Source organism: Brienomyrus brachyistius, chromosome 10 (genome assembly GCF_023856365.1).
Source record: "Brienomyrus brachyistius isolate T26 chromosome 10, BBRACH_0.4, whole genome shotgun sequence".
Taxonomy (NCBI): domain Eukaryota; kingdom Metazoa; phylum Chordata; class Actinopteri; order Osteoglossiformes; family Mormyridae; genus Brienomyrus; species Brienomyrus brachyistius.
The window spans coordinates 14,157,213-14,443,605 of record NC_064542.1 but is presented as its reverse complement, the minus strand read 5'-3'; the positions used below and the strand labels follow the sequence as shown (position 1 = coordinate 14,443,605).

Genomic DNA, 286,393 nt, shown 5'->3' with positions numbered 1-286,393 from the left:
TATAACGGTATATCATCCAGTGTGATAAACTCTGTAATTTTCTGAGTAATATCTTTTTATTTTGAACAGTTTGCAATGAATTTTCTTTTGCTATCAAACATGTCACTGAAAGGCTACGTTATTTGGCAGTACTGCAGCCTTCTTTATTGGAACAGATTTGTTTTTCAGAAACTCTTCGTACTCTTCACTGTCTCGCCTTAAGGTGAGCAGTCAAATTGGTTGTGTTGAAATGTTTATTAGTAGATCCTCCTCATGATTCTTTAGCAGAGCAATATTTGCAAAATGCATTTCTAATGATCTTTTCCCCAACATTAAAATAATTTCACCCAACAGACATTTGACTGTTTAGTACTTGGATGTGCAAAGCAATATGGGTCACCATTGTAAAGGGAATTATCGGCAATAAATATCAGGTCATTTTAAACCACTGGTCAATGACCAATTATTGATGTATCAGGCAATACCGCATGTCTAACCTTAATTATACAAACATAATTGTCTTGCCCCAAACACAGAAAACTTCAACAGATTCAAACTTCTTAGGTCTAAGGCTAAGGTGCCCTCAGCTGAACAGTATGCATATTTTCAATAAATCAGTTACCAGGTCATCGTTTGCAACTGTCACATTGCTGAAATGTTCTGTGCCAAAAAAGAAACTAAGTGATTTTCATGTTATTTCAGTACTGATTTCTAACAATGGCCATTGTCAGGAAACTAGAGCTAAGAGCAAAATAAGAATCACTGTGAAATTTGAATTACAGACGCTCCTGTACTTAAGAATGAGATACGCTCCGGACGACCGTTCGTAACTTGAAATGTTCGTAAGTCATTATTCGACATCATATAAGTGTATATGCAAGTACAAAGAACTAGGATCCTGGGAGTTGCTCGGAACTGGCGTGCAGAAAGAAAAAAAAAGTTGCAGACAGGAAACGGGAGCCCAAGGAACACAATTTGGACTTACAGTCCTCTTCGTTCATCTGTGTGAAAGTTTGTAAGTTGAAAGTTTGTAAGTAGAGGAGCGTCTTTACTCGCTGTTTTTGGCATCTTAAAAACGAGGTTCCTTGGGATCTTATTTGCATTACAAGTCCTATTTTGCTACGGACTCCTGCCTAGCTGGCTGTTAGCGGATTCAGTAAAAGTTTGGACTTTATCTGGCTAACTGGCAGCATTTTTTTATAAAATTTTTATAATTTTATAATTAATGCAAGCTATAGTGGATGTCCATCTTCCATAACAGTAGTGGGTAGTGACAGGAGGCTTGGGGCTGACACTTATTCACTCAGGGAAAATTCAGCAACTACACTCCACCTCAGTCACACAGACTCCAGAAGAACAAGCACATACCACCAGTGAAGTCATTAAGTACTCAAACCCACAACCCTGGAGAAGAGAGGGCAAAATTCTGTCCAACAAGCAAATTTTCCATCCATATATCTTCCAAACATTCATCCAGGTCTGCATTGTGGGGAATACAATTTGTTTTATACAATCTTATATGTTAACTCCTACTTAACTAAATGTTAATGGTTGCTTGCACTAAAATTATTTTTAGATCACTTTTGGAATAATAATTAGTGTCATGCCCTGATGGCCTGCCCCTCTCGTTCTCTGCCTAGTGTGGCTCTAATGAGCCACACCTGTTGCTTGTTTTGTCTTACCTCTCATTACAGCCCTCGTGTGGCTCACTCCAGCTGCCTCTCATCTGCACCCTTGTCAGTGGTGTTATAAAGTGCCTCCCAGTCATGTGCTCCCCAATCTAGTCATTGATGTTATGACCTGTGGATGTTATGCTCCAGAGTTTGTCCTACCTGAGCCTCATCTCCCTGTTTTGACCCCTCATGGTCTTTTGTGTTTGCTCTCTGTTAGTAAAGCCCCTTTTCGTTCCTCCCTACACTCCTCCTTTCCTCCTTCCATGCCCTGACACAACAATTAGCTTGATCTTCCCAAAAAAATATGTTTTCCATATATCAATGACCTACACTCACTAATAAACATGACATGCCATTATTGTAATGAATCATGGTGAAGCTATTCAGCTTATGTGTGCCTAAATAGAGTGGGTGATGTCCTCTATGTTTAAGTTTACATATGAGTATGAATGGTGTTTGCTGACAATTTTTCTATGTCAAGAAATATAAACATGCTTGGGATGCAAAAATCAATTTTTGAGTCATGTGCGATTAGTACTTCCACCCAAGTTGTATCCATGCTTGCAAAACAATTTTTTTCTTAATAAAATATATCTACTTACATATTTTCACCAACAGATTGCATAACAGTTTAAGTTAAGATTGTTTTGCCTGCAGCTGCTTCTTCATGCCTGTTATTAGACAGACTATTTATTACATGCTAATAAAAAATAACTAATTTCACTAATCACTAATCCTAAATCACTTCGGGAATACAGTGCTCAGCTGCCATGCTCAGTATTGATATCAGAGATGAGAATGACAGTGAAATATTAGCCGCTGTTTGAGTTCCATATTGTAAGTTAGGTCTCTGGGAAGTAAAATGCTCAAGTCTGGTTATAAATTTATTGATATATTAAAAACCCAAATTCAAGGCCAAATGTAACAGCTTCATGGAGTGTCTAGGGCAGTCATTGTTTTAACAGCCCAGTGCTCCCATGGACACTAGCTGACTACTGGGTTGGTCAAAATCCTGCTTTTCCTCTTTGCTTTAATAAACTTTCATAAAAGGTGCTTTATGTTCTTATTCATAGTACACATCAGAGATGCCTTTATTTTTATCTTTTTCAGGAGTAATGAACATGTACAATAAACCTTTTATTTCACTAAAACTGAAGAAACATTTTTGAAAAGTGTCAGAATTTATAAGATGTTAAAAATCTTTTCTATTTACAGAAATATAAGCTAATGCGTTACAGGATGGTTCTTTTTCTGATTTTTTTCCAGTGACTTGTGCTTTCAGTTCAGCTACAGGTAACTTTTCATCTCTGTTGAAGCCTGTGATGATTAATTTAACACCAAGATCAGACATGAGAAATTACATTAGACACAAAAGATGATATGACATTTCAACATGGAGATACACACAGAGATTCACACTAACAAACACCCGTAGGGTGACTGCTCAAAGTGTGGGGCCCAAGGGTACCTGAGGAGGTTTTCAGGCGTTCTTGCCATGTTTGGAGAAGAAGAGGCCTTGAGATAGCAAACCAGAGACCCAAGTGATTGCATCCTGCAGAGAGATGAGGGACACACTCAGTGAGATGGAGCAAGTGCCATTAAAGGGTGGATTAACTTCTCTGTAACCCTAAACTGACATGACGGGCCATTTGAACTATTATTTTGGAACCAAAAAGAGAAACAAGAGAAAATTAAGAATGACGCAGTATCAATAATCCACTAATCAGTGCCAGTGACCGAACATACTGATCGTTGCGCTGTCAGTAAAATTGGCCAAACGGATCACACTAGTGATCGATCACCCAAATTTAATCTATTAACCTGTTCAATTTTTCCTGAGGGGGGTGGGGGCTTTTTTGCTGCCTGGGGCCCTTGATTTTGCTGAGATCCTTAGGCTGTAGCCTATGCATTAATCTGCTCCTAGGTGGGACCTCAGCTTAGCATTTAACGTAGCGGTAAGTGGCTGGTGGGCCCATCTAGCACTGCCATAGTGGAGCACTTAGGGGAATCAGCATGTAGGGCAAAGAAATGACAGCCATTAGTGGGCAGAGAAACCTGGCTGCACCTGAAGCCATTCGACACCAGAATGTGGCCAAATTGAATTACCATTTAAATGGAAATTCAGGTTCCGAGAGGAACAAAAATTTTTTTTTAAAAGTAGGGATATTAAAGATCATCTGAGTGGAACATGCAGAATTTATTCAATGTTATCCCGCATCATTTCAACTTTTTATGGACTTTCTAATTATTTACTCTTGTTCTCTTTGGCATCTTAATGTTCAGAAATAAAAATAAAAAACAGATTTGACATAAAAAAGTTATGCTTCTGTCTATAAGATTAATTGTGGTATTTATTCCATACCCATAGCACCACAGAACATAAAAAGCAGCACAACTGACCGTGCAGCTTCCAGAGACCAGGCCACCGACAGCAGAAAAATACCAATAGCAGGTAGTAGCCTAGTTCCTTCCTTAGAGAGATTGGACAGCATTCTTGCTGTCTGAATACTCTACAGCAAGGTACAACAGCTCCAGGGTTATGGCCACAGGTCAGACCTCCTTTGTATCTGTGCTGTCCTGACCTAATAGAAGGTGTTACAGAAAGCGGGGAGCTGTGCTGAAGTATTCTACCAGGTCTGTGCAAGTTTGTCGGATGAAGGATGCATATAAGTAATAGCCTTGCCGGAAGGCAACCACTGACAATGAGAATCAGGTTTGGTAATCCGGAATTACAACTCCTGCTGTTAGACCCAAACAATGGTAATAAGATGTGAATATTTGTACAATGCTTGTAATTTTTTTCCCCTCCCTGCTCCCATTAACCCCGAAACAGGCAAATCCCAGAGAAATCTCCGGCAAACACCCTGATCACCAAGCGATCTCAGGCCTTGCCACACGCTGAGATACTGAGAAAAGGGAACGGTGAAGGATAGCACGGGACGTCGAGCATGTGGCACTAAGTCATTTTCACAGCAGAGACAGCTTCGGAACAAAGCCGATATATTTACATTTCATTGTCATGGCTGACACGTCGGAGTCTGACACAAGACCAATATGTCAAGTAATTCTACAAAGTCCCAATAAAACTGGCACAAAGCTGAGATGTCACAGATGGCTACAAATAAGAAAAAACGATGTCGGCCGTGGAAAAATATAAGGCAATGTGCTTCTAGCACAATGTGCTTCTAGCATACTGTGTTGGGAGACCGCCGGAATTCAGCAAGCGTGTAGGTTTGGTTTCAACATTGGTAGGGACTATATCAGCCCCAAACCCCCCCTGCGCCCAAAACACACATGATATTCCCACAATATTGAGGCATGTCCCTACCGTCCACACCCACATCTACATCCCTGGATTTCAGGGAATTATTAGGGTTATTTGCAGTGCACTTTAAGAAACTTATACAGACCAGAAGCTGGATTTACATGATCTCAATAAAACTTGTATATATTGTTTGGCTGGTTGTATAATGCTTGTCTGAAAGCTCCTCCGGCACGTTTTATCCGGAAAGCCCAATTACTTGGAAAAATAGTGAAAGTAGCGGTTATGAAGCCAGGTGCTCCAGATAGCTCAGACGAAGTTATGTAAAGGAAACAGACAGACAGAGATATAGTGGCAGGTTGTCTCAATTATTGGCTCGCAAGTTGAGTGCCATCCAATCATCGCTTTAAAGAAGTTACTTTGAAGTTAAGTTGGTGAAGGGGAAAAAAAAACTGAAGTCTGTTCTATCAGAAATGAAGCATTAATACTGATTCAGACTCACAGTTACTGTATATAATTCCAGCAAAGCCTCTGTTTTTGTTGGATCGACAGTGACTGACATATCTTAAATAATGCGTACAATCCCCTTGATTTATAGCCCTATTTGATATGGTTTCTGTGGGCCGTGAGCCAATATTCGACTGTATGTGGTGATTTAATGTGAGAGGCTTGATGCTTATGATGGTCATGACTATTGCTTTTGTTGTAATCAATATTATTGTAGATTACGCGCAGGTAGGTAAGTTCTGGGTTCCTGGACTGCGATGCAGCTACGAACAGGCTGTTTCAGGGGTGATTTCTGTCACGTTCGCTTTCAGACAATAACACCCAGGTGGAAACTGCAAGTATTCTCGTCACGGTGCATTTCCAACTATTTATAATAAAAATCATTATCTTGTCGAATTGGTTGTTGTACATCGATGGTGAGAAAGTGTGGGGAATATCCCACAATGGTGCGCGGTAACTTTTTAACATTCGGAGAATAATGGACTTATAAGGAGGTATTTCAAAGTAAAATTGCCCTTCATCTACGTTATTCACAAAAACACAGAAAAAGAGCAGAATAAAGATGTCACTCTTTCTCACTATGTCTTGAAATGGACCTGGAGTGTTTTGTTGCTAATTCGTAATTCTAAAGTTGTCTGTCCCAGGAGTAGAATATCCGGGGTTGATCTCATGGACACTGTCACCAGAGAGATGATTTCTTTTTGATTGTTATCAAAATCTCCTTGCAGGATGGTTGCAATTGGGGGTGGGGGCGGGGGGGTAGAGATATGCACTGTCCTTGTGCTCACTCTGAGTGCGTCGAAAGTCTGTTTTCCCGTGCTTTCAAGTGCCCACGGCAGGCACACTAGGGTTACAGTGTGGAACTCTAGACCTGAAAAACGTGTGATATGAGAAATGAGATGGTAAGAGCGAGGGGGGGCGGGGGGGCTTGAAGGCTTAATTTAATGTGTTATGTTAAGAAAAGTGGGGGGGGGGGGAATGTGCCGGGGAGGAACAGAGGCCAACATGACTTGCAATCACAATGCTATGTTATAATGGAAAAGGGGGGCAGAGCTCCAGGCTTCGGATTGCTTTCTTCATGAATTCCTTTACATAAAAGAAGAAGAAATAGATTTCTCTTGGGGAGCTTAATTGCAAAGACGCGTTGGTATGTCGGTTCGGAAGCCCTTATAAGTTGCGTTTGGGGGGCGTGGCAGGAAGCCAAAGGCTTTCTAGATACCTTGCCCCCCCCCTCCCTTAGGTGAAATAATTTTTCTGCAGTTGTGGGGCCTCAGGAGGCATGGGGGGCCTTGCCATGTCACGGAAGGCTGGATTCCTCACCTGTTTCACTTGAATCTGAATTTGAGCGGAGGTGGGATTACTGAGAGAGGTTAGTCAATAGTGTGGAGATGCCGGAGACCAGCCCCACGGATTGCGTCATTGCAAAGCATTACTCGCCTCATGCGGGCACCTGCCTTGCTCCCTGCAGTGTGGCAGCTCACATATAGGCCCTGTTCCCCAGAAACATGCCCTCAAAGGGAGCAAGATTCTGCATCCCCAGGCTGCAGGAAGCAAGATAGCGGGATACAGAGAATTAATCATAACCTGTTTCCCAATTAGGCTGCACACACCTCTGAGAAATACCCCTGTGAAACTGTAACGCTATAACTAAACCAGAAGCACAATAAGGGTCTCGGAGCCCTAGTTTTGCCTTAAGGGCAATTTAGACAGTCCAATTACTGGCCTGTTTCAAATGGAAATGGAAAGAGGACCTCATAGCTAATGGAAATGGAAAAAGGATACGTAGCTATATTGAGTGAGCCTTTATTCCGGACTGGGCAGCCGCGCAGGCAGGAAGGACGGTCCCAGGCAAGACGCCTTTGAGGAGGAATTTGCATTCATGTTATTAACTGGCTGGGCCCCAGGAGCGTCGGCTGTATGAAGAGCGCAATCCGTCTGTGGCATAGTGATGACCTCAGCAATTCGAGGAAGCAGCAGGAGGCGATGCCAAGGGCCGAGTGCATGATGGAGGCTCAACCTTTGTGCCGTGAGTCAGGCTAAGAGAATCGATGGGATCAATTAAAAGGAAGCGGGCAGAAACAAACGCACTAATGAATCTATTTGTAATCCTTGCTCAACGTCAGCGTCGTCAGAATGCTCCGCAGAGTCTACATCCCAGGGTCCCTGGGAATGCATGCTTTCTGACTATACATGCTCAGCTTCTGTAATCAGGCTGAGAGTGTGGCGTAAGACTGTGGCATCATGCTCCCATATTCCATCCATCCATCCATACATCCATTCATCCATTTGTCAGTCTTCAAACCACTTATTCTGGTCAGCCTCACAGGCGTTTTAAATACATTTGGTAGAAATCAAGGTGATTGTACGCACTCATGATCTGATTGGGCATTTAGTATCATTCTTATGGTTATTTTGTTATGGTAATATATGGTGACAATGATCTCATAACTAGCCCCCTCCTCACCCGACAAACTCCTGAAATCAGACAGTTTCCTGCTTCCTATATCTGTCAGTAAGTCAACGCAGCATTGACCACCATTTTGCCAAACTGCAATGTCAAACGGCACAACTCTCTACTCCTTTCCACAAGAAACAATATTATTTGAAACACATAAATAAATAAATAAATAAATAAATAAAGGGGAAATCTCTAGAATAGTTTTTGTAAAATCAGATGTTTTGCATCTTGATGAGGTAATTAAAGAACGTGGTAGCTTTTCTGTTATGCCCTGCATTCCTGCCCCTCTTGTTCTCTGTTATTAATTTGTTTTACCTCTCATTTCAGCCCTCCAGCTGCCTCTTGCCGGCTCCCTCGTTAGTGTAAGAGTGTCTCCCAGTCCTTTGCTCCCCAGTCTTGTCATTGATGTTGCTACCTGCTAGTGTTCCTGTTAGTGCTCCTGCCTGTGTCCAGTGCTGTCTCATCTTGCCCACTACTTGTTTCCCTGTTTGACCCCTCATGGTCCTTTTGAGTTCACTCTGTTTCTGATTCTTTTCAATAAAGCCCCTCTTTAGTTCCCAGACTCTTGCCTTTGTCCTTGCCCCGTTGTAACATTTCTGTAAATTCCAAATATCTGTAAAAAGTATTTGACAGAGGGAAACTGTCAAATATACAAATACCAGTAATTTTCATAGCATATAACACAGTTCACATTGCTCAGAATTTCAAACACGCATTTGACCTCATGTAATCCTTCATTAAGAGTGAACAGTCTAATGGTGTGTAAGATGAAAGTTGTCAATTCACTGTTTGTGTAGTAATCATTTAGTTTTTTGCCACTGTATTTACGTTCTTAGAAAACTTTCTCAATATCTGCTTATACTGAATAATGAATAATGTGAACAAGTCAAGGTTATTATTATTACTGCTTGCATCGAAACATTACGAAGGTCATGAATTATTACAGACATCAGCTGATTGTCAGCCACCAAAAATGTAAGAGTATCTTAGTCAGTATAAGTATAAGGCAGTACTGGTTTCAGTTCCTGTTTTGGGGAGAGCTGGATAAGTGAAACTCTACCGCGGGGGATGTCCACTTTTTGTCACATTCTTCACGTATCCGTCACTGTCTTGTGTGTAAGTTCAGTGGCTCATTCATCTCAGCCGGGACAATCCCTGTCATACTCGACACTGTGTCACTGGGCTACGTCAGTTTTAACGTTCCTCCATCTTCTAAATGCTTATCCTGAGCAGGGTCTTCTGGGAGACGATCATCAGCAGAAGAGGGTCCGAGGCAGGGGTACACCCTGGGTGAGATGCCAGTCAATTTTAAGACATCAACTTAATGCTTTTCTTGTTGTCATCAACATTTTTTCTTGCTCCCCAGCGATGTGGGAATAGCAAACGTGTTTTACTGTGCAGATAAATCAACTGGGCTATTTTGGCAAATGTGACAGAGATTTAGCTACACAGTCTGTTATTGGGGGCTGGTCTGTGTCTGTCAACATTGAACTTGACACTTCAATAGGTTCCATCAGATGCGTCTCATCAAAAAGGACTCTCTACGCTAGGACTAAGAACGTATGTGTCCAACAGTTAACAACGATCCACTTTAATGCTCTCCAACAATGCCGCTGTTCCACTCTATTTCCAGATGGATAGCATCGACAGGTTGACCTGTACTGAACTTACTGACTGGTCTTAATGATGTCATATTAAATTTATCTTAAAGTCTAATGAAATTGGCTTAGCAAACGAAAATTCAAACAGAATTGCACCCTCTGCCACAATTTGGAAAGATTTAGGATAAACCTTTCAGCCGGTAAAAGCAATTCCTGGACTGTCAAGCTATATCAAGCTCTGTTCTGGGACCATTTAAATGTTTTAAATCAGCAAAAGAAATGTATCTCAATATTTATTCATTTTTAGTTCCAAAGTAAATTTTAATGTAAACACACCATCCAGCTCTTCATCTTTTCATTTCGGAAACCACGAGCCGTAGGAGGAGGGTGTGGATCTTAAAGTGAGGGGCGATCCTGCTTTAAAAAGATGTACAAGTCAATCCTCATTTAAAAGATTATCCCAGCTACCACCTTGAGTTACCCACAGGCACAGATCAGCAGTGACAGTCCTGACGGGACTTTTGGCCATTCATGAGACACTGTAGTACATTTCTGCAATTTATCTGGCTCCTTTTAATGTTTTTATCTGATGGGGGTGGGTAACAGGGGTTCATGAAACCTCGTAGCGCTGTGTGTAATCGAACTGGCAACTTCAAACCAATCCCCGGCGGCACCATGACATCAGAGAGCCATAACAAAACTCGAGGGTCTCCCCCTCCCCCACCCGCCGCTTTATAAAATGCGTCGCATTCTGGCGCATCGGAACATGGGGACTGCGGGGCAGATGTGCGCATTAGGAAATGCGTGGGTGCTAGCAGCCCTGCGCAGCTCGATGCTTCCCAACCAGAACCAAAGGAGGCTGATGGGAACAGACACGGCGCTCCCGCCATTCCCCTCTCTGAGGAAACGGGTGGCTTGCTCTGGGCAGTCTTTCACAAGTGCATTTCGTGGTGCTTCTGTTTGCATATCTTTGCTGCTAATGATTCCTGAATGTGCATCACACAGCAAGCCCCACCGGCCCTCATCTAATGATCCCTCCCCACAGGTCTTCCTGCAATGAATAGTAATTGTAATTAACACCGCAGACGTGGGCTATCACCTTCCTGTTTGTAGGAAGGACCTGCGATAGCTTTTATTTCAGGTTTTTTTGTTCCCCTGTGGACTTGCAGTTTGAAGTTGGTGCCCTTTGCTTTACTGACCAGAAGAGGTTATGGAGTATGGGGCAATTTTGGTGCATTTGTCTTGAGGGTCGCTCTTTTGGATTTTTAGAACTGGAAAAATAGGCCTCATTTATAGCCACACAGGTGCAAATTGACACAAACATATTGACGAAAAAGTGTTTGTCTCCTGAGAAACACGTGATGACAATTGACAAACAGTTTTCACAGCAAGGGACATTTTACAAGGAGGATTTCTCTGACTATGTGGAAATGCTGCTGGATCAATGACACACACAGATAGAGTGGTAAAACTAGTCAACTTCCAGTTTAATTACCCAATACAGTAAAATCCCGTTATAGTGGACTCACTTAGCGTGCCGGTGATATCCAGTGCAGATAGTCGGGATTATTAATAGTCATGCATCTGGTCAGGTAAAGCAGGATTTACCACTACATGTACAATATAATAATCTATACCACAAGTGTGTCTGCTGGGTGTGCGGCATGAGTAAATTGTGTCCTGTAGTTGTGTTTTGGGCACACAGCAACTCTGGATATAACGGACTTTGGATATAACGGACAGTTTTGCCAAGTCCTTTGAAGTCTGTTATAATGGTATTTTACTGTAACATTTTCTTCTATAGGCCTGTTTTGGAAAAAAGAGAGGCAAGTCTTCTAAAATTACATTATATTTTAAACACTATCCTGACAATATTCCTGGTTAAAGCAAATGCAGTGTTAGCATTTACTCCATTTGTCTACCAAGCAAGGAAATCAACTGTAGAATCCATTTGATAAACTTTCATATACTGTATAAGCAGGATTTTGCATCAGTGAAAATCAAAGAGGCTTTTCTCCTGGTATAGAAATACCAATATGCACAACTACAGTAGGAACAAAGTTCTCAGTTCCTGAACTGTCTGTTTGTAATTGGACATGGAGCAGACATGTTTAGGTCCCAGGGAGGGATGCTTCAGATGTGTCTCTGGTGCAGGACGCCCTGGATTTTTATATTAGTTCTTATCCTTATCCTGTACCAAAGGACGACTGAATTTGGGCCTGGGCTCTTGGAAATTTCAATATTTTGGGTGGAAAACTGCAGAGTAGGTCAGATTGCATCTCTTGGTCCATAGCTTAGTTGTATATTGCAGAGATGGTGTCAGGCGTCTGTTCTTAAGTGAGTGTTTGTTGGTTTCCACATATAGGCTTTGAACGGGAAATGTGTGGAAAGGCCCCAGAACAAGACGTTTGCCTTGTTGAGGAACAGTGTCCAGTTACTATTTATTAGATAGCCTATCCTAGCTGATAACAATACTCTCATAATTCAAAGTATTTTACATAAGCATAAGAGTACAGACCATTCTGCACTTCATTTTGTTTTTACCAAGACTTTTAAATATTTAAAACATTTTGACACTTGCACTACTTTGATGGGATTTCCATCCAAAAACAAGTCAAGGTCATTATGTCATAATTGGCATATTGGAAAAATCTAAAACCATTTACTACTGATCAGCTTTTGATTCTGTTTACTATTAAGTGCAGTTTTCTTTCAACTGTTTTTTATATTTTTGCCTCTGTAGCAGATGCAAACGTCATCTACATATAGGATGCAGTGCACATCTTTCCTAATCACTCTTGCAACACTAATTTTTATACTAAAAAGAGAAACAGATAAAAGACTTCCCTGAGGTACCCATAATTCTTGTCTATGTAACCTGACAGGCTATCTCCTACCCTGCCTCTAGAATACCTATTAGATAAAATGTTTGAAATAAAAATGGGCAAATGCCTCCAAGACCCAACTGATCCAAGTATTTTAGTATGCTGCACTTCCAAGTCATATGACAGGCCTTCTTCAAGCAAAAGAGAAAACACTGACACGACATGTCCTTTTTTAATAAAAGTGCCATGCACATACGTTTCCAAGTTGAAATGATGTAAAGTACTCCTACCTTGCCTGAAACCACGCTAGAAATTTCTGAGATAATGGTTAGTCTCCAGATTCCAGATAAGAAGATCATTAACCATCCTTTCCATTTACACAGGCAGCTAGTCAAGACTGTTCTGTGGTAGCTATTTCCTGATATCTAAACAGAGTAAGGAGGACTGATACGGCAATACAAGGTAGATGATTTTGGAACTGGTAATGGATCTTGTCTGGAACAACATCAGTAGTATCATTTCAATTCTTTAAAGACCATAAAAGCTCCGATCTACCATAGTAAAAGGTTGGTTATAGGGTTCTGTATTTTAAGAGGAGAAATTAATTCTCCTTTTTTTCCTGTTGACCTCAAAAAGCCTGGAATTCTGGAAGGCAGTTCTCTGTAGAGTTATTGAATATTGCATCATTTAAAAAAAATACTGAATTATCTGGTACAATGTGTGTTTCTTGGAGACAGGGGCTGAAATAATTTAAAACTTCAGCCCATTGCTGCAGTTCAACGAAATTGACCCTAAAACCTCAAAAGTTCCATTGGATCATACAGTTCCCAGACAACAGGTGGCTGAAATTTCCACTTGTCCCCGAGCCTTGCCTTTTGGGGAATGACTCTGACTATGCAAAACAACATCACTCATTTCAATTTCCCTTAATTCTAGAGTCTTTGAACTATCATTCTGACTTGCCTTTGTTGTGGGTGATGTTTCACTTTGTTTCTTGTATTGGATAGATTTTGTTCTGCTGAATGATTTTGAGCCTGACTGGTTTGTAACTGGGTTGTGACAGTCAGAGTTCGAGAGCTTGTAGTCATGTTTCTTGAAAGAGAGGAATTCCTACCAACTGATGAGGTTTGTCTTTGGTAACCCATGTCAAGTCTACCTGGTAGTCAATTGTTCACATTGTTTTTTTTGCCACAGAAGCAAAAGTATTGGTTAGGTTGAAAGATGGAAACATTGAATTTTTGAGGGTATCTCATGTTTTCATACATTTAATTCTTTCCTTTCAATCGCCTTGAAGAGGTCATGTGATCACATCACAATTGCTGCATTTTGTTGATTCTTGCAGGACTCTTTACCATGACTTACATCACCACAGCTATAACAGACATGCTTATTTTTGCAGTTTTTAGATTTGTTAGGAATATATAGACCAACAGGTACACTCAGATAACCAATTAAGATCTTTTCTAGAGGATGCAGCTTGTTAACCATGATTATTTACTGTAGGTTTCAGCTGTGATAATTCACAATTTTTTTCATTATTATTTGTTTGACATTCACCATGCCTTGCTGTATTAATTCTGAAGCTATGCTTCATGCTAATCCACATCATCAAGTTCCCTGGTGTGGATCACATCTTGTCTGTTATTAGCTTGGGTGAGGTGATGCATTTATGCCTACCAGCCAAAACCCAACAAATTTTCAGCATGTACCTTCTTACTACATTCCACCAAAATCTTTTGCACATCTTTGTCTGTCCCAGCTGTTCCTGAAATGCCTTTCTGTATAGCAAAATGAGAGAATTTAGTAACAGGCAAGTCCACAGACACAGATTCTATAAGAATGAGCTTGGTTCAGTCACCATTACTTGATATACACACCCTTGTATTATTATTTTCTTTTTAACTCAAAGTTGCTGTCTTGTTCTAACCAACGTCTTTTGGGTTTTTGATTCAAAGCTCCATTTAAAATGTTTGCTCCTCACCCACCTCAGAGCCCAACAGATTATGCATCATAGATACAGGTGTAACATACTTGAGGCAAAAAACACAAGTGTTGTTCAAGTTCATTGACCCTTGGCCAACAGCCTCCAGAAAGAGTGCAATGGATGTTCATCTCACAAAATCCCAGGGAATGTCTTGATCAACCGATTGATTGAACCAGGCCCTTCCAATCTGTCTTCTAGGTGAAAGAAGACCCTTGTTAATAGTGTGGGGGCTGCAGTGACCCACATTTCTCAGGGACCAGGACTTCCAGTGACACAGTCACCTCTCATTGCTTCATTCGTTGCCTCTTACAAACAACAAGGAGGTGCAAGGAATCTAATGTAAAGGAGAGTTCCCACAGGAAGGCATAAGGGAGTCTTTTTCACAAGAAGGAAAGCTTCCCATATACATACAAAACTCTTTGCTGGAACCCTAGGGAGGGGGGCTAAAGGGTTGCTCAATCTTTGCCCAAAGATTGACTCTGACGCTACAGAGGAAAGGAACATCATACTGTTCCTTCCACAAGCTACCACTAAAAAGTGGCTCCTGTGCCTGCATTGGATGGCAGAAGTGGCCCTTTCAGATCAACTCAAATGTCTCTAAAGTCAGAGGCTGACCTGAACCTCTCATAATACCCATAAATGGCAGAACCCACATCCTGTCATTGAACCTGGACCAGTCGCAATCTCTCCTCCAGCACATTGCTTCTTGGTCATTTATAGCACTCCCCCCTCCCCCCCACTTAGTGTCTTCCTTAAAATAATCAGAACAAGACACTGCCAACCGTAATACGTAAATCTACATAGATCCACAAGCAATAGAAACCTTCAGCTAGTTTGACAAGGGTTTCCATCTAAAGGCTAATTGCTTCCATGATTCCTGATGAACACGCATATGATGTGTTTAACATACTCAGTGGTGTTTCAGACAGAATAGAAGCTCCTCACTTTTGCAATGGTTTGACTTATGATGATGTGACAGCAATGCACGTCATCAATGTGTAACATCCTTCCCAGTCGTGTCCGCCTGACTCTCCTGTCTTCTCCCTGATGTGGCCCAGATGAGCCACACCTCAAGCTTGTTGCCCCAGTTTAGTCTTCGTATTTAAGCACCTTTTTCTCTCATCACAGTCTGGTCATTGAAGTCAATCCATTTGTTGCCTGTGCTCTCCCCATGCTAGGTTTGACCCTCTCAGTCCTATTTCCCTTGCTCCTGTTTTTGACCCCAGTAAAACCCTCTTTGGTTCTCCTAATGCATGCCCTCCAGTCTGTCCATTTAATGTCACGACACAATGTTTACAAATGTATTGTTGTTAAAAGCAAAACATTTTTGCACAGTACTGTACATTTAATAACAAGAAACTTGTATAGGCAGTCCACAGGTTAGGAACGTCTGACGGATAACCTACCTACCTACAAATACCACTTAAAGACCAAATTAGGGAACGGATCTCGTTCATAACCTGGGGACTGCCTGTGTTCATTTATTTAATTTGAAATACTAGTATTTAGTTTGGTTCATTAACTATTCACTTATTCAGTGGCATTAGTTGTTTGTTTACCTATTTGTCATATAATATACATATTCGACTTCAATGATATTATCAACTTAATCAGAATGTGACCCCTTCATAAGTCGAGGAGACTCTGTACTTCTAGCCGTTCATGGTTTGGGTGCCTGTAAGACTGACCCAAGCACAGGGTGGAAACCTGCACGTGCAGAGTGAGCTTTTCTCATTACCATCCACAGCGCTCATCTGCTGCCGAGTTACTTGCTAATGCTGCTGTGGCAGCAGGATACTGACTGACCCTTAGGTGACCTCACGGCCATATAAAAATAAAGAAATGATCCGAGCAGATTTTTAAGTAATATAAGCAAACCCGTGATAACAGCTTGTCTGTTAGCCAGAAACGGAAGGTCTTCTTAGAACAGCCACTTAAATTTATGACTGTGGGCAAGACAGTTTAATTCTGACGGGAGGGTGCATAAAAAGGCAGCAATTCCATCCTGGAGAAATCCATATGGTAATGGTTGGATACTAAAACAAGAAATCAATGGTTTTCTCGTCTATCCTCTCATATCTAGTTACCTTGTTCATATTAACCTCCCTCATAAATTTTACAAATTATTAATACTGCAGAAGGTATTAGGATGTGTGTGATATGTAATACACAGTGCATTGAACTACAGTATGTAATGTTAATATAAAATAACGCCCCTGTCAGAAGAAAATAAAAAATTGGGTGTTTGGTCCTCGAAGTGCATTTGAAGGCCCTCTGTTGATCCGTGCCGAAGTTTAGCCAGCCGTCGGCTGACTGGACCCTGTGATTGACATTCATCGTGCCGAAGCACATGGCCGCCATTTTCTGTGGGTTTTGAAAAAGGTTTAAATGAGCAGCACACAGGGTGAAAACACCAGGGTTTCACAGGACCCCTGGGGGTGCTGTTGCCTCACCTGCTGGGGGCGGAGTTGGGGGGGGGGGGGGACTGGGGGGAGGGTTAGACACTGCGGATTCACAGTCTGCACGCAGGCTTTTCCCCGATAGCTCAGCTTTAGAATGACGAACCGCATGCAGATAAGGGAAGGAAGACGTTCTCCGGAGCTAAGTTGTCATGGCAGGCCAGGAACGACACCTCTGTATAACAGAAAAAATGTATATATATCACATGATCCAGGGAAGTAGGGTGAAGCGGAAGCCTGAGTCACTTTCAGCACAGATTTCCAAAAATATTTTTCACCTGATTTCGTGATAGAACACTTTAATAGTTCACAGTTCCATTTATGATGCTTTGGAGGGTGTACAGGAGCAAATGACAATGAGGTTTAAGAAATTTCCCCTTTTCTGGTTAAGGTGCAATGTAGGGGGTGCATTAAAATAATGTTTCTGGTTTGCCAGGGGAATTGTTAACAACACTTGAAATTCTCCAGGGGAAGAGAAAAGGAACTAAAACAAAACTACAGCATTGCTATGATTCACAGGAACGGCGAGGTTACTGGGGTCAAAACAAACCCAAACAGACTAATTAATTCATGCCGCACAAACAGCAGTCAGGTGGATTTTAATAACCGCAAAAATCACGGTGAGCTGGTCCTCCTGAGATAGACATTTGTCATAAGGGACAAACTCTTACTCATAATACTTTCCTGATTGCCAAGAACATAACATAATGTATGTTGCATTGTGGTACAGTTAGGTACAGGGTACTATAATCTTTGACTAGAATTCGTTTTTGTTCAGTGAAATTAAATGCTTGCTATGTTCAATGTGGTTAAAGACTCTCCCCAGTAGGAATGACATTCTCTTTCTTCAGTCAACCTAAGTTTCATATGAGTAGGACATGAACCTATTGTGACATGTTAGCAGGTGTGGTGATGTAGAGGATAAAATTTTCAACAAAGACTTTTGTTGCCATGGCACCAAATTATCAGTCCATTGAATGTTCAAACAATTTGTTTCTGTCTAATAATGACATCCAACTGACTGTGAATGACTGATAATGAGTCAGCTGGACTACAGAATTGAATCAGTGGGAAAAGAAAGATTTAAAAAAAACATTGCTTTTTTGTGTTTCAATCATGCTACAAAGAGTGACAGTCAAGACCAAACATTGACAAAAAAATAAAACTAAATAACCACCTCTAAATTTGCATCAGCGTATCAAAATGAGGTGTACAGTGGTAAATACAGTTCTGTAACCATTTGGATAGTCCAACGATTGCTTAACTGCCATGACAAAGCAATAGCTTTGTATTTCAGAATAAACCATCAGACACTGTTCATAAGGGAAGCACAGAGCTGAAAGGGCAGCCTCAGCCGATCGCCTGCATGGATTGTTCAGGTTCTTCCTGTGTCTGCCCTGGTTTCCTCCAGGCTCTCCGATTGTCCTCCACTATCCAAAACCATAACAATAAGCACTCTGACAGCTCTAAATTGCCTGTAGTGGGTGACTGTGTGAATGTGTGTACCTTATAGCGGACCAGTGTCCTGAACTGGGTATCCCTACTTTGTAACTTCTGCTGGGATAGGAGCCAGGCTCATTGTGTCCCTGCATTGGGTAAGCAGAAGATGGATGGAAATTGTCGAGAAAAGAAGACATACCCAGAATTTTGGATTTCAGACACATTTAATACATATATAATTGTGCATCACACAGCCATTTCAATTTCACTGCAATTTCCATAATAATACTCACATTCTACTTTTAACCCACTTACACTCATAAACACAAATGTAAGGTGACCATTCTCCTGAAAAATACCGTTTCTGGTAGCAATTATCCCTGTTGCGGCCTTGGCTGTTGTGTGGTTCTCTTGATGAATACTTCACGCTCGCTTCCTGACAGATGGAGAATGAGCATGTCCCCAGCTAAAAGTCACTTCCTTTGCTGAATAGCAAACATTAAAGTCAATCTCTTTGAGTTTCCTCAGAGGGCAAACAGTCCCCCTGATGGATCTTAGGGTTTCGGTAGCCTCTTTTTTATACCCCAGGGAAGGACACACACACACACACACACACACACACACACACACACACACACACACACACACACAGAGGTTTGTAATTATATCTTTGTGGCGAGTCTACATAAATTTCTATGGGGAAAACTCTAATCCCAACATGATGACCTTAACCATAACTAAAAAAAACTAAATATGAGACTTTTGGGATTTTTAGTTTTTTGATTGCAGTCATAGACTTTTATATAATTGAATTTCCCCTTGTGGGAACTGATAAAGTGGCCTCCACAATGTCAAAATAACAGGTTTTTATAACATTATGGGGACATTAGGTCCCCACAATGTAATACATACATCACACACACACACACACACACACACACAGAGACAGATATTTTTGCTATCAGTTTGTCCTGTATGTTCCCTGTACTTTTTACATATATTCATTTCAGCCCCCTAAATTGGCTGCACACACAGCCATTTTCACCCCTCTGTGGGCAAATTTATGTTCCAAATTTTTTTCTTCTACAAAGAGCTTTCTCATTAAAAAGGGGCAGCGTGTAAAACTGTGTCTCTAATCACTTGTATATTGGTTTGTGAATTTTCGTCGGTGATAGAGACTAGGCGATGCAGAGAGGTGGAGCTCTATTCGCACCCAAACACCCCCCGCCCACACCGGGGCCACCAAGCGTCACGGGAGAGGCTGTCCAGCTGTCACTGTGTCCTTAGTGTCCGCTGTCCATCTGCTCCTCTTTTCTCGAACCCACTGTGCTCTACGCAAGAGATGCAAACGAGATGCATTCATGGCACACGACAGGAAGCAGGCAGCTGGACGGACACCAAATAAAAAAAGACTGGAAGTCTCTCCAGTGGGACTGACAAAAGTACAGCCTCCTCGCCCCAAACAAAATGCCGAACTACCAGATCTACCCTCACCACAACCTCCTTTGATGCAAGCGTTTCAGTCCCAAAAGTCCTTTACAGTGTATTTTAGCATTTGATTTTGTGCATGAAAGCAAGCCCTCTCTGCTGGTGCAAATTTGTATCGTTATTATCGTCCTTCTAAGCTTGTTTTTTTTTTTTTCTCTCAAAATTACTTGACCTATGTTGGGGGGGATTGAATTAAACCCCCAAAGAAAGAGGGAAGGGTAGTGTTTTCTGCCACAGTTAGTGCTTCGGGACAAAATTTTTAAATAATTAGACTGCCATTTGTCTGTCTCTAGGAGAGAGAATGAAAGGGAGGGAGGTGAATAAGGGTGAAAAGAGCAGCAGCGGAAGCGGAAGAGCCGGCAGCACTGGCTACCCCACGACAGCTGTGTCGCCGCTTTCTTTACACACAATGAAAACGTACATCTTCTACCTGTGTGCATGTCCATCCATTATCGCATACGCTCACGTGCCGCAATGCGAGAGTAGTTTGCAGTACGGGGATCAGGAAAAAAAAATGAGAAAAATGTCTATATTTACTGAAGGGAATGTGGGGGGGTTAGGTCTCCTGAAGCAGAACTGAAACAGAGGAACGGGGGGCAATACAACATGGGAGCAGGACCCGCTTAAGCGGATTTAAGCGTGAACTCTGCCGCAGCAGGAATGATAATAAGCCCTTGCCCTTTTCGGCGAGACAGTGCCGCGGCCCTGGGGAAAGTCGCCACTCTCTCTGCTCGCTGTCCACAGCCATTCGCAAAGAAAAAAAGACAAATGAACGGTTGGCAGCAGAACACTAACCGTTAAGCTAAAAAAAGAACAGGAAACTAACAGAGAGCAGGGTTTAAGGCACGGCCCGCGTGTCTGGAGATGTTTGGATCACGGTGAATACGAATGGCAGTACAGGCCCCTCCCACTACCTCAATGGACCAACGGTAGCATCACATGGTAGCTGCTGCTAGGCAACGCTTCCCTCTCCAAGAGGGTGAGGCGGCTCGGAATGTTCCCGCTGTTGAGTGCGTCTGTCTCAAGGTCCCTAAGCGGCCTGTCTGGCTCCGAAGGCTAGAGGGCAGATGCTGTCTCTCACAGTGGTTCCTTCGCAGATAGACAGGGTAGATTGTTCATTGCTGCTGCTTAACTATTTTTTGACTATTCAGTCTCCTCACAGCACTCAACTAATCAGGGATACTGTAACCCTTTTTCGGTCTCATACGAAGGTATTTTTTTCCAAATAATTATGGGTAAATTTCCTTTTAATTGCCTTGTAAATTTGCACACGTTATACACCAAAATAGGTTAAGTGTTGAGAGCGTATTTGAAAAGCATGTCCTTTATATCACCATGATTTTCTCTCACCCAAATTTCTTCCCACCCCTCACTTAGAGTTGTGTTGCCGGAGACGGACGCCGGCCTCACCTGTACAGTGACAGGCTTCCATCTGCTGGAGCTTATGAAACAGATGTGGGATCTACATGTCAGAAAGTCGCCAGTGACTCATCCAACGGCTGGTTAAAAATAGCACAGCTGCGTCTAGGTGACGTGCTCAGAGACGAACTGCACACGTGGGCACTGCAGAGGAGGGGGACGGCCCTGTGACGTGCCAGCGGAAGCTAGGGAGCCGCAGGGAGGCAATGCCGCTGGGGGGGGGGGGGGGGGGTTGTCATACCCCACAGGGTATCCGGTCACACGTGCAGCCGTGACAAACTACAGTATGTCCAGTGGTTCTCCTGGGATGCGAGTTTCCAACTTATTACACATAGATATGTGAAAATTGGCCAGAATGCCCCACCAAGCCAACTAATTACTCAGAATATTTTGATAAGTGAATCCATGAGCTTGCAAGTAGCTGCCTCTAGTTTCTGGAAAATTGCAAAAAGGATGGGGAAGCCAGAAATCCTCCTTCTAACAGAGTGATGTGATCTGCACTTTCAGATGGGAAAGTCAGGTGGCTGTGGGCAGCTGTGATAATTCAGTCCACGAGTTCACATTTGCAGGCATAGATATATCTGACATAATTATGCTTCAGGATATGCGTTTGGAAGATCATGTCAGAGTCGGTATGTCTTCTCACATCCATATCCCTGCTGCATCTTATTCATTACTACTTTCTTGTTCACTTGGTCATACAGCTCTGGAAAAAATCGAGACTGCAACATGATTTGTTTCACTCATTTCTGAATTTATGGTTGTTCGGCTGTTAATGTATATATATTTTTGCAAACTGCAGCCTGGTTCTTCTCTGTTTCTCATTGATGAAGAGCTTCTTCTTTGCTTTATGGGACTTCAATCCTGCTTCTTGGAGCCTGATACAAACTTTCCGAGCAGTGCACTTCATACCGCTTAATGTTTCCCATTCCTTTTGAAGGTCACTTGATGTCATCCTCTGATTCATGAAAAACTGTCAGATAAGTTAACGGTCATCTCTGGCATTAGAAAGTTGCTTCCGTCCTCTACCTGGTTGGTTTCTGGTCGTTCCCAGTGTCTCCTGCTTCACTGTGGTCTTGTGTCCTGCTGTCTTAGAGATTTTGAATTATCCAGCTGCTCAGCGCAGCCTTCTGACAGCAGAATCAGGATTAAGAATTTAGATTTAAAAATTCCGATTTCTTTCAAAATTTAAAGTGGTCTCTTAAATTCTTCCAGAGTTATATATTCAACTGTCTTTTGACTAGTAATGTTTTGTCTCTTGCTGCACTGCTGTTCGTCTTGTTTCAAGATAGGATAAGATAAGATAAGATAAGATAAGATAAGATAAGATAAGATAAGATAAGATAAGATAAGATAAGATAAGATAAAAGAACTTCATTAATCCTAAGGGACATTCTTGTGCCTTTAACATACTCTGAAACAGAAATACAGGGTGTAGAGAGTCACAGACAGGATTGTCAATCACTTCATCCTCAGTGTGGAAAGTATTAAAACTGCAAAATTTAAGAATTAGAACTGTAGGATAAAGTGCAAATATTATGGCCCCAAAACTTGTCAGCCACAAATAAAATAAATAAAGTAAAAACAAACTAAAACACAATACAGGCAGAGAGTACACCAGGCACGATGTCACTGTGCTCCTCTGAACATGTGACAATAAAATGTGAGGCTTGAATTTGAAGATGGATGGATTGATGGATGGCTATTTTTTTTTTGTTTGCCTCACTAGCCTGAATAGAAATTTCAACACTATCCTGAAACCAAAAACAAAAAGACTTGCATCTCAGACTTCTTTTTTCTCCAGTCTATCCATCTTCCTCCAGACACAGGGTCGTGGTGTGCCTGGAGCCTATATCAAGAAACTTAGAGTACAAGGCAGCGGATTCTCTGGGTGGGATGCCAGTCCATCACAGGGCACATACACACAGGCAATTTTAGAGATAGCAGCTCACCGAACTGTTTGCACTTATAGGAAACATGCATTACAAAGAAAATACTGAAAGCATCTGGAGGGTTGGAGTGAATGGTATTCGAACCCACAACCCATTGCTATGAGGCCACAGTATTGACAACTTTTGCATTGGTGACACAAAAGCCCCACGGGACAGATTAACTGAGAAGCTTGTTTTGTGGGGCTGTGTGACATTCTGTGTGTTTTGCGAAATATCATAATAATACTACATTCGTCCTTTTATGAAATATGCTTGAATAAATCTGTTGTATGTTCACAGTAGATATCCTACTTTGATTCTTGGTGGAATTGCATCAGAAGTGCAGCTATTTTTGAGCCAGTCGTGTTGCTTGAGGGTAATTTTTCTCTGCTTTTAAGAAGTAAAGTTACAGAGGTATTTTTAAGAGTCAAGCCTGCATTTAAATGGTACTTTTAATTGTGTGCAGCATTCAACATATTTTATTGCTAAATGTAAGAAATGCTATGGGCGGCATGGTGGTGCAGTGGTTAGCACTGTTGCCTCACACCTCTGAGACCCAGGTTTGAGTCTCCTCCTGGGTCACATGTGTGTGGAGTTTGCATGTTCTCTCCATGTCGTCGTGGGGTTTCCTCCGGGTACTCCGGTTTCCCCCCACAGTCCAAAAACATGCTGAGGCTAATTGGACTTGCTAAATTGCCCATAGGTGTGTATGTGTGAGTGAATGGTGTGTGAGTGTGCCCTGCGATGGGCTGGCCCCCCATCCTGGGTTCTTCCCTACCTCGTGCCCATTTCTTCCGGGATAGGCTCCGGACCCCCCGCGACCCAGTAGGAAAAAAGTGGTTTGGAAAATGAATGGATGGATGGATGTAAGAAATGCTACATTGTATGATAATAGCCAATTCATTGCCAATCAGGCTGGTGATTATCAGGACTAAACGACATGTTGCTATTGTATACGGTGCTTAAAAATGTAGAGTTTACTGGTTATTTACATTTATTAATTATTGCATTATTATTATCATCATTATTATGCAGTAGTGGTAGTATTAATGATAATAATAATAATAATAATAATAATAATAATAATAATAATAATAATAGAAAGACACAAACCGAAATGTCCTGAAGAAGAAGATGATGAAGGAGAAGAAAGCTCACCATTCAGCATGGTCCTCTATAGTATACATGGGCAGATGACTTACCACAGTAAGGACCTCATGCTCACATATATGGGGATGCTTTCTACATAAGTATGAGTCTGGCAGTAATATGACACACACCAGCGATTCAGTATAAGAATATAGTTCAAGAACAGATAAATCAGTTTGGGATTTGACTGACCTAACTGCAGCCCTGCATAGTAAGTCTTCAAATGTCAGCAAGTTAAAGCGGTTCTGCATGCAGAAGTGGACCAAAATGTATCCAGGGTGCTGTGAGACTCAGTAACTGATGTTAAAACTAGGCATTAAATGTAAGAGGGTGATTACTTTTTTTTATTCGGTCGCATGAGTGTTGCGTTATTTTCTTATGTCATTAGTAATGATTTTATTGGATGAAAAAGTTCATAAGTCATTATTTGAATAACATGTAATGGTTAGTAATTCTGTCCATTTTTAAATTACAAATAATTTTAAGCAAGATCAAATGACTGCACACAGACATCTTTGCATGAAGGAGCCTTATGATGTGAGGTTTTATTACAATGAGTACATTGTGTTTATAATAAATAGATTTATTAGAGCCTGCTATACCTCATTAACAAACGTGCTCTTCTTCAAATATATAGATTCACTTCAATTAGAGTCAGACTGTTTTATAGATGCAGGTGAATAGATTAGTGTGTGTTGTGTTGTCTATTACTCTCCATTAAACTGAAATTTAATGAACCCATTTTACTGAGCCACCAAGCAGAGGCCATGTTAGGAAACAGTACAGTACTTTTTGGGACACAGATAATACCAAAAAAATCTACTTCGACAGTTTGCATCTTGTTCTTTCCAGCGCGTATCTTTGCATTTCCTCTCTTATAGGGTAACAGCATAGAGGAGTAGTTTAGAGTGAAGGAGAAAGTGATTGATGTTGTATCGCTTCGAGAAGGCATGAGTAAGCATGCACGTAGTCTCTGTCTCAAAGGCACACTTCAAAGATCTTGGATTCACCATCGACGGTATAATGTTTGCCAACTACGCTTCCTCCAGACATACTGTCCCATTTGCCTGCCTTGAAGTTATACACTGTCATGTAAAATGATTGAAACAAACTGTGCATGTTTGCAAATATCCTCAAATGTTTGTGTTAATTAGCAATTCCAATTTCAGGTTCTGACATGAAGGTTTACATGTCATGCTCCATACCTGGATTATAAATAATTCCAGGTATTTAAAATACCAACTCCTCACATACCAGCTCTGCAGAAATTTCAGTAATGTCTATGCAGTCAGCAAATATCACATAATGCCTTTTTTTTTTTTTTATAAAAAGGCTTATAGAACGAAAAGTTTGTAACACTGGACCAGGCAACCTCAGTAGGCATCCGCTCCAAAACAGGAAAAACTAAGGTACAAACAGTGACTATTTTTGCTTCCCCAGAGGTGTGCAGCACAGCCTGTCCATAATGAGTTCTAAATATACAGGAATATGTATATTAGGAACAACAAACACAAAAGAAAAGATATACTATGAAGTAACAAAAAAACTCGTGATTATTCACAACGTTACATAAGTTCTCTCACAACTGAGACACCGTCATCAGCTTGCTACCTAACATGCCTTCCAGCAGTGTTACATAAGGCGATATTCCTCTGATAGAGGTAATACCAGTTGAATTTAACACAAAACAACATAACATCTCATTACAAGAATACAGAAAATAAAAAATATAACTAAAAAGTTCATATTGACAAGTAACTGCAGGTCACCATGTCTGGAAACACATGGACACATGGCAATGCGTAAAAATTTTGCATCTCAGAGCAGATAATAGAAACAAAATTTTCAGAATGGATTCAGTGAAAAACTATACCACAAATGTAAATGCTGGGTTTTTCCTCTACATGTTTAACTGCATGACCTCGACTTAAAAGCATATTTAAATATAGGTAAAACAAGCCACGCCTTGGTGAAGTTGCACTCAAACCTTCAAAAAACAGACTGATTGATTGAAATCTATGCTGGTATCAAATATATTGTTGCGTTTCAAACATGCCATAGTATACAACATAAAATACAGCATTTTGAACGGACACCATCAGTTTTTACAGCTGCTGAGGCAGAACACAGTATCACATTGTGATAAACAAATGGAAAACAAGACCGTTTGGCATATTGCTGCTTTTTCAATTTCATTTGCCCCAAAGCCTAATTTGAAAATGTATTCCAGCAGGATTCTGATAAGATTTCATATTCTCCATAGAATGCACAAATAACTAGTTGCCAGTTACTGGCTTAGGTGCCGTTGGTGCACATCTTTGAAAATTATCCCCTCGCCTGTCAATGACCGCGGTAGGGTTTAAATGTCAGTGCGTGTTTGCGAGCCGTTTCATTACATGACATCTGGCAGAATGCTGCTCTTGCTGGTACTCAGTCCCCAGCCTCTAAAGCCAAACCAGAAAGTTCTGGGCCAGCTTCCCAGAGCTGGTCGCTCCTGGATGAAAGGATGAAAATGTCTCTGACTGTGCTGCCTGTGTGTGCGTGAGTGGTGCGCTTGCTGTTCCTGATGTCCTGGTAACAGGGGGCCAATCAGGGGCTTTTGGAAGACAGACCACCAGCCAGGGCAGCAGGAAATCTTCCCAGGAATAGGATCAGCCAGTCCCTAGATGCCAAGATACTATGATCTCAATGGAAGATGTAGGAGCCCCGGAGGCAGCTCCATGATTTTGTCTCTCTGGTTGCTTTGCCCCTCAGCATGAAACAGCCAGACATGCCTGCAAACAGACCTTGATGGCTCTCCTTTCACCTCCAGCAACTTCCTGACAAAATAATGGCGGGAGCTGTGGGGGATTTCCATAATGGGGGGTGATGATGGGGCCAGATCAAAGATCTTGCATCATTCATAGACCCTTGATGTGCACAGGGCCGGATTGAGGCCATGTGTTCCTTTAGCCAACATGTCGATCTTTGAATAAATAATATTTGAATAATATATAACCCTGTGCCTGTTTGTTTGTGTTATGTGTGTGGGTCATGTATATATTACATTGTGGGGACCAAATGTCCCCATAATGTGATAAAAAATATGTCATTTTGACCTTGTGAGGACAGTTTTTTGTCTGCACAAGGGGAAACTCAGTTTTATAAAAATCTGTGAATGCAATCAAAAAAAAATGCAGAAAACTGTCAAATCTCTTGTATTTTCTTTGGTTACTTATGGTTACAGTTAGGGCTGGGTAGGGGTTAGGGTTGTCCTAGTTGAGATTACAGTTATGCCCATCGAAATGAATGAAGAGTCCACACAAATATATAGATATAAAATCTAACAAGAATCGCCTACAGTCTCAGAAAAATGGGTACCAAATTGTACCTTTACTTGCCTCTGCAGCTATACCCTCTAGGGTCTGCCAGTTGTACCCTCAGCTGCAGGTAATTGTACTTTTAAAGTACAAATAAGGACTATGAGGAACATTTTTGTACCATTTGGGGTACATTAATGTTGCATGTAACTTGGGGAGTCAATTTCTTTACCTTAAAAGGTAGAGTAGTGTAAGGTACAGTCTCAGTAACAAGCAAAGGTACAAACTGGTACCCTTGACAGTGTAGTAACCGCTTCAACTAAACATGCCAAACCCGTTAACTGAACAGTGAACCACTTACTGAGCCACAGCTACCATGTGGCCAGGCCTGCAGACAGCAGAATCACAGCTGATTATGGTTTGCAGAGGGGCACTGAAGTCAACATGGATACAGACAGTCTACAAGAAGCAAATTTACTGTAAGCGAATTTACTGTACGACGGCTGCTGTGTGTTTTTATATAATTTGTCAAATATTTTTATATTTTTAGAAATTAAGACCTGTGCAATGTATGGACGTACAAAAAGTTGGATTCTTTTAGATTTGAAAAACGGTTTGACCATTTCACTGAAAAGAACAGGTTCCAAAGAGCGATTCCTTCACAGATCAGACATCACTCAGATAGCTGTTTCTCTCTAAGACCACATTGCTTTGCATTAGACTTGGGTAGTTATATATCAGTCATGTTAGAACAGATTTATGGTGTGATATTACACGTTGTAGAAAGACTGTGTGAGTGTGTGTGTGTGTGTGTGTGTAAGTGTGTGTATATATACAGCCACAGAAAAAAACTGAGACCATTCTATAGTTTTAAAGAAATCTGCCTTTTTAAATCCTTGTTTAATAATGGACCTGCTAGCAGAAGGCTACTCTGAGCAGCAGGCTGCTTCCAGGTGAAGCAGGAGACACTGAAGACGACCAGAAACCAGCCAAGTAAAGGGATGAAGAGACATTCTAATGGCAGAGACGACCGTTAACGTATCCGACAGTTTCTCATGACATCAAGTGACCTTCAAAAGGAATGGGAAACATTAAGTGCAGGTGTGTAGTGCACTGCTAGGACAGTTCGTATCAGGCTCCTAGAAGCAGGACTGAATTCCCATAAAACAAGGAAGAAGCTCTTCATTAATGAGAAGCAGGGAAGAAGTAGGCTTTAGATTGCATATATATATATATATATATATGATTCCCAGACACACACCCATCAATTGAGAAATGAGTGAAACAAAAAATTGTGCTGTGGTCTCTTATTATTTTCTGTGTCTGTACATATATTGTAATTATCATGGTCTTTTGTATAAATGGTTCATTTCATATGATTCCAAAGGTGTGGGTTTAGGTAGTGTTATAGAAAGGCTCTAGCAGTGTTAAGCAGCCCCATTTCTGGTGATGCACCACAGCAGGGACAATGTTGCCAGCAAAATATGATGGAACAAAAACAAATAATGATGATCCTCTGTCTTTTGTAGCTGACACCATTTGTCTCTAGTGATCACAGGTTCCATTTGTCTCTTTGAGTAATTGGCTTCTGTCTAGTGATTTTGCAGCCACTGTTCCGGACGTCTTAGCTAAAATTTACATGCACAAACAGTCACACTCACAGCACTCACACAGAGTAACACACACTTAAACATGTGTTAATGAATTATGGATTATATTAACGACTTTTTCTAAGACGAGGAATGGTCTGTACGAGACACTGGTCAATTTCAAGATTTTCCTGAAGACAGAGACAAGGAAAAGTTTAACGGCACCTCTGTTGATAGACAGCTGGACTCTTAGGAGAATCAGAGCCAGGGATTTAAGCTAAACGTTTTACATATATGGGAAAGTGTCACGGAAAATTCTCTTCACAGAGGACGGATACAGATTCTTAACTGAGTCAATCAACCCCCTAGTGAACGTATCTGCATAATGCTGTTCTTTTTTCCCTCCCATTAGTCAATCATTCAGCTTTGTTACTCGAACAGAAAGCCTCCCCAAGCCTGCCTTATGTCACATGTACCCCATGGGGTATCACAGGCATACATTTCATTCAAATGTAACATCCTGTATGACTAATCTGTTGTGCTATGTATCAAAGCTGTGCTGCCAAATACTCACTTCCTGCTCACTCTCTGAGTTTTTGAAGGGGAGTGAAAGAGCTCCAGGAGCAACCGTGAAGACCACTTAGGAAAGGGGGCCATGAGGAGGGGGGGGGACTGTGGCCTGCAATGGCTGATGCTGGCTGTGGTAATCAGGCATCCGGATACGAGGGCACATTTGTTTGCACTTCGTTGTGCCATACTTGCTTTTGTTTTGTCCCCAGGGAACAACTATGTGAAAAAACAGTCATTTTTTTGCAGCACATAGATCTCCTTCTCATCATTGCATGCTGTACCTTTATTCAAAGCCAAAACGAATCAGGGATTTATCGGGGCTTATAACAGAGAGAACAAGAAGCTTTGGACGATACCTTTGCAAAACAACAACAAGGCGAAAGAACAGTGGCTAGATGATAATTTACCGTATGACAAAAGAAAGCAAAGTACAGCACAATGAGGTGCAAACAAACCGTGATGCTACAGTAAATGCAGCAACATTCAAAAGATGGAAGGAATTTCCATTCACAAAAAATAGCGTTTCAGTTCCCACATATCTGAAACACACACAGCTGCCAATCAGAGTCAACCAGCCCACGACAGACTCCAACAGATATGCGCTCAAATATTGTCTTCATAATCCTCTTAATGTGAATCCGCTAAATTTGTTCCCCACTGCACAAATAGTGAAGCAGAATACCTGCACACAATTTTCATGCTTTGACTATTAATTTACATGCCTGGCAATATGCTTAGGCCTTTTCTAAAATTAAATTTAAAACGCTATTAAAATTTAATTGGATTAATTGCTTTTATGTCTGTCTGTAATTTCGGTCCTGCTTAATTGCTTTAAAATCTACTTGTAATGTTGGTGTTAAATCTTTGTTTATGTCCCAGAAGGAAAAGATGCTATACAATTATAATATTAATAATAATAATTTAAAGGTACAATGAAGGGTGCATTTATACATTATATGCACACTGGATGGGAGAGTTCAAATGCCTTTGTAATTGTTTCCTTGACATTATACATGTATAGACTCGGAAAGGCAAGGATATCAGCCGAGGCACATAATGAAATGTCTGCTCCATAAAAGCCACCCAGACAGAGAGCAGCATTTCTGCACACATTCGCTTCACTCTAACTCTCCGTTAACCTGCTGCAGTTCGAAGGTTCAGTGGAATTAAATGTAAATCCAGTGTGCCGAATAATCACAGCGTGTATGAATTTCCACGCACTTATTTGCAGACACACATGCAAACACACGCTTTTTCTTTATTCTTTTTGGAAAAAGGGAAAAGGCATTAAATGCTACACTTCCTGATTAATCCTTAATACAAGCAGGGGCTTCATAATGATGCTTCAGTCAACGACGGACCTCACACATGAGGATGGTCCCATAAGATTATAATTGAGCTGAAAAATTCCTATCCCTTAGTGACATCATAGCCGATGCAGCAGCACAATGCATTCCTCACGTGTTTATTGTGATGCTGGTGAAAACAAACCAATTACTGCTAGTTGTATAAAAGTATAGCCCTTGTACAATGCAAAAAAGCTTGATAATGGTAATAAAGAACTATGTTACCGGTTTGTGTATTTACTGTACTGTACGTTTTAGAACAGTAAGCTAGGTGTATAGTAGGCTATACTTCTAGGTTTAACTACACTCTGATGTTTGCACAATGATGATATCACCTAACGATGCATTTCTCTGAATGTATCCCCGTTGTTAAGCAATGCATGGCTGTACTTGTAAGAATAGCAATGGCAAGCCCAGCATATTTTTTTAGGGTATTTCCTCAAATGACACCAAAGAGCCAAGAGTGTCTCTGGAGTCTCTGCTAGCTTTTACTATCTAATGTATAATATATAGCTAGAAGACCCACCCAATATTTATTTATAGGATTAAATGGCTCAGCTTAAAGCGACAAATTGCAAGAGAGGAAACTGAATGTTGAGAAAAGGCATGAAGAAAGGCGATATAATTCACAGTACAAAGAACAATCACCTGAGGTTGAAGGGCTGTGACCCAAAGCTTAAGGCGCTGGAGAGATTTGATACACTGACGTACCCCAAGCGTTCCAAAGCTGAACACAGCAAACATCCACCTCCCTATCACCTTCTTTTATGAGGGTCCCTAAAAGTAGTTCCCCATCAACATATTGCCAGCTGACACACTTCTTTCCGGGGCCCCCAAGCCAAAATATCTTCCAAAGTACAGATAAGCATTTATTCCCAAAAAAAGTACACAAAGGTCTACATGAAAGCTTGTCATACTGAGTGGAATAGCTGTGCACAGAGTGTAGCTTTACTGTGGGGGAGGCTTAAGTGCAGAAAACGCTGTAGACCTCTGGATATCAACGGAAAAAATCTCCGCTGAACGTTCATGTCAGTAACCAGCGCACCTCTGTCGTTAGTCCTATCGCTTCTGACGCCATGAAGCTGGTTAGACACCAACGCAAAGTGCTGCATGAATACCCAAATGCCCTCCGCATCCCGAGCACGCCCCCCACCCAGAGGACAAGCCAAAGTTGGTGGCGAGACGAGGACGAGGGAGGCCTCATGTGTCAGCAAGAACAGCTTTGTTTTCCCTGCCATGTCGATAAAGCTGTCTTGGCAGGCGTGGTGTGCAGGCAGATGTAATGACGTGAAAACCGGAGCCGTTGCCAGGTTCCGTTTGCATTTGATGGGCTACAGATTTCCAGCATCACGCTCCGGCATAGAAGCCTAATGCAGGTACCTCATGCAGCCTGCTGCTATGGATAAAGGCCTTGGGAGGATTTGTACAGGGGCATGCCCGTGCGTATATATCTGTACGGCGTTTCCTGTCTTTCATTTTAAAGAAAACACTGCCATATATGTATTGGAAAACGTGCATCGTGTGTCTCGCCATGTCGTCTACTGTCAACGTATGGTCAGGCGTGATCCGTTTTACGATTCATTGGAATGCGGCATTAGGAACCGATTATTTAATTAAAATGAGTCATTGGAAAGTCCTCCCAGAATTCTTTTATGTGGTCAGGTGGAACGTGGACCACAGATTCAATCAGTGTAAAGCGTTAGAGTCAAAGATGCATTCATTGTCTTGTTTTGCTCCTTAAATTAGATATATTTTGGCCATAACGCAGTTTCTTGCCTTCCTGGTTGGGGCCCCAGCTGGAGCCCTGGATGAGACTAGAAGCATCGTCCCTTAATGTAGTTTTGCCTCATTCTGGGTTTCTGGACACTGCCATCCATCACAGCAGATGTGTTTATGGGGGGAGGGGTGCCCCCCATACTGCCTGGGGTCACCTTTGACAGAGCACACAATGTATTCACCCTGATGCCCCCCATCACTCGCTGCCCCCAGTATAACTGAAAGATGATCTTATTTCATCGTCAACCTGGTTAAGAATTGCTGCAAGGTCTGGGCACCCAAGACTCCAGAGTTCATTCCTTTTGGGGGCTGCAGTCATAAAAGTAGTATTTTAAATTTAGTCAAGACAGTGCTGGATCCTGTTTGCGCATACCAGCGGCCTTGAAGACTTACAGTTTGCCCCGGAAGGCATCTCCTTTGAGGCTGCAGAGGTAGAATGAGATGCATCGGACTTCTTATCCATCGACCCACACATAGATCAACACAAACCTAGAGACGGAAGTCCCCTGTGCAGGGCACATACATTACAATTACCAGAAAAGCAGTGTCACATGACAGCCCACCCCAGCAGCACAGTTTCCAGTTACCATTAATACTTTCAGTAGTTAAACACCTTTCATTGTTAACCTTGTTTTGAGCAGTAAAAAATTGATTTTGGTAGCTACCACCCAATACGTTGACTTCCTGTCCCAGCTTGTACCCTACTGCAGTTCTGTATAGACATGTATAGACAATGCCAGGGTAGCTAATCAGGATCATTCCTGGTGCATGGCTCTGGTTGTAGGCTGATGACGTGGAAAATAATAGGCAATAATTTTATGTTAATGCTATAGCATACTCAGCGGTTCTTAAACTGTGTGCTGCACCCCCATCCCCCGCTTGAAACAATTTACTGCTGGCGCCGTCCCCACCCCCCGCGGCCGGTCTCAGGTGTGACATTCCAGGGCTGAAACTCAGTCCCGTTACGGCCCAGCGCATAGCAATTTTTTGGTACCTCCTTACTTTGCAGTCATGATGTGCAGAAACCTTGGGTTAACAACATTTTTCATAAATACAGTCATCCGTTGACTTGCGCCCTACCCAGTAATGACCAAGCGTACTTGCGCCCCATAAGGGCCTTAATAAAAATTTATTGCGAGACATCTGAAGCAGACATATTGCATGATAGTGGACATATTTTACCAAAACAAACTGGTTGTGCAGCCGTTTTAGAGGTTTCGTTAAATTCATATGATATTGTATCTTCTGTTATACAGTATATTTGACTTCTCCCTTTAATGATCAAGATACGTCCAGATTGACTTATGATCTCACTTCTGGGACAAAACCCAAAGAATGAATGCCTGTAATTGCTGTTCTGCATATTCATCTACTTGTTTCATGTTTATTATATATCCATCCATTTTATGAAACTACTTACCCTGGTTAGGGTCGGGGGTGGTGGTCTGGAGTCCATCCCAGAGGCTACGTGCACCAGGCAGGGAACAACCCAGGATGGGGCGCCAACCCATCACAGGGCACACTCACTCTCCTTTAAAGCACCTATGGGCAATTTGGCAACCCCAATTAGCCTCAGCATGTTTTTGGACTTTGGGGGGGGCGGGGGGCAGAGTACCTAAAGGATACCCCACTACAACATAGGGAGAACATGTAAACTTCACACACTTGGAACCCTGGCAAAGACTCAAACCCAGATTCTAGAGGTGTGAGGCAACAGTGCTAAGCACTGCACCACCATGCCACCCCCCCCCCCTGCTTGTTATATATATGAATTACATTTATAGATAAAACTTAATTAAACACTTCTGCGGCATCCATCAACCCATTTTCCATAACTTTGTTCACTCGCGCTTTAGAGAAATCTGTAACCACATAGCTGATTTACAAATATAACATGACTATACAACTTTTGCCACTTTAAATGCGATACGTCCAATGTAGCCCAAGAATAGGGCCTTCATCTGCGGTCATCCATTGACCCATTTGACCTGGTTTTAAGGCTCATTGATTGAACATTTTAAGATCCAGAAGTGTTTCTAAGACCTAAAGATGCCGTTATAATGGGTTGCCAAACTAACCCTAAGACAAAGCAGAATGTTCCTTGTAGGGGATTTCAAAGTAAGAACTGACGGCAGAGTCCACACCTGAAGCCGGGCTTCCTTAGGCCCGACAGTGATGGCTTTTCAGTGCTTCGGCCCCACAGCGGCACAGACTCTCAACGGCAGCCCACCCTCACAATGAATTGTCACCTATAAGCTCCGGAAGACCAAGCCAAATTGCTCACACGCCACCCCTGCTCACAGGGGGCTTTTAAACCAGCGCCATACAAAGAAATTACTCCGCAGATTGATTGTGCAATAACAGTGCAACGGGCTGAGAGCAAAATGAAAATTAAAGTGTAGAAGCCCATATAGGGACGTAACTGAAGTGGGACAGGGATACGAATGCCTCACAAACAAAGTGGATTACGGTTACGAGGAAGAATATCTAGGTTATCAAAATAATCTTGAAGCTCTCTGCAACTGATCTATGTAAAAAAAAAAGTATTATATGGATAAATGTATATGCTGTGAGTGCAGATAGTAAGAAACATCTAGCTGTTTAATAATTCCATCCATCTGCTTTCCGTAAGTGCAAGGCTACACCAGGCATCCCATCCCAGAAAGGGAGGGAGGGAGATTCCAGATGGGTGTGTCGTGGAGACACTTAATATACATATTTCTTGCCAGTGGGAGGAAACTGGAAGAACACACTTGGGGCTTTCTAATGTCTTAAACTGATGAGAGCAAAATTAATTAAAGCAGCTGCATACTTATGGGAATCAATTGGCTCAGACTCTAATGAGAGTCCCTCATAGTATTTTACAATATGATTGATGTGTGCATTGTCCACTTTGTGTAATACACCCGTCTCCCAGACTTGTTCTTTAATCATCTTATGATTGCATCTGTATCTGCACACACACATTAGCGTTAGCCATTCATATTTCCCTAATTGTGTGTAAGTCAGGTCATGGAAATTGCTAACAGGTACCTAACATGGATATGCTACTCAATGTCCTGCCCGATTGCAGCCCATTAAAGACATAGGCGTCTACTGCAGATGCATATCCTACGCATATCTGCTGCATCCTGTGTCGTGTGGATATTAATTTGTAATACATGCCGGGAGAAATATGCACTGTTCTGAATGGTCTTGGGGATGGCAGGGAGCCGAGAATTCTAGATTCACTTGGTAGGGACACCTGTCAACACAGCTAGCTTCGGGTGGAAGGCACTCTGGATTTCTGGTTACATAACATGAAAATGTTATTTAACCTGTTGCTTTGCAGTTCATATTTAGCTCTGTTCTTGACTGGCTGTCTCCTGAAGTTTGAAGGCAAGGACATAAGAAGGAATGTTTGAGGGTTTTCTTTGGAAGCATGTAGACCTCTATGCTGTAAGGCATTAGTAAGGCTTTTTGCAAATGGGCTCATTCATTCGACTTGTATTGCAACAGTAGAAGCAAAAATTCCATCAATAAGATGTAATCTTGCTGTTGATGTCTCATGTTTTAGCCAAATTAAGGTTTTGAACTGAACATAATTAACTTCGCACTAAAAATTCCAATACACTCCTGCACAGTAAAAAAATGTGGGTCATTATTTCATGATGAATGCAGCTTTTACATTTCATATGTCTTCCTCTATAAATATAACAGCCAGGCCCAAACAAACTAAAGCCTTAACCAGATTCCAAGCATGATTTCAACTTTGAGATTTTAAGCCTAGTTTTGTTCGACCTCCCTGATTGGCCTGGTTGTGTTTGTGTCCATTGGCTCAGCATGTCAGCAGCTTGGGGTTTTAATGTTGCATAGCTGAGTCGTTTATGCAAATCAGCCTCCCACCTGGTGTGTTGATGAAGGGCCTTCATCTGTGGCCTGGGACCTTTGCCACCATCTGACACTGGCTCCTAAATGAATCCTGGGGGGGGAGGGGGGCATGCATTTGGAGGATTGAAGAAAGAAAAGCAAAAAATACATTTCCCTAGAATAATAGAATAATACCTTCTGCCACTGAAAACCTGACACAGGCACTCAATCAAGCTTTGGATCTATTAAAGATTATTGATCTGGAAAGCCAGGTGTGGAGATGTGTATGGGAGTGCTTCAGGCAGGAGCGTGGAAGAGGCGGAATTTACGTTTTTTTTTTTTAATGGCTTCTATAACTCTATAGCAAAAAGACAGGGTTTTCTGTTGAAAGAGAGAAACGGGAGCAATTCCCCCCCTCCAAAAAAATGTTAAAATAAAAAATTTAAGATGTATAAATGGAGAGGTTGATTTTCCTGCATAAGCACTAGGCTGGGATGCTTCGAAAAGACCAATGTGCATGAAATGGAGTCCCACACATCTCCAATGGGTCTCTAACAAGTCAGTGATTGATCTGTTGAGTGAAATGTCAGCTGAAACTCCTGCCTGCACAAAGTCACAAGAATAAATCTGAATTATGCTAAAATCTGAAATGTCCTATTAACCTGACTTGTTGAGGATAACAGGCAGTAATTTTGACAGTGAATAATTAAATAATGTTTTTCCACTAAATATGTGTCCTGCATACTGTAATGTTTTGTATTTGTTTGAAATTTTAATATATTTATGATTTAATATCATAAATCAATGAATCCATCTAATTCAACAATGAGAACTTTCATTGTTTTGGCAGATTTGGTCAAAATAAGAATACTTGATATCAGATTTGCCCGCGACCCAATAGGATAAGCGGTTTGGAAACTGGATGGATGGATGGATATCAGATTTGTCTCAGAGAGATGCAATCAAGTTATGACAGCCAGCAGCGGCATGTGACCGGGGAACGGGCAGGCTGAGGCGGGGCAAGGATCAGCACCTATAAAAATAAAGGGGGCTTTGGGGCAGATGTGGAATAGAAGAGCACATGTAAATGGGGGGGGGGGGGGGGGGTGGCAAACAAAAGGAAGGTGCACAGGCCTGGCTCTCGTCATGGTTTCCGTTATTCCGCATGCAAGGAACCAGGGACTGATAAATCTAGTCAGTATTTTAAGCTCCAGTCACCTAACCTAAGCAATACCCTTCGCATTCATTATTAAAAATGACACCCTGCAGAAGAATTAATTTTCTAATAAGCCAAATAATGAAATAATTACTAAATAAATAAAATCTATATTAAATTGTTCTTCATTGTAGTTTGCATGCGCATCTTATTTATTTTAAGTCTCCCTACAGATCAGATGCCAAAATCTGCAGATACCAAGTCCCTTATATAAAATGGTCTGGTATATAAATTACACACATCCTCCATTATACTTTAAATTACCTCTAGGTTACTTATAATACCTAATACAATGGAAATACCAAGTCTGTGCATCAGTTAATTTGCCACGGCAAATTAAAGTTTTACTTTTTGAAACTACCTGGATTAATTTTTTTCGATCTGCGGTTGGTTGAATCCATGGATGCAGAGCATGCAGGTACAATTAGACTTAATCTTGTACATTTTAATAGTTAATTAATATCATTAAATAAATAAGATTTAAAAACAAGGTCTAACATTTAATAAGCCAATCTGGAAACCACAGACCGAAAGAATGAATTGTGTTCAAGAACTGTCTGTCTATCTGCTCACCACCTACCAATGCATGAAGGAAAAAATGAAAAATCCCTAAAACCAGGGTCAAGGTGTTGTTTTTTTCTTTTGGGGGGTGCACTTTCAGATAAAAAAAATGCCAAAAAAGTAAGCTAGTCATTTCACAGCTGTAAACCTTGCAGGTCGGAACACGATTCTCAAAGTGTGAATCAGGACAGGAAAATTCCTTCAATAACTGGTCCATTCCAGAATGGTCTCACTCAAATTGCTCTGCGGTACATGCTCCTCAAGCCAAAGTTAGTGGGATTAAATTATTTTATTAAGAGACCAGCGAGTGAGTTTAGACAAGACATTGTACTGCTCCCTTTGTCTGTTGTGGCAGAGTAACCCTCTAAACCACACTCCGGTTCCCAAAACGGCACAGGAATGTATGTCCAGTTACTCAAAATTCATTTTGTAGGATTTTAGACCCTATTAGAAGGACTGGATGCAGATTTTCCGGCGACAGCTTTGTTTGAGTGTTGGTACGTTGCCTTTAACTTGGAGTCTGCTGAAGGAATTGCATCTGACTGTCTGGACAAGTTGTTGACCCCCATTATGACATCATTAAGAGGGAAATACTGGGGAAGATGGGATTCTGTGAAAAGCTGGTTTGAGACTTAAAAGCTTGAATGTAGTTTATGTTCCGTCTTGTTCTGTTCGACGGGTCACGAAAAGTTCTCTTCGATAAATGCACTCAGTCCAATAGACTCGAAACAGATAAATGAGGAAGGCGCAATGCACATTTTGCACCTGATGCTACATCATTTACGGTAGGAAGGGTTGGGTCAGTGATATGAGGTTAATGTCTGGAGGATATTTGTTCAAGGTTCCAAAACAGAAGAACCAAATCCCTCAGTGGGGTCCCTCATACAGTCCTACTGTATAATTACTGTATAATACATTTTAGCTAATAGATTATACACTGTCAGAAAAAAAGAGTACCAGTTTGTACCTCTGCTTGTCACTGGGGCTGTACCCTCAAGGGTTTGCCACCATCTCCAAGGTACAAACAACATTAGTGTACCTCCAAAGGTACAAAAATGTTCCTCATAGCCCATTTCTGTACCTTAAAAGGTGCAAGTACCTACAGCTACAGTATAGGGTACAATTTGCAGACCCTTGAGTGTACAGTCCCAATGACAAGCAAAGGTACAAATTGGAGATCTTTTTTCTGACAGTGTAATGGAACCTTTTATACCTGATGAGGTGAGCATATCATGCAAAAATTGTTTTAATTATTGTGATAGAAGATATGATACAAATCAGCACACGACTGTAACCTTTAAAAGCAACGGTAAAATATTACCAATTCAGAATCTCACCCAGAAATAAAGCAGCAAATGTAGCAAAATGTAACAAACTTGATGAAAACAATTAGTACTCACACATGGGAGTGTTGAACAAGAGGGCAGTGTGTGTGTGTGTGTGGCTCTAGAAGGCCCAAGACATTAACAGAGACCCGATCCATGACAATAGCTTGTGTCTTTGGTCCTTTGGAAACAGATGGCAATATGACATGGCTGTCTACTTCCAGGCATCTTGGATCTAAGGTCCCACAGAACGCTCCCAAAGCCTGCTTACCGCTGCACATCAATCGTGCGACTGACATCCTTGCACAACCTCATGCTCACATGATAAAGGTCAACGATGTAAAGAAGACAAATGTCGAACATGGGTGCGGGGCGGGATATAATCAGTCAGACAGCCCATGTCAGGTGCCTGATAACATTCTCGGCTGAAGATGCAGCAGTCCCCGGCCCTGAGAATACGCACCTTCCCACTGGCTGCCATTTCTACAATGCCTGACAGCCATCTGCCCCCCTGGCTACAGCCGAATGTTATCTTTGAGTCCAGCCCCGCTCTTCCACACAGACCAGCATCCAGCATTGCATCTGCAGGTCATTCTCCATTTTTTTTATGCCACGAGTTTCGAGGCAGGTCCGGAGACACTCCCGGACTGGAAGTTTCCATGAAAAAAATAGGAAGAGAAGGAAAAAACACTCAGCATCTCTTCATGTCTAATAGCAATCAGTTTGAAGAACTGAAGGCTGGAGATTGATAAAGGTGCTTAGATGTCCATCTCAACATTCAATATGAGCATTATTAATTTGCCCTGGGTATCTACAGAAAAGTACCCAATAATGTACAAAAACATTTTAAAATCTCTATATTCTCAGTGAGGGTGGAGGTAGAGCAATCACTTATGCCTGCTTGAATTTCTGTTCAGGTTTAACCACTCCCCCTTTACAACTGTGTGAGGAATATGTACTAGATGCATAACCTAAAATAATGAAATGATACTGGACTTAGCAGGGTCTATAAAATACCGTGGTAAACATATTGAATATAAAGGCATTTTAAATTATATATTAGTGTATGATATTCTAGTATGTGTAATTGAAAAATATATAATATTTCTATTAAAAACCTTAAATTATTTGTAAAATAAATTTTATTTGAAACAAATTTACTTTTACAGTAAATTGCACAAAGAATATATTTAAATTTTATTCTTTTTGTTTGCATGTAAAAGTGATTAAAGTTCTTGAGTGGTACTGAGGGACACTATGTGCAAAGAGATTTATTTGTTTAAAAGAACATTTTTTTGCTCTTTTTCCATGACTTCTTTGCCACACGCAATACAGTCACTGACCTTTTTCTCAAAGATAACAAGTCAGTCTTTTCTTCAGCAAAATGAAAATAGCCACATAATCTCTGAAAAAGGGATTGAACTATTTTACTGTAACAAACTTTATCCCACATCAGCTATTAAGTTAGTCCCTCTGACCAAAGGGTGTATGGAGGATCACTAAGCCAAAGAAGTCCTGGAAGAGAAATGGTGAGCTCAAAAGCAGAGACAGTAGTCACGTATCCATTCTCCAGAACAAAACCGCTAAAGGATTTAAGACCTGGGGAAAGGGGGTATTTGCATGGATTATGTTTAAGACATATGTGATACAGCAGAAGGAGGTGAGGAATTTTCTGGGGAAACGCTATTTCACTGCATTTGCTTAAAGACCATTTCGCTACACAGCATGGAAGGAGAGTGTGAGAAATTAGCATGGCTTGCATGATAAAGTTCTTTCATGTGTATCTCACGCTCACCATGTGAACGTCGGCGCCTTCAGAGCCTAGCATGTGATTTTCTTCTGCCAATGAGGGTTCAGTGTGTGAAAGAGTGACAAAAGTGTCCCTAATGGGTATTTGCAAAGCACCTCATTAGAAAATCATTATTTAAATACCAGAATCATTTAGTTCTCCTCAAGGCAGCTGATGCCAAGTCCTGATGTTTAATTATGTTCTTCTAGGTCACATGACATGGAACAATCACATGATGTGTCACAGGTTTTGAACATTAAGTCCACGCCGGTTCAGCTTTCTTCTTCTATGGTCATGCTGATGAACCGGATGAAAGCCCATGATGTGAATTATGCATAATGACAAGAACGTAATAGTTTCTCTTTTTTTTGTGCCTGTTAGTCCATATGGAAGTTTTTCTAACATCTAAGGCGTTCAGACTTTTTTTTTTGAGATGGCTGAGCCCTCTTTAAGAACCAGCTTGCAGTCCAGACGGTGCAAAATCTGCTTTTTGGTGCACACATGTGAGAAGATTACAGGAAGATTACCCGGAAACTTCACGGAAATAGGCTTACTCACTTACACACACGCTGAGTCATCCACAGCTTCTCTGGAAAGCTGCGACAACACAAGGCAGCAAGGCCAGGAACAACCCAGGATGGGGCGCCAACCCATCGCAGAGCACTGATGATGATGATTATTGTTCTACAACCAATGGTCCTCATATCACTGCGTGTGATGAAACAGGGTTTTGGACAGCCTAGGTAAAGCCTCCTTGATCAAATTAATTACAAAATTCAGCCCCAATGAATGAAGATGAATAGATTAAACAAAGGCCAATCGACCCAAACTACATATTCATTGAAAAATATGTATTGACCATTAAGGGTGGGCTATAACTATTCTGTGATCTTTTTGCATATGTGGTAAAGTCATTATTGTGTTTTCTGGTAAGGAAAGCTGTTGTGAAAGTTATCTGGCAAATGAAAGACTGACTGCACAGTTTTCAGTACTTTTCAATATGATTGAGATGTTTGCTTTTTTTAAGTAATAGTAAAAGAAAAAATGTACAGATTTCGTGTTCTTGTCACACCAGCAAATAGCTGTGTCTCGGTTTAGTCATGCCCAACCTGGCCACACTCCACCTTGCTGGAATATTCTGAATATTCTCTCACTTGCAGCTTATGAACTCGTCTACCTGGCTCGGTATATTTTAGGGCTTTGATTTCACGCACCTCCTGAGATATTACCTGTCACACTGCACGGAGCCATTGTCACTTTGCTGTTCTGCCCTTGTCTCAACTCTTGCATGATTCATTGGTTTTGCTCCTCATCTTGTATCCTGAATTTGTTTTTTTTTTCCCTCTGCGTTGCCCTTTTCTGGCCTCTGGGATTTTGCCGGTGTTTTTGACTTCTGATTGTAGATTACGATCTGAATGTGAAAACAACCCATGTGCATCCACATTTGGGCCCTCGTGTCAGTTTCTTACAGTTCTGTACCGTCCTTAAGAAAAATAAGATGACTGCAACCAAGGGTTTAGAGTTGCCAATTTTGTCAGCTTTCTCAGATTTTACCCATCTTCACATCTGGTAGAAAGGACTCTTACCTCGAAATGGCAGATCTCAGCAGGGTTCTGATCTGCTTTAATTCTCACCGTGTCAGCCGACCATATTTCTTGCTCTGCAATCTCAATTGCTTTTCAGTAGCTGCCTTTTATCGTTTTGTGGGCCAAAATACCAGGAAGAGTAGTGGAGTATCGTAGTTAATATATTCCAGACAAACCATTCCACAGCATGGTTAGAAGATAGATAGATAGATAGATAGATAGATAGATAGATAGATAGATAGATAGATAGATAGATAGATAGATAGATAGATAGATAGATAGATAGATAGATAGATAGATAGATAGATAGATAGATAGATAGATAGATAGATAGATATGAATCATCCTAAAATATGAGTAAAGGTTTTATCTGGGGGATCATGGTGGATCACGGTGGCTTAGTAGCCAGTGCTGTGTGGCCTCCCACCTCCAGGGTTGTGGGTTCGACTCCCACCCATGTCTCTGAAGTTTGTTTGTGTTTGCTGATTTCCTTCAGGCACTCGTCTCCCTCTGCAGCCCAGTAACATGCAGATAAGTGAATTGCTGTTTCTGACTTGCCCATAGTGTGCGACTCCATGTGCCGACAATGGATTGGCATCCCACTCATGCTGGCATAGGCTTCAGGCTTGCTGTGTTCTGTACTGAATAAGTGGTTACAGAAGATGGATGGCTGGTCTATGGAAGGACTTCTGAGGTTCTGATACATTGCACAGAGGTACTTTTCATGCATAAAAATGTGCCCATTCATCCTATGAATACGCCTTCAGAGTGCCAGGGCGGATCCCCATTTATTACCACGCCCAAACACCCTCGTGGGGACACGATATTCTAAATATTATTTAGGTGCCACATCTGAGACACAGCCTTTACTTTTTATTTTTTATGACTGCATTTTTTGAAATTGAAGAGAAGAGACTAAATGTGAGAACAGTGAATTGGGGAAAAGAAACGTCAACTGCTGAAGCCTCATGTTAGATGTCAGTTAGTGGATTTTGACTAATACTGTACTGTCATTAACTAGATGACATACACAGCGTTTAATGCCGCTCTGCAAAGCCAAACCAAAACATAGGATATTAAAAAGCAGAGTCCCCCTGAGACCCAGCCCACATGTCTGCCTCTTTTTTTTTTCTTAAATCCAGCATCGTGGAGTGATGGTTTTGCCTGGGTAAAGTCTTAAGAGAAACTGTACGTAGATTTCAAAAAGATCAAAAGGCACTCAAGCGTTTTCCCCTGGAAAGTGCAGTTATTTTTGTTATACTTTTCAGTCTAGAGTGGCTTTGCTTCCACCTGGACCATGAGGAGTAGGGATTGCTCTGGTGTCCCACCTCTGCCCCCGTTAAGGTCAGTGCTAGCGGTTACGCATCCGCTGCCAAGAACGAAAGGGCGCTTGACTCCATTTAGCCCAGTGGTGCAACTTCTCTTTCTTTCTCTCTCTCTCTCTCTCTCTCTCACAGACACACACACGCAGATATACACAGTCCTGCTTCAGGCCAGCTGGCAGCTATAGTCATCCTGGTCCCACAGTGCTATGAAGCTAGCAGCAAATAGCGCTAGACATCGCGCACCCAACACGCACAGGCATCTGCAGTGGGCTGAATACAGAGAATCCTCAGTCGAAAAAAACACCAATCCTGTACATGGAATAAAAAGAGGCATCTGTGACTCCTCCTTGCGTGACCGTGAAAAAGAGGCTTTAGGGAACCGCAGCAGACGCAAGCATTTCTGAGTGCCCGTTATCCAAATTAGGCGATTCTGCTCCGCTCGTATCACCGCTCCTGCTTGTGATCATGTTCCGTTTCTGCTCTGTGATTAAATTTCCGTGTAGGCAGACTCGTCTGGGTCCAGAGAGGGCAAGTAGACAGAAAGGACAGCTGTGCGTCCGAACGCAAAAAGTTCGGCCCTGGTGGAAGGCTATGCTACAGCTGCTGGGAAATAGCACCAGTCCGATCGGTTGTGACAGTAGTGACATCATAGGCGACACATAGAATGCTCGACTTCTCAAAGACCGGTGCGAAAGATGAGCTGGTCGGCCTTTGACGGATCACCACATTGTGAGTGTCAGCATGGTAGCTAATTGGAGAAGGGGATATTGGGTGTGGCGTCGTCGCACCATCAATCACGCGACCCAGGAAGCAGCAGTGAGCGACAGCGCTAATGAGACGAACAAGCGCATCTCTTTTCATTTACTATTGACTCCTTTTGCCCCTGAGTTTTGTCCTAGCCAGCATGCCATCGCACAAGGCACAGCATCGCTCTTCAATGTTCGCTGTAAATTCACCCCATGATCCACAATGCCTTTTAAGTGCAATAAAGGAGACAGGGACAAAAAAAGGCACATCCACTTGTAGCTAAATAAGATTCTTTGGGATTCTAAGTGTGGTGCGGAGACCTCAGGTTAGTACTAGTGAAGAGGGACAAGCAGATTCGGTGGTAGATGGACTGCAGTCTAACTACCACAAGCTGATCAGTGGGTTTTCAGCGCCTGTACTATGTGATGCAGTTGTCTCCAGAGAGTGGTTCTATCACAAAAGCCTAACTTATCACTAAGACAGCGGTGGCTTTGGGGCCCACTGTACAACTCTAGGTTTTACTTGGCTTGGTTCTAAGCATGAGTGACCACACAAACTCCTTTTCCCTGACAGTTAACTGAAGTGAGACCTCTTGGCTCTGATAGCCTCCCGATTTTTGGGGTAAAGAGCAAAGGCAGCTCATTCGGGCCCATATCAGTTATGGGCATAATGGCACCGGCTTTAAATTAGATCTATTCATCATCTCTGAGGGACAAATCCAAGAAGCCTGCGGGGCAGGAAGACATAGGAGGGTGTGCAGCTGACATCAGGAATGAGGCCACTGGCCTTGTGTAATGAGTTCCCCAATGATTATAATCAGCAAATACTTACCATCACAAAAAAAAACAGGAAGAGGACTAATTAGGAGATTAGAGTGACTACAGGTGTGCAGGAAAGACCAAAAACAAAGGTCCGGTAACATTTCATTTTCTTCCACTGAAATCACTGCAGAGTTGGGACCTTGTTTAGCAGACAAGTGCAACTGCCAAGCAGCTCTCTGTCATTGTTTCTGTGACACTACCATGCATATTACGCTTATGGGGAAGTTGAGGCACTACAGTGGGAATGGTAGATTTGGTTTTTAAGGCCCAGTACCAGCAAGGAGCCATGACATCATAATGGCAGATGGTCTCTATAAAGCAGTAACATCTTACTGATGACCAAAGAAGCCGGATTTGTGTGGCTTCTGAAATAAAAATATATTGTAACAACCTATAGACCGAGGCATCGTGGCAGCAGCGAATGACAATGAGGCTCTTATTAGGGGAGAACAATGCCCTTTTATTAAGTCCTGAAAAGGACTAGCACAGGCACTTAACAAACACCTGAAGCATATAGAACAGCAGAAACACAAGGAGGTGAGACGCTGGACCATAAGGTACACACATGGTAGGGGATTTATACAAAGCTAAGAACACGCGAGGATTGCAGAGGGTCCACATAAGACACGGACAAACATACTCTCCACAATTGAGAAATACAACCGCTAACAACAACAGTATAACAAGGGGCTATTTGCAGTCTGCCCCGTTCATGCCAGGATATGCTGATCCCCACCGGCGCTACAACATTACACAATACACAGAGAATACACACTCCAATAGGCTGTTTTTATGTATATGTATAATACGCTTAGATGAGAAAGTATACAATATGAAGGACTATAATCAAGAACAAATACATTCTCTGCTGGGTTATAACATAAATAAATAAGACTGCACAATATGCTTTAACCGGCATATACTATATCAAGCTAGATTATTCAGTGAAATATCACCAAATGATGAAAATACCACTACATATCAACAAAGCAAGGGAGAGCACTATATTAAAAGAGTTTAATAGAAGCAGGGACATTATACATTGAATGTCACCCACAGTGGTCTATAATAGTCCATGCATGAGGGTAGTATTGCAATAACAATGGTATCCTAACAATTACTACAGAAGTGAGAAGATTAAAGTCACAACTAATCAGAGTATCAGCACACAAACAGTGAATGCAGGTAATTGAATCGGTGCAAATTCAAGTCAAGTAATCAAGAAAGAGGGAGCTCCTTAAAGGGGAGGACCCTCTTAAAGGGAAAGGCATCTCCATCTACAACCCTATCCTTGCCAGTCAAGTGAGAGCTGTTTCTAAGGCTCCAAGCTTAAAAATAATCCCCAATAGCTTGGCAGAAATGTCTCTTCTGTCTGTTAAAAAAAATTCATTCAGCACGACTATATTGAACATGAGCAAGCAGTACAGATAACGACCGTGCAACGTAATGCATTCTCTCACGCAGAGGAAGCTCAGAACATGAACAGCAGGGTATAAGCACAGGGATTTCTGATGGGAAACAGAAGCTGTAATAAAGAATTTGCAATAAGACTACGAGAAGGCAGCTCAATACCCTGTATTTCCCAAGTGTTGCTGAAGAAAAGGATGGACGATATGGGCAGAGAGACCAGTCTGCTAGGACACCTGAAGTCTGTGGGTCTTCTGAACAAGATGAAATGTGAACAGTTAAAAACATGAGGTGGGGAGGGGGGGGGTGTCTCTTTTCAAAAATGTCTAAAAACTCACCAAAAGACTTACTACACCCCAGTGGCCGTGACTCAGAATTAGGCCTGGAAATCAATCAGCGGACTGTAATGAATGTGTCAATGAAGAAGCCCACTGTCTGCGGCATCATTAGCGTGGCTATTAGCCTGCAACCCAAAGCTGTGTCACCGCCTTCCCACCCCTCTGGGATCATGGACTGAGCCCAAGCTGCCAGCCCCACAGCCCAGGGCAACCGCAGGGTCCCTCGCAGACGGTGCTGCCCTGATAGCCTATACAGCTTCTTTATAGCTGTTTGGGTTTACTTGTTTCAGAGGCCAGACAAAACAAAGCTTTTCTAGCACTCCCTGCCTGATTTCCCTCTACGACTTTTTCTCTGCTCACCCTTCCCTGGTAGCAGAACAAAGTAAATAACAGCACAACTTATCATGGCATAGTTTCTTGAAAATTAGCCAGTTCCCATAGGGGTTACAAGTTTCCTCATACCAGAAAAGAGCTAAGAAGCTACAAGCTAGCATCCCAGAGCTGACGAGCCAGGCTTGACAGGACAACTGCCTGCAAGCAGGTACCCCGGTGCCATTCACTAGCTTATCATTGTTAGATATTTTCCTGTCGGAATCTTTCCTTTTTTACAGTTTACAATTTGAAACTGTAATTCCCACAAGCATTAAGAGCATAGACAGGTACATTAGTTCTTAATTACATCATTTAATTCCGCAGAAACACATATACAGACAGTCTGTATGGACTTTTACTATACATCCGAACAGGCTACCATTTAGTTCTTTAGTAATTAGTAGAAATGGATTTCAACAGGACAGAGAGATACTCAACAGGGCAGTTTGTAAAGCTGACCCTTTCATTGTTTACCAATATATAAAGACTAATGTCTGGTGCATGTTACATGCTAACATACATTATTAACATGGAATTTGCAATATCGCTCTTGAAATGCCTTTACGAGAAAAGCATGTGTAACCGGTGATCGCTAGGGATGACGTCATCCGCGGATCCCGTATCCGCCGGTATGTATGAGACGCTGATTAAGTAAATGGGGGCGGTTCATGATGGCGTCTTAATTGGGATCAGCGTGGATAAAAGCGGTGGGAAGCTGCTAGTGGGGGAGGTTCGATTGCTGCCGCGATACTTCTGCGAGCGACGGAAATGGTGGTGAGCGGTTGGTTCCGTGTCCCGGCTGCGGCATAAGGTAATGAGTAATAGGGGTTGGATAGGGTGGCTGAGTGCATTTCTGTTCTCTTCCGGGTATGTAAGGGCTGTTGATCTTCTTCCTAGGCTGGGTTCGGGGTGACAAGTGTGTCCGGGTCCATGCTGATGCTCAGGAGCTGGTCACTGCTGTTTTGCCTGTTTTTGATTTCGTTTTGTAAGATTATGTGCGTTGTACCGGCATTGTTGTGAATAAGGGGGGCGTGGTTATCGGGGCTAACTGGGTGCTGGCTGGTATAGTAGGAGGTCTGGAGGGTAGTTTAGTCTCTTCCCCATTTACAGCGGAGAGCCAGTGAATGTGGTGCTGGAGTTTGGGGGTTGGAGGTTGTATTCTTGCACTGCATGGAGTGAATGTGGGGTGAGTGAGAAGTATTAACTCCAGGATGTGGTTTGCTGTGATTTTGATATTAACTCCCACTTGGATGTGTGTGCCCTTGGGGGGTATGTGTGTGGTGTCTCCCCTTCCTTCTTTTTCTTCTTCCAGGTAAGCACCTTCCCTGGCTGGCTAAGGGGTTAAGGCGTGATTATAGTATTGGACCACCAGCACCTGAGTTTTGCTCTCAACCCCGTTTGTGTGTTTTAGTGGTGTCATATGCTGGTAATTGTTTACTGACTGGGAGGGTTCAGTTTTAAATTATTGTTAATAAATTGTTTTAATTCTGGGATATGCGTCTCTGTGTGTTCATGCAAAGGGAAGTCGTGGGGTTAATTTGAAGTCCTGAGGGGCAGGGCCTCTGGTGGCGTAGTCGGGGTTACGTAACCTTGCAGCCCAAGGTTACAATCTGGCGTAGTCGGCAGGATTCTGCATCTTCTTACCAGAGACAAGTATTCCAGTTTTGGTGGGTTATTAGTGGATTGATTTGAGGCAAAACAGCAGTGGCCCATCGAGGGACATTACCTGTACCAGCTGGGGCTGGAATTGTGTTACATCCTGCAGTGTGGGGAGGAGCCATGTCTGAAGAGGTTCAAGGACTTGGTGCAACAGCTGCAGGCCGAGAATGAACATCTTCGGCGGGAGCATACCACCGTACAGCCAAGCACCAGCGGGTCATCGGCGAGGACTGACGGGCAGTTGGTTAACACTGGGATGGAACGGTTGTATATTCCCAGGGAGCGGAGGTGCCCGGTGTTTCGGGGAACTTTTGGGATTGGGGTGGATGAATGGTTGGAGGAGGTAAAGGCTAGCGTGAGGGCCCGACATCTGAATGGATTGGAGGAAGCTTATTTTATGTATGATCATCTAGATGGGGAGGCTAAGGCTGAAATTCGGTACCGGAGTAGGGCTGAAAGGGAGGACCCTGCTGTGATCGCTGCCATCTTGAAGGACTTGTATGGTTGTGTTAAGTCCTATGTTGAGTTACAGGAGGGTTTCTTTTCACGTAAACAACATGAGGGGGAATCATTGCAGGAATATTCTCATGCTCTTTGTTCATTGATGGATAAAGTGTTACAACGTGCTCCTGATTCTGTCCCTAATTCAGATATGTTGTTGCGTGATCAGTTTGTGGAGTATGTGTATGATCCAGCTCTGCGTAGGGAGTTGAAGCGTTTTGTCCGCCAGGCCCCCCAGTTGTCCATGCTTGATGTTCGGGCCGAAGCCATCCGATGGGAGCGGGAGGGGAGGCCCAGTGAATGTGGGAGGGGTAGGAGTCATTCTGTGCCCTCACTGTGTGCTATGCATTACACTCGACCCCCACCTAAGGTTGAGTCTTTACCTCCTGCACCTACTGGTGTAGAGTTAGCAGAGCTAAAGAGAATGTTGCTAAAACACCAGGAGCAATTGAATTTCCTGACCAAAAGTGTTTCGGCCCTATCAGGTTCGCAGCAGCTGAGGGGCCCGAGTCGCTCCGGTACTGTTATTTGTCGTAGGTGTCAGCAGCCGGGCCACTATGCACGGGAGTGTGATAATGAACGGGTTGAGTTGTCAGGTTTCCGGGTTTCTGCTGGCCAGGCCGGTGTTGCGTCCCAGCCTCCGGAAAACTAGGCCCCTCCAATGTGCTGAGCCACTCATTGGAAGGGGGCAACATTGGCTCCTGTCGGCCTACCCCGGTAAGTCAGGCCATCTCCTCATTGGTAGGCCAGTGCCCTACAGTAACTGTTAAAGTAGGGGGGGTAGGGGTGAAGTGTTTGTTAGATACAGGGTCAATGGTGTCAACACTACCGGAGAGTCTCTTCCGGGAGCATATGCAGGGCCAATTGAAGGAGTGTAATTGGTTGCATTTACAGGCGGCAAATGGTCTTGAAATACCTTATGTGGGTTATGTTGAGTTGGCAGTTGAGGTTTTGGGTAAACATCTACCAAAGAGGGGCTGGTTGGTGGTTAGGGATCCTCCCGGGTCAGGTGGCTCTAGTACACCAGGGGTGCTGGGGATGAATGTGATCAGGGAATGTTATACTGAATTATTTGTCCAGCATGGTTCAGCCCTCTTTGATGGTTCCACCATTGGCCTGGAGGCTCAACGGTGGAAGGAGGCGTTCCAGTTTTGCCAGCAAGCTCCTGTTAATGATCCTCCCTCCAGGGGATTGGTAAAAGTAAGAGGACGAAAGGCTATTTATATACCTGGGGGAACAGTTAAATTTGTGGCAGCCACCTGTGCTGAAAAGCTGGGTGGGGCTTTAGGGGAAGTTGTATTTGAGCCCACCAGTGCCGCTCGGCAGCTTCCAAGTAGTTTGTTGCCCCTTCCGGCTTTCCTCAGAGTAACCAAGGGGACTGTGTATGTTCCCATTTTGAATGTCAACAAAACTATGGCCACTCTTTATCCGCGCTGTCCAGTGGGTATAGTGACACAGGCCCAAGTAGTAAGTCTGCCTCCCGGGGTGACAGAGAAGGTGGGGCCGGTAGATCAGCCCCTCGGGGAGGGGAGTACCTTGGGTGGGGTAACCCTTTCTGTGAATGCCCAGATGGGTGCTTACCATTCAGTGTTGGAGCAAATTCAGGGACTTGACCTGTCAGTATTGCCCTCAGTAGAGCAGGAACGTGTTAGGGGTGTGTTGAGGCAATATGCTGGAGTGTTTTCGTCATCGGAGGGTGACTTGGGATGTACTACGCTCCTGTCACATGATATTCCCCTTATGGATGATAAGCCGGTCAGACAAAGGTTTAGACGTATCCCCCCGTCGGATTATGAGGCTGTGAGGGCTCATATTCATCAATTGTTAGATAGTCAAGTTATTCGGGAAAGTTGCAGCCCCTTTGCCTCTCCCATTGTGCTGGTGAAAAAGAAGGATGGCCGCTTGAGGATGTGTGTGGATTATCGGCAGTTGAACAGCAAAACCCGTAGGGATGCATTTCCCCTGCCTCGCATCGAGGAGACATTAGACTCTCTATCCGGGGCTCAGTGGTTTTCCACTATTGACTTGTCGAGTGGATACCATCAAATCCCTGTAACCGAGAGTGATCGTCCGAAGACAGCTTTTTGTACCCCCTTTGGGCTATTCGAGTTTAATAGAATGCCCTTTGGGTTGTGTAATGCGCCTAGTACATTCCAGCGATTGATGGAACGGATTTTTGGGGATCAGAATGGGCAGTCTTTATGGTTGTACTTGGATGATATTATCATCTTTTCCTCTGATGCAGGTGAACATCTGAAGCGTCTGGAGTTGGTGTTGGGACGACTACAGAGGGAGGGAGTGAAGGCTAATCTGGAGAAGTGTTGCTTTTTTTGGGAAGGAGGTGCGCTACCTTGGCCATCGGATCTCCCGGGATGGCGTCTCTACCGACCCGGAGAAGGTGTCTGCAGTAGCAAATTGGCCTAGGCCGAGGAACATCCAGGAATTGCGGTCTTTCCTGGGTTTCGCCAGTTATTATCGCCGTTTTGTAGAGGGATTTGCCAGACTGGCGGGCCCCCTACATCGCCTGGTAGCAGAACAAGGGGGGGGTAGGGGTCGTAGGGGCCAGAAATTGAGGTTGGCGGAGGTGTGGCCAGACGGATGCGAGGAGAGCTTCCAGCAGCTGAAGGTACGACTGATTAATGCTCCGACTCTGGCTTTTGCAAACTTTTCTCTGCCTTTCATTTTGGAGGTGGATGCTAGTCATCATGGACTAGGGGCTGTGCTTTCACAGGAGCAGGAGGGAAAGGTGCGTCCTGTGGCCTATGCTAGCCGGAGCCTCAATCCAGCTGAGAGGAAGTACAGTTCTATGAAGCTGGAATTTTTGGGGTTGAAGTGGGCAATGACCGACAAATTCCGGGAATATTTATGGGGCCAGCAGTGTGTAGTGTGGACCGATAATAATCCTTTAAGCCATCTGAGCACTGCCAAGTTGGGGGCCACTGAACAGAGGTGGGTGGCTGAGCTGGCAGCGTTTAATTTTTCGGTTCGCTATAGGCCTGGCAGGACGAATAGAAATGCTGATGCGCTGTCGCGGCAACAACTAGAGCTTAATTCTGAGAGTTTGGTATCCCTGTTCCCGGAAGGTGTGTTGCCATCCCCTCTACAGGAGGCCATTTCGGGAAGGGTGCCACCGGTGACGCAATCAGCTATGACAGTGCTCCCGCAGCGTTCCTCGGTTGAGTTGAGGAAGCTTCAGGAGATGGATCCTACCATTAGTGCTGTTCTTCCTTTTTGGGAGGCAGGACGTAAGCCGAGTCAAGCAGAACGAGAGGGTTTGTTGCCTGCCGCACGACTGTTGTTGCGGGAGTGGGACCGCCTCACAGTGGCAGATGGTCTCCTGCACCGTAGGGTCTTTAGGCCGGATGGGGGAGAGGGGTGGTTGCAATTCCTACTCCCGGCATCTTTAATGAGAGAGGTGTTGTACCAGTTGCATGATGCCCAGGGACATCAGGGCAACGAGCGGACAGCGGCTTTGGTCCGCCAGAGGTGTTTTTGGCCAGGGATGGCCAAGGACATTAGGGAATGGTGTGAGCAGTGTGAGCGTTGTATGCTCGCTAAGTCTTCTCAGACACAGGGACGAGCGCCGATGGGCCATTTGCTAGCAAACAGGCCAAATGAAGTGTTAGCCATAGACTTCTCATTTTTGGAGCCCTCTAGGGATGGGTTGGAACAAGTGTTGGTATTAACTGATGTATTTTCCAAGTTCACGCAGGTTATACCCACTCGGGACCAGCGAGCTTCTACGGTGGCTGGTGTTCTCCTCAGGGAATGGTTCTATCGTTTTGGAGTTCCAGCAAGGCTCCATTCTGATCAGGGTCGGTGTTTTGAGAGTGCGATTGTTCATCAGTTGTGTGATCTGTATAACATCCAGAAGACTCGCACTACCCCTTATCATCCACAAGGGAATGGTCAGTGCGAGCGCTTCAATCGCACAATGCATAACTTATTACGCACCCTGTCGACAGAACAGCAGAGCCACTGGCCACAGTATCTTCCACAGTTGGTGTTTAGTTATAACACGACCCTACATCAGACTACTGGTGAGTCTCCACACTTCCTGATGTTTGGTCAGGAACCTCGGTTACCTGTGGATTTTCTCTTGGGTCGGAGGTCGGACCCGTGGAGGGGTATGATGTGTGAGTGGGTGCAAGAACATCAGAGGCGCCTGGAGGTGGCATTTAGTAGCGTCCAGGGGAAGTTGAAACGTGCAGCCGACCATCGGAAAGCAAGGCATGATTCAAGGGCCCTGTGTGCACCTTTGGAGGTGGGTCAATTGGTGCATTTGCGTAACCATTCAGTGCGGGGCCGGAATAAAATCCAGGATGTTTGGTCCCCAGTGGTGTACCAAGTGTTGCGAGCGCCTGCGCCTGGGGGAGTAGTGTATACTGTGGCACCCCTTCAGGATTTGGAACAAGTACAGCAGGTACACCGGATCATGATGAAGTGTGTTCTGCAGAGCAGGCATCCGCCCCCGGGGCCCAGGGAGGAACCCAGGGGACCGGGGCTTGGGGATCCTTGCCGGCTAGACATGGCCGATTATGATGAAGGGTCAGTTTCGGGGGTGATCGTGACGGTGCCAGGGGTGTCTGAGGGGGAGTCGACAAGGGCATTGCCTAGGCCCTGTTCCACTGGGGTACAGGAAGTTGACCTTGGGGTTGAGGACCCTAGCTCGGTTGCAGGAGGAGGTGGTTGGCCCCTGGATAGTCCATCTGCCAGGGTTGAGGCTGGAGCCCTGCGCCGGAGCACTCGGGTAACGGCGGGGCAACATTCTAATCCACATCGCCTTCCAGCTTCTGTGGTGACCACTAGCATTGGGGCTGTAACCTCGGGGGCACTGGGTTTGGCGGGGGAACCCTCGGAGGGGAGTCTTGGGGCTTCTAGGGATTGACTTGTCTGTCTCCCGAGGTGGTTACGGGAGTGGGAACGACGGGACGTCGATTCAAATGGAGGGGGTAGAATGTAACCGGTGATCGCTAGGGATGACGTCATCCGCGGATCCCGTATCCGCCGGTATGTATGAGACGCTGATTAAGTAAATGGGGGCGGTTCATGATGGCGTCTTAATTGGGATCAGCGTGGATAAAAGCGGTGGGAAGCTGCTAGTGGGGGAGGTTCGATTGCTGCCGCGATACTTCTGCGAGCGACGGAAATGGTGGTGAGCGGTTGGTTCCGTGTCCCGGCTGCGGCATAAGGTAATGAGTAATAGGGGTTGGATAGGGTGGCTGAGTGCATTTCTGTTCTCTTCCGGGTATGTAAGGGCTGTTGATCTTCTTCCTAGGCTGGGTTCGGGGTGACAAGTGTGTCCGGGTCCATGCTGATGCTCAGGAGCTGGTCACTGCTGTTTTGCCTGTTTTTGATTTCGTTTTGTAAGATTATGTGCGTTGTACCGGCATTGTTGTGAATAAGGGGGGCGTGGTTATCGGGGCTAACTGGGTGCTGGCTGGTATAGTAGGAGGTCTGGAGGGTAGTTTAGTCTCTTCCCCATTTACAGCGGAGAGCCAGTGAATGTGGTGCTGGAGTTTGGGGGTTGGAGGTTGTATTCTTGCACTGCATGGAGTGAATGTGGGGTGAGTGAGAAGTATTAACTCCAGGATGTGGTTTGCTGTGATTTTGATATTAACTCCCACTTGGATGTGTGTGCCCTTGGGGGGTATGTGTGTGGTGTCTCCCCTTCCTTCTTTTTCTTCTTCCAGGTAAGCACCTTCCCTGGCTGGCTAAGGGGTTAAGGCGTGATTATAGTATTGGACCACCAGCACCTGAGTTTTGCTCTCAACCCCGTTTGTGTGTTTTAGTGGTGTCATATGCTGGTAATTGTTTACTGACTGGGAGGGTTCAGTTTTAAATTATTGTTAATAAATTGTTTTAATTCTGGGATATGCGTCTCTGTGTGTTCATGCAAAGGGAAGTCGTGGGGTTAATTTGAAGTCCTGAGGGGCAGGGCCTCTGGTGGCGTAGTCGGGGTTACGTAACCTTGCAGCCCAAGGTTACACATGGATTTCCAGTCCTGGGCTCGTTTGCCTCTGGTGTCTTTTAGACATCTATCTTGAGCTTAATTACGTTCCGGTAAAAGTGAAAATATTATTAGCTCAGACACAGGACTTTTCCGATTCCTTAACAAAATAGTTAATATGTCGTTTTATTATTATTACTATTATTATTGTTGTTGTTATTATTATCATTATTTAGAGTTATGCATAAATTAGTGCAACATACATGCAACATAAATATGTAGTTAATTCTGGCTGTATTGAATTGTTTATGTTTGTTTACAGCTAACTGGAATTCAGTGTTCAAGGAACTGATGTGAAAGTTGGGATTATATAATGAGCAGTATTTTATTGTATTACAGATACTATAACTACGTTGCTAATACTGATGTAAAATTCTCTGGCAGAATGGAGGACATCCAGACCTATGGCCTGCAGAGTAAAAGACTCTCCCAATTAGGCACAGCTGGCTCCTGTTTCCCTAATGAGGCAATCCTGACAATAACAGTCAGCAGGGGTAGCAGCGGAGGGACATGCTGCCGAGGCTCAGTTGGTTTTCCTTTTAATAAAATCGTTAATACCGTCTGACCTCACCTTGAATGCCTAGTAGAGTTATGAAGGCCTGTTGTTGCGCAGAAATAGTTCCGTGGGGTGTATGCTGGTGATCTTGTGGCTGTGCTCTTTCCTCGGGGCAGTGTTGGTTGCACAGTGGGAAGACTATTACTCACTATGACTTCACACCTTCACGCCTTTGAATCCGTCCGTTTCTGTGTTCTCCTTGTGGATTTCCCACAAAGATATACAATTAGTGGAACTCGTGTATCTAAATCGCCCCCCAGTGTGTGTGTCTCCTGTGATGGACTAGCATCCATTGCTTCCCAGACTGGGATCCTCTACTGCATAGTACATACAGTGCGGATAGATGGAAATTTGTCTTACTACCTGTGGTCTGGTCAGTTTATTATTTGCCTACAATGTGGCCACCTTGTCTCAAAAACTTTTAAACTATTATTCCATCCCATATTGACTTTCTTCCAGCTTTTGTGTGTGGTTGACCTCCCATACAGGCATCTGTGCAGTCATGCAGATGTGGATTAGACATGTTTAATGGTCACTGCTTGAAAATTACAGTAAAGATGGTCGATCTGCCTCAAGCAATTAGGCTTGAGTTACTGCTTTATAGATCTTTCTTTTTGTGACATTTTACGCCATCCTTCCAATTATTAAGACATTCTCCTCTGTATTGAGGATAATATCTTTACTCTTCATTTCTTGCACATCTTCAGGTGTCCAGGTCAGCCATTTCTGGGAAAATGTAAGGCTCACAGAATTTAAATTTTTGCAATGTATTTCTATCGATATTTGTAAATTTGGAATGGATTAGGTGAGGCTGAGAAGTTGGCAATAGGTCATGGTAGGTTTGTGTATGGGTATTTAGCATTTAATTTAAATTTGAAATGTGTTAAATGCATTATTTAAAGAAACAGCATTCAATTTTGTAAAATGTTAAATCTATAGTACTGAAGCAGACTAATGCAAAGTAGGGCCATAAGGCTGCAGTACTATTGTATTGCTGTCATTGGCTAAGGAGCTGAAATGGTGACAAACTGGTGGAGTGCATGAATTCTTGGATGAAGTTTGCAGATTGATTTTTTATAATAAATCACGTTTCTGTAATGGAAGGGTTACTGCCACTCTGTTGTGCATAGATCCCTGCTGAGAAGACTTCTATAATACTTTCAAAATACTTATATTAAGAATAACTCAGGGTTGTTGGACCGTCAGAGGTCTTTCATTACATGGGTCTCCACGAGTTTGAAGCTGGAGACTCTTTCTACTGAGGCACCATTAATATGGATGGGAGTGAGCTCAATGCGTCTTCTCCTGAAGTCAAAGATAAGTTCTTTGGTCTTGACCATGTATAGTGCCAGACCATGTTGACAGTCTGTGGATCTCGCCTCTGCAGACTCACTTGCTGTGGTCATACAGTATGTGAACGTCACAATGGTGTTTGGAAGTGGACTGTAATAAAGTCATGGATGTAGAGGAGCATGGTGAGCTCGCAACCCTGGGGTCCAAAACTGTCGAGTTTCACCTGCGTCTTTTCATTACTTATGTTGGAAAAGAAACACCAACTACGATCTGTGTATACCTGTAAGAAAGCATGTTGCCACTGTACACTGGAGGCTAGCTACCATCTATTAACACTAAACAGTCAGTCACCTTTTTAGGGTAGGCATGGTACTGAACTACAAAAGTGGCTTATGAAGCCCTTTGACTGACTCCAGAGCAGCAGATATACAACTACAAAATCAGCAGTCCATGGTCTGTTGTGGAGATGACGTTTGGGAGGCTTGAAGGAAGATGGAAGTGTCTCTGAAATGACTGCAAAGTGCGTATGACAACGACATTGGTTCGTGTTGCACAACATTTACGAAGAACCATGTCAACATGCGGCCCCCAATACCTTTTACCGTAGAATGGCCAGCAAGAAGGAAGTGAAGATCTAACTGCATTAATGGAGCACTTTAAAATACAGGGAAACTGATGTGTCACAAAAGTTAATGTGAGAATGATTTAGAATGCTGAAAATAATGGAATGAAATAAAATGAATCATTATTGCAAAGTGCAGAGTGCAACATTTAAGCAAATGAAATCTACTGTTTCTTCTCAGCAGCCACCATGCATTCCATGAGCCCCAGCACAGCTGTTCTGGTGCCTCCATTTTATTAAGGAAGGCAGTCACTGCTCTCCAGTGTTCCAGAAATTTCTCACTGGACCTCTCACTGTACTCCAGCAGGTCCTGTTGATTCAGCTTCCTTTCCCCCTGGAACAACAGCGTTGTTTTTAAAATACATCCTCAATTTAATTTCCCAGCCAGCATGAATTGTTGTTTTATATGAAAGGCTGGTTAGGCTAATTTGTTGGCCTATTGTGTGTAAAGGTTGCTGTAGTTGTGCAGTATGAAGTGCACTCCATTTTTATTCACCTCTTCTGACATCAGTGGGCCTTGTACAAGGTGTTGCCGGGTTTGCTGCGGCGATGTTGTTGTCATCACAATTATCGACACCTTACCAAAGAAAATTAATTGCAATTAAAAATTAATAAATTATAGTCAAACTTGCAAAGCCTTATTAATATGTTGGTCTAAAATACAAAAACATTAGAACACATTCTAAATGGCAAGTAATTTGTAACAACAACGCCTGGGTTGCACATTTCCTCAAACATACTGGTGGTGGAATTTAAAGCCGCGGCCAATGAGTCGTCGCTTTTGTCAACAGACTGCTAGCTTGCTTTTCGTCGATCTGTTGGTAATGGTGGGGAATCTGGCTATGCGGGAGATCTGGAGGTGACTCCGCTTCCGCTGACAATCTCTACAGCCTTTAGAGCCACCCGCAAGTACTGTAGCAGGAACTTGCAGGAGACAGGGTTGATCACAAAAGGAACATTAACACATTAAATTGGTCTTTTTTTTCCTACCGCGACTTTGTTAGAAGAAATAGCATTGCATTTTGTGAGACATCAGAGTATAATTTCACAGTCTATTACTCAAGGTAGGTAGGTCCTATTTATTTAAATCAAAATGGGAACCAACTCTCTTGTGCGTCATGTTATAAAAAATACATTTTGGACTGTTTTGCCTCACACCTTTGGGACCCAGGTTCGAGTCTCCACCACGACTCCATACAGTATTTGTGGAGTTCGCATGTTCTCCCCATGCTGCCATGGGGTATCCTCCAGGTACTCCGCTCTCCCCCAGACAGACCACAAAAATGCTGAGAATCAGAGTTAGGAAATTTCCCATAGATGTGCGAGTGCCTTGCGATGAGTTGGTGCTCCGTTCTGGGTTGTTTCCTGCCTTATGTCTGTTGACTCCAGATCCCCCACAACCCAGAATGGAAGAAGTGGTTACAGAAAATAGATGGGTTTATGATGTGATGTGATGTGGTGTCAGCTTTGAGACCAGCTTTTCCATATTGGGAACATTCCCATCACTCGCACCGCATTAGTGGAAACGGGGTATCAGGATCACCAGTTTTCTGTTTGGGTAACCAAGGATTGTCTTGTCAACATTGTCCTTTCAGAACTTAGTATATGGTTCTGAATCGATTTTAAAAATTGACTTTTCTGTGATTAATCATGGCTATTCACATCTAACAGCAAAAAGTCATAATAATCATAATAAATGTTTACAGATTGGATCCCCAAATTAATGTAGAATTACACAAAATAAGTACACATGGGTCATTCTCACAAACTCATTACCGTAATATATCCCTTTTCTTAAATATATATATATATATATATATATATATATATATATTTTTTTTTTTTTTTTTTTTAACAAAGGGTCTGATTAGACTACTTGTCTAACTGTCGATTTTGTGTTTAGTGCAAGTAATCAGTTGTACTATATTACCATTTATTTCTGTAATAAACATATCTAATCAGTCATAAAATGAAATAAAATGAAATGAAATGGATGAGAAAAAGCTAACAAAACAAAACCAAAAAAAGAGCAAAAAACATTGTATCATATAAATTGATTGTTTATTGTGAGTTACATGCAATAAAGTTCACATTAAAAAAAAAAATCACCTAGTTTTGTGTTATTCTTAAAACTGTTACGCTAATGATATGTTTGAGGGGAAAATGAGTAGAAATCATTAAGTCAGCGCAACAAATTAAATTTTAATATACCTACAAGGCAATGTCAATTGCTCTACACGTACACAAAAAAGTTATTTCATTGTAGCATTTCATTTTTCCACATATAATCTCATGTACTATACTGGCTGATCGAAACACTGTTTAATCCCCACTACCCGATGGACCCTACAAAATTAAATAAAGCTAAAACGTCTTGCCATATACACACAACACATTGCCGGGCTGTCCGTGATCCTGAATGTTCATACTTTACACTATTTAAAATAATAAGGCATTATTGTTTTTAAATTAATCGCATGCATGCATAAACTGTAACAGGATCAGAATCTGTCTTTATTGGTCAAGCAAGGTGGCTCTGAGATCAAACAAAGAAGAAAATATGTTAAATAAAGGGCAACATATATCATTAAAAAGTAGGATTCCTGAATGATTGTGAACGATGTGTAACAAGATGAGCAATTGGATGAACCACGTTCCATTGGAAGAAGATGTCTCTGAATCTTGAAGTTCTCATTTTAATAGTCCAATATCTCACCCCTGAAGGTAGCGGCTGAAAGATGGGGTCGAATCTTGACCTCTTTCTTATAACATCTGTTGTAGTAGAGCTCCTGCAAAAAAGGCAGAATGCAGCTCATGATGTTTTCTGCTGAGCTGATGATGCGCTTTTTCACTTGTGGTGCATGATCCAAACCAAACGGCCTGTGAGGATGTGAGGCCAGACTCTATGATATCAGTGTAAAACTGCACCTCACAGGTTGCTTCCTGTCAGCTAGGAAGTCAGTGATCCGATGGCATGTGGCATCAGGTACAGACAACTGGTTAAGTTTAGTCTGCAACAGAGATGGAATTATAGTATTGAACACTGAGCTGAAGTCAATGAACAAAATTCTGACATAAGTTCCAAGCGACTTCAAACTGAAGTGGAGTCCCATGTTGACTGTGTCTTTCTGTGGTCCTGTTTGTCCAATATGCAAACTGCAGAGAGTCCAACAGGAAGCACAAGTCTCTCAAGAGTCTTCATAACTACTGATGTCAGGGTGACCAGTCTGTAATCATTCATGCCTTGAATTCTTGGCTTTTTGGGGACTGGTATGATTGTTGAATTTTTGAAGCAGGCTTGGACAATGCAGAGATTTAGGGATTGATGGAGGATGTCTGTGAATAGGGCTGCTACTGTAGCTTATGGTGGAGTTACGCCATCAGGGCCTGGTGCTTTCCTTGCTTTTTTTTGGCTTTTTGAATAGGATGTTCAACTTCTTCGCAGCTAATTAGTGGTGATGATCAGCACAAAGCAGATGACAAAAGCCGCATGGTGGGAGTGGAGGAGTGAATTTTAGATAGGTAATGGTCCCGAAACAGTCCTTTCAAATCAGCCGTAGAAGGTGTTCAGATCGTTAGCTAGTGGACAATCATCAGTGGAGGGTGACAATTTTTTTTTGGATTGTGTGATTGCTTGCAAACCTCTCCACACTGAGGAAATATTAGATGGGTACTGTTTTTCCAACTTTCCTGGGTATTTGTTTTTGGCTGCCGTTATTCCTTTTTCCAACCTGTATGTAGCCTTCTTATAGAAGTCCTTGTCTCTACTCCTGCAACACAGTACTTTTACAGTATATAGTGCAGGTGCTTGAGTTTAACACTAAACTGGGGCTTGTCATTACTGCATATTACGTCTTTGTAAGGATATAGGCATTGTCACAGAAGTATAGATAGAAGATATATGATGTCACTGTGTCTGTGTATTCACTCCAGTCTGTTATATCAAAGCATCTCTTCAGTTCCTCTATAGGCTCAGTTGTCTTACCCCAAGGGAGTAGAGGAATATGCATCCTTAATCAAGGTGTAAAAATGCCTGAGTGCTTTTACTTCCTTTACAGCACAAGAAACATGCTGCCAATATTTTAGTAGCTCTTTTCTCAAGTTTGCATTGTTAAAGTCTCTTAGAGTGATGAGCAAAGAATGAGGGTTTTTCCACCAACCTTCATTTAAGCAAATTCTGCCTCCCATGCTTTTACATGAGAGGGTCCGGTCATGGTTGCTCCATTGTAATTCGAACAAGTTCCATCGCTTCCCTCCACAGCAAGATCTACCGCCCCACTGACCTGATTTTGCTCTTGAACGTGGGATCTTTGAGTGCAGCTCCTTGTTCGGCACACATGTACACTGAGGCAACCCAAACACCGAACTTAAAATACAGATTTGATCAATGGATCTGTCCCTGTCACTCAGATTTCTCCTGACCAGAGCCTAAATTCCATGGTCTTAAGCCATACCCAAGTACCCCTATAACAATCCCAATGACAAATTCAAACATTACCCATTGAAATGCTGAAAGATGTTTATACCTAGATCTCGAAATACCCATCTCTCACCTGCAGGTGCCCTCTCCACCTCTCAGGAATCTGCACCAGAATATTCATTGAATGTTTGAAATAAACAACACATGCAATATGGTCACCTGCAGAAGTAGTGTATTTTTTTAGCAAAAGGGTTAAACGAAGATTTAATTGTATTCATACTACATATGAGTAGTCCGGCTGGTGGTCAGTTCCTTCACTTTGCAGACTTTGAGGAAATAGCCCATTTTTAAATTGAGGATGCTTTACCTATATCAGGATAATTGTTTCATTTTGCACTTCATGAAGGATATGACAGAACAGAAACTGCATAGGTACTGTAGGAAGTAAGGAAGCTGGATGGGACCGCAAAGCACATATGCACATGAGTAATTCTTTAGGATGGGTGGATATACAGTATATGTGTACATTTCAGTTAGTTCCAGGGCCGACGATATTATCCAATCAGGCGAATACCAAGTTCCAACTGCTGTGCAATACATTCCATGTTGACCATGAAAGAGATCAGTTTGAGCTCACGGTGACTTGAGAGGCTCCCAATCTCTCAATCTACAGAAGCTGTTTCATAATTCTGAAGAAGGTTAACCTCCACTGTTCGATCAGTGCCCTAGAATAGTGCTTCCTAATTTGATTCTCTGGGACCTACAGACAGTCCGTGTTTTTTATTTTTCCCCCCTACTGGGAGGGAACAAAAACATGGACCATCTGTGGGTCCTCAAGGACTGGGTTGGAAAACACTGCCATAAAAAACATAAAGTACCAGGCCTGATGACAGTTATTGCTAGAGATGCATTATTTGTTAGTTAACATGTCGGTATCAGCCAAGATTGATTGAAAATAAAGAAATTAGAGTTATGTGGGTATGGCAAATGAGATGGTACAATGAAACTGAGAGATTCAAGAACATTTAGTCTAGTTTTGTGTTATTTGATCTTAAAACTATTTGGGGAAAATAGCTAAAAATCCTTAAATGAGAGTAGCATATGATATAAATAAATACTGTATTCTCAAGTATGTGAAATTACATATCACATACAGCATGTGACCCATCACCACGAAATGAGTCCTAAGTCGCACTGGTAGAAATACACCCATAAGACTCATTTTGTGGTGATGGGTCACATATTTGTTTAAAAGTGTGATGTACAGATTGACACATCTCCCTCGTCGGATGTAATTACGGACCTCACCTGTGTTATTTCTTGTCTATTGTGATGACACCTGTCTGTCCTCAGCATATATATATGTGCCCCCGGCCTTGTGGTCCCCAGTCGAGTCCTTGTTTCCCTCTCACTTGTCCAATCTCCCTGTAGGTCCTAGTAGGGACCTGCTACAGCTGTAATCACTCCAATAAAGTCTCCTTCAGGGTTTAACCTTCACCCAGGCTGCCTTGGGGTTTCATTGCATCTCCCGGTGCTTTTGGGGCGTGACACAGATTATTCATCTCCAACAGAAATATTACTTGCAAGCAAGTACAAGCTGAATATCAATGCTTTTGAAAAGGCTACATGAAGGGATGACATTAAGAAAAGAAAGGGCAATGTATTAAAAGTAGGGATGTCAAACTATTAAGTATTTTAATTGCATGCCTTGCGTATACTGCAGGTACACATAATTGCATGAACTCAACAGGCAGATTGAAACACTATGAAATCACCCAGAAAATTTCAGCAAGGACAGTGGACTATAGCTTTGTGCATTGGAATTTGTGGAACTTTGGAATGTACAATTTTAATAGTCTAAACCTGTTTGGGAAATGGGTCCAAAAGCAGAAATTTGAAAACCATTGGAAGTGCACTTAATAACTGCAAAGATTCTTACTTTAAATTATTGGCCTTCAGTAAAATAAACCAAACATTGCAAATAATGATTTTTTTCCTATTTATGCCTCAGTCTGGCAATTTTTTAAAGCAAAATTTACCAAAATGTTTTCTCACCTTTCCCCTCCGTCAGCTTCCCCATGAGATTAACTGAATGTTTTGATCTTAGCAATTCATTCTGGGATTTTATGCAATGTCACAACCAGAGCTCTTACATAGTTTACAACTAGGAAGGAATATTATTGGTGTCTGTTAAAAATCTTTGCTCATACTGTTCTCTCATTTTGGAATCAAAATACTGCAAGTGCTAATATGATCAAAGAAATCATGTTCTATGACTTTAAATGCATTATGGCTATAAAATTAACAGTTAGGGTTAATTAGGGTAGATGAATTAAAAACATCAGTTTCAAATCAGAACGCAAGGTTGTCATTGGGTGAAAGAAGTCTAGAAAAACTCTGATAAAACATGAACACAGGAGGGGTGGGGATTACGTTAATCTCACAGCCCTAGGCTGACATCAGCATGGACACTCAGGTGTTGCCAATTTAACTCACCATTCCATTTTTCCCGAGGTGGGGTGGGGCGCTGTTGTTTGTCAATAGCTCTAGGCTATAGACTAGAATAGCCTATGAATTATTCCACCCTTGATGAGGAACCAGGGAAATTAAGCTTAGATGAAAGAAGGAAGATAGAAGCAAGAATGAAGTGGGAAACAAAGCTGGGAAAGACAGCACTCCAAGCAGGCAAGTAGACGTCAAAAGAAGACTGAACAATGAGTAATGGTTCCTACCTCCGAATTATAGCTCCCGGCACTGGTAATGCCCAGTTAGAACATGGTCCCTTGGCTAGTCACTCAAGATGACAGTTCCCATTATATAACTCTTACATTTTCATCTGTCCTTAGAATGTTTATCATTTTCATAAATATTATATTAAAAAAAAAAACATCTAACCACCATATGTCTCTTTTCAACGTGAGTTACCTTAAATAAGCACTGGGTTGTGGCAGCTTCCCTATCTTACAATAAGGGTTGGACAGAGGACATGGTTCTGTAATACGAAGCGCAACACGGTCTAGGAAATAACAGCGAACTCCTCTACAATCAAGCACCTGCTATCACCGGCAAATAGCTTCATGAGAAGGGACTGCCAACAGCAGTAAAAGCTTTCTGTCTGATTGTTCCGATTGAGATGAACCTTGGAGCCAGAAAGTTGGATTGACATGAGAGCCAGAAGGAATTAAAGAAGATCTGTTCACGGCGCAGAGGTCCGTATCATTCAACCGACAGACAAGCACACCCCGACAAAAAAGATTAATGCCGTAACAAGGGGGAGCAAGCTGGTCTTGGTGCTCGTATCAGTATCTCATAATGGCATTCTGCTGAGAACTTATTCCCTGAGGTAATGATGCTGCTTGTTTCGTTGTGTTTATATTCTCTACCATACTTGAATCCTGGGTTACTCCTGGTGCTGATAAAATACTCAGCCATTTTCAATGTGTTTCCACTGAAGATAACGCTTCTCGAGACAAAAAAAAAAAAGCTGGCAATTAGGCAGATACAAAACCTAAGTCTTTGACAAGAGAGACTCCGCTCAGCTTTGCCCCTTTTCTTTGCTCCACAAATAATCTTTTAATGAACATTGTAGGTGCTTTAAATGTATCCGGTCTCATGGCCGTTCGCTCATGCTCACGCCGACCCCAACAAGTGGAGTGCAGACCGCAGAAGCATCATAACTTTGTCTTGCAACTCATCCTTTTCTAAACTGCCACTGACAAAAGGATTTTCTGCTAATAACACTGACAGCTGAGCACTGGGCAAAGCTTTATATTTTGAATTGGCTGCTGCCCTATCCGCTGGTTAAATAATTTAGAAATAAAAAAACACAGTTCCTTTCAAGCACTTTATCCTCATTCTGTAACACAACAAAGTTACTTTCATGACAGCCCCAAAAATGCATTAATAAATACAAAATAAAAACAAAATTAAAGCTATAAATAAAATTATCTTGCAAAAAATGCTCAACAAATATGCCATATACAAGGTCAAGTCTTTGAAAAACCAGAAAGAATTTTTATTGCACCAGTGTACAGCAACAGTATATTATTGCATATATTACTAAAAAGTGTATTGCACATGACCAGCATACTATAACTTATTGTACATATTCAGTGAGAGATCATTTCAAATTGAGGGGCTTCAGAGTTCAGCAGGTTTATGGCCGGAAAAAACTCTTTTTTAGTCTGTTTGTACCTGTGCGGACTGACCTGATGGGTGGAATGTAAAAAGCAGGGACGGATTATGGGTTGTGTGGGCCCCTGGGCAAAATGTTCGCGTTCGGTTTCCCTGTTTCATTGCAGGGTTTCTTTTGGGTTCTCCTTGCTCCACCCCCTCCCCCAGCTCAAAAACACACTAAGGTAAATTAGACTTACCAAATTCTGAATGCTGCACCCTATCCTGGGTTATTCCCTGCCTTGCGCCTATAGCTTCTGGCATAGGCTCTGGACCCCCAGGGCCCTGCATAGGACAAGTATGTATGACGAATGAATGCATAATTTTAAGCTTGCTCCAGGCATTTCTGCTATTTTCACTGTCTAGTATGAATTGTAACATTGGTATAATTGAAAGCAAATACAGACTGTGTACTGCATGTGTACTCTTTTATCTGTCTTGCTTGTAGATCGCTTTGGACAAAAGCATCTGTTAAATAAATAAACATAAATGCATGGTAAGATAATGAAAGCATTCCAATAAGACAATAACATGGGCTCTGCAAATGGATTTCTTTCTGACAGCTTGTGGCCCTTTATAAGGAAAGTGCTGCACGAAGGTGGCAAAGTACTTGTTAAATAAAGGCAGATAAATGCTGAGTCACCAAGACTGTGGCATCAGTGGGGTTTTTTTCCTTAATAAAATGGCCCATTAATAAGACAAGGGGCCTTTTAGGACTTTGACCTTTTCTTGTAAGCATCTCAGATTTATTTGTGGCGTAACTAGTCCCATACCTCCAGCTGCCCATCAAGGCCATCTCATTTAATCAATGCCCATCACCTATTCCTTTGGGGTGGACAGACAAAAGTCACTGTGCAGTAAAGTGATTGGACAGACCCTTGAACTAATAGCCACCCTAATTAACAGACAATGATTATTGTTTCTTGTAATGATGCAATCATTAGCACAGTAGCACGAATGTGTCATGCTCAGCAAGCTTTTAACTACGAAGGCAATGCAGGCTAATCGCAAGGCTAAGTAACATAACTAGCTCCAGAACCATTCCAGCAGCACTAACAGGCAGCAGATAACGATCAGTTTGCTGCAGAGAATCTCATTAGAATGGGTAGATGTCATAATAGACTAAGTAATTCAACACTCTGGATTCTGCCCATATGTTCAAGTGGATTGGTGTCACTTAGTTTGTCATAGAGTGCGCATGTATGGCTCAGTGAGGGACTGGCATTCCGTCCAAGGTGCCCTTTGTCTCGTGATCTTTGCTAATCAGCTATTTAAAATCTATACCACATTAGTTTCCAACGTTTAGCTGCACTGGTCTATCCTGAGCAAAAGGGTTTAAGTCATGAATATTTCAGCTGGACACTATGTAAGAGCTTCTTGGGGTGCCTGCTAGTTGGTGGTTACCAGCAAGGGTAGAAACATCATTCCTTTGCCCAGCAATAGCTGTTCTGCCTAGGAATGTGTCACGGAGCAATTCATTGGCTGACAGCGTGACAGAGAAGCTGACACACTGTCTGCAAGTCTCCCGAGGGACACTTTGAACTTATAGGGAAGTTATACTGAAAAAAGCGGAATATAACAGAGGGATTCGATACTCCCAAGATATAAATAAATCTAGGAATGTTTCCTATGATTTCTTTGGTCACAATGTTTTTTAGCCACCATTACAAATCAGGGCGATTTCCGTGAGCTCAGCAATTCACAGGGTAAAGAAAGAGTGGAGCTTCGAGTGGTTACCTTAAGCAGTCTGTAGGCATGCATTTCATCTTTGACAAATGGACTGAATAACTTTAATACTAATGATTTTAGAGCACAGTGCCCCCTTATCTGATGAAACTCGGTGTTCTGTGATTAGAATGGATATTTTTTCCGTTTGCATATGTGAGGTTCGTATGTCAAAATAATAATTTTTTAGCATATTGTAGGTGCCAAATATGCTTACTCTGCTGCATATTTATAGCGCGTGTTCACGTGTTTTTTATGGCTTAAGGAAGGAGTGTGTGGGTAGGATGATTCGGCTAGTAGAGACACGTGTGCGGATTTGAGTGTGTTGATGACAGGAAAGCACCGGCTGATTGGAGAAGGGCTCGTCTCAGAGACACTTACTGTGCTGCAGTAAACAACTGGTCCATCTCCGTCTTGCCTTAATGCCAGTTTAATTCCATTCATTTCCAGGGGCACACAGCAGCTCTCTGGTGAAACCTTCTTAATTACAAAAACTCTTGATGGAGCACGTTGCTCGAGTAGACACTCCCTCCCACCTCATACATCTTAACCAGCCCCACAACCGATGACCCAAAATGTCAGTAAAACATACTGCATTAAGGAAGCGGAGCTGCTCTTTACGTCTCCTAAGAAATCCAGCAATACACTGTTGCGAACATTGTCAGATAACAGTCAGCCAATTACTTCCTGGTGGATTTTCAGAATCGTTTTAAAGCTCAGCACCTTGCTGCATTCTGATGACCCTGCATGTGCGGCTCTTCTGTCGCAGGAGGAAGAGCATGCCCGCCTAATTGTACTTTTAAAGCCCTGACAACGTTTGCTTTTAATGTAAAAGCATGCAGTGTGTCCCTCAACCCTACTATATTACAGAATCTCATCCACTGATTAAACACTTAAATCCATTAGGGTATTGAATATGAGTGTTTATCACCCTTAATTAAACTTTCCTATGAGTAATAAATATGATGAGCTGTATGGTGCCTCAGTGGGAAGCACAATATTCTCACACCTCCACAGTTGGGGTTGAGTTTCCACCCCTAGTTTTGTATGTGTGGAATTTGCCATAGTGTGTGTGAAAGTGTGTGCCCTAGGATGTCCTGGTATCCCATCCACGGTGTCCCCTGCCTTATGCCCTAGGATGTGCTGGAATCCCATCCAGGATATCCCCTGCCTTATGCCCTAGGATGTGCTGGTATCCCATCCAGGATATCCCCTGCCTTATGCCCTAGGATGTGCTGGTATCCCATCCAGGATATCCCCTGTCTTATGCCCTAGGATGTGCTGGAATCCCATCCAGGATATCCCCTGTCTTATGCCCTAGGATGTGCTGGTATCCCATCCAGGATATCCGCTGCCTAATGCCCTATCATGTGCTGGTATCCCATCCAGGGTGTCCCCTGCCTTATGCCCTAGGAAAACCTGGTATCCCATCCAGGGTGTCCCCTGCCTTATGCCCTGAGATGTGCTGGTATACCATCCAGGATGTCCCCTGCCTTATGCCCTAGCATGTACTGGTATCCCATCCAGGGTGTCCCTTGCCTTATACTCTAGGATGTGCTGGTATCCCATCCAGGGTGTCCCCTGCCTTATGCCCTGAGATGTGCTGGTATACTATCCAGGATGTCCCCTGCCTTATGCCCTAGCATGTGCTGGTATCCCATCCAGGGTATCCCTTTCCTTATGCCCTAGGATGTGCTGGTATCCCATCCAGGGTGTCCCTTTCCTTATGCCCTAGGATGTGCTGGTATCCCATTCAGGGTGTCCCTTTCCTTATGCCCTAGGATGTGCTGGTATCCCATTCAGGGTGTGCCCTGCCTTATGCCCTAGGATGTGCTGGAATCCCATCTAGGGTGTTCCTTGCCTTATGCCCTAGCATGTGCTGGTATCCCATCCAGGGTGTCCCCTGCCTTATGCCCTAGGATGTGCTGGTATCCCATCCAGGGTGTGCCCTGCCTTATGCCCTAGGATGTGCTGGAATCCCATCTAGGGTGTCCCCTGCCTTATGTCCTAGGATGTGCTGGTATCCCATTCAGGATGTCCCTTTCCTTATGCCCTAGGATGTGCTGGTATCCCATTCAGGGTGTGCCCTGCCTTATGCCCTAGGATGTGCTGGAATCCCATCTAGGGTGTTCCTTGCCTTATGCCCTAGCATGTGCTGGTATCCCATCCAGGGTGTCCCTTTCCTTATGCCCTAGAATGTGCTGGTATCCCATTCAGGGTGTGCCCTGCCTTATGCCCTAGGATGTGCTGGTATCCCATCCAGGGTGTCCATGCCCTGGGCTTCCTGGTATAGGCTTCAAGTTTACTGTGACCCTATACTGGATATGTAATAAATATGGTGCTGTAAAAACAGAGAAAATCTTCATTAATAATAAAAGCAAAATTATTTAAACTTTTCTTAGACATAATAAATTAGCCCTCCTGTAGAAAAAAAGAAGTAGAAAAATATTTCAGGTTATTTCAATATTCACAGTGTGTCCTTTCCTGGGTCATATGCTAGTCTGCCCCCCCACCCCAACAGAATGTTTACACTGAGAATAACAATTTAATAGAGGTGAACTGTAGTGAACTGCTAAAACGACAGGCAAATTTTGCATTCTCCTTCTATTCAATGTCCTTGCTGTAAGAGATATCCTAAGTAATGTAACAAAATATTAAATCAGCCATAGATTATGGTTCTGGAATATTAAGCATGGCTGTGAACATTTTTATAGCTCAAAAAATACCTTGTGACAGCATAAAAGCTAGCTTAAAATTCTCTTCTGCCGAATCTACATTTTTCATTAAATACGATACAGCCAATGGTTTGCAGGGGCATGCTGGGTACACAGAATGAGTCCTGATTGTCAAACTAGATGGTTTAAAAGTTCTAGAAGCAAATTGAGAAGATTCTGCTTCAGGTGGGTAGCTTTAAGCAACTGAGAGCAAGAAAATGCATTAAATTCCTTCTGACATACAGAAACTCAGCCGAAAAGGGAAATTCTTCTGGAAAGCAGTACAGAGACTTTGTCCAGAGGAGAGGAGAACAACGATGTTTGTCCAGTTATTTGTGTTAATTTGGGAACAGAGGGATTTGCTCCGAGAAAAGATGAATCTGAATGCAGCTCATTACCGACACAGAGTTATCCAGAGCATTTGATGTGTCACCACACTCCACTGGTCTGTTAGCCCGGACTGACATAAATAGTGCCTTGCCACTTCAGTCCCAGTGATAAATTAAAAAAAGGCCTGAATGTGCTTCTCGTACGTTGAATGAAAACGAGGATCCTGGTTGCAGACCCTGGAGAATGAACCTTTGTCACAGAGCTGTACGGCGGGGGGGGGGATTGGTGATTTTTGACGGAATGAAGATGCCAGTTCGTGTACTCTGTGAAGGTGGAGTTGGAGCTGAACGAGCAGTGGGTGGAGAGACATCCGCTTAGCTTGGGTCGCACATCCACGCCACCCACGGAGCCTCTGGCACGTTGGCGGAAAAGCCGTCTGCATCTCCGCGAAATCTGCAGCTATGAAACAAGCCCCGGCACGTGCTTCCACTTCTACACTCAAATAGAGCACAGTATTGCTTACCCCCGAATGCAGAAAAAGATAATGTCATACATCCGTATACTGATTAGCTGATCCAGAAAAAATATATGTGCTTTGGATGATAGTTGTATGCGACATTCAGACAGGAGACTGCATTTTAGCAAAATGTTATCATGACATTGTTAATGTTTGTTTATGTTTTAACATCTATTCCGTAGACTTTCAGTAGAAAGGCTTGGAAAGCTTGTTCTCTTAGACCATCGGATAGCAGGAGGATGATATTCCCAAGATGACATGAGGAGCAAATATTGCATCGCCAAAATTGTTTTTTTTTTTCATACCTTTCTAGCTGGAAAGGTCTAAATGCAGAAAAATGTGTCCATGTCTATACATACACAAGCTAAAAATAAGTGACCAGAAATAAAGGAAAAAGTAATAGAGGTGAAGACTTTTATTTCGAAATATAATAATTTTGGAGCAATTTGAAGAGTGTAGCACTTTCCCAAAGGCACAGCGTCGCTTGAGCTTCAGAGATGTGAAACACAGTCCAGAAAAGGGACTCCAAACCTTGGAGACTTATGCCCTGGTGCACGTTTCTGTCCAGGAACTGGCAGCTTGATCAAATGGCAAAGCCCTGCACTGCGGGGGAACAGGCCCACGTAGCAATGGCAGGAGGGATGGTTAGCACGAGTGGCACACATCTGAGAAGCATTGAGAAGACTGAATCGAGTGACCATACACGTGAGGGAGGGGCATCAGTGTCAGGCAGCTCAGCAATCACCCCCTCCGGACTGCTTGTTGAATTGGCCAGTGGAACAACGACACTCAAATTGCGCTTCTCACATGGGACCTACTTAGCGCCGCTCAGCAAACGCAGCACGTCGCATCTCCCTCATCAGCCACGCGGAGCTGAAGATGTGGAATTCCTTCAGGAGCAAGAGATTTAGAGTTGGGAGAGAGACGTGTGATCAAATGCTTCTCCAGTCCTTCGACTAAGAGAGAATCGTTCTTCTTCCAAGATAATGGGGAAAATCCTATCAACGGTTATCAGTGCATGCAAACTGCTGCCAAATTAATTGGATGAGTTAAAATGAAAGTCAAAGGTACAGAACTCGAAGAGTGTGTCCTCACAGGTGCTACATTAAAAGGCTCAGGGTCTTGTATTTGAAAATGCATTTTGAAAATGAATAGAAAGATGGATTGATGGGTTGTTGGATGGATAGATGGATGGATGGGTGATGAGGGAATGGATTGGGTTAAGTTGGTCTCTTACTGTGAGATGAATGTGACATTCCGTGAGGAGGTTGGGTGACACATTTCCTTGTTCCCCTGTTTGATTAATAGATGGTTTCTCTCACCCCTCAGTAATCCCACCGATTGGAATCCTGATATTTGATATCATTTGCCGTACAGTTTCCATTCACTCATTTCAGCCCAGCTATGAATAATATCCACATCCCTCCTCTAATCCCTATTTTATGCAGTACCCTTTGCCATCCTGACTGGAGCCTTTCTTGCAGTTATTAATATTGTGTAATACAGAACATCATAACTGTATCATAAATAAAATATATTCTTTGCTGTGATCCATGAGAAAAAATAAACTATATATTTCCTTTTCCTTCACCTACTGTCGTTGGTGAGAAAATTATTAATGACAGCATACAAACAGAAATAAAACTAGCAAACATTCTTAATAATAAAAACTAGTGCTGCCCCCAAAAGTCGATGATTCTAATATTCAATTGAAGACTCATAAGTCAACTGTGTTTCTCAAAGTCGGTGAGTCATTATTATTTTTTTGTCAGTCATTTCAATGAGGAATTATAAATAGGGGGAACCCTAAATATATTTTGGTATCACTATACTATACTACTTATAGCAGTCATCATAATGCATAATAGATAACTTCATAATGCATAATAATGCATTTAAAAAGTTACAAATAATGCTACGTTACGTTTACGTCGGAGGTCAGAAGTTGGAGCTGGGAATGACGTCACACCCGAGTTAACCCCGTTCCACTACAGCAAGTTGGAAAGCCATGAGGAATACCAGGGATCTGTTTCAAACACCTGATTTTCTTGCTTTGCAGGATAACTTGTCAGATTTAAGGTACGTCAGTTTAAATGGCCTCTGTCTTTGTTCACTTACATTTAACCGAGACTACTTTAAACCCGACAAGTTATCCAGCTAAGCAACAAATCCTGCTTTCTGAGAAACAGGCCCCAGTTCTAGTTAGGTTCACTGTTAGCTATTGTCAGCAATACCAGTTGATAACAACGCATAACATAGTATTTTGTGCATAAAAGCACCGTAGTAACATGCTCACAGATAGCGGTTGGGCAGTCATGTGTGTGCGACAATTTAATAAGCCACAAATAAGACGTAAGTGCTAATAAACAGTATAATATAACTATAGCTTTAATCTCTTTTGATAAAGCGGGCAGCCATCTTGAAATCTAAGGTCAGGGGTGCAGAGTTTCCTCTGACTTTCTGAGTCGGACTTCCGACTTCCGGGGGCGTTCAAGTTGAATTTTCGGACTAGGAAGTGAGAGATTTCAACTTCAGAGTTCAAAAGGAATGCGGCATAACTTTCTGCAACATTGCATGCAGCCGGCTTTGTCTTATAGGCTCTCTGAATTGCGTGCAATAGGAGAGGCTGGGAAATAATGCTCTAAATAATAAGGAAAATGCATTCTGAAGCGTATACTGTCTCTTTGATTTATTGGAAGCTTGTTGAGTGACGGATGCTTTTTGGCATTGTTCTACCACACTGAAAATGGCTTAGTGCTGAAACGAGTCTGTAAAAACAAAAAATAATTAATCCTTAATTTAGGTCATAATGTTCAAGAATTACAGGAGAGAATGGGTCTCTGTGAACAGAAATATATTTATTAGATCTCATCTCCCGCTTATTCACCCTGTGAATTCAACACTAGGCTGGCAGGATATTGACAGCCATTGAATTAGGTAGGATATCACTGTAGATTTATTTAAATGAAGGTATGCGTTTAACCCCCGTTAGATATGCATACTGTGCTGTACACGGTATGTATAGAATGAGATACACCTAAAATGGTAGTACAGTAATTTAACATGTCAAAATAGCGAATGAAACTTCTAAGTAATTAACTGGTGCTTGTGTGTTGCCCTGTGCTGTTGTGTGAACAATCTCACTTGGCGTGGCGATACGCGGTGTGCGTGATTCAACAAAAAATTAGGCTGTAACAGCTTTATTTAAACAGAAATACACGTGTGCTGCCTGTCTCATTATTCTGACAAATCCATAAGGTAAACAAAGCAAGAAGGCAGAAGGCGCTGTAGCGCAGAAGCTGCAGTAAGAGCGGCAGAAATATCACTGAAACTCATGCCAATGGATTTTCTAACCCAGATTGTCTATGTGGGGGAAAAGAAAAAACGAATAGTTGAATATTTGTATTGAACAGCCAAGTCTGATTTGACTAACAAAATTGTGAGTCAGGTATAGCCCTAATAAAAGCATAGAAAGTCTAGCAAGGTGTCTTCATTGTTAACTTGAACTAATTGATTCCCACGTATAAATATATTTTTAATTACTATAATACAGGCTAAATATACAAGCCGCTTTCCAGTAGAGGGTCACAGAGTCATCTTGGAGCCTGTCCCAGGAAGTACAGGATAGGGGACAATCTGAAGGGGATGGTGTCCATTCCAGGGCAAGCAAGCAATACAGTTGTATATTACAAGCACTATTGACCCCAAAACACAGAACACATTTTATTTTGGACACTCTGTTCCTCTGGACAAATCTCTGCCAGAAACAAAGATGAATCATTGGAGTTATGCACTCGAGACTTTGATTTTATGGCATTTGCTGAAAACCAGTGTTCCAAAGAGGAAAATCTATAAATGGTGCTGTACAAAACATTCTGTGTCACGGTTTGTCACATGAAAGATGTCCGTAAAAGAACAGCCCCTCACTTTATATTCTAGCAGACATCCATCAATTTTATATACCCACTGGTCCACTGAAGGGTCACGGGGTCATGAGGGTCTTGTCCCAGAAGCTACAGGTGCAAAGCACCCATTCCTACCTACAGGCAATTGGCACCTTAGCATGTTTTTGGGGTGTGGGGGGGGAAAACTCTGGTGGAAACCCTATGGCAACACAGAGAGAACATGCAAACTCTACACTCATAGAATTGGGATGGAGACTCCTGGAAAGTCCAGTGCCAAGGTGCAAGGCGATGGTGTCCCCACGGCACCGCCCGGCCGTCCCTCTGGCATACGAACAAGAAGATGCGAAGCTTTGAAATCAGTTTTAGTCCTCTAATTATTTAGTTTGGGACAGAAAAGGTATAACTGTTTAACAAGAGACACCCACAGAAAAGGAGAACTATTTTTTATTTTCTTTTGGTACAGGTAATAATTACTGGAATCAACAGAATTTAATCCAGAGGCTCATTACCCTATTTATAATTTTCTACCCGCTGCCAGTTTGGTTGTCAGAAAAAAATAAAATAATAAATATAATATATATATATATATGAAACAAACAAAAAAAGGCAACATTTTTACAGTGGGCATAGAAGTAGAAAGGCTTTGCAAATCACTCTCCCTGGCGGGGATGTCAAATACACGATGCCTGTGACCTGCATGTCTGTGGAGCTGAATTAACTGTGCAGGTGTCAGAGCAGATAAAGCTACATACCTGTGTGTTGCCCCCCTTGAAGAAACAGACGAAAGGCAGTAGGGAGCATAGCTGGAGGTTTAAAAATCACCCCTTTGTATAACCCACCACCCTACCCCATCTCAAATGGCACATAGAACAACACATTCTGAAAACAAATTAAACTCTCCCAAATGCCTCATCTTCAGCTTGATAAGTTGAAATATTTGTGTTCAAATATCAAAATACAGTTCCCAGCATTACAAGGGATGGTCCTATATTTTGTTGGCATGGGCGTGGGTGTGTGATATTTGCAAATAGTGATAGGACACACTAGTCGTTGATGAGATGAGGATTATTTTTAACCGATATAGGAGTATTCAGGATCCATGCCTTGTCTTGCCTGCAACGGACTGGTACAGTATGCCATTCAGGGTGTGATTTCTGGTGTGTGGAAGATGGATGAATGTATTGTTTTCACACCAACACACACTTCATTGTCACCAGTACCAGCATTTAAAAATATAATTTAAAAGCTGGTAGTGCTGATTCCAGTTGAGGGTTCTCCACACTGTCCACACTTGTGAAAACGGTTGTAGATTTTTCCCATACACAAAGCAGCTGTCTGCTAGTTAGATAACAGATAAACCACAGGCACAGACACATACAGGTTTGTAATTATATCTTTGTGGGGACTCTCCATTCATTTCTATGGGGGAAAACTCTAATCCCAACATGACGACCTTAACCCCTACCCAGCCCTAACCTTAACCATTAGTAACCAAACAAAATACGAGAGTTTTGGCATTTTTAGTTTCTTGATTGCATTCACAGATCTTATAATCTCAAAATAACAGGTTTTTATTACATTGTGGGTGACATTTGTAAAGTAACCCTAATACACACACACGCACACACAGAAGTGCAGCACAGTGCGCCCTGTTCCTGTCCTGGCACTTGTTTATGCCTCCTGCACTCCTGGGCTTTTGCCGTGCCATTTCCCTGACACTGATGGAGTGCTTTCACTGTGTCAACAGTGCATTACATCCTCAAAAGCTATTCAACTGCTTTACAAATATGAAAAGCTGTCAGAAATAAAAAAAAGTGAAACAAAACCCCACTATTACTTAAGAATAATGTCATATGGAAAAAAAAAATCACTGCAGAGGGGGGTTGGGATCGTTTAAATGTGTCTTTAAGTTCTTTTACAGTTCGCCTGTCCCTTGAAAGCCATTTCCTGCAGAAATGGAAAAAGGCCAGTGGGTGATGTTGAAACAGTGCTTTTAATTAAGAGGAGATGCTTAAGCACCCCCCCCCCCCCCCCCCCAGTTTAGTTCCCTGTGTAATCGTAGAAAGCACCATGATGCAGTTAGAGTTGAATTCATATACTAACAAATGAATATATCTGTCAGTGCAGAAGCTGGCTTTGTCTTACCATAGATTTGCTGTTCTGTGAATAGCCTTTGGTGGAAAACAGTTTAGAATGAAAAGTAAAGTCTGTCCCTGTTGTTCATCTGTATGTTTAAAAGGCCATATCCTATACCGATAAACCACCAGTAAGCAAACGACTTAGTCTCATACAGTCTCACACATAATAACATCTTTACGTTTATCACTTACCCGTGCAGTGTATAAAATTGATAGTCAGGTGCGGAAAATAATATAATCATTAATAAAGATGAAGTACAACTTCACTGGATAAGCTATGGTACGATGAATAAATGTTCGTATTCACTTTGATAACCTGTTTTCCGTAACGTCCAACTGCATTCACAAATAGGATGAGAAAAAAAAAAACATTTCAGCAGTATTATTCCCTTAATAATGGACAAAAACAGGTTGGCCTGCTTGCCTTGAAGCACACAGAGGTCTCAGGCTGCATTCGGGTGCACATTTGTAGGCGAGTAATAAACAATAAAAAACAGTCTGGTGAGCAAGTAACAGGAAAAGCCAAGAGACCCTGAATTACTGCCATTGTGATATAGAATTAGTCCACATTTCAACCTGTAACCCAGTACCCCTGAACGAATTGAGCCATTTCCATATTAGAGCTCTTCAAATGGGATTTGGAAATCTCGGGGCAAAAGCCCAAACAAATACTTTGTAATGAAAAAGCATTATTCGCGGTGAAAGAAGAGCTGAACAAAATTAGCAGCGTGCTGTAACCAGGCCGATCCTCATTACCGGGCTAAAGTGTTGTCCCAGCGCACTGTAGACTGAGCATCTGTCACCCAGTTTCTTAGGCCAGTCGCGGCCGCGTGGCCAGAGGGAGTTTTGGGGTATCATGCCACCAAATGTTAACAGGTCATATTATGTGGTCTAGGCCCAGATGCCAGCTGACAGGTGGAGCAGGCTTCGGGGAAGCGTAGACAAACGGCTTCAATTTCTGGACCAGACTGGCCCGCCGTACATTTGACATTGGGATAAGGGGAAAGGTTGTGATGCAGCCAGTTAAAAGTCCTGATGCTCGGAGAAGGACACACACAAGCTGAGTAACATGCGGCCAGCTGTCCTTAAATACCAGTGGGCAGTGAGAAAATTCCAGAGAGCTGTGACTCTAGGTGCCAGCTGCCAGTGAAATCACACCTAAATTAAACACCCAGAATGACTGCAGCACCACTGGCCACTAAGAAGCTAGCAGAAGAAGAGACACACAAGTGGGCATACACGAAAACAGCTGCTTTCAGGCGGGGGGGGGGGTCACACACCATGGAAAACCTGATGCAGCATGTTTAATGAAAGAACTTTTTGTATACCTCAGCTATGGGGTCTGATAAGATTGATGGTCCATTCAGCTACAGTAAGTGCTTATTTTTCCACTGCTGGAGTGTAAGTTCTGGGAGCAGAGGCTCTATACCATTGTTTTTTAATCACACGCACACTGCACCACTTATGATTTACAATCTGTTTGAGGAATGACTTTTAACAAAAGAGTTCAATTTGAGAGGGGGATGAACAGCAGTGAAGGCCAATCATGCAATTTTCGATAACAATGGTGGCTTTTTTTCCCATGGTAAGGCCACTTTGTGACTAAAAGGAAAAAAAATCATGCGTACATGCAGATAACGCAGGCGCATGGCGACAGCCTGCATGCCATATTTCGATTTACGTCCTAAATGCACTCTGGTGTGCGAAGCTCGAAATAGAATACACCCCACTGTCACTGAACCAGATCTCATGTAGTGACTGTTTGTGACCAACAGGCGCCCCCCAAACCTCAGGGCCCCTGCACAAATGCATATTATGATTAATGGTAAAAACCACGTCTGCACTGAACATAGCTGCACTGTAACTGCATTATTAGGCAGTTACGGGCAGTCATGGTGATGCTCAGTCAGACAGCTAATGGCACAGTTCCCTCATAGCTACCCAGTCTTGCTGCCTTCTCTCGAACCCCCCGTCCAACAAATTTGGGTCTCCTGGATCGTATTCCATACTGCACTGACCTATCGAAGGCCTAACCTTTCCCCCAGGAAGGCCGTACTTTAGTGGACTGAGCTGCCACAGTAGTTAGATGATTTGCTGCCTAGACCAATGCTTCCCAGTTGTGTTTTCAGGACACACCTTGCCAGTGAGTTTTTGCTTCAACTTAGCCTTTAAGTGAGCCTGAGACAACCTTTGATTGAATGAATCACTTAAATTTTATTTATTTTCATGCAATTACATTACCTGAATACTTGATTTTGCTTTTTAAATGACTGATAGTTTCTAAATATATTAATGTATTAATTAATAATAGATTGCTCTTTGTTAATTCACTTTCAGTAAATCAAGATTATGGTGTAGGCTGTGAACAATAACAGTAAATTCATAAAATAATAAATTAGTAAAATATTCTATTTTGTCAGTTTTCTCTAATTTATCAAGTGAAAGTAAAATAGTTTACTACTGATACATATAATAATAATAATTCTAATGGGAAATATTTTGTCACATTATGAGAGCTTGGCTGGGCTCTAGCACCAGCAAACACATGAAGAGGAACAGACTTGGGAAATTCTGCCTGAAATGGAGCATATATTTGAATTCTTTGGATGCGTATCCTCTAATCCTACCACCTGTGTGTGTCCATATTATTTTTTATATCTCTTGAAATTTACGAGAAGAAATTTACTGGAGAAGTGAATCAGGATTCTGACAAAGGTCAGGTCTCATGTCTGCCCAGTGTGAATTGTCTGGGTGCTTATTTCACTAGTTAAGTTTGCAGGGAGACCAGGAATTTCACCTTTGCTCTCAATCATAAATCTACTTCCTGTATCCTTCGACGAAGGCTTCGGAAGAGCAGGCAAACCCCAGTTTTGTCACAGGCTAAACTGACAAACACATTTCAAATGCAATGGGATTTTCTGGTCCCGCCAAATAAAACGATCTGCCAATCACATGGTCTGTCTCAGCCACATTTCCTTGTCATCAGCTTACCAGAGCTCTCATTCTCTCCCGCAGGTGACTTTGTGGCTGTTAGGCAACTATAAGTGAAGGTGAATGATAAGTGTGCAAAACCTCCTTTGTGTTCGTACTTTTTTTCTGCGGGAGGCCATGACTGCGACGGCCTAAACTAGTACGCATTGGGTCTATATTTGTTATGTTTCCATCACAATAACTTTGCAGTAGCTCTTAATCTAACATGTGACACATCTCCTCCAGAACAAAAGACCTTTCATTGTTCGGATGTTTCAGCACTGATTGAATTCTCCATTTAAAGGAGTATTTCTAACAGTCGGGGCTCTTTGCTGTCCTCTAGACGATAAACATACTGAAAACTGGAATTTAAATGCCATTTTCAAGAACTGCCTCAAAAACTGCATTTTTTTTCAGCCACTCAAGAAGAAATAAAGGTAGCCTGAGTGCATGAACATTAAGACCAACGAATCCATTATTAATGGCAAGACAACCAAGAAAGCATGACTCTCCCATCAAATGCTCAAGTATTACAAAGTTCAAAGAGAGTGAAATGCAGTGTCTCAGGGAAGCATGAGTAGTCTGACCCACATGGAACTTCTCCATGTAAGCTGGCCTTCAAACCTAGCATTTTCATGAGAAATCTCTGACACCATTGTCTGCCTTTTCCTGCTGTGCCCATTGCCCTGCTCTAGCAGACACTTCTGTGGTTATGTCATGACAACCATTATAAAATATTGCATAAATGACATTTTAAATCAAGAAGGACTTACACGATATAAGTCAAATAAGGCTACAATTCAAAACAAGGCACATGATGATGGACTGAAGTGTATGTTTTTTTATATAATTCCAAATATCTGTAATCAACAAAATACACATAAAAATTCACATATGGGGGTATAAAATGTTTTTTTGAAATGCACTGCATTGACTGGCACTGTGACTTTACACTTCCTGGTTTTTCAACTTATGTCTAGATTTGGTATCTTAGTGTTTTTTCCAATGTTTGTAGTTTTCTATGTGTTGTTTAGGTTAATTGATTTCTCCATATTTTCCATGTGTGTGACCTGCCAAAGACCGACGTTCCATCCAGGGTGAACTGCATATTGTACACTGTACACTGTACACCCAGGCTTGCTTTGATCCTACGCTAGATAACCATTATATTACATCTGAACAGCTAAGAAGTATGGGCAGTTCTATTCATTTTTGTAATTTTTTGTAAGTGTAACTGTTTATGATGAAAAAAAGTTTTATTTACTAATCAGACCAATAGTACCATAAAGATGCACAAGTATTAGAGTAGGATTTCCAGTTTGTTCTGGTTATTTCAGAGAAACAGCAGATCAGTCCCCTTTTCTTTCAGTCTTAATATGCACTGAATATTCAAGTAGCAGCCAAATAAAGAGAAATTATTTTTTTTGTAATTGTATATGTTTTAGAAGGTTTGTGAGTCCAAACATTTGCCATGGGTGAAAACAAATGTAAAGACATTTATTCACCATAATAACAAATTTATTTGTATATTCTTACTGGATAAGTAACATTTTACCACACATTTTGTATTTGTGTGTGTGTAGAAAGCGAAAGAACAAATTGAATGTCAAACTTCAATATATACATCCATCCATCCATCCATCCATCCTGTTCTTTTGGTCAGGCCTTTGGGCTTAATTTATTGTCTAAAACACAAAGAGTTTAGAAAAAATTCCACATTTAATAAATATTTTGTGAATCGCCGTACACATACACATTCTGCCTTTTGTAAGTGACTCATTGATCCTTCTATTATTTCAATGAATATCTGGTCCAACTGTGGCTTCACCTCTTCAGAGAGTCATCTACTGATCACTTGCCAATGACGTCTTGCTAATAATGGCATGGCCTTAGGTTGATGCAAGGTATTCTCCATACTGTTATAAGCAGGACACAGAGCACCTATGGACCACTGGAGAAGCTCCCAGTGGACTGCCTGTCACATTGGTAAATAACCTGGATAGCTGGCGATCCTGTTTCAGCAGCCAAATAATGACCTGCCAATACTCATCGGTAGAAGGAGGCTTTAACGTCTCTCCCCATCTCCCGAGGACCATTTCAGTCGTATACAGCATCATACATTGTACCCCATCCAAACTTTAAATTTGACTTCCTCAAACTAGACGCATTGCTCTATATCACTCTATATCCATCTAGTCTTCCAACCCATAGCTAATTTTTATAGAAAACTGTGAGGAATATTGGTGAAGCACTTGACCAAATTTTGTTAATGAAATGTAATGTTAAGGTAATGTTCTTTCAATTTGTTATATACCGAAATATATTTTCAAGACCTGAATGAAAAGACATTAATACAGCTTGACCTGCCTGTTTGGGGGTTGATATACTCACACTATTTGCCGATGAAGACATCGTGTTTGTGTATACACAGATGGTCTTCTGAACACCTACCCATTTACTTAAATTCCCTCACAAATTAATTAATAAATAAATAGCTAATCATCTGCTTGATGGTGATCAAAATTATACACTTCAGACAACAGAGGCTTGAATTTATTGCACTCAGAATGTTGACAGTATATTATAGAATAAAGCACCCTTAAAGTGTTAATTGAAAAATAAAACGCTGTAACAGACACCGTAGACCAGAGGTAATAGAATGGCTGCCTGAAACCCAATGCAATCCGAACCTTATGATGTATCCCCCTCTTCTCAATTTGGGGGCCCCACTCCTGGTCAGCAAAATCTAATGCTGCCCTCCATTTACCTTGGAGGTCGGAAGTCGGAGCTGGGAATGACATAACACATGAGTTCCAGTATACAGTAGCAGGTCCGAACGCCATATAGTAGTCCCAGGGACCTGTTTCAAAAAGTAAGATTTCTTGCTTAGCTGGATAACTTCTCAGAATTAATTTACCCTGGTTGACATGGCCTTTATCTTTGTTGACTTACATTTAGCCTTAAGTCCAGCTAAGCAAGAAATCCTGCTTTCTGAAACTAGCCCCCGTTCTATCCTGGTTAATTGTCAGCCATTGTTAGCCATATCAATCCATAACAACACATTGCACTGTATTTTATACACATAAAAATTCCATTGCAACACATCCACAGATAGCAGTTAGATAGTACTGTGTATACAACCAATTTAATGACCCACAAATAAAACAAAAGAGCTAATAAACAGCACAATACAGCTTTAACTTCTGTTGATAAAGGGTGCGGCTATATTGAATTCTGAGGTCAGGGTTGTGTAGATTCCCATAACTTCAGGGGGCGTTCCAGTTGAAATTTCTGACTAGGAACTCGGAATTTCCAATTTATGAGTTAAAATGGAATGCAGCATAACTAGGGGAAGCCCCCCTGCCCCCAAACCCATCCATCCATCCATTTTCCAAACTGCTTATCCTACTGGGTCGCAGGGGGTCTGGAGCCTATCCTGGAAGCAATGAGCACAAGGCAGGGAACAACCCAGGACCTGCAATGGGGGCCAGCCCATTGCAGGGGACACTCACGCACCATTCACTCACACACCATTCACTCCTATGGGCAATTTAGCAAGTCCAATCAGCCTGAGCATGTTATTGGACTGTGGGGGGAAATCGGAGTACCCAGAGGAAACCCCACGATGACATGGGGAGAACATGCAAACTTCACACACATTTGACCCAGGCAGAGACTTGAACCCGGGTCCCAGAGGTGTGAGGCAACAGTGCTAACCACTGCACCACCATGCTGCCCCTGCCCCCAAACCCCCAACCAGCAAAATGAAACAAAGAAAACCCCCACTCCTAACAAGCAAACTGGACGACAGGGACCTTAGCTTTTTGTGGTTGATAAAATTTGAACCTCGGGGAAAAATAACTGCATACCCCTGAGCTACAGCAAGAAACTCATACAGAGTCTTACCAAATGTGATGTTCCCGACTCAGAAGAAACAGAAGAAGCTAACCATGTTGTAAGGGTCATTATCACAGCCATCTCTGTAATTCTGAATCCCAATCAGGGAAATAATTGGTATAATTACTTAAAACCATTAATTCACCTAAAATTAACCCAAAAGTATGACAATCGTATATCACCAACATTATAACAATTGTACAGTCAAAGATTATTAATTTGGTTCATTTTAAACACTCTTTCTCTAAGACGGGTTGAACCAGAGATGATTATTGATTAAAGAAGGTATAAATCTCTTCCTGTAACATTCTGGAAATCTTTCGTAGCAGACATAATGAAAGTTAATTAGATGTGAGCCCAAAAGTCCATGATGTCTTATTGAGTGATTCTAGTCCAATACTGTTAACCCTTCTTGACATAAAGGAGACTTGGGTCACCTTGAAGTAACCAACAATCATAAAGGAACGTATATGGACTGTATAACGATCAGCAGTGGACGACAATGAGCACAACACATGATAGATGACTGGGTGTTAAGCTTAGCCTGTCAGAATTATAAAGAGGTGGAGCTGAACACTGAGTGGGAAAGCCCTTGATTGATTTTCAGAGAGTAATATGTTTTCTTCCTCATCAGCTTCATGTAGAACCGAATGCACGATGAGAAATTGTATCTTTAACCTCAGGCTGACTAATACTTGAATATTAGCTGTAGAAAATGCCTAAAGTTAATCACAGTTTAGGTCAAAAGCCATATTCAAGATTCCCTATCAATAATATAATGATAACGCATTTTTTTAAATAAAGTTTATGAATTTATTATGCCTGTTATTTGTTCCTGAGGCAGAAACTGAGAGAAATTAGTAACACTTTACTTATAGCAGTCATCATAATGCATTATAGCAGTGTTTCTCAAAGTCGGTCCTTGGGCCCCACTGCCCTGCTTGTTTTCCTGCTATCCCGGCCCCACACACAAGTCCCAGCTGTCTTTCAGCTTCTGATTGACTGAACACATCTGATCCAGATAATCAGCAGTGTGTAGGGCAGGGATAGCTGGAAAACAAGCAGGGCAGTGGGGCCTGAGGACCGAGTTTGAGGAGCACTGCATTATCGATACCTTCACAATGCATTATAATGCATTCATAAAGTATTATATACACCACCATAACTATAAGGCCACACCATAAAAAGGCATAACATTTAACCATGTTTACCATGCATTATGAATGCACTATGAAGCTCTCATGTATTTACCATCATAATGCATTATAATAGTCAGTATAAGTCATTATAATGCATTATGAAGGCATTTAAATTGCATTATACGTGGATGCTTTAAGTAAAGTGTTACCAAGACACAATGAGATCAAATATCATAACAATTAGGCATTGGTTAGGTGTAAAAGCTTTACATATTAAAATCCTGAATCTTCTGGGATTTGGCTGCATTAAGTCATACAGCTTTCCTATAAGCTAAAACATAACTTATTGCCCAGGCCAGCATTGGTGCTACACGTGGGGCAGTTGCTAGTTCACTAATATAGGGGATGGGGTATAGACCTGCTGATTCAGGCTAGACACTGAACTGGCAGGTTGAAATAACTCCCTGAGTGGTGAGGCCGATGCTCTCTCCCATCAAGGTCACAGCATGGTAACCACACGATTCACCGCCCCCCCCCCCCCGAATCAAGAAAAGGGGGCTGGCTGAATTCACGGATTTATAGGTAGCCTGAGGTGAAAACAAGTAAACGCCTTTTCTAGCTTTTGTATGTCACTAAGGATTCCTTCATGGTTAGATACCCAGGTGTAGTTTTCTTTTCAGATAGGTTCTTATAGTCACTGACTTTGTGATCAGCACAAAACAGCTATGGAATCTGAATTCAGATGCTGAACCAAAGCTACAAAAAGACTGAATATCTGATAGAGACCTGAGCCCAAGGTCAGCGGAAACAGAAAACACCTTTCTGCTGTGCACAAATAAGCACTTCAGCTCGGCAACACGCAAACCTGTCAAAAGACCTTCTTTTAAGCCCAGCCATGTTCATGGATGGTATTTTTTGGCTTCTGTCGCTGCCTAAGTCACAGTATAGTGACTGTGCAGTGTTAACATTCATGTATCTGCTGAAGATTTTTACAGGCAATCATGAATTGGGTAATTAAATCTGGGCCCTGAATGTTGGACGTACATCATGTGAAGCATTCCTGCAGACTGCCAGGTAGCAGTGTGCCCAGTTGACGGGGCACCTTCCTGTACCAGTGCCCCTGCAGTGCGGGGGGGATCCTTCACACACTCAAAATCGCAGGTTAGACTTGTTAAATTCAGGCTGTCGTGCCATGCCGTGTCTGCCAGCCCTGCGCCTGCCGCCATGGACTGCACTAACGCTTGAGGCACAAGTGCACGTATGTTTACATAGTGGGGCCGGCTGTAAACGAGCTTCTCTGAGAATGATTTCCTTGGCAACACTCCATTCTGTCCAAGAGGCCTAGCCATTAGAAAGACAGGAGAACAGTTTTATTCATCATGGAAGTTGAGACGGCTGCTTTGTATGCACCCCCTATCCTCTGTAAATGTCCCCGATCTTTTATCAGACTATGCTGTGTGCCTGGACGTCTCTCTCTCTCTCTCTCTCTTCCTGGCTCTCGGCCCCCTCCCTCCCTGTCTCCCTCTCTCTCACATCCACTCACTCAGTCTCAGCAAAAAGCAGGCAGCAGCTCACCGTTAAGCGCTTTGTAACTGGAGAGCAAATGTGTTTCAGGAAACAAGTCCCTACAACGTGCACCTGCTGGTCTGCCAAATTTTTTTTGTCCTTTTTTTTCGTTTTTGTTTGATTCTTCAAGTTTACTCTGCTTTTCAGGAGGAACACGTGCCAGGTGACTTGCAAGGGAGGCTACTACTCCTGCGTACTGTGTTTTTCTGTGTTTTTCCCCATTTTCTGTGTTTTTCTATCGATAGTCTTAATGGGAATCCAAATGAGAGACAGAGACGCAGTGCTGATAAAAATAGGCCCCTCCCCATTCTGCACCAGGGGCAATTTACAGCTCCAGGACCCATGACTACTGTGTATATACTAAGGGGAGACCCTTGACAGCTGGGGAGTGTCCCTGGGTATCCTATACCATATGTCAACCACAGTGACACTTTAAGCATTCCCATAAAAGCGCGCTCTTGCACACACACTAATGGACACACAGGGGCACAGACACATGCCGCTCCATACACCTCACCTGTCTGAGAGTGACATATGGCTCTCCACAACCCACCCCTCCACTTCCTGACTGATTGATGCAGATAGATGTAGCAGGAGGGACAACAGCTTCTCCTCTCTCTCTGTCTCCCGCTCGCTCCCTCTCCCTCGCTCGCTTCCTCTCTTACCCATCACTCTCCGCCTCGTTCTCCTTCTCTTCCTCCGATCGCGACTCTACCACAAGCCCCTGCACCTTTGGCAGGGAGGGATGCGTGTGTCCGCTGGCGTGCACGCACAGACACGCGCGCACACACACACAACCGACAGGAGAAGAGAAGCTGAGCTTGCGCAGGCAGGCGGTACGGGAGCGCAGTGAAGACCTGCGAGCTCGTGCGAGGGATGTAGGAGGTCTGCTGCGCGGCTGTGGGTGCATGCGTGTGTGTGGTGTGCACACACGAGTGCCGCTCCCCCTTTCCCTATTCACCCCCCCTCCTATCCTACTGCCTTCGGTACCGGAGCACAACGTGGGACCAACTGGGATGACCTGGTCTACTGGCAGAGCTCTGGAACGCCTCAGCAGGCTGGTTGTTTAAGGAACTCTCCCACTCCCACTCCTGCGTGACCACCTTTCCAGTAAGCCGGCACTGGTCAGCTCCGGGGGCTCAGATGGATACGGATCTGGTGCACTGAGACAGGTAAGTTACAAGCAGGCAACTAGTGGCATTTGTTCCTTTATATTTTTTTTTTTCCTGGAGAACACAAACGTGTTTCACGGTTGATGTGCCTCACTTGTTTCCTCTTGAGGAGTTGTTTGCGCCCTGCTTAATGGCCAGTGAAGCTCCTCTGCGTGGACACTGATAGGCTGGCGAACGTCTCATTTGTGTAAATGTCGCATGTCGAAACAAATTGGAGGAAAACTCATTAACTGTTGACAGACATTCCCGGAATGCTGAGTTTCATATTAAAGCAATCTGCATGGTTCAGATCGCTGTATTTTTCCATCCGATTTGACTTATGTGTTTTAAAGACATGCTTAGCCTGGGGATGAATCTAGATTAATGGGGAACAGGATCCATTATAACTAGTGGGAACAGCGAGTGGCTGTCAGTTACAATCCCAGCTTCCAAGTGCATGTTGGTAGATTGTCTATAACATGCATCTGTCAGATGGTAAATATAGACAGGGCCGGTGGTCTGGTGTTGGGGAGACGATGCCGTCTCATGTTGAGCTTGGCTGGTGGCTCTCCCCGTTTCCCCGGGACCCACGTTGTGGCAACATCAAAGCGCACAGTCTGCAGAGGAGCCCTTTAGGGGCAGAATGTCGGGATGGGGACGATGCTCTCTAGAATCCTGCGGCGGGTGGATGGGAAGGGTCATTGTGTTGGGGGGGGGAATTAACAGAAACACAGTCAATCAGCTACAGGTAGAATACCAGAGGAGTCAAGGGCCAGTGCAAGGAAGAAGCCCAACATTGAGCCAAGTCCCCCAGCCCCTCAGTTCTCTGCAGTGGCTGTCAGCCTGATTGCACCCTGTCTTCTCATTGTTATCATACATGCCAATGCTTCGTGGTGAAGCTGTTCATTTCTCCTACAACTATAAGACTTATTTGTTCCCCAAATGTGAATGATCAGCTTTACTTCTCCATTACTGGAGTCATTTGTTCCACATTTATGTCCTGCTCCATGATTTAACGAGCATAGCTTTGCGTTAATGTTTCAATTAAACTTTTTACAGAAGTATGAATTACTAAAATAATAATTGACAATAAAAACATACATACCACAACAATAACAAGTAATATAACTTTGTAAGAACTTCCCTGACTTTGAGTTTGGATCACAGGCAGGCATTTGAAAGAGTGACTCGGGTAAAAAGGTTTAACTGGGCATTGGAGACTAAGCCCAGAGTGGCCTTTCTGCCAGATCATTAGGTGGATGCTTGCATTCCACACAAGACGTGATGACATTGTCTCTAGAATAGACGCATGTGGCGAGATCTACACACCTAACAGCAGCTCAGGGATGGAGCTGAGGACGCAGTGCTCATTCTGAAATATCAGAGCTTATAAGAGATTACCTGTCAGCTGCAATTGCGAAGAGCATACATCAGGCAGTCTAAAGCCAGGGTTTCTGCATGTGGAGAGCACGCAGTTGTGTGTGTGTGTTTTTTTTCCTTCCTCTGGATGGTCTGCTGGATGAAATCCATCGCCACATTGAGCTGTAGCCAGCAATTCCAGTCCAACACAAGTGAGCAGTGGGATCAATTAACCCAGGAGATCAACTGGAGCAAAGGGTTCGTACATTCTCTGTGCGTGAAGACAGTGAAATTTATAGGGACATTCTAATGCAAGTGCTGGTTTGGTAAGAGGATTGAACTCTCTCCCAGTTTCTGATGAAAGACTCAAGAATGTCTCTGCTGAGTTTAGAATTTTTTGTTGCTGTATGCATTTTTTTTGTATATTTCTTGTCAATATCGTGGGACCAAATCTCTTTCGCAGACAGAAAACCAACATTTCACTGCCCTGACGTGCAGCTTCATTTCATCTGGCAGCATGTGGTACCTCTCTGATACAGAATGACTGACAAAGACATGGACTGAGATATGATTGACTCTTACGAGAGCTCAAAGTTTGTGAGCTAAGCGAAAAGGATTTTAGTTTGGCGTTTAGCTTTACTTACAGCCAGGACTATTTCCCTGATGTCTGACTGCGGGAAACATCGCTGTTTTCTTCTTTTTTCCACTGTTTGTGTGTGAAACTAAGGTCCTGAAACTTATCCTGGCGTCACATGATCAGAAATTACTCACCAGTATACAAACAGTGGACACTCTGTAAGGTACATCTAACTAGTAGCAAGTAGGACCAACTTTTGCCTCCAGACCCACTTAAAAAGTAAGCAAGTTGTACATATAGAGATGCCATTCTGTGCACCGATGTTGCGCAGAGCTCTTATTTTTCCATTAGTGGCTTGTTAGCTGAGCCGGTCATTCGCCTCTGACCTCTCTCATTAACAAGATATTTTTGGAAACAGAAATGTCATAAACTGGATATTTCTTGTTCATTACAGCATTCCCTGGAAACCCTAGACACTGTAGTGTGTGAAAATTCCAGAAGGATGTCTCTGAGATGCTGGAATCACCGTGTCTGGCATTAATGATCATATTATGCTCAAAAGCACTTAAATCAGGCATTTTAGCTATTCAAAAGCTTAGCCAATCAGTAAGCAAAGCTCTTGACCCAGTATCTATGTTGTTATTCAGTTTCGGCTACAAGATTATCTACTTTGTGGTTTGAATTGGTGAGCAGGTGTGCCCAATAAACTGGCCTCTGAGTGTATATCCAGCGCATTCATCCAAATGTAAAAGCTAATGTAACTCAAAGCCATGCAGCTATTAATTACATATACACACAAGTAAACAAATCATTTGCATAAGCCCCTCCTCTACAATTCCATAGTGAAGCCTGTATAATTGACAGGCATTCATTATATAATAGCTGATAGTGTAAATTATCTATTTCCATTGGACTTAATGCAAGTTGCAGTTGGCAGAAACAAACAGCACCATGGAGGCAGATAAAAGCACACTATAAAAACAGATCTAAGCTTGATAAAACCACACATTACATCAATTACAGTGGAGGGCATTTAAATGACGCAAACGAGTGAATGTTTTCCATCTCTTCAAAAACACTTCACCCGCGTTGCAAAGTATTCGCTGCAACTACTGCTTTGACTCAAAAGCTCCCTCTTTTCACAGGTTCTCTGTGTGATGGGTAGATGCCGGGGGGGTGGGGGGATAAGGGGGTACTGAGACCTGACTCCGTAACAAGTCACTCCAACGAGCAAGCGAGAATAGAAGCTCTCAAGGCTGTAGCTTTTAGCTCATCAAAGTTCGCTGCAGTAGGTCAGCTCTTTCACTCTGTCTCTCTCCCAGTTTGTAACACCTGCCACAGTCTGTGGCATCTGAAAGGAGCGATGCTTTGAGAGAGGTGGCCCTTACCTGAAGCAGGTCTTTACGGAATGAGCATTCAGCCACGTGTGCGGCGTAGTTTATCCATGTATGGGCCTGTTTTACAAAAAAATCACAGCCAATCTACCCTGACAACAGGCAGCGGTCACAAGCAGGACCAGAAGCACAAAGATACCATTTGAACTGTGAGATCACAAAATTAACACGTCATGCAGGGCTGACAGCTGCACGAGGGCCGTGACAGCGGCATTTCTTGTGCGCTGGGATAGAGAAATGCAGATCCTGCGACTCGTTTTGCGATGAGTAATGAGACATCACATGTTTCATGAGTCATCCTTTGCACCACTGTTGCATACTTCTCTGGTCTCTGACCACCCAGCCTTCACATCCCTAAAGAGAATTCTGCTCTGGCCCCTGCCCTTGACATCATCCACTAAAAGGGACTTTGCCCTTTTGCTGCTTTTGCTGCTCAAACCCCGCGTTTTTCCATCGAAAAATGGCTGAATCACAACTTCCTGAGAAGGAACTCTCTGTGTTCCCATGGAAACCACTGCAACATCTTACAAGTCCAAAAAAGACAAACACATAGAAATCGCTATAACCTGCCTATTCACAGCACTGACCACAAGCAAGAGGGCCGCTAGCAAATGGACTCTGTAAATACTTCAGTAAATTCATTCCTGTGAAAATAATATGATGTATAATCTTCTCATACATTAATTACTAGCGTTTCTCAAGTTAATATGTTTATTTCATGCATGACACATCCTTAATCACCTTTAATGATGATTATGATTTTAATAATGACGTAATACCATATTTTTTGTCCCAAACAGTTTTGCTGTCATCAGCTACATTTAAGTAAATATTTCTAAATAATCATCGACATTATCCTAACTATGGGTCTTCTGCAGTTGTTATCACTTGCAGTCTACATCAAATCCATCATTTGGTTTCAAGTCATGTATTAGAATTGTGCCGCTGTACTGCCATTTCACACACACACACAATTTCTGAAAATATCACAACAGTCAAATATAACATTGTTGGCACAACCGAATAAAAATTTCCGAGGATATTTGAACCATTTGTCAGCGTCATAAGAGTATTGGTATTTTGTGATGTTGCTGAAGTAGCACAGGCAAGATTGAAAACTGTAAATGAAATTTCGAGGTGGCATATATACTAAACATGGCTCTCCTGGAAAGCCGAATTGGTTCTGCCTCGCCCCTGATGCAATCTACGGGTGATCGGGCAAACGATTATGTTGTCAGGACTCTCTCCAGATCGCCCTCCTCTGATGCATGCCTGAGTGACAAGTTCAAGCAGCACGTGAGTTAACATAAAACTTCGTGTTGACAACTCATGCATATTGCATGCATCAAAAAACAAAACAAAAAAAAAAAAAACACTGCCTCACTTCTACCTCTCTTTAAAGTAAAGTTGAAAGCTTTGGCGCGTGTTCCTTCTCCTTAATCAGCAACTACAGTGAACGGCTGATTCTAACATGCCAAATTTTCCCGATTCATTCACTTGTTTATTTGCAAGAGGAGTATCCGGGATTTCCGGTCCCAACGCTCTGAGTCGCGAAGAGATCGACGCCTCCCAAAGCCGTACTTAGACGGGATAATTGTGTGTTGTGATACGTGTCATAGCGCATTCCCATTTGCTTATATCAGCGTGAATAAAAGTTGTCATTCGGGTGCATGTAAATGTCAGTATCATAGATTACTATGCTTTAACGTCAATGAGATTTTTTTTCCCAATGCTCAGAATAACTACAAGCTGCTATTGCAATATGAGAATTTCTAATAAATTGTTTTTAATATGTTTCAGTGCGTGCACTTAATGAGTCCAGCACAAACCTAAGCAGGAAACTGAATAAGATCGTTCGTTTCATTTGCGTTATACTGTATAAACAATCAGCAATTTCCAAAGACAAGTCCAGATGGACGCTTATTAGCAATGCATTGCCTTTCTCTTTTCATAGAGATGAAAAACATAGCCCACGGCTACAAAGGTGTAGTGGTTAATTACATCCTTAGTTGCTCGATATTCTCGTATTGCCCTTTTAACACAGTCAAATGAGCCACTTTTCCCGCAGCCAGTACAATGCTGTATATTGCATCATTTCCCAATTTCCCCCCAACGCTTACAAAACAAAGCAACTTCACTACATTGTTTGATAACACAATTATAGACTGTAGAGTATCAACAAAATTTTTCATTGTAGTAATGTGCATTTTCCACAATATTTTCCAACATCAAGTACTGCAATTACGTTGCATTACTGAATAATTTTGTTTATCCGTAATAATTCAAAACAATCCTTAAATCATGATAATTTATGTGTGTGTGTGTGTGTATATATATATATATATATATATATATATATATATATATATATATATATATATACATACATATATATATACAGTATATATATTCCATTTGCTTAGTACTGTATACACATTATATTATCTATATATTATACTTAAGAGATTCTTCATCCATAAATATTTTATCTCTCTTATCTTTCTTTATTGTGTGTTTGTGAGATAGGATACTTGGAGCTGTACACTGGGACTTGGTGGTATGAAGAAGGACAAAGATAGAAAGAAAAATCCAAGAGAGGCAGTTTGAGTCACATGACTCCAACAGACCTCTCACGTTCAACGTGGCACACACACTAAATGTTTCATAAGGGACCAAATAAAAAGTAAATGAAAAATCAGAATACATACTCATATTTGTTTAATATTTCAACAGAATTTAATAGATCTCTTTTTTCAGTTCCGCATATTTGTTATTCCCCTTTCTTTCGAAACATCCATTCAAATGTTTTAGTGAAAACCAGAGTGGTTTAAAGCAATGGGGTACATTAGTTAGCATAAGCCTGATCTGCTGTGCTGAGGGCGGAATGGCTGAGAAGGAAGTAAACCAAGACAATTCTTGGCGTTTCTGTTGTTAATTTTTAGGGGCAAATCAACACAGACCATAATTTGATTACTGTGAGTTGAAGTTATTGTACAGTTGTTGTGTTCGCATTAATTATGTTGACCTTTCATTATTAAGAACAGACGTAATCATCCGCTTCCACACGACCACGTCCTTGATTGGTGAACTTCAAATACTACAATCGAAATGTGAATAAACACAGTGAAGTGCTCTGCTCCCTTTCCAGTGGTCAGAACACCCTCGGATAAAAGCGGAAAGCAAGCACATATAGTTATCCAGTAAATGGGAACCAAAAAAAAAACAACTTGAAACACAGAAACTGTGTTTACTGTTAAATTTCACAATCAACCTCATTCTTTTTTTTTTTTTACGATTGCTCAGTGACAGACTTTGGCTTTTCACACCTCTTGTTAATTCATCCATCTTGCCTAACTGTTTATTCAGAGCTGGACTGCAGCGAGTCTGGCACCCACAAAGCACAGGGCAGGGGGCACCTTGGGTAGGATACCAATCATAGGGCACACACTCAGAATGGGCAATTTAGAGGTACCAGCATGTTTTGAGACCCATAGTAACATTGGGAGAGCATGCAGACTCTACACGGGACGGGACTCAAGCCCCCAGAACAGGAGGTATCGGGTGACAGTACCAACCAATAAAGCCATCATGCTGTTCAGTCCTTGCTAAATTTTCTCTTGTACCATCTCTTACAATGTCACCAGTAAGCAACAATAGACAGTTATCTGTCAGACCAAAATCTGAATTATTCATCTTATGTGGGTGAAGAAGATAATTCATCACTTGTCAGACAAGAAAGCGTGCAATTGCAATATTTCTTTGTATGGTATGGAAATTCTGTGTGGAAGTTCTGTCTTATAAATAAGGAATTGAAGCATTAAAAGTCTATTCATTTGCAGGAATGCCTATGAGGTAGTCATACCAGATGGGTAACAGTAGAATGTAAGTGAGAAAGACAATCTATGGGTAAAAAAGCACACACAAGACTTAATTATGTTATACTGAGGTTGTATGGCAGGTATAGAGTGTACTGTAGTTGTAGTTATGGTAAAGAGACAAATACTTTCAAGAAGAATAATTTCAAGTAAAGACCAAGACTTTGTCAGGGTGAAGACCGAGTCAAGACCAAGACATTGTGGCGATCGAGACTGAGTCAAGACCAAGACATTGTCAAGGTCAAGACTGAGTCCAGACCAAGACTTTGTGGGGGTCAAGACTGAATCAAGACCAAGACTTTGGAAGCACTGAGACTGAGTCAAGACCAATGGCACGTTTTCACTGCCATACAGGAATTGACCCATAGCCAAGTCATACCGCATAGAAAGACTAGTTACAATGCAGTTCCAGCTCGCTTTGGTTTTCCACTGCATAAGGGTCGGCTCGATAAAGGCCTTGACAGGTTTGGAGAGTAACAGTGATGTAAAACCGAAGAGGTGCTTATTTACTGTTCACATAGCATACATCATGATTTACTGTGTGCTAATTTTCTAGCACATCTGTGAGAATTGCCATGTCATGTTTGCATCAAAGTCTAGCGTTCACTTGAGAAAATTTGCATTACGAATCCCTTCTGTCAGCTGTTCTATAGTACTTTCTAAAGAAGGAAGCTGGAAATTTTCAAGTTCTGAGTTATTGTGAATGCATCAGTTCATCAGGATGTACTAATGATAAATAATACATAGAATATGCCCTTAATCCATGCATATCGACACTGAACACTGGTATCTCCATGAGATGGTGATGATGCAACTAGCTCAGTTTGTCATGCTTTTGGTCCTGCTAGTAAGCAGGACCATGTCAGAATGGGTACAGCACAGGTATGGCTTGCATAATTTACAATGAAAACCACCAGTTTGTGGTACGGCTCAGGTATGGCTCAGTTCTTCGCGGCAGTGGAAAAGCACCACAAGCCTTCGGGGGGGTCAAGACCAAATTGAGACCGAGATTTTGTGGGGGGTCAAGACCGATTCAAAACCGAGACTTTGAGGAGGTTGAGATCAAAACTAGAAAAATCAAGTCTATTTAAGAAACCATGATTTTAATTATAGTTATTTATCATCATCACCCCTGCTAATATTTAAAAGCAAAATTGTATTATTTCAGCATGACAACCCTTTGATCTCAAATATTAGTATTTAATCACAATAACCCAACACTTTACCACTGTTAACCTGAGCTGCTCAGGGTGTGAGATGTGTAAAATGTGTCTAGTGTCTATAACTAAAAGTGTGAGTCCAAACCAATATGCTGTAGTCCGAGACCGATTCAACAATGAGGCATCAACATAAATGCTTTCAGTTCCACGACAAAACTGAATAAGTGAAAAAGTGGTTTGGAGACCAAGACCGGACTTACAATACTATGCTGCTCTATGCAGTTTCAGACCAACTGCCTTGAGATGATGGTGAAAAAAAGGACCTAACTGGATGTTGTAGGGATTAAATAACGATTGTCAATGATCCTGCCCACTGCTTTGTTGCCATTCCGCAGCTTTCCCATGAAGCACAGCCTTCAAACCAAAGACTGTGTCAACGTTTGCATCTTGTGCTTCACATGTGGGGAGTGGCTATCTGCTGAGTATTGAGGGTAACATACACAAACAGCAGACACAATACTTTCCAGAGGGTGCATTTTTGCAGTTGAGGCACTCCATGACCAAAATTATTCATAGAATATAAAATGTTACATTAATACTAGTGGCAGGAGACAAAATTGATTTTATGGATATCCTACAGTTGCTGTTGGGTGAAGATCATAATGTGGGCAGATGTTTGTGCCTAGTAACATCAAGGAACACATCTTATAATAATATGCTTTCTCTTTTACTGACATCTTTGGTTACCTGGGTAGTTCTCATTAAAATGACTTTCATGTGGGTATCTTGTGCCTTACCTTTGGAAATTGGAAGCAAATAAGGATTGGTTCTGATGCATATTTTAGATATTTTCCCTCATATCTCTGAAAAAAAGCATGGAATGAGAACTGCATCTACTGAGTCATATGTGCTTGTGTATATTATGCCATGTGCTGTTTGCGATGCGTGAAAAGGTCAGCGCTGCCTATGTGCAAATTGTAGATGTCAGACATCACCTTAAGGGCCCAGACTCCTACAGAGCAAGGAAGTGGACCTTGAAAAGTGAACACTATCCAGTTATACAGTTAACAGTTATACCCACCAGTGCCAAATGGGCTGCAGTTAGTATTGAAAATAATCTTGAGCTGGATCAACCATAATAGGATTGAGTTTTCATATTCAAGTAGGCTTTTGCTAAATTTTCCATATTGTTTGATTGTGTGTGTGCCCTACAATGGACTGGCATCCAGAGTACGCCATGTGCCTAATGATGCCTTGGCATAGGAACTGATCCTATAGGCAACCCAGCTCCATACATGCTGTGGATGATGGATGGATACCTGTAGGCAATATTAGGCTACTTTGACTATTAATGAAGGTATTTACACCCGGTGGAAAAAAAGACGAAGTGAAATAATTAGTTAATAACATAACAAATTCTTATGGACAAAAGAACCTGTGTGAATGGTGCTACAGTATGTAACACACATGTACTGTAGGTAACAAGACAATTTGCTTTCAAAGAATTGAATAAAATTCAGAAAACACAATGGAGTTGCTCATATTCCAAGCTAGAATAGTTCTCAAATAGCAAAACAAACTGAATACAATTTAGCCAAATGTTACATTTTATACAATGCCATGTTCATTGAATACTGCACAAAATGTAAATTGTTTCCGCACTCTGACCTTATCCCAAACAGGCAAAAAGCTTACCTCTCCAGTGAGAAATGCCGTTAGCACAAAAATTTGTTGCAGTTTCCATTTCCATTGTTTGTGATGCTAATCGAATGACTTGCCTCTGAGGCCTGTGATGGCAAATTTCATCACTGAAAGGTAAGCTTTTTGCATTTGTGATTTCATCTCTGTATCTTTTGAAGGGAAATGGATACCAAGACGAAATAGCAATGAAACATCATTCTCCATAACCCTATTTTATCCATATCACATATTAGACTTTAAGATTTGTTTAACCTCGGGATGTTCTTCACAATACAATATATGTTTCATAGGAAAGAAAATGTGAGTGTGTGTGTGTGTGTGTGTGTGTGTGTGTGTGTGTGAGCGGGTATAACTATCCTTATGGGGACACAATGTCCCCATAACCTGATAAATATCCGTATCTTATAAAAATCGCGATGCAAAAACAAAAAATACAAAAACTCTTGTATATTGCTTGGTTACTTACGGTTATGGTTGGGGCTGGGTGGGGTTAAGGTTGTCATAGTTAGCGTTAGCATTTTTCCCATAGAAGTGAATGAGTGGACTCCATAAGGATAGGTATACACTACATGTGCTTGTGTGTGTGTGTGTGTGTGTGTGTGTGTGTGTGTGTGTGTGTGTGTGAATTATGTTCTTATTAAAAATCTGTTACTTTCACATTGTGGTGACCATTTTTCAGGTTATTAGGTTTATCATTCATGAATATTTACTTTATGATTAAAATAACCACCGTTTGTTGATGTATAAGACCTCTGCAATGAACATTGCTGCCTTACAGCAGCAGCACTAAAACAGGAATATCATGCTACAGTATAGGTCTGTTTATTAGTATTAACAACTGGGTCATCTGAGAAAGAATCAATGATTTCCTAATACACAATGGATATCATCTTTTGGTACTTCACATTCAGGTGCTATCTTGGCCCCAAATAAATTGCCTGACAGCCATTTTTTTTGTTTTTCCCTCAGTGTCACAGTGTGCCTTTCAGCAGCGAAATTCCACAATATGTTTGAGAAAACCATGACTTATGTCTTTGTACTGGATCCCAGCACAGAGATTTTTGTTGTTGGCCAAACACTATTTGCAACTGTCTAATTATGAGGGTGTGAAGAATGAGTGCAAGCAATGACAACCTGATCTGTATCTTGCCATTAAGTAGTAAACAAAGAAGTCTTGAGCCAACAGACAATTTTCCACCATACACATATGCTTTCTCTGGCCTTGACTGAGCACAGTAAATTAACTGATTGCGGTGTATGTCAGCATGACAGGAAGCTGTCCAAGATTGACACAAGTACACGCACAAGCACAGACACGGTACATGTACACAGAAATGCATTGTGGTTAATCACTGGCTTGGGTAGGCAACTGCATAAGCAATTGCTCATTATATAGCTTTGTCCTTTTTGTTCTGTTTAAGCAGTACGTGTTCTGAATAATATCAGCCTATTTATAGCCTTTCCACTGTGCTATTTTATAATTAAAATGTTTCATTATGCAAATGTATTTTGGCTTCATTTGCTGTGCCTTTACTGATTTGTACTGTTCTGACTTGTTATTTGTAACATTTAGTCCCCTCCGAAGAATTCCAAGAAATTAATACTGCATCAGGACTAAATGAGCTGATAATATTACACGGTACATAATGAACAGTAGGTATATGTACAATAAACCTGTGGGCAAGGTTTAAAGAAATGAATATATATAATTTGGGTTTGTGTCAAAAAGACTCCATGAAATTAGAACCCTTTTCTGTCTTTTTTTCATTATTAGAATTATTAATGATATTGTTGATACGACTTATCTGCATCTTGTGGATGAGACAGACATTTGAAAAGAGGTCTGTCCAACAAGATATGCCATTTTTCTGGTAGAAAGTGTAAACATTTAATCCTATTATGGTAATTGAATTAACTGGTAAAAAATGGTGACTGAGATAAATACTATGACATTTCTTGGTCTAATACAAGAATAACACAGTTTTTAATGCGATGCAATAACACATCTACAGTGAGATGCACATTATGAACTATTATTGGTCAAAATGAAGGAATTACTGCAGGAATGCCTGGGTGGTCAGCGTAAAACCAGTTAATGAGTGTATCCTCATTCTGAATGGATTATTTATAAGGTCTGTTGCTCTGACATTTATGAATAGTTCTTTGGTTTGGAGCATAAGGTTGAAGCTTTAATTTAATTCAGTTTGAATTAACTGAATCCAAATGACTGCTTAACTAATTGTTGCTAAACGCACCATCGAATGAGTATGAAAAAGGAACACAGGATAGATAGACATTATGTTTCTTGTTCAGACTGCCCAGAATCTTAACAGTGCATTAGGGTGAGTGTGGCTTCATACCCCATGCTATGTTTGGCAATATCTTTGATGAATGACAAATGAGAGTTATGTGGTAATGTAGTAGAATAACAAATATGAAAATATAATTACTACCAGGGTCATTAAAAGTCATTAAAAGATCTGTGCTATAATTGTATTGGCTATACTGGTTTTATTATATTTAACATTGCATAAATATTTGGCGATAACTCAAAAACTAGCACGTAGGTGCATGTGACAGTGTGTCCGGAACCCATGACTTCTGGGTTCTGGCCTTCAGGCTGTTGTTTAGCTACTTCTGCCCAATATTTATTTATGAATTAGTATATCTACTGGGACTATGTGAAACACAAGATAGATGCTGTTACATATGCACTAAAAACATTTCTGCTGGTGACAGAGCAAGACTGGGGTACACCCTGGATAGGGTGACATGCAGACACAGAATGTTAAAATTTCATCTAATTATTGAATCTGGGTCACAACTGTAATTTTCCAGTCAGCTTCTGTGATTACAATAAAGTAGTCTCGATCACATTACCGAGTAAAAATAAAATTGAATAAGGCTATGTGAAAAACGTGATGAAAAATGCAAAATAAGTGTTCTTCTGGCTACTTTTTAAAATCTATTTCTGGGAAAAAATCCATGATACTAATAATATTATTTTTGTCATGACAACGCATCAACCTTAGCTCTAAGAGCATGGATACGTTCATGTTTTGCAACTGTTGTTTCAGGCAGGCCCTGAGATAAATAATGACTTTCATTCTTGATTAAGAAAATAGGTGCAGAATTAAACCTTGGAATGGTCAGAAATAAGACATGAATATAAATTGTGTCTATACTCTTGCCCAGGGAAATGGTCAAAGTAAATGGTCTGAGTGCAGTATGGTCTGGGTGTGACGTAAAAGGAATCTTTAATTTCTTTGTTTTCAGGAAGTGACTTCACGGGAAAAAAAATGCATTAGCCCCACCTCTGATCACACACACTGGTACTGAAGAATGTAGGAACTTTGCAGAAGGGAACCACTGCATTTGATCTGTAGCCTTTTAAACCCTTTGGTATTTTAAAGATGCATGAGTCATGTACTGGGTCAGTAGAAATGAGCTAATGACATTTTCTGAAATGGTCTGGCTGTCATACGAACAAATGTACAAAATGATGGGCATTTATATCTCAGAGACTTTTTTCATATTTTTCCATTACAGTATCTGCCTGTGTTACCTCATGATAGATGTCAGTTAAGTGAGTTTATGTTCCTTGTTTGTTCTTATGAACAATACATATATGTCAACAGAAAGGTAGTAAACCCTGGAAAAATATAGCTTATCCAAGTATTCTTATAGAATAACGCCAAACCATTTACTCAGCAATCAAATTTCATCTAATGTCAAGGCCTTTTTCAAGTTTTCCTTTTAACTTGGGAATTATATACCAAGGTGTGAGTCAAGGTGACGTGTCCATGACGTCGAACCATGATCTGTCCATAAACACAAATATAAAGGTGTGTCTGTGTCTGCACGTGCGTGCGTGTGTGTTTGGATTGTGTTTATATTACATTGTGGGGACCAAAGGTTCCCCATAATGTAATAAAAAACCTGATCTTTTGATGTTGTGAGGACCATTTTCAGGTCCTGACAAACATCTGTGAATGCAATCAAAAAACTAAAAATGCCATATGTCTTGTATTTTGTTTGGTTACTTATGGTTAAGGTTAGGGCTGGGTAGGGGTTAAGGTCGTCATGTTGAGATTAGAGTATTCCCCATAGAAATGAATGGAGAGTCCCCACAAAGATACATTTACAAACCTGTGAGTGTGTGTCTATGAGAGAGAGAGAAACATAGTACAGAAACATGTTCACCAGTGTTTCTCAACCCAGTTCTTGAGGATCCCCAGACAGTCCACATTTTTGCTCCCTCCTAACTCCCTGCCAGACAGTCCACATTTTTGCTCCCTCCTAACTCCATGCCAGACAGTCCACATTTTTGCTCCCTCCTAACTCCATGCCAGACAGTCCACATTTTTGCTCCCTCCTAATTCCGTGCCAGATAGTCCACATTTTTGCTCCCTCCTGACTCCAGGCCAGACGGTCCACATTTTTGCTCCCTCCTAACTCCCTGCCAGACAGTCCACATTTTTGCTCCCTCCTAACTCCATGCCAGACAGTCCACATTTTTGCTCCCTCCTGACTCCAGGCCAGACGGTCCACATTTTTGCTCCCTCCTAACTCCCTACATTTTTGCTAGAGCTGGATGAGAGCAAAACCATCGACTTTCTGGAGGTCCCCGAATATTGGGTTGTGAAATACTGATATAGACAATGCAAATGTGAGTGTTCTTAAAGAATGAAGTCAAAACAGCAGGTTCTGTGTGTGTGCTCACCCTAAGACGGTGACCATAATGAAGGGTGAGGGAGCATCGACCCTTTGGCCCACACTTAATTAGCTGTCACTGAGCCGAAGAGTATTAGGTGAACTCGGATGGCTCAAATAGCCCTCCAAACAGACAGACAGCAAGCCAAATTACCCTACATTTTTAAATTGATGCAAATCAATTGCATCATTAGCGATTGTGCGACACTGTTCCCTGCCCACTAAAAATTTGAAGACACGGGCGGCACAATGTTTTGGTTAAGTGAACTGCAATCTCGCCATTTCGATATGGACAGGTAGCTGAAAGTCGATGTTTATCTCCAGGCAGATTCAAGTGGATAATTTTTCCCTATAAATATATTTTTCCTACATGGGGCAATTGTGAGGTTGCAGGCGACCTTAGAGGGAGGAAAAGAGAACATTTTCATGTTGATGTAGATACAACATCATGTGGATGATGATAAGGACTGACAAAATACACTATATTTGGCTTAAGCAGGATTTTTTTTACCCCACATTTGACCGAATTTGAGACCCTGTATCGATACTGAAAACTATAGTTCATGCTGGTTCTCTGTTCTGACAATCATACGTGGAGAACTACAGCAGGGTTCCTGCACAGTGCTCCATGCATGGAATTCATTGTTCTTAGTTTGAGGGAGTGTCTATGGAAGACCTGAGACTCCTGTACTTAACAGCATCCCATGCAGTTATGCAAACTGTCCTCACTGTTCACCTCGCTGGCTCCGAGTGTGCCACGCAGTGCCCCAGGGCCTCCTTCCAAACAGCCACTCCCTAATTACATTAGCAGCTATTGGAGTCAGTCCATTGATGGATGCCTCTGCAATTGAGATTAAAAAAAAAAAAAAACAAGAGCATTGATTGCATGTGGAAATTTTATGGTTTCTAATTGATGAGAGAAAATTGAAAGGTTTATGGCTGCATGCAGTCCAGCTATAGGATGCAGAGAATAGTGTACAAAATGCTTTTTGCATAGATAAGTAAAACCGACTCGTTTCGCTTTCATTCTTGCTGTGATTTAACAGGGGAAATGAATCGGGCACTTTGATACTTTGTACATGATGTTGCTTCCAGTATGTGTTCAGTACATGCACAGCCACAGGTTATCTGAATTATGCATTAACAATGACGTTTTCAGTGATTTTTTTTTCTCCACCACCAAACCGGGCTATGACACGTATATTCTATGCTCGCTGTCAATTTCAATCTGTTCCTGATCTAGGAATCTTGGGAGATTCTTAAGCCACTAAAAAAAGGCTTTTGAGTGTGTAGGGGTTACCTCCCATGAATGACAACTCTGTTCCAGGATGAGCAATTAAGGAAAATGAAAGGATGGATGAAGAATTAGATGCTGATGATTCTCGTTTGTAGCACGACCAATAATGTGTAGTTGAGGGACAGCGGCAGGGCGTTAGCATCACAATTTTGCTCATTAACATACATTGCAAATCTACAGGTTAAAGCAGATGGGCAGCCACAGGTTGACAATAAGGCATTTGTCAAGTGTGGGACAGAAGATGGACCAGAACATTCAGCGGAACGTGATGGAGAATCTATCAATTGTTCACCTTCCTATGTGTCCAACTTGAGTAAAATAAATGCAGATTTTCTTTATTTTGGTCCACAGTCCCTACTGGGTTAGGAGCTGGTTCAGTAAATGTGGCGCATTTTGATGGTTCATACTGATTTTTAGGTCTATTTGTTATGACATAAATGTATAAGTAATTGATTTTAACTAAATGGTGACTTGATTATTCCAGGTCCTTGAAGCATTAACCATCTAGATTGCTAAATATTAATTATTTTTGGACTAATTTGTACAGCTTGAGGGCAATAGATTTATTTTAATAAATACATTTTGAAAATATATTTCATGTTAGGACACAATGTACCTCAATTCCTTTTGCTTTCCTTCAGGGCCAAATTGTTTTTTTTTTTCTTGAATAGTTGAGCCATTTTTTCAGAAATTTCTGAACAACTTATCTAATGAAGAAGTAATAAGAATAGTCAACATTACCATGGAGCTCCTGGAGCCCTTAAAGAACCAGCATACCGACCCTCTGCTATACAAGGTGGTAGACAGTCATGTTTGGCACTCAGGTTCGCATCTTCTTTGAGACGTGGCTCTGAATTCATGGCTGTAGACATGTTTGTGTTGAATCTATACCAGAGACAACTACACTTTAAAAGATGAAAAGCACAAATAGCAGGGTAGGATTAAGGTGGGGCAGCATGGTGGTGCAGTGGTTAGCACTGTTGCCTCACACCTCTGGGACCCGGGTTCTAGTCTCCGCCTGGGTCACATGTGTGTGTGGAGTTTGCATGTTCTCCCCATGTTGTTGTGGGGTTTCCTCCGGGTACTCCAGTTGCTAAATTGCCCGTAGGTGTGAATGGTGTGTGAGTGTGCCCTGTGATAGGCTGGCCCCCCATCCTGGGTTGTTCCTTGCCTCATGCCCATTGCTTCCGGGATAGGCTCCGGACCCCCCGCGACCCAGTAGGATAAGCGGTTTGGAAAATGGATGGATGGATTAAGGTGCATGGCAGCATTTTAAGGTTGAAATAATTATTAGTTTTGGGACTGTGTTCAAAGTGTTAATTCAAATAACACTACCATACAATGTCTGGTTTCATCATCATCATTGTTATTATTATTATTATTATTATTCATATCTGCCCTCATGCAATAACTATTGGTGTGATTCTTAGTGCCAGCCAAGCTTCCCATTCTTGTCAATAAACATTTATGCGTTTCTTTTATTCCTTAGTACCCCTCTCCCCACCCTTCTGAGTCATCGACATCTAGGCTGCACTAGCTAGCCTCGTCACATTCTGCTAGGATCAGTGCCCTAAAGTACAGCCAAAGGACTGTGCTGTCCGGCAGGGCGAAGATTCATTCGGCACTGTGTATCTCGCTTCCATGAGCTGTGATCACAGTAGCGTGAATCTCCTGCAGTTGTAGACAACATGGTAACGTTGGGGAGTGGGGGTGGGAATGTGGATTTAAGTTAAATCGCAAACACTGCCTACTGTATGAAGGTGTTTGGTTGACCCATGAGCCTTTCAGCCCTTTGCCGTGCAGCATGCAAACTGCTGCTCCTCCTGCATGGACTGGCATGACCAGTGGTGTGCAAAGGAAGCCATACGCTTGGCAGTGTGCCTGTACACGGAGTGGGGACGTCACCCCGAGCACGGGTGCTGCTGTAAATATGCGTTTTCGATCCAAAAACTGAAAACTAATTAAAACCTAGGACAAAACAAGCTAAAGGCCTGCATGAGGACACATAGATTGTGAATATTTTCTGAACGTTTTTTTGTAGATATCCAATGAAGATGGGAGACATTGTCGAAGTATGGTTCACATGGTCTTCCCCCAGAACCAGTCCATCATAGCCATTGCTGTTCCAAAATCTTCATCTCTTCATCCATCTTCCATACTTCTGATCCAGGACAGGACTATGGTGAGCCTGTCATCTGACCACATGACTGTGGGAGGAAACCAGTGTAAACACTGGGAGAACATGCAAACTCATACACAGAGGTAGGGGTCGGATTCAAACCTCTGGATGTGTGAGGCAGATGTGCTACCCATTGATCGACAATACTCCCCTTCCCCATTCACAAATAACCTTCAAAACAAATTAATTAAAGGAACGTGTTGGTATTGACACGCACCTCTTTTTTTCAAAAGCCCCAAGCTCAGGTGTGGCATAAATATGGAATCAAGGAATACAGCTTGGCTAATTATTGGCATTCCTCTGGGAACTGCTCAAACACTGGCTTTGCAAATTAAATTTCATGGTGCGTGTCCTGCTGACAAATATGCTGACAAGCCACCATGGCAGAAGCGTCTCAAGTATGGTGACTGTTTAATGCATCTCAAAGAAACTCGTAAAAAAATTCCCAAGGATAAACGCAGACAGAAACTCCAGTGCCCTGTTAGCTAAACCGCCAACCAAAAGGAGAGATAGCGCTTCCTGCCGTGTTAACTGCTTGACAGGCTAAGGCTATCTAAGTAGAACAGATTAGAGACTGGGGCTAGGCTACGATCAGATTGCTAAACTATTTTGGCATGCCGCAACAACTCAATAGAGTTGATTCTCATTTTCCTTTTTGCAGTTCCTTTCATTTTTCATCTTGATGTTTTCACAGTCATGTTGTATGTCTTCTCCCAAATGAGATGGAAGTGAGATTGCATAGGGAAAAAATAATCAGGGTTTTAGTCTTGGTCACTTGCATGGCCCTGCGGACCCCTGTCTCCGCAACACACTCTGGGGTATGAAACAGTTAACAACACCCTCCTGTTCCCACTGCTTGGGGAAATAATAGAAGGACCTTCCAAGGTTGTCTGTAGCTGGTGAAATCACAGGAATAATGATTAATTTACTACAAGCTGTAAAGATGGTTTGCAGCCTTCTTTGCTGTCTGTCCCTTACTTTTTCCGATATCACACCCTATATCTTTTTTTTTTTGCATAGAGAGGTAATAAGACTCTTCCACAACCTATTAAAGGAAACCGCAAATCCTCTTACAGGTCAATGACAGAAGCCTTGGGATCTAATTGCTCTAAAAGGCAATTAAGTCCTACTTTAAATTGCTGCAGATCCTGTTTTTATGGCCGTCCACATGATGTGGGCATGAAACGGAGACTCGTACGAATGTATGTGCGGATGGTTATATCAATGTGACGCGTTTGCTACAATCTGAAGGACCCCATTCTCATGCGAAACAATGTCTCTTTTCCAGCACAAGTGTTCACACATCAAATATTTTAGCCATTGCTCAGGTCCAAACAAGCCAACAACTTCATAATTGTCATTTTAATAATGGATTGAGATTAAATCTGTACCTCATAAATCTGTTTCATTAACATTCTCTTGAACGGGTGCTATAAAAACATGGTACTCCTCTCTCAGTTCATCTCTATTTATGTAGGCGTCAATCTTTTAACTACTTGGTGAGTAACTGCTGAATTTCACCGTGCAAACACTTTGCGGTGGCAGGTTAGCATCATATAGGGCATCCTAAAAACGGAGTAAAGTGTAGCCTAAATTACTGCCTACCATCCCATGTGAATGAAAATCTAACACTTATTTAATGGAGGGGTCAGTTGTATCTTCTGGTACCTCCAACTGTTATAACAGAAAGTCTAGCGATCGCAACAGAAAAGAGAAACTTTTTCTTTTTACAGTCATTACTGGACAGATGTAAACAAGTTCGGCTCCATCTTTAATTATCTTTTCACTTGGCCACCAGTACACAGAAAGTAATATCACAGGTGTTAATTGATTTTTGTAGTAGGTCCCAAGCATAAGCCCTATAGTCTTCAGGATTTTTTCAGCTGCTTAGCAATGCTGTGATGCTGCAGTGCACCTCTTCCAAGTCTTTGCATGCTGGTTGGAATGAGTGTTATAACGAATTAATTTAGCGATTGCAGCTCCAAGAGACAAGCTTCCAAACAGTTTGCCAAAAACCAGCAGGCATGTTTTGTGAATACATTTCCCTCCAAGAAGCTGAGTGAGTAGTATATCATAAATTGGCCTTTTAAAACCTTTAATTCATTTTGCCAATGCAGATTAACGCTGTCCTGTAGTCAGTAAGTAACCTGGAAAAGGATCCATTTATAAGCATGAGAAAAACTGTTAATATAATTTATCAGTAGAGAAACTTATGTTGTGGGAGGAAGGCGATTGCAGGGACTGTGGCAGGTAGCTGAAATGCTACTTTTTCATTCAATATATAGCAAGCCAATTTATCAGATTTTTCAAGAGAAATAAACATGAAAACTCATAAAAAATTCTGACCGAAGACCTGTCATGGGTGACACAGGGAAGATGGTCGTCTATGAGGACATGATGTTCTGCAAATTAAATAATCCTTAAGCACCCCTCAGGACATGGTCATGAGTGAAGGAGATTAAACTGTGGACAGTGATGCTTCGGTAATAATGTTAAACGGCTCACGGGCGGAGCGGATGTGTCAGCTGAGTCTAGCCCCAGGCACACTCAGACTCTGTTTTTACATTCTGAGGCATTAAGAATGGCACAGAAAAGGAGAGAGGAGCAAAGACTGCAGTTACCTGCTCCTTGACTAAAGTGCCTCTGGCACTTAAGAAGACCAACAATCTACTGGGCAGTTTGTAGGTCATTTCCTCAAACTGAAAGTAATTCTGGGAGTCCTTCAGACAGACCTGCACATCTAACATGGAAAGTCGTGCCTTTTTATCCTGTTGAACTTGTGCTTGCCCTTACATTGCCTCCAAAATGTCTGCTAACAGCTGCACTAAACTTCCATTGCTTAGCGGAGGGCACATTCAAATTGTTGCATCCCAGACATAAACAATTCCTTAGAAGATTATGGAAAGACTTAACTGTTTACGCAAAATCAGCCTTGCTGTCATGACATTTGGCAAATCACATAGCCTTATGGTTAGCTACATACTATATGTGAGTTATCAGTCTATTAGCTTAGTACAGGGGTAGACAACCCTGATCCCGGAGTGCCAGTATCCAGCAGGTTTTCTATCCTACCCGATGAGGACTCCGGGATCTGGATTGCCTATGTACCTCTGGCTTAGTACTTATAAACGAACTCTCTTACTGCATCTACTTGATGACATATTCCTTACATCTTTCAGCATTACATTTATCGAAGGTGAGCAGAACACCTTATCCTATTTTAGTGGTGGCCGAAGGAGTCAAGTCACTGTGCCAGGCCAACTGCAAGAACTCATTTAATCTTTGACACCTTGCTGATCAACCCCGGCAAAGGAGCCAGCAGAATCCACAGACACATAATAAGGAGCTGTTCTACAGGGGTTCTTTTATATATTGACATATATATTGAAGTTCAGACTACTACATTGGGCTGTATTCCCCAAGATTTATCTAGGAGTGATCTTTCAATGTGTAGGTATAGTGGTCCAAAAGAGAAAGAGAAAGAGAAAGACCTTTGCTGGCAAAGATCAAGAAATGCTAACATAAGATCCACATTGATTTTTTTTTTGAGAAGAAACTGGAGCCATTTGAAATAAAACCAATGTCATGGTAAGTCTTTGAACGAGAAGGCCAGGAGCCAAAAGTAGCCTGGAGGGAGAGTCCCCAGATGTGACAGACCGACACGACAAGCACAATAAATCCAGGCAAGTGTAAAATCCCACTGCTGAATCTGTCAACATCAGGGATATGCTCAATACACTCAGCTCATTTCTGGACACAAGGAACGCAGGTGTGTTTCACAAGAAACCAAAGAAAATTCCCATTGACCTGTTCCCATGGACACATTACCCTGTTGTGTGTGTCATGTCCTCCTTCATTTGAAGGTCTTTTATCCTGAGGGTCAGTGTTAACTGAGCCAGAAAATGCAATTGAACGGAGAGTCATGATATGGTTTGCTTATCAAATCCAGTCCCTAAACCACATATCCAGCCACCATGCTACAGTCTTTTACTTACTTACTTGAAGTTTGCCTTTAAATCATATGTATGCATGTGTACGTTTTCAAAATGACTTTGAAAACATATCTTCAGTAAAAATTTAGTATCACACACACAGAGTCTAGTTCTAGCCAAAAATCTCAGCGGTAACATTATAGACAGATTACCAGATAATTCGATGAATTAGTCGCAATACAAGTCAGTAAAATAAATTACATTAACATTTTCACTAAATATTTCCTGGAGAGCATTCCTACACTCTTGCACGACCCAAAACAATACAATAGCCACCCTGCCCTTGACTTTTTCAAATGTTTGGTCCCTGGGCTGCTGTCCAGACCAATTGCTCTCCACACTAGAAGCAGAAAACAAAATCAACCCCTGTGTCTCCTTCTGAGACCTAAGAACCGATGCCACTGGCAGGAATTAAATGTAGACTCCGCTGGGGCTCGTGCCTGAGAGACAGAGGCATGTAGGGGTATTTTAATGAGGGGCACGATTATCAAGGAACAGCCAGTACTTGAGACCCAGAGGACTTGCTCCCCGCGGCACTGAAAGATGTCACTCCTTGCCTTCTGCTGTGCAGCCAGTGGAGGCTCAGCATGGGGAGGAGATCCCCCCCGTGCCGCCTAAATGCTGAGATTATCCCTTAGCTTGCAAATTGAGCCGATGCAATAAATTAGGCATGGAAAGACGACCTCTTGCACTGCGTCTCTCATCTTTCTTCCCAATAGTCAGCAAGCTATGGGCTTTAGTTTTATATGGCACACCGAGGTTACTGTCACAGATGCAACATTTACACTCTTATGCTTTTATTTCCCCGCAAAGTGACTTTGCTGTGTCTGTAAGGCTAATAATACATGTCACACTCTTGAAAATGTTTGGTGATGTTTTGGTGATATTTAGTAATAGAATCCCCCATGCACAGCTTCAAGCATAACTGACTGTGTTATACTCTTCCAATTATTAATATTGACAAAACACCTAAATTATGTCCTGTGCTCTTTAATCTTTGAGGCAAAGGGAATTGGATTTCATTTTTGAATAAGCATTCTCACTATATTTCCACATTATTGGTCAACTTTCTGAAGTTCTAAGTAATTTTTCATTCAGTGCTTCTGGAATCTGAATGAGCTGGGTGGGGGGAGCAGGGTGTTCTGAGAATGCAGCAGATAAAACCTACTCCAGCCTCTCTAGTCAGATGTACGACAGCCTCGGTCAAGAAAGGAGCCGTTTTATATACATTACCCAGCTCGCACTGGGGCATAAATACAGATCAGGGATAGGTCAAGGAGCGGGAGGGTTTGTGCAGGAGCCTCATATGGGAATCAGATTTAAAAGACAGCAGTCAAAGACATCTTCTACACAACTCTGAAAAAAACAACCCATCTTGACTTTGCTACTGAAAAATAAAATGCTCTGCTCACAGCCAAGTTACCAAAATTTCAACAGGTTAGCAGCATGGCTGAAAGACAATTTGAGAGGGGTTGGAGAAAGTGTGAGAAAGGGAGTGGGAGACCTTAAACATCTAACAGAGAACTGAAAGTCTGTGCTGACAATCTAGGGTGAGAACAATTAGGCTGTGAGTCAGAGGAGTCACCCACCATTCCAATGTGAGTGTTTCTTTGTGCATAGCTGGCTGCCTGTATGGATGGATGGATGGATGGATGGATGGATGAGGCCCTGCCAGTATATCAAATTAATGTGCACATTCTAACACCAAGTGAATTTTAGGCAGCAAAACTAAAAACAAAAAGCAATAAATAAATTGTGTATATTTTAGCCAACATACATGTAAGTGATTGTTGAATTGTTATTGCTTTTAGGTTCCATCAGACTGATGTCAGTTCCTGGTTACCATACTGACAACTCTCCTCCATGAAGTCCTATATTCTCTCAGGTTTCACAATGGCAAGTTCAATGTTTTGAGGATTGAGTCCGTCCAACTTATTGCTTGTTAACTCTCGCAGAATTTAAGGAAATTTTAGAATGCAGTGGATTTTTATCAAATAACATGCAGAAAATAATGAAAGTTCAGGCTTGATTTGCTCAAGAATGCACTTTCTTCTCCTTGCAGTTAATCACATGCATAATGGTCTTATTATTAAAAACCAAAAGGTCAAAAATGTCAATCCTCTTTCTAGTATGTTCTTCATTATCTTAAGATCTTCATCATTTACCGCTATAAGTGTGGTGTCATCAGCATATCAAAGGTCGCTGATGTTTCTTGAGTTCTCCAACATCTTGAGTTCCCTCACTTTATATTCTACAAACAAGTTGAATATGAATGTTTTTCCAATTTGTAATAGCCAGTTTTTTTTGGTTCCATATTCAATACTGACTGCTGCTTATTATAAGACTCTTCAAGAGGATATTGAAATTCTCTGGTACATTTTGTTGTGGGCAGGGAGACACGGTTTTCAAAATGAAATGGGAAATGGAGGTTACTGGAAGGGCCTGTAGTTGTCGATTCAGGTGCAACATGATTTTTCACAAAACATGGGGGGGTGTGTCCTTTCAATGATGCTGAATGGCATCTGAAGCGATGGTCCCCTCAGGGCAGTTGTCCTTTGGGCTGCTATGCCTCTAGGGAAGGAATGAATCAGCAACATGCTTCCCTGTTGTCGCTGTCCGCCCGTGTGGTGCTGATCGACACCAGATGGCACGTGACTGATTCCCAGTGGGTTATCATATCATAACCCATTTCCCTGAAGGCCATCTATAGTATCGTGTGATCAATAAATCAGTCATTAGAGCTGTGGAATTCTACTGAATTTCATGTTTGATTAAAGCACAATGTGATTAATCTCTCATGAAGTAAAGCATGTTCCATAATGAAACATTCTTCATCACCTTTCAGATGTCCCTTGATAGATGTTTTACCACAATCCACTGGCTAAATTTTGCAATAACAGGCTTAACATTGACTATTGTGATCTTGAAATCAATTATTGTGTGTGTAATAAAACATTCTTTCAGACAATACACAATAGAAAAAACTGCTTTAATCCAAATGAATTTTTACACCTGTCATGGCCCAATAAGGAGGGGCACTCCTGTCATTTTTAAAGGTTATTCTTTATATGCCCTTAGCTTCTTTTTAGGAAAACAGCCTTTAACCTACTCAACTTTAATTAAGGTGCCTCTCAGTTATTCTGATACCACAGCACATTAGTCTCGTGAGAAAATAATTCCTATTAAATTAGACATCACTCAGCGATGCAGTAATTAAGTTGTAGATAAGATTAATATTTGATTGCGCTGAATTATTATAAAGGCACTGTGGCACTGCGTTCTGTCTGAGTGAGAGCTGTGGGGCTTTCATACAAAATCCAGTACTGCCCCATTCAGGGTATGGCAGTACATTAGCAAGACACGGGCTTAACATTCAGTAGAGGCAAAATGTATTTTCAAAATCACATAATAACACATTTTCCCATCGAACATTTTGTTCCCTCGTTACACACGGAAGGTCTAGCTTGACGTCGCCCTCTTAATAATATCACCTTGGTCTCTCGGTTGGCGATTTTCAGTTCACAGTGGTATAGACATGAAGATCAGCCATCTAATACTGCAAATGCGTTTTAAATCTGACAGGAAGGCACGACATTCATCCAGATCAGAGTGCAAGTATAAGAGGTGTACACAGACTTAAATATGAGGTGGAAGGGCTGGGGGATTTATGTTCCTAGGTATTGCCTGAGTATTAGCATATATGTGAAGGGCTGGAAAAGAGCCCAGTGAGCTCCCATGATACTTATACATGGGTATAAATATGTTCACACTTCTTGTTCAAGTTCCTTATAATCCCTCTTAACCCAGATGCCACAAAGGTCCTGCAGTGTCTCATCTCTCACGGTTTTACAGGGTCGGTGTCATGCGGGGAGCATTCACGGTCCATGGCCCCACAAATGAGCCGCCGTGTGCCCCCAAACGCCACCCACCAAGGACGCCATCTTTTATTTTCAAACATCCCACCTCTCCCGGAAGTTCCAAAAGGTCAGATTAATCTTGCTGGCAGCACCGGGATTTTATGTCGTGAATTTTTGTTTCGCGGAACAGCAGGAGCAGATATGGTTGCTTGTTGGTAGGTGAGAGTCAGACAAAATGTGCTGTTATAGGATTTGATGTAATTCGGAAAGTTATTCATAAGCTGAAAATTTCTATGTCCGTTAGAACAGTAGTATGTATAGGGTTACAGAGAGAAAGAAAGAGAGAAGTTCTCTGTAGAAGAACTTTAACAGAACGCAGAGATTTGGTGTGACCAAGTACCTGCCGTAACATTTCATCCTTACAGACATGCAGGAGTTTCTTTGTATCAATCATTAATGCTGCATCCATAAATGTATTACAGCTTGTAAATGGCTTTATTAATAATACACACAAGAACTCTGAAAGAGATGAATGTTAAAACTTACCTAGCAGCTTTCACTACTCAGTTTTGTTACTGTATTTCTGAAATGAGAATGAGAAGGTAATAATACAAGTGAAAATATTTATTAGATGGCAAAATATACAAGAAAAACTGATTAGATTTTTGGTCATGGTGTATTTTTAGTGAGCAATGTAACACTTCTATAGTGCAACCTCTTGAGAAAAGCGTACGGCTCACTGACAGCTTTCAGGCTACTGACAACCTTTTGTAAATTTTTACTGCAGGAAAAACTTGGAAAATGACACCAGCGTTTATATGACAAACCAGTTCCTATGGCTGACTCATCCAAACTGTAGTGTTTAAAACTATTCTGTTTTCCTATCTTTGGCCTTCATACTTACTAAAAATACATCTGTGGAAAACTTTATGACTGAGACATACGTTTTGTAGCACCCTGGCTCTCATGTCTGCCTGACCCTGATGAGCCACACATGTTGCTTGTTACCTCTTGTTAGTCTTAGTATTTAACTATCTGTTATTCTCGTCAGTCCCAGTCTGGTCATTGATGTCTACCATCCTGTTGCCTGTGCCCTTCCCTGTACCAGTCCTCCCATCTTTGACCCCTCCTGGTCCTGTTTGTTTTCCAGTCCCTGTTTAGTTCTGTTCAGTTTTTGTGCAATAAAACCCCCTTTGATGGCCAAATGCTTGCCTTTGAGTCCTTCGTCTCGCATACCGTGATAACTTTAGCATGCAAAGGAATGACCTCCTGTAGTGATATTACTTTTCTGCATTAAAATTACCTGTAAAATATTAAATATTACGTGGTATTCAAACCAACTTTATCTTCCTACTTCAGATCAATAATTATTTTTAGAAATGACTTAAATGCACCCATGTTATAAATGCTTATATAAAGGCACACCTTTCCTGGTCAAATGTGACAACTTGTGAGGTACAAGCAAAATATTGTACCAAGGAAAAAAATATATGCTTTAGAGTAGCCAGTGCCGTTGAACCGGAGCATATTAACTGATGCACTATGCACACATTTTAACCTTTTTTTTAACGCTGTTGTCATCATTCCTGGCTCTCACTGGAGACCTTGGCATGTGGTTCTAGGGGTTAAAGCTATAGTGATATTTTGGAATACTAAGACCGGCCACTGAGAGGTGTTACCTTGTCAAGGCCATGCAGGGTAAAGACTGCCACTTGCCCACACAAAGCTCACCCAGCAAGAGGCTGACAGAGCAGGAAGGGAACTCCAACGCTTTACAGAACGGAATAAGTTGAGATGTGTAGTGCAGGGATGGAAAGCATCCAAAGGCATCTGCGGTGACGAGAGAACTATTTCAGCTCTGCTGTCTTCTGGCTGTAAGGAAGGCACTGGCTCCACACAGACTGCAACCTCTAAAATCATGCAATTCATTCAGCAGTAAGACATGACAAAAGATTAAAGATATTATGGTGAAAGTATGTGCAAATTAAAAGCAAATACACTTGCTCTACAATGTTGACTGGGGTAAAGGCTTGCTGTTTTAATAGACTTACACCTAAAGCTACCAGGGGAATGACTGCTCCACTGAGTAAAAAGACGGTGGATTGATAATTAATATACCCCTCACTCTCTATATCAATCTAATATCTTAGATGTAATTTTGAGCACATTAATAAATTACCTGTTAATTAGTTGCCAAGATCCCTGAGAATAGGCCATTGGTATTGTGGGAAAACATCCCTGACATTGCAAATGACCTGATCAACAAGAGGAATTAAAAGACAATTTAAAAACAATTGAAATCTAGCCTTGTCAGAATCATTTGACTATATTGTTGTTCTATTGGCTGCTGCATTATCACGTATTGATGGGAGTGTCGAGCCGTTTTCTTCAACAAAAGCAATTGTTTCCCGCCGGCTATCAGTGCTAGCATGCTGGAAGCAATGATATGATCTCAAACTCACCTCTTATTCTCTGTTATTCTGCCTTCATCCTGCACAGGAAATAAACAAGTTGCCATCTAATTTTTCCTGAGTATCAATACTAAACCGTGTTTTTTTTTTAATGAAATTTGTAAACATAAGCTGTGGCACTGCTGCCTCACACCTCTGGGACCCGGGTTCGAGTCTCTGCCTGGGTTACATGTGTGTGGAGTTGCATGTTCTCCCCATGTCGTCGTGGGGTTTCCTCCGGGTACTCCGATTTCTCCCCACAGTCCAAAGACATGCTGAGGCTGATTGGACTTGCTAAATTGCCCGTAGGTGTGAATGGTGTGTGAGTGAATGGTGTGTGAGTGAATGGTGTGTGAGTGAATGATGTGTGAGTGAAAGGTGTGTGAGTGTGCCCTGCGATGGGCTGGCCCCCCATCCTGGGTTGTTCCCTGCCTCATGCCCATTGATTCCGGGATAGGCTCCGGACCCCCCACAACCCAGTAGGATAAGCGGTTTGGAAAATGAATGGATGGATGGATGGATGGATGGATGGATGGATGGATGGATGGATGGATGGATGGATGGATGGATGGATATTCCTTAAAATATACATATTTTTTTGGATGTTCATCAGGGTTAGTTGAGATTTGACTCCCAATCCATCTGATTTCCTCTCATAGTGCGGAAACATACTTGAGTAAACTGATGTTTCTGGGGGGGAACAGAAACAAAATAAGATTTAAGAAAGATAATGACTGCAGTAAGAATAATAATAAATGAGACTAAGATGCACTTTATTAATGCCATGAAGGGAAATGTTGACATTACAGCAGCAGTTATAAATGGGATCAGATGACACATGCAACATAAGAACACTGCATGAAGGGACATGTAATAAAGGGACAAGTGCCAGAATGGTCGCTGATTTGTTAATATTGTTTCATTAATAAAAATATCCTGCAAGGAACCAATGCAACTGCAAGCCTAGTGTGCCTTCAGAATATGTATTAGCAACACAAGATATATTACACGTGTAAGACAATTAACCACATGTATTTATCTTTGCACCCTGCCATTTACTAAGAATGTTAGTTTGACGCCATTTTAAGTATGTAGACATCCCATGTGCTATACAGAAAACAATGGGTAATGCTCGAAATCCAATATAACAGGCATGTTTCATATTTATGAAAGGGACTGAAAGCAATGTAATTCATTACGAAATAAATTCCATGCTTCCACAATTCCGAGACGTACAATCAATCAAGAACGGCTACATGTGCTGGCAACTTTTAGAGGGACTGAAATCTTGGCGCTTGTTGTGTGATGGAAGCATTGTCAATGTCTACTGAAACAAAAGCGTTGTCTTTGGTCCAGTAGAGGGCTACTTACCTCTGATGTTGAAGGGCTACAGCTCTGACGAAGCTGAGCACAGGATGGTGTTAACTTGGCTCAGATAGCTATGACTGGAATTCAGTGGTTCACTTGGTTGGAACATAAGCCTAAAGATATTGCAGCTTTCCAGACCTGAACTGAAGATCGATGTGCAGCCATTAAATCTCTCTGTCTGCAGTGGCTGAAGCTACCATTTTTTCTGTTTTACAAGGATTTTCCAAATGAAAGACCAGTGTGTAATAAAATAGCCTGAAATGACAGCACCAGATAGGCATGTGATCCATTGTCAGTATTCTTCCTTAGAAACAATAGGTTTCTGCAAAAAAACATGAATATTTTCATAGGCAAATGTTTCAGACCTGGTAATGCAATGAGAAGATCTCATCTACTACTTCAAAAACCCTAGCAAAATGGAACAGTTTGGGTTCATTCAAACTGAAAATATACTTATAAATACTCAAAACAAGTTGCTGTGAAGATAGACATCTGTCTTCAGGCACTTGATGAAGACTACCCTAACGCTCTTCACATCTAAGTCACCCAGTTATTCGAAAACAGCATGAATGAAATGTTGATTGTGCTGCATTTTAAACAGAATGGTTTGAAATACAGAGCTAATTTCAATGAATATGAAGATGTTAAGTAGGTTTGAAGCTATGTAATTTGGCTTCATACATAATACACTCATAGTCTTGTTCTTATGAGCTATAGGATATTAATCAACTAGTTGGTTTTGTAAACAGCCTTCAAATACATTATGTTGTTTATCTAAGGCAACTTACAGTTTTACCCCTGCAGCTAAAAAATTACGGGAATGCTTCCTGAATTGGCAGCAATCAGGTTAACAGCCTGAGTCCTTATCCACCATGCCAGCAGCCTTATTGCTGACTAGGGAACACTGTAGGATAATTTTTCTAAATTGAGACAAAATTATTGGTATTGGTCAATAAACATTAACAAACATTCAACCACTCAGAGATATGCTTAAATATTATGTGTTGATAACGGGACCACACAAGTTTGCTGGCAACATACTTAACCCCAGAATACATTCCTGGTATTATTTTTCCTGGAATATGAAAAAATTTGTAGAATTATTACTGTGACCTAAAACGCTGCAGTTTATTCCAGTTACATCACCAAAGCATCCAGTGTCGACCCCTGGGGTAACAATGACTCTAAGCTGGATCACAAGCAAGGCCAGGCCTTGTTATTTTTTCAGTAACAGGCTGGACTTTGAGGATGCCCTAATCGGACTTATTGATCACCAAAAGAAATAACAGTATAAATCAGCCAGCCTAAACCAGAAATTGTTCCAGGCATGGAAAAAGTTTGGAACAGCAGGTGTTTTTAATATGCTGTATACTGCACATCTATTAGCTTTTGAAGCAAGTGAGTGTGATTTTGTAAGACGAAATACAATGTATATCAAGACTAGAGTATAGAATTAAATGCTTTACCATAACTCCTTCAAATAAACCTTCTCCAATATGTACTTCTGGAGAAAAAGCAATCGTGACTTTTTGCCATTTTTTTGATCATGACGAGAATCCATTTGGAGCCTCAGTATCGATTGTGCCTGGGCATCTGGGCCTGCTATGTGAAGATTAGCCAGATAAGATCTGCGCAAGAAAAAGTACATGGACTTAGTACTGCGTTCCATAACAGTGTCATTCATATAAAGTACCTCGCCAAGCTTGTAAAAATTAGGTTTAATATCAGTCCTGAGTTCTGCCTTTTGTTAGGTGTCTTTCTTTGTATATCGACTCCCATCTGCTTCCTGCATGTTCTATCTCAGTGTCCATATGCTGGTTGCACAGATGTCCCCACAAATACAATAGGTTCCTGCAGCCAATCCTTCCAGATTTACATGCTCCTGGATTTTCATGCCTATCTCTTCGCCTGAATGTGGGTGATGCAAGGTGCTGACACTCAGGTGCGGCAGCCCAGAGGACAAGTGATCGAGGGCCTTCCCTGGCTCGCTCCCATAGTATGGTTTACGGAACGTGTTTTTATTTTTCCTTTTTGTTCCGAGGTCAAAAATCACATACCTTTAGCGTCGGTAACGTTATTATTATCGGATCTGGTTTTGTGTGTCCTGGGGTAGTGTATTCAGTTGTCATTTGGGGACATGACAAAATCAATACAGAGTACAGCAAATGCTCTCATTATGCTAGCTAAGCAATTAAACAAGAAAAAAAGGAAAGCAATGAAAAATACTTTCCAAGCATTTTTGACACCTTTTTTCTTTTTTTTCCAGTGTGAAGCAGTATCACAGACAATCTACGAATTTCAGGCATTCATCCCTTACACTGCAGCCCAGCCGCTCTCCTTTCTACTGCCTAGTGACTGACTCGGATAAATGCCAAGTAAGATACAGGATGAGGTTAGGATGCTGTAATGCCAAAGACGTTCAAGGGAATTCTCACAGAGTGGGAATTTAATAGTGGGTTTATTTAATTAGCTATAATATTTGAAAAAGGCATTGGCCTTTTTCCCCCCATTTAAAGCGAAGCCCAGTTCTGTCCTGAATTGACTAGCTTTGGATATTTTCGTTTTCTATTGTGTCTCATCACTGGTAGTTTTGGGAATACTCTGGAAATAAAGGTGTGAAGTCTTTCGATATTACAATTGCTATTAGTAAAGCAGCATGATAATGACGGCTGATGTTTTTCCTAACACTGGTACAAAAAAAGCATCACTAATGTCAATCGTTTTATTGTTAAAAACCCACAAAACATGGCATAGTATTGCATTCTTTAATGAACTTCAAACATTAGAATTTAATTCTTGCACTGAACGTTTGATAAAATCTGCTGTCATAGCAGACCAAGTGGGAAAAAAACAACTTAAAACATTTCCTAAATTAGTAAAATTTCTAAATTAGAAAATAAGTGGTAGAACACAACAAAATTTTCAAAGCTGTTTTTTTAGATTAAAAGAGTTTAACAATTTAAATAAATCAAAGTATTTTTCCATGAATATTTTCATGATAATTATAATCTAGTGAAATTCTAATTATAGAATCAGTTTAGTCGATAGATTTTCTATAGGCTTATCTGTCTACTAGTCTTGGTTAATTTTAGGACTTGAAAAATAAAAGCATTTATTTGATTGGTTCTCAGTTTATAATGCAGCAATGCCGAAGAAATATGGAATACCAGCCACTTGGATAAAAACCCTGAGATGAAAAGAATCAATTTCAATGGGCCGATATTTAATCAAAATGTCACATTTCATTCAGCATCAATGAATCTATCTATACAATTGATTTGAATGATAGTTATCAGTTGTGTTTACATATCAACCAAGCCATCTCTGCTTACCTGCCATTTCACATCATGGAGACTGCAAATCACATCTACAACATTCATATCAAGAAAAATCCTATCATTTTATTCTTGGAAATGTTTTCAAACTGTGGAATGTTTCTTAGTTTTCATTCTCATTATAAAATGAAAAAAATCTACAGAATTTATAATGTATGAAACATATTGCATTTTCTATTTTCATCCAGGCTGCTGTGTTTTCTTCTATATTTCTTGCCTTTTGTTTGTCTCCTTTATTGATAATAAATCTTATTTAAGAACATTAAGAGCACATTTTAGAACCTCTCTACATTAGAGCGCTTCCAAGACTCTCACAACTTTGGTTATGAAAATGTCTAAATTAATCACATTCATTTTAGTAGTCAAAAATAAAACCTAAGGCTATACTTTGCTAGCTTGAAAGTTCTGTCTTTTAGGTTTTCATGGTCAGAAGGATATAATAGTTTTTCATTACTGAGTGAATTTTTAGAATGTTAGGAATTCATCTTCAAACTGCACACCCTGAGCATCAGGGTTTTGAAGATTCTTGCAGAGTTCAATATTATTTTGAAAGTAGATGCTCAGTTGTGTATTTGCTTTTATTAAAGAGATATTGATTTTTAAAATGAATTGTCTCCCCAATAGGAGCTCTAAACCCTAAACGCAAGATAACTTTACCTAGTCCTGTTTACCATTTCCAGAAAATTTGGGCAAACTCTGGGCAAGTCTGGATGTAATATATTCCACAACACACCCTTACGCTTGACGCATTGTGATTTTCAGACCCTGCTCTCCGTGGCCCTTTAGAGTCAAAGTGTGTGCCCTTAATTATTCTGTTGACCTACAATTAAATGAAGGAGGCACATAATAGCTGTAATATTGAATCACCTGGAAATGGGGCTCCCTTAGAAGACAGTTATGAAATGAGCTGAAGAGAGACTAAAAAGTAGTCATTAACTGGAGGAGGTTCAACAAATGTATGGGAACTGATATATGATAATTCACTATCTATCTCCATCATATTGAGTCCTTGCGATTGGTTTTAAATATACAATAATGTGTTTTTTTAAGCCTGGGTTGTTAGCTGTGTATTATAAGGGTAGCAGGACATGATGAGCGAGCCGAATTCACCCTCCCGTCCAAGACAAAGTGAAATTGATTTGCTATGTCGGAATCCCCTCAGAATATGGTGCCCTATGCGGATGACTATGTCACCTAATGTGTTGATCAGCACTGACTATAGATCTGCATTTGATCATTATACATGATGGGGGGTGGGGGGTGTCATGTGTTACCAGCTAAATATTTTGCATTGTGCCTTTTGGTGGCTTCTGCTGCGTAGGTGTCCATACTCCGAAGGCAGCATTTAGCCAAACGGAGCCATGCTGTGCGCATCCTCGTGCATGCTGAGATGCTGGCACGGGCATCGCTGACTATCAGGACACTGCAGGGCCGTTCTCGCAGTAGGGGTACGCCTAGGGAAACCGAATCCCCAAGGCCAACAGGAGCATCACGCAAAGACATTTAGCTCTCAGCCAGCAATGGATAAACAGTGACTGATCCCCACTGCTCCTGACTTCCCTGATAATCGCCAATGCTGCAATTATTAGGGGACCGGGACTCCAGGGAGTTGTGTATGTGGACGCCACTTGGGCCTCCCCTGAATATGAAAGTCCAAGCAGTCGAGGTATTTAAACAGCATCGATTTCTGTGCTCGGAGTCCCTGCTCGTCAGCAAATCGCACAGGCGAGCAGGCAGACTAATAGACGGTGGCTTCTCGTTTCGGCCCGAGCTGACGCCGTATTGGGGCTGCAGTTGGAAACCTGATAAACGGGCTGCCTCAGTCATCTCATTTAGTCCCCCCGTTCCTTTCAACGTGATCCTGTCTTTGAGCAAACACCTGCAATGAGCCACTGTGAACCTGCAAGCTCCCTCAGTCAATTAAAATAAGTCATGAAAGTCAGAGCATGAAAGCAAGCTAAACAAAGGGAAGCGGACTCTCATAACCGCAATTCTTTTGACCAGCAATATAATGGGACGTATATATATAGAAATAAATCAAATTTTACGGTAAAATGCATTCGGTTTTGTTTCACTGGATACTATATAATCGTGTTTGAAGTCTTCCGCCTCATTTCATTTCGATTTATGTTGGAGCTCCATCAGACTGGCAAAATTAGACAGGCTACGCCTTCCTTGTTGTAAAAAAAAAAACAAAAAAAACATTTCATTAAAAATACATTTTCTAACATACAGAATTGTTTTAATTCATTTAAGCAACAGTGTTTCTTAAATTATAAGCACGGAAAGTGGCGCAGGCTTGAATCATATGACAGCCATATAATCAGCCGATAAAAAAAAGAAAAAGAGGAAAAAATGAATTCTTCATGAGTCAGATCAATAAATCTTGGACTTGGAGATTTTATAATGAATGACCAACCGCAGGGAATGACTCTGGAGGACTTATGTCATTTATTTGATAATATACTGTACCCCCCCCCAACCCTCCCTCTTCACAGCACTCATTAATGTCCCTGCTTGGGCCACACACACACACACACACACACATACAAGCAGAAGTATAGATTAAGAGCCATCACCTTCTCGTCCACAAGCCATGCTGCTGGAGATTCATTCCTGCCCCTCCTTACGCTGGTCCCCAGCTAATGCCATCTGGAAAGTAGCTTGTATCATCACCGCCATCAATTTTTATTATCATATTTTCATGATAGTCTGTTTATTGTTTGCTGACTAATTCGTTTTTTTCCTTTTACTTGCCTTCTTTTATCATGTACCTGCATATAGAAGAATATTTTGTTCCAGTGGCTGCCTCAGAAGCCACTAGAGAGGGGTAATTAGCACACAGCAGGCTGAGGCTACTGTGTTTTGCCTTATACAGCATTATTACGGAGAAAGCAAACCTATAGATGGAGCCATAGAGATGTTTATATCCATGCTACTTAATCAGGGAGTGGTATTCATCATCCATCCCAGCACTGGTGAACAAGCCATCAACCATCACTCGACGTTTCTCCCTGATGAAATGCACTGCTGAGAGTCTTACCTGTATTTAATTTTTTTTGTGACACAGACACAGTGACAGGGATGGGCTTCCATTATATGTACGTCTCGGTGGTGTCCTCAAGTTATTGTGAATATGAGGAGAATGTCTCCAAGGTGAAAGTCACTCTCACTGCATGACAAGACTTAACCTTTACTAATGATGCTGCCACGTCCCACGATATCTTGCCTCCGCAGTAAAATTAATAAACACAGCGCTTAGAAAGCCCAGATATGAACCCGGATATACTGAGTATGATAGGGTAACGTGTGGTTCCATGCCCTTAAACGGAAGGTTGTTCATTCAAATCCCATAGTTGGCATTGAGTGATTTTACTTCTGGATCTTTGAACAAGGCCCTGAATCACAATTGCTCCAGGGATACTGCCCCTGTTTTCTGATCCTGACTTGAATATGACTTGGGACCTTAGCATCAGCTAAATGACTAAATGTAAACATGAAACTGCTCACACTACTGTCTTTCATCAATTGTCAGTCGTTTAGATATCATCAGCACTTATTCTCAGCCTGTCACTTCCTGGCTCTTTTGCTCTGCTGGCATTACCGGTGACCTAACCTCCAAGCACACGATAATGAACAAGATATTTCTTTCAGTGACCGATTACCTGATTAATTTAGTTGGTTTGCTTAATTTTAGCACTGAAATCATCTACACTGCTATTTGGCAGAAGTCTTTTTCGACTCGAAAATTGCCTTAAACAATTTCAGAATGTATACATTCATATATTGGTTTTGAGAGGAATTAGAGGGTGTGACCATTTCAGGAAGAAGAGTCAGGTGACTTGGGTTGGCACAGAAGTCTAGAAAGGCTATGCATTATTTTATTCCACCAAAAGATGTTTTTCATGACTGCTTTTTTTTCCATTGTCACTACTGATCTGAGTCAACCATGGATTTGAGCATGCACTGCCAATCCGAGTCAACCAAGTATTAAAGTACTAAATTATTCATGTAATAAAGGACTTCAGACCATGTGCCAAAACTGCACCCTTATCAATAATAGTAAGCTAAGGCCCATCTCATGTATTTGCATAAATTTTCATAAAATGGTTTTAACTGTCTGTATGAACACTGGCAAAGCCCCTCACAGTAACTGGACATATAGCCCACATTCTATTGTGTTTGGCTTTCTTTTAGTTAGTATTTAGCTTCACTTAGTCATTTTAAGCTAGTTTTTTTTTTGCTTTTGCATTTGAATTTCAACACATTCATCCATGGGTGACTCAGATACTATAATGAATCACTACTATTTTTTTCTTGTTGTTTTCTCATGATAACAAATAATATCAAGCGCCTTATTATTGGTGGGGGGGCAGTGGATCGCCAGCTGTGTGCCATCATTATGTCGATTAATTAGTTAGAGTTCCTTCAGCACAAATCACTTTCTGAAAAGTAAGCTAACTTAATGACACAGATTTTCGTTAATGGAATAGCCAGTGCTGTTTAGTCTGCTAATTATGCTGATCCATGCTGCCAATATGTCTAGCCAGGTCGGCCATCTTTACATGTCATAAAATAGTAGCAAAACTAACAATGGGGATAAAAGTTGAAAAATTACTGTTATTGAAAAAAACAGCATTGAAATAACTTTTCGTGAAAAAATGATAGTGAAAAACATGTGAAAAAGTTATATCTAAAATATATGGCCTTTCTGGACTTCCAAATATTCAAGTCTAAAGATAAATAAGTCATGTGTTGTTGTGTGCTAACCCTAACCCTGATCCTGAGTTTTGTGTCAAGGTCACATGGGTCACATGGTATATGGCTAAGCTTACCATTATTATTTTTTGTGCTTCGTCTCTTGTGTGGTGTGTACTTTATCTCCTACCAGTCCCTGTCCACCTCATTCCCTTTCATGTGAATCTGTCTGCAAAGTTGACTTGATGGATCCTCATATGTCTTCAGGCAAAAATCCTGCCCCCGATAATTACGACGGTCCATGTCCAGTGAAGCACACAGAAATGTGCGTATGTCTAACATAAAACTGTGAGCAAATAAAAACCACTGTTGTGGAGCTGCTGTTTTAACAAGCAGAATCGATACGCCTGGGCCAGGTCGGCTCTGCCTTAGGTTCCCTATGAAAGTAGCAGGATGATACATGCTGATGGTTCACTCGAGATTCCCAGGGCTGCATTTATCACTGTCTCTCTCATTGCAACAATTTATAGTTTTTTTTTTCCTCTGAGGAATAAAAATAAAAAATAAAATAAAAAAAATATATATATATACGTGCAGTCTGACCCCTTGTTTTACCCATGTTATGCTGCTAATGTTGTACTCCTATTTATAATTACCATTTTACTTTAAACACACCTGCCATCCAAACATAACCTTAGGGATTTGTGGGAATGGAGAGAGATATTGTCAGACTGGGGTAGGGGGGGGGTCGATGGATGAGTGTCGGTAACTGTTACAAACTCGTACAATTATTTTGGAAAACACAATATAGAGGAATTCGAGTGTGAAGACTGGGGGTGTGTTTTGCGAAAGTCCTCTCAAAGCCGCAAGAATAGAATGCGCAAAATTTGTCTGCTGTATTTGGAAGTGTATTAAGCAGGGGAACAGGGAAAGTCTTACAGTGAAATGAAACCGTACCCACCAGACTTTGACTGACAGAAATGTCTTGCTACGAAATACTCCCATTCTCCAATCCCATTCATTATTTTCTAGGACTTTCTACGACATTATGACCAGTATCAGTGCAGAACGCAAACTGATTGCAGCAACTGTGAAATTTTATTTCAAACATTATTTTTGTACCCTGCTCTGTTTTGCATCTTTTTCTCTTGGAATTAAACATTGGCTTTTTTTGTCCAGCGATGATACCCATATTCGATGAACTTTGTGATTTGGCGTTGTAATACTGCTTGGCTGTGTGATACAACGCTTTTTGGGTTTGTAATTCGATTTGGCTGATTGATACAAAGTTTTCAGCCCTGCATCAGTAACCATTAACTAATCCAGGGATGGCAATGGCTAATAATGACAGACGAGAAATCTGCTACTAGTGACATTTTCAATTTGCCAAAGGGCTTCTGGTCCAAAAGCCGGCAAAAGCTCTTCAGCGGGAACCCAGCCGTAGTGGCTGGTGTAAATCAATTTCCTTGCATGACCTTTGACAAAAACGACATTTAATACCGCATGGTTCTTATCAGATATAAAACAGTGTTTCGTGTTTGTCCCCACAGCGGCCTGATCCCCACTGTCTACAAGCTTGTCTGTTCCCTGATACCAAGAGTTCAGTTGCACTTTTAGGAACTTCAGTGAAACTGTAAGTACTGCATTCTGGAAAACTGTCACCAGTCATCACAACACGCATTTCCATTATTCTGTTCTATGTGTTTTAAATGTAGGGGAGACTTTTTTTCTTAGGAATTAGTGGTCATTTCTTTTTTTTGTATGTAGCTTGTATAGTTATAAACGTGTATAGAAAATTCTGCAACTCAACAGGGAATATTACATTCCACATTCAGCAGTCTCGTTGAAAACCTTCCGCTTCTGCATGCATTAAGCCGGGCTATTTACTGCTCTCGCTCTTCCCATCTTCAGCAACTCATTTATCAAGAGTGATGAATAGCATGTGTCGACATAAACACACCACCTTCATAAACGTGTCCCTTTCCTCTCCCTTTGGCACCGAGGGAGATAGACATCCACCGCCCCCCCCCCCCATTCCCATCCCCTTTCCCACCCCAGGCTCCGCCCTCCATCTCCAACTTCAGATTGGCCTGTATACTGAGCCATAATGGACCATGTACAGGGCTCTGGGCCATTTTCAGAGTTAGGTGAAAGATTTTAACATTATTGATTTTCTCAGCGCAGTGACCGATTTGTTAAGATCAGAAGGCAGAAGATGATACTCGTGCCCTGGAGTGATAGCCTGGCTCTGAGGTTGTGAGCTTTACAGAAGAACAACCAGGATTAGCACAGATTTTCATTCACTTACAGATGTACTCTGTGCCTGTGTAGAGTACCTTCTGAAGCCTTTCCTGTTGCCAAACAAAATAAGAACTTGCATATTAAATGTGATAGCTGGAATTACTGGTCATTGATGAGTGAAATATCTAAGCAGATGGCAGGCATGATTTTTTTTTATCATATGCTTTATTAGCTTGTTCATGTATTACAATTAATTTTTTTTATCAACAAGAAAAGGTTTATTGTGTGTCTAAGTTTTTTTATTTTTTTTATTTCATAGCTTATAGTTAAACTCAAAAGCTCTCATTATTCACCTGTGATCAGCAGTCCCACTAAAACTAATTTATACCATTCCACCAAGTGAGGGAGTTTGAAGTGGTCAGCTGATCTTGGGACATTGCTGCACAAGCAAATCTCATGCTTTATGAGGCGGGTGTGAGTTGCTGGTCGCCAGCAGTTGCACCTGCATTGCATCTTCTCTGTTGGGGCGCTTAGCGGTATAAATTCTATTTGCGTTTTCTGTGGCAAATGTTGATCACCTCGGAGTTCAAATGTTCTTTGTGTCCTTAACATCCAGAATGAGACCTTATTAGCAATTTACAGCAATCTTATGTGCAATTGATCTCTGGAATGTTACATTCCTTTATTGACACCTTTAGCCTTTGTTCAGTCTTCCTAATGTAGACTGGCGATCATCGCATATGGTGCTGGGCTGTGTGTTTATTAGCCAGGCAGCATATGGTGTTTGTCAGCAGGAAAGTATCTTTATTGCTTGATTATTCAGCCTTTGCTTTAATTTGAAATTCACCTTAATTAAAAAATCAACATCCATGAGGTGCAGTTTATATGCTTAGCTCCAGAATAAACCATTTCTGGAGCTATGTTGGTCTTTCTAAGCTCATCATCTCCTTTCTTCAAATGCCTCCACTATATAGACCAGGGGTGTCAAACTCCAGTCCTGGCGGGCTAGAGCCCTGTGTAGCTTAGTTCTTTCCCTGTTCCACCACAAATGATTCAGACTCAAGAGCTGTGATGTGATTAGCAGAAGGAGTTGAATCAGGTGTGTTAAACGAGGGTAAGCCAAAAAATGTGCAGGGCTCCGGCCCCCAGGACTGGAGTTTGACACCTGTGACATAGACAGTCTGAGCAAGATGGGGTATGTGGAAAAAGGGCATTCCGAAGTACCTGTACTTATGCTAATGGAAAATAAAGCATCATTTTATTTGTTTTATGTTCTGAGGTCGATCCCCGTGCATTTTTTCCCTCCACATGCATAAATGACTCCCGCCAAACTCAACGTCACTGCCCCTTGCTGCTTGGCGTACTGAAGTCCATTAATCAGAGACAGAGCAGAACAGGATAATTCATATGTACATACAGTGAAGAAGCAGGCATCAGTATTGTAAGCACTCTGGAGTTGGCCTCTCAGGCAGCTTAGGATCAGTCCCTGACCCGAGAGGCATATCACTGCAACCAGGAGCCAAATGTCGAGTGGGAGGGGTAATATAAAATAGGTGAGGAAATGTGGGAGGGGTTTATAACTGTTATCATCTGAGGCCCTAACCCCAACCCTAACCCTCACTATGAAGCCCTCCTAGCCTCTGATGATAAGCCCCTCCCACTTGACATTGCCCCTCCCACTCGACATTGCCCCTCCCACTCGACGCTTGGTTCCCGGCTGCAGTGATATATACTTGCCTGTGTTGCCATCCTCCGTAAAGCAGATTCAGTGCAATTCTGGTTAATTAAGCACGAACTTGAGGTTCTGTTACGGTCGAGACGTTCCTTTTCTGAGTTTCAATTTAATTTAACTCCATTTACTGTAAGTATGTCTGGTGGGGGCATGGAGGGAGGGGTGTCATTAGGGATAATGGGCTGGAGTTCACCTCGAGGCTGATTCTCTGGGTTCAGCAGAGCATAGCAAAGGCCTGTCCGGATTCTACAGGTGCTCCTGGGATGTCGCAGCGCCAGTAGAGTTGGCTCCCGCCACACTCGGGATACAGAGCATTGATGTTCAGCTGTTGTTCTCACAGCTCGTGTTGATAATCGGTGTTTTACCCTTTCATCAAGGCAAGATTAGTCTTCTTAAGGACTATTTTATAACTTTTAGAATAGTCCAGCATCAATACAAGTCTGGGATGGTTGGATAATGGCACATTTGGTTTCAGTTCCAGTGCACGTAATGTCACACTGCCCACCCCCCCCTGCCCCAAAAAAACAACTGACTTTCCCCTGCATATCTCGACCAAGAGGACTGTCTGCTATAACACAACACAGGCACCCAGTGGATTGTTATGCACTGAATAACTGCACAATGCATTGCATCAACTAAAAAGGAAGCAGATATGTTTACAATGCTGCTAATTTTGTAATCACAAACAACACTGTTATGCTGATAAATGAAATATATGATTGCTAGGGTTGGGGGGAAAACACGATACTTCAAGGTGACCATTTTAAAATCTCCGTGAGAGTTTAAAAAAAATAATTGATTTCTAAGCAGGTGGGGGTCACTGAAATTATGTTGTTCGCATTTGACACTGCTAATATATTTGCCTTGTTGCACACAGCCTGGTTCTGTTAAGGGACTCACATGTTCGACTTTGGCATGGTGCAATCAAGTATAAGTAAGCATGTGCCGAGACTTTTCCTGCACCATCTCAGTGTAAAGCCACAGCTAACCGCAAATGCGTGAAATGCAAACTTTCATGGAATATCTCTACACCTCTTCCCCGAACACTAAGAACAATTGCTAACAAACTGAACTATTTACTCCTCCTTGAGGGTTCACCTGACCCCCTGTCTTGCATTCTCATTGGCTGTACCTCCTCGCCGCATTCATTGCCGGTCGCAACATTGTTCACACTACAGGAGTTGCCGACAGGTTTAGCCTGCAAGACATCTGACCTGTGTCTGCGGTGGATCGGTGATTCTGTCCAGTCGTATCTTTAAACTAGTAGCAAGTAGCAATCCGGCACCAATTTACCAGCATCGATCGAACACCAGTTTGCCTCCGATCTGGGGCTTTTGATGGGTTTCGCCAAAAACTTTCAGCAAGTGGATCTTTCATGTAGTGTGTACTTAGCATTAGTTTTTTTTAGGCCAGTCTGAATTTCCTTGCAAAAGCACACCCCCGGATGATGTAGTCTAAAACGAGTGTGCTAGTTGGATGTGTTTCCAGAAAAATATCCCAGTTCAGTGTATTAGTTTTATCTACTAAACTACTCTCTCTGTGCAGTATTGACATAATTTATTGGGAAGCCAAGATGTTCCCAAACTACTGATTTAAGAGATGTGGGAGATTCTTTGAGCTCCAGAGCACTAGCTGTAACCAACTCCAAGCCACAATTAGCAAGTTTTCCATTGGCTAGTTTTTTGAAGAAACATCTATACTTAGGTTTCACCCGTGTCAAGAAATGTATTAATTCTAACTCTAAATCTAATCTAAAAATGCTGTAACCAAAAGGCACATTACGATAAGGTGAACCATACTTTTTTATTTTATATATGTAGCATTGTTTGGCTCTTGTTGTGCATGTACGATGACAATACAGATAATCTCTTGTCTTCCTAAAACTGGGATCAAAAGGGTCTAACACTCTGAGCTTAGTGGTAGTTGTGGTTACCTGGTGTTCAACAGACACTATGGTCAAGAAAAGAACCCTTCATCTCAAACTGAATGACAGGCTCTTGTTCTTACTACTGACTGCACATAAAATTGAATCAGAAATCACGTTTTCAGCTGTCGTTTATTTTCTTGTGATTTGCCCCCGAAAGAGTCTCTTACTAACTCACATTTTGTCCTTCTAAAAATGCCAAGGTCAGCGAGTAAGGCCCACAGACAAGCAGGCCTTCAAGTAGGGACATTTATAGTAATGGGAACTAGTATTGACATAATATGTGCTTTGTTCTCAAGATGAAGGATGATATCAAAGGCAAAGTAACCATAACGGAGCTTCCTTATGTCCTTAAATAACTAATGAGGCTTTCTTGCATAACACCATCAAATAACATTTGATCACTAACTGTGTTATGTGCAGTCAGGTATATACTGCTGTTGTTATTTTTGCTATTTCAATGCACACAAGTGTGTGTGTGTGTATGTGTGTATATCATATATAGTGGCTGGATAGTGTAGTGGTAAGATCGCCGGCTTTCACATGGGAGACCGGGGTTCAAATCCCGGTTGTGGCCTACCTCCAGTAGGGGTCCTTAGGCAAGACCTCCTCAAATATGAGAGACAAACATACGAATAGAGTCACGCCGGCTCAGACGCCTCACACATGGATCCTAGGTCTAACAAGGATTAACAAGGTCTGCGCCAGATGTTGAGGAACCAGGACAATCTGACGATAAGTGGGCTACTGGAACAAGAACAAGACATGCATGGACAAGAGATGAGAACAAGGGACTGTTGGAATGCTACTATACAAGTAACCCCAGTGAAAGAGGTTACATGAAGCGGATGTGGGACCTATGGATTCTTCGACACCCCACATCAAGACTAACACCAAAACAACTCAATGTTCCAACATCCGCAAGAAACAACTGCTATCACAACTAGAGATTGATGAGGTACAACACGAATGCTACGACAAGGGGGAGCCAGGACGACAGGTCAGGGGGGAGATATCATCATCATCCCCACATTCCGAGATTGGGTACCAAGCCCCAAGAACTACAAGCCCTAGTAGGCTGAATACAAGAGCAGCTTGTATTTTCCAGCTAAGCTGGAAACCTGGACCCTCCGACACTGATTACCAAGAATGCGTGAAGTACCCTCAGAAGGTCTACTAGAAGATGTGAATGCAGCACTACGGACAATCCCTACTACAACCATCACTGACACTAACCAGCTACACCAGATAGCCACAGCAACAGTGATCCTTGAGGTGCTTGGCTATAAGATGAACAACAGCCGCAAGGAGCAGGTTAGAGGCTAAAATCAAGGCAGCACGGAGGGAAGTTAGCCAGCTATCAGAATTACAGAAAGGTGTGATGAAAAAAGAGGTACCTAAGAAGTATAACAAGCTGTCCATAGCTGAGGCCTTAGAAACTGCCAAGCAAAGACTCACAGCCTTGGCTACCCGTCTGAAGAGGTACACCAGAGATATAGAAGGCAGGAGAATAAACCGGACCTTCTCCACTGAAGGTGTACCAAGGTGTACTCTCAGTGGCAGGGTAATAGCATGAAGATAGACCCACCAAGGCTGGAGACTGAGCAATACTGGAAGAGCATATGGGAGAAAGAGGCATCACATAACAACAATGCACAGTGGCTTGTGGAACTCTTGTGGAAGAGCAGACCACAGCAACCTCCCTGAACAAGCCCCAGTAACCATCACATTGGCAGACATCCAAGAAAGAGTCTCAAACATGAAGAACTGGACAGCACCAGGTCCTGACATGATCCACGCCTACTGGCTAAAGAAGTTAACTGCACTCCATGAGCGCCTGGCAGCACAGATGAACCAGCTGCTAATGGATGGGACCCACCCGGAATGGCTGACCAAAGGTAGGACAGTCCTGATACCGAAGGACCACCAGAAGGGACCGGTCCCATCCAACTACCGACCAATAACCTGCCTCTGCACAACATGGAAGCTCCTATCAGGCATCATAGCGGCTAAGATGAATAGGCACATGGATCAATACATGAGCGGGACCCAGAAAGGAATTGGTAGAGATACCAGAGGAGCAAAACACCAGCTACTGGTAGATAGAGCAGTCACTCAAGACTGTAAGACCAGACATACCAACCTGAGCACCGCCTGGATTGATTACAAGAAAGCCTATGACTCAATGCCTCACACATGGATCCTAGAATGCTTGAAACTGTACAAGATCAACAGGACTCTAAGAGCCTTCATCAGGAATTCAATGGGGCTGTGGAAAACAACTCTAGAGGCCAACTTCAAGCCAATAGCACAGGTTACCATTAAGTACGGGATTTACCAAGGAGATGCCCTGTCCCCGTTGCTGTTCTGCATAGGCCTTAACCCTCTCAGCCAGATCATCAACAAGACTGGCTACGGATACCGACTACGGAATGGGGCGAACATCAGCCACCTCCTCTACATGGATGACATCAAGCTGTATGCCAAGAGTGAACGAGACATCGATTCACTGATCCATACCACCAGGATCTACAGCAATGACATCGGAATGTCATTCGGGCTGGATAAGTGTAGTCGAATGGTAACAAAGAGGGGGAAAGTAGTCAGAACCGAGGGGATCGTACTGCCAGAGGGCAACATAGCAGACATTGAGGATAGCTACAAGTACCTTGGAATCCCGCAGGCAAACAGGAACCATGAAGAGGCCACAAGGAAAGCAGCAACAACCAAATACCTGCAACGAGTAAGGCAAGTCCTGAGAAGTCAGCTGAATGGGAGGAACAAGATCCGGGCAATCAATACCTACGCCCTACCAGTAATCAGATACCCCGCTGGCGTTATAAGCTGGCCAAAGGAGGAGATGGAAGCCACTGACATCAAGACAAGGAAGCTCCTCACAATGCATGGTGGGTTTCACCCCAAATCCAGCACACTGAGACTATACACTAAGCGGAAAGAAGGAGGCAGAGGACTAGTGAGCGTCAAAGCCACTATCCAGGATGAAACATCGAAGATCCATGATTACATCAGGAAGATGGCCCCGACTGATGACGTGCTCAGTGAATACCTCAGGCAACAGAAACCCAAGAAGGAAGAGGAGCAAGAACAGGAACCATCATGGAAAGATAAACCCCTGCACGGCATGTACCACCGGCAGATAGAGGAAGTGGCTGACATTGAAAAATCCTACCAGTGGCTGAACAAAGCTGGACTGAAAGACAGCACAGAGGCATTAATCATGGCAGCACAGGAACAAGCTCTAAGTACAAGATCAATAGAGGCTGGGGTCTACCACACCAGGCAGGACCCCAGGTGCAGGCTGTGCAAAGATGCCCCTGAGACGATCCAGCACATAACAGCAGGGTGCAAGATGCTAGCAGGCAAGGCGTACATGGAACGCCATAACCAAGTGGCTGGCATAGTGTACAGGAACATCTGCGGGGAGTATGGGCTGGAAGTCCCAGGGTCAAGATGGGAGACACCTCCAAAGGTGGCTGAGAATGATAAGGCTAAGATCCTGTGGGACTTCCAGATACAGACTGACAAACTGGTAATGGCTAACCAACCGGACATAGTAGTGGTGGACAAGCAGAGGAAGAAGGCCGTAGTGATAGACGTAGCAATCCCAAGCGATGGTAACATCAGGAAGAAGGAACATGAGAAGCTCGAGAAATACCAAGGGCTGAGAGAAGAGCTAGAAAAGATGTGGAAGGTGAAGGTAACAGTGGTCCCAGTGGTAATTGGAACACTCGGGGCAGTAACGCCCAAACTGGGAGAGTGGCTCCAACAGATTCCAGGAATGACATCTGAGATCTCTGTCCAGAAGAGCGCAATCCTAGGAACAGCTAAGATACTGCGCAGGACCCTCAAGCTCCCAGGCCTCTGGTAGAGGACCCGAGCTTGAAGGACAAAAGACCGCCCACAGGAGGGCGAGTGGGGATTTATATATATATATATATATTTATATATAGATGTATGTCAATATGTATGTGTACCAAATGTCCCCACGACGTGACGAATACCCTTTTTTTTACCTTATGGGGATCAGTTTCCTAGTCCCCATATGAGAAAACTCTATTCTATAAAACAATCCGTGACTGCAATGAAAAAAACAAAAAATGCAAAAAACTGTTCTATTTTGTTTGGTATCTTATGGTTATGGTTAGGGCTGGGTAGGGGTTAAGGTTGCCATAGTTAGCATTAGCATTTTTCCCATAGAAGTGAATATATATATATATATATATATATATATATATATATATATATATATATATTGTCACGGGACGCTGGAAGCCGGTAAGGCGAACAGGCAGGCGAGCAGTCAGGAAGCAGGCAGACAGGCGAATTACGGGGCAAACTGGGGTTTTAATAAGGGAATCGGGGGAACGGGTAGCAGGGAACATCTGACGTGACTAACATCAATGACAGACAACGGGTTAGTACAAAACAGGAACTTAAATACATGGAACAAGGCAGCAGGAAACAAGACACGACTGGGCACGATCAGGAAATCACACGTGGGTAATTAGGGGGCGTGGCACACACGAGGAGCGGACGGAGCGGGTGTCACAGAACCCCCCCCCAAAGGCGCGCTACACCGGGCGCGCCCAGGAAGGGGGCGACGGACGGGACGAGGGAGAACAGGACCTGAAAGACAAGAGCAAAAATCAATGGGGAACAGGGAACAAGACAGACAGGCAAAACTGACACAGAGGCAGGAGCCAGGACAGGACACTACACAAGACAGGAAAAGCCGACAGACAGACCAGGAAGGGAGGAACAGAGGGAACAGGCGGAACAAAAGGAGCGGGAGTGACGGGAGGGAACGACGGGAAACCAGGAACAGAGTGGGGCAGAACAAAGGCAGGAGGAGGAACAAGGACAGGCGGGACAGAGACAGGAAAGAAGGGAGAGAAGGAGGAGGAAGGAAGGGGAGCCTGAGGGAGCCCCAGCGGGCGACGGGAGGCAGCCGGAGGGGCCGCAGGCGGCCGGGAGGCCGGAGCCGGAGGGGACCTCGGAGGGGCCGAGGAGGCAGGGCGAGGGACCCGCGGAGGGGCCAGGGAGGAAGCAGGAGGGAGCACCGGGGAAGGGGACGAGGGAGCAGGAGGGGCCCACGGCGAAGGCCCGGAGGAGGGGGGAGCCGCAGCAGGCGGCGACGTCCGGTGGAGGGCCGGAGGTAGGGGCCCCGCAGGCAACCGAGGAGCCGCCGTCGGGGAGCCCGCAGGCGACCGACCAGGCACCGGAGGGGGGGAGCGAGGCAGGGTGACGAGGCATCGGAGGGGGACCCGTAGGCGACAGCCGACCCGGAGGGCCAGGACCTGCAGGCGCCAACCGAGCCAGAGCGCAGGCGAGGGAGGGCGAGCCAGGGGGCAGGGCGGGAGGGACCCCAGTCCGACGTCTGTGTCCCCTCCCTCTGCGGGACACAGACATACCGACCCCCGGTCGGGGTCGATGTCGCCGGGGTGAGGGTGAAGGAGTCACCGGAGCGGGGCCAGGGACAGGAGCGGGGCCAGGGACAGGAACCGGGTCAGCAGGCGGAGGGGGCGCCTCGGGAGCTGCTGCAGCGCGGTCAGGGGGCGCCTCGGGAGCTGCTGCAGCGCGGTCAGGGGGCGCCTCGGGAGCTGCTGCAGCGCGGTCAGGGGGCGCCTCGGGAGCTGCTGCAGCGCGGTCAGGAACAGGAGCTGGCTGCAGTGGGGGCGCCTGCCCGGGAGCTGCAGCAGATGGCTGCAGTGGGGGCACCTGCCCGGGAGCTGCAGCAGGCGGCTGCAGAGGGGGCGCCTGCCCGGGAGCTGCAGCAGGCGGCTGCAGAGGGGGCGCCTCTGCAGGAACAGGAGCGCGGTCAGGAACAGGAGCTGGCTGCAGTGGGGGCGCCTGCCCGGGAGCTGCAGCAGGCGGCTGCAGTGGGGGCGCCTGCCCGGGAGCTGCAGCAGGCGGCTGCAGTGGGGGCGCCTGCCCGGGAGCTGCAGCAGGCGGCTGCAGAGGGGGCGCCTGCCCGGGAGCTGCAGCAGGCGGCTGCAGAGGGGGCGCCTCTGCAGGAACAGGAGCACGGTCAGGAACAGGAGCTGGCTGCAGTGGGGGCGCCTGCCCGGGAGCTGCAGCAGGTGGCTGCAGTGGGGGCGCCTGCCCGGGAGCTGCAGCAGGCGGCTGCAGAGGGGGCGCCTCTGCAGGAACAGGAGCACGGTCAGGAACAGGAGCTGGCTGCAGTGGGGGCGCCTGCCCGGGAGCTGCAGCAGGTGGCTGCAGTGGGGGCGCCTGCCCGGGAGCTGCAGCAGGTGGCTGCAGTGGGGGCGCCTGCCCGGGAGCTGCAGCAGGCGGCTGCAGAGGGGGCGCCTCTGCAGGAACAGGAGCACGGTCAGGAACAGGAACACGGTCAGGAACAGGAGCTGGCTGCAGTGGGGGCGCCTGCCCGGGAGCTGCAGCAGGCGGCTGCAGTGGGGGCGCCTGCCCGGGAGCTGCAGCGAGGTCAGGAACAGGAGGTGGCTGCAGTGGGGGCGCCTGCCCGGGAGCTGCAGCAGGCAGCTGCAGTGGGGGCGCCTGCCCGGGAGCTGCAGCAGGCAGCTGCAGTGGGGGCGCCTGCCCGGGAGCTGCAGCAGGCAGCTGCAGTGGGGGCGCCTGCCCGGGAGCTGCAGCAGGCAGCGAAGGCGGCGGCTGCGCAGGCGGCGGCTGCGCAGGCGGCGGCGGCGAAGGCGGCAATGGCGGCTGCACGGGAGCGGGGTCCGCCGGCAATGGCGGCTGCACGGGAGCGGGGTCCGCCGGCAATGGCGGCTGCACGGGAGCGGGGTCCGCCGGCAATGGCGGCTGCACGGGAGCGGGGTCCGCGGGCGGCAGGAGCGGAGGGAGCTCCTCGGGTCCGGCCGTTGCAGCGAGCAGCGGAGGGAGGTCCTCTGTACCGGCGATCGCCGGTCTCCTTCTCCCTCGCTGGCGCCTAGCGGTGGCGGGAGGCGGCGCGACGTCCGTAAAAACGGACGGCGGAAGAAAGGCCTCCGGCTCCGGGTAAGGGTAGAGGAAGGGCTCCTCGTCCTCGTCCTCACTGGAGAACCAGTATTTCCACACGGGATCGGGGTCGCGTGTGGTCAGCCTCCGGGCTGGAGGTAGGGCGGGTACTTCCCTTTCGTCCCCTGTCGGGAGCCAAAGCCTGGAGAGCGAGCAGGCGCCGAGACGGATCGTCTCCTGCGGGACTCTCCTCCTCCCTGTCCGCTTCTTTTTGTGGTCTGTCATTCTGTCACGGGACGCTGGAAGCCGGTAAGGCGAACAGGCAGGCGAGCAGTCAGGAAGCAGGCAGACAGGCGAATTACGGGGCAAACTGGGGTTTTAATAAGGGAATCGGGGGAACGGGTAGCAGGGAACATCTGACGTGACTAACATCAATGACAGACAACGGGTTAGTACAAAACAGGAACTTAAATACATGGAACAAGGCAGCAGGAAACAAGACACGACTGGGCACGATCAGGAAATCACACGTGGGTAATTAGGGGGCGTGGCACACACGAGGAGCGGACGGAGCGGGTGTCACATATATATATATATATATATGTGTGTGTGTGTGTGTGTGTGTGTGTGTATGTCAATATATATATGCATGTGGCTATATGTGTGTGTGTGTGTGTGTCAATATATATATGCATGTGCCTGTGTGTGTGTGTGTGTGTGTGTGTGGTGTGTGTATGTGAATATACATAAGCATGTGCCTATGTGTGTGTGTGTATGATCATCGAGGATTCATGGACAACTGCCAAGTCATTAACAAACTGCACAAGTAGTTTTCTCTCAGTATTTTAGTTTTCTATGTCAAGCTCAATGAATCTCTGCCTAGACTGACAAAGTAATTTCTATGCGATCTCAGTCTGAATAACAAAATTCAATTGAGACAAGTGCATCGGGGACAAACAAGGAGTTAAAACCTTGCAAGTTCTGTGTTTGATCTGCTCTCAGGTCACGCATCTCATTGAGTAGAGCTCATTAAACAAAAGGCAAATTGCATGCTGGGAAACACCAAGCAGTCTTGAGCAATAATAATGATGTGCTCGAGAGTACCTTGTGACCAGGCAAGCAGTAAGCGCTGTCAGGGCTATTGAACGGCTGTGACATCATGCATCATAGATGCAGCCCCACATATCATAGATACAGCCCTTCTGGTGCCTGGGCTTGTGAGCGAAGCTGTGAGTATGGCCAGCTGTCGGTGGCAATCAGCCTCAGACAGCACCTCATCAGTCAGGCTGATGTATAGGCACCTCTTGGTGCTTTGCATCTGGAATGCCTCCACCAGTACACGCCCCTGTCCCCTTCTCCCACCATTTTGTGACACAGCAACTAGCCAGCCCACCATTGTTTGCCATGCCATGACTGGCCGCATGACTGTGACCTAATCATCTGCCCAGCGACAGCACAGAACGTGAAGCACGGTTTACTGACTCAACAGGACAGAGCAACCAAATCAGTCAGAGAGGGAACATCCACTTCCAAATTTCATTTGACTATAATAATGAAGCTTATGACTAAGGGTACTAAGGTGATGCCCAGGAAGACCTATAAAGGGATTCATTAAAATGTAAATTAAGACCATCTCCAAAGCACTTTTGCTATTTCAGCAATTCACAGCATACCTTCAATGGCAGATGGTAGGGTATATTTCCCCAGTATGCTTATAGCCAAGCTCATATCTTCCTTTTGTGACGACTCTACCAAGCTGGAGGAATAGCTGAAGATGTGGTTTAGGGCAACCTGAAATGTGATAGGGCTTGCCAAAGCAGAGGAAGGAGTTTTGTGCCCTGTGTCCATCAGAACATGACAAATCGCAGATTTTGTCTTGTATCTTCACAGATCTATGCATATATGTCTCTGGACAATCAATCTCTTTCTCTCCCTCTCTCTGTCTCTCTCTCTCTCTCTCCCCATACACACACACACACACACACACACACACACACACGGGCGTAAAATATTAGTTTTATCCCACTGTGTCCCCCCACATTCAAAAAGCTTCTGATGCTCCTGTATGTGTGTGTGTGTGTGTGTGTGTGTGTATATATATATATATATATATATATATCAGGAGTACAGACATCAGGAGTATCGTATATATGTCCTGGTTTTCTTTTGGGGGTTCCTGCAAAGTACAGGACAAGATGTAACTCTTTTTTTGGACCAAGAGTACATTTGACTGCCATCCCATTCAGGGTGTGCCCTAGTCCTGGTCTTATGTTGCACCCTGACATTAATAAGTGGGTGGGTGGATGGATGTATGGATGAATGGATGGATGGGTGGAGACTATAAAGAAAGGGCCAAGTGATCAGTAGTTATTCTGTAGCAGAGTGAGGATTAGACAAAACAAAAAACGCTGAGAAGGCATTGACCTGGCAAGATAGTCAACTCAATACTGGCAAGAGATTAGTCAAATCTGGCAAGATGAGAAAAATTATTTATTTCTTTGTGCCTTTCATATTTAGATTTGATCTTCCAAAACCTCACAAAATAAGCATTTACCACTGGTGGATTTTTTTCCCTATTATAATTTCAGCATTTGTGAAGTAAACTACATGTGAAGGATTCATAGCCATTGGGGATTTTTGATTTTGTATATGTTATATTACAGTTTGCTTTGCCTCTGTCTATTTCATCCATTTTTATCAGTTTCTGGAGCTTGGCATGATTTCCTTTGACTACGATCTGGAAATATGGTTAAGCAGCCGTCATAATAAAACATTAGGGCAAAACACGCTGAAAGCAAACTGTAGTCAAGCTGGATTATTTTCTGTATGTTTTTTTAGCCTCCAATTTGTTAGCATGGGGGCAGGTATTACTTTCACTAGTGCAAGCCATCGATTATCTTAATCTTATTACACAGAAACCTAGACAGGGCCTGTGTGAGTAACAAATCGACCCGTGAGAATGTGAAGCTGGCGGACTCTGATAATCGGATGAGGAACCAAAATTAGAGATTATGCAAACACCTGTCTTCTAAAAGGTATAAATACAACTGAAACTGAGCGAATTTCACATGTTATGTAAACCTTCACAGAAGGAAATGAGCTAAATTAATTCATATGAAATTTAATTGAATTTGAAATCCTTATTTGGGGCTTATATATATTGTCTTTTATTTGCACATACTTATTGTCACTTGAAATGCATTGCTTTGCTGTAAACAATCATGCTTCATTCAGAGTGGTCTTAAATTCTTACATTTTAGCTGTGCGGCAGTAATATTTTTCTGCATTCTGTCATTAAAGGTTTTGAATAGCAGTGACTGATGTTTGACCTTGATCTCTGTGGCTGCTTTACTGCCACTAGTTTTGTGAATTCAGTTTGTGTCCTCCAGTTCAGAGAAGCAGGTGCTAGTCTAGAATGTTAAGAATATTGTGTAACTTTCCTTGGGAATAACAATCGTTGCCATATGGTGGTTTATTTAGCAGTAACTTTTCAAAATCTGGCAACCTCTCTTAATGACACATCCATTGTGGTTCCCCACAAAAAGTTATTTATAAAGTAATTTAAATTCAAATTTGCATTTGATATACCTGGAATATTTTTAGAACTCAGTATATGCCCAGAATTTGTTTAAGCACATGTTTTGCAGTTTCTACTGCTGGTACTTGGCCGCACTTGGCTACCTTTTGGAAGTAATCTGGGTTAATCCTATAATGCAGAATTGCATTTCCTGCAAATCTGATGAAGGCGGAATTAGTTGTTGCATTTTGACAGACCTGTGTGTCGAATCTGGGTTTACTCACTGGGGTGATTGTTTCATAAAATGATTTCCTGACCCCACATTTCCAGTAGATTCAAAGCATTTTTTTTTTACAGAGGTGAATACCGAAGCTTGTTCTGTTTAGTGACAGATTATACTACTTAAGATTTATCATCTAATCAAATTAATGAACCAAAGGCAGAAACATACGACTTATACCGCTATACAACTTTTAGGACATTTTACAGAACTGTCACAACAATATTTGCTTGAAATATCATATCGGCACAGCCAGATAATGAGAAGAAAATTATGATAACTATTTATTATTATTAGTAGTAGTAGACGTTTTTTGTTATTATTATTACACAAATGCACATATTGCACATACACTCAATAATTGATTAACTCTGCCCTGCCTTTTTTTCTCAGTTTTGTGTCACAGTTTTTGAATTCAGCCAATTCTGATGATGTCGTTGATGATAATGATGTGTTTAGGTGTGAGGGCCGAGCCATCGTACTTGCACATCTATCTGTTACAGGTGTATAATTTCTGTGATCTCTCTCATCATCTATCATTGAACTGGTTGCCAGACATCATTAGTCATCCCCCCTCAGAATTGCGTGACAGCTGCATATAGAATAGACATGACCTGCTGTCTGAGAAGAGACTGCACATCCTCATGCATTCATGGAAGGTCTAACAGCTCTTGACAAGGTCTCTGAACTGTACCCTGGGCACATTGTTGCTCATGGGATTGTTAGCACAAGCCAAACATTGCTGTAACATTTCTTGATTTACTAATATAAAGCAATATGGCAATCATTTGTGTTGAAGAACTTGATTACTGAAACTGACCACAAAAATAAAAAACCTGATCAAAATTAAGATTTCAGTGTATTACAAAATAGCTCAAAATGGTTCAATGTATGGTAAGCTGTACATATAGCACATTTCTAAGCAGCGCAGCTGATAATAATAATAATATATTTTATTTATATAGGGCTTTTCAAGATCTCAAAGAAGCTTACATTGTAAGTAAACAGATAAAAGAACAGCAAAACATATCATGAATAGGGAAGGCTATATGCTTGAGCACACGAAAAAATTTTAGCTTGATTTTCAAATCTGAGACCGAGATCAATTGACGAACAGCAGTTTGAATTTGGAGGGGGGGATGAGGAGAGAGCCAGAAGAGGAGGATCTAAGAGCACAGGGAGGCTGGTACTGGAGAAGCAGTTCAGAAAGATATGATGGGGCTTGGTTATTAAGAGCTTTGAATGTCAGAAGAAGATCTGCATCTGGGACTGAAGCCCCTGAATGACAGCGTCCTTCTCTCCATCTGACATCCCCCCAGTACTGTCAATCTTCACCATTGTTCATGCAGAAACTGGATGATTTTTTTTTGTATCTAAACCTACATTGTAACGTGACGGAAATTCGTTGGCATTTCCCTAGGCTTCAGCTGTAGGGTTCCTTCAAAGCTTCACGTCCAACAAAGCCAGACTCCTGTCGCAGGGGGACAGTTTGTTTACACTCCGGAGCCCACTGCTTTTGTAACTGCCCAAGCATGTTTTTGGTGTGATAGTGGTGTGGCCAGGATCTGTGCCTGAAATCTGCTCCTCCCAGGCCTCCCTCTTTCCTCTTCTTTACATGACTAATCACATGCTGTCAGCTCAGCTATCTCTCCATCTTCTCAACTCCAAAGTAGCACCAGGCTGATAACGGTGCTCCACTGCCAATTTCAAATGCACGCTCTCTCACCAAAGATGCGGTTCAGTGCATCTCAGCATCCAAGCGGCGCTCGCTTCTCTGAGCCGACAGTGCAGTCGTTTGAATCAAATGCCTGTTGCCCGTCACACAAAAACGCAACTTTAAGGTGCATTTTCTTAATTGACTCGTAAAAAACATAGCTAAATGCATGGTTAATTAGCATTAGCATGTGTACTGTACTCTCAGTTTTAGATTGAACCCAGAGACATGTGATTCCAATCACTTTCTGCAATGGTGACCCTGAAAGATACAGCCACAGGTAAATGTGACAAGCTATAGCGCACGCGATCGATTTCGTGCCCGTTTATAATTAAAGCTATCCTTCATCGCCTTGAGGATAAACATTAAAATAAAAAATACTTCTCTTGTGCTGCTGGTTTACAGCAGGAATACTTTAAATGTAAGTCACTGTTGCTCTAGGTTGTTAGCCTCATTTATTACCAAGCAAGAATTCTTTCTGGAAGGATCCTTGCATGTTGTTTGTATTGTGTGCTCATGAAAACGGGCCAGGATGACAGTAACAATGCTGTCATTTGAGGCATCACATAGAAGCCACGACGCTGAAGAGAAAAGGTTCCGGTATAAACTGGTTTCTGTGGACTTACTGGTGGTTTTTAATGGGACTTATAAAAGAGACTTATTGGTGTCAAGGGAGATCAGATTAAAAAGAAACATTTATGCAACACAGTGTGTTAAACAGCATCCACTTGCGACAGAGGTCACTCTTCAGTTGCTGTTGTTGCGAGTTTCTATCAAATATCACTTTCCATAAGCAGGGTAATATATTCACATAGCTGCCTAATTATTATGCAGTTGTGTCATACAGCTATACTAGAATTAGGATAAGAGTAAAGTAGTATATTCAAAACAATGTCCAATAACACACTTTCACTTTCAGTTGAATTATTTTTGATGACCTCAACAGAGAGCCATATATTTAATCTGCTAGGTTTATGGTACAATATAATCACAGCTGTTTCTAACTGAAAAGTACCGGAATCAGAAAGTTGTTTCAAAAGTAGCTAATTTAAAGGTTATAACAATGGATCTAATGCTGTAATCTGTCATATTGTGTGACCTGCCACTCAGATTAATGAATTGTATTTTCCCTCACACGAGTTAATGAATCCATTTGTCTCCTTAGTCACAGGGGCTATCATTTTTGGCACGGAATGGACAAATTCGATAAAAAACAAGTATGAGCACCAGGAGCTCCCGTGGGTCTCATCTTAGAAACACGAAAGGTCACTGCAGGGCAGCTAGTGAATAGGGCCTGAATTACAATAATGGGCTTTTACAGGATGTGTTGCTGGAGGGTCCTGTAGCTATTGCCCCGCATTTTATAAGACAACCATTCCTTCTGTCCTTTCTCTTCCTCTCACTCATACGCTGTGTACGATGTCCACTTGTTTTATCTGGGCATTTTTTATAAATTTTTTTAATCCATAGCCTTGTGAATGAGACATGCCTGTCAGGGGAGTTGGGGAGGTGAGCAAAGAAGGTGTGGTTGAGAGGATGTGAGAGACATCTATAAAATAATGGAGTAAAGACCTAGTAGGGACATTAAGGAGGAAATAAATAAGCGGCAAGCAGTCATCAAGTGGGTTCAGCGAGAGACAGCGGGGAAACCAAGACTATCAAGGAGGGGAGCAAAAAAATGAATGGAGACAGGAAAGATAGTGAAAGAAAGATCTGCGACATTAACACATTGTTGATGGATTTTTTGGGAACCTTTCGGAGCTGTTACATGTAAACAAAAACACTAGTATTGGTTAAAAAAGGCAATTGTAATGGAGGTTGTTTGAGTAGGAGGCTCCCACATGGGCAGTGCGAGGCTGAGTGGAGAGAGAGCTGTTCTCTCGGGTTTCGCTGTCGCTATGGGGACCGGCTGCTGACATGAGCGGTCGCAGCACGCAGCGTGGTCTCTGTCCGTCTGGGCCACTCGCCGGATCTGGGTCTCTTAACATGTGCGCATGGTGAAAATAAAGCTTGGGTGTACGCCTTTGTGTTTCATAACATATTTACATACATGGGGTAAAGCATTTTGGAGTGAATCGTGCATCCAGCTCAGTGGTTCAACACAAAATCGTAATGACATTTTCGTACCTGTTACAGAAAGAAACTGGGCAAAATAATAATAATCCAACACACTATGCTGGCAAAAAATTGCTTTTCAACCTTAATACTAATATACAAAAAATATTTCTAAAATACAATGTGAATTATTAATTTATTGAAAGTTCTTAAATTGTGGTGTGATTTTTCATTAACCATCAGACTTTAGAAATATAAGTTACCTGACTGCATGGGAGGGGGGGGGGGGGAGAGACTGGTAGGCCCCAGCCACACCAACAGCAATGATCCTCCTCCTGACACCAAATCATGAAATTAAACATCTGTGAGGATTAAGGTGCTTATGTCATGCATAACACATGAGTTTCTGACTGGCTACTTATATATCTCTCCTTTTTATCTAGATAATCTTATTATGGTGGATAGTCATTACGCAAAAAGTATTTGGTACAATATTTAAAACAAATTTGAAATGCAATAGTTTGTAATGTTTTGTAGTCAAACTGTTGTCGAGGTGTGCATTTAACAAAAAAATCATGTCTGTGGAGTTTGATGAATACTGCAGTGTATGATGGGAACAAGATTTGGAGGGTACTAATTTCATCATCTGCAACTCATCTGAATTTGGAAAGGGGGAGGGTGGGCGTGGTCCATTCTTGCCCCAGGACCCAGTATATAGTTGTTCCGCCACTGACTGTATGAAATGAATAGCATGTTGTTGTGACATACTGCTGATAATATGTCTAGGTATGTCAAACTGTTTATTCAACAGTTGTGTATCATTTATTTTTTCACGCTTGTCAGTTTTACTTTGGGAAAGGTGCTTTTATAACATGTTAACATGTTCTGTTTAATATCAAAACTATTTCTTGAAAACTTTTTAATAGCTCATATGCAGGCTGCGGAGTTGTTTTTAGCTCCTGGCTGTGATGACACAGATAGTTTACTTTTCTCTTTCATCATTGTTTAAAGAAATTTGTTTAGATTGCATAAATCACTGTCACCCTTATCTGCAAAATAACTCCTGAATATAAAGGACCTATGTTTTCATTAAACGACACTGATTTACCTGATTCAGGTCATCCATTTTCTTCATGTTGTCCTTTAAACTCTCCTTGAGCACCGATTTGATTTATTGTGCATGCTAACATTGGGGCTGTTAGACTATATCTAAGTACTTTATGATTTGTATCACTTGTTTGTCTTGAAAGTATTATGAAGAAAATACAACATGAGCCTGAAAACACATTTAATCTTGGGGTTTGGTGCTCTTTTGCAGAGCAAACTGATGTATTTCAAACCTGCCCAACCTCCACAGGCCGGGACCTACCGAACAGTGAGAGGGATGGCAGTTTCTGATCCCCTGCTGGGCAAAATGATGCAGCTGGAAGGAAATTGTGAGGTGGAATGAATGAGGGGTTTGCAAATAATACTGATCAGAATTAAATGGAAGGAGATTTCCGTGTGCAACCTTCAAATGAATCAAACCAGTTTGTACATGTAAATTGAAAGCTTTGACAGGCGACAGATAGCAACGGAATATACTGAAGCAACACACTGGGACACGATAACTCACCAAAACATCCTGCTGTCCAGTCATATGTTAATTTGGTGTATATTACAGAATTTGGTTGCCATGTAGGAAGATCTTTGCAAAAGTACAGCGCAGTATACTCACAGCAACACAGAAAAATGCAATAATAATTTGCCAGACACATTTGTACATAACAAAATGATTGACATACTCCCTCCCACAGGTCCAAAAGACTGATTTAAAATCTATTTGTCAGAAGGTTAATGTCAGGTACCATGTATGTAGTGCATTAAACACATCTAGCTTAAAAGCTCTATTAGTGGTGACATTCAAGCAGTAAAGGTTGGTGATAATAAGCAGAAGGTGTATGTTCTTCACTGTGCATCCCTTACATAAGCCAAGTCAAGTTGAGGCAACCTGAAACTGTAAACATGAAAGTTAAAACAACTTTGAGATGAATATACGCAAAAGGATACTTGGTAATGACTCAAAAACAGATTAATTTATGTTTGAAAATTGAGGCAGGCCAATAAAATATCATGAATTACTGTTGTACACTGCATTGCAAACAGCATTGATATCATTTGCAGTATAGTTTTACCTACTATAAATCACTACCCTGTATACAATTTGAAATGTGCATGACAATTTTTGGTGCCATTTTACAATAAAGCTACCCATATAATGGGTTCATGAATGGTTTATAATCTGGTTATTAATTAGGTTGTAAGACTTTGTAAATTACTAATAGACAATTTTAAACAAGTTATAACACCGTTTTCTTTTTTATTAATGAGTTACTACCATTTACAAGTGGCTAAAGTGAGCCTTATTGTAAAGTGGCCCAATTTTTTTGCACAGTTTTAGGAAGGTTGCTGAAGGTTTCTGACTGAGAAAATGGTTCGATATATTTATGCATATTTCTTAGAATGTTCTGTTTATTCCAGCAACAGTGTGGGACATGCTCGTGGAAGCATAAGATTATGAACAAGAATTTCGTGAAGTGAATTGTGTTGAAAGTTAAATGACGTTATAAGACATTCATCATTCTGCTTTCACACTGGTGAAAGAATATGTAAACATTCATATTTTTAAAACTTCTAACTGTGTTGCAACATGGAACGGTGAATGATGACTATCCACTTGCAGCTACTAGTACAGGGAACTTTATTTTCAAACAAAACTCAAAAAGACATGAAGCAAGAGAACCATGAAGGATCTAAACGAAAGTATGTACTAACAGACAGGAAGATTAGTCAAGCAGCACATACAATGATGAACTGATGAAAAGAGCATAGGCAGGCTCATATTTATACAAGAGAGGACGGTTAGACAAGGAATATGTGCAGGCCATAACCAATCAACCAAATACTGGGAACTTAGAGCAACCTGAACTATCTGTAGGTGAGAGTAATAATAATCATCCAACACACAATGGCCAAGGAGTTACATATGAAAAACGAGGAATAAAGGACAAAACTACAATACTGGACACAAGCAGGGAAAGCCAGGAAAAATGACACCAAAAGCAAGAACGAATATTGAAAAGAAACACAGTCAACAAGGGGGCACCAAGTCCAGCCTACTTATAGCTGGATTCTGGTCAGCAGGGAAGCACAATGATTCAGCCACCTGCTTAGTCCATTCAAGAGGCCCAGGGAACTGGGGCACATGTTAGAGACTGTGACAGGAGTTAAACACAGAACTGAACAGAATGACTAGTGACACCTGCTGGCCAAACTGGGAAACAGCCGATAAGACAAGACAGGGACCGATCCGGGCAAACTGCTTATGTACTACAAGGTAGTTTTAAGCTGGTAGCCTATCTTAGGATGTATACAACACGAAAACTTTATCTAAATGCTTTAGCTATCGTGACATTATTTTGACAGGTCAAGCATTTTTGCTTTTGAGATATCGGCAACATTAAGATAAGAAAGAAGAAGCCAGAAAACCTAAGCAGTTCTGGAAAGCGCTGACATTTCAATAGCTAACTTTGTGAAAGGACCGGATGCTTTGCTTTGTTCTCCCTTGGCATCTTTTGCAAAGTTCCAGGTGGACATTCCTCCGTGCATCCCGAAGCCGGAAATGAATAATCATAAAGGTATCATGTAAAATGTGATATCATGTAAACTGATATATATATACACACATACATACTTTCTAATTCATTTCGGAACCACTGTTACTTGACATTTATCTTAGGGAGAATGATAAATGGCAACACACCTAACCAAGTCAGTCCCTAATGTTACAGGCATAAAAGCTTCACCCATGCACATATAAACACACAGACACACACACACACACACACACACACACACACACACAGAGGCCAATGCACATCCTGGAGGCAGGATGGCACAACAGTGCCCAGTGAGACACTGTAATTCCTTTGTAATTTAGTGCTTTAATGCCAGGATGGGGGAGGTGGGTGGGGGTCCGAGAGCTGGCAAACAAAATGCTCAAAGGCTGAGGTTTTCGAATGCCTGAAACTAACGAGAGTTAAAATAATTTATAGAGTTATAGGTACTTCATCAGTGAAAAACTGTTTGCTGCTGTTGCATGTTTATCGTTTCATTTCCATGCTAGTTACTATTTTTAATAACTCATTTCTTTTCTTTTTTTTTGAAGAAAACCAATTTCTGGTTTCTGGTCTATTTAATTTAAGATAAACACTTCGGCTGAATGCATTAATTCAGTTCAAAGGGTTTGTGGTTTATTACACGCTGCAAGTCAAGCAGTACTGGTAACAACCCTGCTACACTTACAAGACGGTTCCTGTTTCATTAGACAATTCTACACACACTCTGTGTCACACATAGAGACCTCAATACACCAACAGTCATACTGTTTATGATCATGCCCCACAGGTAAATGTCCACGCACATAGGTCTTTTCCACCAGCTTAGTGTGGTGTAGAGCTATTTGGTCAGCAGATGGCCGACAGTCAGAAAGCTGCAGAGACACCACCTAGAATGTTCGGTTGGCTTCACTCTTAAAATACTGGAGGTTCTACATGTGACATCTTAGGAAAGCATTGTCTGTGACACACCTTAGTTCCCAGAAACACCATATTGACAGCAAAGCAAGTGATAGCCAAATGAAGCTTCATGAACCAATTGCTGTATTTTCTGACACCACCAGATGGTGCTCTCTATTCAAAAAAGAGCTAAATTGATGTTCATGAAGCTTCATTTGGCCATCACCAAGCAAAGCATCTGACAGACAACTTTAAATATGTTAGACAAGGTAATATCTATTGTGTAGATCTTACAAATTTCAGCTAAGCAGGCCACAGCTCCATCCTATGGAGAAGTAGCCTCCTCCATGTATTACTGTAAATACCTCATCCAGCAAAGGCACCACACCACATTTCAGTCACGCCCAAGAATCTACAAGCTTGTTTGGATTCTTGCTTGTAGAAAGACTGTCCCCTTGTAACCATTGTGACACCAAATATCAGACTAGAGTCCTTAGTAATCTATTGCCCAGTCTAACTTCAGGTATTGACGTCATACATTTATGAGCTCTGATATACCAAATTGTACTTCATACATGCCTACAAATTTTAAGGGCTCTGTGTCATGTGGTTCCTGTACTGGATAAGCGATTATGAATGGATGGACGCCACAAAGGATGCAGATTCTTCTGCTAATATCATTCGCATACTACTGAATCAGAAATCTACAAACAAACTACACATTTTTTTCAGTAGACATTAGGGAGATCAGGTACTGAGCAGGTCATTAAAATGCAGGTCAAGATTTGGAGTTAATTAAAAATTTTGCTTTGAAACATTACAGGCTGAGATTCCAAAATGAACGTGCTAGGAATGTGTCATTGTTAATCAACCTCGTTGAGTGATGGGATAAGTGAACAGGTGGGCTACTATTGTTCTGGGTAGAAATTGCTATGAATGTTTAAACATCATTCTTATAACCACTGGTCCCACATTGGTTCTGTCGTCAGAGTCCAGGCTGCTATTCATAAGGAGAATGAGGAAGGGCAAAAAATTACAATTGATGGAAGGAAGCAATAAATGTAGTACTAAATTTCATGCCAAAGTAATAAGTTATGAATAAATCATCATACTAATTGTACTTCAAGGTGCAATTAACTTTCTCCTGGAGTCCAACAATCCTTCTTAACCAAATTTAAATAATGAGCAGTAGTCTGTGAGGGACTTAAAATGTGCAACAGTAAAAAAAAAATCACTGTCAGCTCGATTTGTTTTTGTTTTTTTTTGGTTTTTTTTTTTGTTTTTTTTGGGGGGGGGGGGTCCAAATCGTACTGTAAATATATAAGCTACACATTTTTTAAATAATGCCAAGTCATGCCTTTTTCATGAAGTGAAGCTTGGTTTTGAGATTCTAAATACATGCTGACTTAAGAATGCGTTTTACATATATACATATACATACATATGTGTGTGCGTCTGTGTGTCTATGTGTGTGTTCTGTAATATCAGACATTAGTTGTCTCTTGTGACAACAATAAATAAAATAGGCAGAAATGATTTTGAAATCTTCCGTTTATTTTTTTCCCTGATGTGATTTTATATTTAAAACAACAACCAGTTACTTAGGCGACAGGTGTTTTATACCCAAAGAAATCAGTTAATATTAGATACTTCCTCCAGAATGACCAATTTGGAACAGGGAGAAACTGTAGTGTATTTTTGTGGTTATTTCTGTAGTTGAGGAAGCACAAATTTAAAGGCCTGTTCCTGCAAGCATAGTTTCTGTGCGGCAGTGTATAAATATTTGCTTGAAAATGATGTATTTTGAAGAAACACAAATCAAGCAGCAAAGTGTTTTGATGTCTGCTTTGATCAATCTTTGAATAGTGTTTCACATCAGTAATACTTAGGGACGGTCAATATCTGCAGGTACTGGAAGACTTTCATTTGCAGAATATATGTTCAAGGTGGTGCTCAATATCACAGAGCAATACTAGTGTCATGAATATGAATTGATTAATGGCTATACCAGATTGATGAGTAAACAAATGAGTTATTATACATCTAAGGAGCTTAAAATATTGACAACCCCTGATCCCATGATGGCCCAGTCCATTTATCTATTTGCAATCTGTACCCTGGGTTGCAGTGAGTATGAAGAAATGCGTGTAATTGCTCCGGTTGGGTGTAATAGCAAAGTAGTGGCTGTTTCTGGGGTAATACGGTGTATTACCATAATACGGGGTCATCATGCTAGTTGTAATTCAAAGTACGCAGTTTCTCCCCAAAGTCCGTTGCCTCATAAATTTATTTACTGGAAAGTTTCTGAATTTCTGTATTTCTTTTTTTTAAAAAAACAATTCTGTGCTAAAATAATTACTAGCACGCCTGTGGACATGGATTCTTCATATGGAATTAATAAACTGTGCATCTCTGTATGTTTGTTTGCATGTGTGTGTGTGTGTGGATTTGTTGTCCCCCACAATGTAATAAAAACCTGTTATTTTGACATTGTGGGGACCATTTTTCAGGTCTCCACAAAGATCTGAGAATGCAACCAAAAAATGGCAACAGTGTTGCATTTTGTTTGGTTACTTATGGTTAAGGTTAGGGCCAGGTAGGGGTTAAGGTCATCATGTTAGGATTAGAGGTTTCCCTATAGAAATGATTGGAGAGTACCTACAAAGATATAATTACAAACGTATGTGTGTGTGTGTGTGTGTGTGTGTGTGTGTGTGTGTGTGTGTGTGTGTGTGTGTGTGTGTGTGTGTCTGCGTTTTGTGCCTTATGGGTGGCAATCAGTGGAGCGTGAAATAAGTCTTTTGGGACACTAAGGAAGAGAACAGTGGCTGATGTCTCATTCTGTTCCCTAATTAACTACAAACAGCTTTTCATATATGAAAGGTAGATGTGTCATATCTGAATTCACCTCGACAACTTTCCATATAGTTCTATAATCACGAGCTGTCCGGTAAAAATGACAAAGGATGTCTGTGTAACCCATACTAAGTTCATCTTAGCTAAGGTAATATCTACGGAATTATTGGATATATAAGCATTACTTCCAAAGTGTTGTTGGCAACCTATGATAGAAAATGTGACAATTTGAAGATTTTGTTCCTAATTTTTTTACTGATCTGTTCGTTGGAGGTAGCATGGTGACTCTGCTGCTAGGATCAGGGTTTAAGGTTCTGCTCTGGCTCCATGTGTGTGGAGTTGGCATGTTCTCCCCGTGATGTCATGGGGGCCCATAGGTGTGCATGTGTGTTTGAATGCCATGTGTATCCTGCGATGGTTTCTTGGGTTATTCCATGTCTTGCACCTACGGTTTCTGAGAAAGGCTCTGGACCCCCAAGACCTTGCATAGGACAAATAGGGATGGATGGATGGATGGATGGATGGAGGGTATTTTTGCTGCCCCTAATCAGTACACCTTCACTGTTCCATTCTGAAGGATCTTTCCCGCATCTGCCATTATGAGTTCATAGTAAATTTTAGAATTCAGGCATAATTAGTACAGGTGTGTAATCAGTAATGATGAGGAAACAGGATACCTGGGCAGACAGAGCGTCATGTCCACGTTAATCATATGTCAGTTTGTGTGAATGGGCAGGGGCAATACAATAATAATGAGAAAGCGAAGTGGAATGAGCAGCTCACTGGACCAATATGCTAATCAGAATCAGGCTAAATAGGGAGAACTGTAAAGGGTTTGGGTGTGGTTCAGTTACCATGCGTTCAGCTGATTACTGCCTTGTCAGTGAATTAGCATTTTAGCCCCCTGCCCATCTTCATTTCCTACAGGTATGGGTGAAAACCAAAACGGAATACGGTGCTCATGTGTTGATCCACTGTAAAGGAAGTAAACAGTCACTGTGGTGGGTAGCACCACGCTGCAGCACCTGATGGGTTATGGATGTGTGTAGTTTGCACGTTCTTTCTGCGTTTCCCTGGCAACACAGACAACTCTGTGGTTTCCTACCACAGTTCAAAGACATACAGTTAGTGTGTGTTAGCCCTATGAGGGACTGAACTGTCTTCCAGGCTGTATGCTGTCACATTCCCTGCAGCTTTTGCAACAGGCTGCAGACTCACCACCACCTTAGGCTGCATAAGCAGTTATGGAAGATGAGGGCATAATTACATATTATTGCACAGGTGGCTAATTTCACGCCTTGCAGACCAAAGGGTGTACTGGGTTTTGTTCCCTCCTAGCTCTTAATTAATTAGTCTCAATTAGCTGTAAGCGCCATAAATGTGGACATTTCTTGTTATACCAAATATCATTTACATGAGGAAATGTGCATACTTTGAAAAAAATATGGTTAATATGTGTAATATGTTTAATAGCACACATGTGGACATGGATTCTTCATATGGAATTAATTAACTGTGCATCTCCGTATGTTTATTCACATGTGTGTGTGTGTGTGTGTGTGTGTGTGTGTGTATGTTTGGATTAGGTTTATATTACATTGTGGGGACTATATGTTCAATGCTAAAGGTGCATTCGTCCTGATAAAGTATCACATGGATTAACGTAAATGAATTGTAAGCAAATAACAATCAATTAGTTATCTAAAACAATGAACATGTTTTGTTAACAGGAGTAAAAAATAGGGTTTACATTTTAAAAAAACCTTTATACCGTTACGGTTTTGCTCATAAATTTTGTTGAGCTAAAAGAATTATAGCCTGTAAGGCTGTTCATAAATGTCTAAGCAGGTTATTAGGCTGAAGTCAAGCAACAAAACAACATTCATCATGCACCCATCAAGAGGCCCAAAACTGAAATGAAGGACAAAATAATGAAAAGCATCCACTCCACCTATTCATATGCTTGCATGTCACGTAGCCGCATTTCTACAGGCCAAACACTTCCAAATGTTGTTTTCCAAATGATGCACCTATTGTTCCATAAACACTTACAGTATTTAGATCTTCAGTGTTATATCCCGAAGAGTCAGACCTGATCATTTTTTTTTGCTACATTTTTCTATACGAATATACCTATAACAGGGTACAGGCTGCCGTGTCAAAGTGGAGCAAGATTCTCATACACGGCGATAACTCCAGCCACCCCTCAGTGATACGGGGAAATTGATTTTTTCATTTTCCAATGAAATATTCGACGTTCAAAAAGGCTCTTATATGAAAGAAAATTAATCGCTGTCTTGGCTAAGTCCACAAACATAATCAGAACAATACACACTGATTTGGATGAATCAAGTGTGTCCTAAGATGAAAAGAGTACAATTGTCCTGTTTTTCTGTTCATCTCACTGTGATTTTTCAGTTCTTACCTGCCGATTTGTATCAGTGCATTCACTAGTAGAACATATTGAGGGCTACATTAACATGTACATAGTATCACATTGATGGTTAATTCATAATTTTCTGAAATGGATTTGGTTGAGAAGAATCATGCATTCTTGGACATATTTCGTTTATTTTACTATACATGGTGTGTCATTAATTTATTGGCACTTAAAACATTGCAACCTATTAATTAGCAGCAATGAAGGGAATACAATCATTCATTTGCTCTGATATAAACTGGAAGATCGAAGGGGAAATGGATGGATTTGTGTCAGTGTCATTAGTTTCCAGTGTCATTTAAGTTGCCCAGAACATGATATTTAGATTGGACATGATTTAATTAAAATTCCCATTCACAAACAATTATAAACGCAGTTGCAAAAATCAGCATATTGGACTCATAGAAGTGAAGTTTGTAATTGATTTGACAATCCATTGTGGTTACGCTCTTGTTGATGCAGTGTGTGATTGATATATATATATATATATATATATATATATATATATATATATATATATATATATATATATATATATATATATATATATATATATATGTGTGTGTGTTTGTGTATGTATATATATATATATATATATATATATATATATATATATATATCATATAGTCACAAAGAGACCCAGGGCTATCTTAGTCATAGTCATAATAGACATATTAAACATTTACTTATTAAACATAAGTGAAGTATTTGGATCATAGGTTACGGTGGGAATTATTTAATCAAAAACAATGACAATTGGAATCAAAGCAAAAAATGGGAAGGGGGGACAAATTGTTTAAGTTCTCCATGTGGGCCATACATGCTATAGTAGGGTTGCATGATATAAATCATTTCAGCATTGACACTGCCATGTGCACAGGTGCAATGATAACATCTGAGGACGTGCAGTGTCAAATAAAATCATTTTAAATCAAACACATCGTACTGCCACTTCATTTGTTGCTTGATACAAAAGGAAAACTTACACGCTTCTCATTATGCAGCCTCTGCATGTACAGTGAACCACCAGTCACAATCATTCTTAACAGAGGTGCACAATCTGTAGTATTAATATTGATATTGCATGTTATACACTTGCAATTTTCACATCACAAGGGCCATAAGAGTCAGCAGGGTTAAGGCCATATATTACACTAAAAGATTTTTACTCTGTCATAGGGAACAAAACATAGCAAGCATTGGAATTAGAATGATCGTTTCAAGATAATGGAGTGTACTGTATGTGAAAAACTTCACTGCTGTTCCTTTTACATGAGCTCTGCATGCACTCTTCGAACCAATCATAATAATTATTGTCCTTGCTGCCAGATTCACGCATGGACAGCGTGGCGTGTTAAAAGCAAACATAACTGGTCACCAAAAGGCATTCACCTTCTGCTGAATGAGAATATCTTGTATTCCATGGAGACAATACAATATACTGGTTGGTCTTACCTTAGCCATGGTCATTGGCCATTCATGAGAAACTCACTGCATGCTCATTTCATGATGCCCAGAGGTCTACAAACAGACTCTTTCAAAAGATGCCCAGGGGTCTTCAATGACGTCGGAGAGTCAGGACCTCAGTTTTACATCTCGTCCGAAGGACGGCAGCATTTTACAATACAGTGTCAGGCAGCCTTGTTTCTGTTCTTCGGTGTTTTGGTATCAGAGTATATATGCAAATAACAGTGTCTGCCATGTTTTTTTCTGTGTTTTTTTGACATTGTACCATTGCTTAGAAAATGGCAAGTCAGAGAAACATTGATGTTCTGGTGGTAATATACGATTGGACTTCAGGAATTAATGATACTCGACTGACGACCAAATTAACTTATGAGCCGGTTGCTAGAATTGAACCCCTTTATTAGGAGTATCTGTATATAAAAATATCATTCTGCTCACAACTAATATGTCGAAAATGACTACATTATATAAAGTTATTACAGTATTGTAATATATCATGTTTGATACAACATTAAATGTCAATCCATTACACAAAGTAAAAATACTTCTCTTTTAAATTTAATTCAAATTACCATTAGCAACATCAGCGATGTAAAGAATATAATTATCACACATACCACATTTGTGCAACTGTTGCACAAAGTAGACTGTGTGACTGTGTTCTTTAAATGGTGAATAATTGAAAGCTCATACATGTAAATATCACTGAGAAATCAATTTAAACAAGTAATGTCTCCATTTAATGTCTCCACTCCATTCACTTTGCTGGACGGAGTCGTGGCTCTGAGGTTAGGGATCTGTGCCAGTTATTGGAAGGTTGTTGGTTCAAATCCCATGAATGCCCCAAGTGATCCTACTCCATTGGGCCATTAACCCGCATTTGCATCAGCCTGGGTATATGATGTCAATCTAAATCCAGCCCTTCAAAGGGGTCCTTCAACTTACAGGAAATAACTTGGGGGTTGGCATTCCAGGATTGGCTTTCCAGTCACTGGAAAAACCTCACACTGGTCCAGACAGTGTGGTGCTGAGGTATAGCCAAGGCTGCACTCAGGTTCTTATCCCTGTGGTGGTTTGTTGTGCAGTGGGTGCAGCAACACACTGTAATCAGGGCATGCTCCCTACCAATGTTTCCAGTTAGACAAAAGTGAATAAACCAGACACGTTACTTGTGCATTGTACTTGAAACACTCTGTTCCTAGTCACACCATAACAGTGAGATTAGCTCATAATAAACATAGAGCCTAAATGAGCAAAGTAATGAAATAAATATAATTTGATTTTTAAAATGAGAAAATTTTGCATCTTGATGCTTGTATCAGAGTGATGGTTATTGAATTATTTACTCAGTGGTTATTCAGTGATCTGTGATGAAGAGAAACACTGTTAATATTTGGCATATTGCTGCAGCTGTAGTCTCATACGATACACGTCAGAGCAATTGGCAGTAGTAGTTAAGCGTTAATCAATTGCCTCTATTATGTTGAAATGTCATGGTATTTCTCATCCTCCCCCACTCACAGAAACTGTTGTGAACAGAATCACTGCATCTGCAATGTTTCACACTGTATTTTTTTTTTCATTTTTGCATGTATTGTGCATGCGTGATTGGCACAGTGTCTCAGTGGGTAGCACTGTGGTCTCACCCCTCCAAGGTTGGGAGTCCCACCTCTGCCATGTTGCACAGGTTTCCTCCCACAGTCCAAAAAGCAGCAGTTAGACTAAATGGTGTCTCCAAATTGCCCAGAGGGAATGGTTGTATATGTGTCCTGTGATGGAATTGCATCCTGTTCAAGGTATACTGGGTACCCCCACCATAACCAGTGTTGGGATTGGCTCCATGTGACCCTGGCCAGGATAAGCAGTTAGAAGATGGCTGGATGGATGGATGGATGGATGGATGGATGGGATCCATAACAGTCAAGTCTAGATTTCCATAAGGGAAATGCATGGAAAATTGTAATCTATACAGTATATGTTGTAATTCTAAATCAATTGTCAGATTCTTTTAAACCTGACAGATTGCTTATTATATAACATGAAATACTTAACATTGTATCTGTGTCTGTCACTTATTAATGTAATACATTGTATCAGGTTTTTATTACATTAATTATATGTTATATAATATAAATATTGTATACATTAATTATTATATGTATTTCTTCGGCTAAGACCAAACAAAAAGAATTAAATTTACCCTATTATATTTTCAGAGTTAATCACATGCATGATTGCTGAAAATTCTGTGAAAATGTGAAATACGAATTGGTCTTTTTAAGACAACCTAGACAGTCATTTGTTTGAAAATAAATAAATAACAGAAAATTCTGAATTTCTGTTCGAGATAACGAGCCTTTTGCTTCATCACTGTCTCGCAGCTATGGCTTATCCTGACGGAGATGCGGTGAGGCTTGAAAGCAAAGCCTCAATACCGAGCTCATAACACTACACAGACAATTAAAGGGGATTTTGAAGGGGGGGGTGGGGGGGGACTGGCAGAAAATGGAATGATTAACAAGCATTGTTAGGAAGGACGTGGAGAATACATGCAGCAAACTGACACTGGCTTATGGTAACCCTTGAGGATGTCATTTGTGCAACCATTGGGACGACGACATCCCTGGCCAAACTTCAGCATTCCTAAAGTAAATTTAAAAAATGCTAATCGCAGAACAAATATACTGGGCTTTTTTGGCTATGGACAGTTTGCCTGTTTAGCACACATTGTACCTTTGCAAGCCTATAGGAGCAGAATTTGAACGGTACGCTTTATAATGAATGAGCAAAAACCAATAATTAAACGATAAAAAAAGAAAAGCAATGTTTAAAGATGTTAATGTGATTCCACCTTTTAACTCATTAAGAATTGCTCCGAGAGACACCTTTGTTGTTATTGCGGCAGTGAGCAGTCTCATTATAAGGGGCTGACGCCTGGCTTTTTAGAGGAACCGGGAACCCACGAGCCAGTTTGTCATGTTCTACTTGTCTCTCGTGAGACAAAGTATATAAGACTGACTGGCCAACAGGGGTTCTTGGACACTGCAGAGCTGCACAGAATTCTAATCTCATTTTCGTACATCGGGTAATTAATCCTGACGCTAAGGAAAAGCATGTTATCTCGTTAATAAAAATCCAAATCAGCAGCCTCTGCGTGAGGAGTTTGCATGTTCTTCCTGTGTTTACATGCATTTCTGCGCCAGTTACTGCCCAGTGGGTCATCGATATATCTGAATTACCATTGGCTTGTGCTCAAGTGTGTGTCTGTGTCCTGGAAAGGGCTGGCATCTGCTCCAAGCTTGTACCCTACCTTGCGATTTCTGTGATAGGCTTTAGGTAATCTTCCTGCATTAGAAAAGTAGCTATCAAAAATGGACAGGAAAATTGAATCTGACTACTTGATAGATTTCCTCATAGATGTTTATGTGCATGATATTAAGTTCCCCATAAGGTAATTGGTTAATCTCGACTCAGTAGTAATACTGACATGTATTTATCTTGCTTTATTTATGGATCTGTGTGATGTGGTGGACTACTAGTTTATCACCACCGAGCAGTAACTCTGCAGTATTTTCCTACACTAGCACCTAGGAGGAAATGGGCCGACCAGCCAGACCGCTACACACCAGAGAGATATGCGCTTGGTATTCCCTCCGTGTGTGCAAACAGTTAAATCGGGCCATCTATCACCCTCTGTGCAGCAGCTCTACACCAGAAAGCCTTCCAATGCCAGGCTGGGAAACAACGTGACAAGACCGAGAATGAGGGTTTGGCATCAGGCTGGACGCGCCTTGTCATAAGGCATTTCCAGCATCCGTGCAATTACGCAGGAGACTCTCAGCCGAGGGATTGTAAGGGGGTACAAATGTGTGTCCCCACGTGTATTTTTGCAGTGTTGCAGTGACACACTCTCAGTATTAATGTCCTCTCTTTGTCTTTTAAGACACGTTTGGATGCGAGAGGCCTGTCTGGTGCAGACGTTTTGATCCTTGGATTGAAGTCTGAAGAGGGGGAAAAAAAATCACACTTCAGCTTCAGGGAGAAAGTATTGATCTCCCCTCTCACATTTGAACATCAGATGGAGGGAAATAGAGCTGGAAATAAGGTGAAGGTGAAATGCAAACCTAAGCCCACTAATAAAATCTCGACAGTAGGACGCGGATGGATGGATTGATCAGTTGTGTAAAGAACAGTTCTGAGCATAAATCGCAGCTGGTAGGCAAAATTTATAGGTAAAACGAAAAATTATTCAGCCGCAGGTTGATTATTCACACTCGTCAGGCTCCCCTTTCTATCCACCTTGATGAACCAACGTGCTGTTAGTCAGCCTCCATTAATGAGAATGTATTCGCTCTTTACAAAAAAAAAAAACAAAGCTTTAAAATGCCAAGCAGCTCATTTACACAGACACTCAGTCCAGCAGGTACACCCACTCGCTAAGCGACAATACAGTGTCTGCATGGAAACGGTCATGTGCGTGTGTGCGACGCCACACGGCGCCGAACAGGCGCATGCGGAGAAAATCGCCAACTTGACGGACGCGTCATAATTTACACCAGCCAATGGCCTGGGCTTGCTGTCACCTGGAGCTGAGAGCTCTTTTCATCGCATGCTGACTTGTGGGGGTCTGTTACAGCTTAAGTGGAGCTGTAAACTATGTTTCAGCTTCCACCTCCACAGCTTTCACCTGCTTTGTGCATTTCCTCCCACTCTGGAGGAGCAAGAGCCCTGTCTGCTGCCCTTATCTCGCATCCCTCAAACGTTTCTTCCAGGCTCCCTTGTCCTTTTTTTCGTGGTTTGGCTTAACAAAGGGCTCCCGCCAAAGATCTCCATGACTAGACATGCTTTTTATACATTGTAATTCAGGTTATCCTTATATAACACTGTACGTACGTGGATGTTAATTTTGGAGATATTTTAGCAGCCTCGAGTGCACATGCTTTACGCGGACAAAAATATGGGGATGATGCTGCTTCAGGATTCAAGAACTGGAGGAAGCAAAATTTTATTTTCATGTCTACTGATTACTCTGAAATTCTAATTTGCTTGTTCACTCTTAACATGTGTCCAGAAAATAAGTAACAATATATAACAACAACACAGCAGACACCAAGAATGATCCTGTAGTATGTGCGACATTACAATATGAAGTAAGATAAAGTGTGAGTGACTGCAGCAGAAGTTATATTATGTAACCGTGACAGTGTAACAATATTAGTATTAAAGTGTAGATTTTATCAGTACTTGTTGAGTAGTCACAGGACCTTTGGACAAAAAGTTTGCCTGAATCTTGATGTTTATGGTGTTTATGGTCTTGAACCGCTTGGAAGAAAGCACTACCTCGGGGGCTTGGCCTCCTCCCCCTCCTCCATTGTTTATGATAAGGCCTATGATGGTGGTGTCGTCAGCAAATTTTATAATGGAACTGGTGCTGTGTTGGGCCACACATTTGTTGGTGTAAAGGCAGTACAGCAGGGGGTTTAGAAAGCAGCTCTGTGGAAAGAACCGGGGTGGAAGATCAATTACTGCCGACACGCACGTGATTGGGGTCTGCCAGTGAGGAAGTTTAAAATCTAGTTGCAGAGGATGGCATTAAGTCCTAGTTCCAGGAGCTGGGTAGTCAATCTGAAAGGGATGACAATGTAAAATGTCAATCTATAATCCACAAATAATAGCCTGGAATAACAGTTTCTATTGTGCAGGTGGGCGGGAGTGTTGTGGAGTGCAAGGGATATGGCATCATCAGTGGGCCTGCTAAGCAGATTGGAGGAGGTCCAATGTTCCAGCACCAGCCTCTCAAAGCGCTTCTTCTCAATGGAAATAAGTGGCATTGGGCAGCAGTCATTAAGACTGGGATAATGGTGGTGCTTTTGAAGCTGGTGAGAACTCTGAAATATCTCAGAGGGACTTTAAAATTGTCAGTGAAAAGCAGCTGCTAATTGGTTGCTGCAGACTTTTAAAACACAACCTGAATCTTCATTTGGTCCAGTTGCCTTGTGGATGTTGACTAATTTGAAAGTCCTCTTCACCTCATCCACAGAAATAGCAAAACTAGGGTCATGCAGTGCAGCAGGAGCTCGCCCAGGAGATTCCTTTTTAGCAAGCTCAAACCAGGCATAGAAAGCTTTCAGTTTGTCTGCAAGAGAGCTTCTGGTGTCCATGACTACTTGTGACCGGTTTGCAATCTATAAATGTCTGAATGCCCTTCTATATTTGGCATGTGTGAAGGGTACTGCCAAACTGCAATTACTATTTGTTGCTGTTCTGTCATTTTCAGCTTTTGATTGCTTCATGAAGTTCATGGTTGAACTTTTACGTCTACCCGTCTTGAGACTGAAATATTCTTGTGCTGGTTTGTATTCTTTTAGGAAGTTCTCCGGAGATTTTGGTTGGTACATAGTCATATATACAGCTATTATGAAGTTGGTGACTGGTAACATCAAGGGTGTAAACTTAGGTAAGGATGGTAGAGACATGTCCCAGTATTGTGGAAGTACCATGTATGTTTATGGGGGCACAGGGTCTGGGGCAGATTTGGTCCCTACCAATGTTAAAACTAAGGAGTATCCTTTGAGGTTTGAGTGTCACATTCGTCTATATCAGGGAATAAGTTTCTGGAGATAGTCAAGTCTACTGAAACAAAACAGACCTGAAGATTTTCCCCCACGTCCCGGGTCCGACACCACACCATTTTCATGACCAGCTGCACGTGATTCAGCCCCCGCTTGTAAAAAGAAAGTAATAGGTCAGACAGGTTAAGTGAGGCGAAATCCCCTAGTATATGCATTTTTGTATGTGGTGATGCTATGAAATTCATTCAGTGCAATGTCAGTATTCCTTATAATATAAACCGCAGTCATAAAAACAAAGAATCAGCAGATACTCCGGGTTTGGTGAACAGTGAGACCCAACATCAGCGGCCCACGTTATTTATGAGAAAGCTTACACTTCCTCCTTGACATATGATTCAGTCCGATCAGTGTGGCAGATGAAACACCCTCCAGTTGGATTGTGCAGTTCGGCATGCTGGCGGTCAGCCATGTTTTGGGAAAAATGAAAACACAGCAATTCCTCACATGCCTTCGGAAACGCCTTCATCCCCCGAGATCATCCAGTTTATTGTCCAGTGACTAGACATTGGCTAGGAAATTGCTGCCAGTGGAGGTTGACGCACACACAATTTTGTCCATACTTGGACGCTTGCCCACTGCCATTTCCTCACTTGATGTTTCCAGGTGTTCCGAGGTGATACCATACTGTTTGCAGATGAATCTACAAACACCAGGTCCATCACATTAAAAGTGTTGAATTGTTGTGCTGATGAGCAAAAGAATCATGAATGATAAGTGAGCAAACTGACCGATTGTATAACAACAAGAACAAGACAATAAACACAGTAACAATACGCTTTTAAGGAGTGACACACAGCATGTTGCCACACACTGGTCCTATGCTGGATTTCAGTTTCCTGCTGTCATGCCCAATACAGCAGTTCCTTCATCACCTTCAGCTACAAGCTAGAGAAGACCAGTCGTCCCACTACCCTCCATATGATAACTTACAGCAGTAATAGGAGTGATCAGTAGTCATTTAACCTCCTTAACAGTAATGCACTTAATGGCACATATCTTGGTTCATTTGGCTATCCTGTTGCTTAGTCTTGTCTTCTTTCACCCTCTCAAACACACACATGAATCGGTTTGTATTTTTAGAATGTTGGATTGATATTGTCTTACTAACCAGAGTCTTCTATTAAACCAACAATCTTGAGAGAATAAACACTGTTATCTCTTTACCCGGACCCCTTGTGACAGAATACTGAATCATATTATGAACTCACTGGAGTGGGAAAATCTACCCATGGTTAATAAAAACATATGACTTCGCATGGAAGCGGCGGAAACACTTTCAGAGAGGCCATGCCAGCTCGGAACCCAGAATCCAGAGCCACTACATCCATTAGCAGATAGAGTTTATTTTCCATATAGTTTCCCACTCGTATAGTTTTGATGGGAACCCAGATTCATCCTTCATGTTTTCTTGTCAGCCCTGTAGTAGCCAAGACCTTCTTAATAAACATTAACTTCATTCTTCAATTTCTTTACCATCAGAACATGCTCTTGCTGGGTCAAGTGTCATCTGGGTGCTGCAGGGTCCAGACATCCTAGCATGAATAAGCTTGTCCAGTGTCTCTGAACTGTCCTTAGCCACACCACAGTTGGATGAAGGTTGTTGGTTCTTTAACAGAGAGACCGATGTGCTGCTGTCTATGGAATGTCTCGAATGTCACATACGATTAGGTTGAACACAACTGGAGTCAGCCAGTGTTAGCAATAACATATTGTCAGAGTTTGAAGGACAATTTAAAAAAGGGCCTCTCTTGTCCAGATGACATGGAATTATTCATTGCTTTATCAGTCACAATTGATAATTTACTAAGGGAACACACACTTGGGAGATGTGAGACTCATAATCTGGTACACTGTCATCATAAAGCCCCGAGTCAGTCAACTTATGCATTTAGGTCCCACCAAGTTTTTGCCTCAGGAACATTCATGCAGGATTACATGGTCATCATTTGTATTCTGAACAAAGGGAACTCGAACTGGTGAGTCACCCCACACAATGGGAATATTGTGGGCCCTTATGAGTAGTGCTGTTCTCACTTTCATTAGTAATACCACTTCATTTCAGTAGAATTAACTTGGAAGCAGGTGTCACATAAGTCCACAGCCTTCACATACTCTAGTATATGAAGGGAACCTAATTGATACTAGACTGGTGCGGGAATGGAAACTCCCTGTACACACCTGCCTGGCACTAACACAATTTTGGAATTAGATAGGAAGCCTGTAAGGCCATGAATGGTCATTGTCATCATTGCTCCTGTCTGAATGAAGCTGGGAGAGTCCCTCTTTTAGGAACTTCGGTTCACGGTAACCCGGACACATCATAACCACTGAGTTTCAGGTCTTCCCTGCCTCCGGTTTCAGGAACCTGACATATTATGGACAACAGGGAAGATTTTAGAGAAACTGCCAGTACACTCTGCAAGTGATGTGGAAGAACATGTTCATGCTATTTCACCTGCTGTCCTTCCATAATACAGTGATCTTAAGGAGGTTTTTAGTAAACACTGGCCAGCCTATAACTTCTTCCAAAACACTTGTGATTTTGCTATTGATCTAATACCAGGAACCACACTACCATGAAGATTCATTTACCATCTGTATTTTCCAGAGTCCAGAGTCAAGGAGGAATATGTAACATCACTCTGGGATCTGTTATCCCTCCATTTCCACTGCAGCAGCCAGTTTATTCTTAATTGACAAATGGGATGGTGGACTACAGACATTAAGTATTGGAGGCTTAACATTATAATAGTGAAGTACTAGTACCCTCACCGTTTTTTCCCAAAACATTACAACAGCAGTTCTCAACCCGTGAGTCGTGACCCAAATTTGGGTCACAGCAAGTTCTGAAAAGATCCCAAAGGCAGAGTTTTCAAACCAGTAAACTCATAGAGTATATGCTGATCCACCATCAGATGTCCTAACCTCAATTCTATAATTAACCTATATAAACGGGTCTTGGGTTTGCAAATGCTTAATGCAAAACCAGTGAACACTCAGCCAATCCAAGAAGACAAACCACAGATGCTTAATTTAAAAGTTACTAAAACATCCAATCAGATGTGTGCGATAGGCATTGATTGGCATAAATTGCAGAGTAAACTGTGCATTTGATCATAGTGTTAATTTACACCTATTCTTAATATAGTGTCGCACTGAGCTGGCATGCTAAAAACTGGCTCGCAGTGCAAAAAGGTTGAGGAGCACTGCATTAGAGTAAGAGAAGAAGACAAGAATCTACAATAAACTTCATATAAAGAGTAGTGATTATCTTATCCAAATATGGGGAGGTTTTACATGGAAGGCAACTTTCCACATCTGGGCACTATAAATATTTCACTATGCCTTTTGGATTATCTAACGTTCCTATTTACTTCCTGGCATTTCTTAGTGATGAGCTGTGGGATATGCTTGGTAAATTGCCGGTAGTTTACTTTGATGATATTCTTATCTACTTCTCTGATGAAGAGAGTCACTATAAATATTTCCACACTTCCACCTGAAGCGCCTCCAGTAGAATCAGAGAAGCGTAAGCTCGACGTGAGGTCCTGAAGGTATTCAAAATTTTACCATAAGTTTATTTGTAATTTGAGCACAGTAGCTGGTTCATTGTGATATTTCTGGTGAGACAAACGAGAGTGATGTGGACCCAAGAAACATGTGATGCCCAGCTAAATGGATGGATTCCTCCTTCATTTGACACCCAACAATACAAGATTTCTAGAAGCAATATTTGGTGAGAAAATCAACCAAACCTTGGTTTGGAGCTGTGCCAGAACAGAGTGGAAGGGCATGTAGTTATATAATTCTCTTTATTTCTATGACAAGGTTCGTCTGACTCGTTCAGTAGAACGAGTAGAACATTGCTGATAATAAATGGTACCCGAATGCCAAACTTTAGCAATGCTACTTTGCATATGTGATTTTACAACATGCAAACACAGCTGGATGTCTCAGCAGGCAAACACATGGAATTAATGGTGACTGTCGCGTTTGCTTTTTCAGCCAGGCTTACAAACTTGGAAAACTAGATTTCACAGAACCCTTTCACAGCCACTTGAGTGTCAGGATAGCAACCATAAACTGCAGTGAAGGGTGACTGAGAAGTGACAGGATGGGCCTGCTGGTTTCAGGTAGGTCCATTCCAAATGCCATGCCAATGATTTGGGATAGAGAGCATGCCATCTTATCAGGCACACTGTCATTGTAATCTGATGAAGTGTGGTGTTTTTTTGGAATTCAAAGGTCTGAATCAAATAGTACCTGGAAAACTACCATCCAAAATAACTTGGTTTTGTTTTGCTGCTCCTTGTTTGACTGTTTTTATACTGGCTGACATGTTTTTGCCACAATCTGTCTTTTGTTTTGACTTAGCTGTGCCGTTTCTTTTTGTTATTCGATTTAATTTCATATTTATTTATATGTACACTTGGAGCATTGCTGGTAAAAAGATAAGTCAGTTCATGGAGCCTTTGAATTAATGTTAATGTTTCCAGCTTGGAGGCTCCCCAGTACCATCTTGATTAGCTTCATTTCTGTTTTCCTGAACTGAACCTTAGCACAGAAATATTCCCCATATCCATAATGTCACTATATATTATGCAGTGCCCTGTGTGAGGATTAGAGAATAGGGTGCTTCATTAGAATAAATGCATTCTCAGGCAGTGACCACTGAAATGCTACTGATTTTACACTGTCAACTACTGTTACTGGCTCTCCCTGACTTCTAAATTTATTATGACAACTATGTAACTGTTTATGTGCACTCTTCCATTGTACCGTATCGAAAAGAAACTTGTTATGCATTCAGCACTGAAAAAGCATGCATTGTTTTGTTTGGGAATATATCTGCAAGCAATCAGGCCTTAATATGTGTTGATAGTGCGTTTAATTTGCTGTCGGGCGAGTTCAACACGATTCTGTGGCAACAGTATTTTTATTAATTTTTTGCACTTCGAGATTCTTATTTCAGTACTAATGAGAAGTGTTTTATTGCTCATGCATAGATAATTGAGTATTATCAGTCCACAGTTAGCACCAACATGTATGCAATTTCCCAGTGCCACTCTGTGGAGGCACACTTGTTCCGGCTACGAGAAGTGGCTTGTGATGAGACTGAAATAACATTGTGTCCCTGGGCTGATGGCTCCTCCTCCTTCTTTATGCAGAAATAGTACTGATTTTGACTCCTATTTGCCAGCCATGGCAGACCCTAGCTGATTACACCGCAGTCTTTGTTAATAGCTTCTAACGTACTAAAAAGTGTAGTTCACTCCTTGATTTAACGGCACCCTATTTAAAGATGGGTGGTTTGATGTTCTACCGTAGAATGTTTCCAAACAAGACGGCAATATTTGCCTCAAATATGAAGCCGCATAATTGATTACTGATGCATGGAAGAGTCTGCTTTTAGGAATAAAAGCTGGAGTTCATTTTTAAAGTCTTATCACGTGCTATGAAGTGTTAAACAGATGCAATTAAAATATTAGTGCGGTGTAAACAGAAGACTGTTTCTCCAGGAAGATGAGAAATGGGCATATGGCCAATTAAATGCTCCACTGGGCAATAAGTGAGACCAGAATTCTAGCTGTAGCGACCTCAAAGTGCTTCTGATCGATGGAGTTCACACAAGCCTCCAGTTTTGATGACAAATGACATCTCTGAATTGCCACAAGGAACTCGTTCAATGGGGATTTTTTCAGAACAGCAAATCACGTGATGCATCTCTGAAATGCTGCATATATTACGATGCAAAGATGAACTGACGTAGAAGAGAGTAAGATCGGTCTTTTTTCCAAACCATTTCTTATACCTAATAACACTGACACCTCTCAGAGCTTAGCGGCTGTGTTAGGGGCCGTGCTAACTGAAAATCACACATTCAGCCCAGCCCCTGCTGTGATGTACGCCATCAACATCATCCATCACGTGGGACTTTTGACCACAGATATGACAAGGACTTCATTTGTTAGCCTTACTCATCAAAGACTCATTTGTTTGCATCTGTGATCATTGTTGATGACTCATTTGTGAAGAAAGAACAGCTTATTAAAAAGCATATTGACATAAGGGTGGCAGCATGCTGGGTGGCTAAGGGAAAAACAACCTGGGCTGCAGTCACTGTGTGGAGGAATATCGGTGATTTAATGCACTAGCTAACTCCAGTACTGGCACTGTGACAAGGAGCAATGTTCATTTATAACTCCCAATAAAGTTATTGGCAGTATTTGATTGCACTTAAAACTGGCAGTCTCATCAGCCAGTGTGACCCAATGTGCATTAGAAGAACATTTTTGTGCTAAAAAATCTCTCGGTCTCTGCCCCCGCTGAACAGAGATTGCTCATCTTAGCAGAACACCTGCAAGCAATCTGTTGGACAAAACGTGAATTGCGGAATCCATCCCTGGCATCTCCCAGCACTCGCTAACTACATCAGCATGCTCTTCCTCCTACTGTCTCCTGTCTGTTACCTATGCGAGCAGCCATCTCAGGTGTTATGGGAAATACAGCCAAGTCAATCATTTCATTTAGATGGCTGACAGGAATGTGGTTATGCGTTGAAAAATACTTTCTCAATGGTGTTTAAAATGTCACGAGGGAAATAATTCCAAAATCACCTTCGATATCTTTAATATATTCTACACCTTCTGATTCTCCTCCAATACTGAACTAGATAAACAACTTACACATGTGAATGTGATTCATCATTTGGGTATCTGGCCTCATTATGCATATGAGTGTAAATATATGATCTGTAATATGTACGGCCAGATAGAGCTGGATCAGATTGAATAACCCTGTGGCCAAACACCACAACACTGTCCTTGTCAACAAAATCGGGGCTGTTTCCCTCATTTGCAGCTGCCAGGCCAGGGGTCCATTGCACATTTATTAAAATGTTGAGATATTCATCAGCCTGTAAGACAGTTTGCTGTGTTCAGTTTTGTGCACCTATTCTTATACAAAAAACCTGAGAGGTAACTCTAAAGGTATTGTCAATGCTACAGTATTACCATTTTTCATTTTGATGTGAAAGCTTTTGAATGCACTTTCAAATTAGCACATTGAATTTGTACTGCGAAAATGCTTTATTAGAAATACAGATTTTTATCCAAATTTCTATGCGTTTTTGAAAGCTGATGTCTGTATTACTTTACCATACATATAATAATCATGCTAACTCAAGCATATATGCCAGTGTCTGGAAGGAGCAATCATTCCTTAATTGTGATTTATGGACATAAACACAAAGACCAAATGTCTCAGTGTTGCTGAAGGCCATTCAGGCAGCCCGCTCTTTGAAAATGTTAATGTGTTTTATCTAATCACAGTGTTCCTTTTATGAGTTAATTAAAATTCACGTTTTCTGTTGTCGCTTTGGATTATCCCCTCATGCTGTGCATTTGCATTTTGACCACTACTCGCGTATTGTGTTTCGGGATGCAGCACAACTAATTCTGTGTACTTGTTTTCATTATGTCACACATTCAGAAGCACAGAATCTTTGCATTAGCTAACCACTGCTCATGTCCTGTAGTATTGATTATGGTATCTATCCATCTCAGAGGCCCATTTAACCTACTGTGTTACTGCTTTATCCGCTTTCTTCAAACTGCACTTGAAGGTAAGATCAGAATGGATAGAAAAGGAGCTTTTCAAATTTCACTGTTATTTTTTATAATGTACTGTATGTTCAATGTAACAGAGCATCTTTTTACAGCATTCTTTCTACCAAAGGTTTTTTTTATCAGTTTCCATTTCCATTTAGGTTATTTTGGAATTTTTGTTGGAATTGCCAGTGAGGGCATTTACGATAATAATTCTCCAAAATGTGTTCTAAATGTGCCAAGTGAAGCAGGATAGAATGTATCAATGGGGTCTCTATTATCAATGGGGTCTCTATTCCAGATTTCCTTTTGTGTCCTGGGGACTCACTCTATGAGCCCATGTTTTTATTATTCATTCTAACCTCATGTATATTTTAAATATTTCATTAGTTTACCTGCTTACACTTCTGTGCCCATGACCCAACCCCAGATAGGCAACAGAAAATGGATGGATAGATGGATGGATGGTTTAACAAAAGTAATGATTTAATCAAAATGATTGCTCGATAATCACATAAAATGTAATTTAAGACTTAAACATAAAACTATCCAAAGGCTTCTATAATGGCAACTGTAGTATCTAGCTTATGATGAATTATAATGAATAATGTTCATCCCCCTGGGTCATGAATATATAATATTTTCCATAAAGGATCTCCAAATACTAACAGTTTTTCTAGTATATTAAAATAGCGCAATCATCCCTTTTTATTAGGATATTACCAGCAACACACACAAAAAGTCTAGAGATGAAACCCACACTATGGACTGCAGTTCAAAAATGTTGTTTTAAATCAGATTAGAATTGGCTCATAGAGTTTATCTTGTACTGGTGTGTGTTGTTTTTATATGGGAGAATGCCAGCTTCTTGTTTGAGGTTAACTTAATATTTACTTTATATCTCAAACCATCTGCTATTCGCTTGCTGAACCATTTACTACTAAACACACCTGCGCATACAAAAGGAGACATATTCTTTCAAGCCTGGAGTGCAGGGTTTCTAAAAGCATTCACCAATCACTCGTTCTTCTTCGGAGGCATTACCCAGCAAAGACAGTATGTACCTTTCTTCGGATTGTTTAGTGTGGATGTATAAGTACTGGGGGAACTTGTCTAACTCCACAGTGCAGCCTGGGTAATGTTTTCCCATGCTGTTCCTGTGTCACGCCTTTAAAGAGAATTCCCTACTTTGTCATGTAGTTTGGTTTACGCCTTGTCCCAGGATAACTAACTGGAGGAGCCAAAACAGAGGAACAAGAACCTTCCAGACTAAGGGCAGTACACCTTTGATTATGGTGCTCCCAGATCTCACAGTTATGCAGTAACAGGTTGCCTTTGACTTTCAGCAGTCTAAAAATCACTGAGAGTACTCCACCCTGAAGGAAATGCTATTCTAGAATGTGAACAGAATAACATAGGGGACAGTAGGACTATCAAGCAGGTGTCAGAAAAAACTGGTAGAGCTCCTATACCAAAGTCAGGGGTGTCTTCTACTTCACTAAACAGACTCCTGCAGGCAATGACTGCAGCCTGAGGTCTGTTTTGATGATGGACCTCTCAAACAGGTGGAGTTGGAGTAGTGCATTTTCAGACTTCCTCAAATCACCTCAAACTGACTCTAGCTCCACCAGCCACTAACTGTGGCTGGCCACGTGACTGATAATCATCTGGCTGTCTGCCCTCTCACAGGGAAACCCCATGTACACAGAGATGCTCTTCCATATGTGTCTGTGGATGGGTTCCCTGTGAGACGGCAGGCAGCCAGACGATTATCAGTCTGCAAATACCCCCTGTCAGATTTTGACTTTGGCTAGTATAGCATTTAGAATCATTAATCGCATTAAAACAGAAGTGGATGGGTCCACAAAGACGGGTTTATGTTTGATCTATTTGTTTCATTGGACGCTTTGGTCAAAGTCATATCCATCAAGTAATAAGGCAAAAAGTCTCTGCAGTGTGACTGCAGAAAATATAGGAAATTCTCAAAGATGACTGTCACAGTTTAGCGATGGGCATCATCTTGGTTCTGAACACTGATAAACACACTATGCTGTGCCAGAAATGATCCGAAGACAGTGTTGCGACTCTTCTTCTGTCCTGTTGTCAGATGTTAGCACGTGCTACTGCCATCCTGAAACTTGCGAGTCTTCCTTTTCTTACCAGGTATTGGGTTGGCCCACTGACATCGTGCCATGCAAATCCCGGACTCTGTGTAGCTGCCCCCCCCCCCCGCCATACCTTGACCCTATGAGTCAGCATGCCAGCAGTCAACCAGAGAGAAAGCAAGAGAAAAAGTTCATGGCAACAAATTTTTAAAAGCAAGCAAAAAAATGAACATGATCTATACTTGTTAAATAGTGGGCATATGGTGTTGGCAGGTGAGCCATTTGCACGGTGTTTGAGCAAAGAGCGGCTGGTCTTCATACTTCAGTAAGAACTAGAGACACGGCTGGGACCGTGGCCAGATAGAATGCCGCCTTGATCCTTATTCCAGATGGGCAATCTGTTCCCTTTTAACTAACTCTCCACATCGTGCCCAGCAAGCGTATAAATGTTACATAGCACAGCGCATCCTTTGCGGTTTCATAAAATGGCAGCATCTTTCAGGGGTACGGCACCAGCTAAACTGGCTGGCAGAGCACCATTTTCATAGCTAATTAGTGGGTATCCAGGAACCCCCCTTAGTGAGATCTGGCAACCTGTTTTAAGGGCAACCCGAAATGGGTAGTGACATAAACTTAACACATTTCCTAGCTAAAGTAGCTCATCAACAGACTTGTCGTTGAAGCCAGCATTAATGCAAAAATTCAATCAGTCAGGGGGAGGCTGTGCTAAACACAATTCCACAGAGAACGCAGATCACATTACACACAGGGTAATCAGAAATTCTGTTCCTCTGCCCACTGGTATTCAAGTAGGCAGTGACTTAAGTCTCTTTACCAACCTTCATGAGTTGTTGAGTAAGGAAACCATCTCTCTATCTTTCTCTTTTAACCAATTGACATCTGTCTTCCTGCCGTTCCATGATCCATGAAGTTTCACATTGATAAGTAGTCATTGATCTGTTTCAGTAATGATCAAGGAGTCCACTATTCTAAATCAGTCCTGCTATTTATTAAGTTGCTAATTAAGAAGATTTCTGTGTTACCAAACCACACTCCTTTTCTACTTTTTACATCAATAAATCCATCTGCTTAACTATGTCTTTTTTCTACAGAATTTGTATCATGTTTAACATGAATATTATACAGAATTTATAGTGGAGTTCACTTATATTTCATCAGTTGTCTTATGAATCATATCAAGTTATTTATTTGGAAGGTTCATTATTCAGTATAATTCAGTTTTAATCGTCCCCTTAATTCTGTAATCTATTTGTAGACTAGAAGTTTTACTTGTGCCCGAAAGTAAATTGGCTTCTTAATTCCACGTGAACTAAATGTGTGATGATTATGTTCAGCGGAAGCTTCTGGAACACGTAAAGCATTCATATGCTGTTTGTTCACTGTTTTTCCATGAGAGGATTCTGACAAACCTTCAGGGGAATGAACCCCTTTGACGACCCAAATAAAATGACGCAACCACCCCGTGTGTGTGGGCACGAGTGTACAGGCGCCCAACTGCGGACAGTATTAATGGACATAGTCCCACGGCTATCTTTGTATGCTGTGAGATTAGACCTTTCCATACATGGTCAGTGCTGCTGTAGCCATGGCAACACTCAGGCCCACAAATGCCTAGGGGACACATTTTCAAAAGATTCCCCAGCTTTTCTTACTGTAAAGGTTGGCCCATCCTGGATGTGTTCAATTAAATATGGATGGGCACCCTATCCTGCCCTACCGCTTTTATTTGTTGGTCTTACCCTCTGTTTTCATCCTGTCATTTACGTGTTGTTTGTTTTGTGTTTATGTTATAGTTTACATGATGAAGACACATATCAAATACATTTTTAATGTTCAATTAATCTGGTGATTTTAAACAGCTGGGATAGGTTGGCACCTCACCCTGAGTTGTTCCCTGCTTTGTGCCTGTAGCTTCTCTGATAGGCCACGGACCACCGTGACCCTGCAAAGGACTAGTGGCCATGGAAAATAGATAGATGTATGGATTATAGTGGTTTGGTGACATAAAGGTCTTTGTATTCCTACTGGAAGTTGGTGATGATAGACAAACTCCGAGTGAAGAAAGACAACAGCGTAAATGCATAGGATAGCAGCACTTGCTGTTTCTTTAGGTGACCTATAGACAGACTGAGGATCTCCTTATCACTGACGTTTATTCAGTATTTTCCATTAGAACATATATCTGGGCATAGTGCCATTTGGGCATCACAGGCAAGTGATGGATGGGGGGGCCCATTAATTTGTGGGGGCGGTGGGACTTCCGTGGGTGTGCAGACTGCAGACATCTGCGGCTGTCCAGCTCTTCAGTGACATCCCATAATGGGGAGTGGCGGTATGAAATATTCATCCTCCCCGTCACTGCCCCAGTCTTTTAAACTGACATGCTAGTTCACGGACGTCAAGCCCTTTTCAGGGAAACTTTTCCTGGAGTCACTGGGTGTCAGTATTCATTTGACGGCCATCGCACAGCTGTGTGTGAATATGCTATGAGAAGACTGGGAATACTGGAATTTGTGTCAAAAGCATTGCATTGTCCACATGTATATTACATGTTACCAATCCAAAATTAGCATTATCTATAATGAATTTGATCGCTTTTGGTGTCTGTTTCTGAGAATGTACGATGCTTCCTACAAACATTAGGTATAACGTATCTTAATTAAATGTACTTCCAAAGATAGCAGTGATGCTGTTCAATATGTTCACTAATAAGCAGCAAAGACCCTGTCAAAGGAATGTCACTACCAGTCATATAAGGGCTGCAATGTATGACTTTGAATTAAAGGATTTATTAGCAATTAGCAGGTAGCTACTACGTTCAAATTTTATCTAGCTAGTTCATCCGTCAGCACTTTTACTAAAATGATATTTAAAACATACTTATATAGCAAGTTAAATGACCAAACTGAGATACCCCTACCAAAAATCTGTTTAAATATATATTTAGCTAGCCGTAAAGATTTTTTTAATGACAGTGATGCAAGCTCTCATTAAAGGTTATTTGGCTGCCAAGTAAAGCCTGGAAGTTCTTTGAAAATGTCTGCATCTCCCTGTTTCATGGCTCCTTCAACATTTCTGTATCTCCACCATTCATTCTGATCAACAGAAACCAGCAAAGCATGAAACATATTTTGCACCAAGAAACCGTCTGATAACTTCTGTGGGGAAACTGTGCTGGATTTCATCCAAAGATGATTTCTCAGTAGATACATTGCTATAGCTATACAACCAAAGTAAGTAGCTAATATTTGCTTTTATGATTTTGGATCATTTATTTTGAGTCAGACATTTATTAGGGGAGTTCTGACTCGCTGATACGTTTTTTTTCCCTGCATTACATAATATAAGCGTTAGACCTCTGCTTCAACCACTTCTGCTCAGAATTCCATATCTGCACAGTTTTGGTGTGGAGACACGCTTGTGCAGTCACATCCTTTCTCGGCGCACTTAGACATGACCCAACGCAGTTAGATATTTGCACTATGCAAATTTCCTCTCCTTCGCTGTCTTTCCTTCCCTCAGCCTTTCACCCCCAACCCCTCGCTCCATCTCTCTCCTACACCCACACAGACAGGCACACTCACTGATAGGAAAATGAGAACATGCCACAGCATTAGAGTGCTGCGTAGCTCACTGTATGTTATTGTTCTGTTCGCCCGGTCCTTCATCAAAGCAGCCATTAGAGTCAGCAGTAGATTCATGTGCTTTCTGACAGATATATTTTTAACAATCCCAGGGTTCCTGCTCACTAAGAAACCATGTCTTTCCACCCGCAGTCCTCCTGTAGCTTCTATTCATCCTCACTGAAGGAACAGGATCAGGCCAGCTAACCACACTATGTTCGTGTTGTACGATTATAATGCTTGTTATCATCATATAATGTTTGCCATTAATGTATATTAAAGCTGTTAAGATATTTTATGATGTTGCGGTATACTTACAAGCGGCTTATGAATGTTCTATCAATGCATTATGAATATATTATGAAGGCGCAGTTATAGTAATACCTTGCTGTTTTCTTAATGTACCTGTTATCTTAAAATAAACAAAAAATTTCAGTCAGGGCTAAAAAAAATCAGAAAGCCAGTCCATGGGCCATATTTGGCCTGCTAAGCTATTTTTACTGGCCCACACAATCATTGATATAAAATTACAAAACGGGTAAAGTTTTATGTTCAAGCCCCATGAATAATCGCAAATACTATTGCTGTTTCTATACTGACACACAAAAATGAGTCTCCCCCCCCCAAAAAAAAGAAAAGAAATCTAACAAGTTTGCTATTGCAGCTTTCATGGGACACAAACATAACCATAATAAATGCTCCCTGCCAATATGGTGAAGCACTGTTTTAAGCCTCCACAGAAAATAATTGCCCAGGCCTTGTTTAGAGGGATTCTTGTGTGTTTTGCACTGTGCCTGTAAATGTGTGACATCTACAAATGTTCCTTGTGTAATACCATACTTGTTCTGGTTCCAGGTGAATGAGTATAGGACAGGAAGAGCACCTTGCCGTCAGACCACACTCCATCCTCGTCTCTCCTCTCAGGGGATGGCCCAGGTCCAAGATGGACACACAGACACTTGTGGAAGGTGTGTCGATTCACTTATGATGTTTCCCTTGTCTATGATTGTCATTGTTTCGTCACCTATCTGATATCATGAGGGATTCTTGTTAAGACACAAGTAAAATAGTCATTTATAGTCCTAGCTAATTGAACTACTGGGCTCTGGTTGGCACCCAGTAAATTTAGGCCAGTTTTGCACCTCCTACTCTTAGTATCAGATACTCAAACTGATCAACTCAGCTTCTGATCGAACTCAGAGGATCCCAGCACAGCTGTGTGTATGGTGGCCACCTAATCCATGTTGGCAGGACACTATGAACTAGCACCAGGTTTGTAAACTACCACTTCAGTTAAAAAGACCTAGATTTCATTTTAGTGCTGACTTCTTGCTGTGTGCTGATTGGCCAGTCTCCTACAATCATGCATGTGTCACTAACGTTAATGTGAAACAGCTGGATGAGTCTTTCAATCAAGGAAACAAACAGTAAAAGCATGTGAAGACCCGAGCTAATTAGCCAAGCACACGAGCCTTTCCATTATAAAGTAGTTTGTAAAACGTGAAGTAGTTCATAGTGTCCCCTTGACATGGATTAGGCAGTCACCCTAGCTGTGTGGCTTTTGATTAATAAAAGAGGACGAGATGCTGCTGGAGTAGCATTCAGTTATTAAGGCATCTGCACCTTCGTCTGTGTGTGACCCAGCCCTGCGATGTTAGAGGAGAGCTACAATGGGATGGACAGTGGTAGCCTGACCCCTGGATCAGCTCGACAGGTCTGCATTCTGCGCCACCCCAGCCACGGATTTGGCTTCATCGCCGGTAGCGAGAGGCCTGTCATCATCCGTTCAGTCTCAGCCGGTAGGGCACCCAGAGGTCTCACACGCAGCCTTGCGCTCACGCTCCTGTTGCGATGTTGCTCCCATGGCCTCAGCATTCTTCACCGTTCTCTCCTCTGTGCCCGCTCTGCCCATCTGTTGTACCCGTCCACCTGCGTGCCAACGGCACAGCCCTCAATTCGCTGTGCTATGCAACTCCTTCGAGCCCTTCCATTCCAGACCTTAGCGCTGTGTAAGTCGTCATGTATCTCTCTCTCGGTGTCTCCCGCGCTGTGACTTTCCGTTCCTTTGGCGTCCAAGACGGTCCCTCTGAGGGCAAGCTATTGCCAGGAGACCAGATTCTGACTATCAACAACGAGCCAGTGAGTGACGTGCCAAGGGAGAGAGTCATAGACCTTGTAAGGTAACATCCTTTTACTGTACTGGGGATGGGAGGTGGGAGCAAGGCTTTTTGCTGTGAACTGTAAGCTGTGCATCGGCTTATACACTTCAGTCATTCATGATAATGTGCTCTGCAATTGCAATGTAAGGGAAAACACATTCATAACGAATAATAATGCTTTCATAAAGCCTTATGAACACGGCCATAAATATTTAGCAACATTCATAACACATCATAGCCAGGTCTATTGTGCATTATGAATGCTCTATGAAGCTCTCATTTGTAATGCACTGTAGATACCTTTATGATGCATTAAATTGGTCAGTATAAGCATTATCAATGCTTTGTACTGCATTATAAAGGTATCTGAAATGAAATTATAGATGTGAGCTTCATAAGGCAGTCATAAAGCATAATAAACATGGCTATAATGTGTTAATGCCTTTTTGTATTTATAGCCAATGCTTTTTAAATGCATTATAATGCATTATGAATGTGTTTATAAATTACTAAAAGCGTGGCCTTAGTAAATTGTTACCGAAAAGTCAAATAAAAAAACTAGGCATGCAACTATTCATTTTTACTTCTCAACTAATTTCATGGTACAACAGTTTAAATACAGAAACACACGGGAATAAAAGGTTGGTAAAAATGTTCAATCAGTTGCACAGATAGGGTAAAGCCCTAAGCCTTTGTAACAATTTCTGTTTCGGAAAGGCATCAGCTTCTGCCCTGGGCCACTTCCTGTGTCACCTTTGTGTGAATGATTATGACGCACTCGGTGAACAGCGTACAGTCCAGTAGCAATTGATCGATAAAGTAATTTCCTGAAGCATCATTATTAAGCAGGACTCGGCCAGCTCAGATACCCTCAACTCACAAGAGATTACATTTGACCCTGTGATAGCATAAAATCAGGCTCATTCAAGCTTTCACTCCTGTCCATAGGAGCTGCAAGGAATCTATTGTTCTTACTGTACTGCAGCCACAACAGGTGAGAACAGTATAATCCTTCTCAAAACGTCAAGCCACTTCAGCCTGAAAAAATATACCTTATGTGTTTGGAGAAATTCAATTGTTCCCACGCAAACATAAATTTGGAGTTATGTATAATTTTCTTCATCCTCCCCACATAGTCATACAGTCTTGTGGAATCAAGTACGTAATGAAACTTTAATATTGCCATTCAAATTGCATTAACCTTCAAACTAAACCTCATGCTTTATGTGATAAAATAAAACGGCCCAGTCGAATAAATGTATATACCTTTAACTGATCAGTTTTCCTGTGGCGAGAGACAAGTATTCTTCATTAACTTTATGGAGGTGATTTATGTTGCTCCTGAGTGTTAATCAACCTGCTTTCCTCCTGCTATCCTGTTCTCAGTCACCCAAGTCTGCCTTTATTAGCGCAGCCAAGAAAGCGCGTCTCCGGACAAACCCACCAAAAGTGCGTTTCTCTGAGCAAGTCTCAATCAGCGATCCAGACTCAGTATGTCCTACCGCCAGATCAACACGCTCACAGCCCTTGCATGTGACCCTTCATTATCCCTGCCATGCTCTGCATCCTCCCGGCTCCCAATACCACTATTCACTTAACTACATCAGCCTTCCTTAAGCTACTCTTGTCATAATTTTTAACCTATACAATTCATATCAGCTCTAGGAACCGTCATCATACCTCTAACCATCCAAGTGCAATTCCACGTCGATTTTCTTTACTTGATCCTACTCTACCATGTTCCACCTTCGACGTTTTTATGACTTTCAAAAAAAGAGTGAACACATTTTGCAGGTCACACAAGAAGAAAATGCTTTGAAAATACCCATGTTGGGCTTTGAAGGACTTTCTCCCTGAATACCACTCTACAAGAAGCCAGAGTCAAGTATTGACAACTGGGCACTTGCATAACTTATGACACTTTAGATCTCTACGGTATGTCAGTGCCGTGCATTGTTAGCACTCGTATTAATTAAATGCCTTGCATTGATCTTTCTTTCTCCACATGGAGAATATATGCCTTAATATTTGCCATGAAGCTAAGACAAAGGAAAAGAGCCACCTCAGATGTTGTTTGATCTAATGATCTTAGGCAAAAGGAGCCTTTTTTGGTATCTTATTTTTTTGTTGTCTGCTAAAAGAGGCCATAAACTTAACGGGGGCTCTCATTCAAAATCCATCCATGGCACTCCAAAGTACAGTTAAGCACTCACTGTTATGTCTTGTGTGATCACCAGGAGTTGTTGGGGATTGATTATATCGTGCCTGCTCAACTTTGCACCAAGTCTTGCATGAGCAACAAGTAACAACAGGCAGGGAAAAATATGAGGAGCACCATCTGGCTTCCGCATTGGTTAATTTGATCATATCAGACTCCGCTTGCTTCCTGTCGTGCACAAGGCCGAATGAATTGACCTGCAGTCTGAAATAAATAGGCCTGTTTGATTTCTCATTTAGGCTGAATGGCCATCTGCAGCTCTGTCATTCTCCCGCAGTCCCGTACTCACCTCTCACACACACTATTTATACTAACTAACTATAATCACAAAAAATTCTGCTCAGAAGAAAAAGTGGAGAACTGCGATGATACTTTGAATCACAGAGCTTGGAGGGGTCAGGTCTGAGCCTGTGAAAGTAGAGACAGTTTCTGGACTGACCCCTGTAAGATTTCCTATAAGAGTTTTCCCTATACAAAAATGTTCTGAGGGCAGAAGAAGAAATGATTGGTTCAGAGAGATAACCAATCAGATGTAGAGGAGGTGGATCCAAGCAACTAGGTGAGGTAGGACCAACCGATCAGATGTCTTGGACCCACCTCCTCAACAATCTAATTGGTTCAGAAAGATAACCAATCATTGTTCCTTATACCCTAACACCATTTTCGTGTAAATAAAACTCCCACAAGCTGTAAGAGTCCTGATAGATTATTGAGGTACCTGCGGGTTGTGGAAATGTCAGTCTCCTTTCGAAAAGGATGCTCTATGATGGCCAGTGTGGAAAAGTTAGGAAATTAATATGAATCCCATTCACAAATAGTTTACCACATTCTGTAATTCACATAGGCCACTGCTGATTCTTTTAATGAACAAGTTTAGAAACACTGGAATAAAAGTCTAAAAGCCATTAATAAAGTCTTTGCCAATCCAGGTGATTCAAAAGAGCACACCAAGTAATACAGATTGTCTTTTAACGTTTTTATGAAATCACCATAACAGTACTAATTCATTATACCCACTGTTGGGGAAGTTAATCACAAAGTAACCCATTACAGACAGAAGTAGAAAGTTCAGGTTCAGAAGATATGAATCCAGATCAAGGTTTTGTTTCAACCATCCAATTGAGTATGAAGAGTCACGGTCACAGAGTACTCAGCTGGTTGGTTGAAATAAAACCTTGGTCTGGATTTGTACTTTCTGGACCTGAACTTTCCATCTTTGTCTCTAATGGATTGCTTTGTAAGTAACTTCCCCAACACTGATTGTACCCCACATTTCTCATAAGTTTGCTGTAGAGCCCCAGGAGAGCTGCGTGCTCTAAGTTATTTCTTGTACTTTGAAAGATGTGTAGAAAACCTAAAAATCTGCTTGTCTGCTAATTCCTGAGCTCTCCCTCCAAAAACAGCTGCTATGGTCATTCTAATCTGTACCTTTTCTTTGCAATTATTGAATTTATAATACTGACCTTTGTAAGCTACTACCTCATACTTTCCTTTTTCTACTCCTTGTTTTCGTTCTGCTTGTCTGTTTCTCATTTTGTCTCTTTCTCCCTCTCCCATCCCAATCTTCCATCCACTCTCAGACCATGCTGAAGGACGACTCTTTGCTACTCATTCCTAATGTGCTGAAGGTGTTCCTAGAGAATGGACAGATTAAGTCCTTTACATTTGACAGCCGTACCACTGTGAGGGTAAGTTGTGTGATGGTGCCTTCACAGAACAGGAGTATAATTATTATATAATTCAATGTTGCATGTAAACTAAACCAATTAGAACTCACGGAGATTTAACAAAACCACACTGTTAGGGCATCCTGTGGTGGTAGGGGCTATAAGGAGTCCTCCTCTATTATGTAATGTGAGTTGTCATTAATTGAAGCGGACTTTTATTTTGAAATGTGGAGTGAAAGGCTGCAGGGGGAAAAAGGGTGATATACTTTATGAGTTTAGCGGTTCTGGTTTAGGCAGTGTAATTTGTGCTGTATGGCCATCATTACAGTTAGATTTAAATTAAACCTGGTAATCCTGTTCGTTTGGAGTCTGAAAATTCACCCAAGGAGCAGAACGATAGAAGACTGCAAATAGCATGAGAGACCAAATTAAGGATTACAGTTGGTTCACCAAGCAGCTTTAAATGTGCTTATAGTTAATTTCCCAGAAATAGTAAAGGTCCAATATTTCATCTTCTTAAATCATTATGTCTAGATATATAGTGCTGGAAGATCCATAGAAGCTGTTGAGTTCTGGCATTTCAAAAGGGTGAGAACTTGAGAAAATGACTTTTGCCTGTCTGAAGCAGGTCTACCCCATCTCTCAAGTGTAGGCAATGAAGGACACTGGCATCTTAAAGAGGGTTTAAAACTGCTCCAGTACAAGATTGCACTCATTCTCTTCCTTGAAGTATTTTTATGCTGTCTCTCTCCTACGAAATAATTAAATGTGCTCAGTTTAAAAGTAAATGAATATCAATATACATTTGCTTTGCTTAGTATTATCCATCCATCAGAAATGCATCTCTCACATCATATTATGAAGCAAGAATCATGATCTTTGGGAAACCATTATTCCATGAGGCAAAGGACAGGTACACTAGCTAAGACCTTAGATCAGCAGCATACTTCATCTCTCCACAACCGTACGCCATCAGTTTCTGCTTAATGCATCAGTATCTTACAGAAATGCTGCACGCATGAACTAAAGTTCTCCTAGCTAGTGTAATTATTGCTGTCTTTGTAGTGTGGGTAAGTAGTACCTTTCCCTGGGCTTAAAACACTTCACTTCAGTTTGATGATTAGAGAAAAAAGACATACATTAACATTTATTTTCTTTTCATATATACAGTATTATAAACATAGCAGGGCAACTCCTTTAATGTTCTATGGCTAGAACACACCACAGTGCACCTGGGTCGCCATTATGTGCTTTAATTACAGTCTTTCGCCTCATTTGTGGCGTCAGAGTGAACTTACAATTGTGCAGCATTTAAACAGTCTGGGACTATTTTTTAGAATGGCAGGCAGACAGCATGAACTGGAAAGATCTCAGACTTTGATCTGGGTGACATGGAAGTGCAGGGGAAACTTGTTTTCCATTTCTATTCTTTTCATATATATTTGAATCTAATGCTATGGCCATTAGCATGCATGTCTCTTCTGGACTGTGGTTAGGTCGTAACATAGTCATGAGCTGCCATTCAGTTTACCTGTATTGCTTACAAAAGAACCATCTTTAAGGAAAGCCATTATAAAGAAAATGACAACCAAAATACTGTAACACAAAAATAGTTTGAACAATATACACAGTAGTATTCATGTATTTAACCTGGGCTGAAATAACAGGAATACCCCCGACCTGCACAACTTCTTCTGTTCGGTTTCTCTCTTTCTGTCCTTTCCTCTTTCTTCCAAAGTTTGTCAGTAGGAACCTACAGCTTTTGTGAAGGTACCGGCTCCACCCTTCCAGTCCAATACGAGGTGGCAACGGGGGTGGAGAGAGAAAACAGGAGGAAAAAGCAAAACTGTGCAATGTTGTATCATTGTGCTAAAACTCGATGTAAACCCAGCGTGATTAATGCCAGGGATTGTCAACAGATATTTTTAAATGGCAGTGTCCGCCCGCATCAGACAATTTCCATGTCATTTCTGACCAGGGTTCACGCACATTCACTTGTTAATTTACTACCTATTTGTCTTTAATGCATATGCTAGAACAGCTCATTCAATGAGGTGGATTGGCCTTTATCCACATCGTGTGTCACAAGGTTCAGTGGATCAAACCTTGAATTGTCATCGGTATTAGTGTTTGATGACGGGAGCGCAGTTTATATTAGAGTAACGGTAAATTGAAAATGGCTGTTTTATTTGTGAATGCCAGTATTAATGCTTTTATTTGGAGGGTGCTGGGGAGATTTTAAGTAAAGATATATAACAGAATTGATACTGCAGAAATGTGTATATTGATCTACATTTGGTTTTAAAAACTATAAAGATATGCATGACTTAAGTGTGACTCCAGTTCAAGTCGCTAACTCGAGCCCCCATCTGTAGTTCCTCCCTTGTGACCCCCCAGATAGGATAAGCTCACCATGACCCTGAAATGGGTTAGCAGTCCTAGAAGATGTATGAAATAGAAAAGTATTTTATAGTTGGTATACTGTTCAAAATATAATGATCCTGGTAGAAATCTTGCTTCTAATATAATTCATTGTTCCAAATGTTCTTATTTCAAAAGTACATCGCTGGCATTTTGTGTGATTCATTGACAAAGGAAATGTGATACTGGTTTATGAGCTGGCCAGTTAAAATTTATCGTTGGCTGGAGCACTGAATTATCTCCACCACCTTACACTTGTCAAAGGCCAGCCGCTGTTAGAGTAATGAGATTATTTGTACGTCATTTGCAATCCTGGTTTTTCACATAGGATTTTGAGCAGAAGAATTAAGGAAGTCCTCAGCTTCAGCTACTAGGAAAAGTAACCTAAAAAAGTCATTTTCTGAAAGTTGGACTAGTTAGTACATTCTAATGTTTTTAATTTCATCTTGTCTGGGCATACAAAATCCCAAGAGGTATGAATGAAATCAATAAAAGTACCAGGTCCACAGTTAGAAATTAATCTCTCTTTTTTTTTGGGGGGGGGGGGGGGGGGGGGGGGGAGTGAGGGGTCCAGCAACCCAACAGATAAGTCTCTCCCAGTTGATTTCAACCACTCTGGGGGTTCCCCTCAATAGATTTCACCCACCAACCAGGGGGGCGGGAGAAAATCACAGGACTATGTGGCTAAGACTGTGTCTCATTTACACCCACTGCTCAATTCCCCTGCTCAAGAAAAGAATCATTATCGGCAACCAACAGGGGACGAGAGCGCCTTCTCGAAAAACATACAGCCGTCACCAGCATTTTTTTATTTTTACAGTTATCACTCATGTTAAACATATTGCTAAAGGCTATTACAGCAGGGCTTCTCCCTGGACTATTATGCTACATCTTGTGAATGCCCTTAGCCGTCACACTACATTTGCACAGTGATACAGGCGCACAGACAGCAAAACAGCTGAAAATCAAATCCAAAGATGACCCAGGCATCATTTTCATCATCACTCAACCCAGCAGAAAGTTACTGCAGTATGATGTTCCACAGATCCCAGTAGGTCCCATGAGGCAGCATTTCTTGGGACGATGCTCCAGTCCACAATGGAGCACATGTTGTTAATGCGTTGTGTGGGGAGAGCACTTTTTTCAACATCCAGGCCTTTCATAATTGCCAGCCTTCAATCCTATACTGATTTTACTGGACTGTCTGAGGCGGCACCAACAATGGCAATTTCTGCCTGCAGCTCACTCAGAGCATTTCATCCGTTATGTCCTGAAAGCACGCAGTGGTCCAACAGTGATTTTGCCCTGTGCTTCCATTTTCGGCAGCTGGCTGTCATTTAGCCAGCTAATGTTGTAAAAAAAACAGATATTACAAGATATTACATAAATGTTTGGCATGCACATACAGACATCAGGTTTACAACATCATTTTTTAAAACACAATGTAGATGCATGTACACCTGCTTCACTGAATGTCCCCTGTTCCAGTTTATATCATTTGTATTTCTGGCATCTTTTAAACAAAAATGATTATATTTTTAACCTATAGATTTGGCATATGTATGGAAATCCATACACTAATACACACCAACCTTTATGTTTATTTGGACCTATTTTGAATATGTTACGTTTGTAAGTCACAGGACCAACACGATGCAGTAAACTGGCGATTTTATGTTTTAGTTTGCCTTGTATCTCTGTGCCCTTGGAAATGTGCTCCGCTTACTATTTCACAGCTTTGTTTGGCAGATTTTAAAATACTCCTGGCAGATGTGTTTCCCAAAACCTTGAAACTCTTGTGGAATTCGGCGAGTGAAAAGGAACAGCACACAAACAAGGGCTACTAATCAAATACACATCCAGTTCTACTCAAGACTGAACAAAGGTTACACTACAGTAACTGTATGTCACGTGGCCCATCTGGGGTCCCCGAGGGCCTCGTTGGGAAACACAAACTGAATATCAGTAACATCCCTATCACCTGTCTGATCTGTCTTTTTACACAATATGCATGCGATCAATAGCTTTTTACTAATCTAACATATAACGTTTTCCCAGCATGTTATGAACCATTTTCAAAGTTAATTTGAATATGTCTGTTTAAGGCATTCTGCACTTTCAATACCAAAAGATCACAAGAAATATTTTATAATTAACTTGGATCTTTCTTTTACCCGGTGAATAATGGGCAAAGTCCTTGAATGTTCTAAGCTGGGACCGGTGTTTTCAAAAGGATTTGGTAAATAAATGAAAAATCTACTCCATCACAGGAATTAGTGGTGCTGGAATGATGAGTTGAACATCTAGGGCACATCTATTATCACATTCAGAGGAAGCTGGAGAAAAATATCGATGCCATGCAGAAAAACCCAAAAAATGCAATGAAATGAATGCCAGCTAAAATTACTGTTGTTTTCTCAGGAAGACTAGAGTTCTGAAGGTTGTGAACATCTAGTAGTCAGTGTTCTATCGATCCAACTTCCAAACACTAATCCTAGTCAGTTCAGAAGGGCTTGGCAAGTACCACACCACAGATGTGATGTCAGTCTATCACACAGTCATACACTATAAACTTGAGTATGTTTTTAATTGTATATATTGTTTATCTTTGTGAAGGAGTAGATTTTAGAGCAGGTTTTGGAGAGTATCTCACAAAATATTAACTGATGAACTCCTGCTTATGCTGTAGCTTAATTTAATGGGAATTCCTCTTTAGATACTTATATACATCTGTTTTGTTGGTTTCTCTCTCCTCACATCCCCCAGGATGTCATCTCCTCTCTGCAGGACCGGCTGTCCTTGCGTTACATTGAGCATTTTGCCCTTGTTCTGGAGTCTGGTGGACTCCATCAGAACCAGCGGCTGCACCTTCTACAGGACACCCAGCCCCTGTCCCATGTAAGTCTGCTTCCTCATTCAATCAATGCTATTGTCTGTCTCATTCTGTCATGTTTTTTTTCCTGACGGGAATTCTCCTTTGTAATCTTTCCTTCAAAAGAACTTGGATGGGTCTGATTCTGTCTAATCCTCCTGATTATGATGATCTTGTACAGAGAGATACAGTATGTGTCACAATCCTATGGGGGACTGGATGTGATTATGAATACCCTCATATTTATGTGTTCTATGTGGTAACACAATACTTGTCTTGTTAGGTAGTACAGAGGACCTACTTCCAGGGCATGAAGTGTCTGTTTCGCATCTGCTATTTTCCCAAGGACCCTGCAGACCTCTTGAGGAGAGATCCCGCAGCTTTTGAGTATTTGTACATCCAGGTATATCTGTATTGCTTCAGCATAAATCGTCCTCCTCATCAGCTGTGGTCCTTTGTGTGTCCCTTTTCACGACTGAAACATTTCTGAATATTTGTATTTGCATACTTTGGTTCTCTCATCTAATATGTTTATGTTTAAGATTTGTAATTCATGTTTGTAATGCATATCTTACCTGATTTTAAAGAATGAATGTTTGAGTGAAAACCCTGGTAATGTAGGAATAACGGATATATTGGCTGTGACTGGCATGTACATTCACTGTATCCACCACAGAGTCGTAATGATGTTATTAAGGAACGCTTCGGAATCGACTGGAAGTCTGACATCACACTGAAGCTGGCAGCTCTCCATATCTACATTACAGTTTCTGCTGCTAGGCCGAACCAAAAGATCTCGCTTAAGCACGTCGAGTAAGTCCTGCCACTCAGAGCTCCAAAAAAATTCAGAAAATTCTGGATTGCACAGTGCTTACTATTATTAAAATGCCTCAAGATCTTTTAGTTTTCTGTGGCAAATGGTTTTTAACCTTTCTTCTCTTTGAATCCCTTAACAATTGTAACGAGCTCAAACTATAATCTGATAATTATCAATCCGAAAAATGATAGTATATTGTAATTTCTAATTTGAAGAAACATCACTGGTCCATGAGCACATTTTGTAAGCTGGAAAGCATCCTAATAATATATCTTAATTTACAAAATTTAAAATATGATTATAAATATCAGACATTGCACACGTGAATTAGGAAGCCCAGCTTGGTCCATCCAGTAGTGATGGTACAGTGCTATTCGGAAAGCTCTGCACAAGTGACTATACAATGAAAACTCAACTTCTTCTGTCTCTCATTGCCTTAGAAAGGAGTGGGGTCTTGAGCCTTTTCTTCCCCTCACTCTGCTACCCACTGTAAAAGAAAAAAATGTCTGCAAATCCCTTTCCCAGCTGCTTAAGACCTACCAACACCCCCCGCCTGCTGGCAATAAGGTACTTCAGTTCAATGCAATGTGCCCTAAATTGCAGGAGGTTAAAGGTAGGGATGTACCATATTACATGGTAACAATAAATATAATCACCAGAAGTACTGAGAATGAAAGACTGCTTTAGTCATAATTAGAATGTTTTGTGTGGGGTAGTGGAGGAGCCAGCATTAGACCCCTCTGACACTTTCAATCAATCCATTTATCATGATTTAAAGCGGGGCGGCATGGTGGTGGACTTGCTAAATTGCCCGTAGGAGTGCATGTGTGAGTGAATGGTGTGTGAGTGAGTGGTGTGTGAGTGAATTGTGTATGAGTGAATGGTTTATAAGTGAATGGTGTGTAAGTGAATGGTGTGTGAGTGTGCCCTGTGATGGGCTGATTCCCCATCCTGGGTTGTTCCCTGCCTCGTGCCCATTGCTTCCGAGATAGGCTCCAAACCCACCACAACCCAGGAGGATAAGTGGTTTGGAAAATGGATGGATGGATGATTCAAAGCTGTTTATTTACTCATGACACAAAATACAAAGATGCTCATTAAACTTTTTTAGGGCTTAGTTTTCATAATTGTGATATGATTTTTAGTATAGTTACAATTTTCCTCCTAAAACCCAAAAACTGTCCCTGGACAGCAAATACATCAAATACTGTAACTGGGTGCAAACATGTGCTTTATAAGAAAAGTAACAGTGCCTTCATGAGGACAGTGGTGGTATTGCAACATAGCGATTTGACAATCTCTCTCTATGTCTAACCTTACAGGTCCCTCCTCTGCAGGGAAAGCTACAGTATATGCGTGCTCTGAATGACTTGCCGCCCTTTGGGGGCCTGCTGTTTCACACTGTTGGTCTGGTAATAGTACCCATAGCAATTTCAGACATTTTACCCAAATAAAATTACAGTTGAACTCTTTTTATAACAACTCTAACTTTTTCTTTTATAATAACTCTTTCTTCATGTTAACTGTAATGTGAAAGAAATAGGATGAAAAAAATAAATGAACAATCAATCCTTCTGCCTGTTCAGCAAATGCCTCTCTGCCTCTACCTCTGCTAGGATGAGAAGCAGTCTGCCACAACACTCCTGGTTGGGCCGCGACATGGCATCAGTCACGTCATCGACCTGAAGAACAACCTCACCACCGTCCTGGCTGAATTCAGCCGGATTTCAAAGGTGCAGCTGTTTCGAGAAAACCAAGGAGTGGCCCGGGTGGAAGTGACGATACTGGAGGCCAAGGTATAAGACCATACCATATATCCCATGGTATTTTATAGCAAAACTGAATAGTACAACATTCTTATGTGCCATTTGTTGCTATACAGTCAGGTTTGTCAAAAGTCTGTTTTCTATATATTTAAATCTCAATTCAAAATGATGCTGTTTAACATAAACAAATCCTACTGAACCAGCAATAAGGAACATTTTCTGCCAGGATGTTTTCTTGCCTCAATAATTTCTAAAATCTCCATCCATCCCTTGATTCTAGCCACTGGTCTTATTGATGGAATGGCCAGATGCCTCCAATTTCGCCTGTCTTATATCCGGTTATTACAAGCTCTTTGTGGACCCCAAGAAAACCATCTACTGCCGGACTCCTGGTCAGTCCCACATGATCAAGGCAGGTATGTTAGTAGCCACCTTTTTACTTTATAGCACTACAATATGTACCATATGAGTTCCATGCTTAACCACAAAGTGGAAAGCACAGATCCAGAAAGTAAAAATCCAGACCAAGGTTTTGTTTCAACCAACCAGTTGAATATAAAGAGCCACAGTCACGGATTTCTCAACTGTGACTGTGACTCTTTATACTCAACTGGTTGGTTGAAACAAAACATTGGTCTGGATTTGTACTTTCTGGACCTGAAGTTTCCACCTCTGACAACCACAGCAATAACCACTGTCATATCCAGTGCATTGTCACTACAAATTGCTTCACAATAATCAGGAAAAACAACTGTATGGCTACAAAATTAGCACAAAAAAAATTCAGTGTTGTAGTAAGCTTGCCGATTCTTTTGTGTAAGAAGGACCGTTGATGGACTTAAGATATTGAACAGTACAGTATGTGCAAAGTGTTATATTATTATAAGAGGTGGTAGTAAGTAAACTGCTTGTTCTTTTGTTAAAAAGAAGAAGCTTTATTTTGTTGACAGGACATTTTAAGTAAAAGAAAAACTTCTCATGTATAATGCTGACCAAAGATTTAGAAACTGCAGATGATGCACTCACATATAACTACACCACTTCATGATATCAAATTACCAGTTCCTGGGGGCTTTTAGCAAGGTTTCTGTAAGCTTGTGGTCAGTGTTCTACAGAATCTGAGCCAAGATTCATTCATCAAAGCATATCAGTCATCATGTGATGGCTTAAATGTGTGCCCCAGCTACCTGGATTCTCATCTACGACTTCATTCGCAACTGGACCAGCTCCATTGACTCATGTTAACAAGTCATCCTGGAACCACCATTCATAGTGCTCTGTGCTTCTCCTGCCTGAGACTGTCTCATCTCCATTTTGGCTCAGTCTGTTCAAGAGACCACCTCTGATTCACTTGTTGATCATCATGTTCTAAATCAGCATCCCTGGATCTGTTCAATATAACTTTGTATAATGTCACACCTGCTGCTGGATAGCTAATTCTTTTGATGACTTCTGAGACAGTGACCACGGGATCCTGCTTCAGTTCATGATACTGGCTTGGCCTTTCCACAACTCTGCTTTTGTGTGCTTGAGCCTGCCTGAGAGGACGATCGGGCTCATTTTCTCCAGCCCACAAAGCTGAGCTCAGCATTCATCCCAAAAACTATCATCCAACATTTGTAGAGAGTTTGACTGTCTGGAAAAACTCCTCTCACTGTGTGGTTCTCTACATTGAAACTTTTATGATAACTCTGTCTTTAGATTACAGAAGTCCTCACACGCTACCCCAGCTGGTCCCCTCAATGTCGAGCAGCAGCCGACGGGAAGAGAGGGAGGGTATCCCTAGGGAGTCCTCCAGAAGGCCAGCTAGCCCACCACACTCACAGCACCTGGGTCTGTGTCACCTGCATCTCAAAGAGCAGAAGCAGCTCCAGGAGCTCCAAATGCAGGCCGAAGAGGAAGTGGACTTCAATGAGAACATTATCTTCCAAGAGGAAAGCCGACCACGCACCAAGTCTGACCCAACACTCAAGAGCACTGAGTCCATTGCAGAACCTGTGGCAGTCGAGCACAGCAATTCGGGGACTGAGTTTAGAGGTCGGGCCAACACACTGGAAGCATCCCAGCGCCATGGACGGTTCTTCTGTGATTCTTGTAAGGCCAAGTTAAAGGCAGCAGCAGAGGGTGTTGTGGCAGTAAATGGTGGGTCTCAGCGATGCTCTAATGCATGCGCCTCCCGTGATGGGGGAGCTGTGGACCTCATGTCCTTACCCCCACCAGGAAACGAAGAAGATGAGGAGATGGAGGAAGGAGGAGGAAAACTCCAACTGCCTCCTCCTGCTATTGCTGCGCCACCACCAGGATTCCGTGATAACAGCTCAGATGAGGACGATCCCAATAGGGGGCGTAAAGCCCAGGGTCAAGCACTGGCAGTAGAAGCTCAGGAAGAGGTGCCCGTGACTCTAATTGACAATGTAGCCACACGGACGGTGCGAGATCATGCCCAGGAACTAGACGATGCACTGGTATCCACCCTACAGGCACTGGAGGCTTTAGCTGCATCAGAGGACTATCCCCACCATCAGCCAACCCCACAGACAGCAGGTGGACAGCTGTCATAATTTCCATGGCCTCCATGAAGAACCCCTAGATTAGCCCTAAAACTGGTCCTTTCCTAATTACAAATGTAGTTCATAAAGGACAATGACCATTCTTGTATCCTAGATTCGACTTGATTTCCTATTGCTATTTGTGACAATGTGTTATGTTTCTGTAGGATTAAAGGGTACAACATGCAACTTCATACCATGATTAAGATATATAAATTCTTGTTTTATGCATATTATTTTATTCTTCGGTATATAAATGTAAAACAACTTTGAAGGGCATTTTATTCAGCATGGAACTGCACTCTTAATACTGTTAGCTTGAGATATGGATAAGCATTTTAGTAAACTTGACTTTGGTTTATGCTTCACTCTCTGCAGGGCTGATCGTGCTGGCAGCAATCACCCCAGAGTCCTCGCTAGATTCTGGACATGAGACCAACTCTTCAGAGCTAACAGATGTCTCAGAGATGGTGTCTGCAATGAAGCAGCATCAGAATCAAGCCTACCTGCTGGCTCACCACATCAACAAGGATCGTCTCTTTGGGCGCCGTGATTTCCCTCTTGCCATCCCTGGATGCTCTGCTCAGGCTCTTGGGGGAGGTACCTTTTCTGTTAGTCAGCTGCGTGCTGGAGGGCCTCCTAAATCTGTCATCCTCAGCAAGGCTACCCAACTAAGAGTTATTCCAACTCAAGAGACTACAGTTCCCAGCATTACTGTGGATCCAGTCCAGACACAACCCCAAACTAGTGTACAAGACACAGGGAAGTCCAATCTAGTGCCTCCCCAAGATGTGTCAGCTGATTGCTCCTCACAGGCCTCTAGAGAACTAACAGTTGTTGAACAAGGTGAAAAAAAATCAATCAGCAATGACCAGGGGTCATTAAGCCCAAAAAAGGAACGGCTGAGTCCAAAGCCTGCTGTCAAGGGGGATGTCAAGGGGAAGGCCCCAAAAACTCCTAGTCCAGAATCTACCAAGAAAGCCTTACCCATTCTCTTGCCTGTGGATGGAGCAAATTCTACAAATAGCCACCCAGGAAGTCAAGAAAATCAGACTGTCTCAAGTAAAACTAGTAAACCTTCAAGTTCCAAGGATCTCTTGATCTCAGATGATGACTTGTTCTGCACATGCCCAATAAAGCCAAAGCCTAGTGTCCCACTACGAGCAAAAGACCCACAAGCTCATAAGGTAGTAGTGTTCCATTCTTCATCTCCAACTGATGATGAGCGCCTTCGTGCTAAAGCCAAAACTTTACAGCTAGCCAGCAGCAAAGAGAGTACAACACAAGGTCCAGAACATTCACAGACAAAGTCTACACTTTTAGTCCCACCCAAGTGTTCCCCACTTCCCCCCAAAAAGACAGGGCACAAAGAGATACCAGATATCAAGACAGAGAATTCTCAGAGCAAAGTTTCAAATGAGACGCAAAAAGTCACCAAAACCGTACCTGTGCTTGTTGAAACATCAAAAGCCACTAGTTATGCGGACAAGGCAGCAACAATTCCTGCCATGGATTGCAAGAAACAGGGCAATAACAAAGCTAAGACCCAACGTAGTGCTCCGTTCCTGAGCTTCAGGAACTTACTGTCAGCAACTTTTCCAGCACGACTGAGGCGTGAGACAGATGAGCGGCAGGCACAACTGCAGAAGGTACGTCAATATGAGCTGGAATTTTTAGAGGAACTGTTAAAGCCAAAAGCAGCACAGGCAGAGTTTCTTCCGCAGGGACCATCTCTAGTTCCTGTGGGCACTTCTTGTGCTTGCCAGCTTCGCTCTAGTCCTGTGCAAAAGGTCCCTGGTGTGTCTAGGGAACAGCGACGAAGCTGTGACTGCAAGAGGTTGTGCAGAGGGATCCGACTGCCTGATACACCTGTTGGATCTGCACTTGAACGCAGAGGAAGAGAAAGGACTGTGTCTAAAACCCCACCTACCATCCATAAAACATCACCAGAAGGACCCAAAAAAGCATCTCAACTTGAGGGAGCAAAAAGACCTCAAACTTTAGAGATAAAGACCACTCGAATCCGCTCAACAAGCCTTGAATCTCGAGAACCCCAAGGAAAGCCGGTCTCCTGTCTACCTACCTGTACTTCACATTCAGAGTGCATAGCAGCTCCACATTATATGAAGCTTCAGAGGCGATACAGCATTGGGGAGGCAGACAGCAATGAATGTGCACCACTCTATGCTGAAGTCAAGAAAGTCAAATCCAAAAGCCTTGAGAAGGAGATGGAGCGAGTCAGAGCAACTGGACTCAGGCTACCAACTCCAGTGGAACCATCTTATTCTCATGCTGGGGACGGAAAAAGAAAAGGTGTGTTCTCCATTCAAGAGGAAGAGCTGCTGAAGGAAGACCGAGTAGAGGCTAATGAGGTAGTGCTAGGGTTGCCAAGTGAGGATAATGATGACAGACAGAAGTGCTGTTCTTTCTGCTTTTGCTACCGTAAGTGTGATACAACTGATGAGAACAGTGAGAAAGACGAGCTTTCCTACTCCATTCCCTTGCAAGTACTACCAGGCATGCAGTTGGACAGCCATGCCATGCCTGTGGTCAGCAAAACACTGCAGGTGCTTGATGCAGAGGACTGTAGTGGGGAGGTGGAAGTGGAGGATCCCCAAAACCACGAGATTGATTTGCGAGCTTGTAGTAGCCTGGAGGCAAGCCTATCACGAGTAAAAGCCTTGCAGGGTAAGACATTTTCCCTACCAGATGGCTTCTTGACTGCACAGCTTGATGCTAACGAGCTGCTTGCCATCCTGCGACAGTGTGCAAGCAGCCCACAGGCTGAGGATGAGCTTCGCCTGCAAGCCCCTCAATTGGCCGAATACAAACAAGAACTAGCCTTGCGTTTCAAGGAGTTTCGGGCATCGTGCCGGCGAGTAGCAGGTGTAGAGAAAAGCCCCACACGAATGCTGAGCGCTGTTACTGCCAGCTTTCAAGTGCTTTGCAGTTTGACACAGTCCTTCATCCAGCTAGTCAGAGGCGTGCGCTCTGAGACACAGAGACTGCAGCTGCTGCGCAAGGTGGAGGAGGTGGCAGTCAACTACACTCTGCTCCTACGTGCTGCAGAGGAGTCGATGGGCCACTCAAGCAGCCTTCCCACCAAAAGCAGCAGCCCTCTACCTGGCAACCCTGCAGCAAATATGGGCTCTCTCAACCGTCCCATTAACAGCCTGAGTACTAAATGAAACCCAAGCTCAAAACAAGGCTTCAGAAATGAAGACCCATCTTTATCTTTGTCTGACACTTCCCGAGAAACTGTACTACTGCAGTCAGACATAACATGGGTACTTTGCCCTGGCCAACCCATTATTTGCTGTTTACATTTAGTCCTGTGAACTCCACAAGAATTGTTCCATCTTCAGCACTGCAATACAACTGCTACTTTCACATGTTTACAAAGGCATTATGAGAAAAATAATCACCCACCAAGTATAACCGTATATATGGGAAAGGGAGAACTGGAGACATTCTGCTCCAAGATTCTGGGCAATATGGACAGAGCTACATGCACGACTGGGTGAAGGAAATAAACCCTTGTCTTTCAGCTATCAACTGGAAAGGTCTTTATATCAGCCTGGCTAAGGATTTTATTGTTTTTTTTTCCAGAGAAGTACAATTTTGTGTTCAGAAAAGTATATCTTATTATGATGATGATCATATTGATAATTATTACAGTAATTCTAATTAAAGCCCTTCTATTTGATATGCACTAAGTAACGAACTCCTCTAGAGAAAATGTTAAGTAGCTGGTTGTATAAAATATTTGGCATTGACTGGTCAGGTGATGTGTTTGTGTACTGTTTGATTGTTATTACACAATGCAGACTACATTGGACATCTTAACAAGTTCTTAAGTGCAACCCTAAAATGTACCATTTTCATAGTCTTTCGAAGTTGTATCATGAAAATTGCCACACGTTACGGTTGGGTTTCTGTGTCTCAACCATGCACAGTCACCCACAAATGTGGAATGGAAACACAGATAAGGCAAACCTGCTCAGGGCAGATAATGTAGCAGAGACCCAAACCCATGCCTCATTTACATCAGCCAGGACGGGTGCTACTTCCTGGTGGCAGTACAGTCTCTCCATGGGCAATTTAGTGAGGTATGCTTACAGTCCAAGTTACACTTCAGCTTGTCAGTTGAAAGGGCACCTAAACAGATGTTCATCTGTGGCGTTAACCTGACACCTCATCCAGTGCAACTGCTGACACATTCCAGTGGAAAGGCTTTCCAAGGCTAAGAAAGCTTCTCATATTTTCCCTCATATACACAAAAATTAGTTTATAATGACATATCATGCACAGCTACTCTGTCTTTTTCAACTACTGTGTTTTTCTAACATAGCATAGAGGGTTAGGTTCTTTTCCAAATAATCCTCAATTCCTATACTCATGTTAAAAAAAATAATAATTTTGTATTGTAAGAGTTTGTTCTTCTTCACTGCCACAGTAAACATCTTCATGAGGTCCTGCCCATTGAGCTACTGGATATGACATGTTTTTTTTTTTTATTATGTATCGGTTATCCATTGTGAATTCTTGGAGATATTTAACAAGAAATCCCAACAAAGTAGTTTTTTATTGTATTTTAATAAAACAAACACCTGTTCTCTGTCTCAACATTTCTGTCTGCTACTGTTCTCTCCTTTGAGACACTTGGCTGGTGTAAGACTTGCTAAATCCTGACCAACACCCTGATGCTTTTAGGACCAAGCCACAGTGATTTAGCGGCTCCAGGGAACACCCACATCCCGACAACAACCATTCCATGCCATGTTTACTCACCTCTATCTGTCACAACATTCTTCATCTGTTTCTTTTCCTACGATGTCCATAATATAGACATTTTCTGGATCCCACTGCTGAAGGCACATATTTGTCCTTGTCTGCTCCAGCAATGGGTTTGGGATTACATGCCAGACAGCCTTGTTTTAGTGATAATGCTGTGGTTACATGAAAACAAAGCTGAGAACCACATAGAGACCGGTGTTTCGAAATGGTACTGTATTTTCTTTCCTTTTTAAATTCTCCGAGGATATTATTAACTTGTACGATACTGTAAATCAAATGGGATATTTGTGAAGAAAAGTTTTAGAATATTTAAAAGTAGAAGTGTGAAGATTTATCAAAAGGCTTCACTGTTTTGTAGAAGAAAAAAAATCACAATATGAAAATATTTATAGTAGTTATGTATCATAGACATGAACAGTTCGTTATATTTTAAAGCCTATATACCAATAAAAGTAAAGCATGGGCCATATTTATTTTTGTAACCTACTCTAATTTTAAGCATACTGTTGATCTTATTTAATGGAAAATTTTATTTATCAAATATTTTGATGGTCACATTTTTTCGGAATATTTTGGGTTACACACATTGTTTACTTACGTTCTTAAAATATGAATGTCTGTTTCATTCACTTGTGTATGTTTTTTGTGTTACTTAAGACTTTTTGAATTATTTGTGTCAGTGACTGTCTTCATTATACTCTTATGTCTGTAAAATGTGTTTCATGTTTTAAAAGCAATAAAGTGTAAAAGTCCACACACTCAGTTTATATATTAAAATACTTAAACGTTTCAAAAAATACTGATCATGTGCAACACTTTTGAAGAAACTCCAGGATTTGCTTAAAGCATAACTAAGCACTTTGTTGGTGGTAACCAGTCATCTGCTTCTATTTCACTGTCGTATTTGTTTTGCAGAAAAGCATACTATTCCAGCTCAGTGATATTTCGTTAAGTATTTTTAAAAATACATTTTCACATTAACATAGAATGATTAAAGCATTTCAGATCTCAAGGTCTGCTATGTCAATACATATCCATAGCTAAGCTTGGAGTGGGATAATTAATAAAGTCACATACGAAATTTTGAAGATGCAGTACTTTATTGTCATATAACTAATTACCTGTTAGGAATTTCTCTCAGTGCACCTGTTCATGCCAGAACAACTAATCACAGCACAACACATAAAAACATAAAGCACATGAAACATAAAATCCCTGCCCATGAACTAGGACTGATGCAAATAACGATGGTAACTTTAGAAGCCTCTAAAATCACTTTATAACGTTATCACTTTATGTTATTAAACAATTGTATAAAATACAATAGATTCTGAAGCAGAATAAAGATGTCAAGTGCTTTAAGATACAGGAAAATACAATACAACGCGTCATTTCATAAGATAGGCCTACTGCACATCATTATACTCATTAATGTTATCGGCAGATTAGGCAGTTCACCCCAGTATACACAATCAGTGCCCCGTCATAATTACAATCTACATGTTACACGTTGTTTCTAGGCTTATGTTATTTGTAGTACAACATATATCTGCGTATAATATGGAGTTCCCGAGTTCCAATGACATGCAGTTTAGTAAAGCTAAACAGGAACACGTAATGATTCTGCTATGGATTTTTTGTCTGAACCAATATATACACTGATCAAGGGTCAGCTGTAATAGCATAAATGGCTAATGAAAACGCTAGAAGATGCAAGGCCATTTCGCTATAAATATCAAATTCAGTGATAACAATGACAAACACGTGATGTTTTATATCGGATACACGCAACCCTGCAAATGAGCTTCCTGCGTCTGAGCTGAAGTTACTGCTTGTGGCGTATGTGCTTAGGACATAAACAGGAATCTGTTTTAAAATAAAAAAAACATCATTTGATAATTTTGGTGTGATACTCCTTGATTGCCGTATCTTAGCAAGCCGGTCGCATAACGGATAACCCAAGAAATAAGACCCAACAGCACCGACTGCTGACAAATCAGTAATATGAACTGAGACCTCGTGCTACGACTGGTCCAATAAACGTAAGACGTCGCGCCAGCGGCTGAAGGGAGCCAATGTGACGCATACGCGCCGAGGGGCGTGCCAAAAAGTGATGCCGCGCGCTGCCGAAGGGAAGCGCGCGCAGGTTACGATGGAGGAGAGGTAGAGTGTGGTGTGCAGCTAGTGCGGCGTTACGCGTTTATAAATGTAAGCAAATTAAGGGGCAGATATCTGGCTTTCGTCTCCAGTTTATCAAACAACACATCTCGGTCGGATTGCAGATAAGGTTGAAATTCTTGTTTGATCTCTGAAGAAGCCAGCTCACTTGAACGGCCAGACATGCCGAACATAAAGATTTTCAGCGGAAGCTCTCACCAGGACCTATCTCAAAAGATCGCTGATCGTTTGGGACTCGAGTTGGGAAAAGTCGTCACCAAAAAATTTAGTAACCAAGAGACCTGGTGAGTGCATTTTTGTTTTGCGATGCGGATGACCACGTGTTCGGCTAAACAGCCACGCTGAAAAGGGTAACGATCTGTGTAACATGAGGGTTTAGCTAAACCACATGCGCTGTATCTATGGGCAGTTTAGTTCTGGGGGCATTGTGGGCCTTGTAGTTAACAAAGCATTGGTGTCCCGGAATTAAGCGCTAACAGTTGACCCACCGATTATAAATCGGCAAAAATGCGACAAAAACAATTTAACCTCCTATTTCTGTTAATGATCGGCTTGGCAACACAGGCATTGGGTCCGCATGAATATTATATCATAATAGTTTCGTAGAAAAGATTAAATTATTGAAACCTGTATGACTCATTTAAGCTAGTGCTTACAATGACGTATTATTATTATATACTGTAGTATTAAATGGAAACTTGAGCGTTTTTTGGTGAGACAAGTATGTCTCCCATATTGGAACAATTCCACTCGAATGAATTTTTCGTTTAAAATATTTTAAAAATTAAAACATTACTGCAACTTAAGATATCGAGTGAAAGTCATGATAAATATAACCGTTGAACAGCGGGACGAGGACTGTTATATTTAGTTGTATATTAGCATACCGCTATGTCTAATTTCTCCATTGTTCACTAATCCTCGATTATTCATGCCTGCACATGTGTACGATTAAACGCTTTTTTTTTTACAGCTGAGTTTCTTCGAGTCCTTAGAAATTATATACTCTCTCATGTTCCTGGTTGGGAAGAGCAGGGTTATTTCTGTAATTTAAATCTCATTTCTTTGTCAGAACTTAACATCCTCCATCTGAGCTGAAAATAAAGATGGATTGTAATTTTGACATTTGTTAGTACTTGCAGGGCATAGATTAGTGCCACATTAAAATTAGGTGCATTAAACGTTAATAAAACATTCTTGGTTACTTAGGTGATTGGCTGTAGTCAGAATATAGCTATAAAATTTTGCCTTTTACAACAAAAAATGTGAATATACAGTATCTCCCATAATAAATTATTATATAATAATTATATTATATTATTATTTAAGAATAATCATTCATCATGAAAATGTGGGCTCTGTATGTAACGGTTTTGACTTATCTGCCTCACAGCAAGAAATTTGCAGTTCTACCTTGGAATTGGTTTTGTGTGAAACTTAGTGGGATTGAAGTTATACGTTATATATTTTCATGTATTGTTAGCATGAAAGTTGAATAAACTAAGCTGTAGAGATCTCTCATGTGCCAGTATTTGTTCATCATAGGGGTGTGTTGTCTTGCGCCTTGTCTAATGCATAGGCATAACATAAGGATTTAAACTGCATCAGTATAAACTGTGCCCACAATATTAAAATAAGATTACTGGCTTTGCATGACAGCTGCTATTCGATCTCTTGCATGACTGTGATGTTTGCCAGTGTAGGTCACATGGTTAGGTGTTGACCTCTGATGCCCTCATAAGTCACGGGCTACTTTGATTCAGACTCTGCTGCTCTTGCGTTGGTGCAGGTTACTAGTCCACATATAAAACGGAATGGGAAAAGTTTCGGTGAATAAAGAGACACTGGTATGTCAGTGCAGGCTGTGGAAGGTTGGCCGTGAAGAGTGTTTAATGAATAGTAATTTTCGCAGTGGCCAAAGCCAGGGGGTGTGTGGCGTGCTGGTGTGACCGTCATGGTAGATCCATTTTCTGCCTGACGGCACGGTATTTCAGCACACTGGCTATGGATAGACAGGACTTTATGTAAACTCGGTAGCTGCCCTGTGTCATTAAAAATAGACAGTGTCATTTCAAAAGATTCATACGGGCATTTCAGAAGGAAAAGGTGAAGTTTCATTTGTTAAAGGCGGCAGTTAGAATTTTAAGAGGGAACGTAACATTGATGGTGTGACTGTGTATTTTAAATATGGAGCTTCACTTTCACCCACTTTCAACGATGGTAGTTATGGTGGCTGTCAGGCTAATAATGGAAGGAGTGACTAGCTTTCTTTCTCCAGCAAAATAAATTAGTGTGATTGATTGCCTGTTGCTGGCTTCCAGAGAAGCACTTCAGACTGTTTGCCATGCCATCATGTGATCGCTGCACCGCTTCCAAGATTGTGCCACTCTGAAAGCTGTAGGTAGATAAGATGAGTTTGTGCTTGTCGCCGTGCTGACCAAATCACTTTAGCCTAGACTGGCTTTTCCTGTTGGCCAAAAATGTCCAACCTGGTCACCGCACAGCAATGTGCTGGTTCAGAGCCCACCTCAGAAGCGATAGCCTTAAATGTGATGGGGGTGATGTGTAGTGAATGCAAATAGAGGAGGAGTGTGACACAGGTGCCTTTGACATTTGAGAAGCACTTTCACCTTAACATCCTATGGTGAAATGCTTGTTTGCATTCTGATACCCCCCCCCCTTTTAAATGCTAATTGCACCGTGATAGGCTGTCTTTGTTTTTATGGGCATGTCATACTCACTGGATTCCCCTCCCCCCCCCATGTCAACTATTTTGTTTTTGCCTCCACCACAAAAAACGGTCACGTTAGTTAACTGCTCCACAACTTGGGTATAAAATCGGCTTCCCATCTAAATAGAGACGCTGTGTCCAATGCCCCCAAACCCCCCCCCCCCCCAGCGTGGAGATCGGCGAGAGCGTTCGTGGGGAGGATGTCTACATTGTCCAGAGCGGCTGTGGCGAGATCAACGACAACCTGATGGAGCTGCTGATCATGATCAACGCCTGCAAGATCGCCTCAGCCTCCCGTGTCACCGCCGTCATCCCCTGCTTCCCCTACGCTCGGCAAGACAAGAAGGACAAGGTGGGGGCAAAGGGTGTCTCCCCAGCTGCTTTAGTAACCCCACCTAGCTGGCTTACCTTAACCCACCTGCCCTTTTAGATTATAAAGATGTGGTTGGTTGTGGTCTCTTAAGTTGGCGTGGTTCCTTTTCTAGATCCTTTGTTTTGTTTCCTCCCTCCACATGCTGCTCGTGGGAATTTTACTTGCGCAAAAATGTTCTGAGGACAGAAGGAATTGTTTCAGAGAGAGAACCAATCAAATCGTAGAGGAGGTGAGACTAAGATATCAGATTGGTTGGTCGTACCTTCTCTAGTTGCTTGGCCCTGCCTCTCTGAACCAATCATTTTTCCTTCTGCCCTCTGAACAATTTTGTGTAAGTAAAACTCCCATTAACCCACATGGTGCTCCTGATCATGCAGATGCACCAGCTTGCAGTGACATTGTCTGCGACAATTTTCTGATGCATTTTTGGCAGAATGAGTGAGGGGCTTTAACGGTGGCTCTCTGCTACCCTTTCAGAGTCGTGCCCCCATCTCTGCTAAACTGGTGGCCAACATGCTGTCCGTCTCCGGCGCCGACCACATTATCACCATGGATCTGCACGCTTCTCAGATACAGGTCAGTATGGCAGTGAAATGAACGGGCATTCCAGCTTTATTCTGACATCACCGCAGGTGCTTTTAGCTTTGGCTCTTGGTCTTGTGAAGTGTGGAACCGCATGTTTTGAACTTGTTTTAAGTATGAGAGTATTCAGATTCCTCTGCTAAATTCGGAAGTGGAAATAGCCATGGCAATTATATTGTTCGCAAGAAACTGTAATAGTAACAGTATAAATAGTACTGTAGAACATTTTAAAGGAAAGAAAGTCACTTGATACATCCGTAAGTCTTTTTGAAAATAGTTCATATTCTTAATGTGCTTATTTTTGTTTTTAAATCCATTATGCTGGACACTTTGATCCTGCGCTAGATCTGCAGTTAAGGAAGATGGAGGGATGAATGGTTGACGACTGAATTTAGGGCCTGTTTGCCAGCGGGACCGTGAAGCCCCATTTTGGCAGGAAGCCGTGTGTCTTCCTGACGTCTGGCTGCCGTACCGTTTGCAGGGCTTTTTCGACATCCCTGTGGACAATCTGTACGCGGAACCCGCCGTGCTGAAGTGGATCAAGGAGAACATCCCCGAATGGAAGAACTGCACCATCGTATCTCCAGACGCAGGAGGTGCTAAAAGGTGAGCTGGACAAAAGTAATCCACTGGGGTGTCATGTGGCTCAGTAGATTGGGCCTCTTCCTGTAGTCTGAAGGTCGCAGGTTCGAATCCCATATTTGGCAGTAGGTCACTATGTAAGATTAACCAGACAAGGTGGTTGTTAGGTTCTTTTCTTTACATCTTCAATTGTAAATGATAACCTTGTTTTCAGCGACCGCCAACTCAAAAACAAAGTGCATTCACAGAAATTTAACTTGTATATGATATGGTATTGTGGTTGATGACCAGTCCTGCCAAAGTGCAGTTATCTGAGCCAGAACTACCCTCAACCAGCTTTGGGGAGTTTTTGGCCGGTGTGATTCTCCCACGCCGCCTCCTCTTCCGTTTCTCCCCATCTGGAATAGCCAGATTCCCCATGAGTTGTTGTTTTGCTTTTCAGATGTCTTTATGCCAGCTGTGGCAGGACTATCTTTGTGTATACACCTGTGGTATGTAGACAGTCAACCAGCCTCTAGGTTACATTGCGCACTCATCCCCCAGTAAAGAACATAAGAAATTTACAAACGAGGGGAGGCCATTCGGCCCATTAAGCTCGTTTGGGGAAAACTTAATATCTCGGAGTTGATAAAATCTTATCTAAGAACCCTAAGGATCCCAGGGTTTTAGCTTGTGGTACAGTAACAGGAAGACTGTTCCATACTCTAACTACACGCTGTGACAGTGTGGCTTGTTTTTCATGCAGCTTTTTCTCTATACTCAGCTCAGTATTTTTCCAAAACCATTCACACATTTGGACAGATGTTTTTGGGGGGCATGGGGCTGAACTAAAACTATATTCCATGTGAAAACCTTAGCCATCTCTTCACAGGGTCACCTCTATCGCCGACCGCCTGAACGTGGACTTCGCTCTTATCCACAAAGAGAGGAAGAAAGCCAATGAAGTGGATCGCATGGTTCTGGTCGGGGACGTCAAAGACCGAGTTGCGATCCTGGTGGATGATATGGCGGACACCTGCGGAACCATCTGCCATGCTGCCGATAAGTAAGCTCACTCTGCCATCAATCTCATGCTTTTAGCGTGCTTGTCCCAGTAGCTGGTATAAAGCTCGGAAATTCAGACTGACACTTGACCTAGACTGTATAGATGTTGAATTGGAGCATTCCTGGTGTCATGAATAATTAAATGGAAATTTGTGAAACATTTCATATTTTTGTAGTGAAGTGACTCAATTGGTCACATTGTAATCTCCAGGGCTATGGCTTCGAAAATGACCTCATATTTAAACCAACATTTAATTTTTTTTATCATGCTAATGATGTACTGATTTCTTAGTGACACGTCGTTAATAAAGCTGTCAAAAGTACTTTATGCTAATTCTGCTTTGCAAATCCTTTTGAGCTTCTGTATGATTCATGTGGTTTTTACATCCATCAGACTTCTGTCAGCTGGTGCTACCAAGGTGTATGCCATACTGACCCATGGCATCTTCTCTGGCCCGGCCATCTCGCGCATCAACAATGCCTGCTTCGAGGCTGTGGTGGTCACCAACACCATACCACAGGAAGAGAAGATGAAGCACTGTTCCAAGATACAGGTAAGCAGTCTCTGTGTAGGACATCAAAGATGGCCTCCCTTGGGGCACAGGTTAAACCACTTCCTTGCTCCTGATCTAACTGTATCTTGTGTATTCTGCAGGCTTTGCATCGTAACCTGCTTTTTTTCCTTATTTGACTGTTACACGAGTAATGTAATATGTGACCAGAGCATGCATGTGTTCTCCTGCAGGTGATTGACATCTCCATGATTCTGGCTGAGGCTATTCGCAGGACTCACAATGGCGAGTCTGTCTCCTATCTCTTCAGCCACGTTCCCTTGTAACAGAAGCCCCATACCTATCTGCAAAAACAGGAAGAAGTCCTAGACCCAGGCTGCCCCTGCTCACCCTGCCACGCCTTGCAAAGCCGCCCCCCTCCCTTTACCTGTAAGGAGAGTCATGTTTCAGAGGCTGGCTTGGCACCCCAACATTCACCACGCCATGGGTCCAGTGGTTCTGAGGAATGACTGTCTAATTTCTACTCGGCCATCGTGATTCCACCCGGGGCATCTTCCTCCTCCCTCCAGCTTGCTCCATGTTAGCCCCCCTCCCCCATATTTTGTTACAATGGCTGTCGGTGTGTTCGACAGTTGGGCATATTAAACGCTGACTTAAGTAACCTAGTTCAGTCTTACTCTACTAGTCTATCCAGAGTTTCCCACAGTAAACAGAACATGAATGTGTTATAGGTGTCAGTGCTACCAAAGCCAGGTTGGAAAGCGGTTCCACAGTGCATGTGTGGGGATGGTAAAGATGTATAATTTTGTAAGGATGCCCCCCCCCCCTTCTCGTGCCTCTAGTCCTTAATGGTAGTTTATCTAGGCAGGAGCTTTGTTGATAAACAAGCAGTTTGCTTTTTTTTTTTTTAAACTTGTCTGAGTTCTTTGGAAGGCTAATTTTAGTTCACTGTTTCTAAACGAGGTCGTCTGTCTGCGCTTACGTCCCCCAAATGACTTCTCTCTTGGTATTTGCTGAATGTGCAGCATTGTCCGTGTGCAGTTCCATGTGTTCTGCATGGATAAAAGTATCAACCAAGTGAATGACTCCGTGTTTCCCCTCAGACACCTCTTACTTGAAAGTGCTAGATTAAATTCGATCCAAATTTTTGAAAGTATCTAATGCAATTATGGACCTGATGTTTAATGGTTGAGTAATGTTTTTTTTTTTTGGGCTTATGTGATTCAATCTACACCAGTATGACTGCTGTGTGTGTGTGTGTGTGTGTGTGTGTGTGTGTGTGTGTGTGTGTGTGTGTGTGTGTGTGTGTGTACACAAAGGCAAATACATTATCTGTTTAACCATTTCCTCTTACTTCCAACTACTTCATGGATTTAAGGAGCATAAGTGTCTACAACTGACAGATGAATTACACAAAAATGTGACTGGGTTGTTTGTTATAGAGGGCAATCATTAAGATGCATGGTGTAACTGGGTGCTAAGGGATTCTCATACAAGAAATTTTATTTGGGTTTGCTTCCTCCCCTTCCATAACCGGATGTTGCACACTTGGCCAGACCTCTTAATTAAAATCACAGTGAAGAACTTATTCTCTGTCACTGAAGCAAGGTGCAGCTTGTGCAATAGGACCTCTCAGGAGAGTAGTCCACTGTTGTTCCAGCACTTAACTTTCTGCTGTGGACTTAATATTAACAGTAAGCAGTGTTCATGGAGCTTTTTTGTACGATTTGCCATTTCTTTGGGTTTCCTGTAATATTCTGGGGCTTGCGTAGTCTTCAGAAAAATTGTCACCGTGTAAGTAATTGGTGAACTGGCATCGTTTCCAGGTGATTCTTAAAATCCAAGTGTCAGTTTGCATCTCTATGGCTGTCATAACCTTGACTGAGTGGGTGAGTGATGTGTTTGCGCTGAAATCTGTGAACTCATTAATTTCAGTGTTTCCAATGAAAACAAGTACATTGCTAGCAGTATAACTGTTCTCCTGTCTTTCATTGTAACATGCTTGTCAGATCAAATTTTTGGCATACAACATCGACACCTAAGTTACTAATATCCTAACAAAATCCTGTTTTTGGTTTTTTTACATCTGAAACTAAATTCACATTGCAATTCACAATGTTTTTTTTTTTTTTTACAATGAATTATACCAAGATCAGAGTGTTCAAACTTCAGCCAAATCCAGATCACTCATGCTATACACCTTCATTCTACCCGCACATTAGTCCCAACGTTGGCCAGCTGGCTGGAGTGAGATTTTGAATTTGAGACAATTCTGCATACACACGCACATGAATGTAACAGTTTTATTGCCTTGTGAATAGTCTAAAGTTTGCAAACTAGCCCGATGCTTTTGATGTCGCAAATATTGAGATGGAATAATATTTACTGTAAGATTTCTTGCATGAGCGTCTGCAAGTGTGTCATGCCAGCTGCGTTAGAGCTGGCAACTTTGCCCCCAATTCCTCACTCTTTTTAAAGATTGATATATCACCATATAAGACTACATGTGCACATGGACATTTGCGTACTGTGTCCCACATGGATGAAATGTTTCTCTGGAGTTTGGGTGCAATTTAAGATGAAGTAAAGATAGATATAATACTAGGAAAAAAACATTCACACCTCTCAATCAATCCTGCCATCCAATATAAAAGGATTAAAGTAAGTTATATAGACACCTAAATGCACATATACACACACACGCATACATTTTGCACAAGACCAGAGCATCGAACCTTAGCAGCAATGGCGAACAAATACGTGAAGTGCAAGCATTGTTTTGGTGCTTGACTACAATACAAACATTGAAGCTGCAGGTAAGATCCTCAGTGAGGCGTACCCAAAGGTACATGATTTTTTTTTGTTTTTTAACCCTGTCTACAATAAGCAGTGGAGGATCGAGTTTTGGGAGTCCACAACCATCTCTTGCTTTAGCCACAATTAAGCATAAAATTACTCTCTTTGCACCAGTCCGTAAGCTACTCTACCTCTCATGGGCGTTTTTAGGTCCGATCAGTCGAGGCTATATCCCCGAGTATCTTAAGCCTAGTCCAGAGTATTTAGCTTTGATATCAATCTTCCTACAAAACCATAAAATGTCAAGCCCCACGTAAACTTCATTTCACAGCCCCTGATCTTTCCAATAGGTAGAAACGCCCCTGCTACCTCCTCTAATTTTGTAATTGGTTTCGCGTCATAGGTTTCGGAAATTTGAATACCGATAGGATCTTTGCAAATAATATTTTGTATTCTTTACAAATATTAATATTAAAAAATATATATATATATAATTTTTGTGCAAGAAAGTTTCCTGGTAGTACTGTATGTTAATTTGGAAGCCATTTCATTGAATAACGGGATAGTATAAGGGGACCTTAAGCACTAGATATCCGACAAAATCGGGTCAATGTCCAATTTCTGACTGAATTTGTATTTTTCACAGTGAATATTGAGATATGAAAATCTTTTACCAGATAATCTACTGGAAGATTGATAGATGTTTAAGGCTTGAGACCCAAAGGAAACCGTTTTCTGCCTGGTTGATTGACAGGTGCAACAGCCAGTTAGAATTTAACTAACGGAAACACGCCGTCCAATAGTTATTTCATGAAGGGGCAGGATTACTTTACAATGACCGACGACAAGGAAAGTATAATAATTGCCGACAGCACATTTTAAACCTACCTGGTGCAAATATTATGTATTTGGAAAATTTCCTTTTGAATTGCTATTTTCGGAATTATCGTTTTCTTATATTTGTTTTTTTATCGAGTATTTCTACCAGTTTTTTAAACGTCTTTAGATACAGGATAAATAATTATCATTAAGTACCGATTCCAGAGTGAAGACGGATGAAAGGAGGTAGCGAAATTAATTAAATCTTTAACTAAGATAAACGCTTACAAACTAAGAGTTTTAGTGTTTATTTATTTTTACTCGAGCATTTTCTGTCATAAATCTTAATGATACGTATAGATCCGACCCAATTTCAATGCAAAATTATTTTCACTCTCCATTCTTTTTTGTGTAATACCTCGGTATCAGTAAATTAGAAAAAACACTATTATTTTATAATGGTCTGAGTGGGTTGACGTTTGATGTGCGGATATTCGTTTAGAACAGGAAATGTGTAATAATGCAGGAAATATGTAATAATGCAGGAAATGTGTAACATGCGGTTATTTAAATACATGCGCACTTTATGAGTAATATTTTTAGTACCATTTATTTTGCTTCGTGGATTTAAAAATACTGTTTATTTATGATAAGGGTAGCCATTCAAATGCCAGTGTTTGCCTTTTGTTTTGATAGTCACAATGTAAGATTCTGCTACTTCGAGTTCCATGCCGGAATTACTGGCACAAACGCCGTGAAGTTTGTAAAGATGCATAGAATTTCTGTTTCTTCTTCAGGGCTGAGCCTCATTCAGAAGGAAGGGGGAAGATGAATAGGAGACATGAAGTATGTAAGGATGAATTGCCCTGTGCGACTCAGCATCCTATTGTGTGGTTCCACAGCTACATGCATGGTGGTACGTCCAGCTTGCTATCCACCGTAACAACATTAGTCACATTTCCTGTTTACAAGACCGTATTCCGCCAGCAGATACACAGCACCCTCGTTCGTGAAGCCATTGCTCAGCTTTATAGGGAAGGCCCATGGAAGCTCTACAGAGGGGTGGTGCCTCCACTGCTGGTGAAGACACTGCAGGGGACACTGTTGTTCGGCCTCCAAGACACATTCATGCACCAACTCTCAGATGTGCACTTCATCTCCCCACTCCTCTTGCCAGCTTTTGCAGGCCTTGGTGTAGGTGTGGTGGAGGCCCTGGTCTTCACGCCCTTTGAGCGGGTACAGAACGTGATGCAGAACTCCAGCAATGACTGCAATCTGCCCACGCTCCGGAGTGTGCTGTCACGGTTTCGCTCTGAGAGCCTGCCATCCGGGTTCTACAGGGGCCTGATGCCCACGATGATCCGCAACGCTATTGGCAGCTGCCTCTACTTCGGGCTGAAGAATCCAGTGCAGAGCATGCTCTGGCAGCAAGGTCTTTCACCCGGTGCATCGTCCTTTATGTCAGGTGTTCTCAACTCCATGATCATCAGTTTGCCCCTGTATCCACTCTCAGTTCTGGTGGCCAATATACAGGCCCAGGTTGTTGGAGGGCCACATGGGGCATGGGAGTCTGGGGTGATGCTGTGGAACTCTCGGCAGCGCAGCGTTGCCCTCTTGTACCGTGGTGGTTCCCTGGTTATCTTTCGGTCCTGCCTTACCTGGGGCATTACAACAGCCATCTATGACAGCCTAGAAAGGCACACTTTCAAAGCTAACAATTCCAAGTAAAGTCTGCTCACACCATGTATGATTCTCGTCTCTGTTGCTTCAGGTACGACAATCTGACAGTCCCTCAAAGTTATGAGAAGCCTAGTTTTTAAGTTTGTTTTTAAGACTGTTAATTGAAAAGACAAGACTCGTTTCAGTATTTTGAAAGTTCATTTGTTATATATGTTTCTTATTTTACTTAATTCCTCAGTCCATGTCATTACCACTGCTAGGAGTATATGTAAAAACATGGCAGAGCAGAAAGAAGTAGAGTGTAGTTTCACTGTGATTTTGATTGCAATTTCAAATGTGCATTCTGCATTATGAATTCCTTTTAAATTTCTTTTAAATTATCCTTATTGTGGTGCAAATGGTGCAAATGTTTTTTTGCATATGTATTTGCCCTTCAGTACCTTATGTTTACTATCATATTATTTTGTTGCCATGTGTCACTTAGTATTATTTTTTTTCTTAAGAAAAAATGGTTAATACCGGACCATCACAAATCAGAAGTGTCTGGAAATCTGAAAAAATTGCCCTGTTTACTGTAATTCCCTATATTATCACCTGAGGGCAGTGTTAGCGCAAGTTATGTATTTATTTTTATTTATTTAAAAAAAAAAAAAAAACTATTCTCTCGTGTTTTGATTTTTGATACTTTTTAATTTTTAATTTTCTATAGAAACTGTGCACTTGAATTTGTATGGCACAGGAATTCTTGTATTAAATTGTATGAATATTTGGAATGTATAGCGACACACATCCTGAATGTGTTAAACTTCTTGCCTTGTTATATTTCCTGAAAAATAAAATGTTTTTTTCCTGTATTGACTCAATATGGAGTGGATAATTATTCACAGTTTTAAGGATAAACGTAGCGCATTAAACGAGTTTAGAGGAAATCTTTTCCGGCAAAATTTGTTGTGAGGAAACTCCCTGAATCACCAAACTGTATCATAGGTATGTATGCATGGTGGGCAGAGCCAAGTCTACTTTTACAGGGGCCCTAGGCAAAGCTACAGTTTCCCTGCCCCCCATACCAAGAAAATTAAACTTCCTTCGCAACACAGGTAATCTGGGGGCCCTATAGGTACCTGCTTACTCTGCCTATAGCTAGAGGCGGCCATGTTTCTGGCAGCACAACAATTTTAATTTGATGTATATAGTTTTCTTTGTTTGTTTATTGTTGTTATATTTTTTTCCATGACTTTGCCCCCTATGCCGATTTGTCCTAAGCAGCTGCGTACTTTGCCTATGCCTGACTCCTGAATCGACGTTCTCGACTGTGTATCATCTGTCCCATTACCGTCACAGTATTGCTATTTTAGTATTAGCATTATTCATATCCTAAACGGAATTAATTTAATAGACCTATTGGTTACTTTATTACATTTTTTTGTTTTATATATTACATTGATTGTACCAGATGGTATCAATGAAACCGTGTTTTGAACTTGGGGGGGGGGGGGCGTCATGAGATTCCTGCTCGAAACTAATTTGCTATTACTTTCTTGTAATATGCAAAAATCCATGCAAATTCTCGGAAGTGAATGCTGGCTTTCATTATAAACCCCAGGCTGCAAACTTGTCATAATTTGACAGAGAAAACTGTTGTCTTTCTATATTTTAGGTTTTATACTGCACTCCAAATAATAAATAATAAACTCTTTAGAAAGAAAAATTCTTGAGTCTGATTGTCCACACGGTGGAGTTGTCACTTAGCTTTTTAAAACCTCCCTTTTACTCACTTTAAGCAGTAGGCGTATATACCAGTAACTGCGTTAGCGTTCAACGGTACTCAAATAGTATCCAATAAGATACCATTAGTTCATAGAAGAATAATTAGATTGGATTATTTAGCGAAATATAACTGGTCTGAAACTAAATGATCGTAGCTCTGACCAATGGTGTATAAGGATGGAAAATTCTAGCCAATCAGTATGAGGGGGAGGATAACTGTTGAAAGACACTTAAAGGCGTGCTGTATTATTTAAACACCTTTCTCCACACGACATCACAGTACTACTCTGAGGAATTTGCTGCAAATTTGTGATCTGGTAATCCCAGGTAAGACAACAGAACAGGATTTTATACAGAATGCAGAAGTTAACGTTTTATATCTGCTATGATTACTGCTTGATTGCTCAGTTAGACCTATTGTGGGTTATAAATTATATAATTATTTATACGATGTAGTCGGAGGTGAAATATGATTTATTGGCTACTGTAGCTGTGAAGATACCATTTTAGATGTATAACTTGCTATGTAGCTGCACTACACCTCGATGCAATATGAAAATCGCAGACAATTCCAGATAATGTAAGTGGACAGTGGTAATTCAGGTCGTCTTCCTATAGTACTATTTCCCCTTTTTACCTTCTATGATGTTCTGTCCATGATATTTAAAAACTAAAAGAATACGTTTGCATCTATGTCAGTGAATTTACTAATGAATATACCTTAACAAGGAAGGATGCAGCGCTGATGTATGCTGATGCAAAATATGTATTAACACTACTTGTCCTAACCATGTTTTATTTTACCTCTATGAGTCATATTGCTATTATTATTTTATTATTATTATTACTACTACTATTACTACATTTTTAGCAGGTTGCACCGTAAATTATCTTGTTAGGTTATTGATTTAGAGTATCTGAATCGACATGCTTTATATTGAACAAATACATTCCTTTGCAGATCATCTTGTGCACGCGCTCACTAGCGCACTAGGGAGTGACTGCTGTGGTTCCTCTGAGGAAGTGCTGTCAAGTTATTGTATAATACTGAGTTAACGTGTTACATAATATTAACTGTTATTGGCTAAATTAGCATGCTAACATTCTGGTAGTGATCGGAGGCACTTACACGAGGTGTGCGGAAATGCCGTTACCTAACCTTTGAGGAGCCCCACCCAAACCATCCCTACGTTTTAAATGTCGCTCTTTTGGAGAAACACTTATTATAGTGGAAGTACGGGTAGGAGGCAGCCACACCTTTGCAGTCTAGATACGATTCATCTCTATAAAGGGCCCTGAAAATTGTAAGGATAGGCTGTGCCCTAAGGTGCTGTTTAGTTTGTATAAATGGACCTTATTTCGTCTGCATTTTCAGAGTACAAAGGTGTATTACCATCAATGGCTCACACTGAACATGACGACTTCCATAGCCGTCTCATTTTACTGCTGCATTACTAGAGGGAAGTGAAGGTGATCGCATGATTGCGTGTTTTTTTCTTTTTGCAGATAAGCAGGCTTTGTTGCTGAGCTGAATTTAATTTGGAACAGCCTATTCCACACAATCTTAAACACATTTTATGATTATTTGAACAAATGAAGAAGCTTTAATTACAAAATTAACACAGATTGTAAATTCTGTAAATTCATTGAACCTGAACTTTGTTAATTTTCTCAAATCATATCCAAACGTATAATGTCCTAAGTTAAACTGCAAACTTTATTTAATTGTGCTAAATTCCTTGTGGCATTAAAGCCAAGGCAATGATTATGGGTCGTGAGTGTGAAATTCACTTCAGACAACTCCCAAACTTAATTCTGTGTAGAAAGAAAAATATAATGACCTTTTTATTTCTAGACCAAAAAGATTAATTAGTCTCTGGGACAAAAGAATTAAGTACATATTCAGCGTCGAGTGAGTTTACAACAAAAGACTTCAAGTATTGCTTGCTTGACAAGGTAAGCTTCTGGTTCCACCCTGTCCAAACTGCAGTGATGCTGATTTCACACTACAGAATAGGTCTTTCCCTACGCAGCAGTTTGCGCGCACTGCAGGGAAGGAGGCGTGGGGGGGGTGTAGTCAGGGCCTGGGTTACTGCAGAAGTCTATATTGTGCTACGGCAGTAGAGGCGAGTTTCAGAGCTGGGGTGAAGAGTTTTATCTGTTCAATGACACAGGGGCAGAAAAGCAACAGGATGCATCTGGTTGTAATGGATCAGCCTAGTATCGTGAGATTGTGGGAATCAGAGTTTCCCCTGTCAGAATCATGTTACTGTTATGACTGGGATCTTTGACATCAGTGGTTGTGAACTATTACCAAAGTACATTCGGGCAGAACTGGGCTGTTCCATAACAATATCGGCAATTCATGATCCATGTAAATTTTCTGTATGCCCATTGATAAAAATAACGGATCAGATAGAGAACTGGCACAAGTGAGCAGACTCCTTGGGACTTGATTAGATGGAGACGAAAAAGTAGCTGTTCTTTTGTGGATTAAACAGTTGTGGATTAAACAGTTAGGAACTGGAAATTGTTGAAGAAGGTTGACTGGTTGCTGTGTCCTCAGTGCCGTTCTCTTCAGCCCATGAGTGACCCTTCTTTTGGTAACTTGGTATCAGGTATAATCTGTTCCTGACAGGAAGAGAACTGTTCCTGACTGACTTCAACTACAGGAATGATTATATCTTTGTAGCTTATTTCAAAGTATGTCACAAACAAAATGGAGACTAATCTTGCTTTCATCAAGCAACCGCCTTGCAAAACTATGCTAATTGGTAGTAGCTAGCATTCAGGATGGCCCCTTCTTCTTCTTCTCTGCAGGGACGTGCCAAAATGAGTGACAACAACCCAGTCAACGAGGAAGTTCAGAACTTCGATAAGAAGTGTCTAAAGAAGACCACCACAGCTGAAAAGAATACCCTTCCCACCAAGGAGGGTGAGAGCGATTTCGTTCCTTACATTATTTGTGTTTTTACCCTGTGTGGTTCTTATGGAGTCTGAAATTCTGCTATTAAGCACAAAAGTGTCTGTATGTGTGTAATCTAATATGTTCAGATACTACTTTTTCCTACTGTCACATGTTGTTACTGCCTTAGAATCGGTATTCTTGTTCAGACACTTGCTAGTTAATGTTTGGCCACACATAAAATCGTTAAATCCCAATCAGAATTAGCTGTAATTTTAAATCTCCCCACAAGGACAATGTACTGTATAGTTTGACTAACAGGAACTGGCAAACATAGAGCGGGAAGAGTGAGAAGGAGAGGAAGGAAATTGCTTTTTTCTGTAAATTTATTACTCACTCCAGATAACGAACAGTGTTGAAAGCATGTGTAGCTACAGCTTTGGCTCTGATGGTAAAGTCACGTACACATTAAGGGAACCTCCGAGCCCACATGCAGCAGTGTGGCACTGGCGGATGCATGGATCACTGCTTGATTTTTAGCAATGCAGCATACAGCACTGGGCAAAATGCCAAAAGCCCAGCTTGCATCCGGCCATAGACACAGGGATTCCCGTAGTCCTTCACAATACATTACCCCTGTTTTGGACCACCCACACTTAGTGGAGAAAGACCTGCAGAAAGTCTGTCTGTTGTTGGTGTGCTCCATGCTCATTAGATCAACCACTTTAGCTTCACAAGATATGATCAGCTGATTGCTGATGTTTCGGCATCTATGTGTCGCAGATGTTTTTTGATGACATTTGATGAGTCATTCCCCGTCAATCTTCTGCCCTATGCCATAGATATCATGCGCCGATTAAAAACATACTTCAGCTTGTTTACAGTGCTCGTAGACACACTGACGTCCTCGTGTCGTCCTGCCCCCATCAGATATCGAGCAGGAGAAGCGAGCGGAGGCCTCCAAATGAGACAACGGAACTCCCGAGTCCAGTCGCCCCGCCTCTACCCGTCTCCTCCCAAGCCATTACCCCTGTGAATTGCTACTGCTTCTCCTCCAGTCATCTGTGCATCCAAATAAAATGTGGGTCATTTAGATGCTGCAGGGACAGGAGTAGTATGGGGTGGGGGGAGGGAGGGGAGGGTATGTGCAGGTGCGGTGACAGGTGTGGGGAAGTGGTCCCATTTTAATGTCGATTTCAGTCACGTACACAGTGATTCTTTCTTAATTCATTCCGGAAAAGAGGAGGAAGCTAATGGCAGGTAGGGAGGCTGACGGTGCACAAAGCAGTTGTGCCAATCAGAGCGACACCAACTGTGTCAGGCCATGTGCCATTCTGGATGCGTTTCCTGAAACATTTGTCAGATTTTCTGTGTTTTCTTTTTTTTATTTGAAATAAAGATGTTTTAAAAAGGAATTTGACGTATTTGATTCGCTCTCAGAAGTAACCAATGATCAGCCTGAGCTCTTGCTCATATATTGCATCAACCATGAGGAGCCTCTTTGTACTGAATCACATTAGTCATTATATGTATTAAAACACTAAAACAAAACGTGCATCAAACACATATATAATGCCATATATTTCCACTTGCATCCCTTCAGTATTTTTTTAATCCAGCACAGGCAGAATAATAAATTATGTCATGGCAACAGAATTTTTTTTTTCAAGAATCGGGGCTTGATGGCATTCTGGAGATACAGAACTCAAGTATTGCTGAGAATGACGTCACCACTGCATAGCAGATTTCCCTCATCTGGATCATGTGAACTTCAACAAATAACAGAGTCTTCTAAGTTTACAACTGGAGTTAGATGTGCCAGATACATTTTACAGAAGAACCACAATGCATATGCCATAAGGTGCTGGGACACACGTGACACCCTGTGTGTATTACCATAGAAATTTGTTAATCTTGTTTAAAGAGATGCAAAAAAACTACAGAACAAATACCAACACATTACACACATATGGAATGCATACAATCGCTATTGTATTAAACAGTGGAAAACATTTTGATTAGTTCAATAAATAGGGGTTAGCTATATTCGTTAATGCTAGATTTATGATCCTCTGTTAGCAAATGACAGCAGCCAATTATAGATGAAAGAGTTGCATTTAAATCAATGTTCTTTTCAACGAATACACTGTTGCTGTATGAAGTTGCCAGATTATTGACGCGATTCTGTCCACAGGTGAGTAGCACAGCTCTCTTGCCAGTAGTGATCGGACAGAATCGAGAATGAAGAAAACAAAGATAATTGACCTGTGAAATTCCCAGCTGAACATTATGTAGAATTTCACATAATTTCCAAGGGACAAAAGTTTTAAATCTGAATAGATATACTGTTAAATGGAAAACAGGTTTGTGCAGCATTAGTTTCGGTATAATTTTAGCCTCACCCTCGCAAACGGCCTACACATTTTATGCAATACAGAAATAAATAAGATTATGCAGGATAAAATTTCTTAATTAAATATACCGATGTTCACAGTCTGTAAGCATCAGTTTGTTTTTTATGACAAAGCGAATTCAACAAATCAAGCTCATCTTACATAATACTAGCTGATGATGTTGGCATGCTCATATTTTTGTATAATGCCAAGCTTGTGCTTTACAGATATTGAACTCCCATCTGGTATAAATGACATGTTTTTTGGAATTTACTTCCATGACACATTATAGAAATCCTGCTTTGAGAATGTTGAATTAAACTTGTTAGGAACGGGGAAGTACAAAGCGTTTAATTACAGGCTTCAAGTGACATTACAGAAAGCATACCTACAGTAGTATATTCAAAACAAGAAACACACGTCCTTCCTAAAAATTGTCTAAGGACCTCCCTAAGGCAGCTTATTTTTTCCCTATACTTCTCTCCCATGCATACATGTGTTTGTGTGCAGGTATGAATGTACACGCAGGGCACAAAGCATGGTGTGACATCACAGTTCATCTAAACCTGTATAATATGTAAAAAAAATTATTACTAAATTCAAACAAATTACAACAGTATAACCCATTTTTATTTTTTATTGGTAAGATTTTTCAGGAAACTTTTAGGAATTCCGTCTATCCGCGTTACACTTTCAAGCATTTCCTGGAATCCACTTAGTTACATTGACAAATAACTAGCACGTTTGTTTTATTTTTATGTTTTTTTTTTGTGAATATTCCATTAACTTTAAGCTTGCATGCACAATACTTCTCACCTCTGCATAGCAGAGATTGAATCATGTTTGCTTAGTTGAGAAACCGGATTCAAGCAGTGAATCCTCCCTTCCTTGGACCAAAAAGCATGTTGGAGCATGCCAAAGGATGGGTGTGGTCTTCCTAGAGCTTGCCTGCCTTTTGCAGCCTTGACAGGGAAAATGGAATCAGATCAGAGATATAAGGACCCCTTGTACGTGATTAATCCTGGCCCTCAATATGATTATTGTTCCAAAACTCACAAGTTAACCATGGCAGATTAAATGATAGCTATATCCATTGTACATATATAGTGTTTCAGTGTTTATCAGCATTAGTTGCATATATAAACACAGTCATGCATATCCAGCTGGGAGTGACTCTGTGTGAACCAGATGAAGGACACGGCATCAGACCCTCAACTCGGCACTGGGACTTGAGCCGTGGAAAAGGCAAAACACCAGCAGCCTCAGACGTGCCAGGAGCATGTCTGTACACAGAACGTCCCAGAGGGAGTGGCTATCCATAAAAGGAGTGGACAGCAGGTCTGTAGACACACATCACGTGCACAGACCACATGGTCATAGACACACTCAAGAGAGAAGCTTGACATTCTGGATCCCGTGACAAAATATTACCTTGGGGCCCCCGCCCCCTTCGCATTATATAATTTTAGAATTTTACATATTCATCAGCCTCTGGAAAGTGTTGGGCCCCCTGAATCTGTCAGGGTATCCACACCCCTCCATCAATACCTCAAAAAACATGCGCAACCAACAAGACCGTTTGATTGGTTTGCCATTTCTCTGACCATGACAGATATTATTATTCAAAGGAATTTCACTATGTTTAGCATATAAAGGGAAATTGTCCATCCAGTTTTACTAATTGCTTGTATAACCAGGGTGACATGGGATCTGAAAACTGTGCTGGAAAGCTGAACTGACTTCACAGAGCAAATAGTGTGTTCTTCTGGGGATGAGAGCACAGTGATGTCATGTTACGTCAATTCCAACATGCCAGCAGTCTGCCATGGCATGAGGTAGTGTTGCCTGTCAAGGCGAATTACGGACTTGCAGACATTGAAGATATTCTTGGTTAGACTCTTCCCATAGCATGCAATTGTTTAACAGCTTTGTGGAGATGTTTTGCAGATTGTTAAGGTTATTCCAGCTAAAAATAAACAGAAACAGCAAATTATTTTCTTACAATACTAGTTTGCATAGTACCATGCTATGACTGTTAATTTAGTTTCCAGCATACAATACAGAAGTATGTTGCCACACACAATTGTAAAGACCAAATGCAAGGAATGATGGGGACAGAGTAGTTTGGAGACAAATGTGGAGCCAGAAAATATCTTCTGGAATGGAAATAGTGGTGTGGGGGAGGAAGAAGGATAAGGAGAGAGAGTTTGAATTGAGCACATAAAACATGCCTGGATTCGTTGAACTGGATAGAACAGGACAGTCGATTTTATCTGTGCACTACAAAAACCATTCCATTTGCTGTCAGATCCTTGGCATCATTTACCATAAACAATCTTCAGCCAAAACAACACCCCTTTCTGTGTTCCATATGAAATACCTCTACTAGCACCAGTAAAAACTTTTTCATAACGTATAGATTTAATAAGGAAATGCTTTTAATACTGTGTTTTTTAACATATGCAGGTGTTATATGCAAGTATACACGTGATCATTTTAATATAATCATTTTTTTTTCTAATGAATGCCACTGCACTCAAAATCTGTTTATAATGTCATTATATGCAATATTATATCTAAACCAATATATTCTCTTACTGGGGTTCTAAGACATAAATCAGGTTATCACCTAAAAAAATGCTTAAATATTTCCCCCAGTATATTTAGTTAATTGTGATAACCATGCCATATAGTACGGTTTCATGAGTGATCTCCACAGACCTGCAGCTTTTTAAGACTGTCTGTTGTTTCTGTACTGACAACAGTTACTTCAAACAAGACTGGATCTCATACTTGTTTCACAACAATTTTACAGTAGCAATGACCATCAGACTTGTTTAGTTAATGTGTGAGACCGAAATGTACTTGCTTAGTTTTGATTATAGCAATAGGTATTAAAAGAGATATGATAAAAACACAGTTTTATATATATATATATATATATATATATATATATATATATTTTCTATAAAAAGTCTTAGTTAAGTACACAAAGTATAGTAAACACATACACAGCCATATATATATATATATATATATATATATATATATATATATATATATATATATACTGTATATAGGCAAAATTTTTGTTCGCTGGGAACAGACAATACACAAACGTAAACACATAATCTTGACAGACTCTTAACGCAGGGTCACTGGGAGATACATATTTGTAAAAACTGTGAAATGTAACTGCAAAGCATTGCCTGAATAACGTCGGTCTTCAAAATTGTCTTTTGCTGGCAGACTAGTGTGGGTATTACTTGGAGGACATTAAGGTTAAATGTTCCTGACTCCCCTAGCAGACAAACTGGCCCCAGTCTGGCTCCCCCAGGTGAAATGGCCTAGAACCACCATTGCTTGTAACCAAATACTCGTTCCAAAAATAGTCATCATCACAAACCAAAAGACTGAACAGATCTACTATAAAATTTAAATAATAAAAATAATAATAATAAGCTTGAATATGACATGAACTGCAGCAAAAAAAAAACACTGAACAGCATGTTCCTGCACCATGACATATTTTATAAACAGGGGCAAGGGTTTTATAAACAGTACTGATAATGAAAGCAGCCAAAGCAACAGCTGTAAGCATCTGGACAGACTCGAGACGGACTGTGGACATTCATAGGTTATTGTGTCTCACGCACTACTCCTTTTCATGAATCCTGCACCTGTGTCATTTCAGCTCAGTGGCAGCTGATGAGCGCCATGCTTGCAGATTCGAGAAAAAAAAATGTCATTCAGTTCACGACATAACTTCTGTATTTCTGTCCTGTATTTGAGATTATTGAAATACATGTTCTGAGGGCTGTCTATGTATCTGCCATGACATTATTAAATTTGCTAGTGACAGACACAACAAGCGGCTGTGGAATAAGGAGGCTTGTGTTTCCAGAATTCTCCATACAATTTGCCAGACGCGGAGTGCCTTAGGAGTTCACAGCCTGGAGATAAACTGTTTGCAATTCAAATTGCAGCCTAGCCACTCAACCTGTTGATTAGGCACCCGACACCTGCATTGTCATGCATGACCTCCTAAACCTCCAACTTTCTGCCTGCCCAAGAACCTGCACACAGAAACAACCAAATTTATTGGCCCTTCATCCATACATAGAATACAGATGTCGAAAACTTCAGCCAGCACTGGGGAACAACCCACTCTGCAAAGACCACCTGATGAAATACATCACTTGAAAAAACAATCAAAACTGTTTATTTCAAATTTCCTTTTGTGAATATGGGCCCCATTCCCAGGAGTGTGTGCTGTTTCCAAAACAGTGTTATTCTTCTGTGTCCCGAACAGAATAGCAGGCGTGTGTCTTTCTGGTGGGACTCTGTTGGAGTTCAATCGCACAAAGTTTTAAACATCTTCAGCAGTTTCAGTGCAAGATACATGCTAACGGTGTGTGTCTTGAATGCTGGGAAGTTTACTGGAGTAGAATCATATTTTTAGCAGCCAAACAAAAACGGATGAAGATTATTTTGCAAAATGCAAAGCAAATGTATGATTTTAATAGACATATTTTTGGAAAATGGCGCGGTTGCTCAGTTATCTCCAGGGCTTGAATCCCACCTTTGTTCTTTGTGTCAGGTGTTTGCATGTTTCCCGTCATCATATAGATGTCCTCATGTGGTTAGGTTAATTGTCGTTTCTGAATTTTCCATTGCGTGTCTATATATGTGCCTTGCAGTGGACTGGTATCCCGTCCAGGGTGTACTCTAGCCTTGTGACCTGTGCTGCTTGGGACATAGTCCAGGAGTCCCAGATCAGGAGAAGAATTTTAGAAAGTGGATGGATGTTTTCAAAAAGTTTGTTTATACATGTTTGGTCCCTTAATCTAAATCAAAGTCTTTTGTTGTGAGCACATAACCTATTGTTTTTAATGTTGAACTTCCTCTAAAGTTTAACTTGCATCTGGCCTGCTTTCAAATAACAGGAAAATCTCCCGTAATCCAGCTCAATGTATTTACCAGAGCACCTGAAGGGAACCGCCACAAAGAGTTTTTATATGTAATACTTTATGTGTTCGAATTTGAACTAGTAATATAAAGCAACTTCATATAATACTGGTGCAAATGTGTGCGTTGGTGTACTGGAAATCATTTAAAAGTGCTTTTTTAAGAAGATGATTTCCATACTTAAAATGTAAATTCTTAAATACTAGTTGAGAAAATAAAACAGAAAATACACAACATATGTACTGATAGTTCACAGTTCATTTAAAAAACATTCAGTAAAAAGTGCTTCATAAAGTAAATGCTGGGACTGATTAATGGGAACATGAACTACAGTTCTGTGAGACACTATCAAAAATGTAAGCAGAAAAGTTTTAAGAGGTCTGACAATGTGATTAGAATGGCAGATAAATTGTAAATGAAAATGGGATTGCTGTACACTGAAGCCAATCTGTTGTAAATAGTGCTGTATAGCAAAACAGTACAGTACATCATCATTCAGAAAACATGGTAAAATAAGCTAAGGAGCTCTGTTAATATTCACACAGCTGCGACTCAAGTGTTCATATCCAGCAATGAGCTGGTGAGCATGAGTTCAACGTTAACAAAAAAGATAGAAAATGTTGCACATACAAAGGAGCAGACAGTCAATGTGAACATGTGAACCTGTAACAAAACCAAAGGTGCTGCATCTGTACGTTGTCTAAAATCCGACACAATTTGGCAACATATTATACATGTTATACAGTAGACCAGTGATTCTCAACCAAGTCCTCAGGAACCCCCAGACACTCCACATTTTTGCTTCCTTCCAGCACCAAACACCTGTAACAGGTATTCAGGAATCTTGATTGTTTGGTTCGAGCATGCTGGGAGCTGGAAGAGAGCAAAAATATGGACCCAAGGACTGGCTCGAGAAACACCGCACCAGACATAACAGAAACAGCCTTGCTGACATTTAGAAATGGCACGAACAAAACATTTTAATTTATATACAGCTGTCCCTAATGTTATAGTATATCCACTAAATTAAGCTTTTGAACTGTTTTACGCAACAGACTTGCCTCACTGAAAGCTATTGTGTCATGGGACTTAAAGATTACTAATAAATTATTTAATTAAACATAATTATAGTTAATTGGCCCTTAATCACCAACCATTGTGTCACTATGAGCCTGGAGCCAATCCGAAGAAGCACAGGACATGAGGAAGGGCAACACCCCAAACAGTGTGATAGTATTTATTTACTATGGTAAATAAAAATAAACCGTACAATTAATTTAAAGTGATAACAAACACACATTTCTTACAAATATTTACTTATTATCATTTGTCATTTTTTACTTGCACAAATCCAGTTTAACTGCCAAGAAGAAATTCTGTTATCTGATTAGGGCAGCAGGATAAATAATAGTGAAAAGACTCACTGCATATGACTATCCAGGAGCCAAGCTAACATGTCCTTAACCTGTGTGTTTCCATAGAGATCAGGCCATACAAATGGGTTCAATTCACTCTGAATTAAAGCTAAATAACTAAATATAAACACATTAATCCAGTTTCCAGTCATCATGTGACTCTGCATGAATTGCGAAATCAGTTCAGGGGAACATGAACTTTTCCCCCATTAGTACTCCGTACGACTGGTTAACCGAGAACCAGGACTTATGGGACATGTTTTCCTGCATGTCCATGCACCAAGATATCCCCCACGATAACCACATGTGACAGCAGTTGATCTTAATCAGCCTTATCACATTCTTTGCCCAGAGCTTGTAACGGCCAGGTATTGATTTCTGAGCTTTTTGGAGTCAGCAGCTTAAAATGTAGAATTTAGAGATCAGTGGTCATTGTTGACACACCACAGTACACAACAACAAAATGTGTCCTCTGCATTTAACCCATATGTGACATTGGGACATAGCAGGGGGGGTAGCTAATTCTGCACCCAGGGAACAGTGCTTGGGGGCAGTACTTTACTCAGGGTACCTTAGTGGTGCCTCGCTGGTCAGGGATTCAAACCAACAATCTTTCATTTACAAGAGCACTTCCATAACCATTAAACCACCACCACCACCCTCAAGCCTATCATGCTGTTATTGGTCAGTGTTCTTTCTGGGAAGAGGCTTTCTGCATCACTGACATACTCAATCCCTGCCAGAGTGGAATCTTTTCAGAAGGTGGGGTGGTAAGGAAATGGCAGACTGTTCCTGCAATTCCTGCACATGCAGATACATGTTAGCTAATGTTTGATGGGAGTAGTAACTTCACTACTCATGAGGCCCTAACCTGTAATACGATCCTCTCTGACTGCAGGACATTCCTTAGATTACGCAGGTGAGTTACCAAAAGCAAAAGTTTCTTAAACACGGCCAGTCTATCTAGTGTTTCTCCAAAAGTGTGTTGTGAAAGAGCAATGACAGATTAATAATCATCATCAGGTTTATTTGCTAATGCTTGTGCACAGGTACAGGGAATTTATCCCCTTTTGTCGGTGCTCACATACATACAGTAGGTACAAACACAGTTAAGAAATGACAATATAGCACATATAATTCTGTTGATATATAAAAGTCAATTCAGTTCAAAGGCACTTCAAACAGAAACATGTATAAAGCAGAACCACTAATTTAACTACAATCTCAGATTGTAATACCATACTTCTAGTTTGATTCGTTCTATGAATAATTCAATGATTTTTTTTTTCATTCACAATAATATCGGTTGTCGGTATGATGTAAGCATCCCCATTCTTGTATGGAACTCGCACAATACTACTATAAACGTAAATAAAAATGAATTTTCAAATGTCACAAAAAGTGAGGCTTTCATGTATTTTTCTATGGAAAATATGCACATGTACCCCATTGCAAGGTGTTCAAATTCTTCAACACTTATATGACACTGAGTTTCTGGCTAAAACGTTCAAATAGTCACACTATCTTCAGACATCTTGCCTCTACACATATGCCTATAAAGTCGGGCACACGCATTACCAGCGAACAGACATACGTGCGCGGACACGATCAGATGTCTTGGTATGCATACCTGCAGCAACAGACAGATAGATAGAGATAGAAAGCTACTTTAGTGGATTTCCATTGGAAATCTAGGCATCCAGTAGCTTACACATACAAAAAGATCAGACCTTTATGCATGTGTGTTTGGATAATGGCTGTTTTTCTGTCTCGTTTTTCTCCTTGGAGCAATCCTTGTTTTGTATTAGGCAGGTGAAACTATAGTTTTTATGAACATTGCAAAATGAGGCGAGATTAAAATACTATCACATATCACATTTGTATTCCATCATAATATTTAATAAAATTCTACCCGCCACACAACCGAAATCGTTTATAAATGTATCCTCAAAAATACTGACAAAGCTTTACTCAGAAAATTCAAACGTATCTGGATCGCCACACCCTAGTTTCCCTTGCAAAGCTAAAACAGCGTGAAAGCATTACAGGTGGAAGCATTGTGTTACAAGGACATCTGCCGTTCAAAAATGACACTGCAAATTACGCCATTAACATTTTTTAACAGAAACGCTATCTCTAGCTCAGTATTTAAAAAATATTTTTTATATTATGCAAAAATGCATGTCCATACGCCATAATATGATTATTAAGAAAATATTTAATTTCTTTTTAACTATATTGGAACTGTTTGCTATTGCTTTCAGCAAGTTTTATTTATCCAAATCACAATCGAAATGAGGGAGGAACGGTGGCTCAGCAGCGGGTGGCACTGTCGCTGGAAACCTCCAACGATACCCTGTGGGATCTCCGAAAGTGTGAATTCCCCACCCAGTGTTTGTGAAACTTTCAAATGCAACCGCAGTGGCGCATGTAACCCCCTCCCCCCGTATGTCCTCATCCTCTTCAGGTAATCTAACCACGGCCCTGTACTGGTAAAACAGTTGGAGGATGAATAAGAGAAACGAAGGGTACTGCCACCATCTGGCAAGAATAAATATTGCCGTAATAAATTGCGAATGCGTCTAGGCTTCTGTTTGATTGACGGGATACACTCAACGATATCATACAGCATACCCACCTGAAGCTATCAGAAATCCGTATTGATACATTAAATGTTCACCCGTTCATAAAAGTGTTAAACTGAGAACGGGTACTAATGAATCGTACAACAGATTCACAAACTAAATGAAGCCCTGTAAACTGAATTTGACAGATTAAGACCCATGCAGAAAGCGCGTTCTGCACTGTAGGTTGTTTCATTCATTTATTTTTTTTCCTCACCGATTATGGGAAAAACGCGGACTCAAGATTCGTTGACACTGGTTTCGTTTTCGAGAGATCGGACGATGCAGTCACACTAGTGTTGAACCATGAACCTTCCCAGCTGAACTATGCGACGATGGACTTGGATGCCGTTATCCAGTCGGTGCGTATTATGTGTGAAAACAAAGAGCTGCATGGAGCGCCCCCCCCTCCACCCCCCGAGGTTGAATAGGCTAAGCGCTGCACTCGAGCCCGCCCCCTTGTTGCTAGTAGCGCAGAACCAGCCGTTAGCGACGCGCATCGCCACACGGAGCAGACGCTGAGACCGCCGGTCAGTTTCGCTGTTGTTTAGTCCGTGTTCGTGCAACCTACCGGTTTTTTGTACCCTTTAAATTAAATAACTGCATGAACACTCCTCAACGTAAAATTTAATCATAAGCCGACGTTCAAACGGAAACGGAACACCGGGCAGAGGTAGGTTTTGTTGTGCTATTAGCTACGTGGCTAACTGGCTAGTTGGACTTGTGAGTTTAATTCATAAGAACTGCTCATGTTTTCCATTAGTCAGCGTTCGGACGCGGTCGTATCGACAGCTGTTTGGGTTGTTGGGTTTCCAACGTCCTTTGAATAGATATCTAGTTTTAATAAAAATGTAAGAAACGCCTGGCTGACAGCTCATTAATATAACTAACTAGCTACCTAAGTGTGACCTGAGAAACGTGGGTCGTGCCCGGCCGTTATTGTTGGAAAATGTTAGATGGGCGCCGCTACTGAGAGAGGTCCAGTTTGAAGCGGACAGTTCCGACGACGTAACTTGGACTTAACACAGTTGGCTAGTCCGCCGTCGTTTTTTCTGTTGGCTTAGTAAACTAATAAGATAAACTTAACTATCTACGGCGGCTGAGCTGTTTTATTATATGCCTTTTGGTTAATTAGTCAGCATAACGATACTGTAGCGCGGCGATCGCTAAAGCTATGATGCTATTGGACTCTGACTACAACTAGCGTCCAGATTGAGGCGTTAAATGATTTGGATGAACTATAGCTACATAACCGTATTAGTAACCCTTCTACCTTTTAGTATGCTATTGGTGCACCCCATCGGTTGGTACTTTAGCTTGATAGCAGATGGGTTCTGTTTTTAATGTAATGTCAGTTTTCCTTGGCTAGAGATTTTTGCAGTTTCCATTACTACCTGGTGAATCGTTAAGGGTCAATAAACACTGTCATCATTTTCCATGAAAGGTAGTATATAGTGTAAGTTTATTGGAGGAAACCATATAATGGTATTTTGAAAGACAGGTGTAAAAAATATTTAGATGTGCTTTGTTGCTGTGTGTGGTCCATCTTAAAGGTAACGTCATTTTGCACTTCCAGTGCAAGTTTTGAAGTGTGTGCATAATACGTGTGGCAGACAATTCTCTGCCTCTCTGATTTGCTTTGCAAAGTGTGGTGCCGAAGCTAACATGTATGAAGTCTCCCCCATTGAGGAGTGACGTCAGTACCTTATGTGTGCAGCTACCTCCCAAAAACGGTAACTCCACTTATGGTTGGCAGTGTTGCCCTGAGATGCAGTCTTTCAGTTGTGTCAGGTTGCATGTTAACTTCTGTTGAACAAAGTACGGGTATTTTGAAGCAGGTTTCAGTAGCTTCATCCTCAGCATCTCCTGAAAACCTCTGCAGGAGAGCATATGCTCATATCTGCTCACAATTCATAATTATTTACTAAAATTCTTACATCACGGCTCACCCACTGGCATCACATCTGCCAACAGGGTGCAAACTGGAGCCTTGTAGTTGGTTTGTTTATTTAAACAACCGCTATTCCCTTTTATTTTATTAAAGGCTGGAATTAACTGGATTTTAGTTAGGATCAGGTCTGCATTGTTGCAAAGATGGATAAATTAAGTAAATGAAAATAGCAAATGGAAAAAACTGAACTGGCTCATATTGAATCTCATTTTTGTGCATCTTAATCTACCTGTAGACGTGATTAGGTTAGCTTGGTCCATGATGACTCCTGTCTTTTCCGTCTCTCTTTTCAGGGTGTGAAGATGGTGGTACCTGAGAACGGAACTGCGGTCCAGCAAGCAGATAATGGTGAATCGAGCAGTTTGGGGGAGACCCCGCAGGCTGGATTTGGCACAGAGCAGGACACGGATGGGAAGGAGCTTGAGGAGGTGCGCAAGCTTCAGGAACTGGTGCGAAGACTGGAGGTTCAAAATCAGACACTGCGCAACAGAGGTGGCAGGGCTAACAGCAACTTAAGAGCAGCTAGCAATATTAATGCCAGGACTGCCACTGAGGAGGTGACTACCTCCCCACTCGTTTTGGAAGACCATGTCAAACTCGGCAGCAGAGACTTGGAGCCATCACCTCGGCCGGACAGCAACAGTAGTAGCAACGACAGCAGTAGAGATGTGTCCCCCCTCCCAGATACCTGTAGGTTAGAGGATGAGGAGGAAGGGGTACATGAGGGGCACCTTTTGAGCTGTGGGTATGTGGCCGTACCCTGCGGTAGAACGCCAGGAGGAACATTGTGTCGAACTGTGGACTCTGTAGGCCCTGAGGCTCCTGGTGGGTCAGACACAGGAGCGAATCTGTCTGCTCTAGATGAGGTGGAGGTGCTCAACCTGGAGGAATATGATGAGATGGAAGAAGAAGACAGCTGGTAGGTGCCTGTTGAGAATATTATTGCTCTTTACCATGGTTGGTTTCACCGGGCTCCTCCCTTGACACTGATGCTAGATCATGTTCTACATTCTGCCAAAAGTCAATATTTATTTGCTTGTGCTGGCAGCCTCGACTAATATATGCATATTGTCAGATGGGGTAGCAGTATGTATGTATACTACAGTTTCAAAACGGGAGTTATGGCCCATATCCAAAGGATCTTTACATCCCCATATTTCAGGTAAGTATGTAATTATCAGTTTCACTCCTTATTTTCTCAAGAATTGTATCACTTTAGTGAAACATAGCCAGTAATTATATGAAATCTCTTTGAGTTGCAGGATTTGGGTTTAAATCACACCTCCACTCTGTGTGTGTGTGTGTGTGTGTGTGTGTGTGTGTGTGTGTGTGTGTGTGTGTGTGTGTGTGTGTGTGTGTGTGTGTGTGTGGATTTTGTATGTTCTCCATGTGTTCTACCCAGTTTCCCTCCAGGCGGTACAGTTTTAGAATGGAATCTAAATGCATGTACCCATAGTAAGGTTTTCTAGAAATGAGACACTCAGTCTCATTATGTTTGAATTCTGGTAGTTAATTGAGGCAGTGTGAGCCTGGCTGCAACAGAGTTTTGCTCTGTAAATATCCGTTCCCCAACCCCCACAGATAACCACTTGGGAGGGGCACCATTTAATATGTATTCATTTACTTTACATTTTCCTGTTGAGGAAAAACTAATTTATTGTTCATCGTTTTGCTGTCATGCAGCACCTGGTTGGTAAAATCGTGGAAACATATTTTCCTTATGGGAGGCCGCATGGTGGAGTCTGGGAGGTTCATGTACCAAGACAGCAGTGAGCAGATGAACTGTCTGAGTAGGACTGTGGAAATAGCTGGGCCTTGAAGGCTCCATTTTTGCTTCCAGGCATCTGTGTCTTCCTGTACTCAAGACCGTATAAAGCCCAAGTTCTCTAAATAAAACATCCTCTTCCTCATGAGAATCTTGGTGAGCTTGCATCACTACTCTCCTTCTCTCTGAGGTTTTTTGAACTGCAGTACTTTCAGAGTCCTCAGTCTTTTTCAGTTTATCAAGTACATGAAATGGCAATTAAAGATCTTTGTATTTTTGATGTAATTTTCAAGTGGCATAAGTAGCTTCTTTGCATTGCAGTAGTTCTAGGAGTTGTTGATTGATCCAGCAGAGTTGACACACATGCACCAAAAGAAATCCTACATTTTTTTTCTGGTAGCATATTAGAATAATAGTTTAATGGGTTGTTGGACTTGTGTTCACTGTTTCCTTTCTTGCCAGTCATGTTTGCACTGCATGGTCAAACCATTTGCTTCCCCCAGTCTGCACTGGAGTGGCATGGTCTTTGAGGACTGCAAAACTTGCAATGTCTCTATCCTCGTATGCGTGGGTGGAAGGGAAAGGAAAGTTGATTCTGTGGCTTTGTGGTTATTAGGTTGTATGTAGGGCTGAGCGATATAAATAATATATGGATAAACCTTCATAATTTGAACGAGAAACTGTGATAAACTGTCCATACGGAACATGGCTTGATAGCACACATCAGCATCGCATCACAGAAACAAATGCAATTTCAAGCAATCATAGTAATTTTTTAAGAACGGACAATCTATGCCCAGTAAATGCACAGCAAGGTTGAGTGAGTTGGCGGAGCTATTATTTTGGTAAAATCAGGGAAGGTATTGTATATTGTAAACTCTGCCGAAAACTTCTGCCAACTAAATCTGGAAATGCTGCAAATTTGTTTCACCACTTGAACCATTGCCATCCAATGCAACATACAGAATACAAGTGACCACAGTCAACACCAGCAATTAGGGTTTTCACTTTCAGTCTGAAGAAATGCAGGACAACTTGTCCTGTATTGGTAAAAAAAAAAAACATAGAACACCGTTTAAAAAATTTTCATTACAAGATGGGTGGCAACTCGACCAGCAATGTCCTGTTTGAAGTGTGTGCATAACTGACATGTGTGGCAATCCTGTTCCCCAAAACAAGCAGTGAGGCAGTCAGGGAAACAGCCCAGCAATTAACCATACTGTTGCTGTTTTCTAGTGTTCATTTTTGTATGATTTATTTGTTAAAATTACACATCAGTTTGCAGTCCATACAATTTTTTCATGTTCTGAATCTGTTTAAGGGCAATTCGAAGGAATTTTAAGTAAACATTGAGCCTTGAAGTAAAGACATACTGATGTGAGTTATATCATGATTGTTAGCAATATAAATTGAATTTTTTGCCATATCGCCCAGCCCTAGTTGTACATCAGAATGATAACATTGACACCTGTTTTTGCCAACATCGACTCACTGAATACATTTAAGAGTTGCTCTTACCCATTTGGTACTCAGATAGTGCTGATAACTTGCAAACATCCATCTGTCCGTCTTCCAGCTGTTTATCCTGGTCAGGGTCACTGAGAGGCCTTGAGCCTCTAGCAGGCAGCAAAGGGCATACCCTGAAGTGGATGAACTTACATAAATGCTGTAATGTTTTTTGGAAATGTATTTAAATTATCTCTTTTCTCTTCTTAGTATTGTTTGTAATACTTCATGTATAGTATTATTTATTAAAGAATTAAAGTAACGCAATGGTGATTTTTATAAGGTTCACTAACTGTGCATGTCCTTCACGTGTCTGTTACCTTCCAATTATTTTTGGTTGGTTCGTCTGTGTCTCCCGGGTAGATGTGACTTTGGTACCATCTATAAAAGGATGAATTATGTGAAGGAGTATTTCAGTAGGCCTTCTGTTGACTAATGTTCTTGGAGTGTGATGTTCATGACTGTGTTCCCAGGAGGCACCTGTACATCAGAGTGGATTGGTGGTCAGTGAAATTTCTGGGCCTCTACAGCGGCTGGACAGCAAAGAGTTTGGCTTTTCTGAAAGGAATGGAACAGTATAGACTTCATGAAATCTGATTGTCCTGAATGGCTAATTTGGTAGCCTAGAAGCTGGTTCATACCTTTCCGCCCCAGTGCATATACGCTCTGCATATACGTGCACGGAAACGTTTATAGTTCTCCAGTCAAGCCACATACTTTGCACATGCACACAACGTGTTTTACTTTATATTATTATTCTGATATTCTCTGCACACGTACCACAGCAGTGAGGTTTGTGTCAGTAACAATTTTATTGCCTTGTAAATAGTCTGTTGGGTTTGCAAACTACCCCAGTGCACGTCAGAAGCGTCCATGATGGTAGTTAAAGTGGACGCTAGTGAATCACTCATGCGCAGTGTGTTCTGAGCTGCACAGACACACATTTGGAATGCGGCAGAAATTTAGTCATAGAGGAGCACAATGATGTCAAACGTGTCATAAACGTTCGAGCGGAAATGTCCACTAGTATACTTACGGAGAAGTATGAACCAGCATTGAAGTTTAAACATATTCTGCATGAAAACTTTACCTGGAATCACAATTGGATTTGCTAAGTATGTGCTTTGCAAGAGGCATATAGTTAAGAGTGTGGAAATGCATGAAGACAAAAGGCTTTCACATAATATCAGTACATATTGAATAACAGGCTGCTTTTTATAAATTCAGCCTGGAGCCCTAGTGTAATAGTTTTTGTGTTTTGCAGTGCTCTGAATGTTTAGGAAAGTTACCCTTTGGCATTTTGAGAACTCACACAAGCAGAAAGCAAAGTGGGTCACAGTCCTTTTTATTGCGGTGGATTAATAATACCTACTTGAACAAGTTGAGCATAATATCTTGAAATATATATGAAATAAACATCAAAGCATTTGTAAAGTACTCTCTTTTGCATTTCATGTAATTTGAATAGCATCCTAATTGTGATACTGTATTTTGTACTTTTATACAATTGATTCCATTCTTTTCTATAATTTATAATTGTCTGTGGTTCATGAGGGATGTCCTGTTTTTCAAGTAGTCTGTATTGTTCAGTAAGTGTAATCTCTTTTGCCGCTTTTCCACTCATATACAGGAACCAAGCTGTACCAAAAAGAGACACTAGTTTCGGCACGGTTCTAGCTCGCTTCGGTTTTCCACTGCAGAAGGGTTAGCTCGATAAAGGTGTTGCTGGGTTTGGAGAGTGACAGTGAATTAAAACGGAAGAAACACTTATTTACTGTTCACATGATGTACATCATGATTTACTATGTGCTAATTTCCACCAGCATGTCTGTGAGAATTGTTGTCTTAGTAGTAGTAGTAGTAGTAGTAGTAGTAGTAGTAGTAGTAGTAGTAGTAGTTTGATGTGTGATCAGAATAATCTCGAAGCTTCAGGTATTGTCATGTCTTGTTTTGAAAGCAAGTGCTGTGTTGTCTGCTGACTGTAGTGCCATGTAACGGTTCACCCAGGACAAAAATTGACAAACCAGCAATGAAATGCTTTTTTTATTATTACATGATTAGTTATTCCGTGGGCAGAGCATGGGGTTATGAAAATAAAATAAAAAAATGTGTATAATGTTTGTAACCTCCCCCTGCTCTGGCCTGTAAGCTGATTTGGGCGCATATGTGATCCTCTTGCAGATAGGATTGCTTGCTGGGTTTTACAGTACTGGCAGGGAACACAGACTATTACTGCCAGACTCATCACTGATTAACTGTGTGAGAGTGCAGAAAGCTGTCAGCACAGATGATGGCTCTTCATTGGAGTCAGCATCCAGTTTTGAACTTGGAGAAAACAAGCAGGATGTTTTGTTTTCTCTGAATCACATTACTCTTAAAAGCCGTTTACTCAGCAGTGACCAAATTCAGCCTCGCCAATAATGCCTGAGGTTGCCAACAGCAATAAGAAAATTAGACCAAGGTTACACCCAGTACTCAGAATCGTTGGCTCTAATACCCGTGTTGTCATTTTTGTTCTCCCCATAAGAGAAAATGCCTTTTAACAGAGTCTTGGATGATGACTGCATAACCTGATTAGTTTCTAATGTTTCTTTGGACGAGTTGTTCTTACCTTACTGTGATTTGGACACTTACAGCACAAAGTGTCTGTTCTTGCAGTATGTGGGAGAAACCAGCTGTTTTCTCCTATTGCTCCTAGAGACTGTTGCTCTTCACTTGTCTTCATTTGCTTCATTTTCTTTCCCCTCTTGATAGCATAACCGCTTTATTATTTTTCCATGTCATCTGATTTTCTGGTACTGAGATTTTTTATTCTTGGTGTTTGTGTCTGTGTGTGTAGGTTGTATGTGTCTCCGAAGAAGCAGGTTTTGGCAGAGGAGAGGCCAGAGTCTCCTCTAAAATGGTGTAGAAAGGTGTTGGATCACCCCAGCCCAGAGACTGAAGTGGCCTGCCGCATGCTTATCAACCGCCTGGACCAAAGTAAGTGCTCACCCATATGAAATGCATTTGCTTTCCACAGTAATGATCTCTTGTGCTGTCCTAGGAGGGGAATACAAGGCTTCCCCCCGACTCCTGTTTTTCCCCACACCTAACCTGTTAAACATATCCATCCTTTATGCAAAATACGTTTCTAAAAACACTGCCTGCAAAACAAAGTAGATGCTAGCAATTTACTTTCCATGGGAGTAGAAGTGGTACCTTTTCTGCTAACCATCAGATCATTGTTGTTCCTTTGTGAAACAGGTCAGAGTTATGTTACCCTGTGTGCGCTGCAGTTATTTTACTGCTCAATGACGTTTTTGTGAGCTCAGGTGTGCGTGCTCTGCAATACCCACCCAGGTGTGTGTGCTGCTCAGCTGACCATTCCATTATGTAATGGCTCCCCCTTGGCTTCCATCACTGCTCTAGTTCCACAACAAAGGGTGCAGAGCCCTGCCGCACCCTCTCTCGGCGGTTAGCTTGGATTACCGCAGCCTGGATCAGTTCCCCTTTTGTAATTCTTTTGTAAAACCTGGTCAGCTGTGCAACTGCTTTTTTAAGCAAGAACAAAGGAAGCACGGTGTAAATGTAACACAAGGTGCAATTGAAGTTTAAAGCAAACATTTGCATTAATGCTTTGCCACTGCCTCTCATGAGCAAACTGCAATAGTTAATGAGAGGCACCTGTAGTTTGAGGAAAAGGTATCCTTTAAACTGGAGTTTCTCCTCTCTCAGAGCTTTTATTACCCCATCAAAACACGAATGAAATTAACATCATATCTGTTTTTCTCTCAGAAATTTTTTATCTGTAAGTCAGTTTGTCTGGGGAAAAAATGTGCATAAACCTAAATATCAATTTTTTAAATTCTGTTTCTTATGTGTTATGTTCCCACTCAATTCTGAATGCGGTTTGTTTTTGGTCAAGTCCCGTAGACGGTCGGCATCATTTTTATCAGTTTATTAGCCTTGTTTACATCATGGAAAGCGATGCCATGGCTTGGGTGCTGCACCTTGAATCAGCCTGAGAATAATCTGGTGTCTGAATGCTTGTGATGTGTCTTCTCTCCTCCAGCCACCCGATGGAGGAACATATATAGCAGCCCCTCTCAGACTGTGGGGCCAGCCTCGGAGTCTGGCCCCGGCACTGCCTTACTGTCGCCTGGGTACCACAAAACAACTAACAAAACACTACTAACCTGTGGCAGCTCAGGTACGGCATGACGTTAACACACGCTGCCCTTGGTATGTCTGTCATGTTCAAGTTAAAGGGCTCTCTTCCAGTGTCCCAGTGGGAAATTATCTCTCTGCTATTTCTCTCTGAATCATGCTTCATATTATAGTGTCACTCCTATGACTTTGCATCTTAGCTTTAAAGCCTGTGTGGAATTTTAGTGTTTTATTATATTGTGAAATGTTCACCGTCTTAGAATTTCTTGCGATGCAATTTCTTGGAATTCAAGCATTGCAGAGTTTGCATGGAATGCCTTCTCACCTTTTTAACTTATGATCTGAAGTACAGAATGTTTAAAATTGCTAACACTAATACAGGACATTAAGGTTGGCAGCAAGGTCTGTGCATGGCATGATGTCAGACAAATCAGGCCTCTTATTAACCTCTCTGCATGAGCATTTTACAAAAAACTTCTACATGCAACCCTTCAAGATGCAAACGTTCAAAGACGTGAACATGCATGTCCAATAAAAAAAACTGCAACATTAAAAACTGCCAGAATTTCAAATTTCGTGACAGAGTTCCTGTCTCTGACGCTTGGCGGTGAACAGAACCCACGCTGTTATTTTATATACGCTTAGTCATGGGCAGCCTTTATCCACCACAAGTGTTCATTATCGACTGCATATTTGTGTTGAGCTATCAGGACTATTTTAAACCCAAGATGTCGGGAATTAAACATAAAACAAGGGTTGATGTAGCTGGTAGCTCTAAGATGCGCCAGGCTGTTACAATGGAGAGTGAAAATAAAGAAGGTTGAACGTTACAAGCGCGGTGAAAAGATGGTTGATGTCGCTCATGCGTATAATATGAACAAATCCACCATCTGCAGGATTTTAAAGGACAAGGTAATGGAGTGTGAAAATGCTGTGCCAGTATCATTGACAAGCGTCAGCTGGATGCGTAGGCTCAGTTTGTTGAACTTGCAAACTTTTGGACTTGCGAACCCACTTTCAAAGCGGTACTGTTCTCTTGGGGACTGTATACCCTTAATTGCTTTGGTTGCTTATAATAAGCCTTTCTGTAGTTAGTATTTTAAAGGCAGGATTGCAGCAGACATGAACACTAGCATAGGATACCAGCTGATTTTATAAGTGAATTTTGAAATTGAGGTGATATCTATCTCATTCAATTTAAATGTTCTGTCCAGTATCTTTATACAGGCTTTTGAATAAAAGGTTAAAGTAATATTGTGTTACTTCTGTGCTACCCTTACTATACCACTGAGCTGGCAATGTGTATGTGGTGCAATGTCCACTTTATTCAGAGAAAAACATCGGCTGCAGTTTGAAGTAGGAAAATCATATTGCATTTGTACTCACAGCATCTGATTATAGGTGCATTTTACATGCATCAGAAACTGGGTATTTTAATATCCTTCAGTATGAGTGAACTCGGTGTACAGAGGCAAATCCTTTAAGGTAGTATGCTTTCTTCCCTTTGTTCCCAGGTCATATGGGCATGCACTCCGCCTTAAGCTCACAGTCATCTATAGACAGTGAGTTGAGCACCTCAGATGATTCCATCTCCATGGGATACAAGCTGCAGGACTTGACCGATGTTCAGATTATGGCTCGGCTGCAGGAAGAAAGTGAGTGTAGCTGCCTGACTGATCTCGTCTAATAAATTGTTGTGACAAGTCCTCTTGCCCTATAGTACCATAGTGCTGTGTTTTAAGATTTGAAAGCATAAAGCAGTCATACAACATGAATGTTTTTGACTGCAGCTTCTAGTGTTCTGCAGAATTTGCATTAAGGTTTGTAATAAACAGATATAATAAGCAGAAATGTAATTATTTCTATGAATGCATGTTGATTCAAAAGGCAATCCTAATTTTCCTTAGTTTTAGCAGTGAGCTAACGTTCATAGTCTCCTTGGCAAACACTGTGTACCTGTATATGTCTGTCTGTCTGTCTGCGTATGCACGTACACAGGCCTCAGGCAGGATTACGCCTCCAGCTCGGCCTCAGTGTCACGCCGCAGCTCCAGTGCTTCCCTGCAGTCCTTGCGCCGGGGCACGTACAGCGACCAGGAGTTTGATTCCTACAGCCTGGAGGATGAGGAAGATGGCTGCTTCTCCCTGCCCCAACGCCTACATCGCTACTCCCCCTCCCCGCTGAGCTCGCCCCGCTGCCAGTCTCCCAACACCCTGGCAGAGTATAGCCGCCTGAGTGCCCAGCGTACCCGCACCCCTCGGCGCTCCTTACAGGGCCCCGGCTCCGAGCTTCTCGCCTTTGCTCAAACCGAGGGTATGTGCAGGGCTCCCCAGTACCCCCCTGTACTCATAGCTTGGGCGGTATGACAGTATTACGGTATACCCCAGTATTAAAACATCACAAACGTATTACTTTTTAATACTGAAAAAAATACAGATGCTCTTTCTATGAAATTGATATAGAGATGCCATATTGAGGCGGTGCACTACACATTAGCTGTGATTGGAACCGTACTAAAAAAAAGCCTAAAAAATGAAAAATGCTGGACTGTAAACTGTTGGAGCATGTGTGGCATACGTGAAACATAGTCAGGCAGTGATACTGGTGTCCATAAACAAAGGGTGATATTTTTAACTCTTTAACAAGGAGTTGTCTCCTCATTTTACTAGCGCTCAGCTACCACACTGATGAGCCTGTTCGGGCTATCTCCAATTCTGGTGTCCACAGTAGTCTACATGATTTATGTTATATATATACACACACACACACATACATACCGTCAGAAAAAATATACCACCCAAGCTTACTTTTAACAGGCATTCCTGGTTCCCTGCTCATTTGAGGATTTTCATAAATTTGTAATATTTGTTCAGTCTTGTTTTTATTTAAATATACAGCATTTTCATTTTATTTTTTGTAGGTGTAGACAAAACGTTCAAATAATTTGTCAGGGAAAATTCTTGTAAGTTTATTTGCCATGAAATATGGGTGTAGTGTGATTCTCCGTCTGGCTTGGAACGCCTTTGTCAGTGAGGCCCTGCTGTGTGTGGTTACAGATGAGTTAAGGCACAGCATGCCCAACCTGGCACCACGCACCAGCCTCCGCTCTCTCGAGGCAGTGAGGAATAGCCGTAGCATGGAAGCCAACCTGCAGAGTCCAGGCAACCGGATGTCCCGCCTGCCCCACTCCTCCAGTATAGGTCTGTATCACACTGTGCTTCACTCCCCTCTTATAGGGGTCTGTACCATGCTCTTTTCTTTCCCCTGTGGTATAGGTCTGTACCACTCTTGTACCAGTTATTAGAATTTTGCCAGTAATGCCATTTGGGTTACATAAGAACATAAGAAATTTGCAAACGAGGAGGCCATTCGGCCCATCAAGCTCGTTTGGGGAGAACTTAATAGCTCAGAGTTGTTAAAATCTTATCTAGCTCTGATTTAAAGGAACACAGGGTTTTAGCTTGCTGTACATTAGCAGAAAGACTATGCCATACTCCAATTACATGCTGTGTAAAGAATGTTCTCCCGCTAATTTCCACTTATGGCTACGAGTGCTAGCATTTAAACTAATATTGAAATAGCCATTTGGCTGAACAGCATCCCAACCTGTTAGAATCTTATATACCTGGACCTTGTCCCCCCTTAGTCTCCTTTGCTTGAGGCTAAACAGATTCAGCTCAGCTAACCTCTCCTCCTAAGACATTCCTCTAAGAATCATTCTCGTCACCCTACATTACACCCTTTCCAAAGTAGCAATGTTCTTCAGGTATGGTGACCAAACTGGCACACAATATTGTAGGTGGAGTCTTACCAATGAATTATATAATTGTAGCATCACCTCCCTTGACTTAAACTCTGCCTAGAGATGTAACCCCACATCTTATTGGCCTTTTTTATTGCTTCCCCACACTGGCGAGAGTGGGACATGGAAGCATCAACATACGCACTGAGGTCTTTCTCGTAATCAACTACCTTTATTTCCGTGGAACCCATAAAATATCTGTACTTTATATTTCTGCTCCCTGCATGGATTACATTTATCTATTTTAAATTTAATCTGCCTGGTATCAGCCCAGTCGCTAATTAAATCCAGATCCCATTGTAACCTCTCTGCTGCTAGATCAGCTTCTGCTACACCACCCACCTTGGTGTCACCTGCAAATTTAACCAGTTTACTGTACGTATTGGTGTTAATATTAATGTAAATTAGGAACAATAGTGGTCCTAAAATTGAACCCTGTGGTACCCCACTAGGAACGCAGGCCCACTGAGACATTGTGCCTCTAATACATTGTAACTCCTCGCTGCTTCCTGTCTGTTAACCAGTTACGGTTAGTCGACGTAGTCGATGATGTCAATGCTGAAAATGCATCGACATCAATATTTTATATTGATGCATCGTTTTTTCTTTTAGATAATTTTTATGCTTCTATATTTTATATTGATTCATTAATTAAATTACCATTTTTGATTTTTTTAAATGTTTGTTCATTATTACAAATGTTCCCTTTAATATCACTATGTAATTATGGGAGTAGTTCATATTATCACAAAACAAATAGGTGTTTTTGCAGTGTGCAAAGTTCAGTGGTATACTGCAAGGGCACTAGTGTTACATACGAGCACCTGAAGAAAAAACACACAGGTGCTATTCTGGACCACCAGAATAAGTAAAACAAAATTAACTTAGTCTATTTGATTTTTTTGGAGCAAAAATATTCATTTAGATTAATCAACCAATTGGTAAAATAGTCAATCGATTAATCCACAGAAAAATAGTCATTCCTGGAAGCCTTAAATGCCATATGCAAAACATTACTCTCAACATTCTAAGGAATATAGGTTTTATGAATTTTTACTTCCTCTGATTAAACAATAAACTTTGGTCATCATGTAAGTTTTGGTCACATGGCTGAATAAATATTCAGTATAAACTGTGCAAAATGCACATGCAGTTTTTAAATGGCTTGTACTGCACCACTTATGCAACATTTGAACTTGCATTGCCCCAAATTTTCATTGTACATAATACATTTATTTGTGAAAACCTTTGGCTCTTGAAGGGTGAACCAGATAGACTGGATCTGTAATTGAGCATTCAATGGTGGGTGTGAACACCGTGGGTCATCAGATTTAAAAACGAAGAAAAAGATTTTATGATACTAGTTGACCTCCCAGACTGAACTTATATTGTAGCCTCTTAGTGAGTACATACACCTGTGTTTAGGTAAAAGTATAGGTGGGTGTAGTTCTGCAAATACAGAAAGGACAATACTGAAGTAGTGTGTCATACTCCAATGTGATGCAGCACTAATAGGTCACACAATACCAAGAACATTTGTATAACAATACTGTACAAGACCATTTATTACAGAAATATGTTCCCTCTTTTCAACAGGGATCTACCTATAATAGAGAGAGGTTGAGTATTGGTGATGTAGACTTAATCATCATTGATGCAAAATGCTTATTGTTGCAAAATCTTACCATAATGGCCAAAACAAGTAGTTGTACATTAGGTAATACAATACACATGAATGGGATCTAAATAATATTAAATATAAGCTACGAATATAAAGTAAAAATAGAAGGGTTAGTTGATACATATGCCAGCAACATTTCACGGGTTAAATAGTTGCGGTCAGTCAAATCCAGCTACTTCTAAATCAAAAAAACCGAAACCCATTCACCTCATCCTTTTTCTCAAGCATTGCAAGCTATTGGTAATACGTGTGCCTCTCATTGATCCCTTTCGTACCCATCTGACCTGAGCCATCCTTTTTAATGATATTCACAAAGCAAGCCTTTTTATTCACATAAAGGTCTATTGGAACAAGAAGCAGAACGCATAAAGAGGGTGTATACAAATAACTATTATGACAAGTAGAATAGTGCTATGGGGAATAAGGGGCTTTTATATATTACTATTTCAAGCTTTGGTCTGCAATACAATACATCGTGCAATGCAATACAAAACTGCAATAACGGGAACCTACATCAGAATCACTAATGATGTGGCAGTGATTTATGCTGTACTGTACTGCCCTCTTAGGGGCCCTATATGAACCACAATCACTGGATTATTAAAATAATTTTCTCTTCTACAAAATGATATGCAAGTCATTTGAAATTTGTTATGCATTTACTAATACCTGTGGTTTTGCAACTGGCATAAGGAAAATATCTAAACACATTTTTTACTCCTGCATTAATATCCCTTGCCTTGTTTCAAACAATCCTATTAATTCCTGGTTTCATTTTTTTTTTTGGCTGACTACTGCAAATCCATGACTTCTTCCCCAGGTGTGTCTTCCACAAGGCTACGTAGCAATGGTCAGTCTCCCCTGTCTCTCCGCACCCCTGTGAAAGCTTTGAGCCCAGTAGGCACAATGACAGGAGTGCGGCAACCACAGAGGACTCACACCATGACTCAGGAGGGACCCTTGGCCGGCACGCACAGGGGCCAGTCAGCAGGCCCTTCCAGTTGCGGAGCTTCGTCAGCCGCTCGGCTTACTACTGTGACAAATAGAAGTGCACCAGGCCGGGCACGTAGCTCACTGGGAGGGCCTGCGGCTGCATCTCGAGGAAGACTCGCCCAACCCAGCAGGAGGTAGGGTATGCCAGAAAAGGTCAGACAGAGACTGCAGTCCATTCAGAAGGCTTCTTTTATACAAACTAAAGATAAGGAAGCAGAAGATTTAGTTTCATTGTCAGCCAACCAAAGTGGTTTTCTTTAAACTCAGACTCTAAGCTGTAACGTTCAGGTATGGGAGTTCTTTGTATTAAAATGAATGTGACCGTGCAGGAATTTTAGTTACTTGTATAAGACGTAGATATTTCATGATAGTATTTAACAGATTAAAGGTAATTTAATATAAATCGTGTATTTTTTAGAAAAGAAAAAAGGATGAAACATTTTAATCAGCTTTCGGTATTCTTTCAGATAACAAACAAATTATTCCTTTTGACAGGTCTCTAGGGTTGACAAAATCGTGCAGACCTGTCGCCGATGAGTCATGGAAGGATGGCTGTTACTGAGCCCTAAGAATTCCTGTCAATCCGTTTGTCACAACACCAACTTACTGCCTCCCAACAGCAGATCCCCAGCAGGCTGGGAAACTGGCTGCTCCACACTTCATGAAGGACAAGTCATGGAATTAACATGGCCAGAACAGACTCTTTGGAAGAGTCATTCAGTGATGCAGAGACTAGAGACTGACAAAATGGCCGCCAGATTGCATCGTTCTGACATGTTGGAGTGATTGTTAAAGTTGAAGTAGTGCAAGTTGTGACGTTTAGGTTGTTTTTAATTCTATGTTTTTCATAGGCTATCAAAATAATATACATTTACCATGATGATTTATGTAAATTTTGTTTGCATACAATGTTCTAATCATAAATGGACATATATCTTTATGGCATTGTAAGAATATTGCATCTCGCCCTTTTTGGGTTTTCAGAAATGAAGGAAAATGTGGGGGGGGGGTCTTTTACCATGGCTATCTGTGTTTTCCGACAGTACAATATCTTGTAAACTAATTTCAACTGATTTTTTTAATGATGATGCTGACATTTACTTCATAAATCTGCATTAAGTTATAACAGTGCAAAAGCCTGGTTCTGGTACTTAAAACACCTGTTTAGTGCTTCATGGTTTGGTATTAAATGTGTTGGTTTTTGATATAGCAATAATCACATTACAGCAATTTGAAGATGCACAAAATGTAAGCTCAAATGGCAACTGACAATTAAAACTTACTGTAAATGCAGTTTTTTTTCCTCGTGTATTTTGTTAGTATGTGGATCACCACTGCCGTATAGTGTGTTGAATTATGTCACCAAGCTATTATGAATAATAACGACGAAGACCGTTGTCGTCTAATCTTAAAAGCTATGCGGTAAGTAGGCGGTGTCTAGGACCCTGTTTCTGTAAAGCGGCAAACATTTCATTGTTTTGGTACTACTGGTATGTTTGAATTGACCGTGGTTATTTAAACAAATTTGGAGTTTCACTTGAAGCAGAAATAACCAAACTAGTTATCATACTTTAAACCCATTGCATTGGAGAGAACCGTAATGCGTGGAGAAGTTGAAGGTAAGATTATGACAATGATCATCCTGTTGTGAAGCTTGAGGACCAGATAGATGTCATTGTAGAGGCTGTCGTCGATATGTTTGTCAGGATTTCAAACTACTTTGTTGGTACTTAGTAATATAAACCATAATTTCTTGGGCTTCACCATCAGTGTCTTTACTTAAAAGTGCTAGACAATCTGATGATTCTGTGAATATTTTGCGTCTATAACCAATTCCCTAAACGAGTTCCCAAAAAGTGATAATTTAATATGAAATAAATCAATAATGTTCAATCACACCTTAAACCATTATATCGATCGTAATGACTATTGCAGTTCTATATTAACCTCGAGATCTGGATTCCCGGCGAATCTGAAGTATGTGAAATTTAAACTCTTAGAATACAGTTTTCATTTCTGAAGTGTTTCCGTATGAGATAAAACATACCAGCATAAATTGTAAGAGTTTAATGGGCAAACCTAGTTAAAAGTTTTGGATAGGTCAGTCAGAGTAATCCTGCTTATATTGCTCGTCGCTGAATCGGTTTCAGCTTTCAGGATTTTCGGAGACACTAAATTGTATGTCGGTAGCGTGGCCGAGCGGTCTAAGGCGCTGGATTAAGGCTCCAGTCTCTTCGGGGGCGTGGGTTCGAATCCCACCGCTGCCATGTATTTTTTACGAATTTGTGTTTTTTATTTTATAATACAAATTTATATTATAATACACTGTAAAACATTAATGATGTTACTAATCATACTGCAGCTTTACATATATTCTTTATTCCAGAGTAAAGCTACAAATTGTGAACTAGGCCCACAACAATTAAAATCGCGATTCGTATATTTTTTACCTTTTTGGTCGTCTGCCTATCCGTACATTAATTGGTGGATGCCTGGTGACGTCTGGACGGTGGTAGGGTACTTTGTTAGATGTTTGTTGCAGACATGTTCCATTCTGAGATATAAATTCGTTAGTGCTTCAGTATTTGTTTTGCTAGATTGTATTCCGTTTTACCAGGTAATCGCGTCTGTTTTTGAAAATGTGTTGTGTACAAATTTCATGTCCATCCTGGTTGATTCTTTGCCAGCTACAGTATTACGATAAGTGAAATATAACAATTTATATAAAGAAATTGAGCAAAATAGTGTTGACCAATCTGCCTAGCTAACTACGGGATCATGTGCAGTTGAAACGTATGGCATACGTGCACAAACTATTTGAACTAACTTGAAATATACTGTGTGTTCCAGGTAGGTAATGCAACTAGCATTAACGAACTGTGTGTTTAACCGCAAGGCAAAAACTACCCTGTATTTTACGTCAGTCTTATTTTGTTATTATTTTACGATGAAATAAATACTAGGTCGGAGATGTTGCACGTAAAATGTAACTTATTATGACCGCCCCCCGATTCCGTACATGTGACTAAACGGACAAATGTCTGATTCGCTTTATATATGAACGACCAATTCTATCGACCAATGGTACCTATCGAAACGTGCTATCGATCCTTTCTGCGCATGTGCAGTTCCATCGTCTTGGGATTAGGGTTAGGTTTTAGAGGTTAGGGTAAGGGTTTTGGGGGGTTACGGTTATGGCTATCGATTAGCACTACGGTAAACTAACTCGATGAAGTAGCTCAACTTCAAGATTTGTCTTCGGTTGCAGTTCTGTGTCATCCCTGATCGGAGTCTCCAGCCATGAAGCCACCTTCCCGTCGGCGAGAATTACCGCAGCGTTTCACGCGGCAACAGCCTGAGCGCCTCAAAGTTCGTGGTGACTGGTGTGGATGGAGTCGGGCCGAGAGGCGTCGGCTGATGGTTGAACTCAGAAAGCAGTCTTGCAAGCCTGAATTAGACATTAATATCCTAAAGGAGAAACTCCCAAAGCGGTCTGCGATAGAGGTAAATAAGAAAAATATAAATGTTATTGCTCTGGTGGTCAGAGATACCCGAACACTGTGTTCACTAACAATTTAAGTTTCCACAAATTTGTTCTCGCTCTTCTTTAGATCGGTGCTTGCCTTTTTTTCAGCCTTTAAAGTTAGCATGAAAATGTACTGCTCACCAAAAGGTTGGTGTCAATTAATTAAGAACCTAGGTCACACCTAGGTCCTGCCTATGCCAGTTGCAGATGATGAAATTAGTAGCCTCCAAATATTATACCCATCATGCATTGCAGTAGTTAGCAGAGTCCACAAACATGCTTTTTTTCTTTACGCACCTCAATAACATAGTTTGACTACAAACATTACAAATGAAGACATTTCAAAATTAAGTATTGTGCCAAATATTTTTTGTGTTGACTTCCACCATAATAAGATTGTATACATAGAAATGAGATAGAAAAGTTGCATATTACAAGTTCATATGAAATGCATGACTGTTTTGGGCAACAGTTATGTAAGCTTGCTTTATATGTTGAGTTCAGATCACCAGCTTCCTGCAAAAACTGAAGAGTCGTGTTGGGAAGATGGTGGCCACCTATGTTCAACGCCAGCTACGGCAGGAGCGGTTGGCCCGGGTACCCGCACAGCTGTGGGAGAAGCTTGCACAGGACATGACTGGCTCAATGGAAGAGGCCATCTCTTCTGCTTTCTCTCAGGTCTGTGGAGGCTTATGGGGGTGACATCGTTGAAGCATTTTTTTCCCACCCAGTTTATTTATGAGTAAACAGGCAGAGAAGGAGGCAGAGTAGCCAATGGCAGAATGGAAAATCACACAATTTTTTGGCAGACTTTAGACCAGTACTTGACGCAAGATCTACACTAAAAACAATGAGCGAAAACCCTCACAGGAACTCAAGCATTGTCTGGCTGAGCATTTGAATTATTCTTATTGACTCAGAGTCAGAGTGAAGACACGTTTTATCATGTATGTGTTTGTGTATGTGCATACTCAGACTGCATATTTAAATAACTATACATCTTCATTAATTATTTATCCATTTCACTATCGTGATCGTGAACCTAGTTCTATATTCAGAGAACATCTGCAGTGGACTGCATTACTACCCAATTGCACTAACACATGTAGTCTTTCAATATTAGTCATTTTGAGTTACTAGCTTAGTAACTTCAGGGTTCCAGGGGTATGTGCCATACATACGGGGGTTGGGCAATGAAACTGAAACACTGGTCAATGTAGTGTTTGATGTTTAACATCTTAATATGTGTCTTCAATGATTGCATGTTCCATCACTAAGAGCAGAGTGTTAAGGTTAAATTAAGAGTAATGGCACAGTTGGTCATTAAATATTTTAATCCACATATCATAATGGAGGACAGAGTTCAAAAGGGGAAGATTTGTTGGTGCAGGTCTCACTGACGCATCTGTGACCAGGACAGAAAGTCTTTGTGGTGTATCGAGAGTCGCAGTATCCAGGGTAATGTCGGCGTACCACTGCAATGGAGCACATCCAAGAGGAGTAGCTAAACACAAGAGGGGCCTGTCTGAAAGGGATGTCCGGGCACTAAATCGAATTGTACACAAAAAACATAAGCCCACAGCTGCCCGTCTCACTGCAGAATTAAACACACCTAGACTCTCCTGTTTCCACTAAAACTGTCTGTCAGGGGTTCCACAGGTGGTCATGGTCAGGTGGCTATAGCTAAATTTTTGGTCAATGGTGCCAATACCAAGTGTCGGTTTCAGTGGTGCCTGCAGCTGAAATCTTGGGCTGTGGACAATGTGAAACCTGTATTGTTCTCTGATGAGTCCACCTTCAGTGTCTTTCCCACGTCTGGGGTTGGGTGTGGAGAAGCCCAAAAGAGGCTCCTCACCCAGAGTGTTGCATACCCCGAGTGCAGCACGAAGAGTGGATCAGTGATGGTTTGGGTTGCGATATCATGCCATTCCCTAGGCCCACTACTTGTTCTAGATGGGTGCGTCACTGCTAAGGACTACAGAAGCATTCTGGGAGACTGTGGTCACCCAGTGGTTCAAACATTGTACCCTGAAGGTAGTGCCATGTATCAGGATGAAAATGCACCGATGCACACAGCAAAACATCTGTTGTGGAGGAACAAGTTAGGAAACACTTTCTTTCACCAGGATCATGTAGTGACCTGGCCACTGCTCTCCAAGAGGAATGGCTCAGGACTTGTATATGTCATTCCTAATACAAACTAATTCTGTATTGGCCGCAGAAGGAGACCCTGCACCATACTAATAAATTATTGTGGTCTATAACCAGATGTTTTAGTTTCATTTTCCAACTCTTTTATATGGTTTCTCTTTTCTAGATGTTGGTGATTGGAGCTACAGAGCCTTGCAGCCTCTTACATTCCTTACCTCCATGTTCCCTCGACTCCTCTGTGTCCTCAAGTTCTGGTCTGCGCACCATTAGCCGGAAATCTTTGTCCAGATCTGCTTCCCCAAAGGTATAAAATGCTGTCAGCATCCATACCTCTGGCTCAGGTCCTGAACCTGCTTTAGCCAGCCTCAGAAAGTTCAGTATGAAACAGCCTTAATGCGTCTCGCGTCTCCACCTGTCCTGTCCCGTCAACAGGCAGTCAGCCCAAGCCTTGAGAGCCCCGCTCAGGGGAAGCCGTGCTCCTCCTCCACCAATCAGCAGCCTGAACCAGCCCAGCAGACATTCCTGAGCCGTTTGAGCAAGTCGGAACACACTGTGAATTTTGAAAACATTTATCGATTTTTAAATGCGCTCAGCAAGAAGGTGAAAGAGCCCACTCTCACTGCTATGGGTGAGTGGATTGTACACTTTGGAGTTGTTGTGTTTATGTGTATATGCATATATTGTATATGATGTACAGTACTGTGCAAAACACTTAGGCAGCCAAAGGAAGTTGTTTAGTTTGTGTTTGGTGGAATTTGGTTAGTTATGTAGAGGTGGAAAGTTCCGGTCCAGAATGGACCACAAGAGCAACTTTATTTTGTGTTCATGCTTTAAAACTTTTTGGTTACTTAACTGTGGAGTCAAAGTTGTTTTGCTTTTCACGTTTCCAGAGAGTGGAGTGGTATTAGACCTGCTGTTATCCTTACCAGAAGAGCTCCCTCTGCTCGACTGCCAGGAACTGCAGCATCATCTGTGCCAGATACATGCACGGCTCAATGCAACTGCAGAGGAGCCACATCCCTGCAGCAGACTGGGCTCTAATCCAATCAGTCCATCTGTTGTTCACATGGCTGCTTCAGAGAGAGATGTGCAAACAGAGGACAATTCTACCAATAAGCAACATGGACAAACTGATGTGTCAAAATCGTCAGATATCTTGGTCTCTGAGTTGGTTGGTGATGGAGCCTCCTGTTCCAATGGGGATGAAGATGCTGGCCTTTCATCAAAGAACTCTCTAGATGAAACCAATCAGAAGGACGGTGGAAAGGACAGAGCTGCAAAAGGAAGCCTAGGACCACAAAGAGATTCTTTGGCTAATGCTGGCACTATGACAATGCAGGTCCAGACAGAGGCCAACCAAAGTACCCCTACATCACCTCCAAGCCCTAGGACAGACAAAGCCAACTGGGCAACTGTGGGACTCTGCCCAATGAATCCCTTCATGATTCCTCTTAAGCTACTGGCACAGTCTGCAACTCCACATATGGAAGATGTCCCTTAGCTCCAGTTTTCATGTATTGTAATCTAACATGCCAGCCAGATGTCCATGTCAGACTAATTGAGTATTGAATTCCAGTCAAGTATGAAGGACTTGTTCCTCTTCTAGGCATTCACAATATTTGGTTGTTGAGTCATTGTGTTTAATTTTTCTAAATATTAAAGATAATTTTAATGTGAAAATGTGTTCATTATTAAGAATGGGGCAATGTTATATGTGCACATATACCGTGGTGGGGACCCTATGTTTGTTAATGAGCTCTAATGCAGTACAGTGCAGCTTCTGTGCACCCAGAGCTGATGCTAATCATTATTTGTGCTATTTTTGCCACCTTCGCAATATGTCGGTTTGTGAATTTTCTTTCCAAACGCAATACCAAGCCTCAGATGGAGTGATTTAAAGCACGCTGCCACTGAACTCTGGAGCAGTGGAAATGTTCTGTGGAGTAACAAATCCTGCTTCTCTGTCTGGTAGTGTGATGGATGAGTCTGGGTTTGGCAGATAGCAGGAGAACATTATCTGTCTGACTGCATTGTGCCAACTGTAAAGTTTGGTGGAGGAGGGATAATGGTATGGGGTGGTTTTTCAGGGTTGGGGCTAGACCCCTTAGTTCCAGTGAAGGGAACTCAATGTTTCAGAACACCAAGATATTTTGGACAATTCTATGCTTCCAACTTTGTGAGGACAGAAGGCCCTTTTCTGTTCCAGCATGACTGTGACCCAGTGCCCAAAGGAAGGTCCATAAAGACATGGTTGGGTGAGTTTGGTGTGGAAGAACTTGACTGGCCACACAGAGCCCTGACCTCAACCCCATCGAACACCTTTGGGGTGAACTAGAACAGAGATTGCAAGCCAGGCCATCACATTCAATATCAGTTCCTGACCTCAAGTGCTCTTTTGAATGAATGGGTAAGACTTCCTGACTTTAATTTATGATCATTATCAGTCAACCCTCATTCATTAATTGATCATTTTATGCTTGGATTTCATTACTCGTGTGCAGTTTGATTTGCTATATTTTACGGCACTTCGTCATCCTTACCTGTAGAGGTTGCTAGAGAGACATGCAAATGGTTGATGAAATTTAATGTAACAGTAGGCTGCATGGGTTATACAAGAATATATGGATGGATGTGGTGGTTATCTGTTTTTATAAGGAATAAATTGCTAAAACAGTGTGTTTAGTACTACATCTGAGGCTTGACTTTCAAGTTTTAATCCATCCAAGGTCTTTTTTTTATTGCCTTGTACGCTATGATGCCTGCAAAAGGCTCTCGCTGTCTTCCCTGATTCTGTTTGGCGTAAGCAGTTGGAGGGTGATTGATTTTTAATCTCCTGTTCACAATCATTTTTGGTTGTAGCGCTTTTCTTATTACCCATATGAGGGATTTTTTTTAGAGTAATGGTACTCAGTTCTTTGGAAAGAAAATGACCCGAAATAGTCCCCAGTTCTTTCACGCATGTAAAAATACAACTACGGGGAGTATTCCAGGTGAGATAAAGGATGACACAACAATGTAAACACTAAAATGGAGGTACAAGGCAGGGACCATATATTCTTGTGAAACAAAGAAGTGACGCCAATCGCTGGGGAGAGGCTGACCAGATCGACTATAACTTGCAAGTATGTCATTAAACAATAAACATTCTGTTAGCTTGTCCTTCCAAAATATTTTTATATTTCTTTGCATATTTCCTTATGTTGTTTTAATTGAGCACTTATTTTAATTGACTGCATGGATTCATGTAACGTATTCAAAATCTCGCAACTGCCAAAACATATTAAATGAAATACTGATAGTATCATCTGAGCTGGAACACTCACCAGACACCTCACTCAGAACACTCTCCATATTTGTATTTTTCCATGGGTGGAAGATCTGGAGACTGTTTCATTTTCTTGTTTTGGTCATTTTCTTCACATAATATATATGTAAATAATAAAATTGGGGGAAGATGGTGGCACAGGAGGTAGTGCTCTCGTTTGGCAACTGGAGGGTTGCAGGTTCGTGCCCTGGTTCCTCCTGACCCCATCAAAGTGTCCTTGAGCAAGACACTGAACCCCAAATTGCTCCCGGTGAGCAGGTTGGCACCTTGCATGGCAGCCTCCGCTACCGGTGTGTGAATGAGTGTGTGGATGGGTGAATGTGAGGCATGAAATGTAAAAACACTTTGAGTACTCATAGGAGTAGAAAAGCGCTATATAAATGCAGTCCATTTACCATACAAATACATCGGTATATAATAATATACTATTATTTTGCAAAGACCTAATATTTTTATTGAACACTATACAGGAGCAATCGATATGGAGCTGTACAAAGTAGCTGCTTTATGAAAACTTCCACATAAATCACATATTTAAAGCAGTTACTTCTATTTTGTATAGTTTCAACATGAAAGTAAATTATTCTTTGTTAAATATTTGAACATGCAATTAGGGTACAATAAATGTTAAGATTCCCGCAGTTCAGTTATGTTCCTATAATAACTAAAAGTCCATCCACTTGTCTGCTTGCCCCTCTCTTCCACCCCCTCTCCTGTCTCCTCTACCACTATCTTCAAGTCTTTGTAGATCCATTGTCCATCCATCCATCCATTTTCCTGGAGATACAGAGATACAGCAAGACTGCAGCAAAACTATTTTAATTCTCCTGTGGCTCTTTTTTGTTCTACCTCAGATTATATTATTGTTACTTGATTTAATATATTTTGGCAGTTGCATGATAAAGAGAGACTCTAAGTAGAATTTGCTTATACTATGTTTAATAGGGAAACACATACATGAAAAAAGACAACTTAGGATTCCATTTACAATCTTTTCCTCAGAAAACCAGCTTCTTAGTCACAGTATCGCCCAATAAAGCAATAAATCTTTGACCCCAAGTTGATGATTTGTAGTACTTCCTTATTAGATGGGAGTTACATGACTAGATGAGATTAAGAAGTCTTAAATTTAGTTTAAACATTCTTTTCTGGTGTGTTGGTGCGATACCCTTTATCAGGGTTTGGCAATGCAGGTAGACCGGAAGAGTCCAGACTATTTATTCCAGCAAGGAAAATTAATTGTCTTTTCACCTATCCCATCTTCGAGAGACAGGCAGGTGATAGCAAGCTTGGGGGTCTGAGTATAGAGTCAGCCAATGTCTGACACCCCTTGGGCAACTGAGGTTGCTTGCTCAAGGCCTCAATGGTGACATCGGTCTGCTAGTCAGGGGATTCGAGCCAGCAACATTCTGATCATGAGCACGGAGTCCTAACTCACTGCACTACACAATATCCCATGTAAATGCTGTGCGGGGATTGGAAAAATATGCATAAATGCAGGTAATTGCAGAGTTAGAAGAGATAATGAAAACATGTAGTACTGTAATACCAGGTCAAAGGTACATAGTATTTATCTGGTGTCAGCTGGAAGTGCAATGTGCAACTGTAATGACTGTTCAACGCTGAGTCAGACTGGGAGTGGGAGAAAGTAAGGATGGCTTCTTCATGGTAGCTACAGTTCGAGGAAAGAAAATGGGCTTTTATTTTTGTTTTTTGCCTTTTTTTACTGTATTTGATTGCTAGGATACATTTATTAAAATTACGCTCCATATCCCAAAACACTAAACACAGAAACCCTCAAATACACAGACACTACAAAATGTCGATGAGACACTGGTGAGATGAATTTCAAAACACCACCATAAAAAGTTGCATAACCAACTACGGACCTCTGTCATTTTTTTATAGATGAAAAAACAATTCAAAGCTGAATACAACTGGATAGAAAAATGAACATAGAATACAGTGAAATAGTTGCCTTTACCAATATAAACCAGGGTAAAAAAGAGTTTGTACATAAAGAAAGAGATCAGACTCATTCTGCATCAGTATGCCCATATGGTCTTCGTTCCAGGGGAACTTTCATAACATTTATCCTGATAAATTTATTGCTAATATTTCAAGAAGAAAATAAATAAGTAGTATATTGAACTGTTTAAGCAAAGAAATTTGAAAATAAAAATGAAACATCAGTATAATCTATAAAACTGTCATTACAGCATTTTACACCTGTTTTTAACGTGGTTTTTAATACAAATATGAACATGCTACTTGACCCCAAAATATAGACTTTTTGTACTGTGTAATTCTTAAAATATGTCCAATTAATAAATTATATAGAAATGAAACCACAGTATATGTTGCACTCCTAAAAAAAGAAAAACTTCAGCTTCACCCGGTCTCTGTCTGTGATCTATCATTTGAGCAACTTCCAGTGACTAACAATACCACACAGCACTCACTCAGCTCTAAATGCCAAGTGATTACACAGAAGCCACATATTTGCACATTTCACTGTGCATAACAATTGTGGTCTATTGTGTATGTGTGTAAACTCACTGGTTAACATTCTGAAGCATAGTTGCCGAATTTTAAACACATACGATTATTTTGTTTCTGACTGGCTCAATTTTAAACTTGTCAAATAATTTTTTTTCTGAAGGGCACAACAGAAAGCCTGCAAATGCATGGTGTTGTATCGACCATGGCCAGCATGGTGCTGGAGAATCCCTGGGCAGCCGATGGTGGCACACATGGGGCATTCACAATGGCCTGGTGGTTAATTATGTTCCTCCCCCTCTGGAAAGAAGACCCGCTGCATCAACAAAAGTGACTTCAGGACAAGTGTCTCGGACACCAATTTCCAAGATTGTCGACAAAAAGAGATGAAACAGTACATAAAAGACTACTCTGAATCACACTGCTATAGTACACAACATTAGCCCATCATGTATCCTGTACTATAGTACATACTACTGTAATACATAGCTATACTCAATTACTTAATACAGTATGTAAAACTATACTTGCTCATTTTCCAAGTGTTGGTCTATAACTATTGGAGGTCATTTTTAAAAGATAGGCCTGTTTCATCCTCAACCATATCGAACAATGTGGTAAGTTGTTGAGATGCTGACTGCATCAATCCCTGATCCTCAATAACTTCCTTTTGGATTTCATACAAGCAAATGATATTGTTAGAAATCATCGTACCCATCTTCTGACAAGACCCACCTTCTTCCTCCATTAGGCGGTCATCTCTCAGTTTTGCAAAAATATCGTACTGATGGGTATACTAAAAGTCATCCATTTTATAAAATCCAAGTATACCGTAGCTCCAAATTAACAGTATGTGATATGCTACAATAATACAATACAATTTCAGACAGCATACAGTACAGTAGAACAGCTACAGTACATGTCCATGCTATAACAGCACTGCAAAGTTACAGTAGAGATCAGTATGTAAATTGTCTATCCATTTTCCACTCTAAAGGTCCAGATCGTAAAGGCTACTGTGAAGTGCCTCAGATTTGGCTACAGTCTTTGCCCAGCTTCCCTCACTTACATCCCATGGACAAAGTCATGGATAACTAGAGTTGCACAAATCTTATCAGGATCCACTTGTCTGCTTGCCCCTCTCTTCCACCTCCTCTCCTGTGTCCTCTTCCACAATCTTCAAGTCTTTGTAGATCCATTGTCCCACTACGAGTGAACCGACCCATGGCCCTTTTATCTGTCTGATTGGTGTGTGAACAATTTTGCCTCTTAGTGTTTCCACCTGGGGAAATGTGTGTTAATTGAGTTCGAGCTGTGATGACTTGAGTTAATGGTATTGAATGCCAGTGCTTCGTAAATGAGAATCTGGTGCAGCCTGTAATATATGGAAGGATTTGTGTGCAGCGTTTCTTACAAAAAGTTCAACCAAGCCCAATCGCATGAAAACAAGGTAATAGTGTTTATAGTTTTGAGAAATAGATCTATCTTTTGGTAGATGGCATTTTGGATAGTTTTGAATGTGTAGTTAGTAGTCTAGCTTCCCAATCTTTTTGAAGGTCACTTGAGGTCATCCTCTGATTTTTGAGGCACTGCCGGATAAGTTGACAGTCATCTCTGGCATTAGAAAGTTGCTTCTGCCCCCTACCTGGTTGGTTTGTGGTCACTGCCAGTGTCTCCTGCTTCACCTTGTTCTTGTGTACTGCTGTCTTAGAAACTTTGAACCTGGAAGCAGCTGCCTCACAGTGTAGGCTCCTGTCAGCGATACCAGGATCAAACCAGGATTTAAAAATGCTGATTTTTTTTTTTTCGATATAGAGTGGTCTCAGTTTTTTCCAGAGCTGTATAGGTTAACTTCACATTTGATAAATGTTTCTAAATTATAGCTTTTACCAGTGCTTAGACAATTTCTGAAACTATGGCTCAATTTGTGAAAACTTAACACACAAAATCCAAGGGCACACACACAACATGCAAAACATCACACACTTCTTGAGAAACACACACTTTTATTTAAGACTCTTGCCAGAATGGCATTTTTGCATGCAAACTACCCACGGATATCCAATGGATAGCCCTTTATAAACGCCAACTACCCACTGATGTGATAAATGGAACACACTATGAACTTCTGGCTGTTGCATTTTCAGCGTGCAGTGCACACCAGACTGTTGTAAAAGTTTACCACAACTTACACATACACGTGTTTTCACAAATATATAGGCCTATGTATGCAAATTCAGTACTTATACAATATAAAACAGAAATACAAGGGGAATTTTGGTTTTGGCATGAACAGTAACAGACAGTACCTGCTGTGTATACTGTCATGAAAGATATAAGAGGCTTGATACTGTGAACTAAAGGAAAAACTATGGATCTCTTCTTTAGGTCTGGCTATAGCACCTCATCGACATCTGAAGCAATGTTCTCTCTGGCCTAACAGCGGGGGAAGCACCATGTAGAGTGACGTATCCAGCCCCAGCATACTCCCGCATAAATTCACAGCATGGGCCACCTCCATCCGCTGGAGAACGGGTATGCATCATAAACTGTGTGACCTTTTTATCGTGCTAAAGTGCTGATTTCTAAGTGAACAATTAGGCAACCAGAATTTTAGAATTTAGTGATTGTCATTGTTGACACACCACGGCACACAGTGCACAAAAACGAAATGTGTTCTCTCTGTGACATAGCAGGGGGCAGCTAATTCAGCACCCGGATACCTCAGTGGTGCCTTGCTGGTCTGGGATTCAAACCTGCAATCTTTAAATTGTGCATGTCCCTAACCATTACGCTGCCACTGTCCAGTGTTTACCCCTGTGGGAAGTGGGTGTTGCCAATTGGTAAATAAAGCTCCACAATTTGCTTGGTGTTACAGAGGTGGGTAATTCTGGTCCAGAGAGTAAAACTCCTGACCAGGATTTTGTTTCAACCAACCAGTTGAGTACTCTGTGACTGTGAGTCTTTATACTGGTTGATTGAAACAAAATCGTGGTCTGGAGTTTTACTCTCTGGACCTGAATGACCAAACTCTGCCAAAAGAACACAAGAGATTTTAATTTTGAACATTGTGCCTAACGTAGAGAAATATGTATAAGATTTTGCAAAAAAAGTGCAATTTTATAATAGTTAAACTCAATGTAAAGAAGACATTGTGCTTGCAAGATTGCAGACTTAATTTAAGGATTTGCTGCATGTGGTTCAGGTTTCAGTGACCGTGTTTCACGCTCCAGGTATAGTATGCAAACAACTGTAGAAACTGTTGTCTCACTTTAAAATGTTTATACTATCTGTGTGAGAGAGGCATCAGTGCTGACTGAAGTGAAACTATCAGTTTAGTGATTATCTTATCAACCTTATATTGATTTTACGTGTGACAAATTATTGTCATAGCATTTCACTGCATCATGCTTGTACAACCTGCAATGGATGAACCACTCAAGATACCATAACTGCTATGAAGCCATTATTAGGACTCAGTCAAATAAGGTTATTTCAATTATAACTTTAACCCCACACAGCCCGATTCAGTCTAACAGTATGTAGTTCAACATGCAGTTACATTCATCTCTAGAAAGGAAAAGAACAACCCACTTTACCATAAATAAAATTTTATTACCACACTTTGATTCTGGTATGACTCGTAAAAGTTTTGAAAGACCTTCCGAGTTCTTCAAAGATTGACATCCATGCAATCTAAGCAGAAGTGAACCCTAAATATCAAGGAAATCTGATCCTCCTCTTAACTGATAGTCAGTTTTCTGACCTGTTTAGCAATACAGCATTAAATCCAAGAACAGGTACAAGATTTATATTAATAATGAAAAAGAAAAATTCTTAAAATAAATAAATTAACAGGAAATCATTTAATACATTAAATTCCAATCTATATGGTGACATACAAGATAAAAGACATGGAATATTGCCAGTAACAGAAAAAAATAAGATTCTAAAAGTTTACTCAGAAATGCTGAAAGCTCTCAAGACCATTTGTGTGAAGTTCGCCTGGGTTTCCTCCCAGTCCGCACAAACACAAAACCCAATTTTCAAACTAAAACCTTTGGCAAAATCAATCTACTCAAACAATCTACTCAAAGCTATTTTATTTTTGCTGAAAACCAAACACCGCTTTCAGATCACACAAAAAGCTGATCAATACATAAACACTATTGAGGAGTCATTACACAGAACAGCAAAAAATGAAAAACAATACCAGTCAACACTGTTCCTGACATGTAGGGAAACGTGTAATGTGGATGTGGTCTTTTGCATGTGCATGTGGTCTTTTGCATGTGGATGTGGTCTTTTGCATGCGGAGTTGCAAAATTGGAAACCAGCTGCGTAAGACCATAGTAAAAAATGTTGTTTAGCAAAAATGTTTGCTAAACATCCCTACCTTGACGTTGAGATACGACTCGGCTATGGCACTGTCATCTGGCACTTATTCTCTGCCCTAGTCACTCATTGGCTTCTTCACATGTTTAGAAACGCGTGAACAATTTGGTGCCATTGTGTTTAAATGATGTCTACTGTGTGCTGTCTGTAACTCTTGTAGCCTGTGTTTTCCATTTTGCATCAAATTTCACCACAGTGCAAAATGTGTTTTGATGAATGAGAATGTATGTAGAGTTTTGGGAAAAAAGGGTGACTTTAACTACATCTGTATAACTAAGTGAACATTGTTTAAGGTTTTTTTCAAATGAGTGACTGATTCAGCAAATTAATTTTTGCAACTGACAGTTTCAGGGTCGCCAGCTTTGGTCTGTTGGCTGGTATGAGATTTGGTGAAAAACAAACTGGCACATAAAAACAAATGCACAAACTATCCTTGAAAATAAAATACTTTAATTTTTTATATATATATATATATATATATATATATATATGTATGTGCAATGTTGTGCTTTGTGATTTAATTTACTGAAAGGATTAATCATTCAACAGGAAGCCTTAAATAGTATTGAAAAGCTTATTTCATCAGTCCTGGTGAATGGTGTATATAACAAATAAAGCTAATGATAATTCCTGTCTGAAGATGGACCAGTCAGTTCTGGGTCCACTGAGAAACGATGTGTAGATTCCGAAGATCCACAAAAGACTGAAAATGAGGGGCACTGGCTAAATGTCAAACGAAGATCGGATCTGAGGCCTAGAAAACTGAAACAAAAAGACAAGATTTTTTTTTCTTTTAATAAAGATACACACATCTGATACACTTTCCTTGTCCATCAGTAAATTATTTCCCTGCATAGAGACCTTAAAAGTATTCTCCAGCTGTTCCTTTCATTGAGTACTGCTAGTTCAGATCTTGTCTGTCACTCATATATTTTTGGTTTCTTCTTGTCCTTTACGGGGAATGGTAGCTCACCTGCATGTGTTTGCTGAGATGTGGATCTGTGGGAGTAGTTTGTGACATGTACCCCCATGCGTCATTTCCCTGTCCATAGAATGACTGGTAGGTAGAATCTGGCCTTTTGGGAGCGAGATACTGTTGGGGCCCATAATAGGAAGATCCAGTACCTGAACCTGAATACATACTTTGGAAAGGACGCTGTGCTTCAAATTGCCAACCATCAAAGCTATTATTATGGAAGGGGAGCTTGTTCTCTGGAGAAAAAGAGACCAAAAGGGATACAGGTTTATGGTCAATGTCGCTCTTATAGAAATTCTGGTGGTTTATAGACACAAATTAATTATAAATTCAGAGGCCTGTGAAAACTATAATTAAAGAGTTTTTAATAAATTTAACTGCCTGTTTAACTACCTGTTGAGGTCTCTCTGGAGAATCCCACCGGTCCCGCCCCCTTATGAGAGGAAGGCCACTGAAAATCATCTTCTAGCCATTCTGTCATCTGGTCATCTTTACTGCCCTTCAGTCTGGTGCAGGGGTGAACAAGTAATGGGGAAAAAAGCATAATTTTCAGATTTGCCTGTTCATCAAAACTTACAGCCCTTTCAGAAACTGGTAAATGAGCGGTTAATTTGGCTTTAGCATTTCTGTCCATCATAAGCTCATATTGAGGGCAATCCATTTTCCAGTAGCAAATTCAATCCCTCCAACTGACCAATCACACTGTATGACAAAAATCGACTGGCTGGCAAAGACACATATTCTGTCAACAAAACTTCCTGGACTGTACTAACTGGAATATGGGTACTTTTAAGGTTATGTTTTGAAAATTCAATTACCATAATCCGTCATGTCAAAAATTTGAAGGGATGTACTTTTCATATTTAAAAGCATGATTCTTTAATTACAAACAAACTCTCACCTTTTCGTCTGTTTTTCCTTATAGACCAGGCATATGATAGAAGCCATCACAAAGATAACAAGCACTGCAGCTAGAACTCCAATCACAGAAAACACAGCAGTCTTCTGGATGGGTCCATAACAGTCTGTTCCAGAGTACCAGTAACCTTCTGAACAGCTGTAGCAGGAGACAGAGCCACCAATTAAGCACCAACTCTAGGCTGGACAGCCACTTGTTATCGGTTTGAAGCTTTTCAAGGACATTATGGAAAGATAGAAAATTTCCATTTATCAATGGCAGAAATTACATGATTATATGAAATCAATTATTAGGTAAAATTTGGTAAAGTGCTTTCAACAATTTAGTTCACAGACATTCTGAACAATTATTTGTAATCTTTGTTATCTTTTGGAACAGTATTTTTGCATACTTCAGTTATATATTATATACAGTAATACTCAGTACAGCTGCAGTCTATGGAATTAAACTGCACTAGTAGAATAATAGTTTTTTCCCTGCTGGTCACAGTATGAATATAGGTGCTATTTGAACTTACTAGCAGGTTGGGCCGGTGTTCATGATTCGACAGTTGCCTGCGTTGCAGTTCTTAGTGTTGTTGTGTTTGCTGTCACATAAAGAGACGCAAGTGATTTTTTCTTTCTCCATGATTGCAGTGTAGTAACTCCTGAAATCCTTGGGAATCTGCTGATCACAAATCACTGTAATTCAAAGGAAAAGAGAAAAGTCTTAATCTGATTTCATATTTCTGCGTGTACCTTCTGTCTTGCTCTCCGTTGTGCTTCAACTGAAAATCACTTCCTATGGAGTGACATCTATGCCAGTGTCATATCACTGTAATCCAATCCATTAAATTTTTGATAACTACTTATTCATTTTGGGAATAGGCTGAGCTTGGAATCTATAGAGTTGGGTAATTCAGGTCCAGAGAATAAAAGTCCAGCCCAAGATTTTGTTTCAACCAACCAGTTGAGTACTCCGTGACTGTGACTCTTTATGCTGGTTGGTTGAAACAATATCCTGGTCTGGACTTCTGCTCTTTGGATCTGAATTACCCAACTCTGGAAACCTACCCCAGAAAAGCAGATGGCATGAAATAGGCTACAACACTAGATGGGATACTAGCCTGTGCACTGTGTACAATTAGAGACCATACATTTTTATAAACAACCAGTTTTTGCGCTTGGGCAATAATCTGCTATAAAACGTTGAGGTCTGAAGCCTACAAAGGGAATCAGGGTAATTTAAATTGATGAAACAGTATTTATATTTTTACACAGCAATCTCATGATGTAAAGGACTGTGTTATATAACTTTACTTATGATTTCACCAGTACAGTATACTTGATCACAGTGCTAGATTTTGAAAATATCTAACTGTCAAAATAAAAGCAATGTAACTGAAGTATTAGTTGTCTAAAAACATCTTACAATAGAATGTACATGACAAGTAATGTGTACACACTTAACCTAGTTAGACACTCTTCTAATAGAATGGGCGTTTGATTATATGGTCATCTAAGAAAATAATACGGGTATATAATAAAATGTGAAAACTTAGACTATGTAATGTAGTACTATTTATGTGAAAATACTGATACCTTGTCTAAGGTCTACCCCTGCCTTGGGTCAAGTGGTGGAAAAAGTGCTCAATTGTCATACTTAAGTAAAAGTTCAAATACCACCCCAAAATGTTAGTCAAGTAAAAGTAAAAGTCATCCAGTAAAATACAACTCAAGTAAAAGCAAAAAAAAACAATTACTAAAGTAAAACGTACTTGGTTAAAAAGTACTATGCATTCAAATCTGTTGACCTTATAAAAAGCAATCAACATCAACATTCATTCAAGACAGGTGAAGAGATGCAATGAATATACAAGAACTGTGAAACGGTAGAATTATTTGGTTACTTTTCAGGTACATTCACTGAGCTGTGGGTTCACTTGTAAGCATATCTTGTGCATTGACTTACATTGTGGTGAAAATGTTTCTTTCACAACAGTTGGGGTCTCAAGAAATTGAATCCCTGAACATTGTCCTGAAAAGCAGCAGAAATAAGCAAGGAGTCTTGTTACTGAAATCATTCAAAATGCTGGATTCCATTTGTCAGCCGGTTAAATATATGTAAACTACCTTCCATGCAAACTTTCAAAGCTTCCTCAATTTCTGTGGGAATCAGATTGGCTGTCTCGGTGATATTTGGTCCATTCGTTATATTTACTACCACTTCATGTTCCACGACGACGCTGCCTTGGCTGAGGGATTTGTCAGGTGATGGGGATGTAGAATGAAAATGGACAGTAAAATAAACATCTACACTGTACTAACCGGTCAGCACAGTCTGGAAAAATGTCAGCCCAGGTGGCACATGTGGAATTGTGTGTTTCATTAACCTGCATTTGTACGCAGGGCATTAATCTCACCTGATTTTTATGATATTCAGTTTGCGGTAATTTTCAATTTTTTCACGATACACTAATTGCATCTGCAAGAAAACAATAGGAGATTCACTGTTAACAAACTGAAAAGTTCATTTGGTCCCTTGACTCATTGGTAGTCGCAACCAGCAATTCTCATGTAACATTACACCACAATAAAGAAATGCATCTCCAAAAGAAATTAAATCATGTGGATGTCATTTGTAATACAGCAGTTTTGTAACACTGATAAAAGGTGTCATTAAGGATATATCAATTAACTGTCTTTCCAGAGATAAATCTGTTTAATTCACAGCCTTTGCCCTGTAATCTTCTTTACCATAAAACATTTAATTTATTAAGACTATGTTAGCAATTATCAATGAAACCCTGCTTCCTGGTACTAACACTGGTAATAACAGACATGAATGCATGATATAATACTTCAACCAAACCTGGGAACAACCCAGGATGGGGAGCCAACCCATCACAGGGCACACTCACACACCATTCACTCACACAGGCAATTTAGCAAGTCCAATTAGCCTCAGCATGTTTTTGGACTGTGGGGGGGAAACCGGAGTACCCGGAGGAAACCTCACGATGACATGGGGAGAACATGCAAACTCTGGCAACATGTGACCCAGGTGGAGACTCAAACCCGGGTTCCAGAGGTGTGAGGCAACAGTGCTAACCACTGCGCCACCATGCCACCCCCACTTCAACATTTAAACAACCTAAATAAGTATACCTTTACATCCTAACATACCTTAACTACTGTATATGCCTACATTCTGCTTATTAATGTTCTATGAATGCATTATGAAGGTGCAGTTATTGTAAAGAGTTACTTTCTATTGTAACGTACAGAAGATCCAAACCAACATTTTTTTTTCTAGTTCATCATACAAATGTATACAAATTTAACTCATAAAACCTATATTTTACAGAGTTTGATTACTATTTTTATAGGTAAATAGCCCACAACTCCACCCCCCCCCCCACACACACACACACATACTCACATACACAAACTTAATTCTGTAATGGTATTCCTTTTGACCCCAAATTAAACTATGCCCTTGCCATGTTTAGGAAAAGCAACATTTTTCTTGTTACCCACCCAAATAGTCCAAATGTCCACCCAAAGATAACATTAGTGACACTGCCTTGGAGTTTAGTATATAGTTGCCATGTTCTTGCAAGCATGTTTTTCAGGATTTGTTGGTGATGCTATTCATTTGTGTTAAAGCTGAAATGTTTCCATGTCATTAAAAGCATTTAGCTTTGTATAACAACAAATCAATGATGAATTTATTGTTCACTCAATGACACCACGCAAAATTAAGTTAACGCTTCATTTTGGTTACATTCCCTGTCCAGGACACAAGTCCCCGGCCTACAGCTGTGTATTACTACACCATGATTAAATAAAATTTGATAAGTATAATGTTAAAACTTGAAAACTGTCTTGTTATAGCGAGATATGAAATTATCGCGTTAAAATGAGAAAGACTTTTATATATTATAATGTTATAGTAATTCATCTGGTTAAAATGAGAATCTAAATGATTTTCCTAAAACAACACCTTTCTCCTTATGACAAAAATTTATGTGTTCAAGTCTTTGTAATAAGGCATAATATATCTCCCGTACTTTAAAATACTCTTTTATATCCAGCATGAATGTACGTAACCACACAAACTTTCATCCAATTCTGTGGTGGAATTTACTGGTTAAGGAGTAACGGCTTCTTCCCCACAGCTGTCAACGTGCTCAGTGATACTTTACAGCATTGATTCTCCGCCTGCCCACACAACTTGATACCAATGATACCATGACCTTGACTGAACACATTTGTTTGCACCAACTGCTCATTTTACTCATCATGCATGTCCAGTTTGCACTTGTATTAATGCATCTTGTCATAATTCCTGGCACAATCATTCTCACTGTACTTTCTGTCTGCACCTTCAGCTAGGCAGTACGTCATGTACATTTTGCAAAGAACCATTCTTTACTCTTACATTAATATCTATAATTTATTATTATTTACTGTGTGTATGTGAGTGTATTTAATTTGCACCTAGTTAGATGTTAGATGCTTCACTGCATTTCACTGGTTCTGTACCTGTACTCAGGACACTGAAAATAAAGTTAGGGTTTATAGTTATGCAAGTTATACAAATACATGTATATACAACTGAGTCTCTATGAAATGTTTTTCTCATTATAACAAGGCACTAATCTCATGACATGAATGTGTCATTATAATGAGAAACAAATGTTACTTTATTATGCTGGCAGCAATATTCTGCAGTACCAGCCAGCTATGGTGCAGCTATTATCATCGTTTTCCACTTTACCAGCAGCCAATAAAGTCGTTTTGCTAAACTGCACAGGAGTCAGTCATTCTCTGTCAAAAACATACCTTATCCGTGAAGTTCGAGACAAACACTTTGTATTGAGGTGACTGTGGATTGTTGTATTCTTCATGAAATGTTTCATTCATTTTTACTTTAACTTCTGTTGCCATGTCAATGGAATCTGTAACATAAAGATGAATAATAAAATAATATGCAAGCTCTCCTATAAAACTATTACACTCTCAGTACACTGGAAACAGATTTCTATTATTTGCCTGGATTAGTGTCAGATTTTTTTCAACCAATGTAAGCATTTTATATCAATTATATAAACATTTATAAAATGAAATATTTCCGTATTTCACTAGCTGGCTGCATATATATTTTGGAATAGTCTATATATATAAAATATATATGTTCACATATTTAAGTGTGATAACTTACCAATTGTCACTGAAGAACTATACAATTCACATTTACTTCCTTCAAAATTGCCAAGGCAATGGCATACACCATTTGTAAATGTCCCACCGTTCAAACACGGTGGAGGAGTAGGCAATGGTTTTGTTGTAGATATAGTTCCAGTTGTAGAGGTGAGCTTGTTAGTTGTAGTGACTTGATGACTCGTACTTGATGTTGTAACTGTGGCAGTCATGCTTACAGTCTGAGAACTTGTAGCATCTTGTATTGTTGAAAGTCCAGCAGTGGTGGTAGATGGTTCAGGTGTGAGGGATGTTGTCATGTCTGATGTTGCAGTTGAGGTGCTGTCTTTAGTTGTGGTGGGTGTCAGATCGGTGGTGAAGTTTGTGACTTCTGTGGTGGGTTCAGGTGAAGGTGTAGAAGTAGTTTCAGCAAGTGTCGTTGTTGAAAGTCCAGCAGTGGTGGTAGATGGTTCAGGTGTGAGGGATGTTGTCACGTCTGATGTTGCAGTTGAGGTGCTGTCTTTAGTTGTGGTGGGTGTCAGATGGGTGGTGAATTTTGTGACTTCTGAGGTGGTTTCAGGTGAAGGTGTAGAAGTAGTTTCAGCAAGTGTTGTTGTTGAAAGTCCAGCAGTGGTGGTAGATGGTTCAGGTGTGAGGGATGTTGTCACGTCTGATGTTGCAGTTGAGGTGCTGTCTTTAGTTGTGGTGGGTGTCAGATGGGTGGTGAATTTTGTGACTTCTGAGGTGGTTTCAGGTGAAGGTGTAGAAGTAGTTTCAGCAAGTGTTGTTGTTGAAAGTCCAGCAGTAGTGGTAGATGGTTCAGGTGTGAGGGATGTTGTCACGTCTGATGTTGCAGTTGAGGTGCTGTCTTTAGTTGTGGTGGGTGTTAGATGGGTGGTGAATTTTGTGACTTCTGTGGTTGTTTCAGGTGAAGGTATAGAAGTAGTTTCAGCAAGTGTTGTTGTTGAAAGTCCAGCAGTAGTGGTAGATGGTTCAGGTGTGAGGGATGTTGTCACATCTGATGTTGCAGTTGAGGTGCTGTCTTTAGTTGTGGTGGGTGTCAGATGGGTGGTGAATTTTGTGACTTCTGTGGTGGTTTCAGGTGAAGGTGTAGAAGTAGTTTCAGCAAGTGTCGTTGTTGAAAGTCCAGCAGTGGTGGTAGATGGTTCAGGTGTGAGGGATGTTGTCACGTCTGATGTTGCAGTTGAGGTGCTGTCTTTAGTTGTGGTGGGTGTCAGATGGGTGGTGAATTTTGTGACTTCTGTGGTGGTTTCAGGTGAAGGTGTAGAAGTAGTTTCAGCAAGTGTCGTTGTTGAAAGTCCAGCAGTGCTGGTAGATGGTTCAGGTGTGAGGGATGTTGTCACGTCTGTTGTTGCAGTTGAGGTGCTGTCTTTAGTTGTGGTGGGTGTCAGATGGGTGGTGAATTTTGTGACTTCTGTGGTGGTTTCAGGTGAAGGTGTAGAAGTAATTTCAGCAAGTGTCGTTGTTGAAAGTCCAGCAGTGGTGGTAGATGGTTCAGGTGTGAGGGATGTTGTCACGTCTGTTGTTGCAGTTGAGGTGCTGTCTTTAGTTGTGGTGGGTGTCAGATGGGTGGTGAATTTTGTGACTTCTGTGGTGGTTTCAGGTGAAGGTGTAGAAGTAGTTTCAGCAAGTGTCGTTGTTGAAAGTCCAGCAGTGGTGGTAGATGGTTCAGGTGTGAGGGATGTTGTCACGTCTGATGTTGCAGTTGAGGTGCTGTCTTTAGTTGTGGTGGGTGTCAGATGGGTGGTGAATTTTGTGACTTCTGTGGTGGTTTCAGGTGAAGGTGTAGAAGTAGTTTCAGCAAGTGTCGTTGTTGAAAGTCCAGCAGTGGTGGTAGATGGTTCAGGTGTGAGGGATGTTGTCACATCTGACGTTGCAGTTGAGGTGCTGTCTTTAGTTGTGGTGGGTGTCAGATGGGTGGTGAATTTTGTGACTTCTGTGGTGGTTTCAGGTGAAGGTGTAGAAGTAGTTTCAGCAAGTGTCATTGTTGAAAGTCCAGCAGTGGTGGTAGATGGTTCAGGTGTGAGGGATGTTGTCACATCTGACGTTGCAGTTGAGGTGCTGTCTTTAGTTGTGGTGGGTGTTAGATGGATGGTGAATTTTGTTACTTCTGTGGTTGTTTCAGGTGATGGTGTAGAAGTAGTTTCAGCAAGTGTCGTTGTTGAAAGTCCAGCAGTGGTGGTAGATGGCTCAGGTGTGAGGGATGTTGTCACGTCTGATGTTGCAGTTGAGGTGCTTTCCTTGGTTGTGATGGTTGTATCTGATTCTTCATCAGCCATATTTTTGTAAAAATCATTTGATGCTGTCAATGAATTAATGAATTTTTGTTTAATTTTTGCATTAATTTTTCACTTGACAAGGTATTAATATATTGCATTGCTGTCTATAATATCAGTAAGATTATAATATTTCTTTTGTCAAAATGCCAAATCTGTACTAAATTATTGATGATCATTGTGTTAAAACACCTTTATTCTTTCCTTTTATTACTCAGTAATATTTTTCCACCTATTTTGGAAACTTTTAATCTTCATGGTCTACATTAGAAATGAAATGATAAAAGACCTAACAAGAAATAAAAATTATTACGCAGGACTCTATAGTTTGTGCTGATGCTTGTATGAGTCACTGAGCACTGTAACCATTGTCCTATAACTAAAGCTCCATTTGTACATTATGTATTTAATATGATACCTCCTTTTTTAAAAGCTTTATCTATTTTAGCAACATTATTTATCCAATTGTATTTTTTCAGGAATATAATAATAATAATAATAATAATTGATACTTTATTGATCCCCGTAGGGAAATTGTCTTTATGCCTCCCACAGCTTGCTCTTTTAATACATATAAATAACATAACATCTTACCTTTTGCTGCGCAGAGAAGCAACAAGGAAAGCAATAATCCTGTACCACCAAACTCTCCCATCACTGCCAGATTGGGCTACTTTTTCCTTGGTGATTTGTGCTGCTGTTGCTGGTTAACAAAGCTAAACTTGGACAGAGGCTTCCTTTCCATGTATCTTTTTTTATTAAACGTTAAACATTAACATTCTCTCAGTGGGTTGGAAAGCTATACTTATATGACCAGGACTTTGATATTACATATGACACAAAAGTAAAGATGATGTAACTAATTTGCAGAATGTTATAAATACCAAACCAAAAAAGTACATAGCATGGCGATGAATAAAGAACAAATGATGGTATATGATAATGGATACCACCGATTAAAGACTAAAGTTAAAATTAAAAAAATTGGTAACACTTTACAATATGGTTCCTAAGTAACTTAATAGTAAGTCATTTATTACTTAAGTACAAATCATTAACTAATATAGTAGCTACTTGAGATAAAAGCTTTAATTATTGGACAATGGTTACAGTACTCAGTGAATCATACAAGCATCAGTACAAGATAAAATATCATGTTTGTTCATTAATGATGAACAAACATAAGATTAGTATTTCACTTGTGTTGTTCATTACTTGTTCCTTCAGTTGTTCACAAAAGTTTATAAAATTAACACATACTGTCACGCTCAGCTCGTCCGATCCTCGTGTGTGCCACGCCCCCCTGATTATCCACGTGTGCTTCCCCAATCGTGCCCAGCTGTGTCTGATTATTTTCAACCAGTCCTGTCTTTTTAAGTGCACGTCTTGCCTGATGCCTTGGTCTGTCATTGATGTTAGTTGGCGTCCGATGTTTCCTTCTCCCCGTCCTTTGATTAAACCCCTAGTTTACCCCGTGCTTTGCCTGCCTGCTCCTTTGCTCGCTCTCCCACCTGAGCGATCACCCACTTAACCTCAAAGAAAAGGCAGCTTCCGTAGCTGAAGAGGACTACTGCATTTACGTGGAACAGCTGATATTTTGGATTGCCCAGCCCGGTATCCGGGAAGATCCCCTGGCATGGGACCTCGTCGACCGGAGCTGAGATATCCTAGACCGGATGTCCCTGGAGGAGGACGCGCACCTCGCGCGTCAAGCCGCACGAGCCGGGGACTATTCTCCCACCGTCCACCTTTGCTGACAGCGTGCAGCCTCCCGCCGTCGTCAGGAACCGGCGGAAGAAAAGGAAGAGCAAGCCGGCGATCGCTTCGACGATCGTCCTGGGGGCGTGCACCCTCGTCCCCACTTATCTCCCTGCTGGTGATCAGGAGGACTCTCCGGGCAGTTCTGGGATCACCGCCGCCGTTAAACTGCCTGCACGGGCTGCTCTCTCCTTCCTGAGGACACGACCTGTCGATGAGGAGCTACCGCCTCCCCTCCAGCAGTACTCCTACCGGCCGGAGCGACTGGCTAACAAAGGGGCCCGCTTGGTTAGGGACCCTATACCACGGGTTCCCCGGATCCTTAAAGGGGCCACGCCCGTTGCGTCTGCGTGAGACCTGCCTGTCCCTCCAGCGGACGACCCGCCAGCAACTACACCCGAGGCATTGTCTCCGCCTCAGGCGCTGCCTCCGGCACCTGTTACAGCCAGTACGCTCCCTGCTCCTACTCAGTCCACGGCCATGATCCTGGCCAAGCGGTTTTTTGCCCTCCAGGATCTGTTCTGGCACGTGAGCGGCTACAGTGCCTCCCGAGGCACTCTTTTTGCCTCCATCACCTGCTACAGTCCCTGCAGGCGCTACACCTGCAGCTCTCGAGCAGGCGCTCCCTCGGCCTGCAGCAGCTCCCGCGCCCATGCCCGAGGCGCTCCCTCGGCCTGCAGCAGCTCCAGCGCCCATGCCCGAGGCGCTCCCTCGGCCTGCAGCAGCTCCAGCGCCCATGCCCGAGGTGCTCCCCCTGCCTGCAGCTCCAGCGCCCATGCCCGAGGTGCTCCCCCTGCCTGCAGCTCCAGCGCCCTCGCCTGAGGCACTCCATCTGCCTCCTATGACTGTGGCCCCTAGAGCTCTTGTTCCTGACCCTACTCCTGTCCTGTCTGCCCCTGTCCCCGGGGAGGTCCCAGGGGATTCCATCGTCGCTCCTCCCTCTTCGGAAGTGGAGGAGCTTGAATGGGACCCCTCGGGGATCCTTCTTGTAACCCCTGCACCCTCTTCCCAACAAGTCTTGTGTCTGTGTCCCGTAAGGGGAGAGGGCACAGGCGCAGGGCTGGGGTCCCTCCCGCCCTGCCCCCTGGCTCGTCCTCCCTTGCCTACGCTGGGGCTCGGTCGGCGCCTACGGGTCCTTGTCTTCCGGGTCGGCTGTCGCCTGCAGGTCCCCCTCCGAGGCCTCGTCGGCTTGCCTCGCTCCCTCCTCCGACTCCTCGTCGGTCGCCGGCGGGCTCCCCGGACGCGGCCCCTCCGTCGCCTGTGGTTCCCCTCGTTCGGGCGCATCGGAGGACGTCGCCTCCTGCTGCGGCTCCCCCCCTCTCCTTGCCCTCACCTGGGTCCCTTCCGGCTCCTTCGTCTCCCTCCTCGGCCCCTCTGTCAGTCCCTCGCCCTGCCTCCTCTGCCCCTCCGAGGTCCCCTCCGGCCTCCCGGCCGTCTGCGGCCCCTCCAGCTGCCTCCTGTCACCCGCTGGGGCTCCCTCGGGCTCCCCTTTATTCCCCCTCCTTCTCTCCCTGGTCTCCCGTCTTTGTCCCTCCTGTCTCTGCTCCCTCTCGCTTTGTTCCTCCTTTCATTCCTCCCGTCTCTGCTCCTCGTCCCACAGTGTTCCCTCCTTTCACTCCTGGCCCTTTTGTTCCGCCTGTTCCCTCCGTGACCCCGTTCCTTGTCTGTCTGTCCGCTATTCCCGTCTTATGTCAGGTTCTGTCCTTCTTCCTGTCCTTGTGTCAGTTCTGTCTGTCGGTTTTGTTCCCTGTGCCCCGTTAATGGTCTTGTTCTTCTGTTCCAGGTCCTGTTTCCCTCGTCTCGTCCGTCGCCTCCTCTGGGGTGCGCCCGGAGTGCGCGCCTTTGGGGGGGGGGGGGGGGGGTCTGTCACGCCCAGCTCGTCCGATCCTCGTGTGTGCCACGCCCCCCTGATTATCCACGTGTGCTTTCCCGATCGTGCTCAGCTGTGTCTGATTATTTTCAACCAGTCCTGTCTTTTTAAGTCCACGTCTTGCCTGATGCCTTTGTCTGTCATTGATGTTCGTCGACGTCTGATGTATCCTGGTCCCCGTCGTCTGAGTAAATCCCCAGTTTACCCCGTGCTTTGCCTGCCTGCTCCTTTGCCCGCTCTCCCGCCTGAGCGATCACCCGCTTAACCAGCGCGATCGCTACTTAAGCGTGACACATATTAATTACAATATTCATTAATCTATAAATAGATGGGCTGGCCCCCCATCCTGGGTTATTCCCTGCCTCGTGCCCATTGATTCCGGGATAGGCTCCGGACCCCCCGCGACCCAATAGGATAAGCAGTTTGGAAAATGGATGGATGGATGGATTAATCTATAAATAAACCTTTGTGAACTAATGACAGAACAAATAAGGAATAATAAAAAGTGAAACATTGATCTTATATTCATTCAACAGTAATGAATCACGAATTATGAGTAATGAATCATGATTTATTTCAATCAGGTACTATATTTGTTACTCCGTCTGTTAATTCTATAAATCTACTGAAAGAACAAATAATGAATAACACAAACAGCGATGTGCTGATCTCATGTTTGTTCATTATTAATGAATAATAAAGAATAATAACAAAAGGTTAAATATCCATCTCATGTTTATTCATCATTAAAAATCATAATGCATGTTTTATCACAATGATTTACTACTAAGTTATTAAGGAACTGTATTGTAAAGTGTTACCAAAAATGTCATTATTCTTCATTATAATGTATATTTCATTAAACATTTCCTGAATATTTCATGAATTTCAATATTCATCCAATTTTCACCAAGAAAGCTTATATTTTCAGTGAGGAACATACTGATATTTTAAAACAAAGCTGCGCTTTTCCCAGACAAACCACTTTTAGTGTTGAATATAATACACTGCTCCGACCAAAAAAAAAGCTGCCATTTGAATTTTTCGTTGGACCACCTTTAGCTTTGATCATGGCGCACATTGGTCATGCCATTGTATCCACAAACTTATGCAACATCTCGCCCTTTATTTTCATCCAGATTTCCATTTGTTTCTCACCGAGATACTGTATTGACAAGTGAGTTGAACCTCCATAGAGCCTCCTTCAGCACATCCCAAAGACCCTCAGTGAGGTTAAGGTCACAACCTTGTGGTGACAAAGTCCATCCATCCATCCATTTTCCAAACCGCTTATCCTACTGGGTCGCAGGGGGTCCGGAGCCTATCCCAGAAGCAATGGGCACGAGGCAGGGAACAACCCAGGATGGGGGGCCAGCCCATCGCAGGGCACACTCACACACCATTCACGCACACATGCACACCTACGGGCAATTTAGCAAGTCCAATTAGCCTCAGCATGTTTTTGGACTGTGGGGGGAAACCGGAGTACCCGGAGGAAACCCCACGACGACATGGGGAGAACATGCAAACTCCACACACATGTGATCCAGGCAGAGACTCGAACCCGGGTCCCTGAGGTGTGAGGCTACAGTGCTAACCACTGCACCACCATGCCGCCCCCGGTGACAAAGTCACGCGTGAAAATGATTCCTCATGCTCCCTGAACTGCTCTTTGACAAATTGAGCCCAATGAATCCTGGCATTCTTGTCCTGGATTATGCCCGTGCCCACAGGGAAGAAAGAAATCCATTGATGATGGATGGAGGTGTAACCTGACCATTCAGTAGATTCAGGTACTCCGCTTATTTTACTTTATTGCTGCATAACATTGGTGAGCTGTAATAATGATCCAGTCATTGGCTGATATAAATTCAAATGGTGACTTTTTCTTGGCCAAGCAGTGTATTTATCTATATACCCATCTTCTGCCTTTTAGTTGATACAGGGTTAAAAACCTGCAGCCTATCCCACAAAGCAAAAGGTGCAGAGCTGGGTAATAACCCATTGTAGGACATGCATACCCCAGGAGAGTCGTTCCCTGTATGTTTTTGGACTGCAAGAGGAAATTCATAATGTGCAAACTCCATGCGCCTACACAAAACAGGGGCGAGATTCCAGCCTTCAAATCTTGGAATATGAGGTGGCGATTCTACTGCCTGAGCCTAATTGCTGCCCTTTTTTTGTTGTTTATACTTATGATATTCAAGTTAGAGAACCATATCATATTTCTTTCCCTTTATTTTAGTTTAGAACTTGATCAACTGATAGACTACATTTGAAAAAAATGTCACCATTCGAGATAAGTTTGGGTAGTGAGTGAGAGCCCCAAGGGGCTGTTGGGGGCTAAAGAAGCTGAAGAACCGTGTATGGGAAGATGGCAGCCTCAGCATGAAATAAAAAAACAACAGGTGAGGAAAGCTCCACCTGGGATAGGATGTTACACCTGCTTCATGGCCCAAGGGCGATGGTTCCAACAAGTCGCTCACCTGGTGGATTGGATTAGGATATTTGACCACCTCTTTCTACCTTCATTCTGCAGTTGTGGGTGTATCTTGCCAGCAGTTGATAGTCTTCATCGGCTGTTATCCATGTATTGCTAAAATTCTGGTTTCTGCCTGAGAAAGCGATTCTTCACCAGCGTAGTGCTGAAGTCAAGGTGACAGGCTGGCACCACTGTCGAAGTAGCTGTACTATCACAATAACAAAGCTTAAGAAAATTTTACTAATAGAGATCTGATTAATATCCACTCAGTGTCAGAAAGTTACTTACATACCCCAATACTTGGGGGTGGCATGGTGGTGCAGTGGTTATCACTGTTGCCTCACACCTCTGGGACCCGGGTTCGAGTCTCTGCCTGGGTTATATTTGTGTGTTTGCATGTTCTCCCCATGACGTCGTGGGGTTTTCTCTGGGTACTCCGGTTTCCCCCCACAGTCCAAAATCATGCAGAGGCTAATTGGAGTTATTAAAAATTGCCTTTCTGAGTGTGCTCTGAAATGGGCTGCCCCCTCCCCCCCATCCCGGGTTATTCCCCCACCTCATGCCCATAGCCAGGATAGGCTCTAGATCCCCTGTGACCCAGAAGGATAAACAGGTTGGAAAATGGATGGATGGATACCCCTATACTTTCAAATAAAATAATACTCATTCTATGTGGAGCCTCTATTACCTGTGTTTGGTCTCAGTGGGGAGTGAGGACTGGGTGGTTTCTGACATTTTACTTAATTGCACAAGGCAGGATTTTTGTGTTAGAAAGTAATGTAACAACTAGTAACACAACAAAGTAATACGGCAAAATCCTACAAATGACCCCCAACCAAATGTAAAGTATGAAGTGAGATTTACTGTTTTACGATGGAAAAAGCCTCCAACTGCGCTAAGTTGCTCAGCAGAATTCATACTGAAAGTACAAGTTTTATGACCTACAGCTTAATTTCAGCTCTTAGTACAAGTAACAATGAATGTTCCTTATGAGGCTGTATTGGAAAGGACAGACTCCCCAGTTATGGAAAATAAGTTTATTTTTCTTTGATACTTTGGAATATCAACAAACTCTCCAGTTGACCTCCCTTGTAGCTCAAGAACACAGAAAACACACATAAATTGTACCTAGCGGTGTCACTGGGGGCTAATCATTCCGGGCACAAGCCTCAAATCTTTCACTGTTGGGCCCCAGGGCTGGTCCTGCATTCTGAAATCTGTGTCGTTTTGGATAAAAGTGTCTGTTAAATAAATAAAATAATACTATACATATCAAACTGAAGCATTTAAGCCTGAGACATTGAAAAATGTGGATACTCCCATGATTAAAGTTCACAGTTATAATCTATTGTTTCAAAATCAATTACATGGTTTGTATTTTAGTTCATTTAACAGCAGCCTGCATTTTCTTTAGATTAAATTGTACTATGAACTGCTGTAACCCTCATATATGTTAATGTTTTCTGATTAAGAAATTGCGTAACTGGGTTGATAGCAGTGATAATTTATGTCACACACAAACAAACTCCTGTATTTGTAAGACAAGGATTACACATTATATTATGATTACACATTTGATTTATTCATTCTTATGTAATTCGGTGTGGGTTACATTCATCTGGACATAAAAAGGAGTGAGCAAACAAACAAAATTAGAAAAGTGTTAATCTGCATGATGAGTAATATCTGAGGATGCAGAATGTTTTGCAAAATGGACGGCAGAAAGCTCCGTTATTCATCTCTGTCAAATGTTTTTAAACGATATATTTTTAGTGAACAATTTATATAAATATGCATATATCTATATATACACACATAAAATTATAAAAAGTATAATTCAATAAAACTACCTAGTTCCCTAAATAAAAACAACAGCCCCACCTCATGGTAATTAGAGTCCTGCCCCGTGTGTTATAAGAGTTACATTGTAGTAGTATAGGACATATTCTACAATAAATGAACAGTATATAAATAAGAAAATATTATGTATTTTTCAAAACATTTACATAAATAAGTACTATTTGCATAACATTCTTTTAAACTGTAAATCTATCTTCGTTTCATTTCTCTCAGCCAAATCCATGACAGCCATTGCTTTACACCATAGAGCCTCATTAATTCAAGTATAAAGTGCTTCATACATTGACATTAACTCATTTTATTGCACTGCCTCCCAAAATGGAACAATATTCTGTTAAGTTCGGTTACATTAAATGTAAAAGGGAAGCATTTCAAAGAATTAGTAGCTCTTTCCCAATTCCATGTGGGAAAATCCTCTGATCAAGCATGTGACCCAAATGCACTTTTTTACTTAGGTCTTGCAAGTATTTGCATTATCTTTTTTCGAGTTTTTGTGTTCTGCTTTTAGGCTGTTTGCTGTCTGGGAGGTCCACAGTAGGCCCAAAAAATGATGAAAGTACTTCATTAGATCTCAGAGGAGGACAAGATCTGTGGGTGGTTGATCCTCAGCTGGTGTATAATGAAACAGAATTTGCATGAGCAAATAAATTAAAGTCGACACATTATGTTGCATGTTAAATTACACTTACTCACAAACATATACCAACACGTAGATGTCACATTCTATTGTAAGGCTGATTTCTGCCTTTGCTATACCAGGAACTCACCTGCATATGATTGTCCCCATTTTGGATGAACTGTGACATTCTAGAAGTAGTCTGATATGTGCTTTCTGGCCTGCTGTCCGTTCCCGTGTAGAAGGACTGATAGTCATAATGAACAGAGTCAGGCCTTTGGCATGAGAGGTGCTGTTGAGGGCCATGATAAGGAGATTGAGTGCTTGATCTTGAAGAGGTAGGCAAGAAATCACTCTCCTGTTCATACTGCAGATCATCATATCCTCCATTTGGAGAGGCAAAGATGTTTTCTGGAGGGAAGAGAAGGTGATTTTAAGCATTTCTCCAGTGAAGCCTGTAGACACAAATGAATAAGGTTGCATAAAACCTGAAACATTAACAAAGTGAGCACATCAATATACCTATAGAATTGCTTGCAGAAGAAGGCCACTCAAAGTCCTCCTCCAGCCACCGATTCAGCTGATCAATGCTGTTGTCCTTCATCCTGGTATAGTTGTGGGGCAGGGTGGGGGGGGGGGGAGAAGACTCTTTATGTTTTATTTTACAGCAGTGGTTCCCTAGTTATGTTATTCAGGGCTAAATACCCGGTTCTCATTTACAGATATGGTTACTGAGAAAAGGTTACAATGCATTACATGTTAAATATTCCTTCTGCATTCTATGGACTTTAAGTCTGTAATAATTTTTTTACCGTTTAGATTGATGCTTTTTGCAGATCACATAGACAGCAACAGATACAACCGAGACCAATAGGATACCAGCTAGTGTCCCAACCCCTGCAAACACAGCATTCTTTTGCATGGGTCCATAACAATCAGCCCCAGAGTACCAGTAACCTTCCAGACATCTGCAGTAGGGGACAGAGACATAAACTAAGGAACAAATTTTAAAAATCATGAAGCATTCAACTACATGGACAGCAGCAGTTTCCATATGATTTGGTGAAAACGAACACTATTTTCAGTTCTAAGTTATTACATATTAAGACATATCTAACCCTAACATCAAGTTATCAGCAATCCTAGTAGTAAATAAATGCAATTCTTTTCAAACATTAATACAAACACATTTTTGAAAAATAAAAAAGTGCTCTAAATGTTTTTATAAATAGGTGGTATGAGAACTCACTGGCAGGTTGGCCCAATGCTCAAGGTTCGACAGGTGCCACTATTGCAGTTCTTAGAGATGCTGTGGACGCTGTCACACTGAGAGATGCAAAAGATTTTGTCTGGCCTCTGGAGTGCGATATAGTAATGGCTTAACTCCTTGGGGATGTTCTGTTCACACACCACTGGAATTTGAGGAGAAAAGTAAGAATCTGTCCTCTCTAATCTCGTTCCCATGTACATTATTTCCTGAACCAAATCAGGGGCAGTATCTGTGGTAGTTTCAAACTTAAATAAAATCGTAAAATTGCTGTCTCCCAGGTTATTAAAATGGTAAAACTATTATGTCCTCGGTCTCTCCTCATTTTTCACTCTTAGTCTCTTTCTAGTTTCTTTGCAGCCAACTTACATTCTGGATAAAATTTTGATTTCTCCACAATGAATTCTCCGATAATGTAATTCCCATAACATCCAAGTGAACCTGCAACCACAACAGCAAATATGCACATGGATGTTATACAAAAATTTGTCATGCTGAACCACTTCAAGAAAGCAGTTATTATGAATGCAGACGAAGGTTCTAGTACCATTTGTGCAGTTTTGTGCTTTCGCCAGAGCTGCAGCAATCTGTTTTGGAATCTGACTCACAATTTGTGTGGTATTCTGATCATTTGATATGTTTACTATTACTTCGTGATCCACCAGCACGCTGCCTTGCCTAGGAAAATTGGGAGGGACAAAGAGAACAAGATTTAAAAATATCGATTATTGGGATATTGCCAGTTACATATTTTGTTTGTGATTGTTAGCCTGTATTTACCTGAGTCTTATAATAGTCACTGCCACGAAATTTTCCACTGTTCTTCGATACACTTGTTCCATCTATAACACAAGAAAAAAGATTTAATATTAAATTATGGTCCACAGCTTCAGTATATTTTATTGCTTTAACAGGTATATCATTTCTAGATATGGATAATGCATCATTTAGGTAAAAATATTTTAAAATGTGAATATTCATGTATACTACTATGCATATTGATTACAGGATAAACCCTTGAACTCCACATTAAAGACCCATTACAATGATTCCATCCATCTATTTTCTGAAATCGCTCATCCTATTCAGGGTCACAGGGGGTCCAGAGGCTATTGGTGCAAGGCAGAGAACAACCCAGGATGGAGCACCAGCCCATTGCAGGACACACTCACACACAAACCATTGACTCACACACACACCATTGACTCACACCTATGGGCAATTTGGTAACTCCAAACTCCAATTGCTAGCCACTGCACCACTGCACTGCCCCTACAGTGATTCCTGTAGATTTACCTCAAATACTAGGTAGTGTTTAAACTGAACTAAATGGAAATTAACAAGTCTTTCTTACAATTCTTGTGAAGTTTCTAGCAAATTCTTTGTACTCCAATGACTCTGGATTTTTGAAGGCTTCTTTAAATGTTTCATTAATTCTGACGGTAACTCCAGTTGCCATAGCAAAGGTATCTATATGAGGGGAAAAAAGCAAAAGAGACATGTTCTTTTTTCTATGTACATATACACCATAAACACACAGTGAACACAAATTTGGAATTATCATGTGTTTGTAAACAATTTTTAATATGTAAGAAAATTATTACATAAAACTTAAAAATTCAAAGAAACTTAAGGATTAATGATATACAAATCTTAGATAAAATATATAAATACACATTAGGTTCCAATAATGTTTCGAGTACTGAATACTAAACAGATATCTTGTGAAACACTGGAATAGCAAATAGGATGCACTCCTTCCCTGTGACGTATGCAGCCATGAAATTTCAAAGGGTTCTTTATAAAGGTTTCATACAAACAAAATAGCAGCAAAAATGTATGCGCACATTTATACGAAGATTTTGGTATTTAGGAAGGAACAACATAAATAAAACATACCCTAAAAAGTTCACACATTTACAAATGGTCTAGAGCAGTCGTATGAACTATATACAGTAATGGGGGATAGAAAAAGCTGATGTCTATTGGTCAGACAGAAATGTGCATCCGCGTTAATAAATATAGAAACATTTCTATTATATCTAATATACAACTAACATTCAGCATTTGTGTTTATTTTTAAATGAATGACTTTAATTATACAGCAGGATCTTGGAACTCAAACGCATCTTAACTGGGGATGGGCAAATCCACATTGTTTCAGTTCCGAACTGATTCTGATACAAATGTCTATACCGATACAGATTGTGATACAAGAGCTCTTTTTACTTTGTTATACTAATGGCATTGCCAGCATTAAATCTGAGGGGGACGTGTCCCCCTCACATTTCATAATTATTCGTTTAGACCCCCTTACATATAGCATAAAATATTAGTTTGCGCAGCGCAGTTTCTATTGCTTCATGAAAGAATCCATTCCACTTGATCGATATGAGAATACACATACATCATTCATTAAAAAATTTCTGGGGGAGGGTCCCCAGACCCTCCACCAGTTTACCACCCCCCCCCCCCACCACCACATTCAAAATGCTTCTGATGCCCCTGAACTAAATGTAACATTTTTTTAAATTTTATTTTGTGGGTTTTGTGAAATGGGGGGAGTGACGGACGAGGAGGTCGACAAAATCAGCATCAACGAAAAGGTGATTTACAGCATACAACGCAGTGAAAAGAGAAAGCTTTTCTGAATGGGTAAGGCCCAACCAAGGCGACTTAGGGTTTTTTCACAAAGCAGAATTTCTCAGTTAGCTGGATAAATTAAGTCAAATATGAAAACTGTTCAATAGGAGGAGATGTAAGCAACCTTCCTATTGGTCAGTCCTTATTTTTGACTTCAGTTATCTGGCTAATGAAAAAAGATTGCTTTGTGGAATACCCCGTTCTCTGCTGCTCATGCTTTGTGTCCAGCCAAAAAAATCAGTTGAATATGAAGGAAAACAACACTGGAAAATTATGCAAAATCAAAATAGCACCACTGCAAACGCAAAAATCTACCCCTTGCAACTTTTGCTCAGAACATCAAGTTAGATTAAAGTTTAAGTTAGCATGCTTGGAATTTAAAGAATTCATTGAGGGACAGCAGGGAATTCTGCAGGCAGCAAAAAGGGATGAGAAATGCACATGGAAAAGAGGTGAGAAATGTCGATGTCAGGTTGTCCAAACTCACTAAGTTAAAAGGTTGATTATAATTTATTATGTCTAATAATGTTTTCATTGGTAAAGGGAGTATACCTTTGGACATATTAGGGTTAGGTTTTATAATAGATTATAATTAGACTTACTCATTTAGGTTTTGGCAATCTCTAAAAAGACTCATATTTTATGTTAAATCTATTTCTACAGTTAATCAATTGCATGACAGCTCTTTCCCAAAGTATTATCTGTTGTGGCTTATTACTGTTAACTTACTCGATGTTGTATAAAAGCAATAGCATACTCAAAGTTATGCAGTTGTACTCCAATATATCACGGCTGTGATTTGGTCGTAGGCACGAGACCACAGCAATGTTATTGCTTAAATAAAAGGTCCTGTTTTGATCGTGATCGATCCCCCCATTAACTAACAAGTAATCAAATTTTTTGGCTAATTTACACAATTTCCAAAACCTACTTTTGCAAGTTAATCCTAGGTTTTCCAACCAATATAGACACTGATTAATAATTGTCAAAATCTCTGACATTTGCCTACCACGCAGCCACTGACCACATTCAAACTGAACTGTAATCTTGCCAGTTTTAATAAAACAGCTAGAAGTCGATGATGCCTTAGCCTATCGTCATTAAATTGGGAGAATTGCATCACAGACTAATTTTGGGATGCAGTAACAGACTGGCCACATTTCATCAACAGAGGGTGCTGCAACTAATAAGTGCCTATATCTCTTCACCTCCTTGGCCACTTCAAATGAAATTCAGTAGATACTCTTACTTCCTCCTCACATCTACCCTTCTTACTAGTATACTAATTTGATGAGCATTTGTACTGTAATGGCGATATGGCAGGTCTCAGTCCTGTCACAGCAGTGTTTACTATTGTACTTTATTTTCCAAGACTACTTATATGCTGTTTTCATGCCGTTTGAGGACCTTTGAGTCCCCTCAGTTACTGCTTACAAATAAAATGTTTTGGTGTTCCTTTAGCTCAAGTCTGCATTTCACAATTTTATACATTTCTTTTTTTTCTTTTGGTGCGGCTCCATTCTCTCTGAAATATCATTGCAAATGTAAGATGTGTGCACTTATACATACAAGTAGCTAATGTGTATTGTGTCATGTCCCGCAAGCCTCTTTTCCCTGTGTTCCATGTGGTGCTAGAGAGCCACACCTGTTCCTCGTTTAACCCTGCCTCTCATTTCAGCCCTCGTGTGCATGATCCCCAGCTGCCTCTCCTCTACTCCTTCATCTGTGGTGTGTATAGTGCCTCCTTGTCGTGAGCTCCCCAGTCCGGTCATTGTATTATTATGTGTGTGACACTGCTGCCAGCCTGTGCTACCCCTCTGGTTACCCTGCACCCCGTGTTTCTTTCCTGCTCTCCCTGCCTTATTTTGATCCCTCGTGGTCTGTTCCTTTTGCCTTTTCTATTGTGTTTTTGTGGGAATAAAACCCCTTTCTTTTTCCCTGACGCCTGCCTTCGCCTCCATCCTTACCGAGCCGTAACCGACTGCCAGTGTAGGTTAATTAGTAAGTGAAATGGGGCAATCTGTTCAGTGCACAAATGTGAGAATGTTTCTAAAATACATGGGATTTATAACCTTTACAATGCATGACAGTGTATGTAAAGTTTTATAAATTTACATGTCGTGTAAACATTACAGTTTTGCAGTAAAGTTTACTAACTTGCAAGAATATACAACCATTTTCTGTAAATGTTTCTCCAGTTCGCTATCCAACATAAGCAGTTAGAAACTGGAAATTTCACTGAATTGTGAAAAATATTGTATTGAATCACTTAAAACAATTAATCAAAAACCCCATATTACAAATGCTCTCAAGAGCAAAAGCACAACAAGTTCTCACACTCACCATAACTGAGGCGTGATTTCAGGAATTCACAACGGAGTCCTTCATAATTGCGAGAGCATTCACATATTCCATGTATTAGGGTTCCATTGTTCAAACAGAAAAGTGGTAATTCAGTTGTGGTAGATGGTTTTGTTGTAGTCCTTGGAGTAGTGCTACCAGTTAATAATGCTGCAGTAGATGACGAGATGGTGGTTTTCAGAATATTGGGGTTTGTTGTCATCCAAGAGGTTATGAAACTTGTGCCCTCAGTTGTTTTAGCTGTTTGGGAACTCATCATGGAGGACATAACTGGGGCAGTGTAAGCAGTCGCACCTGAGGTGATCTCGGGTGATGCTGCTGAACTTGTCACATTAGCACTTGGAATCATTGTATCTGCAACAGTAGTCAAAGGTGTCACAGATGTCAAGTTCACTTTGGTACTGTGCTCAGCTGTGGTTGTAGAATCAGTAGCTTCAGAGGTTGCTGAGGTCATTTCAGATGATTGAGTAGGACTCGTGTCACCGAAATCTGTGGTTTTGGAAATCCCGACTGTTGATGTAGGTGAGTCAGTGGTTTGCAGAACATCAGAGGTTGTTGTCATGAAAGGTGTTGTATGGCTTGTCTGCTCAGTTGTTATGACTGTTTGGGAACTTGTCATATCTGACACTTCAGTGGCCATGCTTCCTGTGCTTGTGATGGCTGTCGATTCAGAGGTAATAACTGGAGCAGTGGATGCAGTTACCCCTGCGGTGATCTCGGTTGATGTTGCTGAACTTGTCACATCAGCACT

General features: G+C 41.6%; 6 protein-coding genes, 1 long non-coding RNA gene and 1 other non-coding gene across 27 annotated transcripts; all 8 read left to right on the top strand.

Annotated features, from left to right (window-relative positions):
• Positions 1-88,910: 88,910 nt before the first annotated feature.
• frmpd3 (FERM and PDZ domain containing 3) lies at positions 88,911-200,967 on the top strand. 10 transcript variants are annotated; one of them, XM_049027471.1, is made up of 18 exons: positions 88,911-89,398; positions 121,566-121,674; positions 128,883-128,965; positions 179,891-180,003; positions 180,680-180,834; positions 181,113-181,215; positions 182,143-182,188; positions 182,581-182,685; positions 184,993-185,100; positions 190,267-190,398; positions 190,656-190,775; positions 191,049-191,185; positions 191,630-191,756; positions 192,512-192,601; positions 192,806-192,985; positions 193,236-193,371; positions 194,657-195,499; positions 195,883-200,967. In XM_049027471.1, exons 4-18 carry the CDS (start codon positions 179,963-179,965, stop codon positions 198,690-198,692), a joined length of 5,133 nt encoding a protein of 1,710 aa, XP_048883428.1. In that variant the 5' UTR covers positions 88,911-89,398; positions 121,566-121,674; positions 128,883-128,965; positions 179,891-179,962; the 3' UTR covers positions 198,693-200,967. The 10 variants fall into 10 exon arrangements, with proteins under 10 accessions (XP_048883428.1, XP_048883427.1, XP_048883429.1 ...); XM_049027470.1 differs by lacking the exon at positions 121,566-121,674; XM_049027472.1 differs by lacking the exons at positions 121,566-121,674; positions 128,883-128,965.
• A 1,442-nt stretch (positions 200,968-202,409) lies between these two features.
• Positions 202,410-210,276, top strand: prps1b (phosphoribosyl pyrophosphate synthetase 1B). The gene is made up of 7 exons (XM_049029084.1): positions 202,410-202,763; positions 205,379-205,562; positions 206,061-206,159; positions 206,647-206,771; positions 207,619-207,792; positions 208,186-208,345; positions 208,537-210,276. The coding sequence occupies exons 1-7, from the start codon at positions 202,642-202,644 to the stop codon at positions 208,627-208,629; spliced, it is 957 nt and encodes a 318-aa protein (XP_048885041.1). The 5' UTR covers positions 202,410-202,641; the 3' UTR covers positions 208,630-210,276.
• Positions 210,277-211,609: 1,333 nt separating this feature from the next.
• LOC125751219 (solute carrier family 25 member 53-like) lies at positions 211,610-214,452 on the top strand. 4 transcript variants are annotated; one of them, XM_049029873.1, is made up of 3 exons: positions 211,610-212,164; positions 212,716-212,834; positions 213,096-214,452. In XM_049029873.1, exons 2-3 carry the CDS (start codon positions 212,747-212,749, stop codon positions 213,644-213,646), a joined length of 639 nt encoding a protein of 212 aa, XP_048885830.1. In that variant the 5' UTR covers positions 211,610-212,164; positions 212,716-212,746; the 3' UTR covers positions 213,647-214,452. The 4 variants fall into 4 exon arrangements, with proteins under 4 accessions (XP_048885830.1, XP_048885827.1, XP_048885828.1 ...); XM_049029871.1 differs by having other exon boundaries at positions 212,153-212,164; positions 212,906-214,452; XM_049029870.1 differs by having other exon boundaries at positions 212,716-214,452.
• Positions 214,453-215,557: 1,105 nt separating this feature from the next.
• tmsb1 (thymosin beta 1) lies at positions 215,558-219,685 on the top strand. The gene is made up of 3 exons (XM_049028754.1): positions 215,558-215,692; positions 218,186-218,300; positions 219,201-219,685. The coding sequence occupies exons 2-3, from the start codon at positions 218,198-218,200 to the stop codon at positions 219,236-219,238; spliced, it is 141 nt and encodes a 46-aa protein (XP_048884711.1). The 5' UTR covers positions 215,558-215,692; positions 218,186-218,197; the 3' UTR covers positions 219,239-219,685.
• A 10,281-nt stretch (positions 219,686-229,966) lies between these two features.
• On the top strand, positions 229,967-246,813 carry zgc:66447 (SLAIN motif-containing protein-like). Of its 5 annotated transcripts, none has more exons than XM_049029075.1 (9): positions 229,973-230,032; positions 231,915-232,540; positions 237,732-237,871; positions 238,944-239,081; positions 240,553-240,693; positions 241,037-241,351; positions 242,095-242,238; positions 245,342-245,648; positions 246,010-246,813. In XM_049029075.1, exons 1-9 carry the CDS (start codon positions 230,006-230,008, stop codon positions 246,074-246,076), a joined length of 1,905 nt encoding a protein of 634 aa, XP_048885032.1. In that variant the 5' UTR covers positions 229,973-230,005; the 3' UTR covers positions 246,077-246,813. The 5 variants fall into 5 exon arrangements, with proteins under 5 accessions (XP_048885036.1, XP_048885032.1, XP_048885034.1 ...); XM_049029077.1 differs by lacking the exon at positions 229,973-230,032 and adding an exon at positions 230,107-230,200; XM_049029076.1 differs by lacking the exon at positions 229,973-230,032 and adding an exon at positions 230,121-230,343.
• A 167-nt stretch (positions 246,814-246,980) lies between these two features.
• Positions 246,981-252,871, top strand: snapc2 (small nuclear RNA activating complex, polypeptide 2). Of its 4 annotated transcripts, none has more exons than XM_049029415.1 (6): positions 246,981-247,133; positions 248,783-249,018; positions 249,545-249,718; positions 251,358-251,495; positions 251,624-251,819; positions 252,082-252,871. In XM_049029415.1, exons 2-6 carry the CDS (start codon positions 248,815-248,817, stop codon positions 252,690-252,692), a joined length of 1,323 nt encoding a protein of 440 aa, XP_048885372.1. In that variant the 5' UTR covers positions 246,981-247,133; positions 248,783-248,814; the 3' UTR covers positions 252,693-252,871. The 4 variants fall into 4 exon arrangements, with proteins under 4 accessions (XP_048885372.1, XP_048885371.1, XP_048885370.1 ...); XM_049029414.1 differs by lacking the exon at positions 246,981-247,133 and adding an exon at positions 247,965-248,026; XM_049029413.1 differs by lacking the exon at positions 246,981-247,133 and adding an exon at positions 248,014-248,131.
• Positions 247,700-247,781, top strand: trnal-aag (transfer RNA leucine (anticodon AAG)). Its single transcript has one exon. It is a non-coding gene; the product is annotated as a tRNA-Leu (tRNA).
• A 5,569-nt stretch (positions 252,872-258,440) lies between the features above and the next one.
• On the top strand, positions 258,441-262,124 carry LOC125750160 (uncharacterized). The gene is made up of 3 exons (XR_007400294.1): positions 258,441-258,465; positions 259,404-259,550; positions 262,051-262,124. It is a non-coding gene; the product is annotated as an uncharacterized LOC125750160 (long non-coding RNA).
• Positions 262,125-286,393: the final 24,269 nt, after the last annotated feature.

Excerpts from the sequence above, each read along its gene's own strand:
- frmpd3 (XM_049027469.1), top strand. The coding sequence starts at position 163,126 with ATGGAGGGAAATAGAGCTGGAAATAAG. Across the intron at positions 180,835-181,112 it reads CATCCGTTCAGTCTCAGCCG|ACGGTCCCTCTGAGGGCAAG; the intron begins GTAGGGCACCCA and ends TTGGCGTCCAAG. Across the intron at positions 182,189-182,580 it reads CTGTACTGCAGCCACAACAG|TCACCCAAGTCTGCCTTTAT; the intron begins GTGAGAACAGTA and ends TCCTGTTCTCAG.
- prps1b (XM_049029084.1), top strand. The coding sequence starts at position 202,642 with ATGCCGAACATAAAGATTTTCAGCGGAAGCTCTCACCAGGACCTATCT. Across the intron at positions 206,160-206,646 it reads TGCACGCTTCTCAGATACAG|GGCTTTTTCGACATCCCTGT; the intron begins GTCAGTATGGCA and ends TACCGTTTGCAG. Across the intron at positions 208,346-208,536 it reads AGCACTGTTCCAAGATACAG|GTGATTGACATCTCCATGAT; the intron begins GTAAGCAGTCTC and ends GTTCTCCTGCAG.
- LOC125751219 (XM_049029870.1), top strand. The coding sequence starts at position 212,747 with ATGAATAGGAGACATGAAGTATGTAAGGATGAATTGCCCTGTGCGACT.
- tmsb1 (XM_049028754.1), top strand. The coding sequence starts at position 218,198 with ATGAGTGACAACAACCCAGTCAACGAGGAAGTTCAGAACTTCGATAAG. Across the intron at positions 218,301-219,200 it reads TACCCTTCCCACCAAGGAGG|ATATCGAGCAGGAGAAGCGA; the intron begins GTGAGAGCGATT and ends TGCCCCCATCAG.
- zgc:66447 (XM_049029075.1), top strand. The coding sequence starts at position 230,006 with ATGGACTTGGATGCCGTTATCCAGTCG. Across the intron at positions 239,082-240,552 it reads ACTAACCTGTGGCAGCTCAG|GTCATATGGGCATGCACTCC; the intron begins GTACGGCATGAC and ends CTTTGTTCCCAG. Across the intron at positions 245,649-246,009 it reads CTCGCCCAACCCAGCAGGAG|GTCTCTAGGGTTGACAAAAT; the intron begins GTAGGGTATGCC and ends TCCTTTTGACAG.
- snapc2 (XM_049029415.1), top strand. The coding sequence starts at position 248,815 with ATGAAGCCACCTTCCCGTCGGCGAGAATTACCGCAGCGTTTCACGCGG. Across the intron at positions 249,019-249,544 it reads CAAAGCGGTCTGCGATAGAG|ATCACCAGCTTCCTGCAAAA; the intron begins GTAAATAAGAAA and ends TGTTGAGTTCAG. Across the intron at positions 249,719-251,357 it reads TCTCTTCTGCTTTCTCTCAG|ATGTTGGTGATTGGAGCTAC; the intron begins GTCTGTGGAGGC and ends TCTCTTTTCTAG.